Raw genomic sequence first — 285927 nt, forward strand, 5'->3', positions numbered from 1 at the left:
ACCCTGTCTTAAATATATATATAAAGATTTGTGGTGTGGGTGTGGGGGTGTGTGTCTGCCTGCTGTAGCATTGGTTTGGAAGTCATGGGCAACTTGCAGAGGAGTCAGTTCTCCCCTTCCACAATGTGGGTCCCAGTGGTTAAACGCAGTTTGTCATGTTTACCTACTGGGTCACCTCACTGATATACACACACATTTAAAAAGTTAACATCTGGGCTGGAGAGATGGCTCAGAGGTTAAGAGCATTGCCTGCGCATTGCCTGCTCTTCCAAAGGTCCTGAGTTCAATTCCCAGCAACCACATGGTGGCTCACAACCATCTGTAATGAGGTCTGGTGCCCTCTTCTGGCCTGCAGGCACACACAGACAGAATATTGTATACATAATAAATAAATAAATAAATAAATATTTAAAAAAAAAAGTTAACATCTGCCAGGCATGGTGGCTCGTGCCTGTAATCCCAGCATGCAGGAGCCTGAGGCATGAGGGCCACACATTCTAGAATAGCCTGGCTACACAGGAAGATGTCTCTCAAAAAAAAAAAAATCAAACAAAACAAAAAAGTTAGTGTCTTGGGGTTATTATTGCTGTGATGAAACACCATGATCAAAAGCAATTTGGGAAGGAAAGGGTTTATTTGGCTTGTACTGCCTCATCACTGTTTTTCCCTGAAGGACGTCAGGACAGGAACTCAAACAGGGCAGGAACCTGGGGGCAGGGGCCTATGCAGGGGCCACGGATAGGAGCTGTTCACTGGCTTGCACTCTCTGGATTGCTCATCCTGCCTTCTTAGAGAACCCAGGACCACCAGTTCAGGAGTGGCACCACTCACAATGGCTGGTTCCTTCCCCATCAATCACTAAGAAAACTCCCCAGGCTTGCCTACGTCTCAATCTTAAAGAGGCGTATTCTTATTTGACTTCAGCTGTGTGTGTGTCAAGGTGACATAAAGTTATCCAGCACGGTCAGCAAGCCAGTATCTGACTTTACATAGTCAGGCCACTAATCAACATTAAGACGTTAATTAAGGGCTGGGGGGATAGTTGCATGTGTAAAGTGCTCGCTGTGCAAGCACAAGGATGTGAGTTTGATTCCTAGCACCCGTGTGAAAAGCCAGGTGTGAGTGAACGCTTGCAGCCCCAGCACCGGGGAGATGGAGACAGGAGAATCCCTGGGAATCGGTGAGTCCCAAATAAGGTGGAAAAGAATTAAGGTGGAAGACTCCTGAGGAACGATAGCCAACGTCGTTCTCTAGCCTACACACACACACACAAATAACTAAAGACAAAAGTAAGCAGGAAGTGCCACTTAGTGGGTAAAGGCACTTGCTGACAAGCCTGGCAACCCGGGTTGGATCCAGGAGACCCACGCAGTGGAATGTTCTCAAGCAGTCACACATACACAAACAATAAATAAGTAGACTTTTAAAAGCAAATCAAGCGTACGGCCTCCATGGACTTATTGACGGTATTCCAGAGTGGCTATGAGCATGCACACAGCAGTCTGCTTGCCTTATCTCCACGGTGTGGCTAAAGTTTCCTTTGTCACAACCCCCATTATGAGAGCAGGTGATCTGGTGGCATTGGCCGGTTTGTTCCAGGGGGCACCCAGAAATCTTCAGTGAGAGGGCACTGCTGAGATCTACATCACTGGGCTGCCACAACACGTCCTGAGATAACACCTGCAAGCTGCCTGCCAGAGAGCCTGACAGCAGGGGGCCCCTAAGACACAGGGGTACTTATTGTTATGCGACAACCAGGGTGGGGGTGGGGAACTGGTTATGAATCAGAGGAGCGGGTGGCCCTGCCTCTTGTCATGGAGGGGACTGCAGCAGAGGCCTGGGCCCCTCTGTGCCATAATGCTGGAGGACCTGATAGTTTTTCTGAGGAGTTTCCATGGGTTTCTTGCTTCTTCTGGCACCACAGGAGCCATCTTGGCTTGGTTGATAAGCTTTAAGCCAGCCTTGTTTGGCTTCCTCTTCCTTCTGCTATTGCTCAGCAACTGGCTAATCAAGCATGAACTCAATCAGGCTCCCTGCCAGCCCCAAACAGTGTGCCAGAGGGTCCAGACGGTGAGCAAGAGGGTGCTTAGCTTCAACTGTGGGTTACGAGACACTCAGAGCTGGACTGGGGGCGGGGAGGGGAGAGTTGGGGGGCATGGTTCAGCGAAGGTTAGTGGGGCCTCAGGATAATGGGATCAGGCTGAAGAATTATAAGACCCTGGGCTAAGACTGTGCTCGTGGCTTCCTCTTGGATGGCGGAGGACAAATCTTTTCAGTAAGGGATTTGCTTCAGCTGTGAAATAGGGGCCATACCAGACTCTCCTATGCCATCTTTCATTGTGTTTCAGCAACACTATATCAACTATTTCAAGTGGAAAAAAACTTTAGATCGATGTACATGTACATATATAAGGTATATTTGTTCTAAAATAGAACAATGAAGACATCAGAGATGCACAAATTGTGTCAGTTTCTTTTACTGCACCCTCTACCTGAACTAGTCATCTTATGATTTAGAAAAGAGGGTTCTTTTGACTCAAAATTTCAAAGCTTCTGACTCTTGCCTGGGTGGACTCGAAGCTTTTAACCCCCTGGCAAATGGGTTATGAGAAGGAAAGGGCAAGAACGGAGCACATAAGTCCAGGAAGGGAAAAGGAGCGAGGTAGTGGGTATTCCCTCCGCCTCGAAACAGGCCAGATAGCCCAAGGCCATGGGCGGAGCCAGCAACCACCACATTGGAAACAAATGGGGGTTCTGTGACTCCCTCTGAAGGCATGCCTGTGGAACTCCATCTCTTAAGGGGTTTTACCATTTCCCAAATGCACCAGGGACTGAGCCCTTAATTTAATTCATGGTCCTCTCTGGGAGATCTTCTGGATCTTCATTATAGCAGAGTGTTACTAGGGAGTGCTGTAAAACAAGGGCATCTCTAGGTGGGACGGTTCTCTCTCTCTCTCTCTCTCTCTCTCTCTCTCTCTCTCTCTCTGTGTGTGTGTGTGTGTGTGTGTGTGTGTGTGTGTGTGAGAGAGAGAGAGAGAGAGAGAGAGAGAGAGAGAGAGAGAGAGAGAGAGAGAAGAGGGAAGAGGGTACTGTTTAGAGCTTCTCTGGCCTCTATATTAGGAAACACTAGTATCACTTTCCACCCCCTTTGCCACAATCTACAATATATCCAGATGTTGCCAGGTGTTACTTGGAGAGGGCAAAATAGCGTTCTGGTTAAAACAAATGGGTTAGAGAGATGGCTCGTCCTTTAAGAGCACTCATTGCTCTTGCAGATGACCCAGATTGGGTTCCCAGCACCCACATGGTGGCTCATCACTGTCTGTAAAGGGATCCAACGCCCTCTTCTGGCTCCTGATGGCACTGCATGCACATGCTGCACAAACATACATGCAAAACTACCCATATACATAAAATAAAAATAATTTGGGGCGCCGGGCAGTGGTGGCACATGCCTTTAATCCCAGCACTTGGGAGGCAGAGGCAGGCGGATCTCTGTGAGTTCGAGACCAGCCTGGTCTACAAGAGCTAGTTCCAGGACAGGCTCCAAAAAAACCACAGAGAAACCCTGTCTCGAAAAACTAAAACAAAAAAAAAGAAAATAATAATAATAATAATTTGGGGCTGGAATAATAGCTCAGTGATTAAGAGCGCCAGCTGCTCTTGCAGTGGACCTGAATTCAGGTCCTAGCATCTACATGGTGGCTCGCAGTTGCTCCAGTTCCAGGGATCTAATGCCCTCTTCTGACTTCCACAGGCACCCATATGGTGGCTCAGCCATCCATAATCCCAGATCCAGGGGATCCAGTGTCCCCTCCCCATCTCCATACATACATGAAGGCAAAACACTCATAAACACAAAGTAAATTCATCTAAAAATAAAATAAAATAATTTTTTAAAAAGCATCAGGGTTAGGGATATGCCCTACGAGGCAAAGTACTTGCTGAGCAAATGTGAGGACTGGAATTGGATGCCCAGTACCCACGTAAAAACAAGTAGGTGTGGTGGCCCCCCTGCAGTCCTAGTCTGTGGCAAGTGGAGACAGAGGATGCCCAGAATAGGCTGGCTAGCCCAAACACTGAGCTGTGGATGCAGAGAGAACCCTTCCTCAATATATAGGGTGGAGAACCATTGAGAAAGGCATCCGTCATCAGCCTGGGGCCTCTTCACACGGGACACACACGCTCATACACATTCTAGCATGCAAATACACATGCACACCATCCACGTCAACATTTGCAAAGGGAAATGTGCATTCAAACACTAAGTACCAAATTCAGGGCTATAACCGATTAAGGGACATTTGGGGGAAGGGAACCCCAGGGGAGAAGGTCACAGAAATTTCAATTATACTTGTGAAATTTCCTTCCTCTTCCTGCCCTCCTCTTCTCCCTCCCTCCCTGCTCTCCCACTGAGCTGCAGGCCCAGCTCTTGATTTAGGTAGCTATGAGAAAGCTGGGAATTTGGATGCTGTTTACTATGGCTCCTCACATCATTTTCCTTTGCCTACTGAGGCAGGGTTCTATGTGACCCGGCTGACCTGCAGCTCACTGTATAGTCAAGGATGACTTCGAACCCCTGATCCTCCTGCTTCCATCTCCTGAGGAGCTGGAATTATAGGTGTGTGCCGCCACAACTAGATTATATACTGCTAGGACTCAAACCCAGGACTCTAGGTATGCCAAGCAAACAGTCCACCAATTGAGTTGGTTAGATTCCATCCTGAAATAGTTAGATTCCATCCTGCAATAGTTAGTTTTAAAATATTTCTTTCTGGTTTTATTTATTTTTATTTTTTGAGACAGGGTTTCTCTGTATAACAACAGCCCTCGCTGTCCTGGAACTAGCTCTGTAGATCAGGGTGGCCTCGAACTCACAGAGATCCGCCTGCCTCTGCCTCCCGAGTGCTGGGATTAAAAGAGTGCACCGCCACCACCTGGCAAATGTGTGCAATTTTTAAAGACCAGTAGTTTGAAGCTTTATCCAAAGAGAGGAAGCGTTACTATAAACTAGGGGGCGGGCTCATGAGGACTTGTGAGGGCTGAGTGCTTAGCATGTCTAGAGACTCAGAGATGCCGCAGTTTGAGGTCTTACTGATTCTGACAAAATGCTCAGAAAGAAATTAGAAAATGAAGATTTTGGAGGAAGACATACATGTTTATGCAAAGGGACTTAATTTTTCTCTAATGTGTGCAGGTAATCTGGTGCCACAGTCCATGTCAGGGTGACAACTTGCAGGACTCAAGTTCTCTCCTTCCACTGTGTGGGTCCTGGGGATCAGAGTCATGTCCGACTTTGTGGCAAGAACCTTTACCTAGTGAGCCATCTCGTCGACCCACAGGGCTTTATGTCTTCTACAACTGGCAGATCGTCCCTATGAGACAAAGACACCCATAGGTTTTAGACGTTTGGAGAAGAAAGTATTGGCTGTAGGGTGACGAGAAAGTGACTTTCCCTCACTAGATCCCAATTCTCCCAACCACGAATTACGACAAAGTTGCTCTCTCCTTGACAGAGGGCCTGAGAATTGATTGAATGGCCTGGAAGGCTGGAACTGTGGCTTAGTTGGTAGAGTCTAGCATGCATGAAGCCCTAGGGGTTTGATTCCCAACACTGCATGAAGCCCTGGAGGTTCGATTCCCAACACTGCATAAACAGACATACACTTGTAACCCCAGCATTAGAAAGGTAGACGCAGGAGGATCAGGAGTTCAAAGTCACCCTGGGCTACGTAGTGAGTTCCTGGCCATCCTGGGCTAAATGAGACCCTGTCCCAAAGATGAAAAATAACTGGGGCTGGAGCAGCTGTTCTGTGTTAGAAGGAGTTATCATATGAATTGACTCTTTTCTTCTGATGGGACTCCTAGGAGCTGGCAGAAAAAGCGACGGCTCCAGAAGTCAACCCCAATTATGCCACACAGAGAGAGTTGGAGAAAATGAATGTTTGCTTCGCTCTCCAGGATAAGGTCCTGGAACGGCTGTTGTTCAGCGAGATGAAGCTGAAGGCCTTGGAAAATCAGATGTTCATCATATGGAATAAACTGAATCACTGCCGGTGGCACAGCAGACACCGGAACTTCTCCAGGAGGTGGCACAGGAAAAGGAGGAATGACTCTACTTTCTCCATCGTCTCTAACTACACCACCAACACCCCCACTGAATGCGACTGAAATGGCCTAGCCTCTGCTGATGTGATCTTCACCCAGTGTCTGTTTTGTTGTCATCGCTATAACAAAATACCCAAGCCTGGGAACTTCTAAAGAAAAGAGCTTTGTTTAGTTCACAGTGCTGGATGGAGGTCCAAGAACACAAGCGTGCGGCGGCTTTTTGTGAGTTCTTCAAAGAACTCAAAGAGGGTAGCATCACATTTCGTGGGTGTGTTTGTGTTGTGTGTGTGTGTCTGTGTAAGAGAAAGACAGACAAAAGACAGAAACAGAGAGACAGACAGAGACAAACACACACAGAGAGGTATCAGTTTGTGTGAGAGGAAATAAGAGAGCCAAGAAAGCCAAAGCTGCTTTATGACAACATCTCCCGCATCAGGGGATGTAGCTCAGTGGTAGAGTATTTGCCTACGATGTGTAAGGTCTTGGGTTCAATCCTCAGAAAAGTTTAAAAGTTGTCAATGGAGCCTGGGAATTCGCTTGGTTGGTAGAGTGCTTGTTAAACATACATGAAGCCCTGTGTTTGAGCCCCAGCCCTGTATAATCTAGGTGTGGAGGTCCAGGTCTGTAATCTCAGCACTCGGGAGGTAGAGGCAGAAGAATTAGAAGTTCAAGGTCATCAGCTACTTAGTAAGTTTGAAGGTAGTCTGGGCTACATGAGACCCTGTTATAAAAATAAATAAACAAACAAACAAACAAACAAACAAACAAATAAATAAAGGAGGAAGAGAGATGATGACTCTTGTTAGTAAGCACAGAATATGAATTCAGTGCTCAGAACCTATGGAACAAGAACCTGACATGATGGTCTACACAGGTAATCTCAGTCCCGAAAGGCAGAGATGGGGGGTGCCTGGGACTCACTGGCCAGCAAGCCTATTTGGTGAGAAAGGTAGACAGTAGCTGAGAAAAGACAGCTGAAGTTGTCCTCTGAACTTCTCTCTCTCTCTCTCTCTCTCTCTCTCTCTCTCTCTCTCTCTCTCTCACACACACACACACACACACACACACACACACTCCGCTTGCACATGGCATACCAAAAAATAAAAGGTAAGCAAATGTGGAATGAGCGACTGACACCTTAACACAGACATAGATGTAGGCAAAACATCAATGCAAATAAAATAAAAATAAATAATTTTAAAAAAGGACTAGTTAGAGCTGGGCGGTGGTGGCACAGGCCTTTAATCCCAGCACTTGGGAGGCAGAGGCAGGTGAATTTCTGTGAGTTTGAGGCCAGGACAGGGTGCAAAGCGACAGAGAAACCCTGTCCCAAAAAACAAAAGCAAGCAAGCAAACAAACAAAAAAAGAACTAGTTAGGAACAAGCCTAAGACAAGCTGAACTATATTTAATAGTACAGTCTCCTGCTGTGGTAAATGCTCTTGAAAGATTTGTCACTCATATTGGTTTAATAAAATGCTGATTGGCCAGTAACTAGGCAGAAAATGTAAAGGGGGGGACAAACTAAGAGAATTCTGGGAAGAGGAAAGGCAGAGAGTCAGTTGCCACCCAGACACGGAGGAAGTAACATGAGAACACTGAACTGATAAACAGTACCAAGCCACGTGGCTAAACACAGGCTAATAGAAATGGGCTAAATTAAGAAGTAAGAGCTAGCTAGAAATATGCCTGAGCCGTCAGCCAAATAGTATTGTAATTAATATCGTTTCTGTGTGTGATTGTTTGGGTCTAGGCATCAGGGAAATGAAAGAGCAGTCTCTGTCAACAAATGACACACAACCTGGGAGGTTTGGGTACAGCTCTGGCCTGGGCCGGTGGCTAAAAAGCCTCCGGCAAACAACTGTTTTTCATAAAGCCATGCCCCAAAAGTTGGGTGCCAAATAAAACATGATTGATAAAAACTGAAGAGACTGGGGCTGGAAAGATGGCTCAGTGGTTAAGAGCATTGCCTGCTCTTCCAAAGGTCCTGAGTTCAATTCCCAGCAACCACATGGTGGCTCACAACCATCTGAAATGCGATTTTTATGTCCTCTTCTGGCCTGCAGGTGGGCACACAGACAGAATATTGTACACATAATAAATAAATAATTTAAAAAAAAAAACAGAGACTGAAATTGGGGTTCAACCTGAAGATCTGAAGAGCAAAGAAGCCAGCCAACTGGTGCCTTGACCTCAGTCCGAAAATGGCAATCCTCCCTCCAGGAATCTCAGAATGAGACTGTGTCAGAGAGCCATTTCCTGCCTTTTTATACTCCTCTCCAGGGCTGGGATTAAAGGTGAGCACTCTTGGGATTAAAGGCACGCACCACACAGTTTCTATGGTGACTAGTGTGGCTGTTGGGATTAAAGGTGTGTGTTACCACTGCCTGGTCTGCAAGGCTGACCAGTGGGGCTGTTTTACTGCCTGATCTTCATGCAAGCTTTATTTATCAAAATAAAAATGAAATGCCACTACAGTCTCCATGTCATTATTTGTGGGCTGGTGGTCCTGATGAGAAAGTACCACTGTAGCTTTCCCCAGCAGCTCACGATTTGGTTTTTTGTTTTTTTCGAGACAGGGTTTCTCTGTGGCTTTGGAGCCTGTCCTGGAACTAGCTCTTGTAGACCAGGCTGGTCTCGAACTCACAGAGATCCGCCTGCCTCTGCCTCCCGAGTACTGGGATTAAAGGCGTGCGCCACCATCGCCTGGCCAGCTCACAATTTGGAAGCTTGAAGCCTATTAAAAGGTGACCGATATCCTGGCAGTGGTGGCACTCCAGCAAGTTCCAGGACAGGCTAAACAGAGAAACCCTGTCTTGAAAAACAAACAAAGAGGTGACCTATAGACTCTGGAGATGAAGTTGAATGGTGGAGGAACTCTTGCCCAGAGTGAGTGAAACCCTAGGTTCCATCCCAACGTTTGAGAAAAGGAAAAAAAAAGTGACATAATTGGGTCATGAGAGTTCTCAGTCTGATAGGGAAAACTGGGAACACGTGTGGGTATATAACAAGTACATGAGTGGTCTAGGAACGTATCTGGATGGCACAGCACTTGCCTGGTGTGAGGCCTGGGGTTTCTGTCCACAGCCCTGCAAAACAGCCCTGCAAGTTGTCATCCCCAGGACGCCCCTGTCTGCCTCCCAGTGCTGGGATTATGGGTCTGCACTGTTGCATCCAGCTCCAACCTCCTCCCACCCCAGCCTGTGTGCTCAAGCACTTTGCCCACCGCGCCATCTCCCCAACCCTGTATTTTTGAGACAGGCCTGGCACTTGTTTGATAACCTTTGGCAGGCTTTAAGCTTTTGGTTCTCCTGTCTCAGCCTCCACCAGACCTCAAGACTTGAGTCTGATCGCTAGAATCCATATGCTAAGAGGAGGGAAACCCACGCCAACAGGTTGCCCTCTGACCTCCGTGTGCATGACTGCAGGTACCCCACCCAAAATAAATAGATGCAATTTTTTTTTTGAGACAGGGTTTCTCTGTGTAGCTTTTTTTAGACCTGTCCTAGAACTCACTCTATAGAGCCGACTGGCCTTGAACTTGCAGAGATCTGCCACCGCCACTTGGCTAGGTGTAAAATTTTTAAACTTTAAAAAAGTGACAGAGTTGGGGCTGGGGAGATGGCTCAGAGGTTTAGAGCATTGGCTGTTCTTCCAAAGGTCCTGAGTTCAATTCCCAGCAACCGTGTGGTGGCTCACAACCATCCGCAATGAGATCTGGCGCCCTCTTCTGGCCTGCAGACATACATGGAGGCAGAATGCTGTACACATAATAAATAAATGAATCTTTAAAAAAAAAAAAAAGACAGAGTTGCTGGGCAGTGGTGGCACACACCTTTAATCCCAGCACTCGGGAGGCAGAGGCGGGTGGATCTCTATGAGTTTGAGGCCAGCCTGGTCTACGAAAGCTAGTTCCAGGACAGGTTCTAAAACTACAGCAAAACCCTGTCTCAAAAAACAAAACAAAAGGGGGCTGGAGAGATGGCTCAGTGGTTAAGAGCATTGCCTGCTCTTCCAAAGGTCCTGAGTTCAATTCCCAGCAACCACATGGTGGCTCACAACCATCTGTAATGAGATCTGGTGCCCTCTTCTGGCCTGCAGGCATACATGCAGACAGAATATTGTATACATAATAAATAAATAAATATTTTTAAAAAATGATAAAGTTTATAGAAAATAAAACTAAAAGACAGCTGTGGGGCTGAGTTGAGCAGTTATCTCCCCGCCGAGAGAAGAGGCCCACAAGGGAATGGCAATTACAGCGGCTTTGTTGGCCTCTCTTGCTATGCGGCGGCTGCGTGCTCTCCCTGTGACCACTGTGTTACTCAGTGTTCGTGCCCACATCTCTAGGGTAGTGTCTTCAATCACCCGTGTACAGGTGAGGTCCAAGAAGAGACAGAAGAGCTGACCAAAGTCACACCATTACTAAGGAGCTGGGGTTTGAACTATAGCTCAAATTCTAATGGGTTTTAATAATAAAATCCAGGAGTCAGATATCAGGGTAAAAGCTGAAAGATCAGAGAAGCAGAGCTGCCAGCCACTAGTTCTTTTTTTTTTTTTTTTGGTTTTTCAAGACAGGGTTTCTTTGTGGTTTTGGAGCCTGTCCTGGAACTAGCTCTGTAGACCAGGCTGGTCTCGAACTCACAGAGATCTGCCTGCCTCTGCCTCCCGAGTGCTGGGATTAAAGGCGTGCGCCACCACCGCCCGGCTAAGCCACTAGTTCTTACCTCTACTGAATCCTCAGACCGAAGGGGCCATCTTGTTAGGAAACCTCAGACTGAATCCTGAGCTCCTGTCTTCTCCTCCCTTATGTTCCTCTCTCTCCCTGCCCAGCCACATCACTTCCCGTCTACACCTCCCTAGTGCTAGGATTAAAGGTGCGGGTTACCACTGCTTGGCTGTGTAGCCCAGGGAGGCCTTGAACTCACAGAAATCTGTCTGCCTCTGTGACCTGAGTGCTGAGATTAAAGTGTGCCACCTCTGCTTGGCCTCTGTGACTAACTAGTGTGGCCAGCTCCATACTCTGATCTTTAGGCAAGCTTTATTTGCTAAAGCACAAAAAATATCACCTCTGCACAGAGGTCCTGCAATGGGTAAGCCTTCACTATGCAGTCAAAGGAGTTTGTTTCCCCAAAGATCAAGCAACAGCTGGAGGCTATAGAGATGGCTTAGCAGTTAAGAGCACTGACTGTTCTTCTAGAGGGCCTGGGTTCAATTCCCAGTACCCACACGGCAGCCCACAACTGTCTGTAACCCTAGTTTCTGGGGATCTGACACCCTCACACCAATGTACATAGAATAAAGTTATTAAAACATTTTCAAAACAAGCCGGGTGGTGGTGGCACATGCCTTTAATCTCAGCACTCGGGAGGCAGAGGCAGGCAGATCTCTGTGAGTTCGAGACCAGCCTGGTCTACAAGAGCTAGTTCCAGGACAGGCTCCAAAACCACAGAGAAACCCTGTCTCGAAAAACAAAAACAAAAACAAAAAAATTTCAAAACAAAGATAAAAAAAGCACTTGCTGCTTTCACAGAGGACTTGAGTTTGGTTTTCAGAACCCATGTCAGACAGCTAACAGCTACCTGTAACTTCATCTCCAGGGAATATGACATCCTTTTCTGACCTCCACAGGGCACTACGCTTCTGTGCACAAAGCGGTATAGCGGTATATGCGGATAGTTACACAAACTCAATTAAAAAGAAAACATGGTAAAGGGGGAGACAGCTAGTATAATACGAGATATCTCATGCAGAAAGAGGATGCATAATTCCTCCCTTCCTGGTGTGTGTGTGTGTGTGTGTGTGTGTGTGTGTGTGTGCGTGTGTGTGTGATTTTTCTTGTTTCATGTTTCTTCAGCCTGAAGTCTCTAGTGAAAAGGGGGCACAAACTAGGAACGAGATTTTACCCATGTACATATGCTGCCACCTAGTGGTTATGTTGCTGTATGACATGATGTGGATTCTCTTCTGGCTGTATAGTGAATTACCCTGGCCTTGCAGGTGAGAAACAGCTGCGTCAGGAGCTGGGTCAAATTAAGTATCCAGGAGGAGCATCACAGAAGACTGGTAGGTATCCCGAAGGGGAGGCTTGCAAGCTCCTGCAGTGAGTTAACTGACTCAGATTATCAGCCCTAGCTCTGAGATGCTTTCCTTGTCCTGAGGACCTCCTAGTCGGTCAGATGTGGGGCAAGGAAGGCATTCCCAGCGGGGCTCCTGTGCTCCAGTCTTAGCCCTGGCACTTCCTGGGAATTTCACCTCTCTGAATATCAGCTTCTTTGGATGGGAAGTGTGACAAAATAGATTCTGCTTTGCGTAACTGCAGGGCAGGTCAAAGACACAGACGATGACCTGAATTCAATTCCTGGGACCCATGCAGTGGAAAGAGAAAACCAGTTCTTGCAAATTGCCCTCTGACATTCCAGAAAGTCCACTAAGAAAAATCTAAAGTCAGCCTTAGGGTCAGGTTGGGGGTTTGACACCAAAGCCAACTCATGGGAGCCAGCCTTTGCAGAGGCCTTTCTGGGGCCTGGTCTCAGGCTTCTTGATTTACTAATAAACTCCACCCCCTGGCTGCTTAATTAGATGTGGTTATTATTGTCCTCATTTACAAAAAAATCAAAAGAGTATCACTCCCAGGTCACCAGGGTGCTCCTGCGTGCCTCAGAAGTGACTGGTGAACTAGCTTGAGGTTTCAAAGTGGTCTTAGAGGCCTCTGGGTCAGATCCTGGCGGCCGTTCTTTGTCACCTCTTTTCTACCCTGGGCCCACAGAGATGCCTGGAGAGAGAGAGAGTTCCTTTGGGCCCACACTGCCCCCATCCCCCCCATCTATAGCTTCAGAGGTCACATGGAGCGTCCAGCACTCTGACACAGCTGCCCAGCTTCCCTGCCTCTGGGAGTTAATCCTCTAGGCAGGGAGCAGGGAGGGATTAGCACCAGAGAAATGAGGGCCACATCTGTCACCGCTGGGCATTTGTGTAAAGCCCAGGCAGAGAACCCAGGAGGACTCTCCCATCTCTCGGAACCCTGTGAAAGGCCTGAATTGTGGGGCCTATTGGATCCTTTCAGAAGTGAGTAAGATGTGAGACTCGGGGGCCTGGCAGGTCATTGTGGGACAGGCTAGGGAGGGGACCTGGAAATAAGTGGGTCTGTTGGGAGATTTGGGGTACATACAGTGCCCATCTGCTCAGGTTTGTCTGAGATAGAAGGGTTTGGGGGAAAGTGGGTCTTCCAGTGTAAAGATCAGGATAGTTCTGGGCAATCGGGCAATGTGAGTTGGCCTGGACAGGGCTTCTGAGCTTGGGAAGGGTCCTCTTTCCCCTACATCCAAATCTTATCTTTTTATCTAGTTATTCTCTGTCCTCTCTTCTCCCAGGACCTTTTTATTATTATTTTTTTACATGTGTATGAGTGTTTTGCCTACATGTGTGTTTGTATCTTGTGCACGCCTGGTGCCCTGGAACTGTGGTTACAGCCTGGATGCAGGGAATTGAACCCAGGTTCTCTGGAGTAGCAGCCCGTGATCTTAACCCCTGAGCCACCTCTCCAGCCCTCATCTCCCTGCTGTTCCCACCTCCTTTTGCATTTGCTCCTCTCATCTCCTGACCACAGGTTCTCCTGGACTGCAGGCCTGAATCCTCAAGGATCTGGAATCTTCCATGCCTTGGAGAGGATGAAGACACGGGTGAGGTTCAAACCAGAAATCATGCATCATCTTGGTCAGCATCCTGGTTCCTCCCCAACCACCTGCTCAGTGACTCCACCCTCCTTCCCACCCTGGCTGGTTCACCTGCACCCCTCACCAGAGCCTCTGCCCTTGCCTGCTTCTCTGTGGAAGAAGCACAGCAGCTGTGAGGGCTGCACTAACTCTTGTTGTCATATGACATATGTCATATGTCACCGGTCCATGCTTCCTGCACAGCCTTCTAGGGGCTTCTATCGCCTGAGCTCTCCAGGGGAGGGGCGGTGGTCAGACTCCGAGAGGTGAAGTCATTTGTCCAAATCTGGAAGGCACAGAACTGAAGTCAGGTTCTGTTTGCTGCCCTTCCCAGGGTGTTAGGCAAGTGGTGCGCAGTCTGCCACTCTTTGAGCAGGGCTTACTCTGCTTAACCCCGTGCCTTTGAGATTCATTCACATTACTGTATACATCAATACTCTACTATTAGCCGGGCGGTAGTGGCACATGCCTTTAATCCTAGCACTCAGGAGCAGAGGCAGGTGGATCTCTGAGTTTGAGGACAGCCTGGTCTACAAGAGCTAGTTCCAGGACAGGCTCCAAAACCACAGAGAAACCCTGTCTCGAAAAAACAAAACACAAAACAAAACAAATACTCTACTCTTTACATGGTTGTGTAACATCCCATCTCATGGATACCATAATTTGTTTTCTCATTCATCACTGAAAGACATTTGGGTTGATCCAGGCCTGGGAAAATTTGTAAGTAGATTGGGAGACGGCTGAGTCAGGAAAGTGTAAGCATGAGGACCTAAGTTCAATTTCCCAGTACGGCGTAAAAAAATCCAGGGCACGGTGGTGTGCTCCTTCACTCCCAGTGTTGAGGAAGCAGAGATACATTGATCTTTGGAGTTCTCTTGCCAGCCAGCCTTGCCTAATCACTGAGCCTCATGTCCCATGGAGAAACCCTGCTTAAAAAAACAAGGTAGAGCGAAATAAGAGAAGACGCCTGATTCTGGCTCCCGACCTCTACAAGTACAGGCAGAAACACAGAAGCCTCAGTAAAGAACGGCTTCTGTGTGGACCCCAAGTTCTAGAGGTAAAAAATAATTCTGAAGCCCACTGGGATTTCCAGATATAAAAATAAAGACGCGGCTGGGGCAGCGGTGACTTACACCTTTAGTGCCAGGCTGGCGGATCTCTGAGTTCGCGGCCAGCCTGTTCTACAGAGCAAGTTCCAGGACGGCCAGGGCTACATAGAGAAGCCTTGAAAAACAGACGAAGAAAGACTCAACAGAGAAGTCCAAACTCTCCTTTTTGAAGAGCTCCCTCCCCGATCCCGAGGGGTGCTGTCTAGGGTCTCAATGGATCCAGGAGGCAGGGCTAAGTTTGACCTGTCTTTTAACTTGCAGGGCAAAGTTAAATGCTTTTTTAACGCCAAAACATTTCCCGAGAGGCAGGGAAAGAACGGTCGCTGCTTGCTTTGAGGTACGAGGATTAATTACACGGACCTGCTTACGTACACGTTGCCTGTTACCGCTGCACCAGAATGGTCGAGTCAGCAAGCTAAGGGTCCGAGATGCTCTGCGCCCACAAGAGTCCCAGGCAGCAGGCACTGTCTGAGTAGCATTTCCGTGAGGGTGGAGATCCCTGAGGATGGCTCCCTGCCTCACTCCAGATACCCAGCATAGTGCCTGGTGCCTAGGGGCGGCTCAGGAAAAAGGTGTTGCTAGGACACGGACGAGGAAGAGACCATGCCAGATGCAAGTCACCTTGTCAGATGCAAGGGCTGAGAACTGGGCAGAATGGATTTACTCTTGTTGTGTAATTTCCTGGGGAGACTCAAACAAACATCTATTCACCCCTGAAAAGGCGCCAATGACAGACCGAAGAAATGATCCCACCCAAGTGAGCTTGTGGGGTCACGCACAGAAGAGGTGTCCTAGGTTCATTCTGTTCACCACAAAGGCTTTTCTCCCTGTTTCAGAAGAGTGGTACAGTGGTAGGATGTTACAAAGCCTTCTAGAACCATCCACCACACTGAGCAGTACCCACATGCTGGGAGCTTCAGGCATGCCCGCTGAGGGCTCTATCCTAGGTTCGAGATCAGGAACCTGGAGGTGCAGGTGCCCCGGAAGTGGGGTGTGGCAAGGCCTGTGCTGTGCACACCTCTGACGTGTACTGAGTAACCAGTACACCAAAGGCTAAAGAAGAAAAAGTGGACCGGTGCCCTGGCGTGGAGGGTTCTCCCATTAGGGAGGCTGGCAGTGGGAAAGGTGGGGAGCTCGCCATTGTTTTACACTTAGGGACTTCTATTTGAACTCCTAGGGTCACAGGTGAGGCGAGGTGGGGAACACTTCCTAGAGGAGGTGGCATTTCAGGGGGTTCAGGATATTTTAGGCGAGGTGAGGTGAGGCGAGGGCATCACGCCAGACCAGGCGTGGAGAGTTGATGAGGCATTTACCCTGGGGAGACCCTCAGCTTCATGGGTAGCATTGCAGTGAAGGTACCTTCCTCTCCCTGCAGACCCTAGAGCCCATGACCTGTGTCTTTGCTTCTCTAGGCCTGCTACCAGCCTCGTCTCCTAAAAGGGAAAAAGAAATGGCTTTCGCGGGCCCTCATCGGCTTCCTCTTCCTGTTCTCAGTGGCCATGACTGGCTGCTTCCTGTGGCAGTACCACCTCCCCAAGCTGCAGACTGGTGAGTGAAGAAGCCCCGTGCTCCCGTCCCAGGGCATGGGTCCCTGTTGGGTCTGGAGCAGTCAAGGACGTGAGGGTGAAGGGGGACAGTTAAGATTTAGGCTCAGGAACAGAGGCCTCTTTGCTCCAAGTCACACTGCTTATCTCTGGTCACGGAGCACTCCGCACTTGGTCAAGTTCTTATAAACAAGGTGAGAACCCTATTGCCCAAGGTTTCAGAGTCATCCAGCATGGGGGTCAACTCAGGGTTCCCGAGATGCTCAAGCAGAGGCTGGTGAAATGGCTCCGTGGGTAAAGAAAGGCACTTGCCAAGTAAGCCTGATGGCTTGAGTTCAATCCCCAGAACCCACGTGAAGGTTGGAGGCGAGAACTGACTACGTAGACTTGTTTCTTTGGCCTCCACATGCATGCTCACGACATGCACGTGTACTCCTGTGTGTGTGCCTTGTGTGACATACAAACTTAAAATTTTAATGTTAAAAATCAAAGATAATACAAAAGAATAGAAAAAGATAAAAATAACAAAAAAAAATCAAAGTTGAAGGGCTGGAGAGATGGATGACACAGTGGTTAAGTGCTCTGGCTGCTCTTCCAGAGGTCCCGAGTTCAATTCCCACCAATCATGTGGTAGATCACAGCTATCTATAGTGAGACCTGGTGCCCTCTTCTGGCCTGCAGGCATACATGCAGGCAGAACACTATATATAATAAATAAATACATCTTTAAAAAAATTAAAGTTTAAACGGTGCTTCTCTTGCTCTGTGAGCTGGCCTGGCCCTTACCCCTTTCAAAGACCTCCTCATTCCTTCTAGGACTCCACAGGGGCAAATCATAGATGGACACCACCCTCTGTTACCATAGCATCCAGCACCCCAAGTCTCTGCTGTATCAGGGAGCAGCTTCTCCCAGTCCTGTCACTCATATTGCCAAAATTAGGGCTCAGCAAGGTGCCTGAGTCTCCCAGGGCCCCAAGAGCCTTCAGCAGACTCAACCCCTCTTACCATCTCCCCAGTATCTCCACCCCCGACCCCAGACCTTTCTGGGGTAAATTCCTTTTCTTTTCTTTTTTTTCTTTTTCTTTTTTTAAATTCCTTTTCAAGGGACTTTGTTGTTGCTCAAGCAAACAGCCCACAGCTGGGTAAGCATTCGGGACCACTATTCCCAAACTACCAAGCCTTAATAGCCAGGTGTTACTATAAGTCAACAAAATGAATTCGTAGTGGGGAAACTTCAAGACATTTGAAATGTGACCTGAGCTGTGGGTAGATCCAGTGGGTGCAAAGTCAGTGTCAACCCACTGCAAACTTTCCAGAGTCTGGGTAGACCAGATGGCTCCTTGGATAAAGGTACTTGAAGCCAAGCCTAATGACCTGAACTTGATCCCTGGAACCAACATGGTGGAAGAAGAGGAAATTCCTAAAGGTTATCCTCTGACCTCTACACTTATGCTGTGGTAACCCCCTAGCCCCACCCAAATGTAGGCACTTTAAGGCCCCACCCAGATTTGTTGACTCCATAATGTATTTTGAGGCTCCCCAGGGCCATCTGTGTGTATGGCTACAGATGCCAGACCCACCCAGGACCCAAGGTGACAAAGCTAAGGCTCTGTCCAAGACTCCAATGACCAAGCCTGCATCTGTCTAAGGAATAAACCACCCCAGGGGCTAGGGATGTAGCTTAGTGTTGAGCACTTGCCTACAGTGTACAAGGCCCTGGGGTCTATCCTCAGCACCACAGGGGAATAAGCAAACACACTAAACTCACCAGCTGGTTATTGCTCATGGTCTGGGAGCTAGTTGACAGTTCTACTGCTGGTCTATTCTACTCTTTTCAGGGAAGAATGCAAGCCACTTGGGATTGGAACCTCCCTAGGATCTTATGCTCTCAGGGATAATTTCCCAGATTTGTCCGTGTGATGATGGCCACTCCCTAGACAAGGACAGAAGAGACCCAGCCCATGACCAGTGCCTACGTTTGGTTCTGGGAACAGAATAAGCTGTCTCTGATGCTTCAGGCCTGAAGCCCCACTGGGGTTTCAAGCTCATATTACTCAAACATACAAAACTAGTGAGTTATGGATGGATGGATGGATGGATGGATGGATGGATGGATGGATGGGGCTTAGCTTGTCAGGAGGAAGGGAGAGTGGGGACTATTAGCTGAGACCTGGAGGGGCTCAATCTATGACACTATGCCTTGGTCCTTGGTCCCTTGGCTGGCCCATGACTGAACATTTTCTGGGAAGGCTCCCGCTGGTGGGAGGATGTCTCCCAAGGCATAGCTCTGACCTTGGCTGCAGCCTTCCTGTCTTCTAAGATGTCCCTTTGCCCTTGACCTGACCTCTTCTGTATTCACCTCCTGATATGTCCTCTAGGTTCCTTGAAGCCAGAGGTGACCCCAGCCCCTGTGAAGATGTGTCCGCATCACCCTGAGCTTGTGCCTCTGGCTCACCCCCTCCCAGTACTGAAGGAGGCATTGGAGAAGGTTAGTGACAGCCCAGCAAGTTACAGGTAGTATGGTAAAGCTTGGCAGAGGTGGAATTGCTCTCTGTGCTGTGGCATTCATTCATTCATTCACTCAACATGCTTATATTTGTTAGTTTTCTCTGCATAACAGTGCTGGCTGTCCTGGAACTTGGCTTTGTTGATCAAGCTGGCCTTGAGCTCCCAAGTATCCACCTGCCCCTGCCTCCTGAGTGCTGAGAATAAAGGTGTGAGCTACCACAGCCAGTTTTCAACACAAATTTGAGTGCCTGTTCTGTGCCTAGAATTTTAGTGCTTAGGAGGCAGAGGCAGGAGGATCATTGCAAGTTGGAGGCCAGCCTGGGCTACACCACGAGTTCTAAGCCAGAGGGGGGTGGGGAAATGACTAACTCCTAGTCAGTCTGTTAGGTGAAGGAAGCAGTTAAGATAACACACATTTCGCCGGGCGGTGGTGGCGCACGCCTTTAATCCCAGCACTCGGGAGGCAGAGGCAGGCGGATCTCTGTGAGTTCGAGACCAGCCTGGTCTACAAGAGCTAGTTCCAGGACAGGCTCCAAAGCCACAGAGAAACCCTGTCTCGAAAAACCAAAAAAAAAAAAAAAAGATAACACACATTTCTGACTCAGGCAAGAGTGAAGATTAGGAGCCTGGGGTGGGAGTGGCCCATGCCTTTAGTCCCAGCAATCTGGAGGCAGAAGCAGTCAGATCTCTGATTCAAGAACAGCTTGGTCTACAGATCGAATTCCAGGAAAGCCCAGTCTACATAGACTCAGGAGAATAAAAAAGAGTGAAAATTAGTTTCTTAGTTAGGGTTTCTATTGCTGTACCCATGACCACAGCAACTCTTGTAAAGGAAAACATTCAGTTGGATAGCTTACAGTTTCAGAGGTATCGACCATTATCATTATGACTGGACATGTCGGCATGCAGGCAGACGTGGTACTGGAGGAGCTGAGAGTGTAGGAGATACATCTTGATCTTCCAGGCACCAGGAAGTGGTCTGGGACATTGCATGCGGCTTGAGCATATGAGACCTCAAAGCCCACCTTCACAGTAACATACTTCCTCCAACAAGGCCATACCCATTGCAACAAAGCCACACCTCCTATGAACTCCACTCACTATAAACCTATGGAGGTCAATTACATTCAAACTACCATAATTAGGAAAGTTTTGGGGACTGTGGAGCTGAGATGTGAGGTTTTGCAGGACCAAAGCGGAGATTTGAACAGGTAGGGGATGCCCAATGATGTATGTATGGTAAAAAAAGTTGAAGGACGTAGGAGTGTACTCCAAACAGTGGGGCCAACATATAAAAAGGCCCAGGGGCAGTGGAGTGAACACAGGGCACATAGAGAGGGAGGGAAAGGTGAAACGGGAGAATAAGGGAGTCCATGCCACAGAGGCCGCCGTAACATGGTCAGGTGCACACATGGGTGCATACACATACACAGGTACACGCACCAGGGCACAACCTGTGCCACTCGAGGATGCCTCTCCTTGGTGCCAGTCAGTTTCTACTGTGTGGGCCACTCATCTTAGGAGAAGAGACACAAAGGGATCAGGGCCAAACATCTGGGCAGCTGTGCACTCTCTGACAACCAGTAGAAGGAAAAGGGTAGCAAGTTCACAGAAGGTTATTTTTTTGGTTATTTTTGTTTGTTTGAGACAGAGTTTCTCCGTGTAGCTTTGGAGCCTGTCTTGGAACTCGCTCTGTAGCCCAGGCTGGCCTTGAACTCACAGAGATCTGCCTGCCTCTGCCTCCCAAGTGCTGGGATTAAAGTCTGCCATGCGCTACCACGGCCTGGCCACATAAGTTTTATACTCAAAGATAATAGTGACTTTTCTAGAGGTGTCAATGATGTATTGCTTTTATTCCTGGACTGAATTGTTATTCTTACTCCCTGTTACAGAACAAGGGAAGGCAGCCATCTCCAGACAAAAGGTCTCAGAAGACAAACATGACCCCACTTCCACAGCAGCTCAAACAGCACATGTCAATTTACCAATATAACATATGTCACACAGGGCCGCAGGACTCAAGGACAAAGCAGCCTCCTCCTGCCTAGCACTGGGGTATCAATTAGGGCTGTGCGACCCCTTTATATACATGTCTAGGGAATCCCCGACTACACTGGTGAACTGAGACCCCCAAGACTAACTTAGGGCATGTGTCTAGGGAGACAGAACTTAGCATGGGGAAGGTAAGGCCAAGGGGCAAGGTGTCTGGTAACTGATTAAGTAGAGGTGTTGGAAAGATGGCACAGTGGTTTGTGCAAATACAAGGACCAGAGCTCAGACCCTCCACATGGGTGTAAAGGCTGGGTACGTGTGGCCTGTCTGTAATCCCAGTGCTTGGGTGGAGAGAGGACTCCCTTAGAGCAAGATGGCCATCTAGACTAGCTGAACTGGTGAGTTCTGGGTTCAAGAGAGAGACCCTGATCCGATACATAAAGGTGAAGGGTGTTTTAGACATCCAGTGTCATTTTCCAGCTTCTATGTCATGTGCACACATGAACACCCCTCTTGTGAACAGAAATACAGACACACGCAAACCACACACACACACACACACCCCACATCCCGAAATCCTTTAGGGAGCCCTATGTCTAAAATCGGTGGGAGGGAAGCTGATGAGAGAGTTAGCCCTCACCGGGCATGGTACCAGGGTTGTGAGGTCTGGAGCCTCCGAGGGTATTGTGGGGGGAGGTACAGCTGTGGGGATAGGTGGGTGTGCTGAGGCAGGGGCCTCAGCTATCATTGCACCCACCTTCTGAGCTCCTATTCTTCCGCCAGGTGGATGGGATTCTGCGCAAGGCGATGTTGGCTCCTGGCCTTGCTGCCATGTCTGCCCTTGTCGTCCACAATGACACTGTGCTCTGGACTGGCAACTTTGGGAAGAAGAATGGCTCAGATCCAAATTCTGGAACCCCTAATGAGTATACCATATACCGGTTAGTGGGGTGACCTCCAGGGTCTCAGAGGGGATGAGGAGGATGGCAAGCCAAGCAGATATAGGAGGCAGGGACATTGAGGAGAACTGTGGCTGGGGTCCCAGCTGCTAGGGCCTGTGGCTCAGTCCTGATAACTCTATAGGAGACAGTGGTCCAGAGAAAGCCAGTAAGTTCAAGTGCCCAGTGTCCTACCACGGGGACCACAGGCACAGGCCAAATGAGGAAAGGAGTCCATCTCCTGGCCTCTCAGTGTGCCACCCAGGAGCGATAGCCAGCTCCCAGGCCTGTGAGTCAGTGGCACTGGCCCAGTTGGAAGCAGCTGGGGACACTTGGCAGCATGCCCAGAGCTTCTCCTTTCATGGGCTGTCTGCAGAGTCCTCAGAGCTATAACAATGGGCACATTTGATCCCAGGGATGCTGTGGGGACCGCAGGGGCCTGATGGGATTTAGCCTCACACGGCACCTTTGTGGTGCTAGACACAGGGCCCAGAGTTCTGTGTGTCTTGCTTACTATGTCCTCGTCACCTATCGGCCATGCTGAGTGCCCTGTGAGTGTGCATACTTGCACACTCACACACACGCACACTCACATGCATGCGTATGTGTGCACACACATACCTCACCCCCCATTTTACCACATGAAACCAACAGTAAAACTCTCAGAAAGGTCTAGTAGCTTGCCCAAGGCTACATAGCCAGTGAGAGATAGGATTCACCAAATCCAGGTTGGACCCCCGGTACAAATGGGGCTTGATAAAAGGCCTAGCATGGGGCAGGCACTGAATGGTCCATTCTATCTCAGCTGCTGGTACATTCTACGCATCCTGAGGCTTTCTACAGAGGCTGGGGATTCAGCTGGAGATGCAGACCAGAGTGGAATCTTGACTATGAGAAACTGGAGGCTGGGCACAGGGTGGGGAGTAGGCCGTGAGGTTGACAGGTTGCCCTCCATACTCCTGTCCCCCCAATATAGGATTGCCAGCATCTCCAAGATCTTCCCCGTGCTTATGCTGTATCGGCTGTGGGAGGAGGGCATCGTGGCTTCCCTGGACGACCCTCTGGAGCGCTATGCCAGCACCTTCTCCATCAACAACCCGCTGGGCAAGGCCCAAGACCCTGAACCACAGGACCCAGCGGGGGAATTTGAAGAGATGGGCTCCCTCCCAAAGCCTTCTTCTGTCACTCTCCGGAGGATGGCCAGTCAGCTGTCAGGTGAGCCTCAGAACTGCCCAACATCCGAGGGCCTCGGGGGGGGGGGCAGGCACAGGACACAGATTCTCATCCATTAGGACTCTGCTCTGGTTCCTGAATGGCCATAGGTGGTGGCCATGGGAGGAAGAGCTGAGGTAGGCCGGGGATATTTATTTTAGAAATGCGTGTTTGTGTGTGCATGAGTATATGCCATATGTGTGTGGGTGTCCACAGAGGTATGCACCAGACCCTCCCCAGCTGGAGCTACAGGTGAGTGCCAAGAACTGAACTTGGGTCTTTGGGAAGAGCAGCTTTAGCTGTCATTTCTCCAGCACTGGGACTTAACTTTATTTGAGATAGGGTCTCTTGTAGCCCAGGCTGGTTCCAAACTCACTGTGTAGCTCAGGGTGACCCTGAACTTCTGGTCCTTCTTTCTCTACCTCCTGAGTGCTAAGATTACAGGCATGTGCCACTTCATTTTGGGTGTATGTCGTTGGGAGAAGGAACTCAGGGCTTCACATGTGCCAAGCAAGCATTGCACCAATTGAGCTCCGTCCCTGGCCCGAACCTGGGAATACAGATCAGGCAGAGAAAAGCTCACACACAAATGAGCCAGGATCTGTGTATCGTGCCAATGGCAAGGCAACAAATTGAAACTGGTAAGGAGCTCTACAGTGAGGACCTAGACTCCCTGAACACACACATAAAGGACATGTGGAAAGCCACAGCCCACGGGGGACAGAGGTGGAGGACAGGAATTGACATGGCACAGAAAAGGCTGTGGAATATTTAAAGATGCCAACCCTTGTTCACAGAAACACACACGCAACTTAAAACCACACCGAGACACACTGTTCGCGTCAGACTGGCACGATTGAAATAGTTAGTGGGTGCACTGATCGGGGAAACCATGGAGATGGTGTCCTCGTCCACAACAGTGGAGGGAATTTCAACTGACTTAAATTTAATCCCCCTGTGCTGGCTAGTTTTATGTCAACTTGACACAAGCTAAAGTCATCCGAGAGAAGCGAACCTTGATTAAGACAACACCGCCATAAGATCTGGTCATAGACAAGCGTGCAGGGCGTTTTCTTCATAGTGACTGATGTGGGAGGGCCCAGCCCATTGTGGGGGGTGTCACTCCTAGGCGGGTGGTCCTGGGTTCTATAAGAGCTGAGCAAGCCAGAGGGAGAAAGCCAATAAGCAGCATCCGCCATGGCCTCTGCAGCAGTTCCTGCCTCCGGGTTCCTGCCCTATTTTAGTTCCTGCCTTGGCTTCCCTCGAATTGTGATAGGTAAGTCAAATAAACCCTTTCCTCCCCAAGTTGCTTTGGTCATGGTGTTTCATCACAGCAACAGAAACCCTAACTAACCCCCCCATAAACAAACAAATGGCTCACACCTGTATGAAGGCAAATTCAAATATGATCACAACAGTTCTCTGTCTTTTTGAGTTAGTGTCTCAAGTAGCCCAGGCTTTCCTCACACTCTCTAGGTAGCCGAAGAGGACCTTGAACTCCTGACCCTCCTGCCTCCAGCTCCTGAGTGCTGCCACCACCCCGGTCCATCACCCATTAATAGGCCGGGGGTCAACAGTACAGTGTGCACTTGGCATGTGAAAAGCCCTGGGTGGAGGCCCAGCAACAATGGGAAAAAAAGAGCACACATTCCCTTGGACTGAGAAATCCCACTTCTAGAAAATTCTGCTGCAGATGCGGTCACCCTATGTAGCATACAAATGCTCACAGTTATTCACTGAAGTGTTTTACAATATTAAGGGTAGCCAGTGGGAAGATACCTGTAGCCCAGCACTTCTAAGATGGGGGCAGGAGAATCAGGGGTTCAAGGTCACCCTGGGCTCTCATGAGACCCTCTCCAAACACAAAAACCAAAACAAGAAGAAATGACCTATATGTTCCTCACTAGGGGAATGGCTATGCAATCAAATACCATATAACTCTAAACCAGTGGTTCTCAACCTTCTTAATGCTGTGACCCTGACCCCCAACCCTAAAATTGTTTTCATTGCTGCTTCATAACTATAATTTTGCTACTGAATAGTGTCTCAGTTCCTAAGACCATCGGAAATATGTGTTTTCTGATGGTGTCGACCCACAGGCTGAGAACCACTGCTCTAAATGACGTTCTTTGTTTATGGATATGAAATAAGGAGGAGAAAAGTTCATGTATTGTGTTGCTACAGAAATAAAGATAAAAATTATGTAAAGATTATACAAACATGCCAATTATAAAAACATGTTTATGTATGAGACATGTGTAATACATACGATTATAAACCATGCTATGTATTATATAAATATTAATTTCTTTTTACATTTTTTTGTTCGTGTGTGTGGTATGGTAACGTACACACCATGGCACTTGTGTGGATGTCAGAGAACAATTTACAGGAGTTTGTTGCCTTAGGACTGCCACAGAGGTCCTGGGGATTGAACTCAAAGAGTCAGGCTTGTAGGCAGGCGCTTTTTACCAGATAAGCCATCCTGCCAGCCCTAAATATTAAATATTTCAGGTTGTATTAAATGCCTTTGGAAGGCCTGGTCTTGGTGGTACCTGCCTGCAATCCCAGCACCTGGGAGAGTGGAGAGAAGAAAGAAATAAAAACAGTTTGCTTCCAGGAAGGGGAAATCATGGCCTGCTGGGGTGGGAGGAAGGTAGGGGAGCCTTGTGAGCAAAGGTGATTTGGTGGCTGTCTAGAGATGGGGCTTCCCCGGCAAAGCACAGCTCCTGCAGGCCTGACCACTGCTCTTCCCTAGGGCTTCCCCGAAGGCTGCGGGGCACTTCGCTGTTGTGGAGGGGCAGCACCCAGGAGGCTCTGAGCCTGCTCAGGGATGACGTGCTGGTGGCTGACCCCGGAAGCAGGTGAGGAGTGTGCCCTGCCCTGAAGTCCAGCTACACTTGAGGAAGTGTTTCTCCCAGATGGTTAGAGTAAGCCGGGTTCTGGGGATCACTGAATAGAGTCCACCCTACAGCCAGAAATAGAGTCCATCCTAACTGTGGCCCCCACGGGCAGGCACAGCAAGGCCTGGAAGAGCTGGGCCCAAAACCCAGGTCTGTTCCAGTCTCCGGGCCCCTTATCAACTGAAATGTTTATTAAGCATCTGCTCTGGGGTGGCATGGTTGGGCACATTTGTCATCCCAACACAGCTTGGGCTGCACAATGAGATTATCTAAAAACAAACAAACAAGACACAAAAAGCAATTAAGGCAACTACTCCACCCAGAATCTGCTAAGCGCTGAATATAGCAGCAAACATTTGACCAAGGCTCCTTTCTACAGTTTACACTGATGAGAGAGACACAGTGAAGAAATAAACGACACAAATACAGATTTTGCCGCGATGGCTGATGGTGTGCAGATAAAAGTCTGACCCTTGAACAAGAAGTGTAGTTTTGAGAGCTTGGGGTTGGGGGTGGAGGACAGACAACACACACATGTCAGACAGAGGCTGCTGGCACTCCTCTGACACGCTGGGCCAGATTTCCCTCCGCTTCTCCAAATACGGTAGGTCATATGTTCTTTCCCTCCTGGTGCCACCACACTGTCCTGGGGATCACATCCAGGACCCCATCCCAATGCCCCTTTCTCTCCCTCCAGATGCCACTACAGCACGCTGGCCTTCTCGCTTCTGGCCCATGTGCTGGCTGCTCACACGGCACAGGGCAACTATGAACGCTGGGTATCTGAACAGGTGCTGGAACCGCTGGGGATGAGCGACACCAGCTTTACACTGACTGGAGCTGTGCGCGCTCGCCTGGCTGCCGGCTTCTATGGCAGCGGCCGGTCTGCGCCGCTCTACGATCTGGGCTGGTACAGGCCATCGGGCCAGATGTACTCGACGGCTGCAGACCTGGCCAGGCTGGCGGTTGCGCTACTGGGCGCAGGGCCCCGACGGCTGCTGCGGCCAGACAGCCTGGCCACGCTGCTGTCACCGCTGCGCACCTGTGCCCACGGCTACTTCGCTCGAGAAACTGGTACACCCTGGGAGTTCCACGAGCAGCGCGGATACCGAGTGGCGCGCAAGGACGGCGACTTGGACGGCTACGCCGCCAGCCTGGCGCTCGTGCCACCGCTGCGCTTAGGATTTGTGTTGTTGCTGGCGGGGCCGCGCCCACCCACGCGTGACCTGGTGGCTGACGCCCTGGACGTGCTACTGCCTGCTCTGGAGCTCGCTTTGCGCGACGCTGAGCGCGCCCCTGCGCCCCCGCCCAGCGCGCGCCCATTTGCTGGCTTCTTCACCTTCGCGAACCGCACCTTCTATGAGGTGCGTGCTGCGGGGCCGCGTGGCGAGCTGCGCTTGCGCCAGTTTGGGCCGCGCGTGGAGGCGCTCGTGCCCGCCGCCTTCCGATCGCTCGCCCTGCGCCACGTGCGCGGCCGCATCTTCCAGCTGCACGTGGCACGTGAGTTCCCGTGCACGCTGCCTCTCGCAGACGCCTGGCTGTCTCTGGAGGCGCAGCACGGGCAGCTGGTGCGTTTCTATCCGTTGGACCGCCACGGGCTGGCGCCAGGTTTCGACGTGCCCGGACTCAATACCTATGGAGTGCTGCGCCTGCAGCGCAGGCCGGTGTTCAGCTCCCAGTGAGCTGGGGATCCCAGCGTGCGCCCTAGTGCAGCGCCCACCCATGCCTTTGCACTGCTCATGCATGCAACCATCCTCATGCCTCCAGCCCTTCCACACCAGCCTGATGTTACCTGCTACCTGAAGCCTCCTCCTGCAACCCGCCCCCCAGCCGCTAGCTTACAGCCACTCTCCCTGACACATCTCACCTTCCACCATTGCAGCCCCTCCATACCTGCAGCCTTCCTTCAGCCTCTTTTCCCTGCAGCCTCCCCTGCATGGGTTTGTCCAGCTCCAGCCTTGCCCTTCCTCCAGCTTCCCACCCGAGGTTGGCAGGGAGGCCAACCAGAGAACACAATAGTTGGCAAAGTGGGTGGTCTTCCTTGGACCACAGCTGATTTCAAACTGCCCTTATTCACCCGGGAGGAAGAGTTATACAAGAATTTACAGTGAGCATTTAAAAACATAGGCATTGCCCCGCCACAGTGATACAGGTCAGCACTTGGGAGAATCAGGAATTCGAGGCCAGCCTGGACTGCAGGAGACTGTTCAGACAATCAAAGAAATACTGAAACATTTTTTTGTGTGTGTCTGTTGAAACAAAGACAAAATACCGGGAGCGGTGCTGTCTTTTAAAAACCACTCTTTCTGGGCTGGGAGTGTAGCTCAGAAGGTAGAGCGCTTGTGTAAGGCTGCTTAAACACGGTGTGGTAGCACATACCTGTAACTCCACTATTGGGGAGGTGGAGGTAGAAGGATCAGGAGGTCCAAGCCAGTCTGAGCCACATGAGATACTGTTTAAAAGAACAACAGGGTTTTTTTTTTGTTTATTTGTTTTAAATTGAGTTACAATTTACCTAATATTAAAGGCACCATCAGGTGCAGTTTATATATTCATTTAGTGGGACTGCAAATAGAACCCAGGGCATTGCATACTAGGCTCTATCAACTGAACTACATCCCCCAGCCTGAGTTTGGATGATTTAGAGAAATCTTTATACCCATCACCACAATCAAGGTCCGTGAGATTTCCATCACCCCCAAAGCACCACCCCTGCTTTTCCTTTGCAGTTACCTCCCCTTCCTCTTCCCCTCGCCCAGCCCCAGGCAACCGCAGGATGGTCTCCTGTCATTTTATATTAGTTTCACCTGCTCCTGAGTGTGCTGTGAAGGGGATCACACTGTGGAGGTTGTGTGTGCACCTCCTTGGGCTCAGTGTGCTGTATTTGAGGTCCGAGTCTTTATGCGCATCCATAGTTCACTGCTTTTTACTCCACGGCATGACGGTGCCATTTTATCCCTTCCTCCGCTGATGGACATTTGGGTTGTTTCCAGACGGAGGTTGTTAGGGAAAGACGTTGTGTGCAAGTTCTCCTGTGTGCATAGGCTTTCATTAGCTTGGGTAGGTTTCTAGATGTGACTGCCAGGCAGTCTTCCAAAAGCTTGGTGCCGTGTTCTATCCCCGCATGGAAATGTGTGGGGGTTCGGTTGCCCACGTATGTGGCAACACTTGGCTCTGTAAGTCTTTTTAATTTTAGCCATGCGGGTAGTTCTGAAGTCATATCTCACTGTGGTTTTAACTGTATTCTATTTATTGAATTGTAAAAGATATATATGTATATAAGATATATATATATATATATGTATAGATGCACACACTCTCGGGATACAGTTCCCTCCACTCTTTGGATTGATTTTTTTCATTTTCCTTTTTTATGTACATCAGTACTTATGTATTTCTAGTCTAGGCTGCTGTGGAACTCACACAGTAGCCCAGGGTGACCTTGAACTTGTGAATCCCCTGCTTCCACCTCCTGAGTGCTGGGATTATAGGCATACACTACCACACCCCATTTATGCAGTACTGGATACAAACTCTCAGGGTTTCATGCATGCTGGGCAAACTGTTCCATCTGAGCTACACTACCAACCCCTGTTCCTCTTTGTAATATTTTTTTAAAGTTTATATGTGTGTGGTAGTTCGGGGTATGTTTTCATGAGTGTAGGGACGATGTCAGAATTGGAGTTATGGGCAGGCTGCTATGAACCTGTGGGTGTGGATGCCGGGAACTCAATTCAGGTCCTCTGCAATAGCAGTATGAATCCCTTTTTTTAAAAAAAATATTTATTTATTCTTATTTTACATGCATTAGTATTTTGCCTGCATGCATATCTGTGTGAGGGTGTCAGATCCCCTGGAACTGGAGTTATAGACAGTTGTAAGCTGCCATGTGGGTATTAGGAATTGAACCCAGGTCCTCTGGAAGGGCAGCCAGGGCTCTTAACCACTAAACCACTTCCCCAGCTCTCCCACCCCAGATATTAAAATTTTAAAGACAGGGTCTCACTACATTGGCCAAACTCCCTTTGAATTCCTATCTCCCAGACCTCCTGAGTTGCTGAATCACAGTTATGTGCCCTGTGCCCATTTTCTTCATGGTGGTTTGAAGAGCAGAGTTTCAACTTTTTTGTTTGTGTATTTTTTTTTTTTTTTTTGGATTTTTCGAGACAGGGTTTCTCTGTAGTTTTTGGTTCCTGTCCTGGAACTAGCTCTTGTAGACCAGGCTGGCCTCGAACTCACAGAGATCTGCCTGCCTCTGCCTCCCAAGTGCTGGGATTAAAGGTGTGCGCCACCACCGCCCGGCTGTTTGTGTATTTTTTTGAGACAGGGTTTCTCTGTGTTAACAGCCTTGCCTGTCCTGGAACTCTCTTTGCAGACCAGACCGGACTTAAACTCACAGAGATCTGCCTTCCTCTGCTTCCTGAGTGTCTGGCAGGTTCTAACATTTTGATGAGATTTATGCCTGTTAAAACCAATGCAAAGTTAGGAGCTACATTTTGTATAACACACACACACACACACACACACACACACACACACACACACACACACACACACACACGTGTGCTAGTAGGCAGATGATCTCCCAGGACACAATATGCTCAGCTCCCATGTGTCTTTTAAAAGCTTTAGCTTTTAATTTTGAGATAATTACAAATCTCCATACAAGTGTCAGAAATAGCTAGAGAAGCCTTTACGCAGTTTCTTCTCCCAGGGACATCGTGCAGAATGTTGTAAGATGCTGATCTAATGCAGCCAACATCCAAAGTTCTTTCCTCAGCGCAACAGCCCTGCCTTCCCCACTCCTCGCCGTCTCCACCTGCTCTCCAAGCTTTGCCCTTTCCTTAAGCCCTAGCCAGCATGGCCCGCTCTGTATTTCTGGAATTCTCTCATTTTAGCATTATCAACATATTAGGGGATGGCAGGACGGTTCCTCCGGTAGAGGTGCTTGCCTGACAGCCTGAGTTTGATGCCCAGAACCCACACGATAGAAGGAGTGAATCAACTACCCCGAGTTGTTATCTGGCCTTCACCTGTGTACCATGACACCTGTGTGTAGACACACACACACACATGGATACATATATGTGTACAAGCACACTAAGTAAATGGAATATTCAAAAAAGTGAGGGGGCTGAAGAGATGGCTCGGCACTTGAAAGCACTTGCTGCTCATGCAGAGGACTGGAGTCTGATTCCCAGCACCTTCCTTGAGCAGCGCACAACAGTCTATTACTCCAGTTTCAGGGGGTCTGATGTGATCTTTTGGCTTCGGTGGGCACATGCTGCATGCACACACATACACATAAAAGAAATTTTTTGTTTTTTGTTTTTTTGAGACTGGGTGTCTTTGTGTAGCCCTGGCTGTCCTGGAACTCACTCTGTAGACCAAACTGGCCTCAAATTCTGAGATCTGCCTCCCTCTGCCTCCTGAGTGCTAGGATTAACAGCAAACACTCCAAATAATAATAAATTCTTTAAAAAAGGAATTTCAGGTATTAAATGGAGTTGGGAGGAAGTAGGTAAACTTTGGGGATTCCCCCCAGCATTTAGGATGGATTTCCAGACATTTCAAGTGGCTGCAAGCATCAACAGTTTGTTCCTTCTGGTTGCAGAGTAGTGGCTCCATGGAGGAATGGAACACTATTTGTCTAACCATTCACCACTTTTTCCTCCTCCTCCTCCTCCTCCTCCTCCTCCTCCTCCTCCTCCTCCTCCTCCTCCTCCTCCTTCTCCTCCTCTTCCTCTTCTTTTCGAGACAGGGTTTCTCTGTGTAACAGTCCTAACTATCCTGGAACCAGCTCTGTAGCCCCTTTTATGTGCCCCTTCCCGTAGTACATACATCTTTTTGTCTTTGCTCTCGTTGGGTTAGTCATTTTTGGATGCATGGTTTGCAAGTGTCTTCTGGTATGTAGCTCATTATTCTATCCTCTTAGCATCCTTTTGCAGAGTAACACTTTAAAAATGTTAAAGTTTGCTGGGCGGTGGTGGTGCACGCCTTTAATCCCAGCACTCAGGAGGCAGAGGCAAGCGGATCTCTGTTCTAGGCCAGCCTGGTTTACAGAGTGAGTTCCAGGACAGCCTCAGGACACAGGGAAATCCTGTCTTAAAAGCAAAACAAAACAAACAAAACAAAGCAAAAAGAAGGAAAAATTCATTTGAACAAACACTCTGATATACACATTCTAAAACCAGTATCATCATGTGGCAGAAAAGGACTTCAGATAGGACTGAGTTAAAGAGCTGTGAGTGTGTGCGCGTGTGTGAGTGTGTGTGTGCGTGTGCACATGTGCATGAATATAGGGGCCAAAGGGCAATATCAGTTGTCTTTATCTGTCACCCTTTGCCTCATTTTTGAGACAGTCTTTCCCTGACCAGCTAGACTGTCGGACCAACGAGTCCCAGGACCCTCGTGCCTCGGCCTCCCTAACACCTATGATTGGCATCACCACCACACCTGCTTCTCCATGGTGTTGGGTATGAGAACACAGGTCCACATGCTTACCCAGCAGGTAGCTATTTCCTCAGTGCCTGCTGCTTCTCGTCTCCCGTTATTTCATTCCTTGGCTGACTCTCACTTTATTGTGCTTTAGTTTTTAAAAATTTTTTTTAATATTTGTTTATTTATTATGTATACAATATTCTGTCTGTATGCCTGAAGGCCAGAAGAGGGTGCCAGACCTCTTTACAGATGGTTGTGAGCCACCATGTGGTTGCTGGGAATTGAACTCAGGACCTTTGGAAGAGCAGGCAATGCTCTTAACCACTGAGCCATCTCTCCAGCCCTAAAAATTTTATTTCATGCTTTGCCTGCTTGTACGCACATGCACCATGTGCATTCCTGGTGTCCAAGGAGGCCAGAAGATGGCACCGGAGCCTCTGGAGCTAGAGCTACAGATGGTTGTGAGAGCCTATGGCAGTGCTGGGAACCAAATGTAAATAAATCTTTAAGAGTTGGACATCATCCTCGGCTATTTTCCAAGTTTTTTTGACCCCATCTCAAACAAACACACAGATGGACTGGTGAGCTGAATTGGCAGATAAAGGCACCAGCAGCTGAGCCCGAGGAGCTGCGTCTGACCCACAGAATCCAGATGACAGGGAGAACCGATGGTTCTGTCTCTGACCTCTTCATGCAGGCTGCTGAATGGCCCCTCCAATAATAAATATGTAAGTGAACAAATGGAAAAACCATCATCAACATAAAAGACCTCTCCTGCCATCTGTCTCGCCACTTTTGGTCTTTGTTTGACCTTCTTGAGAAGGTCAAGCTCTCAATCATTTTCATTTGAAGATCCCAGAGTCTTGACCTCCTGTGTTCCTTGCTGTAGTGGTTGGAAGGAGAAGTGTCCCTCACAGGCTCACATGCTTGAACACAGGGTCTCTGGTTGGTGGTGGCGGTGCTGTTTGAGAAGCTGCAGGATCTTTAGGAGGTGGAGACTTGCTGGAGGAAGTGTGTCACTGGGGGCGGGCTTATGAGTCTGTGGTCTCACACCCACATCCAGTTTCCACTCTCTGCCTCCTGTTGTAGTTGAAGATGTGATCTCTCAGCTTCCTGCTTTGACTTCCCCACCATTATGGACTCTCCCTCTGGGTCCGTAAGCATAAACTAGCTCTTCCTTCCTTAAGATGCCTTTGGTCATGATATTTTTCTCACAGCCACAGAAAAGTAATGAATACACGTGGTTAACCTTTAAGACCCCGTCTTAGGGTTTTTATTGCTGTGAAGAGACACCATGACCAACTGTTATCAAACAACAACAACGTTTAATTGAGGTGGCACACTTACAGTTCAGAGGTTCAGTCCATTATCATTGCAACGGGGAGCATAGCGGCGTTCGGGCAGATGTGGTGCTGGAGCTGAGAGCCTACATCTTGTCTCAGAGGCAACAAGAAGTCGACTGACTCAGCAGGTGGTATCCTGAGCATGGGAATCCTCAAAGCCCGCCCCTCCACTGACACACTTCCTCTAACGAGGCCACACCCACTCCATCTCCTAACAGTGCCATTCCCTATGAGCTTTTGGGGGCTAAATACATCCAGACCCCCACAGACCCTCATCCTGATCTCTTCCCCTGAGATCGCAGCAGCTTCACCTTTTGCTGCGTTCATTCACTAAGCCCAACTCTCCTCACCTAGTCTCACACCCAAGCCCATCTTCCCGCCGCTCTCACCTCCTTCACCCTCGCAGGCTTTCTAAGACTCACCTGGCCCAGCCTCCAGCCTCCGTGCCCCCTGCTCCGTCTTTTCTGTCTAGGATGTTTCCTCTCCTGCATTTGCTTGGCAGGCTATGGTTCCTGACTACCCAACATTAATCTGGGAGTTTTGTAGATGTGATTAACAGCTTCATCCGTTGACTTAAATTAAGGATTGTAGTTGGGGAACATTATTTTAAGGTGTGTGACTTGTTTACGCTGCATTTGTTTAACTCTGTGACACTGTGATTCTTTGCCTGTCTAAAACACCTGATAAAGAGCTGAACGGCCAGTAGCGAGGCGGGAGCAAGGATAGGCAGGGCTGGCAGGCAGAGGGTATAACTACAAGGAGACTCCAGGAAGGAGGAGGAGCAAGAGAACAAGGAGAGGAGGATGCCAGAGGTCAGCCATCCAGCTAAACAGCAAGGCACTGAGTCAGAGTGAAAGTAAGATATACAGAAGAAAGAAAAGGAAAAAGCCCAGAGGGGAAAAAGTAGTTGGGATAATTTACGTTAGAAAAGCTGGAAAGAAACAAGTCCACGCTAAGACTTGGCACTAATAAGTAAGAATAAGTCTCCGTATGTAATTTGTTTGGGAGCTGGGTGGTGATTCCCTCCCAAAAGCCAAAAGTGTAAAACTTTGCACAAGAGATTGTAGTTTATGTAAGCTGGTGGACTCATTTAGTAGTGAAGGGCCTTAAGAGGAAAATGAAGTGGTTGGGTTAGAGAGGGAATAGCTTCACCATGGTCAGTGGCATCTACCCGCTCCGGAACTTTCTGCTTGCTGCTGGTCGGTCATCCTACAGATTAGGGATTTGCTGGGGAAACGCTAAATCAGTTCCCTGAAATAGAATAACCCCCCCCCCAATCTTTTTTGTTTGTTTGTTTTTTGTTTTTCGAGACAGGGTTTCTCTGTAGCTTTGGGGCCTGTCCTGGAACTAGCTGGTGTGGACCAGGCTGGCCCAGAACTCAGAGAACCACCTGCCTCTGCCTCCTGAGGATTAAAGGCTGCGCCACCACCGCCCAGTTAGAATAAATCTCAATGTACGTCCTGCCAGTTCTGTTTCTCTGGAGGACCCTGACTGACACACCCACTGACCCTGTGAGGCACGATTAGAGAAAGGGCCACTTTGACAAGTGCAATCACAGTCCCTGCATTTGCAAACACTCCAAGACCCAGGGACCCAGGGACCCAGGGACCCAGGGACCCAGGGACCCAGGGACCCAGGGACCCAGGGACCCAGGGACCCAGGGACCCAGGGACTGCAGCTTATGTATTAACTGTAATGGGTCGGTGGTCAGGGAGGTGTTACTCTAGCTCCATCAAAGCACAGAGAGACGGAAAGTAGTCTTCTGAAACTATAAAGCTTTGCTTGTTCATACTGTGCTTTTAATAAGCCTGGAACTAATTAGAGGTAAAGATCTAGTGTTAATCCTTCCATTTAGATGGATGTTTCTACCACGCCACTGTTTTTTCCTGTCTGTTGAGAGCTGATGTCTATGTTCCCATCCCTTCTCTTGATTATTTATGCATCCTTACCTTAAAGCCTCTCATTTTTGGGGGGGGGGGGGTTCTAGACACGGTTTCTCTGTAGCTTTAGAGCCTATCCTGGAATTAGCTCTTGTAGACCAGGCTGGCCTTGAACTCAGAGAGATCTGTCTGCCTCTGCCTCCCGAGTGCTGGGATTAAAGGCGTGCGCCACCACTGCCCAGTTTTAAGTACTTTTTTTTAAAAAAAAAGTTTTTTTTTTTAATTTGGAAAAAGCCAATTTTATCATATTTTAATCAACAAACCTATTTCTTGTATTTTTTGAGATTATAATTTTAGCATATCTCCCTTCCCTCTCCTCCAAACCCAACTGGAATTACAACCTGGGCTGCTTCTGGAAACAGCTTCTGTGTTGACCCTGAGGAAACACTTCCCAGAAGGCTTCGCTTCGGTGATGCTGCTGTCTTGTTGATCACAGCTGATTCTTCAGCACCAAATGACCAGATGCCATGGATTCTTCACACAAATGGCCCACTAGAGTCTCTGCTTCCCTCTGAAGTGCCACAAGCCAGGCCGCCGTCTTCTGCACTGTTCTCAAGAGTCTCGTCTCCCGAGCTCCCACAGAACAGCCCACTGAGCTCGCAACACTCGATGGCTCTTCCAGGCCAAAGTTCCAAAGTCCTCCCACAAGCACCCCCAAACAACATGGTCAGGTCCGTCAGGGCAGAACCCCACTGTCCTGGTACCAATGTGTCTTATGGTTGTTATTGTTGTGATGGAACACCATGACCAAAGCAAGTTGTGGAGAATGGGGTTAATCTGGCTTACACTTACACATTATAATCCATCACTGAAGGAAGCCGGAGCGGGGTACCTGCAGGCAGGAAGTGATGCAGAGGCCATGGGGGAATGCTTGTTTTGCCTGCTTTCTTATAGAACCCAGGACCATCAGCCCAGGGATGGGACCACCCACAATGGTCTGGGCCCTTCTCCCTTGACCACTAATTAAGAAAATGCCCTACAGGCTGGCCTACAGTCTGATCTTACGGAGGCATTTTCTGAATTGACGCTCTCTCCTCTTTGTTAACTCTAGCTTGGGTCAAATTGACATAAAAACTAGGCAGCCTGGCATCCCAGCCCTACCTCTGGTTCCCCAGAACAGAAGGCAAGTGCTGGTCAGTTCTGCAGGGGGTCTCAAGGGACGCTCTCTGCAGAGTGGGAAGCCACCCTTGAAAACACATGGGAAGAGGGTAGATTCAACACTGTGACCTTGGTGCAGTCACAGCTTGGCAGAATCCTGACCATCTTAGCCTTGAATCTGTTGGGATACAGAACCCTCCTCTAACAGCCTTCACCTGATATCTCCATGATACACATGGCTGAATGTCAGCCTGAGGAGTGTTGTGGGCACAGAAGTTGCATGTGAGCGATGTGGCCCTGCCATTATGGGTTCCTGCTCACTAGGCCCTTATCATGCTCACTCCCTTAATCCACTGCCCATCTTCTAGGAGTTAGACGTCACCAGCCCATTTTACAGAGTTGGCAACAAAGCCAAGACGGCTAATCTCCACCCTGACCTTGCTGCACTGAGGATGTCCAGAAGTTCATAGTGTGCCCAAGGTTGTTTCCAGATACAATAGCTCACAGGGCTCCGACCAATGAATGATTTAATTCATTCATGGACTTAGGATGTGACTAGAAGGCCAAGGGGCCATCTCTGTGGATAAAGGCGCTTGCCACCAAGCCTGATGACCTGAGTTCAAGTCCCGGGACCCATGTAACGGAGGAGAGAACTGACTCCTGCAAGTTGTCCTCTGACTTCCAACATAAAGATATAAATGTAATAAAATATGATTATCCGAGGAGCTGGAGAGATGGCTCAGTGGTTGAGAGCATTGCCTGCTCTTCCAGAGGTCCTGAGTTCAATTCCCAGCAACCACATGGTGGCTCACAACCATCTGTAATGAGGTCTGGTGCCCTCTTCTGGCCTGCAGACATACACACGGACAGAATATTGTATACATAATAAATAAATAAATAAAAATATGATTATCCGAGGTGGCGGAACTGCGAGAAGTGGGGTCCACTGGAGGAAGCCATCACTGGGAGGTGTTGTCCTTGGGGGCTGTATAGTCCCATCCCGTGGCTGCTTTCTCTTCTGTCTGTTACAAGGCCAGAAAACTCCCAAGACACACATTCCCACTGCTGTGATGCTCTGCCCAAGGAAATGTGGACAAGTGGCCATAAACTGAGCCGTGAGTTAAACCAGCTCCTCCTTCCTCAAAGGTGTCCCCATCCGCTGGTGTTTGGTGACTGTGACAAGACAGGCACCTGACACAAGGGCTTGGCGGCTGCTTATGTCATCTCTCCAGGGACACAGGGGCCACAATGGTAGAGTCTGGGGACATAACTGGTAATAGTGTTCAAGGCTTGCATCTTGTTACTGCTTCTGGGTGACACCCTGCCTTCGCCCAAGCCAAATTCAACCCAAGACTCCATTTTTAGCCCTGGCAAACTCCTAACCATACTTCAGAATCCCACTCAGGCTTCTGGGAATGCTCATTTGGTTCCCTGGGTAACTTTAGAGGAAATAAAATACTGAGCCCAAGAATTTATTTTTACAATTCACATTTATTTTGGGAAAAAAAAAAGGTTCAGCTAAAAATACTCCTACAAAGACATCGGAGTAACAGGGGCAGGGTTGCCATTGGATGCAGCTGGTGAGACTTTCTTGGTCACAGGAGTGGGGTCTAGAGGAGCCCCAGCCACACCCCTTTCTAGCCCCACCCCACAACACTGACCAGAGGAAAGGGCAGTCCTGTGAAATCTGCCAGACACCCAGTCCCTGGTTGAGAACGGTGGCCTGCATAGGTCAGGCTGGTGGAGGTGGGGGAGAGGGTCTAGATGGCCCTCTCTGGCTCTGATAGCAGCTGGGGGGTGGGGAGGGAAAGGGGCCGGGGCCCACACAAAGAGTGCAAAGACCCCCAGGGACCTGGGATCTGCCAGACAAAGGAGCTGACCATGGTGAGGGCCGAGTGAGGACCAGTGATAGCAGAGAATAGTGAGGAAAGTGGGTGGTACTGGGGTCCAAGGCCTCTTGCTGGCTGTGTGACCTGGGGGAGCCAGCATGTTGCCTTTCTGAGCTTCCCAGCCCGTGGTGTGGCTGTCTTTATTGCACCTGTCTCACGGAGTTGCAGGGCTGTATCTAGCGGTGATGCACAGAGCCCCTGTACATTGTTGGCACTGAAGAAATAGCAGCTGTGATGAAATCCAAGCAGTCATTGCTCTTTCTCAGAGTCCGGAGACTGCTTGTGAGTGAGGGTCCCTGCCAGGTCCAGCGGGGGTCAGTTGCTGAGGCATCAGAGTCCCCTGTCCACGGAAAGGAGGACGGACAGACGACCATAGAGCTCTAGGCCACTCACAGTCCTGCTTGGAACTGGTCTCATTTTGGGGGGCAGTGACTAGAACTGGAAGAGACACGAGGGCTCCTTGGAGGGAGTAGATGCTGACAGCCACAAAAACACCAGGCGTCCTAGGGAAGGAGCCCGGCTGGAGGTTTGTACGGAGACCAGTATAGGAAATGCAGTCTGGTGCCTCTCCACCCACCCTCCTGCTTCCTCCCTGGTATGGGGAGCTCTTACCCCAGCTGACCCTTTCCAGGCAGAGCCCCCCAGTAAGTGGGTACTGCCCCGTGTGAGGGTTTTGAAGAGGAAGCTGGAACAGTTGGGCTGCCTTCTTGAGTCAGGCCTGGTGAGGGCTCTTCTGAGTCTCCCCAGAGACGGTGCCACCCCACACTCCAATGGAGGTTCTGTAGTCCCTCGCATCCATCTCCATCCAGATTCCAGGATGAGGCTGTTCTAGTGTTTGGGTTCCTCTGTCCCCACCTCTTCTCTCTCCCTCTCTCTCTTTGTGCTTTTTTTTTTTCCTGCTAGGGTCCCCATATTTGGGGAGCAGCGAACCATCGGGCTTGAGATGTCAAGAATTAGCACAGAGTCACCTAGTGTGGCGTCGCATGAACACCACTGTCTTCCGCTGGCATCTTAGGAGACTGAGTTTGGCGGATCATAGAATCTTGAGGTCTTTTGGCGCTTGGAATGCTAGAATTCCTGGCTCAGCAGGGCCCAGAGTATGTGCGGCCCTGGGTTATGAGATGTTTTCCGGCGGCCAGTCCTCCTTGCTCTCCTTCCTCCTACCGAAGCCCTTTTCCCCAGCAGGGAGTTCCAGGCCTTGAGGAGCTCCAGGTGCCTCTGTCCACCTGCTTCCTGTCTGTTTGGGTGGCGGAGACGGTGGGCTCTGGGGATTTGAAGGTCAGAGTTACCTAGAGGCCCTGCTCAGCCTTACTCTGGCGCACCAGGCCAGGTATGTAGCAAGCAGGACTGCGCGGTGGCATTGGAGGGTTGGGTCTCCACAGGGTGGTCCTGGCCGAGACACAGGGCCCCTCTGAAGTATCAGATTCCGATGTCTTCCAGGATCAGCTTTCCTGAGGCGGTCATCCCGCTGTGAACTTGACTCAACTGGACTCTGGGGCTGTGGGTTTTTTTTTTTTTTTTTTAATTTCTGAAACCCTAGCCCAGTCTGAGTACATTCCTGAGGGTCTGTGCTGCCTCCTCCACTGCCAGGGTCTTAGTTTGTGTCTGGGCTCAGGCATCTTATCTGATGTGAAGCTTCACCCTAAGTCCTGCTCCGTACACTTGGCGCAGTTGGTTACTAGGGTTGTGGGGTGGGGGTGGGGGGAAGGGAAGAGCTCAGGGGTGGGAGGAGTCTCCCACTGTTCAGATGGGGAATTCTGACTCAGGGGGCCTGGGGAAAGGGGAGAGGAGCCCTGGAATCCTCAAGTTTGGCACTCAGGAGTGGGGGTGATACAAGCACTTGCAAAACTCTAGCTAGGAGGCAGAAGGAGGCTGTAGGTGAAAGGCTGGGCTGGGGTCCCTGGGGAGTCCCCCCCTGAGGGCCACATTCCTCACTAGCAAAGAGGGGGCAGTAATATTTTGGCACTTGGCATAGGGTAATGTGTTCAGCTATTGGTCCTTGATGCTTCAACCTCCTGAAACCAGCTTGAGAGGTGGGGGTCGGGGGACGACACTCTGAACCCACTTTGGCCAAAGTCCTTTTCTATGACCAACACCCCAACCCTGATTTCCTGGCAAAAAACACCAGACTGGGGCCAAGATCATTCTCCAGTCTGTTTTGTGGTAGCAATCACTGGCTGGGAATCTGAGTCAAGGCTGGTTGGTGAAGCATGCCCGTGTGTGGACGTACACGGCTACAATCAGAAGCAGACGGGCTGACGGTGTGGCTCAGTGGGTAGAGCACTTGCTCTCTGTGCACGAAGACCCGGCTTCTATCCCCAGCATTGCAAAGACCAGGCACGGTGCTGCACGCCTGCAATCCTAGCACTTGGGAGGTGGAGGCAGGAGGATCAGAAGTTTAATAATGGTCATCCTCGCCTTCACAGTGAGTCTGAGGCCAGCCTGGGCTATATGATACTCTTTCAAAAAGAAAAAAGATGAACCAGAGACTATACAACCCCACCCACACTGTCCCGAGCAGCTGAAGTGAGGCTGGTTTATCCATGTTGGTGGTGGAAAGTAAACAGCAGGGTCTGAAATCCCTTGGAGTCACAAGAGCTGTTTTTGGCAGCTCTTTCTTCCAGGGCAGGGGTGGCTGGGGAGTTTTGGTTTGATGGCTAATGTCTGTCCTGCGGCTCTCTATTCAAGAGTTGCTGTGGCTGAACCGGAACACCATGCCCTATGTGTCTTCCCCGCTTTTACACCAACCCAGGCCTCCCAACGCTGAACTGCTGGGGTGGCTACATCTTGGAGTGACCTTTCTCTCATCCTGTCACCTTCAAGACGGCCTCCCCATCCTGACAGCCCATCTCATCTAGCCTTCTCTTATGAGCCAAAGCCAGATCATCCCTTTGCTTGCCTCACCAAAGTGATCATGCTCTAGTGGGCACTGGAGGGGGTAAACTGAGGCTGTTCCTTTCAGGAGCTGTGACTCTGAGGTCCTCTTTGCAGGACTGAGGTGAACAGAGGGCTTTCCAGGCCTGGCTCACCCAGCCTGATGTTCTTGCTTTATAGATGGGAAGCTGTGGCCCAGTGAGCAACAGCATCCTCCCGGGGCCCACGGCCCTAGTTAATGACTGGAATAGGTAGGTTATATCCTATCTTTTGTGTTTGTACCCCTCCCTGGCTGGGTGGTTCCTCTGGGGACCATCCCTGGAAGAATGACAGGGTTCTGAGAACCAGTGGGAGTCTTTCCTGTGCTTCTGCAGAGGTGGGAGCTTCCAGATTTCTGGGGAAGAGCCTTTGATCTGTGAGGGGTGCAAGGTTAGTGAGTGCCCACGAGGGGGCAGCATAGAACTCTCAGGCAGTCAGAATGGGTGGTGCTCTGGATGCTGGAAAGGGCGGGCATGAAGCCCAGCTGGTAAGTAGATCGCCTAAGCGTTAGATCTGCTCAGAGGCGGTGGGTTCAGCACTAAGGATGTCACTATTGATCTGTCTTGCCCATGACTTCTCAGTAACTTTTTTCCCTCCCAGAGACAGGGTTTAGCGTGGCCCAGGCTGGCTTCGAACTCACTAAGTAGCTGAGGATGACGTTGAAGTCTGATCCTCCTGCCTCCACCTCCTCAGGACTGAGTTGACAGTCACATGTTACCGTCTCTGGTTTATGCAGTGCTGGGGATGGAACTTGGGGCTTTGTGCGTTCCAGACAAGCATTCTACCAACTTACCAGCCAGACACTTTCAGTACCATCTCAGCAACAGGCCTGTTGATCACCATCAACCAGGGCTTCTGGGGTGGGTGGCACAGCTTCCTCCTACTTAGTCTGGCCCTGTGTGACTCTGCCAGGCATACTGTCCCAGAGCAGCTGGCCCCATTTCCATGGTGCCCTGGCTTAGGTTCACAAGACAGCTTTCTTTCCTCAAGAAACAAGCCTGCACCCAGCAGCCGGAAGCGTCTCCTGATGCTGGGCAGGTGGGAGCTGGTGCTTGGGGAGGCGGAGCCAGGAAGGGATTAGTAGCTAGGCAGCAGATAGCTCCAAGCTGTGTGCCCATGTGAGTGGGCAGCCTTAGTGGAAGGCGCTTGGCAGCAGGGTCTGCCACTCCCTGCTGAGCAGTCATGGAGAAGTGGGGGAGGACACTGTCCCATGATCGAGAAGTGAACAGTACCTACACCCAGGACAGCCACAGTGATGTCCGTCTGATACCCTGAAGAGGAGACAGAGGGTCTGGATAGCACCCGTATTCTGAAAGGAAATCTGCAGAGTCCCAGGGCTCTACAGGAACACACTGGGCTTTAGGGGGCGGGCAAGCAGGCGAGCTGGCTAGAAGACACCAGCCTAGTGGATCAAGACAGGAAGCCATCTGACGGAAACACTGACTGCCAGGCCTCGTGGGGCTCTGGAGTAGGGGGTGGGGAGGGTGGGCTGGGGAGACAGTTAATCTACAGAGCATCAGGGCGGCTCCCACCAGAAGGTGACCTTGTGTGCTGGGACAGCTGCCATCCGTGCCGGGCATCTTTGGGGGCATAAAGGGATGGCCAATGGGCCACCATTGGCCGCTTGGTGGGAAACTTGCCAAGACTTTCCCTGTGGCCAATCCCGCTGTCCTCACCCCAGGGACAACTTTCTTCTCTAATTCCTTCCTTCCCTCTGCTCTATGGACAGGTGACTAACGGATGACAGGCTGGGAACGATGGCTTTGCTGACCGTGGGCCCTTTTGCTGGTGGCCCGTGGCCCCAGTCTTCCCCACTGGACAGGCTCCTCAAAGATGCTCAGCAGACAAAGGAAAAGGTCCTGAGATGCGGTGTCCCTGGGATACCCCCTCCTCTTTGACAGACTTATCTGCAGAACACCACTTCCTGCCGCCTCCTACTGCGCGCACACACAAAAACCACTTACAATAAGTCTGAGCCCTCAGCATGGGACAGCACTGTGTGGGTGAGGGGATTGTACCTGTGGCTGAGTGGGGGTCCACAGGCCCCACATCACAACCACCTGACCACAGCTCACCCAATACTCATAGTCCCTGTCCTTTGGCAGGGGCATTCTGAGTCTTGTGTACACCCCTGCTTCTAATGTGTCTACCGCGTGGCTCACTCTGCAGAGCTGAGCTAATCCATTGCCTGCCTGTGCTTCTGAAGACCCTGAGCTAGGAAAGCTACATGAGCTCCCCCCACCTGGCCCCTCCATGAATTTCCTCAGTCTGGGCCTTTAGGATCCTGGAAGGGGGGGGCAGCATAGGGGTTGGGAAGAGTCCCTCCTTTGCAAGAGCATTCAAAGTCATTTGGCAGGTCCCAAAAGTGACAGGGCCTTTTACTCGGAACTTACAGAGTACAGGGGTCATTTTATAACTAAAGCATTTATTTCCATTCAATTCACTAATGGATTGTTCTGCTCGGGTTCCTGCATTGGCCCACAGGGGAATCTGTGGCCAGACCCCCGGTGTTCCTCTGGCCAAGACCTTAAGACCTGGGCAAAGGCCTCATGGAAGGAAGAAGTGAGAGAGAGTCACATGGTCTCCGGGGGGTACCCTTGGAGGGCTGGGGTGTCACAGTGAATGATCAGGGTCCTGATGTCCCGGGTAGCCTGCTCCAGGCTCCCAGAGGTGAAATTGGGTTTTGGCCATCGGAGAGCACCCAAGAACCTGAAGGGGCCTCTGTGCCTGCAAAGTACCAGCTAGAACAGGGCAAAGAGCGTGAAAGTGTGCAGGGAGGCAGGGAAGACTTCCGGCCTAGGAGCCCCCATCTGCCTCAGTCTGCTTTCCAAGGTGGGATGCTCGGTGCAACTCCTTCCGCTCCCCCAGCCCCACTGAGGTCTCTGAATGACCCAGGTGGCCCTGTGACAGTTGGCTTTGGTGAGGCCTGGCAGCAGGTGGGATGAGGGAAGGGTGTCAATGAAAAGCATATAAAAATCCAGAAATGTGCATATAAAATCTCGCCCTTGGTGTATTGCCTAAGTCAGTAAGCAGTAAGCACCTTCTTCCTGGAGAAGGATCAAGTCCTCAAAAGGTAGGAAATGTCAAAGTGTCTCTTCATTGTCATTTAAAAAAAAACCCAACAAACAAACCCTCCCCAGACCAAAGCCACCCCGATCAAAATACCCCCAGTCCATGAATTGCTGTAAACAAACCCAGATGCAAGATCAATGCTTCTCAGTGGCAGTCGTAGCTGATGACAGTCACCCGCAGCATTGTCCTCAGGGTGAGGCCGAGCGGGAGCAGGCACCCGGGCAGGGCAGGGCCTCCTGGGGCTGCAGACCTGGGTGGCTGGGCCTCAGGAAGATCTGGCCTGTTTGGCATGACCTGGGAGGCCAGAAGCTCCTCTTCCGCCTCCTGAACCATTAGCTGAAAGTCTCTCGGAGTTTTTGAAATCGTCTCTCAGGACAAAACTAGTCTCCTGTCTGCTGGTGGCAGCTGGAATGGACTTCCTCGGAGCCTATGTAGGCTGGCTGCCTGTCTCTCTGCCCCTTGTGCCTAGGGCTGGGCCGTTAGTGACGCTCCAAGACACAGCTAAGGCCAGGCAAGGAGGGTGGCCCATCTCTTCCCTTCATATTAATCATCCTGGAAATGTTTCCTGGCTCCGGCCAGCTCAACCTTCCCAGAAGGAGCTGGAGAGAAAATGCTCTTGGCTTCCAATGGGACAGACCGTGTGGCTCTCCCAAGCCCTTTTCTTTTCTCCCCTAAGAACCATCATCACTCTTCTTATGAGAATCCTCTTGGAACAAACGGTCCTTGCCTGTCCCGCCCCCTCCCAGATCTAGGTGCGCGTTCCCCCCTTTCCCTTTTCCTTCCTTTGACTTGCATGGGTTCTTGGTGACGTCTTGTTGGCTGGAGTGCTGCTTGGTGCTTCCTGTTGCCTTGTGGCCTCCTGGCAGGTGGCTGACCCTGCAGTGGACAGGGCAGCAGAGGGACCGACGTAGGGGGCTTAGGGGGCGGCGTGGAGGAAGAGGCGAGCCGAGGCAGGCGAACGTCAAACCTCCACAGACTGAATCTGGTTCATCTGGGCCCGCATCACCTGGATACTGTTCAGGATTTTTTTCTGGTGGCCAGCTAGGGTGACCCCAACACGGAGAATGTCCCTTTGGGAGAGATGGACAGAGTTAGGAAAACGTATGTGTTGAGGAGGTGGTGGGCCAGATGCCTTAAGTTCCCCAGGCCCTTTCGTGCTGAGGGATAGGGAAAGGATGTGGGGATGGGCAATGGGTATCAAGGCTGGACTAAGAGACTCTGGGGCCAGATCAGCCGATGCAGAGGCAGGAGGCCCGTTTTCCTTCTGCCATCCAGAAGCGTGGATGGACTTGGATTGGCCATGTACCCACTTCCTTGGTTCTCCTTCACTAAACCCTGGTTTGCAGATGAAAACTCTTCCCAGGCTTTTGGGAAACACCAGGTGGACCCGGCTATATATCTGGATGTGCGTGACTCCTTAGTCCCTGCTACCCGTTACCCTTGCTGGGTCACTGCCTATTCACTCTCCTGCGCCCTGTGGAGGGTGGGGAGCGGGTGTCAACAGCGATGGGCGGAGGTCACTAGGCACTTACTCCATCATCATCTGAGATACAACGTCAAAGGAGGTGAAGCCGGCGTTGGCGAAGCTCTCCTTGTACTGGCCCATCTTGATGGCTTCCAGCCACTCATCCACCGTGTTAAAACTGGTGTAGTCAGGGATCGTTCGGTCCAGCAGAGGCAGGTTGATGCTGGAGAGGGGCAGGGGACAGGGGATGGTCAGGGCACACACTTATAGCCAGGTGGAGGATAGGAATGCGTGTGGTACCTGTGTGGTATCCCTGTGTAAACACAGGTGAGTGTGTGTGTAGGTGTTTATGCGGAATATGGACATGAGTCAGAACTTGTATAAGGGTGTATCTATGAGTGCCGGAGGAACCTGGGGAAGGCTCTGGGAATCCCCACTTATAGGAGGGCCTTCGGTTGGGCGATGGTGCCAGCTAGTCCCTGCTTCCTCCCCTAGAGCCTGTCTTCCCATTTCTCTGACCTTGGTATGTGCTTCCAGCATATGGACCATACCATCAGATCTACCACATGCAGACAAGGCTCAGAGCTAATGGGGACAGCCTCTGGGTGGGCAAGGCATGCACAGCTCTCATGAGGGGAAGGGATCAGGGGCTTCATCTAGACCAACAGTTCTCAACCTAGGGGTTGTGACCCCTTGGAGTTTAACAACCCTTTCACAGGGGTCACCTAAGGTCATCGGAAAACACAGATATTGATGCTATAATTCATAACAGTAGCAAAATTACAGTTGTAAAATAATTCAGTTGGGGGGCTCACCACACGAGGAACTGTATTAAAGGGTCGCAGCTCTAGGTTGAGAACCACTGCTCTAGAGAGAAGAATGACTGACATAGGGTCAGGGTCAGGGTCAACAGGTGGAAGTTAGTACAAAGACCTCATGGCCACAGACAGACTTTGACTCAAGGAATCTAGGTTTGGCTGGCCCTGGTGGAGGGGTACCTGGTTGCACACTTTCCCCTAAACCCCATGGGACTGACAGTCCCTGTTAGTGGGACCAACAGCTATGTGACCCATGAAAGTCGTATGACCTGTATGATAGCTGTCCTTGGATTCCAGAGAGTAAGACTGAGCAGGGTCAGCAGCCCCCTGACCTTGTAATAGCCACCTCTGGAAGGCAATAATGAGGCAAGCCTAATGGAGCATATCCTGGGACCGCAGAAAGGAAGTCCCAGGGTCCCTGAACCCTGTCCTGGGGCTGAGCTGGTATTTCCATCCTGAGGACATGTATGTGGTGGGTATGGCCTTCTGAAGGGGGGCATGTGTGCACTGGTGGCCAAGTGGCTCTGAGAGCGTGTGTGTGTGTGTGTGTGTGTGTGTGTGTGTGTGTGTGTCTGTGAGACCAATCATGAGTGCTGTGCCTCACTCTGTGCATGAAGGACTTTGCACAAGTGGTTGTGTGTGTGTGTGCATTTGTACCTGTTCCAACAAGGGCACAAATGCACGCTGGGTGTGGAGAGGAAGAAAGAACAGTTAGAGGAATCTGTGCTGAACACAGCCAGTCACCACCGAGACTCCAGATGGTAGGCAGTGCTTCCTAAATGCTGTCCCCTCCGACCCTGCTTTACAAGGGTCTTCCTCCACCACCCCAGACTGTCACTGGGTAGGGCCCAGATAGCACCCAGAGGAGATGGGTGGGGCTAAAGTGAATCACACCCAGAAGCAAGGGCTTGGAGAGAAGGGTGGGACCAGGGCAGCCATACCCAGAGGACAGGGGCGCCATGGCTTTGAGGCTGTTGGGATTTCGGATCATCTTGTCCAGCGTGTTGACAATCTGGCCAAACTTGGGCCGATGGTTGCGGTCCTTCTGCCAGCAGTCCAGCATGAGCTGGTGCAGGGCGCTCGGGCAGTCCATGGGCGGAGGTAGCCGGTAGTCCTGTTCTATGGCATTGATCACCTGGGGAATGGCAGAGGCGGAGTGGGGCTGAGTGGCTGGGGTGAGGACTTTAGCCAGGAACATTTATCCCTGGAGCATTGCAGACTTGACCCATGGGGACTCCGTGAGCTCCTAAGACTGCCTTGGGTTCCACCATGGGTTCCCACCATCCACTGCCTGTCTGTCTCCTGTGTCAAGTCCTGGCCCCTCTCTCTGCCAACCTTGGAAACCCAGAAACCTCAGGTAGCCTGTTCCCAAGTCCTATCAGGGTGACTTTCTTGCACTGGGCTGTCCCAGCTCTTCATTTTCACCATCTGCGAGCCCCCTCCTGGCTCTGACGGCTGTGGACATCCCTGCTGGCCCCATTTGACTCTAGGGTAGTCATATCCTTAATCTGAGTGCTCACAGAGATCCAGATAGAGAGCTGGGCCCTGAGCTGGCCGGTGACCTTAGAGCCAATACCTGCCCCTCTATCAGAGACAGGAGGTCAAACATGGCTTCGATCTGCTCTACCACCATGAAGATAAGATTCTTCTAATGGAACTTGACCACAGCTTAACGAATTTCCCCTTCAAGGAGCCTCATCCTTCCAGGGTATTTGTGTGAATGAATATCCCTGGGGAGACTTCAGACTCCTCCCCTGAAACCTGCTACAGTGTGGATCTCAATGTTACTCAAAAACCCATGTGCTGGAGGTTTGGTCCTCAGCTTGGGGACCTCCGTGAGGGTGGTAACTCTTCTAGGGGATGGGGCCCAGCGGGAGGAAGATAAACCACTGGAGGCATGCCAAGAGGGGGACACTGGGATGCTGGTCCCTTCTTCTCCATTCTCCTTGCTTCCTGTTGTTATGAAACAAGCAGCTTCCCTTACATTTCCACTGTCACGTATGGTCCTCAAAGAGATGGGCCAACTAGATAGACCGAAACTGTGAGCTCAAACAGACCTTTCTTCCTTTTAAGGTGACCGTTTCAGGCTGCTCGTTATGACAGACAGCTGACCCATACAAATCCTCGCTACCCTTTCTGACCGAGTTTCCGCTCCAAGCTCCCGACCCTGCTTCTCATCCTCGCCTCTACACTTTTGCCAGAGTCGTTCTTCCCACCGTAGGCCCTCGCTCTCCGAGGGCTACTGGTTCTGTGGAGACTTCTTGGCTGACCTTGTCCTGACTGTCCTGGCCTCCACGCCCACAAGGCTTGACACTTGTGTTCTACACTTTGGCACCTGACCATAACAATCCCTGATGCTTGCAGCTGGTTCTCTGAAAAGTCATCTCAGGGCCAATGAGACGGCTTAGCAGGTAGAGGCACTTGCTACCAAGAACTCAGAACCTGCATGGTGGAAGCAGAGAACTGATACCCACAGATTGTCCTCTGGATTTTACACATGTACCACGACACTTTAGCAAGCACGCGCGCGTGCGCGCACACACACACACACACACACCCACACACACACACACACACACACGGCAGCATGGCTTCTTGGGCCTGGCTGCTCCCACATGCTGAGGATTCGCCTATTGGTGGTTGAGCAGGTGGACCTCCCTCTTTCCTCTTTTGACAGTCCAGGTTCATCTGCCCTCAGGGAAATCAGCCCAAGGCCAGGAGTCCCTGGTCTTGCCCTCCTCAATCTGGCGGTCCAGGAAAACCCTGCCCACATCCCGGAGACTTACGTCCTGGTTAGTCATGTCCCAATAGGGCCGCTCCCCGTAGGACATCACCTCCCACATGACAATGCCATAACTCCACACATCACTGGCTGAGGTGAATTTCCGGTACTGAATGGCTTCCGGCGCTGTCCAGCGGATGGGGATCTTCCCACCCTGGGAACAGAGAGAAGAGGTTGATGGAGGGGGGGGGGGGATTATGACCTGTCTGATCTCTTCTCTCAATACTCCCCGTACTGTGCTGTTTCAGAGCCCAGGAAGAAACTCATTGTTTTCCAAACTCCTCAGTTTTTTCCAACCACATTCATATACGCTGCTTCCTCTGCTGGAAACGTCTTTCCCCACACTGCCATCTGGAGTCCACCTTTTCATCCTTGAGTCCCCAGAAAGTCTTTCCCTGGTTCTCAGAGGGTTCCTGATTCCCTAGATTCCACGGTGTGCTCATTCATGTCTCTCTTGCTTTCCCAGGCCATGTTCTGGCGCCCAGTCCTTCACTCTCTTCTGTTCACCATCTCCCTGCTTCAGCAGCCCAGGTGACCCAAGAGCCCAGGAGTTTTTCTGTGTGTCCCTTCCTGTCTCCAGGGCCCAGTGAAGGCTTGGCCTGGGCATGTTGGTGGATACACACGGCTTAGAGAGGTTGCTATGCCCAGGGACCCTTGCTGTCCTCTTACCAGAGCGCTGGTATAGGTGGGGTCAGAGGTGTCATCCTCGAGGAAGCGTGAGAGCCCGAAGTCAGACACCTTGCAAACCAGGTTGCTGTTGACGAGGATGTTGCGTGCGGCGAGGTCTCGGTGCACATAGTTCATGTCTGCTAGGTACTTCATGCCAGCTGCGATGCCCCGCAGCATGCCCACCAGCTGGATGACTGTGAACTGCCCATCATTTTGCTGTGGGGAAGGCGGAAAATAGAGTGGATGGAAGAGCAAGTGTCAGCGCTCTGGAACTGCTCACAGTGGCAGCTGTCTACCACCTCTGAACACGCCGCAGGAAAGACTCAGATACCCATGAACCTCAGCGTGGCCTAGGAGAGGCCAACTTGAGGACGGTAGGGAGAACACTAGCCTTGGAGTAAGCGTGCATAGATTGACCCTGTCCCTGCAAGCTTAGACACATGACCTACTCTCTGAGTCTAACTGCTCACCTGTTAAACAGGGCAGAAGTGACACACATCCCTTAGGGTTGTGCTGACTTAAACAGGAAGCTGGTGCTGGGACCAACTTCATCAACATTTGCTGAGTGACAGCTGGCTCAGTGGCACACTCCCGACACCCAAGCCAGCGCTCGCTTGTCTTGACGGCTGACTGCGTTGTCCGGAGGGGATTTATCTGTTGGCCTTTTGCTTTGTCCCCTTTATCCTGTGCAACTTGGGGGAGCTACAAGGTCTGCAGAACACCCGTGGATGGGCGTCAACAGCCCTGGCTGTAGCTCTCCCTTTGGCCCTCTGACCCTGGGCGAAGGCTTCTTCTCTCTGAACTCTATTCTGCTGTGTCATGAGAATGCTTCTTGAGCATGGACAGGCAGGCACCTCAGGTGGTACAACCCTGAGGGAATGCCTGGGCTTCCCAGGAAACCACATTAAGGACTCTGAGATTGCTTCTGAGTAAGAGGAAGCTCTGGGATTGCTTCACAGTGCCTGTCAGGGTAAGACAATGAATGGTAGTGACCAGTAAGCTATTCCTGGCCTAGCGCTTTCTCGAAATTCAACGAAGTTATGCCCAGCAGCCTTTTCCTACCCTGCTCACACCCCTGGGCTCTCCATACCCGGAGGAAGGAATCCAGTGAGCCATTCTCCATGAACTCAGTGATGATCATGACGGGTGTGCTCTTGGTGACAACCCCCTCCAGGTGGATGACATTGGGGTGGTCGAACTGGCCCATGATGGATGCCTCACTTAGGAAGTCCCGGCGCTGCTTCTCCGTGTAGCCCGACTTGAGGGTTTTGATGGCCACAAAGATCTCTCTCTTGCCTGGCAGCTTCAGATGGCCACTGCAGACCTCACCAAACTCCCCTGAGATAGACACATTGAGACAGATATAGTGTCATGTGGGAAGTGTTACCTCCCTGTGGCCTGCCACTCCCATTGTAGGTGCGTTATGGCCTCATTCTAGCTAACACAGGATCCCGTTGGGAATGTAGGACCTAGAACACGCCCAGCCATCTTTGGGAAAGTGGGTCCTTCACGGCTGCCCTGAGGTATCTGGGGATGAGGACATGGGGAGACTTGAGGAGCTGGGGACAGGACCATGGTGGAAAGGACAGAGCTAGGCTCCAGATCCAGTTTAACCTCCAACTTACTGTGCCTCATGGCAGCCTCAGTTTCCCCTCTATGCCTATGATGGTTTTACAGAATGACTTCTGAGGGTCCTTTGTAGGCCCCTATCTTCAACTTATCATCAATTTCTGGGTTACACGGCGATCACCCACCCATGGCCAAAGCCATGGTACCTTGAGGCATTTGCTACCTACCTGCTCCAATCACCTGCTCAATCTTGACACAGGAGATGTCAATTTCCTTGGCAAACTCCCGCACTGCCTCATTAGGGTCTTCATAGGTGAAAGGGTCAATATAGATCTTCATGCCTGGGGTCACTGGGGGACAAGACCAGGCTGGGTTACATGGGCAGGCTCCAGAGGTGAACACATGGAAAAATGGCAGGCAGTCCCCCCAGGGTAAGGATGCTCCTATATGGCCCCCTTCTGAGTTCACCTGACCCATCTAGGTCTCACTGAGTTGATGGGTAGCAAGTAGAAAGGTGGGGGGTGGGGATGGAGATCAGAAAAGTGATAAATAGGTTCTAGTCTTGTTCTAAGACCACAGATCACTAATAGCTTTCTGGAGCAGCTAAAAGACTTTGGGATCGACTAGTGGTGTCTGGTTTTGATAACGGCATAGAATAAAAGGCTGGATAGGTTTGCGGTCCTGGGATACAGAATCCAGGTGCAAGGACAAGAGGAAGTCGTAAACGAAAAGAGGGCTTGGAAGATGGCTCAGTGATGAGCCCACCACTCAAGCACAAGGACCTGAGTTCAGAACTCTGGTACCCATGTTAAAGCCAGGGCAGGAGGATGACCATGTAATCCCAGCATTGGGGTTTGGGGCACGTGGATGGAAGTGGGTGGATCCCTGAAGCTCAATAGCAGCTAACTTAATCAAACTGATGAGCTTCAGGTTCGGTGAGACTCTGCCCCCCAAATAAAGGTAGGAAACTTGACACTAACCTTAGCACTCACAAACATGCATACATCTATACGAACAAGCACACATGCTCACAAGTATACCACAATACACAAACACACACATTCACACACGCACACACATACACACTTGCAGCCAGGTCCATGAGCCTGTGGGTGCCTCACTCACCACATCTTGAGTATCCTACACTCCTGTATCCTCGCTAGCTGAGGCTCAAGCCTTTCTGGATCCCTGGATTCCTTGGTGAGCAGCCTGAAGCCAGATCCAGGACACACTCATTTCATTCCTGACCTGCTGTCAATGTTTACGTGTGGATTCAGAGAGAGAATCTGAACAGTCTGGGCAGCAAAGTCCCCTTCTGACCCGCGATGAGTCACTGAACTGCTGTGACGGAAGGAGGGCTATCAGTCTGTCTTCCCCTTCCGACTTGGTATTCCGACACCCAGGCCTTCCTCTGGGCTCCCAGCTCCCCACTCCCATTCTCCTCCGTGCTGGAAGCTGTGTCACTGCAGGCAGCTGTTCTAGGACTCAGAAGCTGGAGCCCCTGGGTCCTCCTCATAGGCCACCAACCCAGCTCAGCTGTGTGACCCTAGAACTATATGATGACTGTTCTCTGCTTCTACTTCAGACAGCCCATGAATCTGGGAGTCCAGGCCCTTCTGCTTGTGTGACCAGTAGAGTTTTATTGGCACTCAGACATGCTCATTGACTTTATTCCAGGGATGCAGGGTGGAGCACTAGAAGAGACCCATAAAAATGAAACATCTCAGCATATGGCCAGCCCTAGCTCTAATACATTAGTTATGTTTGCAACTGTGTGTGTATGTTTGTGTGGTGCATGCACGCTCACGTGTGCATACATGTTCTAACTTGGCCCTTTTTTTTTTGATTTTTCGAGACAGGGTTTCTCCATGGCTTTTGGTTCCTGTCCTGGAACTAGCTCTTGTAGACCAGGCTGGCCTCGAACTCACAGAGATCAGCCTGCCTCTGCCTCCCGAGTGCTGGGATTAAAGGCGTGTGCCACCACCGCCCGACTAACTTGGCCCTTTCAGTCAGGGGTTACAAACTGAGTCTATGAGCCTTTTGGCAGCCCCTGGATATGTTTTTAGATGCCCAAAGACCCCCCCCCCAGGAATAAAGTATAATTATTACTGACTTGTTTTTGAATTAAAATAGTAATTCATGAATTGGCAAGATGACTCACTCAGCGGGTCAAACTGCTTGCTGCATGAGCGTGACAACCAGAGTTTAATTTCTGGAAATGATGTTAAGAAAGTAAAAACAAAAACACCACTAATTCCAGTGCTCCCAAAGAGAGACAGGCGGTAGAGAAAAGGGAATAGCCTGGAAGTTCGTGGAGTCTGCAGCATGGCGGGAGCAACACGAGAGGTCCTGCCTCGGGGAGGAGGGAAGACAGAGCTGACGCCAAAAACTCGCCCTCTGATCTCCACACGGATATTTGTGCACATCATGTAGTCATCTATATATACACCATAATAACAAATAAAAACTGAAGAATAGAACTGAGCCACATTATTTTAAAAAAAGAAATGTACAAAGTCCAGAATTATGGTAATAAATATGACAAAAAATAAAATAGTCTTGAAAAAAATCCATCACTGAGTATACATGACTGGATTTTTCAGCTGCGGAATGTTATAAATGGGGATGGGGAGGTGGCTTAGTGGGTACAAGTGCTGGATCCAGCAGCATCTATAATCCCAGCACTTCGATAAGGAGATGGCAGGAAGGGACAGGAAGGGACAGGAAACTCCCTGGAAGCTCAGGGGTTAACTAGTGTGGAGCATGCTGTGGAAAAACAAGAGATTGCTTCAAAGTAGAAAACAAAGCCCAACACCTAAGGTTATTCTCTATCCTCTACACACACACTGTGGCATGTGTGTGCCTGCATTTACACACATGCACATTACACTCACATGCACTGTTTTTAAATAAGAAACTTATGGGAGAGATGGCTCAGCAGTTGTGGGTGCACACTGCTCTTGCAGGGGACCCGAGTTTGGTTTCTAGCACCCATGTTGGGTAGCTCACAACCATTCCTATCTCCAGCTCCAGCAAATCTGGTGCCCTCTTCTGGCCTCCACAGGCACCTGCACTCATGGGCACATACCTCAACGCATATGCACACATACACACAATGTTCTTCTGGCCATATGCTACAAAACTTTCAGTAGAGTTGTATAAGAGCCCAAGACTTCACAAAGACAGTAAGAAGCACCAGCCAAGAGCTAGGGCCTGGGAGGAGAGCTGGGCACAGGCTCTCGTCTCATTGCTCTCTCCCTGGCACACGTCTCAGAACTCTGCACACAATAGATGCTCCAAGTCGGGAGAGTGGAGGATCCAGGCGACAAAGATGAATTATGGTAGCAGCAGCTGTCACTCGCTGAGCCTTTATCTGAGCCTGACACTGTGCCAGGCTCTTTGCATGTATTCTCTTATCTCCCCCTCATCCTCTCAGAAGCTGGGGGACAGAACTTCAGCTCCATGAAGTCAAGCACTCAGGCCAAGGCTGTGTATCTCGGGGGCCTCCAGGTCTTTCAGATTTGAGCACAGGTGTGATTCTTTTTCTTCTTAATTTTTAAAAGGTACTTATTATTTTTAATTACGTGTAGGTGAATGCATCCAAATATGGCACGTGCCTGCAGGTGCCAGAGGTATTGTATTCCTTGGACTGGAGTTACAGACAGTTGTGAGTCACCTGATGTGGGTACTAGAAACTGAACTCCCGGATGTCTGGAGGAGCAGCAAGTGCTCTTAACTGCGGAGACATCTCTCCAGTCCCAAGATTGATTCTCTTATATTTATGGGACTGGGGATTGAATCCAGGGCCTTGTGTCCCTTGTACATGCTCAGCAAATGTGACCTCAAGGATGGCTCTGTTTTACTAAAAACATTATTTTATAGGTGTGAGTGTTTTGTGCCTTCATGTTAAGTTTGTGCACCCCACGGATGCAGTGCCAATGGAAGCCAGAAGAGGCTGTTGGATCCCTGGAACTGGAGTTACAGTTTGAGCTGCTATGTGGGTACTGCACAACCTGAGCCACCGCAAGGGCAGCTGGTGCTCTTAACCGCTAAACCACTGCTCCAGCCTCCAGGATAGTTCTTTGTCACGATTCTCACTCCTGCTGGCCCCGGCACAGCCTCCCCTAACCTGGCATATGAGACACATCTCCTTCCTTCCAAGTCAGCTTCCTCAGAGCCAGGAGAAGCCCTTTTTCGCTCAGACTCAATATCATGGGTCATGGGACCTGGCTTTTAGCTTCTTGAGTTTTAACACAACTCCCGGAGATCCTTTCTGACAGGCCAGCTGGGCAGGGAGGGCAGGAATGAGGTCACTCCAGGAGCAAAGGAGACTCTCAGTAAATGTCAGCACCTTTATGGGCAGCAGCCAGAGGCCATCCCAGCCTTAGCGGGGAGCATGTCAGGATTGTGAGGTTGGGGGGAGGGGGAGACAGGAGGACAAAGGCAAGCACCTCCGCTTGGCACTGCCTCACTCAGCCCTCTGCTCAGGTTTGGATAATGTCTGTTCCTTAGCAGGTCTATATGTATGAGGTTTAGTTCTCAGCATGGCGTGAGAGGTGGTGGGCCCTTTAAGAGACAAGTTACTAGAGCACAACCCTGGGGAGAAATGGAGGCAGGTTTGTGGGGCCAGGGAGACTAGTTAGATCTTCCAAGAGATTAAAGAACAAACCCAGTCCTCCTACTGGTCTTTCTATGTGGCTTCTCCCTGTCACACAGGCTCCTGCAACTAAACCCTCCACCGCAGGGCCTTTAGCAGAACAATGGATTGAGAGCTTGATTAACCTCCTTTCTTTACACCTGATGCAGTCTCGGTGTTTTGTGACAGCAGCAGACAGTAGACTGAAGACACTAGCTAATACAGATCGTTTCCTAGGGGCTCCAGGCACATCTCAGCACTTCTTGCTTCTGAGGTCATGCTGTTCTTACCCCCTCAGGGCACCTCTTCTTCCTCCCTGAGACCATATCAAACGCCATCTCCTCTGTGAAGCCTGACTGGACTTCTCCAGAAGCGGTTGTGGCCTCTTAGGTACCACAGCCCTTTCTCCACTGTCAATCTATGACCCCAGTGTCTGTGACTTTTCTGTCCTGATCCACAACTTCCAAACACCCATGCCCACAGCTCCCTGCATCCCCTTTCTGGAACTCTCTGGTGCCTGGGGCATTTTACCTTCTCCCCTCTCCGCCAGGAAGGCAGAGGCAATTCTGTCTTGTTCCAGCTCAATTCCCAGGACTGGTATACAGCAGGCACTCAACGAATGCTTATGGTAAAATCCCAGTGATTCACTTATGAACCTTCTTCTCATTTAGGGTCATGAACACCTTTGAGAATCTGGTGAAAGCCACACACAGTTCTGCCCCTTGGAGAAGGATTCCCACGGTTGTGTACACTCCCATATTCCACATGCAATATTGGAGTTCACAGCCCATGGCAAGCCCCTACGGTCTAATCCCAGGTCAGAAGCCCTTGCTGTAGTGTGTTTGCTTGACCATGAGTGTGAAGGCGGTATACAGCAGATACTTAATAGACACTTGCTACATACACATTCAGTGTACATTTATTGGGTATGAATCTGTTCTATAAAGTTGGCAGTTTAAAACCCAGTCATCCCTTTGAATGATCCTGCCAGGTAAAATACTATCAGCGTTAGTATCTGCCTGTGTCTGACTTACAAAAATAGCAACTTCAGCCAGGCAGCGGTGGCTCATGCCTTTGATGTGCAGACACCAGAGGACAACCTTGAGTGTCATTTCTCAAGAACCACGCACCTTGGGTTTTCTGAGACAGAGTTCCTCACTGGAACGTGCAGGTTAGGCTAGGCTGGCTGGCCAGTGAGCTCCAGAAATCCACCTATCCCCCTTCCCCCCGCAAGTGCTGGGATTACAATCGGGTACCACCATGCTTGGCTCTTTTCCCTCACAGGTTCTGGGGATCAAATCAGGTTCTCATGTCTCATTACACGTACTTAGTGATCCATTTCCATAGCCCCGGAGAAATTTCCTAAAGGACTTAGCAGAGCATTTGGCAAACAGAAAGCAACAAATAATTGTTGCCTCATGTAAAGTAGACTTGGCTTTTATTAAATGTTACTATTATAAGGACACTATTATTATGCTAAGATCCACGGATTCATCCGAAGGACCCATCACTCTTTCTATGGTCTATAGAAGTATACCAAGACTTAAGAGAGGCTCAGTGTTTTTCCCCAGGTCAACCAGCTGGCCAGTGGCACAGCAGAGATGAGAAATAGTATTAGCCCCTCTGGTTCCACGTCCAGACACCCCAGAACTTGGTCCCCACTCAGCACATGCTAACGGCTGGGAAATCTGAGTCTGCATTGGTGACCCCAAGCCAGTCACACATTTCTGCCTCTCCACCTTCTCCTCCATCTTGGCTGTGTAGGGCTGTGCGGGTAGGACACGGGATCCGGGACACATCCTGCATAGTTCTGAGCATTCAGGGCAGGGAACAAAAACTCAGTATTAAAGAATATTGATCTCTGAACAAATCCTGGGGTCTATTTTAAAATTTTCAAGCCAGGTGGTGGTGGCGCACGCCTTTAATCCCAGCACTCAGGAGGCAGAGGCAGGCCGATCTCTGTGAGTTCAAGACCAGCCTGGTCTACAGAGTGACTTCCAGGACAGTCAACAGCCAACAGCCTTTGCTGGGACTGTAACAGACAGTCAGTCCCCAGCTCGGAACTTGCTGGAGCGTCCTACTTCACTTAGAGGAAAAGCCAAAGTTCTACATGATTGACAATCACTCTCACCCCCCATTCCTAGCCCCACTCCATTCTAGCCAAGCCTGCTTTACCTACAAGCTTCTGGCTAACCCCCTGCCCTGCAGTGTTCTCATTGGCTATCCCCCTGGCCTGCGGCGTTCTCACTGGCTAGTTCCCCGGCCTGTTATGCTCTTCCTTGGAGATAGCTGAGCAGCCCATTCTCCTAATCCCTTTGTGTCTTTGTTCAAATGAAACACCATCAATAAGGCCCTCGCTTAACCCCTCACTTAAGCCCATACACACCCCCCAGCTCTGGGTCCCTCTCCTCACATAGCTCACTCATGTGTGGTACCACTATGTACTGGTGACCTGTTAGTGCCAGGAAGACATGTTTAGATCTGGAGAAGACCTGCTACATCTGCAGGGAGACCAGGCAAGAGTTAGGACAGTGTCTGGTTAGATGGGTGGTACTGGCTCAGGTGAGGGCTAAGATCAGAATGGATGCAGTAAGGGAAAGATGGCGGTGGTGCACGATGGGGTCCTCACAGGAAGTGCACATGGAACAGCAGCTGCCAGAGCCAAAAAGTCAGAGGCAGCCCGGCACACCCAGGACCTCCTTGGCCTTCGAGAGGGGCAGGAGAGATGACGCAGGGGTAAGAGGACTGGAGTTCGGATCCCAGCACCCATGTAACAAGCCAGGCGTCCCACAAGCACCTGTCACTCTAGTTCCAGGGGATGTGATGTCCTCCGTGTACACCCCACAGACACCCCACCCCTCCATGGCTCATACGCGCACACAGACGCATATACTCATGCACACACACACGTATTTAAACACGAGTAAATCTTGAAGGAGAGGAATGAGGAGGAGGAGGAGGAGGAGGAGGAGGAGGAGGAGGAGGAGGAGGAGGAGGAGGGGCAGCAGCAGCTGGCGGGGTCTCCGTGGAAATGGCAGAGGAGGGCCCCAGGGCGGGTACGTACTGTGACCGCTGGTATAGTGCTGCAGCTTGTCGGTGTACTCTGAGTCGGCGCGCTCAAACCCCCGTCTTCTGGAACAAGAGCAAAGGGCTGGAGCCACCTGGAGGCACCCGGGGGGGTGGGAGCCACAGTGGGTGATAGGGAGAGAGGGTGGGCAAGCCTTTAAGGCCACTTCCTTGTTGGAGGTGGTGGTGTCTAGGCCTGTCCTTTGTCTGCCTTTACCTCATCCCTCTTCCCCTTCCCATTTCTCCCTCCTCAGACCCGGGCTCACTCTGTCGTTGTGCCCCCCCCCCCCCCCCCCCCCCCGTCCTTACTGCAGCCAAGTCCCTTTAAGGCAGACGCGAAGTCCTCAGATTCTGGTTGTGGCTTCTGACCCCACTAAAACCAGGAGCTCTGTCTGTCTGTCTGTCCTCCTGTCGGCCTGAGCTTACTCTGGCCCTCAGTTGGGAAGTGGGGTTAGGGGGAGCTCTTTAGGCATCATGTCCTATGGCCATCAGGGATTGGCTCCTCCCTCCTGTCTCTGCCTTGCCACCCCCACCCGTGCCCAGCCCCTCCATCTTTTCAGCACTTCAGCCTCTGCCTAGGATAATGAATGGCATCTTCCTTCACCATCCCCACAGCTCCAAGCTTCCTGCCAGCATCTTGCCCACTGTTCTGAAATGGTCCTCACTGCTGAAGTGCCTCCACGTGCAACCCTGTCCGTGTACTTGTCTGGACATCAGCTGATGCTATTGTGTGGATGGTCGGCGGTCACCTAAGGTATCCTGGCCTACTGGAGCCTCTCCCTGCCACCAGTGGCTGACAGGAAGTCCCCATTTGCTCCTGACTATGGCTGAAGACCAGGCCCAGAAGCTGCCACCCACCTGTTACATACGATGGCAATGACGACCACAGCGATGAGGAAGACTACGCCAGCAGCGGAGGAGCCGACGATGAGGGGCAGCTTCTCCTTGATGCTGGTCTGGTACTCGGCTGCAGGGACAGTGCAGTGGTTATTGCCGTCTGGTCGGGGGCCTGACCCTGCCTCCACCCTCCACCATGACGGTCTCTGAGGTCACCCCAAAGACTCCCCTCTTGCTTCCAACAGAGCAACTGCCTCATACTGAGCAGGAAATGAGACGTGAGAAGGAATAAGCCTACGACTGGCTTCAATCCTCACTTCCTCATCTATAAAATGGGCATAGGGACCCCTGCACTTTTACACTGACATGGTAATAAGCAAGAATGGCTGGGACCCGGCTCCCTGGGCAGGAATCCTGACCGTGCTGGGCAAGCAGCCTACCAGCTGAGTAACAGGGAGGCTGACAGTTCTCACCCCATAGGATTGTGGGTAAATCTATGACAATCCATGGTTCACAGTGAACACTCAGCCAACTTGGACTCCTATTACTGTTTGCAGGGTCACTCACAGAGATGTCTATAACAGCCCTGTGATACGCTCCCTAACAGTGGTCACTCACAGAGACGTCCCTAACAGCCTGTGATACACTTCCCTACAGTGGTCACTCACAGAGACGTCCCTAACAGCCCTGTAATACGCTCCCTACAGTGGTTTCTCATGCTTGAGAAAACCAAGCTTGTGGAGGTCAGAACGGGCTTGAGGCTATCCAGGAAAGAAGAGGTCAAAGCCAGCATGTGAGCTCAGCTGCCGGCCCCGAGGCTGGGATGTGACTGACAGTACACAGATGTACTTGGCATCGGCTGGGCGGGTGCCAGCTACCCCAGCACCCTCCCCCAGCACCCTCCTCCACGGTATTATTAAGAAGAGGAGTTGTCAAGGTCAGAGGGTGAGGTCATTTTGGACTTCTCAGTGCCTGCACACGGCCTGGTATACAGCAGGAACAGAATTGTAGAGTTAATAAAGGGGTCTTGGGACGGTGCCCAGTGCCTTGCCAGTGAGCTCATCTGACACGGAGGGGCTGCTGGTGAGGAAAGGGCAGAGGGCAGAGGAGGCAAGTGTTGGAAGACAGGGAAGGCTCTATAGCAGGACAGGAAGTTAGGGTCATCCAAGAGCATCTGAACGGTTTAGCCAGATGAGAGCCAACGCCCATGTTCCAAGGCTGGAAGCTAAGACACTGAAATCTAACCATAAGAATGTGTCCTAGAGCCGGGCGGTGGTGGCGCATGCCTTTAATCCCAGCACTCGGGAGGCAGAGGCAGGTGGATCTCTGTGAGTTCTAGACCAGCCTGGTCTACAAGAGCTAGTTCCAGGACAGGCTCCAAAACCACAGAGAAACCCTGTCTCGAAAAACCAAAAAAAAAAAAAAAAAAAAGTGTCCTAGAACTTGGTTGGCTGGTGACAGGCCCATGGAAAGAATACTATTCTTAATATCTGTGTCCTCAAACCAATTCTGAGCTAGGTCCCCGAGACTTATATATGTTCTTGATGATGATGGTAACATAGTTATCATCTCTTATGGACGAAAGGACAGGGCCAGGAGAGATTAGGGGACTTGTTTTCAGCTACACAGTTAGGGACAAGCCAGAAGTGGGCTCCAATCTGTCTTGCTTCAGAAGTCCACCCCTTTATAATCTACTATTCCTCAAGATTATTAAAGCAGAAAAGGTACTCAGAAATCATATATTCCAAGACTGGAAAACAAACATAGCACATAGACCCATTCCTTTGTCCAGGGCAGACATTACTAATTGATCCCAGCACTTCTTTCTGTTGAGCTTAGATGGGGCTTTGGAATTCTCAGTCTCATTGCAACTTGCTGGAATTGGAAATGGGCACGATGTTTACTATCTCAAAAAGCACAATGCTCTTTTGTTTTGTAGATAAAAATCCAGAGCAGGGAAAGAAAAGATTTTAATTAGCATGGGTTTGCAAAGTAGGTCTGACCTCTTAAATGTCCCAGAAGATGAAAGAGTCTTGTTCATTTGTGGTAATAGAGAAGTAGGGACCTTTGTGGGCCACAGAACTGCAGGCTCTAAGGCTAGCCATGCAGTTTGTGCCATGCAGAGGGGTTCACATTTGGGAGTGAGGGAGGTGGCTGCTTTCTGGTTGGCACAGGCTTCCTAGGAATAGAGTCTCACATTTATGCCTTTGTTCACTGATTGGGGGGCTGGTGCTTGGTGCTCTCGACTCACCTTCTGTCATGGTTTGGAAGTACATCTTGCCGCTGTAGCGCCCATAGCCTGCAACGGTGCGTGCCCGCACCTGGAAGACATAGATGGCGCCGGCTTTGAGGCCCTGCACGGTGACCGTGTTGGTGGGGCTTTTTATGGCTGTGGCGTTGTACTCACTGAGCTCCTGCTGGGGAACAGAAAAGACGGTTAAAGAGAGCAGGAGCGTAAGGAGCCTACCGTCTTCTGCTGCTCCTTGGGGCAGGCCCTCTCCGGTGGTTGGTTTACCCAGTCATGCCTGTGCTGAGTAACTCAAGAATGCTTCCCATGGGGAGCAGAGAAACATATATAGCTCAAAAAAACTATTAAAAACTAAAATAAACGAGTTAAGAAAGAATGCTTCTCATGGAAGCAGTCGTATGATCTTTCTGTCTTGGATCTGGACAGGTGACCTGCTTTGGCCATGTGAACACTCTAGTAGGCATGGAATGAGCATGGTGCAGACTTTGCATGTGTCTGATGGTCTGGCTCGGCTTCCATGATCCCACCATCTGCCAGAAGAGGGGCTTGAACCAGGTTCCAGAACCAGAGAATTGTAGCTGGTTCCAGAACAAAAGATGTGTGAAGACCCTGACCCAACGAGGGCCATTTAACTCACAGATGCAAAGCTATGAGGAAGAAAAGTAGCCACCTCTTGCTGTATGCCATGGTGTTTGTGGGACTGCTTGTTTTGCAGCATTATCCCAGCAAGAGCTGACTAATACACATAGGCTGAGTGGCCACTGTGCACAAACTCTAAAGACTAGACTAAGTTCTTGAAAACTGCAGTGGGGAGACCCATTCATCACTTCTGCATCTGACTCTGCCCTGGGCCTTCTTGTTTGTTTTGAGACAGGGCCTCATGTAGCCCAGGCTAGCTTTGAGCTTGACATGTAGTAGAGGATAACTGACTTTGATCTTCCTACTTTAACCTCCCAAATGCTGGGTTTATGGGGGTGTACCACCATGCCTGGTTTTCTGTGGGTTCTTTGTATTCCAGGAAGGCACTATAGCAGATGATCCTCACCCCGTAGCCCTCCATCCTGTGCCTTGATGGGTTTTGCAGAAGATCCCCTGCTTGGTCTTAGCACCCTAGGGGGAGGTAAGAACCAAGGCTTGGAGAGGGACAATGACATTCAAGTTCACAAGTACTGACTAGTGGCTGCTGTGGGGCTCCAAACGGGGTTCCACATGGAGACACTGCTAGTGCCCAGGACTTTGAGTACCACTATTCTGACTTCCTGGGTGTTGCCCCAGGCAACCTGAGAACAGGACATAGATCCAGCTGGGCGGTGGAATTGCAGATGTGGCAGGGCTAGACTCAAGTGGTGCACACTTACTTACACATCTGCCAGCTGCCTGACACACCTTCCCCAAGCACTTTCCTTATATGGGGGCTTGGTTGGGTGCTAGGGTCCCATAGGAGGCTGAGGGGTAATCCCCAGCCTCAGAGCTCCAGCTAGAACAGATGCATGGGGACTCAGCCTCTCAAAGAAGGGGAAGCTGAAAGGCAATTCTGGATCTTGATCTAAGACAAAGACACCCGGCCACACAGGTGGATCATGTATGTGTCCCATATACTAGTGCCTGTTTTTGTTTTTGATTGTTTTAACACAGATGCTGGGAACTGAACTCAGGTCCACAAGCTTGCATGGCAAGCACTTTACCAAATGAACAGTCTCTCCAGCCCCCGTGTTGTAATATAACTATACCCTATGCTCTATTTGGGGGGGCTACATTAAAATTTCCTTCATTCAAATTTAATCTTGGGCCCCATATTTTTATTTATTTCTGTGGATGGGGCCCAGAGCCTCAGACAGGCTGAGAGAATGTTCTACCACCAAGACGTACACCCCCTACTGGGTTTTATCAGGTGACCCTCCCCACTTCTTTGGACACTAGGCTCTTGATCAGGTTCCCCAGTCTCAAGTGTTCTTTCTTCCTCCATCCAGTTGCTCCCAGCTCAGCATTCAAGGCTCAGCACAAATGCTAACTCTGATGGGGACCTTTTGGATATCCCAGAAGGAAGTAGTGGGTGCAAAAAATCTCTTCTATTGTTCTGATGCATGTGCCTATCTTCTCTGAGCATGTGGGTTTCCCGAAGGCAAGGGCCACACAGTTTATCTCTAGATTCCCCTCTCAGTACACAGTAGGCGCTCCTTATGGCTATGCACAGCCAACCTAGGACACAATTCCACAACCGACCAGTAGGTGCCGCTGTGCAACATGTTATCTGCTCCAGCACAAAGGTTGGAGTTCACATTCTGGGTGGGCGCCACTTTAGGGACGCTTGGGGTTTGAATTCCTGACAATATGAGGACAAGAGATGTAATCTTGGTGTCATAGGTTCCCCCAGGGGGCAGGCAGTAAGACTGCATCCCTAAAGCTAGGCAGAGGATTGAGATGGTACCAGATGCTGTTTTAAATACCAAGTTTCTCCTCTGTTTAGTTACAGTGACTCCTCAGGATGAACCCTTTGCTTCCTTGAGGCTTGGTGTACCAATCCAGAAAATGGAGCAATATATACCAAGCCTATAGAATAGATCAGGAAGCACATGGCTCATGGACTGGTCTAGCCTTGTCTCTGCAGCACCATTGGCTGGGTATTACCGGGTGATGGGAGAAATGCAGGAAAGCCTACCAGGGCCACTAGATAGAACCAGACCCCAGCCAGCCAGCCTGCTTGCTTGTTTCCTCCCTCCCTTTCCATTTTGTTGAGCCAGACTCACACAGCCCAGGCTGAGCTCACTACACATCTGAGAATGTGACCTCGAACTCCTGATCCCTCTGCCTCTACCTCCAGAGTGATGGGATTACAGGCATGTGCCGCCACCGTGGCTGCTTTCCTGCAGCCTTGGCCTTCTCATTTGTGCAGGAAGGTAACAGCAGTGGGTTAACCTTCTCGTGACTGTGGAGATCCCACAGAATACGGCTAGAGCTTTTAGCACACAGATACGGTCACTGTGCACAGTAACTCCGTAAATGTCAGCTCTCAAGGCCACTGTCGTCAACGCTGCCGTTAGCGAGCATATCCTTGCTGACGTTCACAAAACAGGTAAAGGAAGGCTGAGATGAGTGATGCTCAGACTCCCCTGGACAGATCCTGTTCCATTTCACCAAACCCAGCTGGACAGTTCACCCCGTCCTCCGTCCTTGTTCACTGTCTGGAGTGCTCGCCTCTCTCAGCTACTGACTGGACATTTCTGCTGATTGACATTGACACAGATGTCAGGGCCCCTGCATCGTCTAGTGATTCTGCTCCTAGCTGTGGAGAGCATGAACCCATGGGCTCTGGGAAGCTGCTAAAGGAGGCCACCTCCCCAGGGACACTGGACGGATGGAAAGGCGTGGTCTGCAGTGAGCCTGCTGCCCATTTACCCAGCAGCCTCAGGCAACGGGAAGGCAGCAGGTCCCAGCGGACCAGGGGAAATGCCAAGCTAAAGAGACCTGAGAGTTACTGTCATTCCTAAAGGGCCTTTCTGGAGACAGAGGAGTGGGGAAGGTAGGGGTGGCCCTCTGGTGGGGGGAGGCCCAGTGTTTGTTCTACAAAGTTCTGGAGCCTTCCAGAAAGGAATAGATTGTGGGCACAGGGCAGACCCTAGATGCCACAGCTTGCCAAATATCCATCTCACTATTGCAACCTGGCTGCCCTTCCCATTTGATGCTAGAAGGCTGGACATCAGAGAAGAAGCTGACCTTGCTGCCCTGATACCACCATGAGTTACTCCTGCCTCCCCTTGGGTCCTGAATGATTCCAGGCTGCACCCTCTGCTTCTACGGACCCTGGCACATACTTCAGGGTATCCTAAGCCTCCTTGGCAAGTGCCACACCTACAACTGCAAATCCCCTGCCCCTGGAACCAGCACTATCCCCAGGGCCATCCTGTCATGTCCCTGGGGACCTGGGCATTGATCCAAATGTCTAAACCTGCCATCTCTCACCGACTCTGCTGCCAGCCTTCTCCCAACTCAAGCAGTCACTGTTTCTCACTTGGTGTCTCAAACGTCTCTGAGTCCCCCTCCCCCAGGCTATTCTATTCTCCACACAGTGGATGGATAGATCTTTAACACAACCGGAGTCAGATCCCAGCATTCCAGAATCTTCTATCACACCCTAAATCAAATCCAGACTCACCAGGCCTGGAAGGCAGGACACGCCCCAGCCAGCCTCCCTTTCCAAACGCTCCCCTGTGGCGTGCTCTCTCTCGAGCCCTGTTGTTCTTGTTGAGATCTGAGATCATTTCTCTGTTCTCCTAAAGCAGCTGCTCGGCTCTGCCCCAGGGCCTTTGAGCCTGCTGCGCCCGCTGTCTGAATAACTGCCTTCATCACGCATCCCTCTGTGAAATTCTCTCAGCTTTCAAGCCTCAGTTCAAATGTCCAGGATGCAGGCCTCCCTCACTCATGCCAAGACTGTAAGCCACTCTCAGATACCTCTCACCCCCGAGACCTTTGCCGGCCCTTCTGAGGCGGACACCGCACGTGACTATTAGCGTCTCAGCCTTTGTTCTTTCCCAGATGGCGAAGTCCTCTGCAGCCAGAATCAGTTGGTGACGGTGGAAGTCAAATGGCCCAGTGGCTGGCCTTTGGTGGCACATACACCCCAGGCTCTGAGCAGAGGGGCTACAGAAGGGGACCTGGGCCTATCTGCATGTCGCTGGTCACCTCAGAAGTGACCTTGGGAGAAAACTGGGAGGCAGGAGCACCAGGGAGACTGGGAAAGAGAGATGGAGGCCGAATCCTTTCTCTGCCACTCAGCATGGAGTGTTGACAGGCCATCGTGTCTCTGTGCCTCGGTTTCTCCTTCCTTTAGTGCCTGAGGATGACTGTGGTGATGGTTTGGTGTGCCCTGCACACAGCGAGGACTATGAGAAGTGGGTAGGTGGCCACTTGGCGGCTGTGGAGCCATCCAGACCCCAAGAAAGTAGAGCAGTAGTACCCCATCTCACACCCCTGCCAGGCTCCCAGGCGTGCCTGTTGCGATAGGAAATGGGTCGCAGTCGGGACTGCACTGGGATTCCTCATTTCCGCTCTGATCTTTGGGGAAAAATACTTCCAGTTTCATTTAATCACAAAGCTTCTTAATTAGTTTCCCCCCCCTTTTTCTTTCTTTTCTTTAAAAAAAAATTTAGTTGCTAAGTTGCCCTGCTGGAGGGAGCAGAGACACTGGTCCTTGCAAGGCCAAGCTTCCTGGCCCAGTTCCCCAGGCTGGCAGCCCCTTCAAAGTACTTCAGGACTCAGTGAGATGCAGGACTGCTTTACTCAGTAGAGACACTCAGGACCATCAGTGGCCCCTTCCCCAACATATCCAACAGGCACCCACGGAGCACTTACTGACACCCACGGAGCACCTACTGTGTGCTAGGCGGTGGGATGCAGCACAGCTAAAGTCTCACCCTCGCTGAGTTCACTAGGTGCTCAGTGCTATCAGTAGGGCGCGAAGAGAAGGTGAAATGTTGGCCCTGGTGAAGGCTTCCTGGAGAAGGTCAAGACGTTTGTGCTGAGACACCAGAGGATGAACTGGGGCTGGTTAGGATGGCGAGGGACAGGAAGTGACTGGCCCAAGCAGCCAGCCTGCCTCTGGTTCTTGTTTCATTCACAGATTCCATCCCTCACTCTCTGCTTCATCCACACAATGCTCTCATTCATCATCCACACCCTCGGGAGACCAGGGCCCCTGCTGCCAGCATGCGGGCTTTCCAGAGAAGAGGCAAAGACTGTGGGAAGATGGTTGCCGATGGTAGCGATGGTGGTGCTTCTGTGGTACCCCCAAAGATGTTGACAGGCAGATATGAGAGACCAGAGGGGGAAGGATGTGACGGAGAGGTCAAAAGCTGGGGTGTAGGGGAGAGGTGGGAATCAGGGGTGTGCAGGTCTCTCTGGGGAGACAGCTGGTTGCAGTGACTGGGCACGATGATGATGGGTTCATACTTCACCAACCCATCTATCTGTCTCTCGGCTTCTGGCTCAGGGCTCTGGGGAGAAGGGGATGGCCACAGAGAGGAGGCTCTGACCTCCTGGACATACAAAGAAGCCAGTGACTAGGAGCACTTGAATGAGAGGCCAGGCTAGTGTGTGACAGAAAGATATCAACTACTCCAGAAGCTGATGGGGTGCTAGGGCTAGGTGAGGTCTCAGAAAGTGGGCTCCAGTGGACTCAACTGTCACTGTCTCCAGCTGTCTTCTCTGAGCCTTGATGGTACAACTCCCCATCCACTTCTTGCTCCCTGTGGGCTCACCCTCAACGAAGGACTTCCTATCAGTCACTGACACCTGTGTCTGAACAGAAGTCTACGTCTCCTATGTCTCCTTTCCCTGGGGTCCTTGTGGTCTCTCCACATACAAGGAAGAGAGGTTACCAGTCAAAGGAGCAGGCACGGGGCCTCTGGTGTTTATCCGTATGGGAGGCCAACCGTTATGTCCACTCTTTCAGCCCTGTAGTGTGTGGCCCCCACACTCTCTGGTCCCATGTGGTACTGCCCTGATGTATTAGGCCACCCTGTAGGAGGCAGAGCAGGGGAGCAGGGAGGCCAGGGATGTGCCTGGCGCTGGTTCCTGCCTCCTCTCTTTATCCTCGTGGTCTCCGTGGAGTGCCAGACTTCTCTCCGACCCATCCATGTGGAAATGGAAGCTCAGAGGAGAAAGGACACCTGCCTGAGGATTCGAATAGGTTCTGGCTGATTAGTCTTCCGTGCATGCGTGGCTTCCAGCCACAGGTCCCTGAAACAGGAGCAAGGTCTGTTCTAAAGGATCAGGGAGAGATCTCCCCATGCAGCCAGCCCAAGGTGCCTCGGTGCAGACAGCGCCACAGCAGACCCAGAGTAGCTTTCTTCTCTCAGCCTTTAGGAAGAACCCTCTTGTCTGCTGTTTGCTCACTGTGGGTGCACCCTCAACTGTGGACCTCCTATTTATCACTGATACCTTAGTTTGAACAGGAGTCCATCCTTCCCAGAAGCCCCTGTAGTCCCTAGAGGTACACCCCTACACAGGCGCTTTTAGTAGGTGAAGACCAGTTATTATCACTAAGTACGGTTTTTTTGTTATTGTTTTTTTTTAACAACAGTTTATCACAACCTCAGGATCTCTGAGGTCAAGTCCAAAGAGGTCTTGATAGCAAAAGGATCGAGTGTGGCATGTCATTCAGATAGTTTGCTGGTCCCCTGGACCAGAACAGTGAGACTCAGAGAGGTCAAGGCACCTGCCCAAGACTTCACAGCAGGGGCAGTAGAGGCAATAAAGAGCCAGGCAGCTTGATCCCGAGGCTGGCAGGAGCTGGACCTCTAGGCTGACATTGGGAGAGGAACTCTTGGGGAGTCGGGGCAGGTGGGGACACGGATACCTTCTCGTAATATTGTAGTTCGTAATCCAGGATCACACCATTGGGCTGGTCTGGCTGGGACCACGACAGGGTGATGCTGTCCACGGTGCGGCTCACCTGATGCATGATGGACACGGCCGACGGGGCTGTAAGAGAGGTCAGAGGTCAGGGGTCAAAGTGGCACGCGGAAGTGTGGAAGTGTGGCTTACCGGAGAAGGGCCTGGGTAGACAGGGAACTGTGAGACCAATGAGAAGGGGGGGGCAGAAAGCAGGGTGGTGGGGGTCAGGGACCAGAGAAAGGACCAATAGGGGGTGCTGGACTGTGGTAGGAGCTGGGGTTTCTCTCAGGGCGATGACGGTGTGCCAGAACCGGAGGCGGTACAGGAAACACACTACCACAGGCACACAGAACCCATCACCTCTGCACACAGGAAACACACTATCTGCCAACATGTCATACATGTTGAGTCAGGTGGTCAGGTGTCTGCCACAAGAACCTTACCCTCAACCAAGTCCATCAAATGGTCAATCTACGAACCCCAGCCCACCAGCAATCTGTGTGTTCTCAGCAAGGGGGTAGAGAGGGGGATGTGGAGTGGGCTGTGCTCAGTGCTGGAAGGGCTGCCACAAATTATTTAGTCCCGTGTCTTCGTTCTGTATGCATGGAAACGAAGACGTCAAGCAAGCCAGGCGCCGAGCCCACGTCAATGCCATTCTCTGATCCTTTCGTTCTTACCACTCTAGTTTGGTTCTTGCCCCTTCCACCAGGGCACGCTGCACCGGCAGTGTGTCACAGTGACCCTGTGGAAGGGGGTATATAGTAGTAGGGACCAGGGCAGGAGATCTTCAGAGCCCTGCTCTTCCTAGAGGGGGCCCATCCACGCCTGGGTTCCAAAGTGCCTCTCTGGCCTGGGTTTGTGGTCCCACAGGGGACTGAGGTCTCACAGGGCAGAGGAAATGTCTCCTAACCTCTTTCCTGGCGCTGTGATGGGCAGATTTCCCATCCAGGCCAACAAAGAGATTTTTGACCACTGATGCTAACACTTCTCCCAGGTTCTATCTTGCTTCCCGGGGCTTTGGCTGTCCTGGGCATCAGCCCGGCTTAGTCCTTTGGGAGCTCAGGGGCCTCTGACTTTGGAGCTGACTTAACTATTTCCATTCTGCCTCGTCTCCCCCAGACTGTCCTCTGTCCTCTGGCCAGGCTGCTCCAGCACTCTGCCTGTTTCCCCAGATCCCTCAGCCAAGAGGCCAGTGTGACTGAGTCCCGAGTACGGACTCCTGTTCTGCTCACTCCCTGACCACTCGCTGATCTGTGGCCTGGGCAGGGTCTTTCATCTCTAGGAGCCTCAGCTTCCACACCCCTGTCGTATGCAGTAGGGTCACTGTAAATATGGAGGGGAGGCGTGTGTGAAGGCTGAGCAGGTAAGAAGAACTGGGGATGCTAGGATCCTTCCAGAGGGAAGCCTCTCCACCTGGCCAGTTAGAGCCATACAGACTCATGGGAGAAAATGTGCTTCTTTCTGCCCGGTGAGCTCCCCTGTCCCTGTCCCTTAGGCCAGCACCACACGAGGTTCTGTAAAAAGGAACCAGAGAATCCAGACTGGAGCCAGGGCCCCCGGATGCTGCTTCTGGAACATCCAGTTTACTCCCGACTGCAAGGCGGAGTGGTAGAATGGTCCCCGTTGCTTACCCCTCTTTTTAGCTTGTGCCAGTGTAACGGGGGTCCTGGCTACGCCTCACACTGCCTACCCACCCCCGAATGTTGACCTTGCAAACCTTCGAACCCAGACTCCTAAGCCGCTGCCAGGTGAAGCTGACTTTGCTAGGAAACAGAGCTTGCTCAGAGAGGAGGAGTGGTCTGCCCAAGGTCACACAGCAAGAGGCGGGTTCCTAGCAGCTGAGCCCTGGAGGGACACGTGGTCCGGTCATCAGGTCACCTTTCACAGACCACGCCCAGGCCACACTCTCTCCACAGTCCCTTTAGCTGCAAGTCACAGAGTGGCCTCTCTAGAGGGGTGGGAACCATGTCGCTGAAGCACGTGGGCCCACCCTTCAGAGTCTGGCCTTGTCCTGAAGGCCCTGGGGTGTGACTGCCTGCTCCTCTGCCCACCCAGCTCACTTTCTTGGGGACCCTGTGAGCCCATGATGCCCACCCAGACTAGGTCCTGGTTACCCACACCCACACAGTCATTTTTCATCCGCTAACTCAGTTAACACACATGTCATCTGTGAGTTGGGCATTATTATACCCACTCATCAGAGGAGGAAATGAAGTCGGGGGGTGGGGTGGGGGGGGTGAAGAAACATGCCCAAGGACACGCATAGCAAGCAATGGACCCCAGATTCCTCCCTCCAGTGAGACAGGCAGACGAGGGAAGCCTGCGAGGGCTTGTGAGGACACCTTATGCTCCAGACTGTAGACTCGAAGCCAATCTGCCCCCCTCCAGGCATGGCGGGTACCACAGGCTTGAGGGGTCTGGGTCGCAGCAGGCTTGGGTTTCAGGCAGATCCTGGGCTCTGAGCCCCTAAGCCCCGTGACCCAGGCATGGAGAGGAGGCGGCATCTGCCGGGAAGATGATCAAGGCAGGCCAGGGGGCTGGCCTCTCTCTCGGAATCCAAGGATTAGAAGTGAGAAAAGGGACAGGCTGGAAGCTGTCCGGGGCCCCTCCTGCCGCCGCGCCCACCCTGGGTCGGGTTACCCTGGAAGTTGGACATCAGGGAATTCTGGTATTTTCAATTATCAGCCGGGCATGCCAGCAGGCTATGGGGTCAGCGGTGCCCTGTGACCCTTGCCAGGAGATGGAGCCCCAGGGGGCAGAACACAGAAGAGGCCCGTGGCCTGAGGGGGTGGGGGAAGTTGGTCAGCCAGCTCTCCTGCAGCAGGTGGTCAGGGGGCCTGCTGGCCTCTAGCAAGACCTGGGAAGAGTGGGGAAAGCCATCGCTGGCAGGGGCTTAGGCCAGCTGAATTCTCTCTGTGAGTTAGGTTTCTTCCCTAAGGCATGGTGGGGCTGATGAGGGATTTCTGAGGGCAGATGAGGAGATCCTACAAGGTGGTCCCACAGACTAAGTGGAGGCCCAGCTTTATAGTCATAGGTCATAGAAACAGGAGGCAGGGATGCTGACTGGTCACGTCACACCTCACTTCCTATGACTCAGGATCCCAGAGTGCGGGGAGTGAAGGAATCCATGACCAGGTGAGAAGAATCAGTGAGCTAAGGCACCACAGGGAGAGGTGGACACACACTAGGCGGACCGAGGCCCCACCCCAGACCCAGGTAGGCTTATAGTTCCTCTCAGAACCATCTGCTGCCCTTGTTCCCATGAATGGCCCCACAGATGTCCCACCCTGCCATGGAGGCCCTGCCTGGAACCTCCTCTTCCTCAATCCCCTCTCTCAGTACCATCCATTCTGTCTCTTCATGTTCTCAAATATACTGAGCTCCTTCCCTTCTGGGTCTTGGCTCCTGCCTTTTTGCCTGGAAACCTCTTCCCTTCTGTCCTCCCGAGGTCAGTGGCCCTCATCTTCATTCAGGTCTCCACCCAGATGTCATGGTTCAGAGACACCATGCCTGACTGTCTCTCTTCTCCGTCTGACACACATTCAGTCCTCTGCCACCAGTGCCTGGAACAGCGTGTGGCTCAGAGTAGGTGCTTCAAGGGTATTTATTGGTAGGAGTCAGCGAGGGAGGGAGGGAGGAGGCTGACTGCAGGCAAGCTATCACTCTCTCCACCCTTCTTCTCTCCTTTCCTTCGACACTTCCTGCTGCCTTCCCAATAGTCAATCTCTCTGACATGAGCAAAATCTGAGTTCTTAGCTAAGCGCACTGTGCCCAATTAAAAGACTACATTTCCCCAACCTCTCTCCTAGTCCGCGTGACCATGTGTGCTTGCCAGTGGATATAAGCTGAACTCTTACACAAAACCCGAAGGAAGTCACTTAACAAGGAAAGCAGTCTCCTCCTAACTCACATTATCCTCGTGTCTGGAACATGTGTGTGACAGCTGGAGAGGCTGCAACCAGTGTGGCCCACAGGGATAAGATGTGTTGAGGAGCCGGGGCCCCCGATGACTCCACATTTCCTATTTTCCAATATTCGTTACACATCAGAGAAAGAACACCTCCATTCTGGCTAAGCCACCATGGGGTGGCTGTATCGACTGTCCCTCTAGAACTATACCCCTCTGTCGGTCACTTTTCAGGGTTCATTTCACTGGCTATGTGACTTCCTTTGGCCAATGGGACATAGGCAAACATGACTTGAAAAGGCCCCTGTGTGTCTATCTGGATGCTGTCTCAGTTCTCTGTGTCTGCCAGGAGTTTGTACCCAGGACAACGTGCTAGGGCAGTGGTTCTCAACCTTCCTATCGCTGAGACCCTTTAATACAGTTCCTCATGCTGTGGTGACCCCCAACCATGAAATTCCTTGTTACTTCATTATGTAACGAATCATCATGTACCTATCTATGTTTTCCTACTGTCCGAGGCGACCCCAGAGGGGTCGCGACCCACAGGTTGAGAAATGTGCTAGCGGCTTAGCATCGCACAGCAGCTGGAGCCACGGCAGACTAACGACGGCTCTCACCGCCACACAGGAAGCCAAGCCCTCACGATACCCACAGGGCCCTGGAGCAGGTGGAGGCAAACACAAGCACACCTCCACCAGGACCGAGACTGCCATGGGCTGTCCGGAGACTCGCAAACTCGCTGCGCGTTGCTTCTCTTCTGTCGCCGGCTTTGTCATTCGGCCTGTCCTATATCCCTCCTGCACCACGCAGGGAGCCTGTCGTCGATGGCACCTTCAGTCAGCACTGCCTCCCACCTCCAAAGGATCAGAGCGCAGGATGCGGTCTCCCTCGCCCTCTCTCTCCTCTCTCCCAGGCCCCCCCTCAGAGTTCTCTGATCCTCTCCGCCTCCCAGGGAGAGAAGAGGGTGAAGACAAGTTCTTATCAGTTCCAGAGCAGAGGGCATTGTGTGCCCAGACCCAGCAGGGCACCAGGATCAGAGGAGTACGGGGACAAGAAGGGCTTTGGAGAGTTCAAAGTCTTTCGTCAAGGGAGCCACGTGGCATGGTGTCATGGACGCAGACCTGGGTAGGGTACCTGCTCTGCTAAGGACCCCCGTGGGATCCTGAGAAGCCAATTAGAGATCTCTTTGAGCCTCAGTTTCCCTCTATGTAGCAAGAGCTATGCATGAGATGAGCTGGGGCCCCTGTAGTATGGGGTATTTCAATACAAACCTGGTTACCTGCTGTGATGAGCAGGTGAGACCCCAAAAGATGTCTATACCCCCATCCTGGGGAACGTGGTCCCTTATGTGGCAAGGAGGCCCTTAAGCTGGGAGATTTTCCTGTATTACCCGCATTGAGTCCCAACTTAAAAGAGTGGGGTTTTCCTAGTGGGACGCTCAAGAATTTGGGAGGCTGAAAAAACTGGCACCCTGTGGGTGAATGAGAGCTATCAGGGGTTCTGGGCATGGACTTGAAGGGGCCTCAGTGGCACAGGGTGGCTCATAGCTGAAGGAAACCGAGCCATGACTGAAAGATCAGAATTCTGCACACTCTCAATATACAAGGGTCAGAAGCTGGGCCCGGTGGTCCAGGGGCTATAATTCTAGCTACTCAGGAAGCTGGGGGAGGACGATCTCAAATTCAAGGTCTATGTGGGGGTACAGAATGAGTTTTAGACCATCCTGGGCAATTTAATGAGACTCCACTTCAAAATTAAAAGGGAAAAAGTATATAGCTGGGTGGTAGAGCGCAAATCGGACATTTATGAGGTCCTGGGTTTGGTGCAAAATAAAGGTAAAAGCTCAGCTGGTCCCACAGCCCCAACAGCAAGGGACATTTCCCTGCTGAGCTGCAGAGATCTGCATAGCCTCAAAACAGTGAGCTCCTACTGTGTGCAACTAGAACCAGCTAAGCCAGGGGTGATCTGGCACGCTAGCACCCGACTGCTTATCCTTCTAGCCCTCAGCAAAAGCCCATTCTGCAGGCAGGGGAACTGAGGCCAGAGAAGTGAGGTCTTCCTTCCAGCTGAGACCTCAGCTTAGAAAACACAAAGATCGCTGTCCTTTCTCCCATGTGACCAGCATGCCCAGGATGGATCAGTTGTTCAGCGCTTCTGGCCTTGAAAGTTGCAGTCACCTACCTGGACGCAGGAGGACAGCCAACGGATTGACCCGCCTTATGTCTGCAGCTGTCCTGCCAGCCCTGGCCCTGACGACATTGTTCAGATCCTGCTGCCTCCTGCCAGCTGTGCCAGGCTGTGGGCACAGCTCTCTCCCATCCAACTACCAAAGGACCTTTCATCTCTGTGAGACCCATGGATGAGGGTCTGGCCAAGCACCCACGTGCACTGAACAAGTGTAATGGGCTTCGTGTTGATGCAGGGGACCTCTGGGTTTTCCCTGCCTGTACCATGCAGCCTGATGGCACTGGGGACAGTAGCTGAATCCCTCCCCTTAGCAAGGAAGGAGGCCCAAGGGGAAAAGCGAGCAGACGTGAACTTATTGGCTAGCCCTTGTGACTGGGATGTTTCTCCCTCCACCTCCACGGCTACCCAGCTGTCTTGCTTCTCATTTGGATGCCCACATAAACGTCACCTCCTCAAAAAGTTGTCCGCCTCGTCCTGTGGTCTCACTGCCCTTGTGTGTTCTTGTGTGAAGGGGCAGAATGGCTGTGTGACAGAGGCCAAGGGCTCCGACAGCTGGGCCCAGACCTGGGTCTTTCATTACTAGATGGTGGGCCTGGGCATGCGACTTGGCATTTTTTCTAGCGCAAGCCCTGGAAGCTCAGTCTAGCCTCCCTCTCCTCAGTCCCTGAGTGCCACTTGTGACTGGGCAGAAGGCACTCCACGGAGGCAGAGTGTGGGTGGAGGCGCGTGACGGCTTTATGAAGCCAGAAGACAGCTCTGGCCCCGGCGAGTGCCAGGGGACTGTGAGCACAGCCCAGTGCTTGCCCAAACGAAAGGCTTTTTCCTTTTAAGGCAGTGAGCTAGATATTTATAAACTGAATTTTAGGGTCTGTCCAAAACCCACCACTGAATGCACTGGTCTGGACCTGAGGTCCCTGCCTTGTTTCTCTGCAGTCTCTAGTATCGCCAGCCGCCCTCAACCCATCTCTTCATGTTGCCCTTTCCCTTGCACAACCCCCCCAACCCCTTGCACAACTCCCCCTTCCATTCCCTTGCACACTTCCCCAAATCAGCTGAATGCTTCTGAACTGCTCCCTGTGGGGTATCCCCTTCTGGGTGCTGGAACAGTCTATGTGAGGAAAAGCAGACCGCTGCACGTGGGCGGTAATGGCGGGGAAGACAGATAGATGCATAATGACCAGAGACATAAAACTAAATCTTAGCCGCAGGAATGCGAAACCCCGACACTGGGCTGGGACGAGATGCCTGAGTCAAGACCATCAGTGTGATGAGCTCAGGTCTGAAGGCAGGCCAGAGTCACATGTGCAAAGGCCCTGCGGCAGGAGGAACAGGGGACCCTCTGTCTACTACCTCCTGCACTTCTCTCCCTAGGGACACCTTCCTCTCTATCCTTTCCATCTCTCCAGCCTGCAGAGCCCAGCTCGAATGCTTATTTAATGCAGGAAGCCTCTCACCTGAGAAGGCAGTGGTCTGCACTGGTGGGCACTCCCGGGTCTCATCCCAGGAAGCTGTAACACGGGCTCTGTATCTATGTTCTACGTTGTACCCACAGCAGAAGTCCTTACAGGCAGAACCACTTGTTCCAGGCTGGACTCAGAGTCCACTGGTCCCAGGTTCAAATCAAGAGCTGAGCCGCTTAGTGATAAGATCGTCTCCCAGCCTCTGTGCCTCAGCCTACTCACTGGTAACGCGGGAAGGCTCGATGTGGCTGCCCAGCTTCTGGCTGGCCTGAGATGAGGGCTTTTCAGAGGGCTTGGAATGGACAGAAGTGGGAAAAGGAGTAAAGCCCAGGGACCTGGGCTCAGTTGGACTCAAGTTTCTCAGATCTGAGAGTAAGAAAGACTCAAGTCCCTCGATAAACATCAGATGCCACTCCTAGGCTCTCTCTCAGGGGGCCTGGATGCAGACCAGGAGCCTGAGTTCTGAAAATCTCCTGTCTGGTACTGGCAGTGCACAGTTTGGTGGGGGAAACTGAGACCCAAGTGAGGAAGTGACTTCGTGGGTGCGACAGAAGGCTCAGGCTCCGGTTCTCTGCCCAAGAACAGCAGGGCCCACTCTCTGCAGGCGGAACACACCTCCCACCCCCTCGATGCTGGCCTTGGCCGTGGACTTGCTGTGACTGCTGAGGGATACAGTGTGGCTCCTGCTACACACCCACCCTTCACCTGGAGAGGAATGAGGCTGGGGATGTTGCTGAGTCACAGAAGAGACTGGAGAGAGAGCTTACACCATGGATGATGCCTGCTCAGCACAGCAGACCCAACAATAGGAGCCAGTGACTCACAGGGTCCTACAGTAAGGGAGGACACAAATGTTCCTCTAGTCTACTGAGCTTTGAGGTTTTTGTTACACAGCACTACTGCAGTAATAGCTGACCATTACACTAGAACATAAGCAAGAAAATATCAATGCTAGGATGGAAAGCCATGTCCTCCTTCTGTTCATGTGAGCCCAGAAGTTAACCGTGGGCCATTCATCAGGAATTGTCCACTCAGGTCTCTTACTAGTCGGGACTTGCTGTCCAGTGAACTCTGGGGATCCTCCTGTCTCTACCTCCCCGGCACTGGGGTTAGAAGTTTAGACCACTGCACTTAGTTTTTATGTAGGTTCTGGAGACTCAACTCGGGTTCTTATACCTACACAGTACTTTACCTCCTGAGTCATCTCCCTAGCCCCTCCTTCTGTTTTTCAATCCTGAGGGTTTCCCCAAGCCCTCCTTCTAGAAGCCTCTCCCCTCTGTGCCCTCCCCTGAACTCCCTTCTCTGATCATGTCCAGTTTGAGACAGGACAGACCCTTCTCAGCAGCCCAGGTACCACTCTGCAGCTAAGCACCAAAGCTCTTAGCAACAGCTTTCCCTCCACCTTGGGTACCCAGAAGGTGCTGGGAGAGGCCCCCAGAGCCCGGGAAGAGCTCTAGAAACTTCCTTTCTACCTTCTTCCAGTGAAAAACATTGTTCCCTCCCCTTGCTGTAGCTTGGGCTCCAGCTGAGTTTTCTCAAGATGGAGAGACTCACCACTGAGCCCCCATGGGCTGCTGTTGGGTATCTTGGCCAACAGCTGTAGCTTCTGAGGTTCTGTAAGAAGCCATACTCCTTCTCAGACACAAAAACAGACAGTAGAGCCACATTTATGGTCAAATATACGTCCTTTCCATTCTCCAGGGCTGAACACACACATGCTCACGAATGCACATGCAGATAAGCTACAGGGTGCCAGGCAGATATCCTAAACCCATCGTTATCAAAACACATGGAACGGTAGGGCCACATGTTATGACACGGAACACAGACCCACAGTCACACTCTAGCACCAGGGTCCCTTAGACCTGACCTCTCCAACTCTCATCACGGTGCCTAGGGATGCAGAGGGTCCTCTTTCTTCCTTGAGGTCCCCTCCATCACTGTCCTAGGTTCCCTTAGTTCTGTAAACTATGGCTGCAATAGCCCACCTCCTTCCTGGTCTACCCTGAATGTCTGCCTCCAGGATCTCTGTGTATTTCCCAGGAAGGGCAGCTGAGGAGTAGCTTTTTTCTCCTCTGTAGGCTGTAGTTCTGTTGAGGGAAGAGCTTGTTATTTGGCAAAAGGTGCTAAGTGAATACACCAGGGACACACACCGTCTACTCCACAGTACCATAATACACCAGGGACACACACTGTCTACTCCACAGTACCATAATACACCAGGGACACACACTGTCTACTCCACAGTACCATAATACACCAGGGACACACACCGTCTACTCCACAGTACCATAATACACCAGGGACACACACCGTCTACTCCACAGTACCATAATACACCAGGGACACACACCGTCTACTCCACGGTACCATAATACACCAGGGACACACACCGTCTACTCCACAGTACCATAATACACCAGGGACACACACCGTCTACTCCACAGTACCATAATACACCAGGGACACACACTGTCTACTCCACGGTACCATAATACACCAGGGACACACACTGTCTACTCCATGGTACCATAATACACCAGGGACACACACTGTCTACTCCACGGTACCATAATACACCAGGGACACACACTGTCTACTCCACGGTACCATAATACACCAGGGACACACACCGTCTACTCCACAGTACCATAATACACCAGGGACACACACTGTCTACTCCACGGTACCATAATACACCAGGGACACACACCGTCTACTCCATGGTACCATAATACACCAGGGACACATACTGTCCACTCCACGGTACCATAATACACCAGGGACACACACTGTCTACTCCATGGTACCATAATCACCTTGGTTGTTCCACGGAGTCCAGAGTGTAGGGTGTTCCTGAAGGGATCAGGGGCTGTTGCTAAGACTGTTGCTTGGCACCCTTCTACCTGAAGGGACGCAGGGTGGACCATGGAAGCGTATCATAAAACCACAAAGAGTATTGACAAAGAGGAGTTCTGGAGAGTCGCACCTAGGATCAAACTTGTGCTGAGGTCAGGCTGGAAGGGGCTAAGTGGCCTAGGAAGCATCAGTGGACACTGCTGGAAGTCCCTCAGATCTGCCACTGCCCTTTGCCCTGAGGCTGCAGAGATGACATCTCATATTCAGTGGACCCAGCAGGCCACCCAACCAAGCCCAGCCACTCCCACCCACCTGGATCAAGCAGCACCATGTCCTGGGGCTCCTCTCTTCTTCCTGACTCAGTCTGGGCAGAGTTGGGAGACACGTGGGTCATGAGTCCCGTGGACCAGACACCCACAATCTGCATGGCTCAACTCTTCTACCTTAAGCCACTACATGCCAGGTCTTGTGACGTGTGCACCATAAGAGGCAGTCACTATTATAAACCCCAAGGCAGAGGGTCACTTTGTCCCCTTGGGAGTGCTGAAGCACAGGCGAAATCTTTTTTTTTTAAGTGTCAGGAATCAAATCTAAGTCCTATACCTATTAGCCAAGTGTTCTAGTACTGAACTACACCCCAGCCCTAACTGTTGATTTTTGGAGAAAGGATATTGCTATGCAGCCTAAACTGGCCTCAAATCCAAGATCCTCCTGCTCCAGCTTTCTCAGTGCTAAGATGATGGATAGACACGACCACCTTAGCGCATAAACAATCTCGAAAGACAGACAGCCTCAGTTATCTCCTGGGACCAGCAGGGCACGATGCAGCGTGGAGTGACAGTCCCTTCCCCTGTACCTTCGGGGCTCACCTGCTTGGTTGGTGGTGATGTTCACAGAGGCGAACTGGGGTGAGAAGGGGCTCTGGTCAGTGACACCATTCACAGCCTGGATCTCGAAGGTATACTGCGTGTGCGCCAGCAGGTCACTGATGTAGATGCGTGGCTCGGTGAGGCCCAGCTGGCGGGGTGCATACTGCACATTGTCCCCACAGCGGGTGCAGGCACCCCGGCCTGAGCCGCAGCTCTTGCAGATGATGTTGTAGACCAGATCCTCACGGCCCCCTGAGTCTCGAGGTGGGGTCCACTCCAGCATGAGGGACGTCTCATTGACGCTGGAGATCACAGCCTGGGGCGCAGATGGAATAGCTACGGAGGGGACAAGAGGGTCAGTGGAGGCTGTGGGTACTCCCCCACTCCATGCCCACTGCCTCCCTCAGCCCCGGCCCTCTAAAAAGGCGTCCTACAAATCTCTCCATTTACCCAAATAAGTTTCTAGAACATGTCATCCTGCTGAGAATCAATACCTGCTTCCCTCCAGGCTCCAGCCTCGTTAGTATTTGTTCCTGGGGATGGTGTTTTCATGTTTGGGGTAACACCTACATACTATCGTCTTTCCCATCCTTCCTTCCTGTGTGTTGTGCATGTGCTCCAGCGAGAAAAGGCCAACAGTGTGGGGCTGCTTCTCTCTTTCCACCTTTATGTGGGTTCAGGTCACCAGGCTTTCAGGGTAAAGCCCTTCACTCATGGAACCATCGTGCTGGCCCTTTCCCTGTACAGCAGAACCCACTTTCACTGAGGGAGGTAATTTGTGTATCAGAAATATTACATTTCCCAGCCTTTGTGATTGATCAAGCCACTGATCAAGAACAGAAGTTTCTGAGTTGTGTATTTTATGCGTGTTTATGTATGCATGTTCATGAGTGTATGTATGTGTGCAGGCATGGAAGTATGTACCATGTGGGGGTTGAAGCAAGGGTATCCAATATCATCCTGGATCATTCTCTGCCTTGCTTCGAGGCAGGGTCTCTCACTGAATTGGAAACTCGCTATTGTACTGATATCAGAGATTTTCCACTTCCTAAGTGCCTGGCCTTTTATATGGTGGTAAGGGATTTGAACTCAGGTCCTCATGCTTGCAGAGCAAAGGGGCCTTACCCACTGAGCCATCACCCCATCTCCCTAGAGCTGTGTCTTAAAATGGAGATAGATGGCTACGTCAAGTCTTTCTCTCCTTTCTGTTGCTGCCGCTGCTCTCTCTGTATGTGTGTGTGTGAGAGAGAGACAGAGAGACAGACTGACTGACACAGAGAGAGACAGAGAGAGATGGCTGGAATTTCAGTAGCTGTGCTAGAAGTGACCATAAGGGGAAAGCCAGATGCCTGAGAGGCCATCATGAATTCATCTTTCACATGACAGAATAGGTCTGTGTGGTCTAAGCCCCTGGGGTCAGCTCTGTGAATGTCACCCCTGACCGACATAGGGGATAGAACATTGCTGTTTTCCAAGCGTATGTTGACCTTTGACCTGAGGTTGAGGCTGCAGCTGCAGCCTTTGTTGCATGTGTCACCTGGCTCTTCTGCCAAGCCTCCTCCTGTCCTTTTGTGAATAGAGACCTTGACTTTATCCTCCTCGTGACTGAGTGGAAGGGGGTAGAAGTCGGATGCCAATGTGTAGCGCAGACACAGGAATGGCTTTAGACACCCTCCTCCGCCAGGCACCCAGCTGCTCCCAGCCATCCCCCTTGCTTTGAGCCTTCCCGTGAGCGTACTGGGGTGGGGGAGAACGTACTTGTGCAAGGCATGTCTAAGGGGTCCAGGTCAGCCCTGTAGTAACCATTGCGGCATACACAGTTGGTGGCGCCCTCAGAGGTGGTGCGGCTGTTGATGGGACAGTGGGCACAGGCCTCATCCCCCTGGTTGGCTTTGAAGGTTCCCGATGGACAACCTGGGAGAGAACACAGGGAGGGTCACTGAGGAGGCCAGGTGAGATGAACAGAGGCTGCAATATGAGAGATCCCTGATCATGGTCCTGGGGACCCCGCTCCCGAAGTTCTGGGGTTTCAGGTGCAGCTTGGCAGTCTGGCTCTGGCCCAGGGTTTCCAGAGGAGCTGTTATTATTGTCTCTGAAGTTGCCTGTGGATTCAGCATCCTCAACCACCTCCCCTTACTGTCCTGTACCTCAGCCTGGAGGGGCTCGGCAATCTGGATTCCTAACCTGGTTAGCTGCTAACTAGCCTGGAACTAGGTAATAGGGCTCTAGATCACAAACAACGATTTTGTTACAGAATCCTGGGCAGTTAGACAGCACTGTGAATGACTTGGTACATGCTAAGGACACTGTTGGAGTCACACAGACCTGAGTCTGAGTCCCTGTCTGTGTCGCTTTGGGCAAGTGGTTTAACCACTCTGCGATGCAGGTTCCTTATTTGTGAAAGTGCCATCCTAAGGTGAGCATTCTGCACACATATGTATGATGCCTGATATAACCCAAGTTAGGTAGCTTGGCCAATGGGTTAAAATAAAGGGGTTTGCAGTACCAGGTTCAGCCTGAGGGGGCAGTGCCCACACTCAGTCAGCACCTGGTACTCCAGAGCAGCATGGTCACAGGCTCTTGATGAGCAGCAGCCTTGCAGCCAGGACATGCATGGGTTAGGTTCTACGGCAGGCAGCCATGGGAGTGTGGGTGGTTTCAAATCCATGCTCTCATTTCTGCTGGCCCGGGAAGGGAATCCAGAGGTTGCTGGCAGGGCCCTGTCTCTCTCAGTCTCTAAGTGAGGAGGTGGATGGGAAAGAACTCCAGAGGAAAAACTCCCTGGGATGAGACGCTGCTAGTTCACCTACAGGCAGGGGTCCTCATCTGGAAGACATCGATTCCATGTCTGGGTGCTGTGCAACTTTCAGCAAGCGACTGCATTTCTCTGAACATCCATTTCCTTGTATACAGACAGCTAACATACATGGTCCTAATCCATCTTTCCAGCCCTGGGTGTCTGGTGTTTACTTTTCAAGTCCTAGTCTTAGCAATTCTTAGCAACTCATCTTCTGCCAGCTGAGCCTCCAGGTCTGAGACCCTGCCTTTTCTGGGGCTTGATACAAAACCTGAACTGCAAAGGCTTTATACCCTCCTGCCACAATGAGCTATGGACAGGGTTTCCTGGCCATTTTCTCAGCTGCCCCAGAACCAGAGCCGCACTGAGTGACCACTGCTTGGATTCTGCCTAACTAACAAGTTGGTATTCAGCAAGTGCTCTATAAATGCTTCCTGAAGCTGCCTGCTTCAGTGGGAAGAGAACTTTAGAGAATTACCAAGTTAGGATAGCAGTGAACATGGTTTAGGAAGCAGGCCGCCTGGAGAATCCCCTATCCATCTGGGTGTGTAGTGTGACCAGTGACCTAACCCACTTCCGTGTCCATGAAACAGGGCAATAGCACTTAGAGTTCCTGAGACCATCCTGCTGGTTCAGGTCTGTACAAGGGGGTTAGAGCAACCTTGGCATTGGACACACATGCACCTAGTTCAAAACCAAGCTGCTGAGTGACCTCTGATGAGTTAATTGACCTCTCTGGACTGCAGCGTCCTGACTGGTGAAAAAAATTTCCTGCCTTTACAGGGAACACAGCACCAGACATGGCAGAGAAGGGGCTCTGCTCTGTACCAAGCCAACCACAACTCCCTATAGACATGGGGAAACAGCCCCTTTCAGGCCTGCCTCTCCTGCTGGCTTCCAGGACACAGGTCAGTAAAGATGGTGACCGAACTAATCAAAGGCCACCCTAGCTCTAAGGGAACACAAGGGGTTCTTCATCACAAACAGCCAGGCTCCAATGACAGCACCAAGGAGGTTCCCATGGTACCAACATGCATACAGCAACAGTTCCGAGTCCCCTGGAGAGGTAGCTCTGTCCTGAGGATTTGGCCATTCCCCTCTCTGGAAGCTGACTGAGGCTAACAGCCACCCTGCCTCTCTCACATCCAGGCACGGGAATGAAAGCACGAAGAGGTAGAGGCACCGTCTCAGGATGGGGCTTTGGCAGCAGAGCTGGGGTCAGCCCCAGGCCGTCTGGCTCCTCTGTTCCCTCTGTATCTTAGAGTCCAGACTGACTTCCTTTTCCATCCACCGCCCCCAAGTGTTGGCGGAGAGGAGGTGGATAGACAATTGCTACTATGGACACTCTCTGGGCACCCTTGCAGCTCTGGCTTTGTGACCCCGACTCCTCACTCACGAGTTCTTGCTGCGGTGGAGTATAACAGGGCTACCATCTTGACATGGTCCAGGGATCCTGGGGTGTCGCAGCCATAGCGGCTGCAGGCTAACACCCACTCAGGGCTAGCCTCTCAGAGTTTGTGTCCTTCTCTGTACGTGGGAACGTGGGGGCTTGTGGGAGGGTCTAGAACTACCCTAAGGAAACCCAAGGATTTGGCCCCTAGCTTGAGCTCCTCCTGGCTCTCTCATCGGAGCGTGTACAGTGTTCAGTGCCTGTTCCGTCTGCCGGCCAGTTCCCGTCTGCCTGGCAGGTGGCTGCTCTCTCCCCTCTGTGCCATGCCAGCCATCTGGACCACCTTCCCAGCTGCTGTGCTGGGCTACTGTGTCCCAGGCCAGCCTGATCCTAGCCGGGTCCGCAGCCACCTCCCCCACACAACCACCTTCAGTCTCTGAACTTCCTCAAACCTTCTCCTCTTCAACCTGGGAGGTCGCCTCATTCTCCACCCGGTCACCAGGAGAACCCCTTTGCCTGCCTGTACCTCCTCACCTCCCACCCCCTGCAGTCACTCAATTACCAGGTCTTCCCTCCACAGCAGGGTCCCATGCCTGCCTCTTCTTGGCCAGCTCCCACCCCTGCAGGCATCTAGAAAGCTCTTTCCCACCCACTCCTTGGCCTGGCAGGACCATCTGGCCTCCTCCTGCCCAACCTCCCAAGCCAGCTTTCTAACATACAAGTTGTTCCATGTCACAGAAAGAGAAGCAGCAGCAGACAATGGAATATTATTTGGCTGCAAAAAGGAATGAAGCCCAGGTTCGTGCTCCCACTGGGGAACCTTGAAAACATTGTTCTCTCTCAAAGAAGCCGGTCACAAAAGTACGGTTCCATTTATAGGAAAGAGGCGCAGGCAGAAGAGCCGCATCTGAAGAGACAGGAAGTCGATGTGTGGCAGCCAAGGGCAGGGGACAGGGGAGAAGGGGAAATGGCTCCTAATGGGTAACAGGCTTACTTTGGGGGCAATGAGCACATCCTGAAATCGATTGTGGTGGTGTTTGAACTGCTCCGTGAATGCACTAAAACCCCTGGATGAGCTCCTCTGAGCAGGGGAATTCAGAGGTGTGTGCAGAACGCTTCACTGGGCAGTTGCTGTCCCAAGAGCCACCTCAAGGAGTCCAAGATCTTCAGGGTCCCATAGACTTCAAGCTGGGGCACTGCCCATCTCTCCTGCCTTGACATCCACTCCGTGTCCCTCCACACTCACTCACACATGGTGCCCTTGCCACCCAGACTGCCCTGCCTTGGTCACTGGTACCTACTCCAGTAAGTCTCCCTGAGTGCCTGCCTTCATGGCTTTCTTATGAATCCATATGCCCGGTGGGTTGTTTACCCGGGAGGCCTTGCCAGTTGCCCAGATGGATGAACAGAGCAATGGGAAGAACAGTAGTTCAAGGCTTCTCTTGGTATTTGGAGAAACTGAGGCACAGAGAGACGTAGTCAAAGCTCTTGAGACTCAGATTCCCCCTCCTCCCCTGACCCCCAACAGAGGTCTGGGCTGGCTCCCAAGCCCCAATCCCTGGTTGCCACATGCAAAGGTTCAGATCTGAGTGCAGAGCAAGCATCTGAACCTGAGCAGTGCCCAGTGCTCAGGGGTCTCCCTGTCCAACCTTTGCCCCCCCCAGCCCGCCACAGACACGGCAGGGATCTGCTGCACAGCCGTTCAGTGGCCAAATGCTGTTTGACTCAGAACAGATCCACGAGGCCCAAGGAGTCAGCTCCAAGAGTCTCCTGGCTACTTCCTAACATCCCATTCTCCATGGAGCTCTAGGCCTTGTGGGTTTCATTTCCAGGCCTCTGCTAGGCTGTACCCCCTGCCTGGTGCTAGGCTTGCTTTACCCAAAGATTGCCTACCGCCTTAGGAAGGCCAGCTAGACTATTGTGAAACTTCGACATTGTTAAAGCGCCAAAGCTATGCTGGCCTCTGCCTCAGACTCTTTCCCTTCAGCGACCCTCAGCTTGGACCAGCATTAGACAGCGGCGGCCAGGGGCTTGCAGGTCCCATGCTGGAGATGCTAAAGAAGCTCCCAGCCTCAGTGGGACCCCAGGAGGTACTGGTTCAATGGAGAAATACATCCTCACTGGACAGAGAAACAGGGAGGGATGTGGGCCACCCGCATCTTCGTGACCCATCAGACCCACTTCAGTGTGCAGACGGACACATACTCTTTCTGTCTTCCGGGCCTGTCTGCTAGGGTGACCAGTTCTTAAATTCTAAGTCCCGAGTCCCCAAATTCCCAAGTCTGAGACCAGCCAGGAAGGCTTGTAGTCCCACTGGCCACTTGTTTTCAGTTTTTCCTGTAGCCCAGACTTTGAAATCACTGTGTAGCTGGAGACGGAGATGACCTTGAACTTCTAATCCCACACCCACCTCCTGAGTGACAGGATTATAGACCTGTGCCGCCACACACCTGATTTATTCGGTACTAGGGATCAAACCTGGGGCTTCGTATCTGCTAGACCAACACTCTACCAACTGATCCACATCTCCACCCCTGACCCCATCAGACACTTCAGCTCGAGGGGCCACTTCTCAGCCACTCACAGGTACTCTGGCAGCCCGGCTGCTGAGCCTGCTCCTTCTCCTCAGAGCACTTCTGTACTGCTTTTCCCATTTCTGCCTAGCAGCCGGCCAGCACCGACCTGTGCTGCTGGTTAGCAAGGGAGAAGCCCCACCCACATTTGTGTTTGTGTACTGTGTGTGCTTCCCCGAGAGCCAACTCCAGGTGACCGGCCCGAGACCAGGGCCACTGTGCTGTTGGAGACATGCACAGCTGTCATGTAAGCTCCCCAATACAAATCAGAGCCGGTCCCGGCGGGTGAGGTGACTCCTGGCTGGTGAGTGGTGGATGGGGTAGGGCCGAGCATAGCCCCCTGCACACAGTAGGTGTGCCAGCGTAGCCCCCTGCACACAGTAGGTGTGCCAGCGTAACCCCCTGCACACAGTAGGTGTTCCAGCGGATGCCACTGGAAGGATGAGCAGCTCCCAGAGGTCAGATGGATGAGACGCACAAAGTTCCCAAACTCAGGGCCTGTTCTCTGTGACTCTGGGGGCTCCAAGCCTCCAGCAAGCTCTGATAGCAGAACTGCCACTGCCCAGAGCCTTCAAGGGGACGAGTCAGTGCTCAGCCCGGTGTGGCTGAACTCATTCATTTGATTCATGTCACTGCACATCAGTGTTTGGTGAAGTTATCATTTGGACTTTATAGAAAAGGAAACCAGGGGTCAGCAGGATGGGCTTAGTGGGTCAGCCTGAGTGTGATTCCTGAGGCCCACTTGGTGGAAGGATAGAACTAATCCTAGCAGGTTGTCCTCTGACCTCTTCATGTGTGTGCCCTGGCAGAACAGATGCCCTGCCCAACACACACACACACACACACACACACACACACACACACACACACACACACACACACCTCCCAAGGCTCAAAGGAATAACTGGCCACCTTAAAGTAGCTAGGAAATCAAAAATGGCAGGGCTGGAGTTGGACTTCTAGGTTGAGTAATTTTGAATCCTTGAACTCAAATACCGCCGGCTAGGGAAATGATCGCAAGGTCAGGTGTCGAGTGCCGGAGCTGGAGACTGGCTTATTGAGGACAGTCATCCAGCAGGACAGAGGCAGAGGTCTGCCCTCTAGCCCGGGACATTAGTCTAGGCAGTCTGTGCCTGCCTTCTTCTGCAGATGTCCAGAGTGCTTCGCCAGGCGAGCGGATGGCAGCCGGCCGGAGACGGGAGGAGGATTGCAAGGAAGCAGATTTTCTCCCTGCCTGCCCCCTGGGCTCCGGGGATAGGTGATAATTGACCAAATAAGGCCCAAGCCGGTAGAGGCAGGGCTCCATCTGGGCCTGGCATGGTGGGCCTGCTAATTGGCACCAAGTGATCCTTGGTAGCTGGCCTGCAACTTCTGCCCCCTTCTTCGAGGGGGATGCTGGTTTAGTACCAAAGATGACTGATGCCATTTCGAGTCAGCTGCTTAGTCTGGCCTGATGTGTTAGGTGGCTTGGGGGAGGGTACTTGGAAAGAGTTTCTTCTGGGAGCACTCTGGGCAGAAGGCTCTTGGTGACATTGTAGAATCTCCCCCCCCCCACGTTCTACCTGTCATCCCCCTCCCCAGCAGAGAGCTCTGATGAGTCGGGATCTGGGCATGGACTGTCGAGCTGATACAGGTCTGGTCCTACCCCTCATTAACTGTGTGACCTCAGGCAAATTACCTGAACTTTTCAGGCCTTATTTCGTGAGAGCGTGACGAGAATAATGATAATATGGAACTTGAATTTGTTGGGCGAAGTTAAATGAGTGGGTAGTACAGGCCTTGGAACGGTGCTGGCTCCGTGCTGCGTACAAAACAGTGCTTGCTGCCATGGCTGAGGCAGAGCCACCCTTGCTGGAAATAACGTAGGTTCGGAAGTATTTTAGATTTCAGATTGTAGAATATTTGCAAACGCAATGAGCTCTTGAGACCCAAGTCTGAACATGAATTCATTCATGTTCACACACACCTTACATACATCACCTGAAGGGCATTTGACACAGTATTCTAAATTGTTTTGTGCCTTAGAAAAGCTTCTGAGAATAGGATTTCTGGCGTCAGGTTTAGGATTTGCACTCACCGGCCGTTGCCTGCTGCACCAAGCCTGGAAACGCAGGGCAGCGGACACAGCCCCTGTCCTTAGAAGTTCAGGCTGGGCTACAGGCATCTACCACAACTACAACACTGAGACCAAAGGCCCAGGTTGGGCTGTTCCATGCCTTCCTTCAGCCAGCTTCTCCGCCTGATGCAGTGGAGGAAAACAGGGGTAGGTTCTGGGATCTGGGAAGCAGTGGCTTCCTTGACTGGAAAGTTCCAGGTTCCAGGTGGGGAAAGGACTTTTCTAGGTAAGAATTCTGAGAACAGAGATGGGTGGCTGGATCAGGAGCCAGGCCATTTCTTTAGTTCTGTACCTGGCAAGGTAGGTGCTGGAGGGACCACACCTTTGACACCCCTGGCTGCCAGACTCTGTCTGTAGGCAACATGAGGTTCTGTCTTTTCACTTTGTACTGTGAGAAGACTGGTTTCCATGCTGCCAGGGTCTGGTGCTGTGCCTGGGTCAGGGAGGGGCTGGTGGAGTCCCTGTGGCTGAGCTGAGCAGAAGGGTTCCAGTCAGCCTTGGGCATAAGGACTTTGATATTCTGTTGTTCCCTGGTTTTACCACCTGGATTAACTAGTAGTAAGTCTCCTGGGCCAAGTCAGGCAGGATGCCCAATCGGGTCCTCCAACTCGATTGTGAAGCCACACGGAAGCTCTCGGCAGGCAGGGAGACAGCTTCCTCGCTATCCTTGTGGGCCCAGCTATGCCTGGAGCTGGGCAGGAACTTCTCCAGCCACACTTGGCTCACGACTGTCCTGTACACAAGGAGGTGACCACCCCCTCCCCCCCATTTTATTCTTCTGCAAAACTGAGCCCAGGAACCTGCGTGCACAAGACAAGCACTCTACCACTGATCTGCACCCCTGCTCTTATTTTTTTCTTTTTCTTTTAAGACTCTATAGCCCAGATAGGCTTTAAACTTACAATCCTCCCGTGACAACCTCCCGAGTACCTGGGATGACGGATCTAGACCACCATGCCTGGCTAGTGTTGTCCCCATTTTCAAAGTGAAGGATAATAAGGAAAAGAAGTGGCCTGTGAAACAGCACACGTAGCCAAGGGCCTGGGAGGTGAGCATAGCCCTGGGAGGTGAGCATAGCCCTGGGAGGTGAGCATAGCCCTGGGAGGTGAGCATAGCCCTGGAAGGTAAAGACTTACACTTAAGGCTAGCTAGCTTACCTGTGGACCAGGGTCTTTGAGCCACTTTGATTCCCCAAACCCCTTCCCATGCCCCTGGCAATTGGCTCACTAAGAATCCCAACTTCTTCCTCCACCTGCTGGGAACCTCTTGAGGAAAGTCCCTGAGCCACCTGGCACAGAATCAGTACTCTGCCACAGCCCCCAAGTCTGATGGCTCATGTCGCCTGGTCTTCTGTAGTGGCATGCAGGGACAGAGTTCACAGAGTTTGAGAAAGCTAGACATGGGATTCCACGGTGTGCAAAGGTGACTGGGGACATTTGGCAGCTCAGGTTTTTCAGTCCCCAGACCCTAAGTCAGGCCCCGGGTCCCTGACAGCCTTCCTTCTTTCAAGATATCCCAGCTCCCCACCAAGAGGCCAGAGCTCCTACCCACCCAGCAGGCAGCCCCATTCCTCCAATTTCCTCTCAATTAATCAAGCTCTGAACTTTTTAATTATCTGCCTGCAGGGTGACTCCCCGCACTGAAGCAATTAAGGACATTTCTAAGGGCCGTGTGGTTGTGGTTGCTGCAGGCTTTGGGGCATAGGCTGACCAGGCCCTGGTGGAGGAGGGAGGCATGGACAGGAGAACAACACTCCGGACCCCTGGGCTGCAGGTTATGGGAGGGGGCGGAGCTGGAGCTATGCCAGGGATCCGGGGCTACACTAGCCATCATGATCACCCTAGTAGACGTCCATTCTTTGTCTTCCCTCTGTAATGAGACTGATCTGGGTCCTAGCAGCTGCCAGGTACAGGGCAGGGGCTTAGGACGCCACTGCATCTTCTCCTTGGCCCCGAGGGGGAGAGAGATGAGGAAACGGGCTGAACATCTGTCTAGTTTGTGCTGCAGCTGGACTGGAAGGCAGCTCTAACCCTGCACCCACTTCCTTCCGTATTCTTTCCATCAGGGAACATTGCCCAGGAGCAAGGAGAAAGTGGATGCCCTGCGGAAAGTGTCCTTCGAGCTAGAGGTCTGCTTAGATGGGAGTTGCAGGTGGGAGAGGACTCCGCAGGCGGAGGCGGAGGCTGTGTGGAGGCCAGGAGGTGGGAAATGGCGTAGCGTGTGCGCCAGGAGCTCAGAATAGTGCAGGGCCTGCTGAAGCATAAAGTTCAAGGCTCTTGGGAGGTAGGTGGTGCTGGAGAGGCAGGAGGGGGTCTGGGGAAATCAAACTCACAGAGCTTTTAGGATACGCTGTCTAAGTACCTACCTTGCTTTACGACTGTGTACTCCACCACACAGACAGGGCTAGCACCGTACCTAAGACCACACTGTCAGTTACCGTGGAGAAAAAGAGAGACAGAGGAGGCACAGGACCCTGCTGGCAGCCTCCTGACAACGTTTCTGGCTTTTGTCCTTGTCCTCCTTTTCACTCTACTTTAGGAGCTGCTGGCAGCTCTCCATACTGTGGTGGGGGTAGGGGTGGGGGGGAGGCATGGATGGGGCTGTAGATGGGAGTAGGGGTAAGGCTGTAGGTGGGGCAGGGGCTGGGGGTGGGTATAGAGAGCCCAAAGAACAGGAAACAATTCAGGAAGCTCTGCTCATGAACAACACACCCACCTCACTTGGAGTAAAAATAAATAAACAAACAAATAAATAAATAAATAAAATCAGTAACTCAGAAGGTTCCCTCTTCCTCAATGGACTTCTCTTCCAGCATTCCTTTAGCCTCAGGGCCTTTGCACACGCCAATCTGCCTGCCTGGTTTAAGTTCTTCTCCTATTACTGAGTTAACACCACCTACTACATACATCCTTCTGAGGAAAGGAAGAGTTGGGTGTCCCCTCACCCCCAGCCGGAGACTCTGTATGACAAGCATCTCTAGATGGGTGCCGCCCAGTGCTGGAACTCACTGGCAGCTGGAATGTTAGTGTTAAATAATAATCACCATGTGCCCACGGGGAAGCCGGATGTGTCCAGAAAGCGTGACACATCTGGCAGGGCCAGCCCCAAGCCCCCAGGCACATTTGGCTGCTGTACTGCCACGCGGTGGAATAGGTCATAGAGATGGGGCCTGGTGTCCCAGGCCTGGTGACAGAATGGGCGAGCTGTCAGTATCCTTTGCGTAGCTCACTGTACCTCGGTGACCACACTGAGATCCAGACCCTGGGCCGCTGTCACCCCTGCTGCGGCTGGGGGTCCTAAGGAGGCTCCCTCCCCTCTCCAGCTGGAGCTCTCTCTCTGGGTCACCTCCTGCAGCCGTCCCTCTACTACTGTATCCAGAAATCTGGTCCTGGCCCCACCTGAGGGAGCCCTGGGCTGAGGCTAGCCTCCCTCCTACCCCCGCCCCAAGAAAACCAGGCTCATTAATAAAGGACACAATTAGCTGTCAGCAGAGAACATGTCTGGAATTTTTTACCTGCTTGGTGAGCTGGGTTAAGGCAACAAAGTCTGGGACACCCGGAGAGGCAGCTGCTTTGCACCTTTCAGACTCTGTCAGTGGGCTGGGGCGGGAGTGTCAGCTCACAGGCCCTGGCCTGTGTGGGGTGGTTATTTTGTTTTCGTTTTTTTCCAGGCCAGTGGTGACATTGACAGAGTGAGAGAGATTCCTGGCAGGTGACTTCTTCAGCCTGTCACTCGGTGGTTCTGTCCCTTGTCCCTTCCCAAGTCATCATTCAGAGTCAAACAGACTTCAAGAAGAAGTTTTTTTCCCCCTAGTCTCGTTTGACAGCGAGGGAAACTGAGGCCCAGCAAGGGAACAGCACCTTGTTCGTGATGGAGAATGAGCAATTCTCTTTCCGCATCTCTGCGCACACTTCACTGTTAACTCCATTAGAATGTTCCATAAAAGTCCTAAATGGTTTGTATATACCGTTGTATAAACCGTTTAGCCTGGGCCAGGTGCTAGCCTACAGTGAGGAGCTGTGGACCCTGCCCTCACAGAAGGGAGCGGCTAAGGAGTGAGACAAAAGAAAGAGGTAAGGAACCAGGGAAACCATGTACCCTGCTGTGATGGCTGTTGGCAGAGACTTGAGGGCTGGGAGGGACACCAGGGCAAGCACTGGAGGAACCATGACAATTAAAAGGCAACAACACCTTGGCTGAGGGGAAGTCAGTGATAGCACTTGCCTAGCACACAGGAGGTCTTGCGTTGTACCCCTGACACAACAAAGAGAAAGACAAGAACAAATAAATAAAAGTTAGGATGCGGCTCAGTTGGTAGAGACTTGCCCAGACGCACGAAGGCCTTAGTTCAATACCTCAGCATGGCACAAACTGGGAGCGATGGGTGCCTGCCTGTAACCCCAGAACTTCAGAGGCAGAGGAAGAAGAATCAGTTTAAGGCCATTTTTGGCTATATAGCCCAGGCTATGTGAAACGCTGATTCAGAATAAATAAGTTAAAGTTAATACTTCGGCAAGGTACAGGTGGTTCCCCATTTGTAATCCCAGCATTTGGGAGACAGAGGCAAAAAGGTCACTAGTTCAAGGCCAGTCTGGGCTAAAGAGAGTCACTGTCTCAAAAATAAATAAATGACAACATGGGGGAAAGAGATGTAACCAACCTTGGGGTTGTGGGAATTTATCTGAGTCAGGGATGTAAGTCAGAGGGAGAGTACTGGGTGCCGAGTACCTATCTGTTCTTACTCTGTGGCCCCAGACAGAAGAAACAATGATGCCCTAGAAGTGATTTTTCACCAGGATCTTCTGTCCCAACCACGCCAGGACACTTGGATTTGCCACTCTACCAGTCATTTTCCAGATGAGAAACAGGCTCAGTGTCACTCAATCCCATCCATGGGACACATAAATGCCACACACAGTGGCTTCAGCCTTCCACACCTGTCTGTTTCTCTCCCTGTTTCCCCTGGATGGTTTTCAGAACCACCACTTCCTGTGAGGTTTGTCTGCTTGGATCCTGGGTGCCTCTGACTTGAATGCTAATTACAACCTGACAGGAAAGGACTCAGTATTGAACACCTCAGGGAGCAAGGATTAGGAAATACACCAGGGAGGGGAGCTGACTCACAGCCACAGGGAGGCTCTCTCCTCGGGGGTACAGAAACCATCACCCTACTCCTGTTGGCTTCTGGGGAGCATGAGTAGCCTCGGCGAACCTAAGCCATAAATCAAATGTACATGATGTGGCTTGGCAGGCATCCCGGGGAAGAGATTTGGGGGTCTGAGTTGACCACAAGCCAAAAGCTGCTGAAAATACAATGCGGTTGTAGGCCTTAAGACAGAAGGGAATGCCAGCCAGCGTCCTTCTGCTCCCTTGGAGCTCCCAATAAGGAAGTCACCGAGTAACAGCGGGTAGGATATGTCAGGTTTGTTCTCTGCTGGAACCATCTTTTAGTAGTACAGGGGATACTTGGGATAATACCTCAGGTTTGACCTTGCCAGCAGCCACGGCTAGAGCACTACAGAGTCCTGTCGGCCCCTCCTGCCTACAGCATTGTCTTATCTCAGTCCCTGGGAAATAGAGGTTACTCTTCTAATCTTATTGGGCTCTGCCCTCCAGGCCAGGAGAGACTTGGGTCCACCATCAGAATGGCCTTTTCCCAGTGACCACTTTGTGGCTGTCCTTTGCCCACCTCTGTGGAAGGAACCTGTCACAGCATGGAACACACCACAGTACCAAGCCTTGACGCCGTCTGGCAGAGGACAGTGAGCATGATAAGCAGGGGTTGTCATGGAAGGCTCTCCAGAGGCAGGGTCATTTGGACAAGGTGTTAAAGAATGAAGAGGAGCTGGCCAAGGCCAGAAGAGACAAGGACCTCATGTGAGACAGAACAGTGTGCTTAAAGGCCTGAGGGGTAAAGGCAGGGCAGAGGGGTCAGGAATGGGATGCATGGAGGGACTCAGGCAACAGGAGGTGACCATCGTGTCACAAGTGTGTGTCTAGAGTTTTATCTTCTAGGCATTGGGAAGGCAGTCCTTTGCAGGGGTCCTAGACCCAGTGTCCTCAGCTCACACCCCAGCAGCCTTGCTGTTTGGGTGGCCGGTTCTCAGGTCAGCCTTTCCCAGTCTCCCCTGTATTTCTCCAGTGTTCTTTCCCCACATCTGCAGCCCGTTCTCTGCTGTAACCAGTCTGCTTCTCTGTTAACTAAAGCTGACCAATGGTCTGGGGCTGAGTTGCAAGAGTGCCTGCCTGCCTCACACGCACAAGCCCTGGCTTTGACCCCCAGCATTGCCTTGGGTGTGGGCGATATAACTAAACCCCAGCACTTAAGAGGTGGAGGTAAAAGGATCAGAAATTCAAGGTCGTCCTTAGCTACACGGTGTGTTCATGGCCATCCCAGTGCTCTTAAACCACGGAGCCATCTCTCCATTCTCTGGGAGATGGCCTTAGATGTTGCTGTTACTGGGAGGGGCTGGCACTTGAGCAGGCTTGAGAGATAAAGCAAGACAAAAGAATGAAAGGAGGCAAGAAAGAGTGCTGGGCAGACAGAACAGCCCAGCAAAGGCGTAGACCTGGGAAACAGCATGGCTGGAGAGCCTCTAGTTCCTTCCTGTAGCCAGAACCCTGAGTCTAGTTTGGAGAGACCCAGGGCCAGTAGGACAAGGGGAACAGGTGACGCCATGAGACTCCCTCCAGCCTGGAACTTGGAGTCCACTGACTGGAGGAGATAATGCTACTTTCGACTGGGAAAGCAGAGTGGGGACCTGGTGGTGTGTGCCTTTGCACAGGCTCCTTCAGGTTCGCCTGACTGCAAACACTCCCCAGGACAAATTGCTTCTTAAAAAGCTGCTTTCTAGGGCTGGAGAGATGGCACAGTGGTTAAGAACGGGTACTACTCTTGCAGAGGATCCAAGTTCAGTTCCTAGCACCTACTCCGGACTATGCACAACCACAATGAGCACCTGGAACTACAGCTCCAGGGAATCTAATGTCTTCTTCTGGACTCCAATTGAAATGTACACACCAAACACACACACACACACACACACACACACACACACACACACACACTTAAAGCTGCTTCTAGGGAGATAACTCATTTGGTAAAATGACTGATAGACAAACATGAAGACCCAAGTTCAATCCCGATGATCCATATAAAAATCTAGCATAGTGGTATGTATCTGTATTCCTAGTGCTGGGGAGGTGGAGACAGGAGGATTCCTGGGGGCCTACTAGTCAGGCAGAACAGGCCAAGTTCTAGGCTGGTGGAGAACAGGCCAAGTTCTAGGCTGGTGAGTGACCTTGACTTAAGAAGCCAAGCTGGACAGCTCCTGAGGAATGACACCTGAGGCTGCCCTTGACTTTCACACATAGGAACACATGAAAACACACACACACACACCACACGCATGCACGCACGCATGTACTCACACGCATTGCCACACTGCTTACAAACACTCATGTGGACACGGAGAGCCCACACCCTCTCAGTTTTAAAAGGTCAAAAGTTGAAAACTATAAGCGAGCCAGCAGCAGAGACTTGTCGTGTGAGTGATCTTAGGTCAGCAGCCGGGAGACTTTACCATAAAGTCGCCCAGTTGTCGTGTTTTGGAGCAATCGCCACTCAACAGAGCCTCAGCTGAGCAGCCCCTAAATGTCCCCTTTATTTGAAGATCGTGTTTATGGGGCCTGGGGCTGCTGTTCCCTGCCTGCGCCATGGTTTGGTAACAGTGGAAGAAACTGAGAGGAGCCAATGTTAATGCAGGGGATGATGACAACTTTCTAATCTCATAAACCCTTCTCTTATCTCAGCCCTTATAAACACGGGTGCTGATTGTTCCGAAAAGTGGCTTTGAAAGCTCATAAAATTGACAAGCACTTAGCTCAGCACCCACAGAGAAGGGCTCTAATCCTTAAGAAAACCGAGGATGAATAGCGGGGAAACAACTTCTGGTGAACGACAGCCCACGGAGAGAACCCACTCGTCACCGAGTGAGGACTTCAGATCACAGTGTCCGTCCTACCTCGCATCCGCTGACCCGACGGAAACGCTGTTTGGGAGAGATTCTTTCTTTCTTTTTTATTTTTGTTTTTTCGAGACAGGGTTTCTCTGTGGCTTTGGAGCCTGTCCTGGAACTAGCTTCTGTAGACCAGGCTGGCCTCGAACTCACAGAGATCCGCCTGCCTCTGCCTCCCGAGTGCTGGGATTAAAGGCGTGCGCCACCACCGCCCGGCTGAGAGATTCTTTACGGCTGCAAGAGGTCAGTACTAGTATTTCAGCACTGTAACCTGATAAATAACAGCTTCTGCTGATAAATAAGAGCTTCTGCTTGGTGCTCCCTTTGGGCCAGGCCATGTCCTAAGTACCCTTATGTGGATGAACTCACAGGATATCAAAGAATACTGTAATAGTCTCGGTCAATAGGGAACCCAGGTGCGAAGGGGGATGTCACCTGCCCAGTGTCACCAGTCCCATGTGGCAGAGCAGGAGTTTATTTTCATTTGATTATCTGTGTTTGTATGTGTGTGTGTTTGTGTGTGTGTGTGTGTGTGTGTGTTTGTGTGGGTGCACAGGTATGTGTGTGGCATTTGCATATGTGTTTATTTGATTGTATATATATGTGGCGGGAGCATATGATGTGTATGTGCTTGTTCATATGTGTTTGTGTGGTTGCATGTATACGTGGGGGGGGGGGGAGCAAATTTACATTTACAAGGAATCTCAGACGACATTTCTTAGACTTTTTTTAAAAGTACGTTCCACGTGGTTTTTTGATATAGGGTCTCCTAGTTGCCTGGGGCTTGCCAATTAGGCTAGTCTGCTTAATAGTGAGCCCCAGGGATCCTCCTGTTGTCTCTCCAGTGCTGAGATACAAATGCACGCCCCTACAACTAGTTCTTTAAATCAATTAACTTTTAAGATATTTATTTACTGGGGGGGCGGGGAGCACATGTGTGGCTGTCAGAGGAGAACTTGAAGGAGTCTGTCCTTTCTTTCCACCAGGTAGCTCCTGGTAATAGAACTCAAGTTTTCAGGCTTGGTGGCAAGTGCCTTTCCCAGCTGAGCCATCTCCCAGATCACGTGCCAGACTTTCTCTGTGGGGTGCTGAGGCTTGAACCCAAATCCTCATGCTTGCACAGAAAGCACATGACCAGCTAAGCCCTCGCCCCAGTCCTCGGAGCAGGGGTTTAAAAGGAACCAGATGTCACATGCTTCCTCTCACTCATGGTTAGCTTGTCACCTAAGAAATGGGGATGCATCTGGGATGGGCATGCTCAGCTGTCACCTTCCCTCATTCCAGTGCCCGACGAAACTGGGTTCTATCTATAGCAGATGACACTGGGTTTCTAAGCATCTGAGTAGCCAGCAACACATGATAGGGGCCACGGGAAGGGCGAGGGACTTCCAGCCGCCCGACTCAAGGGTCTGTGTTCCGTGTGGGAAACTGAGCCAACAAAAGACTATAGCGGGCACAGAGTGGAGGGGACTGGGCAGGACCTGGTGCCCTCAAGATGACAGTGGGCACACAGTAGAGGGGCTGGACAGGACCTGACACCCTTAGGACTGCAGTGGGCACAGAGTGGAGGGGACTGGGCAGGACCTGGTGCCCTCAAGATGACAGTGGGCACACAGTAGAGGGGCTGGACAGGACCTGACACCCTCAGGACTGCAGTGGGCACAGAATGGAGGGGACTGGACAGGATCTGGTGCCCTGAAGACAACAGTGGGCTCAAAGCAGAGGGGCTGGGCAGGACCTGGTGCCCTCTACACCTAACTAAGGACTCTGAAGGGCTTGGATCAGTTAGGACCTGGAATATCTGGCTATGGTTACCTAACCCTGGGTTGGGAACCTTCCTGAGGCTGTGCCTGGCTCTCTACAGAGCGGTAGTTTGGTGTGGTGGTTACCTGTGTGCACATTGGAACCAGGCCTCCTGACTGTGCTTCCTCAAGTCTCGCCCCATTCCTAACCCCTCCTCCCCATGCCTCAGTTGTGCCACTGGAGACTGGCACAATTCTCTCCTTCCTGGGGTTGTAGAGAAGATGGCCGCTACTTAGGAGACACCGGAAACACTACTGAGGGCTCAGGAAATGCCTGGTCCATGCCAGGTGACGGCTGCTATTTTTGTTACTGTTTTGTCAATGGTAGACTGGGCTGGCCTTGAACTTGCAATGTGCTGTGATGACAAGCATGAACCACCATGTTTGGCTTCATATGCTACTTATTCTTCCTGTGATCTCCTCTCCCTTGGGCCTGTTCCCTACCCTGGATCTTGCTATCACCCTGTATAGCTTCCTGTTCCCCTGGTGATCACCTAGTAGATCCCAGGGCACCCCTGCAAAAAAAACAACACTATGGGGTCCAAAGTCAGCCTCAGCTTTTCCTGGTCAAGGTCTTCAGAGCGTCCTCTGGTCCTGAAACAAGGTTGCTGACAATTGCTTTAAAAACAGAGACCCCAGCCGGGCAGTGGTGGCGCACGCCTTTAATCCCAGCACTCGGGAGGTAGAGGCAGGCGGATCTCTGTGAGTTCTAGGCCAGCCTGGTCTACAAGAGCTAGTGCCAGGACACGCTCCAAAGCTACAGAGAAACCCTGTCTCGAAAAAACTAAAAAAAACAAACAAACAAAAAAAGAAAAACCAGAGACCCCAGAGCAGGGTGTTAGGGGTCACAGACCTGGATCTCTGCCTTTTGATGCTGAATGGCTTTGGGGGAGTTGCTTGAACCCCCAGAGCTCCAGCTCTCTCAGCTCTGAAGTGGGGACACTCCCTAGCAGAGCACTGCATAGAGAGAAGAATGTGAGATTTGCAAGTGGGCGGTGCCATGGGCCTGCAGGGACTCAATCAATGGTCATTCACACCATCTATGTCTCCTTAAACAAATCAGTCATTCAGCAGAAATGACACCTATAGCCGGGGTTGATGACGTGCACCTGTAAGCCCAGTCACTCAGGAGGCTGAGGCAATAAAATCACAAGCTCAAGGCTAGCCTGGGCTACAGAGGGAGTAAAAAAATGGGTGTTTGGGATATGGCTCAGCCCACCGAGTGTACACACAGGAAGTCCTGAATTCAGTCTCCAGGACGACATAAACTGAATTTGGTGGCACACACCTGTAAACCTAGCACTCAGGAGGTGGAGATGGGATATCAGGAGACTGAGGTCACCCTTGGTTACATACCAAGTCCACATAATAGCACATGCCTCAAAAAGGAAAAGAGGGGGAAAGGAAGGAAGGAAGACAGACAGACAAGGGGGTGACTGGAGAGATGGCTCAGCGGGTAAGAACTTTTGCTCTTCATGCAGAGGACCCAGGGTCAGTTCTCAGCACCCAACATGGAGACCCACACCCATCTGTAACTCCAGCTCCAGGGCATCTGATACCCTCTCCTGGCCTTGGACACTTGGCAGAAAAGTGGTACACAGATAATACATACAAACACTTAAATATATATATATATATATATATATATATATATATATATATATATATATATAAAAGGAGAGGAGATAACCCACTCTGGGTGTAGCTTGGTGGTAGAGCATCGACTTAGCATGCCTGAGGTCCTATGTCCAATCTCCACTACACCAGCCGCTCACACAGTAACAACACATTAGGTCTCTACATGGGAGCTTAGAATTAGGCAAGGAGAATGAGCAGCTAACAGGTATCGACGCATCCACGGTGGGCAGCACACTAGATCGGCAGGTGAAGGTGTCTGCCACCAAGCCTGACGACTGGAGTTGAATACCTGGAACCCACATGGTGAGAGCAGAGAGGTGACTCCTGCTAGCTGCCTTCTGATCTCTGTATGCACCCATGCACACACAAGGAACATACAGGGAAATCGTTATAGAGTGCAGGGGAGGGGCAGGGGTTGGGAACTTCTCTGAGGGGACACCTGAGCTGGTCCTCCTAGGGCAGACAACATATGGAAGGGATGTATATGGAAGGACTAGAGCTTGCTGAGGTCCCTCTCAGGAGAGGGTGTTGGAGGAGATGCAAGTCTGGGTGGCTGGGGAGGGTATCGAGGGGAGTAAGCTGGGCAGACATGGAGAGTTATGCAGGGGGGGGGCAGGCCCGGTAGATGGGAAGATGGCAAAGGAAGGAGCAGGCCCCTTAGATGGGGTGAGAGCAGTAGGAAGGAGGCAGAGTTCTGGACCTCATAGCCATGGGGAAGAGACCAGGCTGGGCTTCCCTACAATGGGACACCACCAACGGTTCTAGCTGGGTTTAAAAGTGGCCTGTGGGTTGGAATGGGTCCCTCCATGTGTTTGATGAGGAATGGACTACGGTGAACAGGCTACGGAGGAGGCCTCACTGTGGCCATGACTGAGACGGCCATGAGGATGAGATGCAGGAAGAGGTCAGAGTTCATCAGGACTCTAAGCAAGTTCAATGTGAGGGCTGAGAGGTGCCATGGCATCCTCCTGTGAAAGACTGGAGGCATTCCTCCATCCTGCCTGTTTTACATGCAGCGCTCCACGGCCCTCAATCTGTGTGCTGGCAGCCCAGAGAGAGAGGGTAATTAGGCTTCTGGGACAAGTGCCCAGGGGGCCAGCAGAGCTTTGCAGAGCCTGTGGTCCTGCCGCTCCTTGGCAGTAAGTCGAAAGCGAAGAAAGCGGCTTTTGGCAGCTTCTCGTTCCATTTTTAGGGTCCTCCTGCCTCCTTGGAGGGGAACCCAGCATCTTAGTCCCCAGGCGGCGCGTTGCCCCCAACACCCTTCCTGGAAGCCTCAGATCTGGCCCGGGTCCTCCTGGCTCTTTCCTTCCAAACTCAGTCCATGCCAGGAAGAGCCCTATGCATTCAAATAAGATCCCCCAGAGACACACGCTCTCCGTTTCTAGAGTTCACCCAGCAGTGGGCATTCCCTTATTGTGACAGATATGGCAGGAGTGTGTGGAACACAGTTCACAAGGCTGTCCCTGCCCTGACCTCAGTCTGGGCCTTCCCAGAGCAATCTGCTTCCCAGCTTCTGCCCTCGTGATTCAAGAGTCAGGCTATCATCATTTCGTGGTGCTGATGAGAACAGTGAGATTCAGAGAAGGAAGTGGCATTGGACGATGGGCAGGGGTTGATGGCAGAACTGGGCAGGTCCCACGTCTGGTGCTGAGGGCCTGGTCTCTTTGGCCCTCAGAGTTAAACAGCAGCAGGTGTTCTGCTGTAAGTCAGTGGAAGAGCAAGGCCATTTATGTATGGCAGGACAGGAATGACAGCAAAGCATGTGTCCTAAGAAAGCTGTGAAGAATGACATGGTGACCACTTAGATAAGACATCAGTCACTGAGATGTGTGAGGGAGCCCAGTGTCCTCTACCTACCATCATTACAGAATGGTGTACTTCGCAGAGGGTTGGTGTTATATCCATCCATCCATCCATCCATCCATCCATCCATCCATCCATCCATCTTTCTATCCATCCATCCATCCATCCGTTTTTCTATCCATCCATCCATCCATCCATCCATCTTTCTATCCATCCATCCATCCATCCGTTTTTCTATCCATCCATCCATCCATCCATCCATCCATCCATTTTTCTGTCCATCCATCCATCCATCCATCCATCCATCCATCCATCCATCCATCCATTTTTCCATCCATCCATCCATCCATCCATCCATTTTTCTTCCATCCATCCATCCATCCATCCATCTTTCCATCCATCCATCCATTTTTCTGTCCATCCATCCATCCATCCATTTTTCTATCCATCCATCCATCCATCCATCCATTTTTCTATCCATCCATCCATCCATTTTTCTGTCCATCCATCCATCCACTCATCCATCCATTTTCTATCCATCCATCCATCCATCCATCCATCCATCCATTTTTCTGTCCATCCATCCATCCATCCATCCATTTTTCTGTCCATCCGTCCATCCATCCATCCATTTTTCCATCCATCCATCCATTTTTCCATCCATCCATCCATCCATCCATCCATTTTTCTGTCCATCCATCCATCTATTTTTCTGTCCATCCATCCATCCATCCATCCATCCATCCATCCATCCATCCATCTATTTTTCTGTCCATCCATCCATCCATCCATCTATTTTTCTGTCCATCCATCCATCCATCCATCCATCCATCCATCCATCCATCCATTTTTCTATCTATCCATCCATCCATCCATCCATCCATCCATTTTTCTATCCATCCATCCATCTTCTATCCATCTTTCCATCCATGCATCCATCCAACCATCTACCCTCTCACCATCTATCTCCCATCCATCTACACTATTCCATCCATTCTTCATCTGTCTTCCCAGTCATCCATTCCATCTAACCACCTGTTCATCCTCTCATCCATCTTCTCACCTAGCCACCCATCCTCCTATCCATCACGTATCTGTCTTCATCCGTCTTCCTAGTCATCCATTCCACCCATCTATCCTACTCATTCACTTATCCATCTGACCATCCTCTCATCCACCCATCCACCAATCGTGATGCACCTTTCTAAGCCAGCCAGGCACTGTGCCAGGATAAGACTCAAGTCCCAGCTAGTAACAAACAGGACCCTGCATTGTCCCACCAGGGCTTCCAGTCTACACGGCAAGACCTAGGATAGATACTTAGCAGTACACCGAGGGAGTACAAGGCATCAGTACTGAGTTCAACAGAATCTATGTGGCAGAGCTGGGTTCAGCCTAACTAGGGTACAGGCTAGTGATTTCTATCCTATACCCCAGACCACCCAAGTCTCATAATCTTTGCTCTTCTTGGCTCTGCCAAGTCCTATTCACCAGGCTGGTGGCCTCATCTGTGACATCATCACCTGATCTCACAGTTTAAAGTTTCTTCTCCAAGAAACCTATAAGAATGAAAATCCTGCATGGGACCCCATGAACTGTCATCTGCTTACTGGCAGAGTAGGAACTTCCACATCCCCTCCTTCGAGAAGCCTTCCTTAACCACAGTTTGGGAAGGCAGTGAAATAGGGGTGACACTTTGAGCTTGACCCTACTTCCTGCTCTCTCTCTCTCTCTGTGTCTGGTTTTTGACTGCTGAAGTGTGTGATGGACCAGCCTGGGCCCTGCCACCAAACCCTGCCAGCCTCCATGGGTTCTACCCCTCTAGAACTGTGAGCCAAAAGAAGCCCTTTATCCCACAAGTTGCTTTGCCAGGGTTTCATTATAGCAACAGGAAAATAACTAAGCCACACACTGCGTCCCAGCCTTGTCCCTGAAGACCCAGGATGCTTCCATGCCATAATTACAGGATCCCCTCCCCAGGCCCTGACTCTGAACCTCTTGTTGATAACCAGTCTCTCTTCACCTTTGAGTTTCATACAAAGCTGGACACGTGGTGAACTTTACTAAGAATACGGGAGGGCAGAGTGGAAGAGAACACCTTGCTCTGGGTCCCAGCCGCGACCATCTGGTCCCACCTTAGAGCAGTCTGCAGAGTTTCATCTTGCCCCTCAGCTCTCATCAGCCAAGTGATGGCTGCCTGGAGTACATGAGGAAGAATCCTGAAATAGCATCTGGAGAGGTTGATCTATTTGTGGTGTCTGCCCTGAGCACAAGAGAGGGGTGACGATGGGTACACCTCATTTCTTACATCCTGGGAAAGTCCTCTGCTCCTCTGTGAACTATGGAGGATACAATAGATACAATGTACAATTGAACGTAATGGTCTGAGTTCAAACAAGCAATGCCTAACAAGATTTCTTTTCTAAATCTCTGTCTCTGTCTCTCCCTCCCCCTCCTCCTTCTCTCTCTCTCTGTCTCTGCCTCTCTCTCTCTCTCTCTCTCTCTGCCTCTCTCTCTCTCTCTCTCTCTCTGTGTGTGTGTGTGTATTTTAAAACAGGGTTTCTAGAGAATGCTGGCATAAGATTTGTCATGCAGCTGAGGATGACCCTGAATTTCTTTCCAATTTCCAATCCTCCTGCCTAGTGGAAGGTCATCCCATCACCAAGTCATTCAGTTTATGAGGCGCTGAGAACAAAATCCAAGGCTTTGTGCATGCCAGGCAGGTGCTCTACCAGCTGAGGTACGCCTCCAGGCCCCCTTCCATTCTTTTTAGCTCCTCCCACCCCCGGCATCTGCAGGTGAGCTATTTAAACTCAATTATATCCAACACCGTGGGACCTTGAGCGCCGCACCCTCTTGGATACGCACTTCCTCTGGGGATACAGCAGGTGTTCAATAAATGACTGTCAGAATGACCGCCTGTAGTTCCGTACGGCGTGCCTCTATAGTGAGGACTGGGCTTATTTCAGCACAGGGCAGCAGAGTCAAGATGGGCGTGTAGACACGCTCCCAGAGTAGTGGAGATACCCGCCTAGAATTACCGCACAATAGACTATGCTGTCCCTTGAGCCTCTGGACTCCTGGCCAGGGCTACCAACGCCAACCACACTGCACTCTGAATTCACAAACAATTTCACTTTGGCTTGTGCTTCATGGGGACTCTGGCAAGTCAAGGTCAGCCATTGTCCTCAACTGACAGACTAGCACACTGGTACTCAGAGAGGGTGTGTCACCTCCTAGGGTCACTTTGGGCTGGGATCAGGTTCAGGCCCCCCTGCTCTGCCCTTACTGGTCAGTCGTGGAGCCTGGGCTCTGTATTTTTCTGGCCACCTCCGCTTTCAGGGGAGAAGGAAGAGCAGCGGCAAACAAGGATGTGACACAGCTTAGTCCTCTTTCTTGGGAAACCAAGAGCCACCTTGTGCAGCCTCTCAGGAAGGGGGTAGCTAGAACGGGGACAAGGGGTTATAGACCTGAGCAGGGGGGTACCAACTGCCAAGTGGATGATAGTTCTCCAGGGACTGTCCCATGACCCCGGCTTGGCTTGCGCCAGCTGGGTAAACAGAATCCAATTCCTTATGAGCGCTTGGAGTGGGGGGTGAGGGCCGGCCTATGTTGCTAAGGATTCTGGGAGGAAGGAAAGGAAGGCTGAACTGAGGAACTGATGGGAACAGTCGTGAAGGACTAGGCTGATACTATCACGAGGAAGACAGGGGAACTGGGAGGCAGGATCTGACATCCATACCTTCCATACATATCTGATTTAATCCTTTTGTTTGTTTGTGTTTTTGAAGTAGTCCATAATGATCTTGAACTCCTGAAGAAGCCAAGGGTGAACTTGAACTCTTGATCCTCCTGCCTCCATCGCTCGAGGACTAGGATTTCAGGTGTGTACTATCACAACTGGTTTGACTTCATCTTAGGCTCACCTTTATTGGTGTTACTTGTTTCCCTGTGGCTCAGTGTCCCCATCTGGAAAATGGGCTTGGCCTTTTCAGGACCTGAGAAATACTTCTTCCCCTGATTACACTCCCAATATAGAGATCCCACCTAGCTATTAATGTCCCATCATCCTTTGTCCACCACACAAAAGAAAGCAGGGAGAGATGACCTTAGGGAGGGATGTGGGAGCCAGGTTCCCAGACACAGAAGAAACTACTCATCTTTCGGCTCAGTGACTTTCTTCATAGAGCATAGCAGAGATTGGAGTACCTTTAGGAGCCTTCTGGCTGGGACATCTTTTGATGATCCGAACTTTGATGATCCTGCATCCTGGGTCCTTCGCCTTACATATGCAAATCTACCCTAGGTCCCAGTTTCTGTCCCCATCCCACCCCCATGTCTGCACTGTCTCTCCTGGTCTTCCTCCAAACATCTGAGTCACAGACTCTCTTCCTCCTTTCTTCCCCCACCTCTCAGGGTTTGTCTGTATCTAGAACATGAATATTCTGCCTTCTTTTTTCTTTTTTTTTAAATTGTTTCTAGGCAGGGTTTTTCTGTGTAACCCTGGCTGTCCTGGAACTCGCTTTGTAGACCAGGCTGGCCTCAAACTCCAAACTCAGAGATCTGACTGCCTCTGCCTCCTGAGGGCTGGGATTAAAGGTGTGTATTACCACCACCACTGGGCTCCTGCCTTCCTTTCTTACCAGTGCCCTGGGCTTCTTCCTGCAGGGACTGCTGGCCCTTAAAGCAGAACTCAGACTCCCTGTGTCCAGCACAAGGAGTACCCAATGGAGGTGTGGTTCCTGGATAGACAGAAGAAATGGGCAAGAAGGCTGCCCATACCCCTCCTAAGGGCATGGCATCTCTGAAATCCTTCGAACACACAGAGAAAGTGAGACACAAGAAGGAAGGAGGGAGGGAGGGAGGGAGGGAGGGAGGGAGGGAGGGAGGGAGGGAGGGAGGGAGGGAGAGATGGAGGGAGGGAGAGATGGAGGGAGGGAGGGAGGGAGAGATGGAGGGAGGGAGAGATGGAGGGAGGGAGGGAGGGAGGAAAGGAGAGAGGGAAGGTTTCAGCCACTGGTGATAACTGGAGCTAAAGGCTGTTCAAGGGTCACACAGCTGCCTGTGAGCCCCAACTTGCTTGACCCCTGATCAGTAGGTCTCTTCATACTCCCTCAGGGCCCGAATACCCAAAGCACCACATATTCATAAACCATTGTGATAATCGATCATAACTCACCATACCCAAGCTACAGGGAGAGGCAAGGGGCCCTAACTCCTTATTTTCTTTCTACTCCCAGAGCCTGGTACGGCATCGAATTCTGAGAGCTCTGGGAACAAGTGGTTGACCCCCCACCTGGTGCCCAGGCTGAGCTCCCAGCATGCAGCCCATGGACACCCCCCCACCCCACACACTGTAGAGTATAGCCCACGAGACAGCTTCAAGACATCAAAAGCAGTGACTTTGGGAAAGGCCAGGGCCCCGCTGGAGAGGCCACTCCACGGGACCACTGGGCCCTAGGCGGGGGATTCATGTTTCCCTCACTTGGGGTGGGAGTGAGGGCCGAGGCTGCGCAGGATTCATAAGACCTGCTCTGTTTTATCTCACAGATGTTTCTAGGATAGAAGTGTCAAAAGGGGAGGAGAGGGAGAGAGGGTGAGAGAGAGGGAGAGGGAGGGGAAGAGAGAGAGAGAGGGTGAGAGAGAGGGAGAGGGAGGGGAAGAGAGAGAGAGAGGGAGAGGGAGGGAGGAGGAGAGAGAGAGGGTGAGAGAGAGAGAAAGAGAGAGGGAGGGAGAGTGAGAAGGAGAGGGAATGAAGTTAAAAAATTCCAGCTCAGCACATGTGCCCCGCCTGGGAGACGTGACAGGGATGGAAACTGCTCTTCTCATCTGCCTGTCGGCTCATGAGGAAGTTGAGCTGCGTCCTCATCAGGCCCGTCGCAGCACCTGTTAGCAATGAAGACGCGCTGCTCATTAGCCTGGCTCTGGGAACAAGCTCACGGAGCCATATCATGGTGCATGTGTGCAGGACTGCTATCCCTCATACCGTGTTCCAGAGCCTGCTTGTCTGAGCGCTTGCTGTGTGTTGAGCAGGGCACTGAGAACAGTATTAGCATGTCCTTGCAGCCACTTGCAGCCTTGTAAAAGATACCAACTATGTATTTTGAGAGAGGTCTCACAATTTATCCCTGGCTGTCCTGGAACTCACTATGTAGTCCAGGCTGGCCTTGAACTCACATAGATCAGCCTCCTTCTGCCTTCCAAGACTTGTCTGTTTGTTTGAAAGGGTTTTGCTAAGAAGCCCACAGTGGCCATAAGCTGGCAATTCTCCTGTCTCTGTCTTGCAAGTGGTAGGCTTACAGGCACAGGTCCATGTTCTTACCATTTTGTCCTGGCTTATTTGCCTGCATGTGTGAAAGCATGCCTTTTTGCATGCATGTTTCCTGTGTGTGCACTAACTGTGTTTACATGTTTTCTCAATCTTTAAATACACACACACAAACACAGGTGCATACACACACATCTGTGTGTCCTTGCCCACGTGGACTCATCCTCTGACTGTACCCACTGTCAGAACAAGCGCTTTCTAGCCTGGCACGGTGGTGCATGCCTGTAATCCTAGCATGTAGGAGGTTGAAGCAGAGGGATCAGGAGTTCAAGGCCAGCCTTGGCAACATAATGAGAATTGCTGCATGGAACAAAGTGAAACAGAATAGATGCTGGTTACTGAGCCTCCCTTGTGTGACTGTCACCCACGGCTGTTATTCTTTGCATTAGTACCACCTAACTGAGGAACAGTAGGAGCTACCTTCTTTAGAGGCTGGAAATCTACAACCAGCTAGCCAGGTTTAGCCCTTTTCTTTGTTGTGTGTGTGTGTGTGTCTATGCACACATAATGCATGTGTGTAGAGACCAGAGATCAATATCAGGTGACTTTTTCTTCTTCATATTGATTTATTTTATTTTTAAGTGTACGAGGGTTTTGCCTACATGTATGTGAACCATCCAGTACTCATAGACGCCATCAGAGGGCGTCAGATTCCCCCGGAACTGGAGTTACAGATGGTTGTGAGCTGCCATGAGGGTTCTGGGAAGGGAACCCAGTTCTTCTGAATGAGCATCCAGTGCTCTTAAATGCTAAGCCATCTCTCTCTACCCCCACCCAAGTGACCTCATTGGTTTCTACTTTACTTAGGTGTGTGCGTGTGTGTGTGTGTGTGTGTGTGTGTGTGTGTGTGCTTGTGGTGTGCATGCATCTGTGGAGGCCCAAAGCAGAACATCTTTCTTGAGAGCTGTCCACTATATTTCTTGAACCCAGAGCTTACCAATTCCAGCTAGTCTAGTTAGCCAGTCCTAGGGTCCTATCTGCCTCGTGAGTGCTGGGGTTACAGGCAGCTGCTGTGCCTGTCCAGCTTTTATGTGGGTTCTAGTGATTTGAACTCTGGTCCTCATGTTTGAACGGCAAGTGTTTAATTACAGGACCACCCTCCTTCCTCCAACCCTTATTGTTCTGAGGCAGGATCTCTCTCTCTCTCTGTCTCTCTCTCTGTCTCTCTCTCTCTCTCTCTCTCTCTCCCTCCCTCCCTCTCTGGTTTTTTGAGACAGGGTTTCTTTGTAGTTTTGGAGCCTGTTCTGGAACTAGCTCTTGTAGACCAGGCTGACTCACAGAGATCCACCTGTCTCTGCCTCCCGAGTGCTGGGATGCTGGCATTAAAGGCGTGTGCCACCACTGCCCAGCTGAGGCAGGATCTCTTGCTAAACTTGGAGGTCACTGTTTGAATTAGACTGGCTGGCTGGAGAGCTAGGTATCTACTTCCTATATTTTCCCCCACTGCCTCCCCCACCCCCAGTGCTGGAATTACAGGCACATTGTGCCATGGGTGATGGGAGCCAAACTCAGAGCTTCCATGTACAGCAAGCACTTTATCGGTTGAACTGTCTCCCTAACCCCATGTCTGTTTGTTTTTTGGTTTTTTTTTTTTTTTTTTGTAAAATAAAGTTTTATCAGAACACAGCCATGCAGTCTGTCCAGGGCTGTCCAAGCTGCTTTCTATCCGATAGTGGTTGAGTAATGGCGAGAGAGCGTGTAGGAAACCCTGGAGGCAGGAATGTCAACTCTGCTGGCCTTTGTGGTTCACTGCTCCCAAGTCAACATTTTTCACATAAGGAAAGTGAGAATCAGACAACATATTAACTGTCCACAGTCGTGGGCCAGGAAGCGTTTAGTTAGCTCAACACCTGGCCGCCCCCCACCTGGCTGTCTCTGGGGGAGCTAAGAGCAGCTGTTTCCACATGCTGGTCCCTCTGTCCCGTACACGGCTACATCTGGGGGAAGATTTATTTGCCTCTCTGAGCTTTTCTGGCATATTCGAGGGAAAAGCGTGCGTTTTTCTATTTGTTGGGAATAGGGTTCTTATGATATGGGTCATTGGAGTCAAATAATTGGTGTCTACTTAGTTTCTGAGAAGTCTCTGTAAAGATAGATATCCCACTAAAAACGTGGGCTTGGCTTGACAATTCCTTCCTCCAAGAATGGCAAGTTTTTTTATGTTTTTTTTTAACGTGTTTGGAGACTGTGTTTTGCAAGTCATGACTGTTTGATGTCTAATGCCCAGCATTAAGTAAATGAACTCCTTTGTCCCCGACAGTGCTCCCATCTTAGCTCCTGCCCCCTGTAGTTACCTCGCTCCCCGTTTTGTTCGAGGGAAATCTGTGGATGTATATTTCCTGTCCTCCACTTCTGCCCTCTCCATTGTTATTATCTCATGAGCTCCTCTGATGAGCAGTTACAATGGATGGCTTTCCTTCATCTAAACTAGGAGCTTCCTTCTACAACATCAAACCCACGGCTTTGCACATGCTCAGCCCAGACTGCGTGCGTGCGTACGTGTGTGTGTGTGTGTGTGTGTGTGTGTGTGCGCTCACGCGCGCACCCCCATGTTTACTGCATACGAGGCCAGAGGAGGACATCAGTGTTTTCCTCTCTCTCTCTATCTATCTTATTTCCTGGAGACACAGTCTCTCTCAAACCTGCTGTTTCAGCTAGGGTGGCTGACCACTGAGCACCCCAGGTCTGACTATCTGTGCACCAAGAAGGCTGGGGTAATGGGCTTGCATAGCCACGCCTCGCTTTAGACACGGCGCTGTGGATCTGAATTCAGGTCACCACGTTTGCACAGCAAAACACGGCTACCCACTGAGCCAGCTCTCCAGCTCTGTTTGGCTTTGAGACAGGGTCTCATGTAGCCTAGGCCTTGGACTCGCGATGCAGCCAAGGATGACTTTGAATTCCTGATCCTCCTGCCATCGCCTCCCTCCCCAGTGCTGAGAATACAGGCATTCACCTACATTCCCAGTTTATATGGTGTGGTAGCGGGGGATCAAAACCACAGATGCTAATCAAGCACTTTACCAACTAGGCCAAAGCTCAGCCCTCAGAATCTCTACTTAATTCTGTTTACTCTGTTTATTGTGGCAAACATTTGACTTACATACGCTTATATTGTGAATTTTATTTATTATTCATTTACAGTTCTTTTTTATTTCCCTGCATTTTGTATAACCGAAAAGAAAATACGTCTTTTCATTCACTTTACTACTTGAGAAGTTGAACATATTAGTACACACACACACACACACACACACATTTATTTTTCTGTGCTAGGAGGGGGACCCAGAACCTGAGTATGGGCTTCATCTTAACCCACCCCTAGCCCCACCTCAATGTTCTTAGCACACCCATTTGTCTTACCTAAGTAAAAAGTTATTTGATAACCTTATCTACTGGGAAGTGATCTTGATGTTTTAAAATTTCAATCTCTTCCCTTCCATCTTCCATTTTATGACTCAATTTTGTTCCATTTACTATAGAAATATTCCCTAAATAGAAAACCATGAAAGATAACCCAGGGCCTTCAAGCACATGTCAATATCGATTCTAGTAATTTTATATGTTTGTGTGGGGGGCGGGGAGATGGACTATCCACACCAGCTCAATCCCTCACGTTCTAGAAGGTTCTCCCTCACTCTGTAGGTCACATCTGCATAATGTACACACATGACTGAGTCTATGAACACGCCTCTCCATGAGCTCAGAGACAGTCATTTACAAAGCTTTCATTGTAGCCCTTTCCCCATACAGAGAGCAAGGCTGGGCCTCAGGGGCTTCAGACATTGTGACAGCGTCTGACCAGAACTCTGATGGAGGGAGGAAGGTTGTGTGAGGGCAGAGGTATGCTTAATGAGGTCTGGTGCAGTCAAGGAGGGTTCCTGGAAGAAGAGACGTTGTCCTGACTCCTGTCAGGGGAACAAAGACCAGTCAGACCAAACAGGAGTGGCCCGCCAGGGACAGCCTACTGTGTGACAATCACTGGGGTTGTATCCCAGACCAAAAGTTGGGAGCTCTGTGATTCTGAGAAAAGTAACGTTAACCTCTCTATAAGAAAGCTGCCAAAGCACCATAAGCTTCTGACTGGACAATGGACAGGGAGATGGATGCCTCTCGGGTTGAATAAAGATATCTGAAGTCAAGATTTTAAAACTACAGTAGTGGTGGGGCCAGCGACGCAGCTCAGCAGGTAAGGGAACTTGCCACCAAACCTGACAACCTGCATTTGATTCCAGGGACCCAAACAATGGCAGGAGAGAACCAACTATGCTATGCTAAGACTCGCACACTGCTCCCCTCCCCAATAAATAGTTTTAAAAACGAAATTACTGTAACAGCAACAGCACCTGTTTCTTACACTAGACCCAGTACTGGCTCATCTGCCTAGCACCGTAGAGGTAGCACTGGCTGCCCATACTATCAAGGAGGCAGCTGAAGACCAGACAGGTGCTGTGATTTACCCAAGTCTACACCATGGCCAGGCAGGCCAGGAAAGCCAGGGCTTAGTGTTCTGGTGGCATCCACCTGTTCCCACAGCAGTACCCCAGCCTAGATTCCCGTGTCTCTCCTTATTCCCTGCTCAAAGAGCCTGGGGGTCTTGCAGGCCCTCCTGGACCATGGGAGACAAAAACGAGCATCGTTGGCTGTTCATTTGGGGCCTCGGGAAGCCAAATTCTTTCCTCCCCAGCACCCCTCCCTCCTGGGGCTCCCTCTGCAGGTTTATGTGGGGCAGAGAATCAGGTTAATGGAATCTGGGCTACCTCTGGCTAGAGGGATGGCTAGGCCCCCTCTGGAAGCCATCATGGTCAGCCCTGGGTTTCTATATGAGCCTTGGAGAACACGGAGAGAGTGGTCTTACACTCTTCCTGGAATCTGGCCAGCACTAGACAAGAACCACGGAGGGGCACAGTTTTCACACTCACCGTGGACACTGTCTTGTATGCTCCACACCCTCGATTCAAGCACAGCACGGCACTGTAGAGACACTTTCTAGTCTTGTGGGTTTTATTTTGTTTCTGTTTGTTTGTTTTGAGACAGGGTCTCTCTCTATATATACCTGACCGTCCTGGAACTCACTCTGTAGATCAGGCTGGCCTCAAACTCACAGAGATTCCCCTCTGCCTCTCAAGCACTAGGATTAAAGGTATGTGCCACCACACCGAGCCAGGCTCCGGATCTGTAAGTCCAGGGCTCTTACCTGGAGATCTGACTGACATTAGGGAAGCCACTCAGGCTCCTAGACTCAGTTTCTTCATCTATGAAATAGAAATAATAGTGCCTCCTGTGCACAGAATGCTGAGTTTAGATGACTGCCATACAGGGCCTAGGAAAGTCACTCATGTTTGTAACATAAACAACTGAGTGTGTATCCCTGAGCTCATATTCCACCTGCCGGCACCTCTAGGGGATGGGCTGGGATTGGTGATGTAACAGGGCACAGCGACTCCCCATCCCAATTCCATGTTAGGATCTAATGCTCAATTATGTCCCTGACACTCTGTGTGCCCAGTCTTACCCACCCTGTCACTGCTCCATACCTTCATGGGTGCCACAAGCCTCCAGCAGAGTGAAGGGCTATTCTGTGGGGACTGGGAGAGTCTTGGGGTTACCTTGCTATTCAGGGTCAGACCCACAAACTTACCTTTGTACTTCATAACTGACATGGACCCTGACCTACTTTCCTTGGATATTTTTGCCTCTAGGTAACCAGAGGGCTGTGGAGTTCACCTCTGAAAGGTAGCCTAGAGCTCCCAGGGTCTGCTTTCCTGCTAGTGAGATGCTGGTGGCTGGACGACTGTCGTGTGTGTGTGTGTGTGTGTGTGTGTGTGTGTGTGTGTGTGTGTGTGTAGGTCAGAGGATAACCTTCAGTGTTGTTCTTCAGGTACAATCCACCTGGTTGTTTGGTTTTTTGATACAGAGTCTCTGACCGGCACAGGTTGTGCTAGGCTGGCTAGCAAGCCCTAGTGATCAGCTTGTCTCCACCCCCATTCCCCATCCCCCCATTCCCCACCCCCCATTCCCCAGCCCCCTAAGTGCTGGGATTACAAGTACACATATGCCATCATTCCTGGCTTTTTTTTTTAAACATGGGTTTTGGGGATGGATGTGGGCAAACAGTTTTCCAGATGAGCAATCTCCCCAGTTCCTGGAGGAATGTTCCTTTGTTGATTCTAGAACCACTAACATAAATGCAATGAACATGAACTTTGAAGCCTATGAGGGCCCAGGCATCTGTCTCCTTGCAGTGGCCTGGCAGGGACGGTTCTGATATTAGCTCCACGTTACAAATGGGGAATGCCATTTGCCCAATTCCTCTGGCAGAAGCCACCTGGCCCTTTTCCTGCACACGTGGCCTTCTGGCTTCGGCGGGTCTTTGTAGAGACAGCTCAGAAGCAATGGCATCCTGTGGTCCCTTTATGGCCTCATTTAGGATCTGAGAGTGCCCTGTCCTTTCCCCCAGTACTGGGTGTCTGCTGCCAGACTTGGGGACAGAAGCCCCATCGCCAGCTCTTGCCTGCCAGCCACCCTTACTGTTGGTCCACATGGCAATGCTCATTCTTTTGGTTTTTCAAGACAGGGTTTCCTTGTATCTTTGGAGCCTTAGCTCTTATAGACCATGCTGATCTCAAACTCACAGAGATCTGCCTGCCTCTACCTCCTGAGTGCTGGGATTAAAGGCGTGCACCACTATTGCCTGACAAGATGCTCATTCTTAAAGGAAGGGAAAGAAAACTGTCTGACAGCCAAGGTCATAGCCTTTGGGAATTCACCATCCCAGTCCTACAGGCTGACGGCAGCTTCTCAGCCCCTCAGCCCTGCCTACTCTGCTACCACTGACCAAGGAGCAATCCCTGGTGACATCTGAACATGTCCCCACCTGGCCATCTCTGTCCCTGACTCATCTCTATCCCTGCTGCTTCTCTGGCCTGATTGCTGCCCTTTCCTCCAGGGAGGCTTCCAGGATGCCCTTGGCCATCCTCTGAGCCCACAGAACTTTCCTGGTATTTTCACGTTTCTGTTTTTTAGGGAAGGACATCATCTTCCTCCATGTCCATCTTCCCAGTACCCAGGACACAATCTGAGCCTGCAGAAACGAACTGAAACGACAATCGACCAAGCGCATGAGGGAACAGCGCGAAGCACGCTGAGTGAAAGCCAACATGGTCGTGTGTGCGTAGCAGACAGGACGATGGAGGCGGAGACGACAACACAAGTCTTCGGGGAGATGTCATGCATCCAGGGTCCCCCAGAGAGGCCCCCACACACCCTGGCTAGGAATCTGGGTGGGACCAGGCTTCAGGCTCCTGCCTATGCCAGCACCCATAGACCCGGCAGGGCCCTCAGGCACACTCTACAAAAGCAGTCTGCTGACCTGTTGTGCCCCCCCCCCCGGGTGTGCGAGGGGCAGGAAGGGGCCAGGTACAGGCCCAGACAACAGCGCCCACATTCCCTGCCAAGACTCTAGGCTCAGTCCTGTCTCCTAGCTGTCCCTGCCGGAAGGACTAGACTAGACCACATCACCAGCTCTCGCAGCATCTGACACGAGACATTAGTGTGTGTGTGTGGGGGGGCAGACAGGGTCTCACGTATCCCAGGCTGGGCTCGAACTCACTGTGTACCAAGGATGACTATGAACTCCTGAGCCTCCTGCTTCCACCCCAAGAGCGGGTTATAGGAATATGCCACCACATCTGGCTTCTGCGGTACTGGGGACGGAATCCAGGGCTTGGTGCATGGTAAGCTGCATTCCCATACCCTGATGTTTAATTCTTATTGGGACACGGTAACATTCGAAGAATGAAACTGTCTCCATCCTGGAGCCTGGATGGCAGGGTATGTGCCTAGCATGTACAAGGCCCTGGCTAGAACCCCAGCAGCACGCGAGAAAACAACAGAAAGGAGAAAGAGACAAGAGAGAAAGGAAGGAAAAAGCAAAAAGAAGCTGAGAATTTAGACAGCCTGTGCTTAAACACAATGCTGGGTGTGGTATAATCCCACTGTAACCCCAGAGCTGTGCCTAGGGGCTCCCTGGCTGGCCAGCCTAACTGAAACAGCGAGGTACCGGGACGTGACGCGTGTGCAAACAGGCGTGTCTATGCATCCTAACACAATGAGACCCCATCTAAAAAGCAAGGCGGGGAGCAAACAAGGACGGCGCCTGACTTCTTCCGGCTTCCATGTGCATCCACTTGCACAGGCGAGCACGAGAGCACACATGCACACGCGCACAGGCAACTACACAGACACAAAGAAAAACTCTCCGGCTCGTGATTCCGGCATTCTGAGATGCTAGCATCCCGTCATTCCTGCCTCTAAGTCGACAGAGGATGTCCCGTACGCCTGTTCTGCGCGCCCTCTCACGGCTCCGCGCGCGTAACAGTCTCAAATTCCTGCTTATAAGCTACAATTTTAATAATCTGTAGCTGTAAAATTCTCTAATTCCATGATTATGACCTTTTTACACTGCAGCATTCTCAGCTCTTCCAGAAGCTTCTGTGATTACACGGCTGCTGAGTCGCAATCCCATGATTATAACCTTGCTGGGCCTGTAACACGCTAACACTCCTGCCTGCCTGAGATTTTTAACGCTGTACTATGTGGCTGGAACCATAGACAACGGTACTGTCATGTGGCTGCCAACCCCTGACTGCTGGGAGGTCCCACTGGGTCCAAGATGCTTCCAGAAAGGTCCCAACTTGCTTTCCCCAGCCAGAGCTCTCTGGCCTCTTCCTGCCGGGATGGGGTTGGTGAATGTTCATCAGAGCAGGTCTAGACCCCCCCCACACCCGAGTTCTTGGGAGTTGGAGGGCAGGCTTAAGGGATACTTAGGAGTCTGGTGCCCGGGGATAAGACAGAAACTTCAAGAGATGCAGCACAGCTGGGTGTGTTTGACTTGAGAGGTGGAAGTGGGAGAATCAGGAGTTTGAGGTTACCCTCAGCTAAATACTGAGTTCAGGGCCAGCCTGACACCCTGTCTCTAAACAATACAATTTTTTAAAGAGATGCAGGGACAAAAGCTAGATGAAGCCTCGAGTCACAAGCTGGTTAGGGGATAAGAGCGTCCAAACTGGATGTAAAGCCAAGTTGTGTGTAACTGGAGAGACCAGTCTAACCCATGGCCATAGGCCGGTCCAACCCATGGGCCATAGACTGGTCGAATCCATGGGTCCTGGCTAAGAACTCTCTAAGGAGGAGGGCAGGGTTTTGAGCTCCTGGAGACCATACTTGGAGACAGGTTGGAAGCCTGGACATAGAAATGAAGGCAATGCCTAATCCTGCCACAGAAACAGACAAGGTCTGCAGACCTCAGTGTGAGAAAGTGGGTGGGGGGGCACAAACCTCGAACCCCAACCCGGGGACAGGACTGAGCCCAGGGCTCCCGGGACAGAGCTGTGTCTACCAGGAGGCCTGTCTGAAGTAGATGAGCAGCGTGCTAGGAATGAAGAGGCAGGAGGGAAAAGTGAGGGTCTCCCTCCTTCCCAGGATTCTGCTCCAGTGAGCCCCTGAATGGAACACTCACTGACTGAGAATTTCAGGAAGAACTGGTTTGGCTCAGGTAGACTGGAGGCAGGGGTCAACTGGAGGTCAAAGTCATGGGGAGAGCCCGAGGGGAACTTCAGAAAGAATTTGCTTCAATCCCCCAACAGGGTGGGGTTCAGACCTGCGCTGTGCTGAGGTGTTTGAGGGACAATGTTCAAGGTGGCCATTCCCCAAGCTAGACAAGGCCCGGCCCCTTGCAGAGGGTATTCTGCCTGGCCTGGGAAGCTTTTTGCTGGGGCCTGAGAGGGTGTAGGGAGGTGAGGGTGCTCGGCTCTTCAGGGTTCCTGTAAAGGGGGCTGCTGCAGAGCTCGCCAAGATGAACTGTATCAGCCTCAAAATCTAAACACAGAAATCAAATTCTCATAGGTTTCTTAAACCCCCGGGAATATACCGGACACCCTCTCCACAGGAAGGATCTGCAGACCTCAGGGTGAGAAAGTGGGAGGGGGTGCCCCAAGCTCCAAACATGCCCAGAGCCCAAGGCCCTGAGGAGAGGGAGCTCACACCGCATCTTTCTCAGAGTCTGCGGTCCATGTACTTACTGGCCAGCTCTGTCTGGAAGCTTCTCTGGATCTGCCAAGACTTCCCTATAGCCTCCTCATCACAGACCTCCCTGCTTCCTTCCTCCCGTTCACTCGCCACCTGCCCATCATTTGATCACGTGACTCTCCTGTTCAAAGTCCTGCTGTGGCTCCCTAGTGTCCTCAGAGCGATAGCTGAACATGTTGGCCAACACACAGACCTCACAGGGCATGGGTGGGCTTCTCCATGTCTACATGGTCCACCTTCGCTGCTTCCTGCCTCAGTTCTCGGCCGCTCTGGTGGAAGGGGGGGTTCTGGTGAAGCCCAGAGCTCTCCTAGGCAACCCCCCACTTTCTCTTACATGATCCTCATTTCTGCTACTTCCCATCAGACTACGCAGCCTGCTCCTTTGTTTTCCTGCCTGAAGGGCTCTTGTATCCCAGGCAGACACGGCCTCCTTGTGAGAAAGAGAGAGGCCTAATTGCCCCAATGGATTCCCATCCATTCCTACTTCGTTCTCCTGTTCCAGGTATGGGGCTTTCTGGGCCATCTATACACCTATTCTTAACCTTTGGGTGGGAGCGAGGGGCAGGCTCAGGGACACAGGGACTTGGAAGAAGATGGGCTCTGACTGGATCTGTTGCTCCTGAGTTCTGCTCCCCAGACCCTCTCATCCTTGACACAGCCCCCTTCCCAGCCCCCTTGAGACCCAATTTCTGTCTGTTCTGTGACCCCCCGAGGGGAGCTGGCTGTGTGCAGATTGGCCCTGAAAGTCACACCTTTGGAGGGAGCAAAATGTTGATACCTCGATTATTAGCTCCATTTCACAGATCTCAGAGAGGCCAAGGTTTTTCCTTAAGGTCACACAGCCGGAGTCTGAGAACTAGAAGGAAACTTCCTCAACCAGAGACCACGTCTAGAAAACATGGTGGGTTTATGATGCCTGCCTAGGACTAAGGAAGAGCTACAGACAGTGCTTCCTGTTTAAGAATGTTCTGGGAGCTTTTGGCCACCGGAGAATACTGACTAGAAAGGGAAAAGAGAAACTTTATCACCAAGCTGTCACTCCCCAGGCCTAGGAGAAGCCAGACTCTAGGTCTCCAGCTCTACCCACTCGGAGCCACCTGATAATGGCTCTGGGAAGCTGGCTGCGGCCAGCCACCCTGCCCTGGCCATGAGAGCCCTGGGACAGAATGCGCACAGGGCTGCCATCCCGGGCCGAAGCTGAAAATTAAATTAAAACCACGACAGGGACAGTTAATTAAAGCAGATTAACGCGAGACTAATTAGGGACACTGACACAGGAACCATCGCACTCCAAGATGTTAATTAGCTGTTCATTAATGTCAGCTCCCTGTTCAAAGGAGAAATATGCACAGCCCATTCTGCGCTCATCGGGAGCTGAGCAAGGAGGGCGGCTGCCCAGTGGCTGCCCAGCCTGCTGGCCTCCCTCCTTCCTGCTGGCCCACGTCTGCGGCTCCTTTGTCTCCCTCCTAATACCGGTTCTAAGCATAACAATTGCCAGGGAGACCCTGGGCTCCGGAGGGAGGAGCTGGGCAAGGGACCTAATGTGCAGAAGGTCTGGGAGCCCTGAGCAAATGTGCTCACAAGATGCTCAGGCACAGGAGTCCCTACCCTGACTCTCCCACCATGACCTGGATCTGATGGAGTCCTTCCTTCCATCCTTCCTCCCTCCCTCCCTCCCTCCCTCCTTTCCCTCTCCCTACTCATTCCTTCCACTCCCTCCTTTCTCCTTTCTCCTTCCATCAGTCTATACATCATCCATCCATCCGTCCATCCATCCATCCACTCATCTCTCCATTGAAACATTATAGCTCTCATATGCACACACATACACACACCCACCCACACACCTTTTCATACGCAATCTGCACCTATCCACCAGTTTATCCAATCTTAAGTCTATTAATCTATCAATTGACCCATCATCATCCACCCTTCCATCTGTCCTCCACCCATCTACCCACCTCTCTATTCAAACATGCTGCATGGCTGGAGGAAGCAGCGGCAAGGGGTTAAGCAAACTGGCCTGCGGCAGCAATTCACAAGAGAGTCTCAGGTAAGTTATGACCACTGCCACATGAACAGTCCCAGTGTGCCTCTGCCCTTCCCATATGCAATCTCCACTTGCTAGTTAGCTCGCCCAGTCACTTGTTATTATCTTTTTTTTTTTTAAGATTGGGTCTCAAGCCAGGTGTGATAAATCCCAGTACTTGGGAGGCAGAGGCAGGTGGATGTCTGTGAGTCTGAGGCCAGTCTGGTCTTCATAGTAAGTTCCAGAGCAGCCAGGGCTACATAGTGAGACCCGGTCTCAAACAAACACAAAATGATAAAAGATGGGGTCTCACTATATAGCCCTGGCTGTCCTGAAACTCACTATGTAGACCAGACTGGCCTTGAACTCACAGAGATCCCCCTGCCTCTGACTCCCACGAGCTGAGAATAAAGGGTTGCACCACCACACTTCATCCAGTCTGACGTACACCCTCCTGTCTATTGGTTGACCCTCTGTTTTTCTTTCAGACCAACCATCCAGCTATACACCTTCCCACTCACTCGCCAAGCTATCCCTTCCCCAAGGGGTCCTCTCATCCCTTTACTCTGAGACTGGCTCTTCTAAGTTGCCTTGTAGCTGAGGCTGTCCTTCGGAGTGCTGGGGTTATAGGTTAGAGTCATGATGCTCACATGGAAATCCAGGTGTGGTGGCTTGGTCTGTAATCCCAGAACCTTGGACGACAGAGGTGCATTCCTGGGGCTTGCTGGCCAGCCAGTCTAGTTGAATTGGCAAGGTTCAATGGAAGATCTCAAATCAAAAGGATGATCAGCGATTAAGGAAGAGACACAATGAAAACCTCTAACCCCCATTCCTATGTGTATATACATGCATGCTTACACGTGTGTACCACATAAGTACTCAGATACACACAGAGAAAGAGAGAGAGAGAGATAGACATACAGAAAGAAGACAGAGAGGGGAGGGAGAGACAGGCAGACAAGAGAGGTGAGAGAGAGAGAGAGAGAGAGAGAGAGAGAGAGAGAGAGAGAGACACGCGGGGGCAGGGGGAGTTTATTCTATTTTTAACCCCAAGTGACTGCTTATCACACAAGGACGTAACTTGTTCAAATTTACTGTAGTCCTGTAACTGGCACGCAGCGGGTGCCTAGCAACAACCACCTCTCCTCCCAGCATCATTCAAGGACTTTATCCTGTGCCCTGTCCTCAAGTCCCACCTCTGGAGCGCATATACGAAGTCGTACACGATCCTGCTGGCACCAGGTGACATGATCCTGCTGGCACCAGGTGACATCTGCCAAGCAAAGGCTAGCCTTAGCTTCAGAATGTCTCATAAATGGAGGGACAGGACAGGGAAGACCTAGTATACGATCAGCACAGAATAATAAGGGCCAAGATTAGTCAGCTCCAGTGTCAAGTCAGGGAGTGGACTCACGGCCTTTGCTGCTCAGTCCAGGGGCCACCAGTCTCCACCCAACACCAAGAGACAGAGGAGCAATCTGGCAATCAGAAGAAAGATCCAGAATGCAGGAGGGACAGGGGGACCTGAGTGCACTTGGGTTTTGTGACCTTTTTTTTTAAAGTCTGGCATGTGTAACTGTACACCAGAAGAGGGCGTCAGATCCCCTAGGATCGCAGTTGTAAATTGCCGTGTGGGTGTTGGGAATTGAACTCAGAACCTCTGGAAGAGCAGTCAATGTTCTTAACCACTGAGATACCTCTCTGGACACTTGGGTTTTGTGATTGATTCTAAAGGCAAGTCTATAGGAGGCCCCCCACCCAGCACAGTTTCATTCCTAGACATTTTTCCCCATGAGCCCCCAAGAGCTGTGGGGCTTGCAGCTTGCTGGTTTTTAGGTATGTAACATCTGCCTTCAGGTGTGATGATGCGTTGGAAAAAATTCTGTGTTCTGATTTCCAGATGCCACTTATGGGCTCTGTGACTGTGGCCCAGCTCCAATGCCTCTCTGATCTGACTCTTCTCATATCTTTCTGGAACCAACCTTCTTTCCTCCCTCCTTCCCTTCCTCCCTCCCTTCCTCCTTCCCACCCACCCTTTTTCCCTTTATTTCTTGAGACAGGGTCTCGTGTGTAGCCCAGGGTGGCCTTGGACTCTGTAGCTGAGAATGATCTTGAATTTCTGATCTTTCGGCTCCACCTCTGGAGTGCTGGGGTCACAGGCCATGTATCATCACACCTGGTTTTATGTGGTTATGGGCTATGAAAGCAAGCACTCTGCCACCTGACCTGCAATCCCATGTCAAGAGGAAGCTTCACTCTGTAGCCCAGGATGACCTGGGACTCACAGCAATTCTCCTGTCTCAGCCTTCCTAGTGCTGGGTAAAGAGATACATGTATCACCACATTCACCTCTTTTAAGAGATGTTGGCACAGATTGCACTGGGGTCTTCTGGAAGTTTCCACCGTTACCCTTGGGGAAGACCTGGGTGGGGGCCACAGGCATGTGTGTGGCATGGAGGTCCCATGCGTGGAAACTGGAAGGCCAACCACGGTCTCGGATCTTGGGAGAGTTGAATCTCCCCCATCACTCATCTTTTGACCTAACTGGCCCTGGGGGGTGTTTATAGTTCAGGGAGTCAAACCAATGCCCCATCTTAAACACACCACACACACACACACACACACACACACACACACACACACACACAACCAATCAATTTGCAGCAATCCAAATAAAAGCCATTAGTTGTGGCTTCCCTACGGGAGACTCCTGGGGCTTCTTCCTCACCAGGCTCCCAGGAAATTGATTGGCAATTACTGACACTAATGGCGGCCAGAGAGGTCTGGCGATCTCCCTGATCTCCCCAGCACTCTCTGGGGACTGGGATGACATGTCAAGATCTGTCAGGCTGAGTCTATCCAGGGGCAGCTGAGACCCCAGATCCGGCCAGAGACAGGGAAGCCAGCTGGGGTGAACCCCCTCTGAGACCCTCACCCTTTTACTTATTTATGGCTCGGTTTGACTCATGCTACGTTAATGGCGCTCCTGGGGTTGTGCAGATGGTGGATCTGGTGACTGAAGGATGGTGGGCGGCCAGTGCAGCCTCCAGCTCTGCCCTTTGACCTGAAGCTCTGACCACATAAAGGAGGCCTCAGTCCACACAGGAAGTACAGGGCTGAGAGGGACAGACAGGTCAACAGAAGCTAGGGACAATGGTGGAACAGAATATAGCTGGGAGAGGCAGTGGCTGGAGCCTGCATGTGTTCCTTTCTTCCTTCCTTCCTTCCTTTCATTCGTTTCTTCCATCCATCCCTTCTTCCCACTGCCTCTCTCTTTGTATCTCACTCTATAGCTCTGGCTGGCATGGAACTCATTATACAAACCAAGCTAACCTTGAACTTGTGCCCCTGCCGCCCAAGGACTGGAATAGTATGTGCATGCCAACCATACCCGGCTTGAATTTTGAGGCGAAATGAAAAGGTGTCACAAAATAAGCATCTGTCTTCTATTACAGATGACACTGTCCTCTGAGGCAAAGGAGGAGGAGAAGGTGCTGCCTGATGTCTCACAGCATGGTTCTGGGGAGCTGGGACCAGAAATGGACCCCAGCAACCAGAGGATTAGGAAGTGAGGTTCCACTGGGAGAGTATCTCCAACTGGCAGAAACCACCATTTGAGTGTGGGCTTGGAACTGCACCCAGGGGTGAGGGGTATCTAGGTCAGAGTGACAGGCTGAGCGCTGGGGTGGGAGGCATGGCCAAGGGTCTCTACAGGGGGCACGTCAACCTTGAGAACTGAGGAAGAGGTGGGGTGAAGATGAAGGCAAGAAGGTAAAGTGGGAGAGAACGTCCAGCCAGTGGAGAGGGTTTCCGGCCAGTGGAGCAGCTTGGGTGCAGGCTGGAGGATGGGTACATCCAGGCTGACTCTGTGTGGAAAGGAAAGGCTGAGAGAAGCCTGGAAGGATGGCTAAGGCCTTCCCTGCAGGGTGAGCTGGAGTTTGAGCTCTGTTATGGTGATTGACTAATAAGGAAGGCAGAAGCACTTGGGGAGGCTGTATCCCATTCCCGAAGCTGCCAAGGCTGGGTCCAGGGCAGAGCGGCACCTGCAGCAATAGGGACTCACATGAGTTATTGAGGAGGAAATCAGAAGCCTGAGATGGGTGGGAGGCTTGAGGGAAGAGGTGTGGGTCTGTTCTGAATTTTAAGAAGGGATGGGTCAGGCATCCATCACTAATACCCATTAATGAAGATGGACCACAGGGTCCTGCGGAGGGTGAAAGGGCTAGCTAAAGTAAAGCGGTTGATGGACTGAGGCCCAGAGAGGTTACACGCCTCATTCGAGGTCATATGGCTCAAGAATATTCTCCATTGGAGTGGTTAAGTCCACACCTATGTTACCAAAGTTCCTCCCTGGGGAGAAGCTGGTACAAGGTACGAAGCAACTGCCAGACTCCTAGCTGAACCCAGGACACTTGGGCTTCCAGCTTCTTGTCTCACCTGCTAGGGTCAGAGCTGGCAGAATCCCAGGCTGACCGCCTTGGCTGTTGACATGAAGTCCTATGAGTGAGTCCACTGCATACAGGGATGCAGGCCACACCAGTGGAGGGAAGGTAGTGTTCTTCCACGCCTGGATTGCTGCTTGCTAAGAGCCCACTGGCTGGTGTCTTTCATACCCCCTCAGGGAGCTCTTGCCCAGGGCCACCCTATCCCTGACAACCCCAGGCAGATCAAAGGCCAAAGCCCCCAATCTCCTCACTCTTTGAGAAGGTCCCCAGGTCAGGGACAGCCTGAGCAGGAAGGAGTTCCTGAGGGAACAAGGCCTCAGAGTGGTTTCTACAATCAGGACAATAGAAGTATCTAACACCAGCATGGGCTGTGACACTGGAGGACCTGAGTTCTGATTCTGCCTGGGATACTTTTTGTGTGATCTTAGTTAGTCACTTAACTTCCCTGTGTTGCGCCACCTTCCAGCTGCAAAATGGGGCGAGGGGGGATATCAGCACCTGCTTCAGAGGGTGCAAGATGTTAAAAAACAATCCGAACAGTTCAAGGGCAGACACAGGGGGCGCCACAGGTGGCGATGTCAGAGCTACACCGTTCTGGCCTGGCCTGACCCTGTGGAAGGAGCATGACTGGTTATGTTTATTCTTGGCTCCTCTCTCCCCACCGGGACCGCTGTGGTGTGCAGCAAGGCTTCCGGTTCACTGAGGTATCGATCTTCCTGCCAGGACGGTGGGGTGGATTTTGCTCCTCGGCCTGTGGGCTGCTGCGGAGTCTCCAGGAGTCAGTCTTTGCTGACAGCTCTACAAATGATTTGGGGAGTCTCAGAGGCCTGCAGCATGGTCCAGGGCTCCAAGGAAGTTCCTTGGACTGGGAACTTGTGAGGCTGGACTCCTAGAAGGAGGACCTAGAGTGGAATTCGGCATTCCGACCATGAAAGGGGAAACTGAGGTTCGGAGGGCTTAGCTTCCTGCTGACCTGAGGCCTCAGTGTGGGTCACAGACTTTTCATGCCTGGGGTCTGACTCGGGAGCTGTGGCCATAGTGAAATTGCCACAGTAAGCTCAGATAGCAGTTCTAGCCTAGTGGTCAGATGTGGTGGCACACCCTTTAATTCAGGCACTCGGGAGGCAGAGGCAGGAGGATCTCTGTGAGTTTGAAGCCAGCCTCACTGACAGTGAGCTCCTGATCAGACGGGGCTACACAATGAGACCCTGTCTCAAAATAAACTTAAAAGAATTTTCCTCCAGGAGTGACAGAGCTGGGGAGGCAGCAGTGGGAACACGGTTGGGGCAGGAAGAGGTAGGGCTGGAATAACACTCCAGGCAGAGGGAACGACGCAGTGGAGGCCTAGAGGATACAGGGGCCCGCGTGAGCCACAGGGGAGACTAGGCTGGGAAAGCACTTGCCAGCCCTGGGATGGGGCTTCTCTGTCACCCATCAAATGTCAGAGATGCCATGGGACGGGGACAGCGGAGCCTGCAGCACAGGTGAGCAATTCCCACTTTTTACACACGGCCCAGGGAGGTTAAGTAAGTGTCCTCGGGCCTCATAACATGTGAGGGGTAAAGCTGGATTCTCAATCTCCTTCCCTGCTGCCGACACCCACACGCCTTCTGCTCCTCAGAGTGGCAGATGCTGCTTCCCAGACTGGGACCCTGGAGAGAAAGCTGGACGCTCACAGTGCCATCCGTCCACCCTCAGTACCACATAGATCCTGGCCCTGCTTCATTCACGGTTTCTCTGGAAACCCTGAACAACAGCCCCGCAAGCAGAATGGATTCTGGAATCTTAGACAGTCTTTGGAGCTACGCAAGGCTTCCACGACTGAGAAACTGCTTCCAAAATGCCCAACTGCCTTCAGAATCTTTGAACAGCCCTCAAGGCGTGGGCTGAACTTGAACATGGAGGAGGAATGGAGCCAAGGAGGGCTCAGGCCAGCCTCCTTTCAGACTGCCTCCCCACGTGTGTGTGTTCTGCTGGGCCCGAGCAGTCAGCCACACTTAGGAGAGCCCTGTGAAGACCTAGAATGAGCTGAGACCAGAAGGCACAGTGGGGTCTCGTTTGTGACAGTAACCTCGGAAAAAAATCACTTCTGTTCTCTGGACCTCAGTCTCCATGTCTATACAATAGGGTTTCGGCGTGAGGAGGCAGGGTGTTTGAAGCCAGGAGTCAGGGCTCGAATTCTGCTTTAGTCTGTCTTGGCTCCAAGGGTGGTGGGCAGTAAAAGGCACTTTGACCCTGGAGAGGTACGCAGGGGGCCACAGCAGGCCCCTGCCCACAGAGCTCCACACTCATGACATGGACTGACCTTTCCACCTTTTGTGGGACTAGGTTTAGCCTTTCCTCCTCCAAGAGTGCCCCCGGGGTACCCCTCACACCTGGCTGCCTTCGTGTGTAGCCACAGAGGGGAGTGACTTCAGCCACCCAGAGCTGTCTCCATAGTGACAGCCCCAGAGCCAAGCCTGGTGTTTGAAAAACACTCGTAAAGGCACAGCAAACGTGTCCCAGATGACCCGTGTGTGTCGGTGAAGCGAAACATCCCAGGCTGGCCTGCGCCTGGTCAACGTCAGCTGCCAGTGGCCTTGATGGCCTGGCACGTACCCAGCACTGGACTTAGAGCCCCTCCCAGCACCTCTGGGCCCTATCTCAACGCCCCCACCTGCCTCTCCGAGTCACGTGGGAGGGGGCTGTACTGGACATCTCAGCTGTGTGACCTTGAGTCCACAGCTGCCTCTGAACCTCAGTGCTCTCATCTGTGAAGTGGACGTCAGGAGGCTACCAGGATGCATTGCGGGGTGTGTGTGGGGGTGATGGGAGGTACCGGACGTGAGTCATGTCTCTCCATTCACCCCCCACTCTCAGCAAACCCTGCATGGAAACACTAGACCCCTTTCCCCACGCAGCACCAAAACTCTTCCCCCAGGCTTTCAAGGCACCTCAGGTATCGGCAGCTAACAGAGAACTCCCTGAGCAAACAGAGCTGCATCAGTCTGTCCACTGCGCCTCCTGTCGATCTGAGTCACAGACACCGGAACCACTTTCTTCACTGGGCCGGGCTGAGGTGGCATTTATCAGGACCTCAGTGAACAACACAGCCGCCCTTGGGTATCTGCATGCTGTGGTTCCAGGGCTTCCTTGGGGCTCCGGGAATCGGATACCCACGTAATTTACATACCCTATGTAGAATGGTGTTGGTACAGAGCCTGCGCATCCTCCTGCATCCTTTAACCCTCCTGACGACTCCTAGTACCTAGTAGTGCGAGCATGCTGGGTAAGTAGCTGCTCCCTCAAGTGTTTCATCCATGGCTAACTGAGCCCACAGACGTGGAGGACACGCGTGCAGCGCTGACTGTACACGTGATTAAGTGGGCACGGAGGCACCTGGCTTCTGAAGTTCAGGGAGTGCACTTGGGGTATCAAGGTGCACACCAGGGGATACCAGAGAACAGACATGCCCCTCTGCTTGCAAGGGGGTAATGCTTCTTTGTAGGTTGGGAACATTCGAATGTGGTTAATAACATCTAACCTACTGAGCACCCTGGCTCAGCCACATACCTTGCTGTTGAGGACCCTCGAGGTCTAGGGACTGTCATGGAACCGTCACCAACGACTCAGTACCACACTGCATACCACCAGGCCAGAGAAGATCAATGTTTAGACTTGAAACGTGGCTCCCAGTGAGCACGTGTTGCTTTTACACCCTCGTGAAGCAGAACCAACACACACAGCGGGTTCCTGCTCATACTGCTAACAGGGAAACAGTCCTGCGGATCCCAGGCAACGGCCCTGAGGTGTGAGAGACCCAGCCTTGCTCCCTGAAGCCTCTTCTGGCAGCACAGACACCTGGGGCACACCCAGGATGGTGGCCACATGGTGGCTGGGATGGTACAGCTTAGAAACTGATGGGGAAGCTGTGGGTGTATCTATCCCACCCAGGGTCCCATGATACTCATCACGATCCTAACTCCCAGCTGCCCTCCCCGGGTTTCCAATCTTCTGCCTCTACCCACACCCTGTGGAGACAACACTTCCTGTGGCACAGGCCCCTGGTGCTCCCCCGGGAGCCAGATGGCAGCTTGGGACAGAAACTCCATTCCCACCCGGATTCTCTCCTCTCCAGTACTCTCACCGCACCCCCAGTGCCTCCTTCACCCTACACCCATCTTCAAATGGCCCCAAACACCCCATTCAAGCCGGCAGAGCCCATAAAGCCAAAAAATGTGGAGTCTGAGTTCTAGTTCCACCAATTAGTAGCTGTGTGATCTCTAAGAACTCAATGAACCTCTCTGAGCCTAGGTTTCCTCAGCCGGGAAATGGAAACAGAGCCTGTGCACAAACTGTGTAAGAATCAGACAAGATGGTAAGTGTGGCCACGTCTGTAAACAGAGCAGAACTAGGTTGGGGCTGGGCTGGAAAGTAGTGTAATGGGGACTGGAGAACTCTTCCAAAGGATGCAAGTTCAATTCCCAGCACCCACGGCAGGCAGTTTTACAGCTGTCTGTAACAGCAGCTCCCGAGGGATCCAACTCCCCTGGCCTCCTTGGGAACCTGCATTTATGCGTACATAACCACACACAGTCATACAGACATACTCACATATGTGTGAGTTTACAAAATAAGTAGGCTGGGCGTTGGTGGCGCACGCCTTTAATCCCAGCACTCGGAGGCAGAGGCAGGCAGATCTCTGTGAGTTCAAAGCCATCCTGGTCTACAGAGCAAGTTCCAGGACAGCCAGGGCTACACAGAGAAACCCTGTCTCGGGGGCGGAGGGAAAAAAAGCCAAAAACAAAAAATGTAAGTACAAATAAAGATATATAAAAGAAGTATATTGGGGGGCTAGGGAGGTGTTTGCCACTCAACCATGACAACATGCTGGGTCCCCAGCACCCACATAAAAATCTGAACGTAAGGTCTCAGCCGGGCGGTGGTGGCGCACGCCTTTAATCCCAGCACTCGGGAGGCAGAGGCAGGCGGATCTCTGTGAGTTCGAGACCAGCCTGGTCTACAAGAGCTAGTTCCAGGACAGGCTGCAAAACCACAGAGAAACCCTGTCTCGAAAAACCAAAAAATAGAAATGCAGCAGAAGTTATTTTGAGAAAGATTTTGTAACAAATAGGTTTATCCATTTTTCCATCTATAATGCAATAACTTATCTACACAGATTTATAGTCAAGAAATGCTAAAATGTGGGTGTGGTATTGTGGGGAAATAGAATATTCACAATTAAAAAATCATTTTAGATTACCTGGTAAACATACAAAAGAGAAGGTATTAGTTTTACATCAGTCATCTGAGGTCATCAGTTTGAGAAAATCATTAAACTCATGCTAATTTCGTAAAAAAAAAAAATCTGAACGTAAGGTCTGGGGAGACAGCACAGCATTTAAGAGTGCTTATTGTTTCTGCAGAGGACCAGGGCTCAATTCCCAGCACCCGAGTGGTGGCTCACAGCCCTCCAGCAACTCCAGTTCCAAGAGATTCAGGGCCTTCTTCTGATCCCCGTGGGCACCAGGCACACATGTGGCGCACAAACATACACACAGGTAAAACATGTGCTCTAAATAACTAAATAAATATCTGGGCGCAGCAGGGTATCTGTCATCTCAATTGGGAGAGTCGAGGCTGGAGGATTGCTCAGGATAGCTGTAGACAAATCAGTGAGATCTGGTCCAGCGAGAGGCCCTGTCTCAGGAGATGAGGTTGAGAGAGATGAAGGAAGACACCCGATGCTGACCTCTGGCCTCCACACACACTCGTACTTCCACACACGTGTGCCCCCCTCCACACACCGAAGTATAATGGAAGGCTTGCATTGCAGCTTGATTACCGGAGTTCTTGTCGAGCATGCATGGGGTTCAGTCTCCAGCACCCCAAAAAAACGGGGATAGTGCCACACTTACATAAGCCTAACAGTGACAGATGGAGGTAGAAGGATCAGAAGCTAAGGTCACACATGGCTACGCACTGAGTTCTAGGCCGGCCAAGGGATACACGGTGAGACCTTGTCTTAACAAACAAACAAAAAACTTCTAATGAATATTGAGCTGTAACATAAGTATGTAATAAAACATGCCCAATTACTACATTACAAACATCAATGACAGGGGCTCTGGATGTCAGGGGGAAGCTGGGTGCACACACACACAGAGCTCTGTGCCCAGGGAACATGGCCTTTAGCCATTCATTCCTCCATCCCTTCCTCTTTCCCTCCCCCATCCATCATGCTATCTATATGGTCACTCTACCCACACCTGTGGGACACCTGCCATGCCTGGGACAGACATTGGCAGCGCTGCCTGTGGTGGGAACAGCACGTCTGTCTATTGCCATTTCGTACCGTTTCAGACATTTACCTGTGTCTATTTATCCACTAGGTAAAGTGACGCTAGACAGGCTTGCTGAGTCCTTTGAGTCCCCACAACCGTTCCCATACACTGTTTACAATAAGGACATAGGGACCAGGGCCTGGCTCTATGTGGGTGGCCCTCTGGCCTCAATGCCACATCCCTGTTCTCAGGGCTGGTCTCTCATTATGTTGGATGAGCATTCCACCGTCCAATGGCTCTCCACTTCCCTTAATGCAAAGTCCCTCTGACCTGACTGCATGGCACGTCTCTGAGTGCCACCTGCCCTGTGACTCCCAGGGCCTATGATGTCAGCCCCCCTCCCCCGCTCATTTGTTACACAAAGTGTGCCCCATGGTTTTGCAGGTACCTGACTATCTGTGCCTGGTGGAAACCTAGTGGACATTCACAGGTGGCCCAAGTGCCGCCTAGTGCTTCTGAGCCCCAGGCCATCCTTGTAAGGAGGCCATTTTCTGGGCCAGGCAAGAGGAGCTGACAGATGGGACCCAAGTCCCCTTGATGTCCTCCCATGGACGAGGTAGATGAGGCTTGTCTTTCCGAGCGCCAAGAGGTTCCAAGAGGGTGCCCACATACCCCAGGTTGCATGATGACGCAGGGCTGAGCCCCGCAGGCTCTTTCTCTATCTCATCACCCATAAGGGGTAGATGTGCTTGGGGACAGTATGCTGAGTGCAAGTGAAGGGGAAAGCTGGCTTCTGCTGGGACACTCAGCTATCCGGAGAACAGTGGGCCTGTCAGGGTGGACGCCAACCAAGCAGAGAGACACGCGGACAATCAGGATCCAGTGTGGGTTCACATATATTGGAGCTGAACTTGGGACCCGAGTCACAGGCTGAATGAGTCCTCTGCAGATGTTCATTCACACTTGGAACTAAGAAGCAATAATTTATCCAAACCCATCATTTTATAGGTGAGGAAATGGAGGCTCGGAGAGGGCGAAGAATACGTGCCAGGACACAGTAAATGGGTGGTCGAGACCTGACCAACTGTTCTGAGCATGGTGTAGGTCCTTGTCACCTCACTCCAAGGACAGAGAGGAAGGGCTTTTAAAGAGACCACGTGGAAGCTGTCATGGGGCCAGATGGGTCTGGGGAGCCATAGGTCTCCTGTCCCAATGTGTACCTTCCCTGGAAAGCCCTCCGACTTTTCTCACCTCAAAGACTTCTATTCAGTCCGCAAAGCCCAGCACAGGTTTGTTTCCCACGTGAACGAACACACACACTACTCCAGAACCAGTTCAAGCCAGCTAGCCTGTCCTGGACTCATACTGCTCTTGTGGGAAATCATTCAGTCAATTAGTTTTTGGGGTACCAGCCCTTCGGGTATGGTTTGGGGTGCTCTCTTGCTCCGGCTCTTGCTCAGCGTGAGGGAAGACCCAGCACAGCGGAGATTAGCAGGAGAGCGAGGACGCTCCTTCTTGCAATTTATCGGTGGACACGTGGCACCTCCGACAAAAGCTAATTGGCTGAATGAATTCCCACAACACACTGGGGCAGAATGGGCTTTAACACGACTGTTCTGGAAGGGGAAGGGTCTCCATTCATCTCTGAGCTGGTGCACAGCAACCTCAGAGCACACTCTGGGTCCCCTCTGGTTACTGAGAAGCCTAACACTGTGCCCAACACAGTACCCGATCTGTTCTAAGACCAGGAAGGGGCCACTTCTAGGGCAAGAAGTAGATGTGTGGAACTCAGGCGGACCTGAGTTCAAATCTCGCTTTTCTGTGTGGGGTGGGATAGGTCTACATTATTGAGAGTCAGCGTCCTCGTTTGTAGAATGGGAATAATTACACATACTCTGTAGAGAGATGGTCGAACCCTCTGCCTGGTACATAATAACGGAACAAATGCCTACAGTGTAATATGCTATGTAAATTAACACAGCATCCTCTAACAAGAGCAAATGAAGACTCTGGTTCCCTCCAGACTGATCCCTTGGAAAAGGAAATCATCCTAGGAGGGGCTGCTCTGATCTCAGACACCCTGCACCCTGCCTACGGCCCTCTTAATTGTCTCTCAGAGGTGTCATGCAAACTCTCTGGGCCAGCTGGTGCCCGGAAACTGCCGAGGGTCCGTCCTTGAGTCCCACGTGGCAGCTTCTGCAACTCATCCCGGAGATGGAGTGAGGTGGACCAGACTGGGGTCAGGGGTCACTGGAGATGGGGCTGGGGGGTGCCAGGGGACTTGAAAGGCCCTGCAGAGGCACCATGGAAAACAACCCAGGCTACAGGAAATGGGACCAAAGCTGACGATAGGCAGATGGATCCCAGGCCTGGGTCCTAAGCTCTAAGCTTCCCACATCTCCCAGAAGCTCATGTGAGGCTCAGTGTCTCCAGCCCTGGGGATCACCAGGTCCCACAGCAGGGAGGGCAGGATGATAGCCCTGCAGTGGGCAGCCTGTCTCTGGAGCTGCAGCCTTACAGGATTCTGATGTGAGTCCCTGGGGAATTACTAATTTAATGCCTATGCTTCCTTCTCCCCTTCCCTCCACCCCCAATAGAAGGAAGGGCTGGGTGTGGCTCAGTTGCTATAGTGCTTGCCCAGCATGTAAGAGGCCCCGGGTTCAATCTCAAGGAGTGGAGTTGGGTTTCACGTCTGGAACCAGCACTCAAAATACAGGGGCAGGAGAATGAGAGGTTTATGGTCACTGAATTTGAGGCCAGCCTGGAATACATAGAACCCTGTCTCAAACCGAGGGCAGCCTGGGCTACAATGAGACCCTGTCTCACAACAAAACAAATAAAACTCATGCCGTCCATTTCATCCCTTCCTGAAACACATTTTAGGGCATTTGTGTTACTCCATTGCCCAGCAAGGACAAGGGATCCTAAGAGAAAACATAGGGGCAGCCCCAATGTTGACAAGCAGGGTGCAGAGAGAGGGAGGTGAAGTCCCTTGAAGGTACCCTGGCTGGACCTGGCACTGCAAGCTATTCTTCCTAGAGCAGGGCCACCGTCTCGTACCCCTTCCCCGACAGAGGAAAGTGTTCCCACCCCTGATTTCTCAGAGGCGCCTCTGAGAAGTATGATGGTAATAAAGGCACCCCTGTGTGTCTCTGGGGAAGCCGGGCTGGGGGCCGCGAGGGGGGCCCACAAAGGCCCCGCAGCTGCGTGTTTGCAAACAGAGGAGCTGAGCTGTGCAGAGGGGCTGAAAGCAGTAATTGTCTTTAATTAAAGGAGGTTGGAGGCAGGCGCGGGCTTTGACAAAGGAGATTTCCAGCCTGTGAGCAGCTTCAGCCAGCACTGGGTCTGGGCGCCCTCGGCTTTGTCCCTGTGGGGCCTGGCCCCGTGGAGGGCTCGGCCAACACCTGCCCGCTGAGGGTGGGGGGACTGTGCCAGGGAGCCGGCTCGGCCTCACTCCCTCCCTAACACACCCACTCAGCGGTTAGCACAGTGGAGTACTTGCTATGTAATTGCGGTTAGTGCTCCTGGCTCTATTGGGACACAGCTGTGACAGTACCCATGCCTTAGAGGGTGAGCAAACACAGACTCTGGTAGGTAGAGCTCATCCCGTACACATTAACCTGGCATCACCGTTGCTCTTCCTGTTACTGCAAAGCATCGTGAGCACAAAATGTGAGCACACACTGCTGGCTTGGGTTCGAATCCTGGCTTGGCAGCTTATTGACTGCACCATCTTCAGCCAGTGACTTCATCTCTCTGTGCTCCTGTGTGTCCGCCCACGAGAGGCGGGTGTTCACACAGCACATCATTTATAGGTTATATGAGGGTCTGACTGATCCAATGATGTCCACTCTGCATCCATGACCACTGCTCATTCTTCCTTTTATCCACCTGTACCTGTCTGGAGTCTCAGGAGGCATTCAGTTGACAGGGAGTACTCTGGGATGAGGCCAGCTGGGTTCCCTAGCCTCAGTTCCCCCCCTCACACAGGGAGGTAGGAGAGAACTGCTCTGTGTTTGGGGGAGCTTGGCAGGCAATGCCTGTGGAAGCAGGCTTCTCAGAAGAGCAGCCCTGCCCAGCCAGCGCTTTGCTCCCCGTGCATACAAATGGGCTGGCTTCCCACCCCAGGCAGCCGCTCCCTCTTTTGTCTTCTCTGTCTTCTCACACCAGGCTTGGCCTCAGAAGCATCTGCAGCCCCCACAGCAGGCACGCACATGTTAGTGAGCCTTTCTCTCTCCACAGGTGCATGCGTGTGAGTACACACAGAGACACGCGCACCTGTCCGGTTCTCACTCACCAGACCCAACCAGACAGAATCCCAGCATCCCTCCAACACACTCCAAGCTCCACGATCTGAGGTGGGGAGAGAAAGAGGCTGCTCCCAGTGCCTGAGCCCCTCCAGCTGGTTGGTCTGGGTGGTCGAGAGAGGTGGAGGGCGGGGCAGAGGGTGAGCATCTGGGGCCAGCCTCTTTGGCAGCAGGAGGGGAGGGGACACTCTTGACAGGAAGGCCCAAGTCAGCTTCAGAGAAGGGAAGGGCAGGAATGCCCACTTTGAGGAGTTCTGTGGAAGGCTGGGGGATACTGTGCCCTATACCCACTAAGAATCTGAGGTCCTTGATTCATTCATCTTCTCAAGGAGAACTGGGTGGGCACAAATGGGGGCAAGTGCCTGAGCACCTGGCGTTGTTCAGAATCAACAGGCTAGACCTTATGTGGCCAGCATGAGGCTAAGATGACAGGCAGCTGATGTGGGTTCCAAGGGGAGTGGGCCCTAACACACACATGCGCACACACACACACACACGCACGCACGCACGCACGCACGCACGCACGCACGCGCGCACGCGCGCGTCTCTTGCTCTGAGGGAGCAGAGAGGAGGGGTTAGGCCAGGCCTGGGCTGGATCCCATTAACTACGTTACCCATTGCCCCCATGACCATGTGACCACATCACCTCCAGCATCTGTGAGGAGTGGAGGCCTTGAGAACCCTTTAGACTCCATTAGTAGCTACTTAGATATTAGCAGGCTTGCAAGGCTTTGGGAGTGGACCCTTCCCTCATACTTAGCGACTTGTAAAAGTAGAAAACAAAACGTTGGGACTTAGTTACAGAATAAAGGTCTGGGATTAGAGTGGCCTGGGTGGCCCTGAGAGAAGCTGTGACTCTGAACCCTGCAAGGACACTAACAAATAACTAGCCAAAGCCATTAACTAACTCCCTCCCTCCCTCCCTCCCTCCCTCCCTCCCTCCCTCCCTCCCTCCCTTCCCTCTTTTTTCCCTCTCTCTCTGGATTTTTGAGACAGGGTTTCTCTGTGTAACAGCCCTGGCTGTCCTGGAACTCTCTTTGTAGACCAGGCTAGCCTTGAACTCCCAGAGATCCACCTGCCTCTGCCTCCTGAGTGCTGGGATTAGAGGTATATGCCACTATAGCCCATCCAGAGACTTTCTTATAAAGCACAAGGACTTCCTATTGTCCCCTTCTGTAACACTCAATTGCAATAAATGTGTCAATCATCTGCCTAGGCAAACAGTGCTTAGGACAAGGTGCCTGCTCTAGAGTCGAGTTAATGAATCTCTGGTGTGTGGGGTGGGGGTTTGTCGTTCTCCGTCACTATTCATTTTATGTTTTGAGATGGGGTTTCTCTCTGAACTGAGAGCTTGCCAGCCAGGTGAGCCCCAGGGATCTCCCTGTTTCTCATTCCAGCACCGGGATTACAGATGGGCACCACCACATGCAGCTGGTTTGTTTGTTTGTTTTTCTGGAGACAGGGTTTCTCTGTAGCTTTGGAGCTTATCCTGGACTAGCTCTTGTAGACCAGGCTGGCCTCGAACTCACAGAGATCCGCCTGCCTCTGCCTCCCGAGTGCTGGGATTAAAGGTGTGCGCCACCACCGCCTGACCCCATATGTAACTGTTTAATGCGAGAGTCGTGGATACAAACTCAGGCCCTCACATGTGACGGTTAGTTTCAGTCGTCAATGTGACGCTGCCTAGAATCAGCTGGAAAGAGAATCCCTGGCAGGGGCTGCCTAGATCGGGTTGGCCTGTGCACATGTTTGGAGAGGACTGTCTTTCTTATATTAATGGAAGGGGAAGAATCACATGGACAGCACCATGTCCGGGGTCTGGGCTCCTGGACTGCAGAGCGGAGAACCAGACGGAGCACAAGCATGAAGCCTTCAGCTGCTCTCTGTGGGACTGGGGGTGGGAATGGCTACTTCGGTTCTTGCTACCTTAACTTCCCCGTTAGAATGGGCCATAACCTTGAATTACAAGCTAAACTACACCCGGTGGAGCCCAAGTTACTTTTGTGAGAGTGTTTTACCATGGCAACAGGAAACAAAACAAAATGTTTGCCTGGCAAGCATGTTACTGATTGAGCCATCTCCCCAGCCTGAGACTTCAGGGATAGTCTAAAGCTGGCCCTAAAACATGTCACCATGGCGGTCCCTTTGACTATCGCCTACCCTCACCTCTGAGGATATATACATTCTTCTGCTCTACAGTAAACCAGGGAATTGAGGGGAGTCCAAAACAAGATCCCCTTTAAAGAGCAAGGTCCATTTGTCTGGCTCTTGGCCTCTTGGTCTGCCCTTTTGACCTCAGGAACCATAGGGCTGTGAGCAGGGCTTCCCCAGCATGATCCCAGGTAGGGTGGGTGGGTCCTCCCTTCATCATCTCTGCACGGGGACTGTGAGAATGGAGGCCATGGCAGCTTCTTGCTTCCTTTTCGGGGCCTCTGCTAAACACTGCGTATGTCCTGGGAGACTTCAGTTCCTGGCCTGCTCCAGCTCCCATGGGCCTCACACTGGTCCCTCCGGACTAGCCTCCCACCATGGCAGATGAGATAGCAGGGACAGAGGTGGAGGTCCCTGGCCAGGGCACAGAGGGGCCTGGAACTGAGATGAGATTGGGCTTTCACCAAACACACAATCACACCCACCCAGGCAGTGAGGAAAGCACAGACCTAGCCAGCTGTCCCAAGGATTGGAGCTGGAGATGAGGAGACTGTATGTCTCCATGTCCCTCTCCGAGGGAAGCTGGGGCTGCTTCCTAAGCCCAGCATGGCTCCAGAGGATGCAGCTGCTGCTGCTGCTGCCACGTCTCTCTCATGGCCCTGCCCTACTGGAGTAGGCAAGCAGCTCCTTAGAGTCTCAGGGAAGATGAGAAAGGGGCTGGAAAGACTGGGAGAGGAATACAGGTAGAGAGAGACAGCATGTTGGGGAGACAGAAACAGGAAGCCCCCAAAAGAAGGAAAAACAGAGGGGAGTGGGGGGACATGAGAGGAGGTAGGAATGTGGTGCAGCTTTGTCTGTGATCTAACAAATAAAATTTGCCTGAAGATCAGAGTGCAAAGCTAAGCCGCTAGTTAGCCAGAGGGGCCAGGCAGTGGTGACACACACCTTTAATCCCAGAGACAGAGGCAGACGGATCTCTGAGTTCAAGGCCAACCTGGGCTACAGGAGATCGATCCAGTCTAAAAGAGAATCAGAGCCAGACAGTGATGGTTCACACTTTTAATCCCAGCACTAGGGAGATGGAGACAGGAAGGGAGATGGCTGGGCTGATGGGAGGAAACAGGAGCTCAGCGCACTCATTCTGAGGATTCTGTAGAGGTAACAAGTCTCCTTTACTTCTCTGATCTTTCAGCATTTAGCCTGATCTGACTCCAAGTTTTTATTATTTAGGTTTTTATTAAGACCAATTAGAATTCGCGTGACAAAGAGTGACGTTCAGAGAGACTAGAAAGGGCATGTACATAAAGGCTCCCGGTACAGGCCTAGGAAGCCTTGAGCAGCCTGGCCTGGAAAGATCCATGATGCTAAACATGGTGGGGTATGGGGAAAGATGGAGAGCGAGCGGGGAGAAGGAGGAGAAGCCAGTCTTCGGAGCGAGCTGGGAATGAGGCCAAGGGTGAATAAGTGGGCCCGGGTGCTATGAGCGTTTCAGAGTGGAGTGTGTGCTTGGGCCCAGGCAGGTGTGAGAATGAGGGCCAAGTGTTTCTTCTCTAGTGAGTCCACACACTCTGCCTGCCTGTATCCCTAAGAACCAAGCTGCAGGTGTGACTTACACAGAATGTATCTTGTGCTCCCAGGGTGGGAGCGGTGTCAACAGTTTGAGGGGGGAATTTGGCGGATTCCATGCACCCATCTGTCCATCCTCTACCCACAGATCACCTCCCATTTGTGGGGCAACAATCTCCCGTAGACCCAGCTCACAGGCAGGTCCTGTCCTGAGCATGGATGTTATTCTATAAGGTAACAGGCTCCAGGATCCGGCCCTAGTATTTGCACACCTGTAAGACGGGGTGTAATCCCAACCCCCTGGGCTTGTTGAAGACCAGGCAGCATGCTAGAACAGAGCCGTCTCTCCAACCGCACTGGCTCCCTACCCACTGTCCCACCCTCTGGTGACTCTTACTTCTCTAGTCAGACCCTGAGTGTTCAAAGGCTGCCAACTCAGCCAGGCCCTGTGGGTGGCCACAGCTGTGCACCCTGCTGGGGCGACAGGCTGGGTGAGCCCTGCCCAGTCTTGGCAGCTGTGGAATGAACATGGAGGGGCACGCACCCACCCCTAGATGCCCCACACCTGCCCTGTCTCCCAAGCCTGGAATACTCAGGCTATTTCTGCTTGTCCGCCAGGTCTCAGTTCAGATGCCCTTTCCTCCAAGAAGACCTCTGGGCTGTCCGTGTTGGATGTAGTCCTATCTCTGCGTCCTAGACGCTTCTGTAGGTCACCTTGTCCTCACTCTCCCTCCAGACACGCCACCCGTCCTTCACTGGGGTCTTTTTGTCTCTCCCACCATGAGCCTCTGGCGGTAGAGGTCAGGCTGGATCAGTGTGGGTCTGGCACATTGTAAGTGTCTGCTGGGCCCTGGGCTGAGCATCTGGCCAAATGCCCTCTGGTATTGCTTGCCTAGAGGGTCACACCCACTTACATCCATCCCTGCAGCCAGCATAGGGACTGGGCTCTGGGAAGAAACATCCCAGCAACTGGGGCTGAGTCTAGGGGTACAAGGATACAGATTAGGGAGAAGGGATGAGAAACCAGCTCTGCCAGGAGCTGCCCTCGTGTGTTTGATACAGATCTTTCTCATCTGGAAGCCTCGGTTTTCTCATCTGTGAGCCCGGGAGAAGGCAACTTTCTACCCAGGTGGCCGGGGAAAGGGGCTTGAACTTGGATTTGGGCTACAGGTTGCACTGAGGTGGAGTTAGTGAAGGCAGAAGTGTCAAGAATTCTAACAGTGGCAGTCCAACCCGTTATGCCCTTCCCCGATACACGGAAACTGCTTTGCAAATAAAAATTCATGATGTATCCAATGAATGCTCCCAAAAGAGCAGGAATTCTGGTGCCCCCTTCTTTAAGCCACAGTGAGCAAACCCTGAGAATGCCGGCCAACTCTACTACCCAAGCTTCAAATCGGGAACCATATAACCCTAACTTCAGCAGGCTTCCTGAAGTGCCCCCTATAGGTGGGGGTGGCCCATTCCTCTCCAAGGCTAGCCTATCTCCAAACTCTTCCTTCCCAAGCTGGACTCAGCTGCCCCCTGCCCCCCTCCCTTCTCCATCGGGACGTGACATTCACCAGCGTCACTTCTGGTCTCATCTGCAGAGCGCCCCACCCCCGGCAGCTAATCCCCACAAAGCCCCGCGCTGGGCGCAGCATGACAAGCAGGCCCCTGCCGCCTGCAGCTCGGCCGAGCGTGCTCGTAGGGGCCGAGGCGGGATTCTGCGCGGCTGTCACTCTCGCCTTCCGCGCCTCTAATTGGATTCGCAACACGCAGAGGTCAGCAGAAACGCTACGGAGAGGAGAATCAAAGGGAAGGGGCGTCCGGATATAAAGAGAGGCATTCTTCCCGGGCCACAAAGACGGCAGCCTGCGGGGGCGGTGGGGACCCCGAGAGGGGCTGCCCATCTGGAGGGGGAAGGAGAAGGAACGCGCAGGGAGCTGCTTCTCCTGCACCTCCCATGACTTGCTTCCGTCTTGGGCTTGGTCACTAGGGTGGGGTCTGGGTGGCATTCAGGGCCTGCTATAGGGGGCATTTTTGGAATATAGATTTGGGGAAGCTCAGGAATTAACCACAGTGGATCCTGGTGTAATTACCACTGGCTCCCTGGAAGATGCAGCAGGTCTTCCAGGGCTTCAGTTTCCTCATTGGCGAAACAGGACACTCCCAGCTGCTATCGGCTGGTGGTGTGGGGCAGGGGCAATTCATGCACCCCTACCCTTCACAACATGCCCACGCTGGTACAGAGCAGAGGTTAGCCTCTCTCTTCAGAAAGCAAAAGGATTCATTCGACCAAAGTGACCCATCCCCAGACTGAGCAAACCCAACAAATGCTACCCTATGCCTTTTTGGCTCAAAGGGACCTGGAGGGTCAGTAAGTGTAAGGAAATGGTTAGAAATCCATACTGGAAAAGGGTTGAGTGTATACTGAAGCCTGTGTGCTCTCCTGTACATAAGCAGGTTCTGTGTGTTCACACACACACACATAGATGTGGGCAGCATACACACATACATACATACATAGACTGTGGGCAGCACACACATACATACACACGTACACACTCATATAGGCTGAGGGCAGCACACACACACACATAGACTGTGGGCAGCACACACACACATACACACGTACACACTCATATAGGCTGAGGGCAGCACACACACACATGTGTGATGTGGGCAGTCTGGGACCAGTCCCGCTGCAAAGCAGGCCTTGTTCGCTTTAAGAACATTGGCTGCACTGACTCTGGCTCTTGAAAGAGACAAGAGGCAGACTCAAAGGGAATTTCTAAGAGACAGAAAATCAATGGCCCTGACATCCTAGCCCCAGAAAGTGTTTCTCTCAGACACAGGTGCATGCGCACATACACCCCATTCAGTGTGCACACACATACTCACAAACACCCATTTTCAAGTGCATATATATTATGTCTGACTTGATATGATATATACATGGACCTAGGAATAAGTAAATCTGTGGGAGGGTGTGCATCTGTGTAGACACGCACCTCCCAGTGCCTGTGTGTACACAGCAGCAGCACACACACCAGGGCACTGACTGCTCTCAATCAAGGATGGACATACATGTCTTTGGAGTACAAAACATATGTTCCAATCTGTGCACGTGATGGCTAATTCAGCAATTATGAGTATGCTCCCCCTTGCACATTTACGTGCCAAAGAGACACAAGAGTACACAGACACAAGGGTTGTCATGGCTCACAGTGAGCTCCAGAGTCACCCACTCAGGCAAGGGCATGTGCGCTCCCTATGTCTGAGATGTCCAGGTACACTCTTTGATCCAGGGATGCTCTGAATTTGCAGGTGCTGAGGCGATGGACTGTAGGTACACATGGGTACACAAACATGCTCCCAGCAGGCCCAGCACATACGTATGCATAAAGGGCTCCTCTAGGCTGACCCGAGTCTCTGGGGAACTCCCCCAGACAGACACTTTTGACAGGAGCGTGTGGGGGAGAGCGGCTAAGGGCTGGGGTTGCCAGGGAGACGGCTGTGGGTCTTCAGGGGTTCCCAGAGCTCTCCCGCCTGCCCAAGCAGTACAAAAAATGCCAGCAAGCACCCCTTGGATTTTAGAGTTTGCCCGTCACATAGTGCTGGTTTTAGAAAGGGCAGGAGTCTGGTTTTCCCCCAAGGAGTCGGCATAACTCTGATGGGTACCAGTAGGTTTGCAAAGCCTGCAGGGTGGAATCTCTCTTGAAAGGCTGTCAGGAGGCCCTGAGACCAGAATCGGCTGGGGTTACAGGGGCCAAAAAAACCTCCGCACAGTCCCTAGGCCCCCACCTAGGCCACACCCCATGTGTCCAGCTAACAACCAGAGTTTTAAGTACAGTCCTCTGCTAGATGTGTAGCCTGGAGCAAGTCCTTTGCTTTCCTCATCTGCAGAACGGGATGAGAAAGACTGAAGTGTGTCCGTTATTGAGATGCCACCTGACAGTGTAGCCAGGCTCCCTGGAACTCGCTGTCCTCCTGCCCCTGCCCGTAGACATGGTGAATGTTACCGCCAGTGTTTGCCTGCCTTGCCAGACCTTCCCGCTGCCTGATGCCCGGGCGTCTGAGTGTGGAAGGTGAGGGAGGTGGAACCTTTGTCCACAGATGCTCACAGCTTCCCTGATGGTCCCCAGAAGACTGTGGGGACCAGGCAGAATCAGGGGCTATTCGCATTCAAGATGATTCAATCTATGGGTAGAGAGAGACACTGAGTTCCAGAGATAAGCTGGGGCAAAGTGCTTTGCCAGGGTCCCAGATCAAGAGATGCAGGGCCCAAATTTGAACTGCGACTCAGGTACCCTGACTCTGAGCTGCTCTTGGGACACCCACTAAGAGCCCCCTGACAGGAGGACACAAGGCCAAGCCACAGGCACACACGTGGTACCTGCTGCATACCAGGCTTGCTTACACTTGCAGGGACACCATGGCCATGGTATGGGCACGCAACCCTGCTCTAGCAACCTGACCAGGGTCCACCTGTATATCCCTCCCGGAGCAAGACCACCATCCTTCTGTCTTCTGAGTTCACCGGACACTTTTTAAAATCACCATTTATTTATGAGGTAGGGGCAGGGGCACGCGCATGTGCATGCCTGAGTGTGAGTGTGGAAGTCAGAGGACAACTGTTGGGAGTCAGTTCTCCCTTTCTTCCTTGTTGGGGCAGCATCTCTCTTACTGCTTTGGCATTACCCTGAAGGCTATGCCCTGCTACACGCAGCATTTTGTATAGGTTTCAGGCGTCAACTTAGGTCACCAGGCTTGTGCAGCTAGCCATGGCGTACACACACACACACACACACAGACACACACACACACAAACCATCCTCCTAGCTCCCTGAACACTTTGCTCCTTCCTCCTTGGGAAGCTGGAGTTACTGTACTTGCTCTATAATAGGGAAACCGAGGCTCAGAAAAAGGAGCTGCCTGATTGAGTCCCAAGACTGGAAAATGGTGGAACAGGCATCTCTCCTCGTCCCCAGCCCTGTGTCTGCACAGACCCAGGGGATACAGCTGTTGCTCAGGCCTCCCCCCCACCCCCCGCCCACAGGCTCTGGGCTAGGACCATGCAGGGAAGTATATGGCCATTGCCCAGCTAGAAAAGAGCAGGAAACTGCGACCAAAGTCACGTTTGTCATCGTGAAGGACAAGAAGGAGCCTCCAGCTCCGAGATCTCTGGGGAAATCCAACTACAAGCTCTGCCTATGAGCATCTGCCCAGCCATAGACAGTGCCTGGGTCACCTCCAGGACTGGAAGTATTCTAGGCTCTCCAGCATGGTGGTGAGGGGAGGAGGGCGTCTGAGATGAGACAGTGGGACTCTGCCAAGTACTTATCACACACCTATGAGGCCAGCATCACCATGGACCCCAGAGTGGCCAGGGTGTCTACCCAGGTGAAACCTATACTCCCCTGGGGGAAGACAGGTAGTGAAGGAACATTCTAGAAAACATGTAAGGGCTGTCAGTAACATGCTTGCTTCACGAGCTTGAAGACTGGAGTTTGGAGCCTCGGCCGGTATGGAAACAAAGGAAAAGCTGATGGTTGCACACATATCCAGTCACGGTGCTGGAGGCAGAGATGGGTAGGTCCCTGAAGTCAGTCTAGCCAAATGGGTGAGCTCCGGGTTTGGTGAGAGACCCTGTCTCGAAAATTAAAGTGAAGAGCAAATGACGTAACTCAGAGGGTAAAAGCACTTGCTGCTAAGTCTGCCAGTCTGCATTTGATCCCCAGGACCCATGAACTGTATCCCAAAAACTGTCCTCTGACCTCCACACAAGTGACCTCTCTCCCTCCCCCCCTCTCTCTCACACACACCCTACAACTATGAAAAAAAGTAAAGTGGAGAATAATTGGGGAAGACCCCCGAAATTGACCTCTGACCTCATGCATGTGTACTCACACATGAACGAGTACACACATGCCAAAAAGAAAACACATAGAACATGTGACTATCTGAGCAAAGAATCGTCCGTGTAGAAGAAACACCAAGAAGGCCAGGATGGTGGAGGAAGCCACTGAAGAAGATGAGGGCACAGCATTCAGGGCTTCCTGGGTCACCTCAGGACACTGACCTTGCCCTCTTTCTAGATGAGGAGCCTTGGGTACTCAGAGCTGACGGTGTTTTGGGGAGCTCTCTGGCTGACGTGGATGGATTGAGGGGTGAGGTGGGGGCAGGCGGGTTGGTGGGGCAGGCTTGATGGAGCTAGACGGAACGTAATGTCGGGCCTCAGGGAGAAGAGGTCAAGGGACTTTAAAGAGGCAAGCGAGGGTGGACAGAGCAGGGACCAGCTGTGAAGCACCAGGGGAGGTGGGAGGGGCCTACGAGAGAGCGAGGTTGCTTTCTCACATCTGGAAGGGCAGGAGACCACGTCCCGGACTGGCCTCATGGGCATCTCTCGCCAACTGCTTCAACCCGATGGGAGAGCAATGCCTGTCCCAGTGGGTCCTGTGGGGGTTGGTAGACATTACTGGCCACCAATATTGCTTCAGAATGAAACACCCATGGGGACTTCATCTTAGTTCCAGCTCTTGACCTCCCTGGTGGTGAAGCCTGGGGAAGCTCACTGTCGTACACCAAACCTCAGACATAGGGAGATGATATCCCCTTTCCCTCTCAGAGCTGCCAAGATGGAGTCAAGTCTATGATTATTGAGGTCATTGTAAAGTTTTTTTTTTTAATATACTGATGATGAAGCTACAGATGTCCCTGCTCCTGCAGGATGAGTAGAGAACTGTGTTTGGAGGTAATCTCTAACTTCTCCTCCCGGACCTGTGTGACCTTGGGTGGGTTGCTTGACTTCTCTGAGTCTCCAAATCTTTCTCTGTCAAAGTCTGCTTTATCATGGATAAAGGATTCAGTAAAAATTTGATGCATTGTGAACCGGAGAGATGGCTCAGCATTTACGAGCACTGGCTGCTCTTCCAGAGGACCCGGGTTTGAAGCCCAGCATCCACACAGCAGTTTACAACCATCTGTAACTTCAGTTCCAGGGGCTCCAACTCCCTTTTCTAACCTCCACAGGCACCAGGCACACACACGGCACATAGACATACATGCAGGCACAACTATACACATAAAATACATTAAAAAAATATCGTGTGTGTGCGTGTGCTCACGTGTGCACCAGGTCAAGGGCTGGATACACACTGAACACCAGACTGATATGTATTAACTACCTCCAGGTAGAGTCCACGAGAGGCACAGACTTGGGAGCACCACGGAATGTAGAGTTTGAGCCCCGGCAGCCTGGCTGTATAACCCAGGATGGCTTAGAACTCACAATCCTGCCTCAGCCTTCCAACTGCTGGAGTCGCAGACATGCTTCACAAGCTGTGTGTTTCCCTGGGCCTCGGTGCTTACAAGCTCCACAGCTAGTGAGTAGAATACTTGCCTCAGGCCCCCTGGTCCAGTGAACAAGAGACTGAAGTGTTCCCGTGGTGTTAGATGTGTGACATGGGGGTGACTGTGGCCCTTTCTTCAGCCTGCGGGTGGGGCGGCAGACATGCGCCACACACACATATGCATGCACGCACACACATACACCACATACATGCACACCACACACACAGGCATGCGTGCACACACACATGCACACATCACGACAGCCATAGTGAAAAGGGACTTGGATGAGCAGCATAAGCCCAGGCTGCTACAGACTAGGTGTCTCCAGGCCAGCTCACCCTTCAGCGGGACCCTCAGTCACAGGCCAGTTCAATTTTCTGGGGGATTATCTATAGATTGCCAACTCTACCCTCAGCCCTTTACACAGCCACATGGAGTCTGGGCATGACAGCCCCACCCAGCTGGGGACAGCCCTCTTCCCTTCCCACCCAGTCATAGCCCAAAGTCCTCTTAGGCCCTTAGGGAACTCTGGGATCACCCCTCCCCGCCCCCACCATGAGAGGGAGCACAGTGGAGTGGGGCACTCCATGCCGGACACTGCAGAGGTGATGAGACGCAGGGAACACCAAGGCCAGGGAGGCTGCCGCTGCATTTGAGTCCTAGCTCTGACCTCACAAAGTGTCCAGCAATTCGGCTTTGGTTTTCCTGTCTCTACGACGGCAAAGGCAACCACGTGGGCATCATTAAGATCAAAGTATCTCATAGGGTAAGGCTTGATGACTCAGAGAGCCCCCAGGCTCTGCTGCCGTCAGACGGGTGTCGGTAAATAAACACAGCACACATGGGAAACGTGTGACCGTGGTGCGGAGAAACCACTGGGCAGGCACAGCGAGGAATGATTACCAGGGGCTCAGCAGGCTCTGTACCTGGAAGGCAGTGAGTGAGCTTGGCGAGCCTCGCATTCGTGTGCAAGCCTGGAACAGATCAAGTCGTTATCTGGGCATTGTGTGAATCTGTTAAACCAGGCACTAACGGTATAGAATACTGTCCCTCATTCCCAGGTGGATTTGGAGGGAAGAAAACCTTAGCTCAGGCCTCTCTTTTTGCAAATTACATTTATTTATTTATTTAATAACTTATTGTACATAGACATGCACCCCGGTTCACATGCCATGACACATGTGTGGAGGTCAGAGGACAACTTGTGGGAGTCAGTTCTCCCCTTCCATCAATGGATCAAACTCAGGTCCTTAGCCTTAATGGTGAGCACCTTTACCCACGGAGCCTTCACGGAGCCTTCTGGTCAATCCAATTGGGTCTCTTATGGGCTGTGTGGCCTTGGGCAGCTGCTATTCCCTCTTGGGCATCAGTTCCTTCTATAAAGTTTAAAGTTCATACCTGAAGGCGTGGGGTGGGAGGATGGGGACAAACAGTAGGGACAGGACTTAAAGACAAAGGCCCCAGGGAGGGGGCACCCCAACAGGGTGGGGCAGAGGCCAGCGCAGGCCAGTGGGCCCTGAGCCAGCTGCTGCAGAGCAATGAAAATCTCTTAACCACACAGCATTGTTAACGGCTCCCAAATCCTGTTGTACCACAGGCTTAGAAAGGCTTAAACTGTTAAATGCATAAACTTCCTCAATAAACGGGGCCTCTCTCGCCAGATCCCAGGCCCGGCCAGATGAAAAGGCAGTGGGCCGGAGGGAAGGGAATGTCTCCAGCAGTTTATGAGCCTGTTGGAGTGTGGTGGAAGCAGCCTGGCCCAAACCTGTTACCCCGGTGCTGTCTGGGTCAGGGGCAGTTGGCACTAAGTCAAAAGGATGACAGAACAGGGCTCCAGGGACAGCCAACCTGAGCCAATGCCCAACCCCTTATAGCAATGTCATCTTGGACAGCTGCAAAAACTTCTCCGAACTTTGCATTCTTTTTCTTTAAAATGGATGCAACCCACGGGAGCGTGGGGGGGGGGGGGAGAGCCATGAGAAACATACTGGAGAGCAAGAAATGAGATATGGGAGGTCATGAGTTCATAGCTCTGAGACTGTTGCCTCCATGGGGTCCCATGGTGGCCTTGTCTCTGCTTCTGAATCTGATGGGAAGTTTAGAAAGGGGTCCAGACAGGAGAGACACTGGGTAAGTGTAGGCACATATGGGGGAAGGCATCAGTAGCTTCTCTGGCTAATGGGGGCCTGAGGGGGTACCTTTTCTGAGGACTCGTGACCACCTGGAGTGCTTCCCCCACCCCTAGGACCATTCCACCCGCCACTCTCTGGATGGGAAGCAATGGTCCCGCATGGCTCACCATGGTCTCCTTCACCTGGCGGTCCTTCTGGTTGCCCCTCCGTTTCAGAATTCCCACATCCTAATCCTGAGCTCTTTAATGTCACCCTCATCATTCACTTTTCCAACTCTTCCCTTCCCCAGACCAGGGGTTCCTCAGTAATAGGGGTGGGGTAGATTCAATGTCCCTATTTCTCCGGTTAGGAAGCTGAGATCTTTCCTTCACATGCTGCTGGTTCTCTCCATAGATTTCTTAAGTGTGGAAGATCCACAGCCAGGAAGACAGCATGGATCTCATGGCTGTGATGTAGAAGGAGAGTCTGGGGGACAGGGACACGGCTCAAGCATGAGGCCCTAAGTCAGGACCCCCAGCACTCATGTAAAAAGCCAGGTGAGGTGCCTGTTCTGTCAGTACTGGGGAGGACTTGCTGTCCAGACAGTCTTGCCAATCATAGACACTGGCTCAAAAACTAAGGTAGACAGCAGCTAATGACATCACTGTCATGTTTGCACAAGTATGCATGAGTATCATGACAGGGACACACACACACACACCATACACAAAGAAGTTGGTGTTCAGGGAACGTAGAATGGTGGATGAACTGGGGGACCAGAGGGTGGACAAGAAAGGGAAGTAGAGGAACTTGCGCCATCTCTAAGCATGAGGGCCTTAATAGCTTTCGAGCACCGGCCAGGATCACAACCTTGGCCAATCTGCCCAGCCCTCCCTGCTCCCTAAAGGCTGGGCTGTGTGGTCCTGGTTTGAGCTGAGCCTGAAGGTCTAGAGAGGTCACCCACAACCCTACCCTCCTTCCCCCTGTAGGGTGTCTCCACTCCCACCAGCATTCCAACCCCACCCCATTTCCCCAGCCAACTAGTGCTTGAGGCTACTGCCTCCCTCCTACGCACCCTCAGACTGACCAGGCCACACCGCCAGACTCCCTCAGGACACATTGGGGCCACTGGTCACTCTAAGGGAAGGGCTGGGGTTGAGAGCAGATTTGGAAGGAAACCATCCCAAGGGCGCTGAGAGTGGACCGCTGCCCCTCGCCCCACCTCTTCCCTCCCTTTGCTAGAGAAGCATTGGATTCCAGGAGTAAAACAGAAAACAAAGCCACAGTCCTAACAGCCGTGCAGGGGAGCATGCCCACAGGCAGGCAGAGCAGCAACTGCCAGGACCAAATGCCCCACCAGGTTGCTCACAATGAGTGTCCACAGCTCTAAGAAGAGTCCAAGACCAGGGACTTCCTAGCTCCGTGCTGGTGGCATCTCCTAAACAAATCCAGGCAATGGGGCTTGGGAAAGTTCACCCAGCTTAAGTGCAAGGTATGCATGCAGTCAACCACCTACAGCCCCCATGGGGTGTTAGCACACTGGAAACTGCTCATTTCTACTTCAGAACTCCGCCTGTAGGTGATGTAGGTGATGTGTCTGGGAGAGGGGCTGGACCATGAAGTAAACAAACCCATGGGCTGGGGTGTGGCCAGTGGTAGAGCAATCTTAGAGGCTGAAGGCCCTGGGTTCCATTCTTACCACTGTGCAATACTCTGATTAGTTTGAGCAGGAGTTTTTTTTTTCCCCTCTTTTTTCCTCCTTTTAAAAAGATCAGTGAGAGCTAGGTGTGGTGGCAAAAGTCTATGATCCCTGGAAGAGAATCATGGGATCAAGATCACCCTCAGCTACCTAACCAATTAGAGGCCAACCTGAGACTTTGTCTCAAAACAAAACAAAAAAACCAACTAGATAATTAAATTAAATATTAATGATATGAGTTTGATGGCATACACCTGTATTATTAACACTCGAGAGGCAGGAGCAGGATGATTAATTCTGAGTTTGAGGCTAGCCTGGGCTATGTGTTTTTACAATGTGTAACTACTTGCCCATATATTTGGAAGGCTCTCCTCCAGTCTGTTAGCAGGGGCCCTCCCTAGTGATAAATCCTGGGAAAATTTAATTTTCTCCTTTTTGTTTATCAGTGCTTTCTACAATCCTACACATAACCCCGAGTGCCTCTGTGATTAAGAAGAAAGTTATTGTTTCTTCAAAATCAAAAGCTCATCGGGAGAAAATATCAACGCACACCCAAAACAATGTTTGTGAAAGTCCCCTAGTTCTAGCTCCTCAAACTGCGGAGCGCTGGCCCAGCACCACAGCTGCCTTTCTTTGACCCAGCTTTTCAGGAGAGAAAACAGAGCAGTGGCTTGTCCAAGGTCACAGGGTTAGCAGGAGGTTGGAAAGGAAGCCTCTAAAGCCAAGGTCAAGAGAGGCTAGGGTCAGGGAGGAGCAGGGCTGGGCAGGGTGTGAGGCAGGGAGGCCGCAGGCTAAGCCTCACTACTACGCAGGCAGTTTGACTGGAGCCAGCCAATCTGTGTCCCCACACGCTGGCAGCCATGGTGCTCACCGGGGGTCTGCCAAACTACTGTAGAGGGAAGAGAGGAGGACAGGGCTCCCAAAGGCAGCTGGGCTAGAAATCCAACTGGGAAAAGAGCTGAGGTGGGGAAAGGGAGGTAATCCAGAGAAACCTAAGGCAGGGCATGCAATGGTAATACGCCAAGAGTCAAAGAGATGCCCCACTGCACTGGGTGGGAACCACAGAAAACACCTGCTGCCTCTCAGCAGATCTGCTAAGGACCCCCAGGCTGGAATCCTGGGGTAATGGCTTCTGTACAGGGGTCCCCACCTGCTAGATGTATGCAACAGGGGGCCCACATCCAGCACTCAACAAATCAGGAAGAGACAACATCTGAGGTGTGTCGGACCTGGGTTTCACAGTCACACTTGCCGTAGGATAGTTTGAATGTATTTGTATTTTGTCCAAATTTATATCTGAACACAGTAATAATGAACTTACTTAAAACAGCATATAATTTTTGGAGTTTTTTTTTTTAATTAACTTAATTGCATGGTTTAACTTTGTAGATGGCAACATTATGTCACCGTGTTAAAAGGATGGACACACCAGCCCACCAGCCTGCAGCGGCATTAAGAGAACTAAACCATGCTTTGGTCCCTAGACAATCTGGCAGAGCAATTCATCACCCTGAAATGCCACATGCTGGGGTCTTTATTTACATAGTCCCCTCCACTCTCTCCTCTCAACCACCCACTACTGCTTCCGGACCAATGCCAGCATCACTTCCTCCTGGAAATCCTCTGAGATCCTGGGGCAGAAAGGATGCTTTCCTCTCAGTGGCTCAAGGTACCTCCTGGGTAGAGCTCATCTCAGGCAGGACTACACTCTGCACCTACTCCTCTGTGGAACTCACTCTGTAGGCCAGGCTGACCTCAAACACACAGGGATATTCCTGCCTCCTCCTCCGAGTGCTGGAATCTGACACGTGCCTCCCCCCATGATCCGTGCTGGAGTCCCAGGTGTGCCCCCCATGATCAGTGCTGGAATCCAAGGTGTGCCCTGCCCCCATAATCTGTGCTGGAATACGAGGTGTCCTCTCCATGATCTGTGCTGGAATCTGAGGTGTGCCCCCCATGATCAATGCTGGAATCCTAGGTGTGCCCCCCATGATCAATGCTGGAATCCTAGGTGCACCTCACCATGATCAGTGCTGGGAACCCAAGCCAGGACTTAGTATATACAGTAGGCAAGCACCCTACCAACTGAGTCACATCTGCAGTCCTAAACTGCCAGTATAGAGGTTCCTCTGGTACCCTTAATTTGGGATGGTCTTCCTGGGTCATCTTGGGAAGACCCCTGGCAGCTCAAAAGACATCTTTTCCAAGAAGCGTTCCTTCTTGGGGGCAGGGCTTTGTAGGTCTCTGCCACCATCTGGGATCTCCTCTGGACTCCTTCCGGCCTGTGACTGGTTTATCTAATCATTAACCTTTCCCTTCTCTCTTGCCCCATCTGCCTATACAGGCTAAGTTCTGGAAAGGGGTGGCAGGGGTCTTAACGCTCCTGGGGGCTGTGTGGCTCACTTCTACATGGCCCAGGGGACAAGTATGCACGTGACCCTCAGCGGTACTCCACCCACCTTTGTTCACTGCAGGGCTGCATGGTATACAGACAGCGTGCAATACCTGATGCTAGAATGGCTGGTTTCCTCACTAAGCTCTGCACACAACCAGCTCCAGAGAACGTAGATCAGACTGAACCTACTTAACCCTTCGTTTTAAAAGTCACTCACTACATAGAGCATTAGAGTCCCTTTGTTAGGTATTGTATACACCTTGGAGCAGAGACCACGCCTCATGAGAGCCCACAACTGCTCACCTGCCAGGAAGACAGCAGCCAGCCTTATCTTCTCAAATCAAGAGACTAGGAGAGAGTTTTTCTCCCGGGATCGTGCTCGGCTGATAGGAGGATCTTCTCTGAGCCCTCTGGTCTCCTCCCACCCTTAGACTGAGGCTCTTGGGGTGGGGCTGGGGCTAGGTCTGTGCTCATCTCAGGCTTCAGCAGCCCCAGGATGCTCTGGTCAAGCTGTGCAATGCCCCTGCCTGCCTGAGCTAACAGTCTTAGGACAGAATCATCAAGGCTGCTCGCCTCAGAGACACATGACCAGGCCTGGGGAGGGAGGGGAGCCACATCTAGACACCTGTGTTTTCAACTATTTGCCTGCTGTTTCTGGTCCACAGGAAAAGCCAACAACCCTTAAAAAGAATGAGAGAACACTGGCTCACAACTCCAATGTGAACCATGGTGCCCATCCTACCGCGCCACGGCATGTGGGTGCCTTTCCCAGGCTACACAGCAGTTTGGTTCCTGTGATTGTTAGCTATGCCCCAGTTGGTCCCTGTGTTTGTGCAGTGGCCAGGGTAGGCTGTGCCAGGCCAGGGCTGGGTCTGGGGTGTCCTGCTGGTTCCAAGCAGAAGGCGGCCAGGGCTGGGCATGCCCGCCCTCATCTGCAGTTTCACTGCCTGAAAAGAAAGCTATGACCCTGACCTTGAAACCAGGAACCTGCCTTTGGCCTCACGCTCTATTATAATTTTGAGACCTTTACACAGTCTTGGGTGTCCTGGACATCACTATTTAGACCAAGCTGGCCATGAACTTACAGAGATCTGCCTGTCTCTGCCTTCTTAGTGCTGGGATTCAAGTCATGGGCCACCATGCCCAGTTGGCCACTTGCTCTAATATGAGACTGTTCCAGGCTTTCAAAACCTGGGTCTCTGTGGACCACCCTCTGGACCACAGGCTGATTCCAAGGACTCACGCTGAATGAATGTGGCAGAGATGATGGGATGTTACTTCTGAGACTGAGTAATAAAGATGCTGGCCTTGGGCGGGGGCAGGTGCATGGCTCATTTGGTAAAGTGTTTGCCTTGCAAGCATGAAGATCAAAACCTATGTAAAAATTCTGGGCTTGGTGGTGCAAGCTTGTCATTCTAGTGCAGGGAGGTGGAGACAGAAGAATCCCTAGGGCTCACTGGCTGGCCAGCCTAACCTAATTGGCCAGCGGGAGGTCCTGTCTTAAAGGAAGTGGATGTTTCTGAGGATAATACATGAAGTTGTCCTCTGACCTAAGCACTCATGCACACACATTTGAATCAGTGTATATACACACACACACACACACACACACACACGCACACACACACGACATTAGCTTTGTCTTGGGTCCTCTCTCTGGGTGATCCCAGGTGCATGTTGAGAGGCTGGGTAACAATCTCAGGAGGGATCAAGAAAGAAGACCCCTCCCTGGGCAGTTCAGGATGCCACTGAAGCCCTAGCTGGCAGCAGCCGGAGGCAAGCTGGACCACTTCTGTGCCTCTGATAACCACTAGTTGCAATCTGCTAAGTCCTGGGAGGTTCTGCTAAGCACCATGTCAGTTTCTCCCATATCCCCTGGACCCCTCAGTCCCAGTTAGACCAGTCAGTTCTGCAATATGGGTCCTGCTGCCCTGGACCCCTCGGTCCCAGCTAGAGCAGTCAGTCCTGCAATGGGTCTAGCTGACTCAACCCCTTAGGCCTTTTAATCCATGCAGATTCATCCTTTGGAAGTTCTAAGTCCCCAAACAAACACATTTCTCTTCCCAGATACCCAGAGGCTCAGCTATCACTGCCTCTAGGATATCTCCTGCTATTTCCAGCACCCTCCCGTGCCCAGCTGTGCTGCAGTATAAGCAGTTCCGAGGAAACCAAGTGCTGGGCCTCTGCCTCGAGCCTTAGTTCACAACAGATCTATTCCCTCTGAGAACTGGGAGACCCAGAGGATGGGGCTGAAGCTGCATGCCCTCTGGTATCACCTGAGGCTCAGCATAAGGTCTGATACAACACAGGCTCTGGGAGAGATTGATGAATGAATAAACAGCCGTTGTGAGCTATTGGTCCCTGCCCCATCTCTGCTGTCATCTTCCCAAGGATGTGAAACTGAACCTGTGGGCTTAGCGATGTAGCTCAGTGGCAGAGGGTTTGCCCAGCATACCTGAGACCCTGGCTCAACTTTAGTGCCTTAAAAATAAACAAATACAAACAAAATAAAAAATAATACAACAGGGGGCTAGAGAGATGATTCAGTGGTCAAGAGCACCGGCTGCTTTTAGCGGAGGACCTAGTTTCAGTTCCTAGCACCCACATGGCTGTTCATGACTGTAACTCTAATTCTAGGGGATTTGATGCCCCCTTCTGGCCTCTGTGGGCACTAGGCATACATACAGTACACAGATGTGCAGGCAAAACACCCATATGCATAAAGAAAAACAACTAACTACAACAGAATGTGTTGCCTTCCACAAAAAAAACTAGTCTTTGCCCCTAATTTCTCCATTTCTTTTCCTGGGAAGAGGAAGCTTCCAGGTAGCCTTTGACCTGTCTTGGGGAAGCACACACTGGCTGCAGCCTTTGTCCCCTAGCACTGTGACACTCCGGCGCACGCAGTAACCCTCTCTGAGACTGCTGTGGCTGCTTCCTGAGGAAACCACCCCTCCAGGAGAAAGAGAACACTGGCTAGCTAGGCGTGGTGGCACACACCTTTAATTCCAGCACTCAGGAGGCAGAGGCAGGTGGATCTCTGAGTTTGAGGCCAGCCTGGTCTACAGAGTGACTTCCAAGAGGACAACGAGGGCTACACAGAGAAACCCTGTCTTGAAAAAAATCAAGGTAGGGGCACTGCCTACTGGTGTCAAGAGGCTGGAGGGAGATGCTTAGGAAGAGTGGATTTTATCAGAGGATTCTATTTCCATTCCCAGGGAAACATTCTCCAGTCTTGCATAGCCTCTCTCAGCCTGGCATTCGGGACATCCCAGCACCCCCACCCAACCCCATATTCCGGCGGGAAATACAAAAGGAAATGACACAGTAGGCTCCAGTCCCTTGTGTAACAACCACTGAGCGCAGCCCAGCTAACTTTTTGTCACTGTCGCGTTTAGTGGACTGCCAAGCACTACCCGTGTCTGCATCAATGCTAAGCATTTTACAGGTTTAGTTCTTGACTCTCCACACCCTATGAAAGATGTCTTTGCACTTGGCCAAGGTCACCGGGTTAATGGGGGGGCGGGGCTGCAACTGGAAGCAGGTTTAGTAGCCTTCTTGCCAACCTGAGGTCCCTCCTGCAAACATCTTATGCTTGAAAACCACCTTCATGATTATTTGTCCTACACACGCTTGTTCAAGACGATGCCCCCCTAGGTGAAACAGCCACTCTCAGTGGTTCCAAGGATAGGCTCTCCTGTCTCCTGATAACTGTGCGACCTTCCTGAGCCTCAGTTTCCTTCTCAGAAAACAGTACTCTGTCCCTTGACTATTTCACGTGAGTTGTGTGTCCTATGCACGTCTGACACATGGTTAAAAACAATCCACAGTGAGGCCTGGTTGGCCAGCACTTGCCCCTTCTCTGAACTGCAAGTGACCGTGAACGTATTTGGCCATTGAAATGAGCAGAGCTGTAAGGTGTGGACTGTTCCAGGTAGTCGCATGGTGACCTGTTTTCAGCCCACCACAATCTCCCTTTCCATCTGCTGTGATGACAGCAATATTCCAAACAGGGGCTCCTCTATGGCTCAGTTCCCAGGGGAAGGAATCTCAACCTGGTAGCATGGAGGAGAAATAAGCATTATTGTCTTGTCTGGCCTATAGAGACCCAGAACAGGCTCTGTGGATGCTAAGATCTAACAGTCATTTATCATGTCTTACTCCTTTTTTTTAAACATAAAACCCCATCACTTCCACAAATGAACAAGGAAAAAGCACCAACCACCATCCGAAGTAATCACGCTATAATTAAAACAAGGCCCCTGCATTCTCTTACTCCCCAGGGCGTCTGTATTCGTATAACTGTTCTATGAACACAACCCATGGTCCAGGAAGTGCTAGCTAAGGGAACTTGGAAAGCCAGCCACGGAAAGCCTTGGGGTTACCCCAGACCTCCGCCCTTGCCAGTCAGAGCCAAGTCTATCACCATACCTCTGCAGGGCCCTGCCCCGTTGCCCCTTACCTCTGCAGATGGTGCCGTTCTCCACAGCTTCGAAGCCTGCCTTGCACGTGCAGCGGCCGATGGGCACCAGCCATTCACCGTCCCCATTACAGTAGAGTTTGATGGGCACGTCCACTTCCTCCGCATTGGGGATGCAGCTGCCCCGAGCAGCCACCAGGGAAGTGCTCTCGGCCCCCGACAATGTCTCCTGGAAGATGGCACCATTCTGGATGATTCTGGGACACTTTCGGTAGAATACACGCACAGCAATGAGGGACATACAGCCCCCGTAGTCCTGGAAGGCCAGGTAGAAACCGTTGCGGGACACGGGACCAAAGCTTCGCACCTCGGTGTTGATTTTCATGACGCGGCCACCCAGATCCACCTGGGAGAAACTTTCGTCCGCTGCAATGGTGTCTACCTTCACCCATGGGTTCTCCATCCAGTTGGGGAAGGTCTTGGTGGCTAAGTCAAAGTCAGCCTCATAGTAGTAAAGGTTAAAGGTCTCCTTGCAGGAGCCGGGCACGCTGGGAATGCTGCTGCAGTCACGTACTGAGAACTTCATCTCCACGTGGATGCGGTGGGCGCCACGGCGCCGGATGAATTTGGTCCGCAGCCAGTTGTTCTGGCTTGACTCAAAGACATTGCACACCTGGTATGTGCGGATAGTGTTCATGTTCTCATCGTAGCCACTCACCTCTTCCCACTGCGGGCGAAACACCAGTCAGACGGGGAAAGTGGCACTTGGCCACAGCAAAGACCCCATCTGAAGTGGGGGGAAGGGACGAATATGGACTCTGTTTTGGGGACCCCTCCAGTCTGATGATGGAGAGACGTTTCCATCTGATGAGGGGAAACACGGCCTTAACTTTAGAGAATTTCCCAGCCTAAGAGTGCCACACCAATCTGACGGTGAGAGGTACCATACCCTCTCTTGGTATTTATCCCCTAGTCCTCATGGGATATGTGGCTCTGACCTCAGGGTTTGCTAGCAGTCAGGGACATGAAAGGGGCCCACAAGGAAGGAGTGCTTTCTGATACAAGGAGACAGCTTCATGCATGGGGGTGGAGGGTGGGGGCACAGGGACAGGACACTGGGAAGATGGGGGATGGGCACGTATGACTACTACTTGCTTGGTGGAGGAGAGGAGACAGAGCCTCTGCCACCCTCAAGAGTTCCCTGTCAGTGAGGGAGATACTATCTTTGCCGTCTGGAGACTCCCAGTCTATGAAGGAAGATGGCCTATACCCTTACTGGTCGAGGGTCACGGGGAAGCCAACAGCAGCTTCCCTCAGAGGCTTGCACCGCCTGAACTCTCCTCTGGGAATTGGTGCCTGCTGGTACCTGGAAGGAGCTAACCGCCTTCCTTGTCTAGAGAAGGAGCTCAGAAACCTCCCTGAGTCCCTTCCTGAGCCATTACTAACTAGCAAGACCCTCTAAGTCTCCGTGCTGGGTGGGCCGGATTGCCTGTGAGCAGATAGAAGAGTATGGGAGCTAGTCATTTCTGCAGACTCAGGCAAAGATCATCTCCATGGCTGGGCCTCTCCATGTCCAATTCTGGGACTCTTTCAAATGCCCTTTATTCATTCCCTCCCTGTGGTGCTGAAGATAGAAGGAGGGACTTGCACACACCCCACAAATACTCTGCCACTGTACAGTTCCAGCTCTCACACCCTCAAACATCCGGGCCTGTTCCAGCACCTGTCCACAGCCTCCTGTGTTTGCATTTACTGACACGCCCTGGGGACAAGGAACACTCAGCCTTCTAGGTCTGGTCTCCCCAAAGGATTGGAGTGCTGACTAAGGCCACTTCCTTCTCTTCCTCTGTGCTCCCTGGGGTAGGGCTGGTCCTCCCACCTAGGCCCAGCCCGAGGCTAATGCCGGCACAGTGTCTCATTCTTTGGCATGATTCTCACACTTAGCATGTGAGCTCCATTTTGCAGAAGGGGGAGATGAGACCAAACAGGTGAGGCCACCTAACTCAAGTCACAGAGTCTTGGTCCTGTTCCCAGGCTTGCCCATGTTGCCTCGGACTAAGCACTGTTAACATGTTGCATGAGCCTAAGCAATCCCTCTCCCTTCTCTGGGCCTTGATTTTCCCATTTGTCAAATGGGACCATGGGGATGGCAGATGACCATGGAGATGTCAGTGATCCTTGAACCATCCTGTGCAGGACTTGGAGGGAGCGAGATGCTGTGAAAAGTACATGCACAGGGGAAGCCAGAACCAGGGCTTGCTGGCCCAGCCTGTACCTCATTGGCGACTCTGAATCTCCCTACATCGCGTTTAATTTTTTTTTCCTTTTGGTGGCACCATGTGACAAAGTCAGCCCCTTGTTACAACCGCTGCTCTTCCTCAGAACTTAATTAGAGCACTTAATTAGAGCACTCTGCCTTTCTCCCCTCTCTCTAATTAACATGCGGAGGCCCTGCAGCCCAAACACCCCAAATAATTGCGTCCGGGGGCCCTGCAGCCCAGCCTGGCCTCATTACTGGCAGGGTGGGGCCGTGGGCCCAGCAGTCTTCGCAGATGGAAAATTGGTGACAAGAAAGAGCCACAGAAAGAAGCCTGACCCTGGGGCCCTGCCTATTGAGAGCGAGGCCTGAGGGGGACGGGTATGGATCCCTAGGGCTGCAGCTGAGTCCCCTTGGAAGACTAGAGTGGGAAGCGGGGGATGGGCTGTAGAGTCCAGGGCCTCCCCAGAGACCATGGGAGGGTGAACGGTAAAATTGATGGTGATGATGGTGATGATGATGATGATGATTACAGCTGCTCTCTCTCGGGGGCCAGCCCACGCCAGCCTCTGTGTTATGCTCTGGGGGAAGCCTTTGGTAACAGTGGTGAAGGCCACTGTTTCACAGGTAAAGAAAGCAGAGTTAGACAGGCAAAGGGCTACCCACGGACTCAGCTGACAGGTGGAATTGGGACAGTGTAGGGAGAGACACTGACAGGTGGAACTGGGACAATGCTAGCGGGAGAAGGCCTATCTAGCCTCATCTTCCTCTCAGGGTACTCGGGGCAGACATGGGCTCAGACCCTATCTGAGGGATGCGATAAGAACTCAGGGAAGGGCTGGGGATGTAGATCAGCTGCTAGGCGCTTGCCCAGCAGGCCCAGGACCCTGGGTTCCACTTCTAGCATGGAACAGAACCGACCGTGGTGGTGCACACCAGTTTTCACAACATCCAGGAGGAAGAGGCAGGAGGAGCAGAAGTTCAATGTCACCCCTCATTACACAGCTAAGTTTGCAGCCTGTGCTACATGAGACCCTTTCTCAAAACAAACATAAGAGAACCCAGGGATGTTCACTCAGGGGATCCTTGTGTTATAGAGATCCAGAGTTGGGGTGGCGAGGACTGATAAAAACCTGAGCCCCAGTTGAGGTGCAGCTCAGTGGTAGAATATAATTATGAGGCCCTGGGTCTGATTCCTAAGCACCAGAAACCAAACCACAATCAAACCACCATGAACCCCTTCATGTGAAGTTGTCAGGCCCCGGCAGGTGGCTGCATCTCTGAGCTTCTGTATTGGAGATGACATGTAAAAGGTGTGGTCTCTAACCCAGAACAAAATCTCATGCGGTATACTTCCCTCTTCTGAAATGGGCGCCATGTGAGGACCTACTTCTCAGCCTCCCCTGAGGAATTCTACAGGATGAAGGCCAAAGTGTCCACATGTTGTCATGGGAACGGGTACTCGACCAAGGGTGGGTGGGATGGGGTGGGTGAGATGTGAGAGGAGAGGGGCTGGGATATGAGGGGATGTGCAAGGAATCGGTAGACTCTGGGGCATGCTGGGAGCCAGCCAAGCAGGGTTTGAGGGACCAGAACTCACCCCTGATGGGGGATGCACCATCCAGCCCAGCTCAGCCGTCGCCGTGGTAGAATCCATCAGTGTTTCTGTGGGAAGAGCAAAGAGTCACCACCCGCCCCACCTCCCAGTGCTGTCAGTTACTCTGCAGACCCTGGGACCCCACCCTTTAAGGTTCTTCCTTACAGCCACTTGTCCTGTAAACCCAGCCTCCCTGCTCCACATTCCCCCTTACTCCAAACCCCTAGCCAATCGTTAGAGCCCATTTTTCTGCTGTATTCCTCTCTCTGCGGTCATCCCCATTCCCAGCTAACCACATCTCAGCAACCCAGGAACTATCTTGCTCCATCTTTCCTGGTAGAGGGTCTTTTTCTTTCTTTTTTCTTTCATTTATCCTCCTTCCTTCCTTCCTTCCTTCCTTCCTTCCTTCCTTCCTTCCTTCCTTCCTTCCTTCCGGTTCTAGTTTTTTTTTCCTGTGTAGCCTTGGCTATCCTGGAACTTGCCTTGTAGACCAGGCTGGCCTCGAACCCAGAGATCTGCCTGCTTCTGCTTCCCAAGTTCTGGGATTAAAAGTATGAGCCACCACCACGTAGCCTGGTGGAGGATCTTAATCTAGGGTTCTCTCTTCAATGTTTCAGAAAATCCACCACTGATCCCTCAAATTTTTACATCAAAATTCAACCATCTATTTGCTTTCCAGTTTGTCTCAAAGGTTCAGACACTGGAATGACAGCCGCGGCGGGGGTCTCTCTTCAAGCTCTGCAGATCCATCATTTGCCTGACTGGCCTCGGGACATAGGCCATGCTGGCACCCTCTGTCTCATCCTGGAGTCTCCCCTCCAGTGTTCAGCCAGTTCCACCCCAGGATGAGACTCTGAAGAGGAGAGTTCAGGATAGACCTCAGAGTGTGCTTGCCACTTGCTCTCTGGGGTTCCAGAGACTCAAACCAGTGTCAGAACCAGTAGCTGGTGGGGGAAAAAAAAACCCACCCAGCTTAAAGTGAAAGAGATCCATGGGCCCTGGAGATCCCATTAATCCCAGGTCGGAGTCAGTATCCTTCCCTTCTAGTCCTTTCCTACCAAGGGCTGTCAAAACTGAGCTGAATTATAGCACATGGAATGGATCTACACAGATGCTTTCAAACACTCATTCAACAAATCTATCTTAATGTCTGTTACATACCAGGCACTGGCCTATACTGTGGGACCATGGTCTTGTACCCTGTAAAGATTTGTCACTTGTACTGGTTTAATAAAATGCTGATTGGCCAGTGGTCCAGCAGGGGTATAGACAGGGTGACCAGACTAGAAGAATTCTGGGGAAGAAGAAAGGCTCTGTCTACAGTTGTCACCCAGATGTAGAGAATGCAAGCTGAGAATGCCCCATTGATAAAATATACCAAGCCATGTGGTTGACAGAGACAAGGATTATGGGCTAATATAAGTTATGAGAATTAATAAAAAGCCTGAGCTAAGAGGTCAACCAGTTTATAATTAATGGAGGCCTCTGTGTGTTTCTTTGGGACTGCATGGCTGCAGGACTGGGTGGGACAGAAACCTCAAGAGAGAAAAAATGACTCAACCGCAGGGAGGCCAGTGAGATGACTCAGCAGATAAAGGTGCTTGTTGGACGACCTGAGTTCAAGCCCTAGAACCCACATGAAGGTGGAAGCAGAGAGCCAACTCCATAAAATTGTCCTCCAACAGGTACATGCATGTAGAAGCACAGGTTAGCCCCGTCATGCACATATGTGTACATACACATACTAACAATAAGTAATTATTTATTTTAAAAAAAAGACCTACAACAGAGCAGTTTATAGACTAGAGATAGAGAGGAGGATGAGTAAAATGACTGTGAGGGAATAGGCAGAGAGCTCTAACTCGCGGCTCCACACCACCTAGGACAGGGGACATACTACTACACACCACCCACGACAGGGGACATACTACTACATACCACCCACGACAGGGGACATACTACTACACACCACCCACGACAGGGGACATACTACTACATACCACCTAGGACAGGAGACATACTACTACATACCACCTAGGACAGGGGACATACTACTACATACCACCTAGGACAGGAGACATACTACTACATACCACCCACGACAGGGGACATACTACTACATACCACCCAGGACAGGAGACATACTACTACATACCACCCAGGACAGGGGACATACTACTACATACCACCCACGACAGGGGACATACTACTACATACCACCCACGACAGGGGACATACTACTACATACCACCCAGGACAGGAGACATACTACTACATACCACCTACGACAGGGGACATACTACTACATACCACCCAGGACAGGAGACATACTACTACATACCACCCAGGACAGGAGACATACTACTACATACCACCTACGACAGGGGACATACTACTACATACCACCCAGGACAGGAGACATACTACTACATACCACCCAGGACAGGAGACATACTACTACATACCACCCACGACAGGGGACATACTACTACATACCACCTATGACAGGAGACATACTACTACATACCACCCAGGACAGGAGACATACTACTACATACCACCCAGGACAGGAGACATACTACTACATACCACCTAGGACAGGAGACATACTACCACACTCCAATTCTGTGCCCAGAACAGGCATCATTATTCAGTACCCACATCTCTGTATCCAGTGCAGGCATCACTAATCAATCTCTATACTCTGTGGCCACTAATCATTTCCTCTGCAAAGTTCCAGGAAAGGAAAAACAGACCAGCTGAGGTGCTTGCCTGATCTGGCCTAGTAGCCCCACTGTAGAGAGAGGGTATCTGGACCAGTGGGAGAGGACTGTACAAGAGTTGGTGAGGGACTGGGACACACAGCCATCCTGCCTCTTAACCGTTGACATTCTAGGCACTTGGTCTATGCGAGATGCGCCAGGCTGGGGAGGGTCCAAATGGGAGGGGATGAGGGTGTGAACTATGACAGGGCGGTGGCTATGGAGGGTGGGAAAGGGAGGAGTGTCTGGGCGGAGGTGACCCCAGCCAGACCTCTGAGCTGACAAGAGAGGCTGCAGAAGAGAGCCTCATGACCGCCCGGGGCTCGAGTTTGTGGTCACTGTGTCCTTTTGCGCTTGAGAGGGGGTAATTGGGGGGAGGGTGCCAGGGACAGTGGGAGCCAGTGCCAAGGGCATCCTTTTGATGGCAAATTGGGGGGAAGTTCCATTGTGCAGCTCTGGAGCTGAAAGAAGGTTCCTTTTCACACTCGAATGCTACAGATTCTTCTTCCTGGAGAGAACAAGGGCTGAACTTTTAACCTGTTTTCTCTCATCGGACTCAGCCAGAGACGCGCCAAGCTGGGCTCTCAGCCTGGACCCTGTAAGCAGCTGCTGGGGGCAGGGAGAAGGGAGCCTCTCCTGGGACAGAGTGGGGTCGAATGGGAGGCCAGCCCGCCAAGCAGGTGGCCCCACCCCTTGGCTAGATTCCTGGGCTGACCCCAAGGAAAAAGCACTAGAAGATTCTATGGCTTAGAGGAGGAGGAGCTGGAAAGTGACGATGTAAACTCGGACCCAGGAGGGTACAAATGACCCTCCACGAAGCACACTGTAAAAGTTGGGGCTTAAATATGACTCCCCAGAAGTCCTGGACACTGTTCTTCTTCCACCACTGGCCAAGCAGAGTGGGAACCTGCTAGAAAAACAAATAGGAGGGTGGCTGCATCCCAGGAAAGAACCAGAAGGGAGTAAAAGGTGCAGATAGAGTCCAAGTGGAGCCCTGACCTGCTCTTTCTTCACCTGGCTTTGCCTTAAACCAGCTTTCTAGAAACTGTGGCCCCCTAGGCTCTGACATGAGGGGACATATGGCTGTTCTCCCCCAAACCCACCTTGGTTTTTTTTAATTCTAGTATCTCTTTCTACCCTTTGCCTGTGCAAAGGGAAGTGAGCAGCAAAGGGACTATGACTTTGTGTGTGTGTGTGTGTGTGTGTGTGTGTGTGTGTGTGTGTGTGTGTGTGAGAGAGAGAGAGAGGGGGGGGGGGGATTTCACCCCAACTGAATTAGCCCTCAGTACAGAACCAGCAAGAAGACTCCATTGAGAAAAATAGCTGCCACCAAGCCTGATGACCGGAGTTTGAGCCCCAGGGCCCACATGACAGAAAGAGAAAACTGACTCCCATGAGTTGCCTTCTGACTCCCATATATATACTGTGGCATGTGTTTATGTATATCACGTGCACACTAAATAAAAAAGTTTAAATGTAATATCTAAAAAAAAAGAACTCACTATATTATCCAGGTTGGCTTAGAATTTGCAATCTTCCTGCCTCTGACTCTGCCTCCTGCCTCTGACAAGTGTATGCCACCGTGCTTGGCTGAGACCTCAATTTTAACATAGGTTCTCTCTTATGCTGGCTAGCCTTACAATTTTGTTCTCTCTGTCTGTCTCTCTCTCTCTCTTTCTCTCTCTCTCTCTCTTTCCCTCTCCTCTCTCTCTCATTAAACCCAGGGCTTTGCGCATGCTAGGCAAGCTCTCTACCACTAACTTATATTCTTAGCTTTTTTTATATTTTCAAAGGTTTTGTGATAGTTTCCCAGGCTGGCCTTGAACTTGAAATCCTCTTGCCTTGGGTTCCCGAGGAGCTGGGATTATTGGCATGTGGAACCAAACCTTGCTAAACTTGAGTCTTTCAAAGCTCCATTTCCCTCACCTGAATTTCTTCTGGGTATGGACAGGGGGTAACCACGAGGGGAACAAGTCAGCCATGGCCCATATACACTGTAGGTCCTCAAGGCATAAGCGCTGACCATTGCCTTCGGTGTAGCACGGACTCCCAGGCCCACCCAGTACCATACACACTCACCACTCATGAGCTGACCTCTTAGATAAAACACAGGGGGGTTCAAAGGCCTCCAGAGCAGTCTGCCCAGCTCTCTGGCTCAGAGAGATGACAAGAGACGACAAACATCTCACGAGCATCAGACCTCACTGGATGGCCACAGCCTCCAAGGACCCCTTCCTGTTCCATCTGAGGCTCCTTTCCCGGAGCACCCCAGCTTCTTTGTTCTAAACCTGTCAGAGAAGCCAGGCTCCATGCCCTGAAAATCTGGAAATCATACTTCTTGCCTCAGGCAACCGGGTGGGCTCAGGAAAACAACTCTAAATTCTTTCGCCAGCACTTCCTCTCATGGTACCCTACACACAGCTCTCTAATCCCGAAGTCTGCCAAGGGAGAGCAAACTAAAGTTCACTGAGACCCCATTAAGACCCAGAAGCCAGGCAGGCTCACGGGCAGGCCTTAATCTCGGCATTTGGGAGGAAGAATGGGAGTTCAAGGCCACCCTCACCTATATAACGAGTTCCAGGCTAGCCTGAGACCCTGTTTCGTTCAAAACAACAGCAGGCCAGGGAGAGAATGCAGTGGTAAGGGTTTTTGCTACCAAACCTGACACCCTGAATTCAATCCCTGGGACACACATGGTAGAAGGAGATAACCAGTTCCCAGTTGTCCCGTGACCTCCACATGTGGGTCACAGCACACATACACTCTCACACAGAAGACAAACAAATACAATGAGAAAACCACTGAAAACAAAACAGCCAAAAACTCGCTCACATCTGCACAATGCCAAGAGGGGCTCGGCACATTACCATTTCACAAAGAGGAAAACCGAGGCCAGCAAGAACTTAGGAACCCGCCAGGTTGCCCATCTGTCCTGCTGCCCTGGAGGAGCATGGGCTGTGTGGCCCAGTCTGACCCACAACTCCTCACACGCACTGCTCCGTCTGAGCCTCTCCCCTCTGCGTGGCCTTCACCTGCCCCAGCGAGATTCCCGAGTCAGGTCACCTTCAAGGAAAGCCCTAATGAACCCTCACCCAACAGCGCTGCAGCTCAAGGTGTTGAGAGGACCCAGGGCTCACCAGAGTCCTTGTTTGCAACCCCTCTCATTAGCCTGTCCATCCCTGAAGGGTGGGTGCCACGTCTCTGGGACCCAGGACGGACTTGGCGCGTGGGACATCCCCTCATCCCACTTGCTGGAGTCTGCACCATCCGCCTTGCAAGTTGGAACCTGTCGTGTAGACAGGACTTTGGCCTTCCTACCTCCAACCTGAGCGCGGACTGAGATGATTCATTTACTTTTTTTCTTTCCAATTGACTTTTTTTTCTTAAGTGCATTTTAAAGAGGAAAAAAATACCTCATTATAAATGGAAAAATCAGTATCGCTGACGTTAGGAGGAAGAAACTAAATATAAGGACTACAGTTGCCAATGTCCGCCTGTGGGTCACTTCACACCACCTCACTACACACTCTGGGGTCACTGGGTTCCCTCGGTCTCCCTCACCCTCCTGCGTATGGTGATGACGGCAATCCCTCATCCAGGGGGACGGCTGCCTCTGCACACAGATAATTAATTGCCACGTGGATGTGGAAAGGACCACAGCTCAGAATATGTGAGGTGTGTGCTGTGAGTTGTGGGAGGTGAGTTTGGGAGGATGGGGGTGGAAGTGCCAAGTTGTGGGGCCATCTTCCTGGAGGAAGAGAAATGTGAAGGAGGCTTGGAAGCCAGTTAGGAGGGGGGCCAGCCAATTCTGGGTGGGTGTTCATAGTTTGTTTTCTGTTGCTACGGTAAAAACTGACCAAAACTAACCTTGTGTGTTATGGAATAATCTTTTTGTACACCGTGAAGATGTGTCTTTGCCAAGGTGCCGTCTGATTGGTTCAGTCAAAGAGCTGACTGGCCAATAGCTAGGCAGGTAGAGGTTAGGCGGGACTTGCAGACAAAATGAGAGCTCAGGGAAAGAGGGCAGAGTCGCCAGCCAGTCACATAGGAAGCAGGAGATTAACACGCGGTGCTGAACCAAAGGTACTGCCATGTGGTAGAGTGCAGATAAGAAATATGGGTTAATTTAAAATGTAAGAGCTAGTTAGTAATAAGCCTAAGCTACCGGCTGAGCATTTATAATTAATAATAAGTCTCTGTGTGGTTATTTGTGGAGCCATGACGAAAAACTGCACCTACACTTGTGGAAGAAAGGTTATATTTGGCTTACAGGTTACAGTTCATCACCAAGAGAAGCCAGGTAGGAACTCAAGACAGGAACCTGGAGACTGGAACTAAGTATGCCCACGGAGGAATGCTACTAACTGGCTTGGCCAGGATGGCACCGCCCACAGTGGGCTGGGCCCTCCCATTTCAATCAGCAGTCAAGAAAATGCCCCCACCGACATGCCTACAATCCAATTGATGGGGGCAATTCCTCAACTAAGACTCTCTCTTCCTGAGTATGACTAGGTTTGTGTCAGGTTAACAAAAACTGTGATAGTGGGCCAGGTGGAGGGACACCAGAGGCAGAGGCAAGGAGGCGAGGAAGAACTTGGCTGGTGGGAGCCGGCGGAGACGGAGCCTGCTGGGGGACACTGGTGGGAGAGGATCTCTGAGAGCTGGGCCTGGGTTGGAGCAGGGCTGCCTGTTAAAGGGCAGAAGCTTGCCAAGCCCCTGCCCTGGACCATGACCAGCAGCCGACATCCTCAGCAGCCTCGCCAATGTCACCTGCTCAGCTCCTGTTTGACACAGCTGTCCTTCTGCCCCCACCTCGCCTGGTAACCAGGAAGACCAGTTACCAGGCCTTGGGCGAAGCACCATCAGAAACAAAAGGACAACAACAAAGACCCCCCAGCTGGGCGATGGTAGCGCACGCCTTTAATCCCAGCACTTGGGAGGCAGAGGCAGGTGGATCTCTGTGAGTTCGAGACCAGCCTGGTCTACAGAGCTAGTTCCAGGACAGGCTCCAAAGCCACAGAGAAACCCTGTTTCGAAAAACTAAAAAAAAAAAAAAAAAAACAAAAAAAACAAAACAATAAAGACCCCAACGGAGTGCTGAGGAAAGCGAGGCCACACAAATGCTCAGCCATCAGGCAAAAACTGGAACCAGAGTGTGTTTCCTCTGGAGAAAACAAGGTTTGGGCCACGGGAGTGGCTTTGGCCCCGGCTCTGCTGTACCGCACCCCCTCTGCTTCCTGGAGACTGCACAGAAGAAAGCAATCAGGGGGCCCTGATTGCACAGGCTGGGGAGGCCCGCCGGCCCCTCCGGCTACGTGTGAATGAGCAGTATGCATTTCAGAAATATTTGAGCTAAAAGGGGAGACACACTGAAGTCGTTAGCATCAGGCCGATGGGAGGTGGCTGCACGGGGGCCCCCTGCTCACAGGCTGGGGTAGATGTGTGCCCCCTGCTCCTCAACCCACCTTGTCAGCACTGCCCAAGCCCATGCTGGTCTGGAACTCTCTAGGGTCACGTACGCTGTTCATTTGCACTAACGTGTATAAGTCCATTAGGTACTGACGGTGTATTTAAAGGTTGGTCAAGTCTTCTAGTGCCATTTCAGGCTCCTGACAACTTACAGGGGCCATGCCCTGGGAGCCTACTTTACAGATGAGAAAGCTGATGTCAGAGATGGGAAAATAAGCACACTAGGATGTGGGTATACTTCTGTTCATCTCCACATCTGTGTTATTTCTAAGATGCCAGGATTGTAGCCACAAAAATGAGACAACACAGAAGAAGAAGAAAAATCACTAATGCTAGGGTGGGCGGGGGGAGAGGGAGAGAGAGAGAGGGAGAGGAGGGGGGAGAGGGAGAGAAGGAGGGAGAAGGAGAGAGAGGGAAGGGGAGAGAGGGAGAGGGAGAAAGAGAGGGGGAGAGGGAGAGAGGGAGAGAGGGAGGGAGGAGAGAGGGAGAGGGAGAGAGGGAAGGGGAGAGAAGGAGAGAGGGAGAGGGAGAGAGAGAGGAGGAGGGAGAGGGGGAGAGGGAGAGAGAGGGAGAGAGGGAGGGAGGAGAGAGGGAAGGGGAGAGAAGGAAAGAGGGAGAGGGAGAGAGAGAGGAGGGAGGAGAGGCAGAGGGAGAGAGGGAAGGGGAGAGAAGGAGAGAGGGAGAGGGAGAGAGAGAGAGAGAGAGGAGGGAGGAGAGAGGCAGAGGGAGAGAGGGAAGGGGAGAGAAGGAGAGAGGGAGAAGGAGAGGGAGAGAGGGAGAGGGAGAGAGGGAGGGAGAAGGAGAGAGGGAGAGGGAGAGAGGGAAGGGGAGAGAAGGAGAGGGAGATATGCATTCTCTCTATCTGAGTGGGCAGGAGGTAGGAGGCACAGACGGCCCAGGTAGATCCTTGGCTCCAGGACTTTCTAACATGACTGCAGGGAAGTAGTCTCTCCTCTCTGGACCTCATTTTTCACATCTATACAATGGATCATTGTAATGTTAGTGATGTGATGTCTCCTGAAGCCCTCGCTGTTTTCGAGATCAAGTCTCACCAAACCCTGGCTGGCCTTAAACTCACTATGTAGCCCTGCGCTACCTCCCAAACCCTGGGACTGCAGACAAGTGCCATCATGCCTAGCTTTATATGGTGCTAAGAACTGAAACCAGGGCTTGGTGCATTCTAGGCAAGCACCCTCCCAGTTGAACCCTTGGAGCCCTCATCTTGAGGTCGACATTTGCCTGTTCACTATAAGCCCAGCAGTGAGAGCCTGGCACTGGCGGATACACTGAGTCTGTGCAGGGCAGAGAGGTGACAAATCTAAAGTCCACATCCCATCACCTAACACCCCACAGTGTCCCACGACTACCGGATAGAGTCCTAGCTCACCCAGCAATAAGCACACCCCATGCCCCTGCCGCTCAGGTTAGTTAGTTACCCCACAGGCCATCTTTTCCACTCGCAAGGGCCCAGTTACCCCGTTTGCAGAAGACACTATGCTTCTCTGAGACTTGATGACTTGACTTTTCCAGAATGTTCTCCCTGGAATGCGTGGCCCTTCCTGCTCTGTTGGCTTGGCTCATTCTCCTCCTTCCTGGCAGCTGTCCTTGGCTGCTCCCCCTCTGGCTAGGGTAGGAGCAGAGTCACAGCAAATACTGATTCCTGTAGCCTGTGCCAAGGACTTCGATGCAGAAACCGACCCACGGGTCCCTGCCTCAAGGAGCACCCAGACTCATGCCCGGCAGATGAACTCACGGCAGGGAGAAGCAGCGGGCGTGGCTGATCCAGGCTGGAAAAGTGGGTCACACGTGGGGAAATCAGCTCTGGATATGAAATTGGAGTTAGGAACAGCATCTCGGAGGAAGAAGCGACTGGAAGGGGTGGAGAGGGCTCAGTAGAATGAAGACACAGGTGGGACCGCACTGGGGCATTCGGGACACCGGTAAAATAGATAGCCAGCCTGCAGTGGGCTCGGGGCTACACATCGCCACAGCAGAGCCATGTACGCAGAGGCTAGAATGGAGAGGACCTTGAACGCAGGTCTGAGGAGTTTGGATTTTATTCATAGGTATCAGGGAGTCATGGAGAATGCCTGGAGAGGGTAGTAATGTGGTCTGTCCTAAGATCTACTAGGTAATAGAGCAACCCTGGTGTAAGAAATGACAGAGTTGGAATCCAGCTGTGGCAAGGCTTGGGGTTGAAGATGAGTGGTCCCCTGGGAGCGGTACCCAAGGGCCTTTGCTCCAGCTCCTCACAGCCAGAGTCGCCATGTGACACGTACTGCCCTGTACCCTGCCCACAGCTCCTGCTGTACCTGCCTCCATTGGTGGGGCTGAGGTGACTTGAAACTAGGCCCGGAAGGCATTGTATGACCTGGTGAGGAGCCAGGCATAACCATGAGTGGTTGGGAGCCAGAACACTCTTTCCACGGCCCAACCAAAGAATTCCAAAAGGATGCGAAGAGCCTGGAAGTAAATTCAAGGCCAACAACAGGCTGGTCTCTTCTCTGAGCCTTGATTTTTCTCATCTATAAAATGGGGATGAATAAAGCCTTGCTCTATGTCCCTCACACCATGGCTATGAGGAACTGAGGGTATGCGGAGTGCAAAGTCTATTGGTTTGTTTTCTAACCTTCTTTTTGAAACAGGGTTGTGCTATGGAGCCCAGGCTGGCCTTGAACTTGATAAATATCTGGGTTATCTCCAAACTTATGATCCTCTGGCTTCAGCTTCATGAGTGCTAGGAATACTAGCCTGGCTTGCATTGGGTAACATGCCAAGAACTGGGCCATATGGAATCCATAGGGAAGACAGCGAATGCCTGAGAAGGCCACCGCTAGCAGGTACTTCAGTAGTATCATCTCACTGTTATCCCAGAACAAACTTACAGGGAAACTGAGGCACAGAGAGATGAAGGACTCCCGTAAGATTGACAAGAGGCAAGAAAAACTTTGGCCTTTCTGGGTCCAATCCCAGAAGCCACCAGGTCACCCGGCCTCACAAAAGGGATAGGGAATCATTCCCTCCACCAGAGCCCTCAGTGCCAGGCCCTCACTCTGGAAGCTGGTATTGTCATCTCCCATGATAGAAATGAGAAGACCGAACCTGGAGAGTCCCAGAGACCCGCCTATTGTTACACACCCCAAAAGAAGCAGAGCTGGGATCTGAACCCAGGTCAGCCTGCACAGCCTTCCAGAGACCTCTCTTCTGTGTTGAGAGCGGGAGGGAGGGTCGTTGGCCAAGGGTAAGGCCTGTTGTGGGATGATGCTGGAGAAATCCTGAGCCAGCTCCTGGAAGGTTCTGATTTCCTAGCGTGAAACCTGCCAGCAGGCATCGTGCTGTTTTCCCGGCTTCGCCGGCTTGGCCCTTCGGCTCAAGGAAAGGGGACCCCACTAATGTAAAATCCTTATGCAGCACTCTGCACTCTTCCCTGTCACGCTGCTCCTGGCCCTTGCCTGCCTGGAGTATGCTTGTGTTTTCTCAGGCCAGGGTGGAGGAGTCCCTGTGACGCCAGCTCCAGCACCATGTCCCCAGCCTGCCTGCCGCTGGCCTGGGCATCCGCCAGCGCCGGCTGCCCCGGCTGAAACCCAATCCGGCGGGCCAGCCAGGCTACTCACTAACAGCGGGCCGCATTGTGCAGCCCAAGCTTTGGGGGAGTTTGGATTCGCTGCTTAGGGACCCACTTAACCTCCGCCAAGGACAGGATGATGGATGGGGGTCTGGGACGGGGTTGCTGGGGGCGGGGTGGGCGGTAAATGAATACCAGGGCTTGCTGAGGAAGGGAAGGAAGGGAGGCAGGGACAGATGGCCTGGACACATTAAGAGTTCCTTTCGTTCCCACAACAACCCCAGGGACGCCGTTACTAGCCAGGTTTCATAGAGCAAGCTTAAAACTCTGAGATGTTAGGTGACCTGTCCACGATCACACAGCAAGTCAGAAACTAAATCCCAGCTGATGGCTTCGGAGCTTTCCCAACAAATCCGGTTGCCTGTTCATAAACACTTTGGCTTAAATGAATTCACGTATCATCTCTACCCATGAGTAGATCATAAAATCTCAGCAGGGGGCAATACTGTGCACCTACTACATACACCTACTATGTACACTTACATACATTACATACACCTACAGTCCATGACTGCGCCATCCATGAGAGAGAACTGTTAGTCTTCATGGCCACTTCAAGAACAAAGCTTAGGTGGAGAGTTACTTTTTAACTCCAGGCCTCAGCCATTTATATGGGGTAGTTACCAAATATTAAAATATTTTATTGGGCCAGCAAAATGGCTCAGCAGGTAAAGGTGCTTGCCACCAAGCCTGACCACCTGATTTTGATTCTTAGAACCCCACATGATGGAGAATGGACTCCAGAATTACACACACACACACACACACACACACACACACACCACATGCCACTATAGTACTCAGGAGGAGGCAGGGGCAGGCAGATTTCTATGAGTTTGAGGCTAGCCTGGTCTACATCAAGTTCTAGGGCACCCAGGGCTACACAGTGAGACCCTCTTTCAAAAACAAATACAGCCTGGCAGTGGTGGTGCACGCCTTTAATCCCAGCACTCGGGAGGCAGAGGCAGGCGGACCTCAGTGAGTTCGAGGCCAGCCTGGTCTACAAGAGCTAGTTTCTGGACAGGCTCCAAAGCTACAGAGAAACCTTGTCTCAAAAAATCCAAAACCAAAACCAAACAAACACAAATGACAATGCAAACAAAAGTAAAATATTTTTCTCCCCTTTGCCTGTCACCCTGGGTAGATCATCTACGTACAGTGGTTCTTCAAGACACCGTGCTTTCCCCTGAGACAGTCCTAGCCCTTCTGGCCTGTAGGTAACACTTAAACTTATGGTTTCTATCCACTTCAAATGTCACTTCCCCTGAGATGCAGCCACTGATGAGCCAGAACGCAGGACCCCCCTGATCACGGGGTTGGCACCCAGCCCCGACACAACATTTTTCTTATTAGCCTCTAACTTGGACTGCAAGCCCCACGCAGGCAGGGCTGAGGCTGGTGATGTCACAGCCACTCAGCCGCACTATGAAAACTTCCTTAGCTCTACACCATCATCCAGTGCTCCCCAGGCAGCAGTGGCTCATCCCAGGCCACACCACCCTCCTGGTTGCCTAGGGTCTTCTTCCAGCAAACACACTCACAGGTTATGAAGACAGCTTAAACACTGTACGGCTGAGGGGCTGGGTTCCAGGAACCCCACAGATACCAGGTGCCAGAGCTCAGGTACCAGAGTCCCTTCTACTCAATAGCAAAGTGACTGCACAGAACCCACGGGATCCTCCCAGAAACCTGAAGTCATCTCTACATTTACAATATGGAAGACAACACGAAGGCTGTTGAAACCATCATACCTCATTGTTGGGGAGCCAGAGCAAAGAAAACAGTCTGTATGTGATTAGTGAAGAGGTGATTTTTTTTTTTTTAAATGACAGGCCTCATGCAGCCAAGTCAGGCCTCTAACCCTACAGCTGCGGATGACCCTGGCAGACGCCTGATCTTTCTGTCTCTACCTCCCAGATGCCGGAATGACGGGCATGCACCACTGCGCTCTATTTCCTGCAGTGCTGGGGATGGAACGCAGGCAGGGCTTTGTGCCTCTAAGCAAGGGTTCTGCCGAGTGAACTGCATCTCCAGCCACCAGATACAAAGTTGCTTTAGAACCTTTCTGACACACAGTTGGCTGGATCTACCAACGAGGAGCTGTTAGATACAGGAAGCTGACTGCGTAATCTAAAGCCCTTACTTTGTGGCAACCACTGAGCTGAACTGTCACAGACGCTCAAAATGTCCTACGAGATGGAATTAGTACTCTCCCCACTTGCCGATCCACCCACCAACACCCATCTGTCTATCATTCTGTTCACCCAATAATCTACCGCCCATTCACCCGCCCACCCACTCCTGTAGTATCCACGTGGGCATCCATTCTCCATCCATCCCCACAGCACCGACTTCCTTTCTTTCTACAAAGTTTCAGAGAGGTTATGAAGCCCACCTAACACCACACAGCTAGAATGCCACAGAGCCTGGAGGCGTACCAGTAACTCTTTATCCTCCCCTCTCTGTGGCCTCACTACTGTCTCGCTTAATATCTAACTGTCCTGCTGTATGCGGGCTTAATCGTGTAAGTCGCCTCAAATCCTCTGGATGTGAGCGGAGTGTAAATTACAAATCAATATGACACAGGCCACTGTGAAGTCCACGCCAGGCCTGTGAGGTTGAAGTCAATTAGCAAGCCTGCTGCAGGGCCTGCAGGAGCTGGGTCTTTTTGCCTAATTGGCCCTGGTTTCCCCCAGCGAAGGGCAATTAACTCAAACCTCAGAACCCGGAGCGCCCCTCGGCTTCTGGGCAACACGTCGGGCATTTAGCCACATCAGGATTTAGTGTTCAATCATTCATTCACCAGTGTGACCCCTGCACACGTATCCATCCGTCTTTCCAACCATCTGATCCCTCAGTCATCAAGAAAGTACCCTAACTTCCGCCCGCCACCCGTGCCCACATCCATGTCCATGCCTGTCCACCCACCCATTCAGTTATTCAGCAGAGCACCCAGCCATTCTGATTAGTATCCACTGACGCACCCAGCCCAGGTAACGGTTTATGAACGCACTCTGCTCTCCTGACATTCACCGCCCACCCTCTCACGCCATTTACTCAGCTGCCCACACATCCAGCCTCTCACTTAGGTTATCCCTCTGTATTGCCCTCCCTCCCTCTCTTCTTTTCCTTCTCTTTCTCTCCCCATTCAGCTCTCCACTGATCCATCCCTCCATTCCCATCGTTCATTTACACAGCCACACATCCGCTTTCAGCTCCTTCTAGCCAGTGAGCCTGCATTGGTCAAACGCCCACTGAGCGCCAAGCCTGCATTAACTGTGTTCCAAGCCAGTATTAAGTACTGGAGGATAATAATAATAACAACAACAATAATAGACACCTTTCTCCATCATCAACAACAACAACAACAAACAGGCACCATTCTCCAAAAATCAGCTAATCTGGGGCAAATTCTAAACTCCTTCCGGTTTTCATTCTCAGTTTCTCAAGGGCCTTCCACACTTCCATCCTCAGCCTCTGCCGCTTGCCTGCACTGCCATCCAGCTCTGCCCTGCCGCCTTTGCATCCGGCTTCTATCTGCCTCCAGACAGCCCGGTTCACGTAAGAACAGGACATGCCCGAGGCCTACTGCACCTCATAGAGGCCTCCCCGACACTCCGCCATGGCTCCCTGCTGCAGGGAGAACCCTAGGCACAAGATGACAGGGTTTCAGATTCCAGGCCTAGCTAGCTGGGCCCCCAACCCTGACCAAGGGCTGGAGACCCCACACGAGTAGCATTTGGCCTGAAACCCACATATAGTGTAGGAAGCAGCTAGACAAAAGGAAGGAGGGGAAGAGGGGCAGCAGAGTTGAGCACAGGATGTTCCAGGAAGAAGGGACAGTTGGTGGCCAGACAGGGAAGAGGGGAGCTGCCTGAGAGAGAAGCAGCCCAGGAGACAGGTACTCCACACCTCACAATCCTCAATGGCAGGTGGAAGCGCTATGCCTCACCCCTCGGAGGAGAGTGGCCTGACCCATCTCTCCCTGCCTTCTCTTATGTGATGTATCCATTCTATAGATGAAGGAATTGCGATGTAAATTCAGAGAGGTACGGAGAGCCATGCAGGCCACACAGCATGTCCAAACAAAACTGATTCCACCCTCTCTCCTTTTCTTAAAAGCGGCTGCTGTCTCAGAAGAGACATTTCTAGAATGCGCGAATGGCTCCCCTGCAGGCCTCTTTGTGGCCATCCAAAGCATGGCACCATTTCTGCTTAGGTGACCATCATCCCCCTGACACCTGCTTTCTTGCCAACTGCTCCAGCAAGTCAGGTGGTGAGGCCTGCTAGGTCTGCAACATGTCCTGCGTGCTAGTTTCCCACAACGACTCGGTGACATCTCATCGTGAAGAGCCTCGGAGCCCCCATCATCAATTACTGCACATTTCCTGCCAACCTAGCAGTGGTACAGGTCGAAGGGGAAATGCCAGGCACAGACTCAGGCGCACAAGCTTCCCGAACAAGGTGGCAGTGGTGACACTGTTGGGCATAGAAGACTAATGACAGCAGAAAGGGCTTGGGAAGACTGGGCTTGAAATAAAGAGGGCTTTGAGTGATTAGACATGGGGGTAGGGGTCTCCTGAGCCAGCTGTGGGGAAGAGACCACCCTACTCCCAGCATCTCCATCGCCATGGCTACTGCTTACTGAGCACCTACTAACTGTGGGCAACATGCAAAATTCATCTAAGCCACTTCAAAGCCCTCAAATCGAGGTCATGGCCTCCATTTTACACATATACAAACTGGGGCTCACTTAGTAGACTGAGATTGCCCTCCCCCCAGATTGGTAGTAAACTGGTAAGGAAGGGTGACTTTAATTTCTGGGTTATGTGACTGGAATTCCTCTCCCTGCCCCAAGGAGCCTTTTCTGTGACATTCTCAGGGGATGGTTGGAGCAGATGGTAGGGACTTGGAAGGGTAGGCTCCAGGCCTGGGCACGGCAGCACGGAGCGTGGGAAGCAGGCATGGTCTGATCCAGAGGCAGGAGGCTGCTGCCAGGCAGAGGGAGGAAGGAGGGTTAAGGCTACCTCATCTGTCCACCACACCTGTGAATGCTTTTGCAGCCTCTAAGAAAATGTTGGAGAGGTGCGAGAGGGGCCATGGCCCTGCCACTGTGGAGAGCTTTCCTGGCTTCCCGTGAAGTTTGGCTGTGGAGATGTCATGGCTGTGCTGGAGACTCATCTGCATGAAGGCAGAGGGGGTTCCCTGGAGGAAGCAGAGAATTTCGAGATAGATGCTCTTCAAATCTGCATCCTGCGCCAAGAAACTGAACACCGCCAATGGCAGGAAGACATGTTTCTTTACCAGCCCAGAGGGGCCACCAAGATCAGGGTGACATTTCTGGCTCTCATAACAGCACCCTGGCCCAATCCCTGGGGTGTCTCCTGCAGACACTGAAGCCTACTTGACTGTTCTGCTCAGCTATTCCTGCACTACCTTGCCTAGAAAGTCGGATTTGTTGCAGGGAAGCCACACAAGAGGTCTCAGTTTGCCTCTACATAGCAGGCCCCTTCTGGCCTCCATGTGCATGTCCACGCTGTTTTCCCTGCCCAGCACACCTAACCCTTTCCCTTGGGAAACTCTGAATTAGCCTTCAAGACTCAGCCTACTATGTCTTCCCTCACTGTGCAAGATGCCCCACCTCCAGGTACTGACTCTCCTTCCAACATCTGAAGTCACTTCTCTCCCGGGCATGAGGACAGCCACATCAGATGATGAGCAAGTGACCAGCTCAGCTGTTGAATGGGACAAGCCTGGCCCTCTGCCCTCATTTCTCAGCCCTACGAGGCGCCGCCTCACTAGGAATTCTGTAGTGGTGGCAGCAGGCAGCTGGCGCTGGGGGTTGGGAGGGGCGTCAGACCCACTGGCGCTGGGAGTCAGGTTAGGAATTTCTGCTCTGATTGGGAGACTGGACCTAGAACCTCAAGCCCCTCCTATGCTGGCATCCATCCCAGTAGGGCAGGTGCTTCTCTTACAGAATTAAGGTACATGGTAGGTGGTCCTCTCAGACTCATGGGGAATTCTAAAGCCTGCACATCCCCCACACACTCATCTGGAACATGGGGGTGGTAAATACCCACTCGGGGAACCAATGAGAAATTCTTAACCTAAAGCCTGAACTGTGGCTACCTTACGGTGTCCACCATTCTGCCTCCTGGAGGCTGACAGAGCTGAGAAGAGGAATAAGAGACACCTCTGGGGTGGGCAGTGGTGTCAGGCTACTGCATGTAAGCTGCAGGCCACCGAGTACCTACCTGGTGCCCCTCAGAGCATCGGCAAGATGCCACAGAGGCACCTTTTCACAGATCCCCATCAGACAAATGTGGCAATTGAGGCCCAGACAGGGATGGTGCCATGTCTGAGTTCTCCAGGGAGCTGGGATGTGCTGGGATTCTGGGCATCACCCGAGGCTTCCTTCTTGCTACCTCCTTCCACAGCTCTGAGTCCCCTGGGCCAGGCCTGGCAGGGAGCTTTAACTTGGCCTTATTTAAAGTTGCAATTATCTGTCCCATCTCCCGCTGGCTTTGCTCAGCTCTCTGGGGAGGCGGGAAGACCCTGATGGAGGATCCAGAATGGGGAGTTCCCAAGGAATCTCCCCGAGGCTGCTGGTGAGGGAGGCTGGAGGCCTCGTCTCCACACCTCTAGAGGCCTTTTCCCTCTAGGTTCTGGGCCTCTCTCCCTGGTGCTTCTGTCTTCAAACCCAGTCAGGTCTGCAGAGCTTCTGCAGGGTGACAGAGACGCCTTTTCAGTCCTACAGAACAGGTCACGGCAGGCTGAGGTCTAAGAGGCTGTTAGGGTGCCGTGCAGGGAGCACCCAATGTGGAGATGGATGGGGGCAGGTGAGTCCTCATAGCCAGGTGGCAGATGGTGGGGCTGAAAGTCAGGATGATGAAGACAGAGATGAGGGCTCTGAGATTGAAGAGGGCAGGGCAGATCAGAGAAGGGCCCGAGCAAAGGACAGAGATGGTGACTATGGGGCACAGTTTGGGATTCAATGTGCTAGTGCCTCGTGAAGGACTTGGAAGGGCACGGAGCATCCCTTAGCTCTGAGCGGCCGACAAACGCCTTGGAAGAGGTCAGTCTGTCAAGTGCTTGCTACAGAGCATGGGTGACAATACTGGCAAGCGTTGGGATGATTCAGATCTCGACCTGACTTGGCACAAAGCGGCCACTCAATAAAGAGAATTAGGGACCGTTGCCAATGCAGACATGAGACCATCCTGTCTGGCCAAGGCAGAGGTCAAAGAGCTTTCTTGTCTGTGGGACAAAGAATAATGACACACACCTCCTAATCCTTGGAGTGTGAACATCACCTTAAATGGCAAAAAAGGGACTTTGCAGGAATTAAGGGGCTTGAGACAAGAAAGACTGCCCTGATACCCAAGAGGGCCAGATGTTATCATGAGATGGTGGAGGGGTGCAGGAGGGACGATCAGAGAGCAGAGGTGAGGAGGGCAGTGGGGGCAGGGGGTGCTGCAGTAGACGGGAAGCACAGCCCAGGAGCACAGGCCTCCAGAAGCCCAAGCGGTCCCCTGAGGTTTTAGAAGAGGTGTGGCCCCCAGCACCCACTTCAGAGATCCTACTTCCATGATCTCCCGAGCTCACGAGATGAATTTCGTGCTGCCGGGAGCCGCTGAACTGAGTCTGCGGTGATTTGTTACAATGACGACAGAATGAATGGACCATTCATGAGAGACCAGTTAGCTCCGAGAGCTCACACCCATGCCCCACTCCCCATTGATGAAAACAAGCAAGGCCGGGGTGGGCATGGGATGCCTCTGACTAGTTTCTCTCTGTGCCATTCCTAACTCTGGACCAGGCACACATGGTGTCCAGGGGTAGGTCTGAGCTGGGGGCAGGCTGGACGTTGTGTCCTGGGCCACAGCTCCTGCTCTGCACGGCGGGATACCACGGCAGGTGGCTCTTCCGCTATGGAACCAGTGTCGGTCACACACCAGGTCCCTGCAATAGAGGTCTTAGAGGCAAGAACTATTATGAGTCCATTCTACAGATGAGGAAGTCAAGGCTCAGGGAGCTGGCTCAGGGCCCTGCTCATTCCCAGGCTGCTCGGCTTCTGGCTGCTGTGGGCTGCTGGGTGGCACTAGGGCCCCCTCCGGACCAGTACTCAGAGTCTTGAGGTAGAAGCCATGCCCTGTAATCTGCCTCACTGAGATTTATGCAGTAACTGGACAAGGAGCAAAGTGCGGCAGAGAGCTAACCCACAAGGACAAGTGGCACTTTGGAAGATGGGGATGCAAGTCAGCAGGTAGAACACTTGCCGATCATGCTCAAAGTCCTGGGTTCAAATCCCAGCACCGCCTAGAACAGGTATGGGCGTGCATGCCCATAATCCTAGCTCTCGGGAAGGAAGCAGAAGGATTTGAAGTTCAAGGCCATTCTAGGCTATGTAGTGGACCTGAGGCTGGCCTGGAACACATGTGACCCTGTCTCAGAACTCCTTCTCCTCAGAAAGAGAAGAGGGATGGCATTCCAGGGTCATGGGGGAGCTCTCCTGGATGCTGTCCCTGCCTCTATACAGTAGCTGTGTAGCCAGGGCACAATGCTTCCATGATTCTGCATCTTCAGGGTCACCCTCACAAGGTGTTCAAGTCATGGATGGAAATGCTTGCAGGGTCCACCCTATTCTCTCTATCTTACAGGTAGGCCCCAATATCATGGTAATCGAGAATGCTGGGGTGGCCCAAGGGGAAGAGCTTCTCTAGGTCCTTAAGCCTGGAAGAGGCCCCACAGGCCCAGAAAGATTCCTGGCCTCCTTGGCCTCCAGTGATGAGGACATGGTGCGTCAGACATCCCAGCCAGAGTTTGCCTTGTGGAACCCTTGTGCTTGTCTCCAGAGACTGAGGCTCCAGGCATCCCTGGGGACCTACTGTCCAGGGCTGGCCCGAGACACAGCTCTAAATCCACCCTCCTTTCTCAGTAGATCCTCAAGCACTAAGCACGCCACTAACCGAGAGCAGCGACGTTGGAGTTAGGGTCTCAAGTGGTGCTTGGCTGCAGCTCTCAGGGCCACTGTCTGCACCCTATCCCTTCCCACACACTCCTGGGAGATGGCCTCAGATGACTCCCGGCAGCGTTGGTGCCAGGCTTGGGGAGGAGGAGGCAGGCTGGATGTCTCTGCCACAGCAGGCCTCAGCACTCGCGCGGAATCCCAATTGAGCTATTTTTAATGTGCTTCAATTTTCATTTTCTTTTATTGGAAAACACAGATGGTGACTTGCTGCCCCTCATACTGAGTGGTGCTGGCAGGAAGGGAGGCGTGCGACACACACTCAGGCTCCCCTTCCAGTGCTGGGGAACCAGAGCCAGCGCCAAGCTCTGCTGCTGTCTCCAGCCTCAGTTTACCCTTTTATGAGGGTCTGAGCTGGCCTGGAGATAGCACCCACTGCATGCTGGCAGATGCAGGCATCCAAAGCCAGAGCTTGGTTGTCAGGGGAAGAGAAGCTGGGTTGGCTGCAGGAGTCAGGGGGTACCTTACTCAATCCCCAAATCAGGGCAGAGGGCTTCTCCCCATTTCATAGATAGGAAATGGAGGCTCAGAGACCACATACTGGCCCAGGTCATATAAGCTTAACTCCAATTTTGATACTAACTTCTTTGGGGTCTTACCTATCCTGAGCAACCATGCTGATACATTCTCATGATTAAAAACAATCATGGACTGGAGATTACTCAGTTAGTAAGCTACTAGCTGTGAAAGCATGGGGACCTGAGTTTTATCTCCAGGTCCCTCATAAAACTACCGGTTTTAAGCCGGGCAGTGGTAGCGCACGCCTTTAATCCCAGCACTCGGGAGGCAGAGGCAGGCTTTGAGGCCAGGCTTTGAGGTTTACAAGAGCTAGTTCCAGGGCAGGCCCCAAAGCTACAGAGAAACCCTGTCTCAAAAAACAAAAACAAACAAACAAAAAATGTATCCACCAGTTTTGCTTCCTTCATTTGTCCCAACCTGTGACACTAATGGGTGATGGATCTCGGGCAGCTGCGGCTCGCCATACATAAGGATACTTCCGACAGCATTGGTTTAACATCCCCCAGTCCCTACAAGACCAAAGTCACGAGAATCATGGGCCCAGCTGGCAATCAGTAGCCAGGTTCCGCATTTCCACCAAGGATCCTGGTGATGCTACAGCTGGCCCAGAGGAGACAGCAGACCTGCCTCAGCTACACCACTGCTCTGAGGGCTGCTGTTATTCCTAGGTTTCACTAGCCACCTTCACATAGCCACCTTCCCAAGGCTGTCATTTTGACTGTCTCAACATCACTTACCCGGTGACAGGGGAGCTGTCCAAGACAGGAATAAGAAAGTGGGTTACCGTGAGTTACAGGGTAGTGGAGAAGTGATTTCCAGATGTTTTGGGCATAATCAGGTGACCCAACATCCAGGTCCCTTTCCCCAGCTATATGAACGCTATATGGCAAGTGTCCCGCACCCTATAGTTAGGATGACAGGAGGCAGATTTTTAGGAGTTTTGGCTCAAGGAAGGCAAGGTGATGGAGTCACTTGAGTAGGGATGTGGGCCCAGGTGAACAAGAATAACTTGTGTGGGCAGCCAGGAGTTTCCCTGAACCTCCTGTCCATTACCCAACAGGCATCACCACTATGCCTCAACCTGAGCACAGCCAAAGTCCACAGTTTACCCTGGCGTCCTAGCAAAGGCTACTGGGCTCCCTCTGTGCACCTACCTTTCTCCATACCCTGGGTATATAACTCATTCCTCATGCCCCAAGCCCACCAAACTGCAGGAGCTGGGAGGGCAGGATCAACGGTGAGCTGGGAATGTGGTCAGGCGAGCTAAGCACAACCGTGTCTCAGTCTTCTCAGCTGTAGATGGGTGAGCTAGGCTGTCATTTTCACCTGCTCAGGGGTTTGGCATCTACAGGTTAGAGGGTCTAAGCTCTGGGCAGAGTGTAGCCCAAGTGGGGTCTGGAGATGGTTCTTGGCCTTTTCACCCACCCTGGGGGCCATCAAATGTGGCTTTGAGACTATATAGGCAAGGAGAGAATGTAATTTTCATCAAGGAAAGTCAATGTTCATTGTCCCTCCTAAACATGACACCTCCTTCTGGAGTGGGGTGACACAGAACACACGGGGGTGGGGTGGGGATGGAAGCAACATTGAATCCTTAGTCCTATGGAGTCAGCTGGAACAGAACTGTAGTGTGGACCTGGATGCAGGCTGAGCTCTAGGCCTCACAATACACAGTTTGCAAAGCATGTCCCCTTCATTGTCCCATGCTTTTCTTATAACTGTCCTACGACAGGGACACTTGCTCATCAGCCCTTCACTGAGTGGTTGTCATCGTACTGAGCACAGAAGGGTGATGCTGAGGGAGATGACATCAGGCCCTCCAGCCATGTGGGTGGGTGATCTGGAAGAGCAGAGAGGGCCTACAGCAGACAGACCACTGCTAAGTACAGTAAAGAGCATGCTGTGTCATACTCAAGGCAGAGCGATCACACAAGCCTCAGTGTCTCCATGTTATAGATGAAAGAACTGAGGCTGTATGAAGCCATTAGCCCTGGTCTCTGAGTCTAGAGCTTTCCAGAAAGCTTTGTGGCAGGTCAGAAGACCAGCCAAGACATAGCATGAAGATAAATGTTCCAAGAAGAAATAGCAAAATAATAGAAATGGGTTAACTTAAGATACAAGAGTTGGCCAGGAATATGTCTAAGTAATGGGTCAAGCAGTGTTTTAACTGATGTCATTTCTGTGTGATTATTTCCAGTCTGGGCGGCCAGGAAACGAACAAGCAGTCTCTGCCTACACAATGGTCCTGAGACATTAAGTATCCATGATTCCATCTAGTCATTTTTGGATGTGTTTTTCAGTTATCTAACCCATCCATCTGTCTCTCTGTCTGTCTGTCTGTCTGTCCGTCCGTTCATCCATCCCTCCACTCACTCACCTTCCCATCCATCACTCATTCATCTACCTATCATCATTTACCTACCCGCCCGCCATCTATCATCTATCTATCTATCTATCTATCTATCTATCTATCTATCCATCCATCCATCATCCATCCATCCATCCATCCATCCATCCATCCATCCATCCATCCCCTACCCATATCAGCTGGATCCCTCCATGGGTACCAGGCTGTAAAATGGGAATACGAGTTGGTTTGACTAACTAGTTGACTTCATTAGAAAAGATTAATGTAACCTCAAAAGTGGGCCCAGCTTGTCTCCCATCCACATGTTCCAGCGGGAAGAACTGAGACTCAGACGGACCACTTAGCTCATGTAAGAAAAAAACCACAGCTGAGAGGTGACAGTGGGACTTGAGCGGATGTCTCTCAGACCCTAACTGGCAGCCTGTTGAGCTGCTATGACCTCCCTGCTCATTTGCCTGCCAAGGACAGGGTGTTGGAACTCTGGTAGGGTGCTTCCGAACTCTCAGGAATCGGCCATATCCTAGTTTTGGTGATTGCAACACATACACGCGCACACACACGCGTGCACACACACACACATGCACGCACGCGCACACACACACATGCACGCACGCACGCACACACATGCACGCGCATGCACACACACGCACACACACATACAGTATATCCACATGCACGCGCACACACACACACACACACATGCACACAGCTTTAGGGGTGGGGTATAGCTTAGTGGTGGGGCACCTGCCTAGCACAGCTGAAGACCTGGATTCCATTTCTAGCACTGTGTGACCCACTGTGTAAGCTGGATGGCTGTATGTGAGCAAGTGCTATCTGATGTTTAACATCATCAAAACAACCATTGCACGGACGAGGACACCAAAGCTCAGACAGATGACAGAATCTGTCCGGAGTCCCCTGGAGAGCAGCAAAGGCCTAGGGCGAAAGGTCTGCTCTTGGTCTCCCTTCTGAAACACCCCTGCTCATCCGAATCAAATCTTAGCACCTTTCAATGGCTGCTGACCTCTCCTGCTTTCCCAGTCCCATGTGCTCAACCTGAAACCAGCCTGTACCTGCAGGATTCTGGGAGCTCATCTGGGTGGGCCCAGCAGAGAGGGACGCCCAAGAACCCCAGAAGGTCTCAGGAGAGCACCGAGCGCTCTTAGATCTCTAAAGCCAGCCGCCCACCACCCACTGACAAGGGGAAGCCCCTCCCCCAGCATCACCTCTACCATCACTCTTAAGTGAAAACAAAATATGCCTATTATGCGATATTGAGACAATATAGAAGGGTCTACAGTGAAAAGTCAAAGCCTTCTCTCTGGAGGTGGGCGCAATTAGCGATCATTTAGACATTTTACCACACATTAAATGTATTTTTAGAGGCATAAATGGGTATTTATTCCTTTGAAAGTCACAAATGGAATCGCATTCCTACTGAAGTTCATACTGTTTGTAACTTGCTTCAAGTCATACACATCTGTCAACCCAGATACACAAGGTTCTGGAACATTCTACAGCCTCCCTGCCTGGAGTTCTTCTATGTGACCCTGATCTACTCGACCTCTCAGAGAACCGACAAGGAGAAACTGAGGCCACAGGTGCTACCTGTCCTGAGCCTGGCTCTCAGGAACTGTGGCTGGGACCAGCATGCTCACGCAGTGGACTGGAGAATGTCCTGAGCTCTCCCCTTTCCCAGCAGGCCCATCTTACCCGCCAAGGCCCTGTCCTCCCCTGGTCATGTCCCCCACACCTCATAAATCTGCAGCCAGCCAGACCCGCTCAGCTCAGTCAGGATGCCCCTTACATCCGAGATAGCAGCGCTGTACCAGCAGAGGGGAAACCTAGCATTTGTACCCACCCGAGCATCTCAGCCCTGAGCCCTGACCTGGCTGTGCTTGACTGGGGTTCCAGGTCAGCCTGTTAGGGGACCCTGTGCCTCTCTCTCTTGGGACCCCCCCTCTTCCTAGGCCAGCTGCCCAGCCGGGCTTCCTGCCTCCCCTGTGAGGCTTCCCAACGCCCATTCATCGTGAAACCGCAGCCGCACAGACCGTCCTGAACACCCCTTTTATCATGTCACTCCCTGACCGTGGCCTGCCAGTGGCTCCCCAGGGCCCGTGGGAGAGAGTGCAAACCTCTTCCCCCAGAATTCCTGAGCTGGCTGCAGCCCCTCTGGCCCCACAGCCCCTCATCCCGGCCACCCTGGGCTGTTTTAGTCCAGCCATCTCATTTGGCCTGAGTTCCTATCCTGAATCTCAACGTGCTGGGTGAAGATGAGGCTGTACCCTTCCAGGGTGTGGCCCTAGACCATCACCAAGCTCTCAGACAAAGACCTCATCTTCCAGATTCAGAACTTCCTGAGAGGAGCCACACACGCTATGGGCACAGCATTCGGCCATTTCTGAAGACCAAACACCTGTTTTCTTCCCGCTTCCTCCCTAAGCCTGATAGTATTAGAAATCCCAGTGAACAAACAGGGCATGCGCCAGACCCTATGAAACTTACTGAATCAACATATTGAATCTAAACATGCTTTTGGGAGAGGAAGAACCTCATGTCACATTACAGATGTGGAAATCAAGTCACAGACAGAGCAAAAATTCAATCCAAAGTTTCCAGCTGCCCCTGGGGAAGTCCTTCTTCAAGAAACCCTCCTCTTGAAGGATGGCTTGGTGAGAGGGCCCCAGTGCCTTGTGTCTGCCCTCTAACACCAACAAAGCCCATCCTGCAGCGGGACAGACAGAGCAGCAAGGCTGATGGACCTTTCTGAGGCCATGGCTTCTCCTAGCCACAGCCTGACTGAAGGTGACTTCTGATCAGAGATTAATTTGGGTCTTTTCCTCTCCCATAGCTATCTACAACTGTTTCCTCAAGCCAGTGAGACGGTTCAGCAAGGTAAAGGCATTTGCAGCCAACGCTGATGGCTTGAGTTCAATCCCTGGGACCCGCATGGTATATGAAGAGAATCGACTTCCAAAAGCTGTCCCGTTCTGATGCATGTTGTAGCATGAGAACCCATACACACAGTAAGCCCATAAATGCAATCAAAACTATTTTAAAAACATTTCCTGGTCTTTGTTAAAAATCGGTTGAAGGAAAACTGGGAAGGTAGTTTAGTCACAAAAAACTCAGTTCAACACCCAGAATCCATGAAAAAAAAAAAACCACAGGCAGAGTAGCCTAGGCTTAGAGTTCCAGCGCTGGGGAGGAGACAGGCAGATTTTTGGGGCTCACTGGCCAGCTGACATAGCCTGATTGGTGACCTCCTGCCTCAACAGGCCAAGGTAGATGGCACTGAGAAACAATGCCTTCGTTTGTCCTCTGGCCTCCCCACGCCTGTGCACACATCTGCACGCACACACAAGGGTTAAAAGCGAGCATGGGGCCCTCAGATCCATGTGGGGGGGCTATCTCAATGAGCACCTCAGGCTATTCCTGTCTCAGCTCAGGACCTTAGTTTCCCCTTAGAACAGCCTCGGGGATATAGCAGTACACAGCACTGCACTGACAAATGCTATGTATGATCTGAGAAATAACCCCTCTTTCCAGCTCTCCCCAGTTCCCCAAATTCCTGAACAGACACATCCACTCGGCTGCTGAAACGCTAATAAATTTCCAGTGTTCGCTGGTTTTAACAGACAGAGCGCAACGGCTGGGCAGCAGACAAGGGGTCTCATTAGACCTGACTTTGGGGCTCCTCTAGCCTGGAGATACTACCGTTCCCAGGCCCTGGGCTTTTCAAGATGGCCAGAGCATGACCATAGCACATGAGACCTTGGAGCAGTCTGAACAGAGAAAACAGTGCCTTCTGAGGTGCAGGCTCTACGGTCCGCAATCGGTTCCCATGAGTTTGGGCCTCAGCTCCCAGTGCCTGCCCATCTCTGGGGTCCCCTTCCAGCCAGCCCACCAGTCTCTCGTTCCCAAGGAGCCCAGCAGCGGCTGTGACTATAGCTGGACCAGACGCAGGCCACTGCTTAGCGGCCGTTGCGGTATTTATAACCACAGTTACCTTCTGTTTGTGTCAAGAGACATCAGGGCTTTATTTACAGCATGTGGCCTTTTCTTCCTTAACACACTGACTCTTACACTCTAACAAATAGAAACGTGAGTTATTTCCAGACTAGCGGCAAGAACATGGCCCAAGACGCTAAAGACTGAGGAGAGAACCGACGGGGAGCCACAGGACAAAACGGCTTTCAGAGCCCCTGCGAGGCCTCACTCTGTTGGGCATGTGGGCACAGCTGGTATCTTTGTGGGCTGTGAGAGATTCCAGGCCACACTCTCGCCCTGGGAATGACACAGTGGTCCAGTGTCATGGTACCCGAGTCCAACCTCGGGGCCCCGACATCAGCTCAAACTGAAGCACCTGAGGCCTGGGTCAGGGAACAGGGCGGGGAGCAAGCTAAGTCTTCCCTCATCTCCCCATCCCACGCCCTTGGGTCTGAGGGGAAGACTTGGGGAAGGGCCCCGTCCTCACATCTGGAGCTTGTTACACTGAGCTGGAGAGGCGTAGGATACAAATGGGTCCGGCAAGGGTTTAGATAAATACGGAATGATAGATCCACACCAGGCTACGGAGGGGAAGTGCGGGATGTTCCCGGAAGATGCTTAACCTTGTCAGGTTCCCCGACAAACTGTCCCCAGGGGGGCGTCTACTCAGCAGCTCATCTTCTGCCTCTGCCCCACTGAAGCCTGGGGGTGGGGACACCCCCAATCTCAGGACTTCCAGCCTCCTCCCGAGGCCAGGGAAGGCACTCAACTCCCTTTCTGCCGTACTCCAAGAAGCCCTCCCTGGCCACCCAGGCTGGTGTAGGGACTGAGGGTGACTCACTGGCCAAAGCCATTCAGATGGGCCAGCAGAGTCTGGCAGAGGGCAGGTGTGTCGTGACCATATGATCCCTGTCAAGTGCCTACCACAGTGCTGTGTGTATGCACCAACTTGAACTAGCCACACTATGGACAAGGGGTCTGAGCTCAGAGAGGTAGAGCCAACTGCCTGCAGTCACACAGCTTTTGGGCTACAGGGCTCTGACTCCAGTATTCTCATTCAACAACAAGTTACCTCAACCAATAGGAGGAGGATGGTCAGAGATGAGTAGTTCATTGATAAATATAAAGCAAGAGTCAGGATGCCACTAGGGCCAGGCCTTCTCAGAGGCTTGCTGCAAAGTGTTTTCATTTCCTTGTATATCCCATCTCTACTGTGGTTTTAATGAGGCTGTTTGCTGCTTTTTCTGTGTCCATAGGAACAAAGACTATGACACCTAACTTGTAGACTGCATGGAAACTTTCTACCATGACAGCTAACATGCAGACTGCATGGGACCTTTCTACCATGACAGCTAACATGCAGACTGCATGGGACCTTTCTACCATGACAGCTAACATGCAGACTGCACGGGACCTTTCTACCATGACAGCTAACATGCAGACTGCACGGGACCTTTCTACCATGACAGCTAACATGCAGACTGCATGGAAACTTTCTACCATGACAGCTAACATGCAGACTGCACGGGACCTTTCTACCATGACAGCTAACATGCAGACTGCATGAGACCTTTCTACCATGACAGCTAACATGCAGACTGCACGGGACCTTTCTACCATGACAGCTAACATGCAGACTGCATGGGACCTTTCTACCATGACACCTAACATGCAAACTGCATAGGGTGTTTCTACCATGACATTTAACATGCAGACTGCACGGGACCGTTCTAAGGACACTCATCGTGTATAGCCTTACGGTAGGCATCATGACAGCTGAGGAAACCCAGGCTGGGAGAGCACACATCGGGCCTGTGAGCAGAGTCTGTGTCCGTGCTCACTGTCCCCTGGGTGGAGTTCCTGACCAGGGCTCATTTTGAAAGAAGCTAGGTCTCCCTATTTCTGCCATTGAGCCTTGTAAATGACCTGCTTCCTGGGATCTCCACGGAACAGAAGGGCAAGCTGGCAGCTTCTATAATACAGAAATGGCCCCTGTGGCAAGGTGACTTGGAAAGAAAGCCAAGCAAAGACATGGCCCACCTTCTGTGAGGCAGGCTCCCTTGGCCTGCAATGTCCTTCCAGACCCAGGGAACATAAGAACAGCTGAGCTCTGAGGACCAACCATCCTGAGGATGGTCGCTGGGGAGGAGAACCTGGGTCTGAGACTGGGTAAGCCCCCATTTCCCAAGGCTGGGGCCACAGAGCTTCTGCAGCAGCATGGTGCTGGGTGTGAGGAGCTGGCTCAAGCCAGAGCTGCTGGCTCCCCACAGACAGAGCCTCGGCAGAGAAGATGAGGCGAGAAAGGGGAGTCAGCAGGGATGACTACTGAGTCCCCTTCCATGCTGGGCCTGTCTATCTCTGCCACGCCAGGAGCAGCTGGGAAGGATCCTGTTACTGGGACACTCCTGGACAGGTGAGCATGCTTCCCGCTCCTGCCAGCTGCCTCAGCTTGGATCACAGGAAGCAGACAGCGTGGGTGGTAGGTGAAGGCTGCTCCTAGCTGCCCTGGCCACTCACAACATTGTGCAGCCTTTGTCATGTCCCTTTCCCTCTCTGGGCTCCAAATGCCCTTTTCGGCCAATGAGAAGCTCCGGCTGGCTAGCGTTCTTCTAACTTCAGTGGTTGCTGTTAGGCCTCTGGCCCTACCTGTGTCACCACAAACCAGGCTTTACCTTCAGATTGACTCACTTATTCTTACTGAGATAAATTCATTAGTAAAGGCAAAAATCAGGTTAGGACCGTAACAAGAAAGCACTAATCCTAACCAGGGGCAGTTTGGATTCTGGAGACGGCTACCCAGGTTTACGATCCTGCTCTGTCTGATACTACACAAACCTCGGGCTACTTTCTTTGCTTCTCTGTGCCTTGGCTTACTCATCTAACAGCCAACGGTGTAGGGAGGATGAAAGTGTCTGGTGCGTGTGTGTGTGTGTGTTTGGTATGTGGGGTGTGTATATGTAGTTTGTATGTTATGTAGTGTGTGTGGTGTGTATAGAATATGTGTGTGTTGTGTGTGTGGCATATGTATGTGTTGTATATAGTGTATATGGTGTATGTGTGTGTTGTATGTCTGTTATATGTGGTATGCGGTGTGCAGTATATGAATGTGTGTGATATATGTATGTGTGTGAATATGTATGTGTTGTGTATATGTGTGTGTGTGGTGTGTGTATGTATATGGGTATGGATGTGGTGTGTGTGGTGTATGGATGTGTGTGGTGTGTGTGTATGCCACGTAAAAATGAATCCACTAAACAGCACACAACCTGCCAAGAAGATGCCCTGGCATTGGGCTCCCTAGTGGGGTCTGCAGCAGGTCTGAGCTGGAGACTGGCTTTCTCCACTGAAAAGGAGATTAGGGGCTGTCAGAGAGGTGTGAGAGACACAGGAAAGGCAGGAAACAGACTTTCTCCCTGAGTGTGAGTAATCCTCATCAGTGACTCAGCGCTATTCAATGTCACTTCCCTGTCCCCCAAGCCCTCTCTGCCCGACACCCTGGTAAACATGAACACGGCACGGCACGTCTGAAGTCTGGCTCCATGACCCAGGACTCCCGGGGAGGAGAGAGCAAGCCAGTGGTACCCCAACCGTGCCTAGCTGCTGCTTCCCCTCTTCCTCACTCCCATCTTCCTCTTCCTCCTCCTCACAGGATTTTCCTGTTTGGCCCCTGTATGAACCTCCCTCCTGCATGCTCACATAAGAACGCCCCGCTGGGTAGAATTTGGAGTGTGGATTCTGAACCTTAAATTTCACTCCATGCTCATGAACTGTGTGACTTGAGGCTAATCATGTCCTGCTCAGTGGGCCTAAAAGGCTGTGGGGGTGGCTCAATGTTAGGGTACCAGCTGAGGGCTCAGGGCAGTGCTGGACACAGCATACTCAGTAAATGACAGTTGCTAATGCTATAAACAGAATCGTAAAGTTCCGCTGAATCAAACGCACGCTTGTGATCCCAGCGACGGGCCTCTGGCCCCGCAGTCTCAGCACAGATCTCAAGTCACGGTTGAACTTAGCAGTGCCTGGGGGAAACCCTTGTAAACAGAAGGCGTCCTCTTTCCTCTCTCCATTCTGGCCTGACACCTGACTCCCTCCCCTGAACTTCACACCAAGGGACCAGGATAGCCAACTTTCCAATGGGGGTTTGATGGGATGTGGAATCCAAGACACCAGACCACCCAGGGACCTCTGAGTTGACAGTGGTCCCTCAATTCTGGGTCTCTCAAACACCAGGCACACACACACATACACACACACACACAAAACTTTGATTTTTGCTTACTACTCTCGATGTGCCCTACCCTGGGCTCCTCGATTGGGACAGCAGACTCTAGAAGGGTGTCTAGATTCTAGACACCACAGTCTCTCTGTCTTCAGCTCCCTATTTCTCAGGGAGGTCACCAGGGCTGGTAGTCAGCAAAGCACAAAGGGATAAGACAGCCATGGGACAACAACAGAAGGCCCCAAGCAAGGGGTTGGTATTTACAGCAGGCCCTGTAGGTTACTCCAGAGATAAATGAAGGGAACTTAACTCCTATCCATCCATCAGGAAGAGCGTGCAGTGGTCCTTCTGGGTAAGGAAAGGAAAATGCCCCTGCGAATCGCCACTTTCCGGAAGCCAAGGAGGAAAGGTTGACGGGTAAGACAAGAGTGATCTGCTCTCGGCATTAAAAGCTGTGTGCGGACACTTTTGTGACCTGCTGACACAGTAAAATTACTTGCTCCAGTTTTCAGTGAAACCAGAGAATAAATAATCTATGGAGAGATGGGATCTGAATGGGAAACTTCACAGTTATTCTGGTCCCCACCCATGAGACTGGTCTCTGGGGCATGTGGTTTTTCTCACAGATTTGGCACAGAGAGGTGAAGCAACTTTGCCAAACATGCACAGCTCCTCAGTGAGTGCGAAGGGACCGCCCAACTCATTGTCCCCTTCCCTAGCAGACTGACTTAGCTTCTTGGCACAACCTGTCATGACGGGTTCCCGAGCTCATGCCACCCACCAGAGTAGGTAAACATGTCCCTTCCAGGTGAGGAGACACGTCACTCCTGAGCCTCCCCACCCCCTACCCCCACCCTGGTTGAGGGTGCTTGCCTGTTTTTCCACTGGCTGCCCCTGCTGACAGAGACCCAGATGACTTGGGGTCTGGCAATGCCGCTCACAACCACATGACACACCACAGCATTTTCTCCGCTTCTCTGGGTGGGTGAGTCACTTGGGCTCTGCCACCCAGTCCCCGCCGTCTAAGACACTAGTGGCTGGGCTCTGGAGAGTCACAGATTCTTGACTTGCCCTGTGAATTGGCACAGAGTGGCTAAGTCGACCTGGTCGCCAGACCTTGCCTGGTCTATTCTTGCAAGCTGCTTTCCCTACCTGGAACAGCATCAAGGATAAAGTGACATAATCCAGGCGGGGTATTTAGCACAGCGCTTTGGCTCAGGGACCCAAATGAACATGGCAGCCCTTATGAATGCAGTCAATCTGGCCTAGACCAGCACTTGGTCCACAGGTCATGGTTACTGACCAGGACTGACGGACAAGAACTAGCTGAGCTCAGGTCCCAGCTTGGAGTGGGAGGGAAAGGGGCAACAGGCTGTTTCTGGTACCAACCAGCCATTCAGAAACCCAAGTTTCAACCTCAACTGAGCTACTGCTTGCTGTGTGACCTTGAGCTAGCCAACCTCCCTCCCCCCAGTCTGGGCCTTAAGTAAAACAAGAGGCTCGAAGGGGACTAGAAGTATCTGGAAATTGTTCCCTGCATCTTTTACTGTATTCAGAGCACCCTTGGGTAGGGAGACAAGGCAGGGTGTGTTCCAACTTCCTCCTTTAAAGGGAGTAAAACAGGGCTGGGCAGAAGGAGGGGCTCACACTGAAAGGGAAGTGTGGGTGTGGCCTAAGAGCAGGTCAGTGTCCTGGCTCCTCCTTTTCTCTGGAGGACGCAGTTCTGACCCACTTCAGCGGGGCAGGGAAAACCTCTTTGCAGGAGGTCTGGACTTGGAAGGGCTTCCCGATGGCCTGGGAGGCACGGGACACCGTGGGTGGTCTCCCCAGGACACTTGGCTTTGCAGAGGCTGACCCACCACCTCCCCTCTCCCCCACAAAAAGCCAGGCTGGCTTAGGGATGCTCCCAAGCAAAGCCACCCAGGGCTTCACCACACCCCTTCCCCTTGGCCTCAGTCTCCGACTTCCTCTATCCTTTCAACCACCAGAAACACACACTCTCCTGCCTGGCCGCCATCAGAGCTGTCTCCCAACCTCAGCGCCTGCCATCCCCACCCTGTGATCCAATCCAGCTCTAGCCATCCTTCAGGCTCCTGCCTTGAGCCACCTCTTCCAGGGAGGTCTTCTCGGTCCCCCTCCTAAAGTCACCATCCAAATCTGTCAGGACCCTCAGGGTGGTGGAGGGGGGATGGGGGATGGCACAAGGAGCCAGGGCAGGTGTGCGGTTACATCTGGAGTTTGATCAGAACACAGCTGATCTTGCTGTGGTTGGAAGCCTTCCTCACCTGGTTCATGGAAAAGTTAGGATCCCCACATGGGCCACCAATGGGAGAGTGGAAGTCCTAGTGATGGTGGGGAGGCCAGGTTTGGAGGCTCAAGTCTGCAATGCAGCGGTTCTCAACCAATGGGTCGCAACTCCTTACAAGGGGTTGCCTAAGACCATCGGAAAACACAAGTATTTACATTATGATTCATAACGGGAGCAAAGTTACCGTTATGAGATAACAATGAAAATAATTTTATAGTCGAGGGTCACCACAACATGAGGATCTGTATTAAAGGGTTGCGGCACTAGGAAGGTGGAGAACCACCGGTGTGATGCCAACCACTGAGGAGGCTGAGGCTGGAGGCTCCTGAGTTCAAGACCAGCATGGGCAACTTAGTGAGGCCTTGCCTCTAAGTACAAATTAAAATGGAGGTTGGGTGATATAGCTCATACCTGATTCCCCACATCCTGGACCAGACTTGATGTAGCACCAGGGGTCCTCATGGGTGACAGAGGCCTCCTGTGTGCCAGACACCAAACTTGGAGTTTTGGGACTGTCACTGCCTCAAAACTCCCCAGGTGAAAGCAGGGGTTACCCCTCTTCCTTTTAAAAAAGGAAACTGAGGCTCAGTGAGATAAAGAGCCTCTGACTGGACTCACTGGTCGCTGGTGTCAGCGCAGGGCATCTGAGCCCAGGTGATCACAGCACTCAAAGAAGCCCAGGCCTCAGCAGATCAGTGCTCCACAGAGGCTGGCCCGTAATGGGCTGCACGAATGTCACTAACTCTTGTTACTAATGTCACCAGTAACTGCTGCAAAGGATGCTAGGGAAACCTGGCACTTGGACCTCTCTGCCCACAAATGCATCAACAAAAGTGCTCAGACCAGACAATCCCACGCTGGCTCTCCTAATCTGGGCGGGACACAGCGCACACAGCCCCTATTCCAGGCTTGCTCCCTCTGCATTCCTGCCTCATTCTGCTCTGGCACAAGGCCCACCCTCAACGCAGAACGGACAATCTGTCTCCAGCCTGCCTCTCCTGGGCCTCCTCCTACTTTAGTCAGTGACTTGCCACTCTAAATGCTTTCTGGGGCCAGCACAGCCCCCAGATCCAAGGACTAAGCCAGGGATGGGGCTCTGGCCTGGCTTGGATTCTGTCTACCCATTCATCTTGGGTGCAGTCTTCTCAATGAGTCTGTTTCCCCATCTGTGGATGTGTGTGGACTGTGTGCATTGGCTGTGGAGGCACAGGTCTGGTTCCATGCCGAGTTAGAGTTTCCCCTGAACCACATTGGGTCTAGGTCTCTTCGCTCTGAAACAGGAAAGCAGAGCCCTAAAGACCTTGGTGTACTCGGGCAGGTGACTACCCTCAAGTCAAGGCTGCTGGGGCGGGCTCCTAGCAGGGGGGAGGAGCATATGGGGGTGGGGCAGCACCCTGACTTCCCAGGTTCTTGTGCATTCCAAACATGCCAACAGGATAGGCAGATGGCCCTAGCCTCAGCCTAGGCTAGCGGCTAAGTACCTACTGTGTGCCCAGGACATGTACAGACGCCCATGGAGGGACGCTTATCTCCAGAGGAGAGACAGGAGGCTTAGGATTTAGATAAGAGGGAGACTGGGGGGGCGGCTGGAGGAGGGCAGCCAGGCTGTCCCAGCTCTGGGGAAGTGTCTTCAGGCTTTTATTTAGCAGGATAATAAAATGGGGATGGGTGTCAGAGTAGGCAGACAGATCCCAGAGCAAGGCACTCAGACAGCATCCAAAGACAGGTGTCTCCAGGGCCAAGTGACCCCAGTACCCACTTTTGGCCTCCAACAGGGTATGTCCAAGGACCATATTTGTCGGTCTGGCTGCTGCTGGTTTGGGGGAAGGGTTGTATGTGTGTGGAGGGATGGGATCCGCCTTCTACCAGCACAGGAGAGACTCGGGGAGACAGACTGTTGTCAGCAACAGAGCAGGGTCCACGAGCCAGCCTCCATCAGAAGAGGCTCTGCCACCTAGGGACAGTCAATGACAGTTCCCTGATATTGCCGCACAGGCCCCATAGGGACGCTAGAGTCACTTATCCTGGGCAAGGCCCCTGCTCTGCTCCCCACATACTAATGAGAACAGGGGAGCAAGAGCGGAAGACCCAGTCTGAGGCTTCCCCCCACTGTGAGCGGAAGACCCAGTCTGAGGCTTCCCTCACTGTGAGCTGATGCTATCACTACTGCTCCAGGCAGTGGGATCCTGGGGAAAGGTGGCAAAGGCAAGAGTCACAGGAAGCCTAGACAGAGACAAAGGAAAGGAGCTGATTTCAAGCTCTGCAGACAATGGTCTTGGGGTCCCAGACTTGAGGCTGTCACTAGTGGTTCTCACTTGGTCATGGCGCCCTCAGAAGACACTTAAAAATGGGCGGAGTGGTGTGATGTGGCTCAGTGGTAGCAAGTTTCAGGCCCTGGGTTTGATTCCAACACCTCATAAAATGGATACCGTGGTGCATGCCTGTAACCCCAACACTTGGGAGGTAGAGGCAGGAGGACAGGAAGTTCAAGGCCATCCTCAGCTTCACAGCTAGGGAGTTTGAGGTACCCAGGCTACACAAACCCATTCTCAGGTAAAGTTTGCTATGAGGACCAGAAGGGCCTCGAACATTCTTGCTCATTCTGGCACTGTCCCAACCTAAGAGCTATGGAGTCCCAGGGCCACAAACCTGCCTTCTTAAGAAATATGGAGACACACTGACCATCAGGGGGTGCATGGACATTCGATGGGCCAGAGTCTGGGGTCCTTAACATGCAATGGGGAGCAAGTGCATCCTCACAAAGACAGAACTATGCTACTAAGAGTAATTTTGCTGAGAGAGAGAGAGAGCGAGAGCTATCCTCCCCAAAGAAAGAATGATAGAGACTCCAAAGGCCAGGCCTCTTACCCGGGGAGTGGGCCTACTGCCCTGGTTCCATGGAAAACTGTCTCAGCGTCACTGGGGACCATAAACCGAGTACAAGAAAGTAACCAAAGGCTCAGGCAAATCATCTGGGCCTCCAACCCGAAACTTCAAAACACAGTTTATTTAAATAATCCTTTGCCAGGCCTCCTGGCCTCAGTGCCTGGCTTCTCTGAGGATTTATTTTATAAAAATGTCTCTCTCAACAAGTAAGTCATCCTACCCTGAGCTGATGAGGGAATTCTCCTCTGAGTTCAAAACCACAAGGTCTGGGCAGGCTACTCTATAGCCCGCACCCTTTCTGCAGCGTCAGGCTGTGAACCAGGGCAGTCCATGCTGGGCTGGAGAAGGGGCATGCGTCTTGTGGCTCTCCCACTGCCCCTACTGTGATGCTGTGCTCCGGGGCACACCAACACGGGAGACCTGGACACCCGTGTGATGATGGGCATCTCTCCAATACTAGACTTTTCACAGGGCTGAGCATTCGGCAGCCTCAGAGGGCCTGGTCAATGGTATCTGGTAATGTACTAAGGACAGTGACAGCATGGAGGAGGTACTCAAGAAGGAGCAAAGGTCACAAGTGTGGCATGCAACGCAGTAGAGTACCTGGCATACAAGAGGTCCTTCTGGGTTCTACCCCAAGTACAGCATAAACCAGATGTGCTGGTCCACGCCTGTAATCCAGCAACTCCAGCACTCTAGTGGTGAAGGCAGAAGAATCATCAGTTCAAGATCATACTTGGCTACGTATGGAGTTTGATGCCAGTCTGAACTACATGATAGTCTATCTTTACAGCTACATACATATATATGTGCGTGCATGTGTGCATGTGTGTACATGTGTGCGTGTGTGTGTGCATTCCTCTCCAGAAATTAGTGGGACCCAAGTGTGGCCCATGGTGCCAATGGAGCCCCAAGAGCACGCTGGCTCACTGCCATCCCAACCTTTCAGAATAGAGAAGATGCAGGACCACAGACTGGTCTGACCTTCAAAGGACAAGGAGGCACCCTGCCCTAGTGAATGCCTCTCCTATGTCCCCATGCTAATTTCAAAGCCTGTGGCAAGCCTGCCTGATACACAGTAGGTCTTCAGAAAGCAACTCTTTAGCACAGGGACAAATAAGTAACTAAAACAGATGAAAGCACATCTGCATTAAAATGATCACTGAATGGATGGATGAATATATGGATGGGTGGATACATGGATGGATGGATGGATGGATGGATGGATGGATGGATGATGGATGGATGATGGATGGATGGATGATGGATGATGGATGGATGATGGATGGATGGATGGATGGATGGATGGGTTAAATGGATGGATGGGTTAAATGGATGAATGGATATATGGATGGATGGAGGATGGATGATGGATGAATGGATGAATATATGGATGGATGGATGAATGGATGGATATATGGATGATGGATGGATGGATGATGGATGGATAATGGATGAATGGATGGATGGATATATGGATGGATGGATGGATGGATGGATGGATGGATGGATGATGGGTGAATGGATGGATATATGGATGGATGGATGAATGGATGGATATATGGATGGATGGATTAAATGGATGAATGGATATATGGATGGATGGGGAGATGAATGGATAGGTACATGGACTGGCCAGCAGTGTGGTCCTAGAACAAGGAGGCACAAGGAATCATCCTGGAGATTGAAGCCCTGGCTCTGCCCAGCATGGATGACCACTGAGAAGCCACTTTGCTTCTACTGCCTCAGTTTCCTTACCTGCACTATAAGGATACAAGGTGATTGGGGGCCACATGAGACCAGCAGTGGCCAAGCTGCTCCGTGCACTTGAATAAGCTCAGAGACGGAGCAGCCACCTCATCACCATCATCATGGAGACAGTACTTGAGCACCTGGGGACCAGGAGCTCTTAGGGTTCTGGAGACAGAGGCAGAGGCCTAGAGGGAAAAGGCAGTGGAGGGGCTTGGGGATGGCTTGGTTAGGAAAGTGCCTGCCAACAAGCCTGAGAACCTAAGTTTGCAAGAGACAGTACACCAGCATAAACCCAGCACTGGGGACACAGAGGCAGTCAACAGGAGGGGTACCTGGGTTGGCTAGCCAGCCATTAGAGCCAATTGGTGGGCTACCTCAAAACCTAAGGTGGAGAGTGACGGCGGAAGACACTCAATGTCTGGAGTCTATACCCACGCTCACCCACACGCATCTGCACCCATGCATGTTCACGCCCACACACCAACACACGCGTACACAGGACAAGAGAGGAAGGGAAACTGAGCTAGGCTCCCTGGAGCAGACAATCTTCTGAGCTCTGTACAAGCTGTCCCCGAAGTGGGGGCACAGCCCCCAACCTCGGGACCCAACGTGGAGATTTCGGATCCTGTCACCCTAAGAGCCGTTTCATCCGGCTTGGCAGGGTCTACGAAGCATGGGAACAGCCTGACTATTTTGATCACTTCCTCCCACCTCCATGGGCTGGTGGGGGTGTCACGCTGAGTTGTAAAAGCCGCGAGGAGAAGTTATTTTTAGGGGCAGACAGTGTATTCCCTCATTCATAAAACATGGGCTAAGAACCCGCTGCGAACAGCCCTATGGTGTGCACTAAGGAACTCGCGTGGAGGTGAGAGGCTCCACGGTCTAGTGTAGGAGCCGAGGCTGAAGTGGAAGAAAGCGGCCACGTCCCACTGTTCCAAGGCCGTCTATAAAAGAGTCGTGGGTTGGAGGCCAGAGGCAGGGATAGAGCCCAGTATCCTAAGGAGTGGACGTTGTATTGGGCCTTGAAAGAGGAGTAGGGGTTCACCACACAGAATTGGGCAGACAGTAGCTAGGGCCTGAATAAAGAACTGGGTTTGAGCAGGTGTGGGGTGCAGAAGGGGCTTGTGACACAGATGTGTGAAGATTAGTCTGTGGGCCAGAAGGACCGAAACAGGAATGATTTCACCACAGGCCAGACCCTTAAGCAGCTGCCCCAATCCCCACCCCTGACCTTGGTTTTTACACAACAAAGAATAGAGGCTAGAGAGGACTGACCTCTTGGTCCTGCTGCCACCAATAAGGGGGAGGGGGGGCCTGAGGGCAGGTGACCACAGCAGGGGTGGGATGGATGAAGGGGTGGGGTATGGCCAGTGGGGAACAGTCTAGATACTGCCAGCTCTAACCCACAGGGGCCTCTCTGGAACTCCAGACTAACAGAACAGGAAACTGAGGTAGGGCTGGATCCACTGATTCCTAAGGGCCTCAGAGGTTGTGTTTCTGCCTCGGGATCTACCCAGAGGGCATTGCCAAGGTGACTTATTGCTGAGTTGTCCCTGAAACCACTCCTCCTCCCTGGCTCTGAGGGGCCACTGGGCTGGGACAGGCTGAGCCCTCCGCCCCGTGGTTAGAAGCCCTATTATCTGCGGGGCCTCTTGCGGCCTCTTAGGAAGAAAGGCTTTCCTCTGAGTAAGCCCCGCCCCCCACCCCACCCCACTCAGGGAGGGCAGGCAGCTTCTTTATCAGGGCTGACCCTTCCCAGTGTCCCGCAGCCCACCCTAGGACCTCCTCCTGAGGCCCATGGGAAACAGACTGGCCCCTAGACAGCTTCCCAGCCTCCGGGGAATCACATGAGGCCAACATGGTGGCCCGTGTTGTCCCTGGGTTAGGGGACAATGGCTCAACCCTACTACTTTGCCATGAAGGTGACTACAAGTCCTGTCTAGCCACCAAAAGCACCGGAAGGTCGGAGGACATAGACTTTGGGCCACTTGGGGGTGGCTCTGCAGCCTACTCCCCACGCCAGCCAAGCACAGTGGTTTCCCCACCCCACCCCCCCACCCCCACCCCCGTATATACCCTCCACGCTGGCCGGCTTGGTCAAGTACTATGATCTTTGTCTCTGATGGCGCAGATCTTGGGCCCTGAGCCCACCAAACAGGCTTCTCCAGTGCACCTGCCATTATCTGCAGCAGAGGCTTCCTCTGGGCGAGCCTTGGCGTCTCTGTGAGCCTGCACCTCATTTTACGGATGAGGAACTAAGGCTCAGAACGGCAAAGCGGCCCTCAGAAGATCACACAGCACATAGGGCAGGATTTGAACTCAGGATTTAAACTGCTAATAGCTTCATGATTAACCGCTACACAAGACCCCCCCTTCCTTTGCCCCAGAATGCTCAGCCAACAGGGGGAGAACAGCAGACTCCCCATCACATGGAGCAAGAGGAATTCGGACTACACTGGAGGAAGGAGCCCTGTCTAGTCTCCAGGGGACTTCCAGACCCAAGAAAGAAGGTTCCTCCTTCTGTCCATCCTCCTAAGACAAAAATTACCAATGAACTCCCATAGAATTCCAGTCTGACCACAAGGAGACAGTGGCAGTGAGGTGTTCCCAGAATCACAGAGCACAGGGACCTGGCCTCCAAGGCCAGGCAGAACTGGCTCAAACCTTCCTGTGCTTCCGTAGTGAGTGACACCCTCTCAGAGCCTCAGTTCCCTAGTGCACAAAGGTGTTAGAAGAGAATAATGGGAAAGCACCTCCCCCAGCCTCGGTCCAACCACGCAGGCCGCAGCAGCAACAGCAGAGACACATGGCAGCTTTCGAGTTTTTTGAGGCCTTGCTGGGTATGGTGGCACAGGCCTGCAATCCCACATTTGTGAGTCTGAGACAGGAGGATTTCAAATCTGAGATCCTGCCTGGCAGTGGTGGTGGTGCACACCTTTAATCCCAGCACTCAGGAGGCAGAAGCAGGTGGATCTCTGTGAGTTCAAGAGCCGTCTGGTCTACAAAGCGAGTTCTAGAACAGCCAGCACTGTTTCACAGAGAAACCCTGTCTCAAAAAAGAAAAACAAAAACAAAAACAAAAAAAAAAGTACAGCCAGGCAAAGTGGCACTCAGGAGGCAGATGCAGGGGGATTCCTGTGAGTTACTGGAGGCCAGACTAGTCTACTTAGGGAGTCTGAGGCCAGCCAGGGCTCTACAGTGAGACTTTGACACAAGTTAACACACAAATAGGGTCAGCAGGACGGCTCTGTGTGTAAAGGTGTTTGCCATCCAGCCTGTCAATCCAAGTTCCATCCACAGGACCCTCATGGTGAAAGGAGAGAAGGGATGCCTGTAAGTTGTCCTCTGACCTCCACACATACACCATGACACACATGGGTGAGCATGCGCGTGTGCACACACACACACACACACACACACACACACGATAAATATGTAATACAAAATTAAAAACACAAACAGCTGGGAAGAATCCTGAAATGATATCTAAGACAGAGAGAGTATTACGTGTTTGTGTGTGTGTACGTGTGTGTGTGTGTACGTGTGTGTGTACGTGTGTGTGTACGCGTGTGTGTACGTGTGTGTACGAGTGTGTGCGTTGTGTATGTGTGTGTATGTGTGTACATGTGTGTATGTGTGTACGTGTGTGTGTGCGTGTGTGTGTGTGTGTACACACGTGCACTTGCAACTACAACTTTCAGGGATATAATTCACAATTTTAGCATTTTCTTAAAGTTCTTTTAGGCCCAAGCCATGAAGCACAACCAGGACAACCTCATTGCCCTGCTGCAGACACATCTCTGGGCCTGTTCCCTCCCTTCCACCCCCCCCACTCCACTCCCCGGAATCCAGAGAGCCTGCATGGCCTATCTCTCCAGGATGTCAGAGAGCTCTGGGAGGTTGCAAAGGGGACAGGACACTGTCAACTGCCCTGGACTGTGCTGGAGACAGAATTTATCCTGCTGCCAGGCAGTCAAGGTGATGTAGGATGCTCTCCAGCTCCCTAGAGAGGGCTGAGAGGTGCCTGGCCAAAGGGGGCTAAACATGAGCAAGCGGTAGGGGCTGCTGTTGTGCTCTGGGTATTCTGCGCTGGCTCCTAGCTTGGCCCCACCAGTCCTCATCAGTCTGTGCTCTGGTTTGGAGCATGGGCTTGAGACCAGAAGACTGTGGGTTATACCCAGTTATGACTCTTTTGGGCTCTATGGCCTTGGGCAAGTACCGAACCTCTCAGACATATTCAAAACCCCCCAACACAACGTCTCGCTATGCACCCCAGGCTGGCCTCAAACTCTCCATCCTCCTGCTTCAGCCTCCCAAGTACTGGGATTCTAACATCTTTCCTGTCTCTCAGCCAGAGCAAGGAACCTCCATGCCCCAAAGGCAGAGACTCTGCAGCTAATGTGGATAAAGCAGCAATGGTGCAACCAACACAGCGGGTGCCAACTCTCTAAGTCCAGCTTCTAATCCCACGGCAATATGGCATCCTGCACTGGTCATCTCACTGCACCACCCTGCCCTCTGTGATCGTGGTCTCCCCACCTGTCAGCATGCAGGCAGGCGAGGAGAAAAGCACCAGGAATCTGGATGGTCCTAGGGTAGACGGGACAAGTCCTCGCACTGTCCGGAGTATGAGTCTCCATATTTGAGTGACAGGCCTCATAGCTGCTTCTGTACTGAAAAGGCATAGCTAGGCGTGTGAACGCATCAGCCAGGACACGGACTAGCCACTGTGATAAACAATGCATGCCATGGTCTTGTCGCCAGCGGTGATCACGAGCAGCATGCCATTGGATGCCACAGCTCAAGGCCTCTGGCTGCAAATCAGAAAATAAAGAGGGTCCCTTTAATGTCTACCAGTTGGGCAAAATAGGAACCTTCAAATGGGAGGCGCAAAAGTCAGTTCTAAAACTCAAATGTAACAACAAACGTCAAAAAAAAAAAAATGTAAAGGGTCAGCGGGATGGCTCTGTTGGAAAAGAGGCTTGCTGCCAAACCTGATGTCCTGAGTTTGATCCCTAAGTCCCACAGTGGAAGAAAAGACCAGACTCCCATAAGTTTGTCCTCTGACTTCCACACACATGCTGTGGAACATGTGCACGCTCCATTCCCCCATCACGACACACACACACACACACAAACATAAACAAATATTGTCTCAAGCCCAATTGTGTGTGTATGCATGAGTGCATGCGTGTGTGCTCACTGTGGGGTGTGGAATAAAATGAGGTCATATGGAAATGGGCTATTTTTATTTCAACAAGGCATTTTAAAAATACTCTTAATTATATGAAGATGGGGGAAAGGTTCTCTCAAAAATTAGAGAGCACTGTTACAGCTGCCCTCTGGCCCCCCACACCCTCCTAAACCCTCCAGTCCCCTACCACACCCTCTTCAGCCCCCTCACCTTTCCCAGGCCCCCCGAAGCTCTTTATATCCACCCCCCGCCCTTGGGAGGCAACTGGCCCACACATGTGGGCAGAAGGGAGCCAGACTCCACCAGGCCCCGCCCTCCAAGCTCTTTCCAGGATTCTCAGTTTATCTAACGGTCCTTGGAAGCAGTAGGCTGAGCAGAGGGGAGGCCTGGAAGCCAGTGAGGTTGGGGAGCCCTTCTGCCAGAGGGCGCTGTCTGCTGGGGTGGCTGCTGCAGAGGCTTTGTTCTGAGATCCCTGGGTAGCAGACTTACGATTGCCAGCCCAAGGCAAACTCCGCGTAGACTAGACAGAGATGGGGCCCAGGCTACCGAAGGCATTCCTGGGGCTGCTCTGGGGGCTCTTTCTCAACACAACAGTCATTTTAGTTTTGTTCCTGGGGCAGTCACTACACTACGTTTTGGAGATAAGAAAATGGGGTTCTAGGAGGGAAAGCCACTTATCAGGTCACTTAGGACAGGACCAGGTGCGGTGACTCCAAACCCTGCGGGAAAGGCTTGGGTCAGGGCCAGAGCCCAGGTTCTTCCTCACCCTCTGCCCTTTGGGCTCCCTCTGGATGGCACAGCAGGTACGGAAGTCACAAGCTCATTGCCAAGGGGTCTGCCAGTAAATTACTAATTTTGTCAGAAACAAATGTCAAGTTTGCCTCATTACAAGAGGAGCTGTCCCAGGAGGCCAGAGTGAAGAAAGCACAAGGCAAGTCCCATCCCTGGCACCCCAACTTGCCTGCTGTGGTGGCTCCTCCCATCCCTCCCCTCCCCTTCCCTCCCCTCCGCACACCCTGACTTTCTGAGCCCAGGTTAGATCCAGGTACCTCCTCAAAGGCCTCCAGCACTGCTACCAGCTCACTGACGGAAGAAACCAGTCCAATCAGGACCCTCCTGTCAATCACCGGCCTCCAGCCCCTTACTCTCTGTCTCCAGCTATGCAGACCTCCGGCAGACTCCTGCCACAGGGGCTTTGCTCAGATGGTGGCTCTACCTGGCACATAGTCTCGGCATCCATAAGACTCCCTTCTCTTCTCCTTCCTTTTCTCCTGCAGGCTCTGCCCAACCCAGAAACACTTCTCCACCCAGCCGACCTCCCATCTCCCACCCTCTGGTTCTCTGCCTACGTTTTCAACACTTCATGGTACACCTGTCATCAGCCTGGCCCTGGAAAAGTAGAGATCAATGGAGCAGTCACGCTACCCCCGCAGCTTGCCCAGTGAGGCCCAACACTACCCATCAGAGTATCTGGCCAGAGTAGAAGGCCCCTACCGCACATCCACCAGGTCTGAATTCACGTGTGCCCTCCACGTCACTTCCCCTCCCTGAGCACCAGGGGCCTCTTCTGTCTGCATGGGAGAGGAGCTGCCCCGCTAGGCCCTCCTCCCAGGGGCTGTACACAGCCGCAGCTCTTGATGCCTGCTCCACCTCAGCTCCCACACCCCCACCCTGGGGTCTGGCCCTGTGCCAAGCCCCTGCAGACTTCAATACCAGTCTGTTCAATTAAAGGGAGATGACGGATGTCACAGCACTCTGCCAACTGTCACCCTGAAGAACAAACAGAAGCGTACCCCCCTTTCACAGAGCGGAGAACTGCGTCCGCTCATTCATTCTTCCAACCGACACATTAAATGAACACTTACTACGGGCCAGGCCTGAGGTAGGCCTGAGGAATCCAGCGGCAGGCAGGGTAATCGCCCCTGCTTTTGCAGTATGGAAGGGAGGAAAGAATACTGACCAGAGACACGAATTAACTTAAAATTAGGATTTTGACAAACGCTGCTTATGGAACTTTCTGGGAGAGGGAGACTCGCCCCAGAAAACAGCGGAGCATGGGTAAGCACTATACGGACAACAAGGGGAACAGTATTCCAGCTTCAAGGATCAGCCAGCGCAAAGGTCCTGCGGTAGGTGAAACCCAGAGATTCTAAGGGATCTAAAGGCCAGAGCAGCTACAGCAAATGTGTGAGCAGCAGCCAGACACGCAGCCTCTGGGCCCTGGGAAGGTTAGTGGCTCCATCTCCAGAGTAATAGGGAGCCACGAAATGCTCTAAAGAAACAGCATGGGGAGCTGGAGAGATGGTTCTGGGGGCTGTAGAGATGGCTCAGAGGTTAAGAGCATTGCCTGCTCTTCCAAAGGTCCTGAGTTCAATTCCCAGCAACCACATGGAGGTTCTCAACCATCTATAATGGGGTCTGGTGCCCTCATTTGGCCTGCAGGCATACACACAGACAGAATATTGTATACATAATAAATAAATATTTTTTTAAAAAAAGAAAGAAACAGCGTGATTGAATTCAGAGTCCGGTCCTGAACCATGTTCCACTAATAGGTTCATGTGACTCGTGTGGCTGTGCTTTAGGCTAGACTTCAGGCTCAACTCTCCCAATTTGAAAGTTTTAAGGTCAAAGGTCACCTCCTCTCCCCCTCCCCTTCCTCCTCCTCCCCCACCAGGTGACAAAGCCCACTACCCTCAAACACATCTGTGCATGCCCTATGGCTGAGGGCAGAGCAGGCCAAGGTCTACCCCACAGCCTAGCTGTCAGAGAACTGAAAGGGACCCAGAATTCCAGGCACCTTGGTGCAGCTCCCCCTGTCAGCTGACCGGGAGGCATTACCCCGAGTGAGCATATTATCACGATGTGTAATTTCTGGAATAAACACAGCTGTGTTTGTTTCTCCGCGTGCACAGCAGACAGAACAGCAGACGGATCTGCCGCGTGCAGCTGGAGCCTCGCACCTTGGGACAGCCACGCACTGTAGAGGAACCAAGAGGATGATGGGTTGTCCCTGGGGCCTCCAGATACCACCATCCAGGTGACACCTTCAAGGGGCTAGCTCAAGGCCTCTTGGGAAAACAGTATGGAGATGACAGCAAGGGGAGAAACTGGGACATCTGTCCCTTGGAGACAGGTGGGTCCTGATCATTGGGGACAGTTGACCCTGGAGGTATCCGTCATGAGCAGGTCCCTTAGAACGAGAGGCCACATGGATGAACCCCAACAAACCAATTCCAGCCTGAAGTTTTCCAGACGGGATGGCATGGGGCTACCACGGCAAGAGCTGAGACACCCTCTGCTACAGCCACTTTGTGCCAGGCCCTGCAGCAGACCCCAAGGGTGCCCTTGCATCCACTCGGGTCCTTAGCAGCCCGTCCAATCACTTGAGTTTCCTTGTCCGGGTGCTGTGAGCATATGCGTTTCAGGGAGCCTTGCCACAGCTCTTTCCTCATCTGCAATGGGACCAGAACAGTGATGTCTCAACCCGTGGGTCACAGAGACCACCTGCATATCAGATATTTACATTACAGATCATGACAGCAGCAAAATTACAGTTATGGACTAGCAACGAAAATAATTTTATGGTTGGAGGTCACCACAACATGAGGAACTGTATTAGAGGGTCACAGTGTTAGGAAGGGTAAGAACCACTGGGCTAGAGAATTAAGATTCCGCATGTGAAGCCTTGGTGCAGGGACAGGAGGCAGGCACTGACACACGACGGTACCTACTCCCTCAGTAGAAGCCAACTGAACAACTGCTATGTCCCAGGCAAGCACTGGGACTTGCAAGCAAGACATAAACATTTCTGCCTTTGGGAAGCATGTGTTGTTTGTGTGTGTGTGTTTGTGTGTATGTGTGTGTAGTGTGTAGTGTGTATTGTGTGTGTTGTATTGTATGCTGTGTCTATTGGGTGTGTAGTTTGTGTCGTGTATATTGTGTTACGTGTATTATATGTGTTGTGTGTAGTGTATGTTATGTGTACTGTGTGTGTTGTGTGTATGTGTATTGTGTCTAATGTATGCTGTGTGTATTGTGTGCTGTGTGTAGTGTGTGTGTATGTGTTTGTGTGTGTGTGTCTGTGAGATCTGAAGCAGGGACTCATGTATCCCAGACTGGTCTCAAACTTGCCATGTAACCAAAGCTGACCTCAAACTTCTGGTCCTCCTGCCTTGACTTCCAGATGTGCTGGGATTACAGATGTGCACCCACCGAGTTTATTCAGCACTGGGATGGAACCCAGGGCTTTTGTGTATGCTAGGCAAGCACTCCATCAACCAAGCTATACCTCCAGCCTGAAGCTTATACCTGGGCAGGGAGGAGTAAATTAAGTTTTCCTTTGTTGTGATTATTGTGCCCATTTCACAGAAAGTTGGATGGATGCTCAAAGAGGACTTTTAACCCCCCCCCTTTCCCCCTCACATCCCACCTAACACTCAAAAGGGCTAGAACCAGATGCTAAAAAACTCCATCCAAGATCTTACCAGGAGAAAAGGGGAGCCACCAATTTTAAGGCACTGTCCTAAAGGCTGCAGATCCAGCCGCCCACTGGTTTTATGGGACCTCAGGAAGACGGCAGTTTGGGCTTCACTCTCCCCACATTTGGATGCTCTGAATTCTGGGGTGAGCCTCGGGTTGTCCTGGCTCTGTGAAAGACCTGGGCTAAATGAGGTGTGGGAGCTGTTCCCCGACTGGCAGGAAGGGCTGACTCTGGTGTGCAGAGCTGGGGGGGGGGGGGGCTGGGCAGGGGAGACAGGTGAGCCGGGAAGGCGGGCCATGGTCCCTACTGCTCTGCCCTGTTTCCACCCCTCTCCCACTGACACAGTAGCAGGCAAGCATGTATACAGCCTGCACACAGGGGCTCGCTTAACAGGGGCTGTGCCCATAGTCTTCCTCAACTGCTTCCTGCTTTGTTTGGGGTGGATTTTTTTTCTTTTTGGCAGTGCTGGGGATGGAACCTAAGGGCCTTGCATGCACTAGGCAAGCACTCCACCCCTGAGCCGCATCCCCTGATCCCGGCTTTGGATGTCTTTTGTCAGCCTTCTCCTGCACTGAAGAGCAAACCACTTTCCTTGCTCACACCTCTGCCAGGCTCACCTCCCATCTTCCACTTCACACACTTCCGTCTACAGTGACAGCCACAAAGCAGCCTGCTTCCAGCTTCTGGGCCTTTGTTTAGGCCGTCCCTCCGCTGAGAATGCCGTTCCCTTCCACTTGAATGCGCCTTCTCCCACAGCACAGGCTGGGACACACTTCTCTGCAGCACACCCCCTGCTACACATGTGTATGGGATTCTTGGTTTCTTTTTTGCTTATTTGTTTAGGATAGTTACATATACATAATAAGGTATCTTTTTTTTTTCAGACAGGGTTTCTCTGTGTAACAGTCCTGACTGTCCTGAAACTCACTTTGTAGATCAGCCTGGCCTTAAACTCACAGAGATCCGCCTACCTCTCCCTCCCAAGTACCGAGATTAAAGGCATGCACCACCACCACCCAGCATTACACAATATCTGAAGGACAGACCTCAAGTCTAGACACAAAGGTGGGATGTTTCATGTACACCTTCAATTCACAGCTGGGAGTGTTCCCACATACCTGTAATCCCCGCATACCGGTGGTGGAGCAGGAGGATTAAGACCAACCTCAGCTACACAGAAATTTGAGGCTAGCCTGTACTAGATGAAAATCTGTCTCAAAAAAGAAAAAAATCAAACAACTTGGCTCAGTGGGTAAAGAGCGGGCTGTGCAAGCATGCAACCCTGAGCTCAGACCCCCGGCATGCACAGAGAAGCCAGGTGTGGGGACAGGAGCCTCTCAGGGTGCATCAGCCAGCCAGTCTAGCCAACCAACCAGCTCCCAGTTCAGCTGGAGATTCCGCTTCAAAAACTAAGGCAGCGAGCATGTGCGCCTATACACAAAACACCACACAAAATAACAAAATAAGACAAAATAAAATAAAATCCTGAACATCACCAAAAAATAACAACAATAAACCAACTACCCCAGAACCAGCTGGAAGGTCATTTTATACGGCTTTTTTTTTTTTTACTGTGTGGACATTTCTTTGTTGATGTGTTTGTGTGAGCATATATGTATGTATAGTCACGTGCATGCATGTGTGCTTGTAGGCCAGAGGTTGATGTCACTAAGCCATTCCCCCAGCCCCAGTGTGCCTGCATTTTGACTATGACATGTCACGTGAGGTCAGGTGTAGAATTTCCTACTTGTGGCCTCTTGTTGGTGGAAAAAAATAAAAGTTTTGGATCTTTTTTGAGTTTCAGGATTTTCACATTAGAGAGGCTTGAGATGTTTCAAACAGTGACCCTGGGGTCCCTGGACACTGCTATACTTGCATCTGTATTAATCTGCCATATGAGTTCATGACTATTACCAGGGTCGTTGCTCAGGACAGTGCCAGCTTATCCATGGGAGCTGCTCTGAAGAAAGAGGAAAAAGAAAGGAGGAAAAGGAAGAGAAATGATGGAGGGGAAGGAAGAGGAAGAAGGCTTTGCCCATCTCTGCTGGGATGCAGCTCTGATAGCCAATGTGAGTCTGTTTAATCTCTCACAAGGTCCCCTGGCATCTTAGAAGCCGTCCACAGAGAATGATGAATGGAGAGACGGATGAATGAACTAATGGATGGGGGGAGGAAAAGGATTAAGGGAAAGAAGGATGCATGGACAGATGGACAGAAACAGTCTGGAGGAGGCTGAAGGCACTAACTGAGCCCAGCAGCACAGAGCCCCACCACAGCAGAGGCTTCTGAGACCAGATGCTCAATCTGTCCCCAGCTGCCGCACCTCTCCCTGGCTGTGAGCTCCCAGATTGGAGCCAGCATCAGTCTGAGCATAGGATGGAGAAAGTGGAAGCATGGGGCGGCTGGTGCCCAGGGGAGCCCCAGCTTTTCCCCCACCTGTCACCAGCTCTAAGCACCAGCCCCTGACAGCAGGAAGATATCTCTAAAAGCATGAGCCAAGTCGGCAGGAAAATAGGATTTACTCCACAGACATTCACTTGGGGGCAACTTCTCCGGAACTCTACAGTGTAGCAACTTTGGCAAACCTAAGTCCATGGCTCAGAAGATTTCTCTCTAAACCTGGGGTGTCTGCTGTTTGCCAGCGTGATCCAGAGCCAGAAACAGGAGAATAAGGAAGTATGATCATCCAGATACCAAAGGGAATTTCAGGATAGAAGGGCACCCAGACTATCGTTCATTCTTCTGCTCATTTTCCCACCTACCTACCCAAAACATGCAAACACTTGACTCTGCACATACACACTACATACATACATACATACACACATACATACACCACATCCTTCTCCCAGCCAAGCAGCCAGCCATTCATCAAACACCTGTCTACGCGTCCATCATCAATTCCATCCATCTACCCATCCATATCTACATCCCATCTAAACATACATACACATATACATGCATACACATACATTCCACACATCTATACATACATACATCCCATCCATCTACCCACCCACCACCCATTCATCCCTCCCTCCCATCTATCTACCCAGCCAGCCACACTTATCTATTCATCTATCATCAATTCTATCCATTCATTCACCCCATCCATCCACCCACCCATCTATCCATTTATCCATCTACTCACTCACCCATCCACCCATCTGCCTGTCCATCTGTTCATCCATCCATCCATCCATCCATCCATCCCCCAGCTGTCCACTGCTCAGCTTCTATACCACCATGCACCATTCAACCATTCCAGCTGAGGATCTCCCACTACAGCTGGGAGGAAGTGGACATGCTGACCCATCGTACAACGGATATAATCTGAGAAATAGGATAGAGTTACACGCAAGGTACCGCCAAGGACACCAAGACCACCAAAGACAAGGCAATCAGGGCTTCGGCTAGGAGGATATCTACAAGCTTCACCTTACTAAGGGGCAGGAAGATGCCAGAGCAAGAAGATGAAGGAGTACGGAATGGGGGCAGGGTGCAATAGGAAACAACACTGTAGGTTCCACAAGTCCAAGGGGGGCAAGAAGAATGGGTTTAAAGGGCTAATGAGAGTAACTTAGTGGTAGAGCACTTGCCTAGCGTGTACGATGCTACACACACACACACACACACACACACAAACCGCACGCACACACACGAGAAGTTCAAAAGCACAGATCCCCATACCACCCCACCAACTAGCTATGGGCCAGGGGCTTGTGCTCTGGTGACTACAACACAGATCCATCAGAAAGAAAATCAATCCCCAGAAACCTCAGGGCCAAGCAACCTCATCTATGATACCCACATCACCTTCTGCTGCAGTTCCTTAAGTTTCTGTGCCTTTCCTCTCCGGCAAAGGTAAACCTGCTAGCAGCCCCTTAACAGCTAGAACTGGGTAAATGGAGGCGCACCCGACAGGCGGCAGGGAGGCGGGCCCTGCTTCCTCTGCTGAGATTCAAGGCCCTCTATGTACCAAGTCAGTGGTTAAAACACCAAACTGAGGGTTGGAGAGATGGCTCAATGGTTAAGAGCACTGACTGCTCTTCCAGTAGGACTCGGGTTTAATTCCCAACACCCACATGGCAGCTCATGACTATCTGTAACCAAGTTCCAAGTGATCTGACACCCTCACATGGACATACATGCAGGCAAAACACCAATGTACATAAAATAAAAATAAATAATTTTGAAATGTTATTTTTATAAAGTATTTTTTATTATTATATTGATTTCACGTATGTGCGTGCATTCTTATGTGTGCACATGCTTGTGTGTGGAAGTCAGAGGGCCATTTGTGGGAGTTCTATTCCCCCGTTAGCACCTGGAACAGCGGGCCTTCCACTCATTGATGGGTGAATGACTAAGACTCAGGAAGCTGAACCATAGCTGGGGACACAGCTCAGCGGGAAGAGTGTGTGCCTAACATTCATGAAGTCCCGCGTTTGACAGACAATCCTGCACAAACTAAGCATGGTGCTGCCCATCCCAGCACTTGGGAGGTGGAGGCAGGAGGATTAGAAACTCAGAGTCATCTTTGGCCAGCCCCAGGCCGGTTCACCTCAAGTGACAGAGCTGAGAAGCAGAGAATCCAGGACAGGAGCTCCTCTCTGCCCTTGTCTGTACCTCCTAGCTCCCCCTGACCCAGCCTCATCACCCCTCTGGCTCCAGAAGGGACTGGTCCAAGGGGGTCCCAAGTGCTGGGGGCGCCTCAGCGGCTCAGAAGCCTTCCCACCGCTTTCCTGGAACCACAGGAGCTGCCATCTGAGGCTGTGAGCAGTGACAGCTGATGCTGATGGGCACAAGCAAGAGGATGTCACAACCGGGACCCTGACTTGAGCGGACTCCCTGGGCCCCAGCTTTCTGTGGGTTCCAAAAGGGCCCCTTGGGCTCTGGCCGAGCTGTTCCCAGGCCCTGCCTCCCGGGAGAGGCGGAGAAGGCCCATTCAGGAGGGTCGAGTCCCACTGTGCTCTAAAGCCGCTCTCTCCCCACTTACAGGGCTCAGATGCTTTTTGTCCTTCCGGCTTCCCATGGACTTGGGCCAAGTGACAAGTTGGTGCTGTGGACATATGTCGTCGCCATAATGGGAATGTTGACCTCACGCTCTCCCTGCTGGGGCCAGGCAGCTTGCACCCCGCCTCTGCGCTTGGCAGCTTCTGCTCTCGGGCACACACAGGACTCCATCCTGCAGTCTAGCTACACAGGGCATTCATGGGCCTTCTACCAGATCTTAGCATGCACCGTCTCCATCACCCCCCTCACACTTCACCTGCCTGTGCTTTGGGGATGTCTGAGGAGTCACCTCCTCCAGGTGCTGGGAAGACAGCTCCGTCAGTACAATGCCGGCTGTGCAAGCACGAAGACCCTAGAATCAGGCACAGTGACATCAGAACCCCTGCTAGAGCTTGCATACTCTTGGCCTGTGAGAGAAATCCAGCCGGCAAACACGGTTAGGTGTGATACCTCCCCCATAAACATACGCAAGATTGAGCCCCTACTCCTGCAGAAAAAAGGGGTGCTCAGGGGTATAGTACCTGTCTTCTTTGGACAGGACTGGTGTTCTCTATGGGACACCACTGTCCTTCTAACATGAACGGCACACTTGACCACAAGCCAGGCCAGCTCCTGGGTCTGGTAGGGGGGGTCTTTAACCAAGATCCTTGTAATTTATTATCTGTCTGACTTTGAACTTGATCTCCCATTTAGGCAGCAGATAGGAGCCGTATTTCTTGCCTGTCATAGGTTTAACACAGTGGTTCTCAACCTGCGGGTCTTGACCACTTTGGGAGTCAAACAACCCTTTTCACAAGGGTCATTTATCGGATCCTCTGCATATCAGATATTTACATTATGATTTATGACAGTAGCAAAATTACAGTTATGAAGCAGCAATAAAAAGAATTTTATGGTTGGGGGTCACCACCGCATGAGGAACTGTATTAAGGGTTGCAGCGTTAGGATGATTGAGAACCACTGGTTTAACACAGAAAATCCCACTAATGCACTGCCTGGGCCCACCTTCCACTGGGTCTCTGCGGGTGATGCCAGAGAGGTCTCTACCAGCCCATGTCACCACGCGTACGCACCTCTCTGTGCTCTGAGCCAACCTGTGCTCTAAAACAGATTCCACAGCAATGGCAGAATCACACCCGAACCTTTCCCACCCTCCCCTTGCCTCCCTGCACACGTGACGGCCCCTGACCACATAAAGAATGACAGCCACAGTCACGCCTTCGGATTCTTTTATAGTCGAGTGAAGAATACAGTCGCTTTTTGACACACATATCACAGGTGGCTGATTATAACTCCTCGGGAAACTGAGGCCCAAGGGGGTGAAGCCACCTATGCCAGGACCATACCTTCAAATCCCATGTCACCAGACCAAGGCTTCTTTCTTTGACCTCGAACCTCAGACAAAGTCTTGACAAAGCTTGTCCCTGGCTACCCTCACTACCTGGGAGGTTCCCTGATTTTTACATCTGTTAGAAACTAACAAGGTGACGAGAGTCCCTGCTTGCTCAGGGCCAGATTACACAAGAAAGATACAGAGAGAAAAGTGTTAGGTGGAGTGGAAGGAGCAGAGGGCAAAGAATGGACCTCCTGGCTTTCCGTTCTCCCCATCTCTGGGCTATCAGCAGCACAGAATAAACCGCCTAAAAGGTGGTAGCCTTGAGTCCTTGCTCTAACCCAGGGCCACTCTGCTCCCATAGCAGCCTAGATCAAAATCTGGAGCACAAGCTAGCCCAGAGCATGTGGAAAGATGGCGTGAGATGGGAGGAAGTCCGGAACTTTGAGCATCTCCTCCAAGGTGTGCTTTGGTGAGGAGTTAATCCAGTTAAAGGGTGTCTAGTCTCTGGCAAGAAAAGGGCTTCTCTTGAGGTCTGAATGGAAAATGGGACCATGGGTTTCCTCCCTTCCTGGGATCCCTCATGAGGGAGACTGAGATGCCCCCACGCTGGCTTTGGGGCTGGTGCTAACTCGTAAGATGCCAGAGGGTAACATTTTGTTACTGTTCAAGAAGTCTTACATGGAAGCTGGGAATGGTAGTGCACGCTTGTAATCTCAGCACTTGGAAGGCTGAGGCAGGAAGATTGCCACAAATTTAAAGCTAGCTTGGGCTACAGGGACCTGGTCTCAGAAAATCCAAGCTGGTGAGATGACTCAGTGAGTAACAGGTTCCTGCACAAGCCTGATGACCTGTTTGGGTGCCTGGGACATCAGTGGAAAGTGAGTACCCACTCCTCTGACCTCCACAAACATACCATGACACACGCATGACCACGTTCACACACATACATCGTACACACAATAACATATAATACATATATATATATATCATACATAATTTTATTTATGTTCTTACTAAAGCTACAAGTCTTACATGGGCTGGGAATGTAGCTCATGTAAATCACTGGCCTAACATACATGAAGCCTTGGTACATCCTCAGCACAGCAGGAAAAGCAAGAAAGGAAAGGCCTGGAGCTCTGCTTTGCCCCCTGGAGTGCTGGGGTAGACCAGGGATGGGTGATAAACACTGAGGAGTGAGGGGGTCCAGCCCTCCAGCTGTCCCCAGGGCCACGTTGGCATTTCCGATCTCACTGTAAGGATCCTGGCTGACACCATGTGGAACAGAACAAATACCTCCCAAAGCCATCAAACTGCTGGAGCAAAAGCCCTAAATCACCCCTCTCTGAGCTAGGACTTGGGGGCTACTTGTTACCCAGCAGCAGACCACAGATGTCCTTTCTGTAGTGTTCTCCCTGGATGGGGCCCAGCACCTGGTCCTGAACCTAAGAGTTGAAGGAGCCCGGCCCAAGGCATAGAAGGGGCAGCCAAGGCCCAGCAGACCCCTAAACAATTGTCTTCAGGTCCCCACGGAGTCTGGGCCAGACTCAAGGGTTCAGCTTGAACCTACAGAGCCTGGAGGGTAACGCTAACATATGTGTGAGGTAGTGGTGAGTCACCCAGTACTTGGGGAATCCAAGGAGGCGGCTGCCATTGGGCTCCAGCTGACCGTGGCCATGTGGCAATGTGGGCCTGGGAAGCAAGATCGACTTTCAGGGAAGCCAGAATCATGAATTTTTCTATAAAGCTATCCTTCTTTATGCTGTCTAAGCAGTCAGTAGGAATGGTGACTCCTGGGCTCTGTGGAGAGGCCCCAGTTACAGCAAGTCACTGGCTTCGGACAAGTCACATTTTTCTCTCGGGCCTCAGTTTCCCCACATCTGAAGTGGAACCGCTGGCTCCTGCCCCCTTGGAGGGTGGCCACGGCACTCACAGGGTACATGACCCTCCAGTCCTATCAGTAGCCTTCCCATGACAGCTCCACAGTCCCCGCTCTCAGTGGTGCACCCCCCCCCACACTATACAGTGTTAACACCCGATTTGTCTAACTTACAACAACATTATTCTGACCGTTATGACGGAGATTGCGCTTTTATGGCCGGTTTGTGAGTTCCAGAACACTCCCGCCTGCATTATCTCAGGATGCTGATGGAGTCGGAGGCTGGACAGCTGCCTCGGAGACCCTTGTCAGAGCCAAGCCTACCTCTGAGCTTGAAGCCCAGTTGCAGAGGCAGCTGGATGGGAGGAGGCTCCCCCAGTGCCACCCAGACCCAGTTTGAATCCCAACCTTGCCATTCCCCGGGTAACCCCAGGACAGTCAGTATCCGGGTTTCCTTTTCTTCATCTGTAAAATGGATATGACCACATGGTCACCACGGACCTGTGGGACACACAGACAAGCTCAGCAGTGTCTGCAGAGAATCACAGCCATCGGCACCTTCGTGGCAGGAAGTGAAAACCAGGGAGGCACTAGGCCAAAAGCGGGGTGTGGCCATGGAGAACCTGGAGGGGTTCTGGGGGTGTTAAGTGGGTCAAGGCCTTTGAGGAAATGGGGGTGGTGTTAAACTAGGGCAAGGCCTTTGAGGGAAACCCTCCAAGACAGGCTGAGGGGCCTCTTACTCTCCAGCCAGGGTCAATTAAACCCAGGCTCTAGAATACACGAACCTGAGGTGTCTTTGCTGTTCCCCTGCAGGTGAGGGTGGGGCCGGGGAGAGGTGGGGACAAAGGACCTAATGAAACAAGCCTCACCTTCTCCCCCCACCCCAGCTCTGAGCCCAGTTTCTCACTAGGATTCAGCAACTGAGGCTTTCTAAGGTTTTATTTCCACTCATCCGGCCGGAAACTCACTAAACTCACTTTCCTCCAGGGAAGGGAGCAGTTCCCACAACCACCTGGAGAGCTAGGGGCATTATTCCTATGTGACAGACTACGGCACTAAAGCTCAGAGAGGGTAAGCCACAAGCCTAAGGAAACACAGGACAGGATGGTGGGAACTCCACATATTGTTCTGTGTGCGTGTACATATGTGTACAAACAAACATACATATGCTGCTTACAGGACAGGAGGGAAGGGAGCCAGGGCTACACCAAAGGACTTGGGGACAGGAGGAGAGAGTAGCCACATCTCAGTTATGCCACCAAACGAAGCGGGGTGTGGCTGAGTATCAGGTCACTGTGCTAGCACAGATCTGTATACTGGCTCTCACCTCTCCCCACCGCAAAGTGCCTCCAGCAGGCCGTCTGGCGAGGAAACTGAGGCTCTGGGTGGAATGCTGGCTTAAGGAGTTGGAAGGGTTGTCCTCTTCAGAGGGTGTACCCACTCCCGGGGCACACACGGGTGGGTGGGAGAAAAGGGGGGGAGCAGGTGGCTCTGGGATGCTCACCTAATGAGGCCCAGGCTTCAGTGGCCTCAGTGAGCCCCAGGTGACACAGGAGTTCCCTTCCCCCACCTTCCGGAAGGCAGCTGCTTTAAAAGGCCCTAAAATGCTTTCAAGGCCTTATCAGGTCTGCTTCGCTGATGCCAATCAGGAAGCTTCCAGGTGCTGCACCAACGGCCACCCCACCCCTTGGAGCTGTACAAACATTCCTCCCTCCCACTCTCCTCCTGCTGGGCCTCCTCCTCCTCCTAGTCAGCAGCCACCAGGTGCCAGGAGGTGGGCACAGGCTCTGCTGGGCATCATTTCAGCCTGGCCTTTCCCAGATTCTAATGCCTGGTGAAACTTCTCTCTCAGAAGTCCTGAACTGTATCTCAGGTCACTGGGGACAAGTGTTACTCGCTGACAGAAAGATCAGAAGAATGCTTAAAATGGAGATTTCCCCACCACGCTCCCCACGCCAAATCGCCAAGCTGGGGCCAGCACACAGATCTGATTTGCCTCTGCCAGGAACTCCAACCTGATCTACACGCTTCAACCTCAACAGGAGCCCAGGGCCCCTCCTACCAGGCCTAAGTCTTCTGTCACCAGCCAGCTCCACCCTCCACCTACCCTTCCTATGTGTAAGGATCTTGCTCGGCCAAGACTCACAGGTGAACACAGGCAGGCAGAGTTGAGAGGATTAAGAGCCCGGGTTATGGGTCCTCAAAGATGTCCAGAGGGGACTGGGGATGCATCTCAGTTCGTAGCGAGGATACTTGCCTAGCATGCAAGAGGCCCTGGGTTCAAATCTCAGCACTCCATAAACCAGGAGTGATGGTGCACAACTGTAATCCCAGCAACTGGGAGACAGAGGCAGAAGGACCAGGAATTCAAGGTCTTTCTTGGCTACAGAACCAGTTCGAGGCCAGCATGAGCACCCAGAGAATATGTCCCTAGCAGGACACTTCAATGCAGGGGTCAGAGGCAGCACAGACAACCTGCATGAGGCACTGGAGCTGCAGCAGGACAGACGGATGCACTGACACTGACAGATGAACGGGACTCTGGAGGCAGGGTTACTGAGGTGAGAATCCTGACAGCAGAGATGCCTCCACAGAGCCAGGGTTCTAGGACCACCTCGGGGTGACCAGAGGGCAGAGCTGTGGGTAGTCTCTAACCCACAGGGTCCTAGATGGGAAGTCTGAGTCTATTCACAGACTCAATGCGCTGTCCCAGGGCCAGGGGCCCGACACCCAAACAACCACAAGCCAAGTAGGCAGGCACATCCGAGCCCAGTCATCATGGACTACACCTACAGACAAGGCAAGGAGCCCCGAGCCCAAACCAGCACATCTCTATGCTGACTGTCTGGCAAGGGAACCATAGGAGATGAAGCCCAGAGAGTGTGAGCACCTTGTCCCAAACCACACAGCAAGCAATGTTCACATTCGAACCCAGATCCATTGCTCCCCGAAGACAATGTCTTCACACACCATCTATGAGGTCAGCAGGCTCTGTTCTCTACTGCAGCCAGACTGTTTCCCACAACCTGCCCCTGAAGATGGACAGACAGACGGATGAATGAATGAATGATGGATGGATGGATAGATAGATGATAGGTGGAAGGAGGGTTGATGGATGTAAAATAGAAAGATAGGTGTATTTATGGATGGAGCATAGATGGAGGGTGGAGGGGTAGAGGGTGGAGGGTGGAGGGGTGGATGAAGGATAGACGAGCGGATGGGCGACACACCAGGTTCATCTGATTAGAGTTATCAGTGATGGGTTTTAAAGCGAAGCCTTGCTTTCTACAAAAGCTACCTCCTCGAGAAAAAGAAAAAAACAAACTTCCATAGAAAACAACTGTAAATTTACCCCACATTCACCAGGCCTCCAGACATATGAAGCCCCAGAAGACAGAGCTGGGCTCCCAGCCCTCATCAGAAAGAATCCATGTGGCCCTCTGGCTGAACTGTCTATCCCTCACCCTGAAACACTTCCCGTTTGGACCATCCCCAGACCCTCTCTCTCCAGGAAGGTTTCGTTGGTTACCCAGGCCCTTTCCTTCTCCGATGCTCATCCTCTGTTCACTCACTCAATACTCCATCTTATGCACACTTGTTACCCAGTGCCCAGGGTATCAGAGCAAGGAGCTCTGCACCTTTGGATGCCACAGTCAACAAAGCAGCTTGAATCACTTCCTCTGGGGTTCATGGTCCCGAGTGCCAGACAACATGAAACAAGGAAACCAACTTGGTGTTACCAAAACAAGCAGATAGGATACAAAGTAGCAAAACTGGTATCTGTTTTAAGTGATACTGTCAGAGAAGGCCTCTTGGAAACTGACATTTGAGCAGTTCCATGTACCATAACTATGGACATACAAAAGGTCCAGGAGGTCCTTGTCTTTATTCCTAAAACTCACAGTCCAGAGCACTGGCCTTATTGGGACTCTGTAGAACCCAATCTAGATTATTTGGGATTAGATCAACATCCCTAATGACTGAAGTCATCCCATCTTTTCAAATGCAAACCTGGCCAGGTCCCTCAGTAAACAGCTCAAGAACCTTCAATGGCTCCACACCTCCCTCCATCAGTGGGCCATCATCCCTGCTTTTCCGCCTGTTCTCTCTCCTCTGTGTCACCTCACACTGGTGCCCTCCAGGCACCCTCCCCTAGGTCACACCCCAGGAAATGCCAGATCATCGGCCCTGGGCCTTCCCATATGCTGTTGGCTTGCCAGGCAATGTGTTCCTCATCCTCATCCTCCCAAAGTCAACCGCCTCAACTCTGCAGAGATCAATCTGTAAAAAACGCCAGGTGGCTAAGAAAGTTCATTGCCGGGAGAGCGGGGAGTGAGAAAATGAAACACAGCATCGAGCCATAAAAGACGAAATAACCCTTTTCCAGCCCAAACTGCACCCCCAGGTGGCCCTCGACTTCCTCCTGGCAGGGCTCGGGGATACACTTCACACATTCGCTCTTGCCAACTATTTTCTCTGTCAGCCTGTCCCCTGCCTCCCTGCCTGCCCCAGGGTCCAGCACCACCCAGCCAAAAAGGAAGCACCATAAATATTTGGAGAGCAAACCAAGGGCTGTGAGGGGGAGACCTCAACCTTTACATTCCATCTAGCAGTGAGCCGGCCACTGTCCTCTGTCAGATGTGTCCCGGGGCTTCTCTGCCTTGTGACGCCCCGGCTCCAGATGTTCAACGCTTTGCTTTTCCTGGAGGGGGTCTTGTGGTTTGGGCGATTCACTATGCTCACCATTCTTGCAGGGTGGGGTGGGGGGACTGCTCCCCAGCACACACACAAGCATGCACGCATGCACGTGCACCCCATCTCCTCTCGAGCATTCCACAGGCTGGAGCTGGGAATTCTTAGGCTGAAAAGCTCAAGCCAGCCCTGGAATGGGCTGGGAGACAGAGCGGCTGGAGGAGAAAGGAAGGCAGACGGTGGGAGCCTCATGGATCTCCATGCCAGAGACAAGAGCTGTCCTCCCTGGCCTCTGGACTCCGCGCTGCCCCACAGACGGGGCTGCATCCAGAGGAGTCCAAGAGTTCCCTGGATGTGCAGGACCATTCATGTCACCTTCCCAGCACAAAGACCATACCCAATTCTTGCAGTTGGACTGTTTCTCCATCCACTATTCAAGTGTGGTTCTTGACCACTGTGCCCACCCTTGAGTGACAGATGAAGTAAAGGTGACTTAAAGATTATGGGATGGTGGGTATACATAATGGAATCCCGAGAGAATAGCCAAAGACCCTATTTAGGGAAACTGAGGCCCCCACAAAGAAGAGAGCTGGCCCAGGGTCCCGAGTGAATTAGAAGCAGACCCCTGCAACCCACCTCACACCATTTCTCAGTCCAATACGAGCCGATCATGATGGATGACATTCTCTGGTGTCCTCCTACTCCTGCCCCCAAACGGGCAGCCATCCCATCTTGTGACATCAGCCACCAACCAGCCCTGTGTCCAGGGCCAGGGCCCAGTCAGGCCACGGCCCCCCAGATTCTAACCACCCACTTGCCAGAGCTGGACAGACGTGGCCCTTCCATCTACCCCACGGTAATTAAAAACACACCCAGGCCTTCTCAAACGCGCAAGAGAGGCCAATTTTTCTCCCCTCCAGCCCCACTGACTGCAACCTAAATAGCAATATTTATGCCAAGCTCCCCATAATACTGTAAACATCCCAACGTATAGCAGGCCAGCACATGACTCATTTCCCCAAAGCCAGTGTAATAAGTGGTACACCAACCAAATCCCAGGGTCCTCCCCGCCAGCAGCCGGGCTCCAGGGCTGTCCTCCACACCCAGGGCCCATGGCACCCTCAGTGCCCTGGCCACCCCACTCTGGGAAACCACAGGCAGCCGCCAAATCCTGCAGGAGCCGGAGGACAGCTGCCTTGGTGCCAAACACGATGGCTGCCATCCAATGACCCCCCCTTTCTTCCCTTCCCCCGCACCTCCCCCCATACTGCGGTCACTAAAATGCTCATTACTGAGAAACTAAGTTCTAGCACAGGGTCCCCCACCATGTCTGTAGTGGCTGTGCCTGGACTCCTGAAGGCTTCTTCACACTTCACCCCAAAGTGGCCCAAGAATAAGACACTTCTATGCCTCACCTCTCAAGCCCCCGGTGGCACACTCCTAGAAGGAGTCACCTCTTTAGGGGCAAGAAAGCACAGTCAATTGTTTCAAAGACCTCAGACTCAGGGCCTATTTTTAACACCCAATGGCTATGGGTAAGACGGGATTTTTCTGAACCCGCGGGTTTCCCTATTTGTTAAAACCAGTAAAAAAAAAAAAAATTCGACCCATCTGGCTTCCCGGAAGACTTCTCTTGAAGGATTCAACACGACTGTCGGCCGGCAAGCACTTTGCAAAGAAGGCTTCAAGTACCTTGTCAACCGTGCAGCACGCAGTAAACCACTGAGAGCAAAGTACTTCATAAACTGTGAAGCGATTGGAAAACTGTTGAGAACCATTATTAGGATTCACGCCTGGTCCTACCAGTCCACCCATTCCTGGCGGACACACCCAGACCCCCCCTAACAACTTTCCCTCCTCAGCCAGCGAGCTGCGACCACCTGGCAGCCACTCCCGCCCCCGGGGGGTCGGGTGGTACCACAGCGCGAGGCCTCGGGGAGAGGCCCTGAGACCCAGGCCAAGGCCAACAACACATGGTAAAGCATCTGGTCGGGGCTATGACGGCAGCTGGAGAGTTCTCGGGGCTCCAGACTCCACGCTGAGCTGTCGCCCTCGGGGCGGTGGCCCGCGGAGGTACCTGGAGGACCCCGCGCGCAAGAGAGATGCCCATTGCCCCATCCCCCGCTCAGTCCTTCTGGGGAGGGGACCCCATTGTACGCCGCGGGCGACCGTGCGGGCACGAACGAAGGAGTGGGGGACACGAGCGCTTCTCTCCACTCCGCGGGTCCTCCGACTCTTCGGGTCGCCCAGACTGCATCCAAGGGGGCGCGGCCCGGGATCCCCAATCCTTGGCGCGGCCGCGGTGCCTCCCTTGGAACGCTCCCTGCCAAACTTTGCAGCGCCCACTGCGCGCCGGGCCCGCGCCCCTGAGCCTGGTGCAGAGCCAGGCAGAGCCAGCGCCGGGCTCTGTGGGGATGCAGGTACCCGGGTGGCGGGCGCGCAGTGGGCAGAGCCCCCGGCCCTGGGCGGCGCTCGCCGGGCTGGCTACAAAGCCTCGGCAAGATGGTCCCTTCGCCTCCTCCTGGCACAGTCAATCAGCGCACGCCGCTCGTCCGGGCGCCCGCGGGGCCCCGCGTCCTCCCCAGCGGTGGCCGCTGGCCACACCTCCCTGCGGCCACCTGCGCCCGGCACCGGCCCCCGGGCAAACTTTGCGACCGCGGGGCCGAGTGAGGGGGCGACCCGGGGCCGAGGCGGCCGCTCCCCGCCCCCATCCCCGCTCACCTTCCACGGCGGCTAGCAGCGGCAGCAGCAGCAGCGCAGCCCCCAGCCTGCGCACGGCCATTGCTGAGCTGCCGGGAGCCTCGGGCCGCGGCGCCGCGGGGATCCCGGGGCTGGAGCGCGCGCCCCGGGCTCGGGGGGCCGGCGGGGAGCGGCGGGGAGCGGCGCACACACACACGAGCCGCCGCCGCCGCGCAGCCAGCAGAATGAGCCATCCAGCCCGGGCAGAACGGGGACCCGGGCTCCGCCAGCGCTGGGCACGGCCCACCTGAGCCGCAGGCGCGGGGGGAGCCGGGATTAGATTGCCAACCTTGCGCCTGTACTCCACGTGCCCACGGGTTGCACCACGCCCGAGACACGACTCTGTTAGTCTTTCATATTCCTTCGGAGAGTGCAGCAGCGCGCTGAAACACCGTGACCCCTCGCACCCTGGCGTCTGGGACCCCCAGATTCCCCCCCGCGCAGCAGTGGTCTCGTCCGAAGCTGTGGCTCCTCCAGATAAAGCAGCGATTTCAGCCCAAATGTTTCTCAATTTTTATTGAATGCTGCAAAGCCGAGATCGTCTGGCGCGGCTGACAGGAGCAGAGAGAGGGGACCCGGGGCGGGGGGGTGGGGAGCGAGGAAGGGGCTACCCAAAGCCCGGGACTAGCTCTACCTGTCAGGGCCGGGAGTGCCACCCCCTTGCCTGAGCCTTGCCACCCGCGTCCCTGCGGCTTCGAAAGGGACTGAACTGCAATGAATGAGGGGGGAAAGAGAGGGGGGGAAGCTGGGAACAAAACAGGCGGCTTTCCCAGGCTCTGGGGCTGGGCTGGGGCCTCCGCCTGGGAGAGTGGGCCTTGGCGCTCGCCCGCGGGCCCGGGGTTCTCTCTGGCATGGGTGGCGGGTCCTGGCAGGCAGACCCCAGGCCTTCCCTCCTTGCCTTGTTGTCTTGCGCGAGCCCACCGGCCCCTCCCCGCGGACCTTTCCAGCCGCACATTGTATTTCTCCTCTGTTGATCTGGTTCCCGGTGCAGTTTGCGCGCAGGGGTGTGGAGGAGGCCCAGGGGGGATGCCTAGCGACAGCCCCTACTCCACCCCTCAGTGGAATGGACCTGTCTGGGCTGCTCGGGTTTTGTGCATAGCTGTCCCTTCAGGGAGGACACAACCCCTTGTTCCATTTCTGTGGGCCCAGCCTGCTCTGACAGCCTTCATCACCGTCATCATTAGCGGGCTTGCTGAGGCCGGTGGTGGGCAGACTGTAGGGACCCTGCGGGAACCACCCAGGCAGGGCCTCTGGCCTTTGGGATCTGCTCTCCTGAAAACACGCTTAGCCACAGCACTGGCCATGCTCTTTGCATTGGGTAGAAGAGTCCCCTAGAGGGACAGTCTGTTAAAATCCAGTGCAGACCTCTCTAGTCCCTTTGTCCCACAAACTAGCAAAATGTCCCAGAGATGTCTTCCCTTCAAGGCCCATCAGGCAAACAGTCCCGAGACACCAGCCAAGGTTTGGAGATGTGGGTCACCTTTTGAAGCTCTGAGAGTCCATTGGAAATGAACGTCAACCTGGGAGGCCACCAGGCAGAGGTGGGCCCTGAAGGCTGCAAAGGAAGCAGAAGAGAAGTGAGCCAAGGAGGACAGAAGAGAATGGAAGATACTCCCCTCTGCCAACACCCTCCACCCGGCGTTGCCTGCAGACTCCTGCCTGGAGTAGAGATGAATTGGGTGTCCCTGGCTATTCTGCTTTTGCTTGTCAGACGTTCCAAGGGACTTAGGACTTGGTGGACTCTGGACCTATTCCTCTCCATCCCAGGTGGCCCCTCCCCATTTCCAGAAATAATTACAGGACGCTTTTTACATGCTGGGTGGATTCAGCCCTGCTTGCTTTCTATCCCCTGGGGCCCTTGCCATCATCAATACACCCCTAACAATTGTGTCCTCCTTTGATGCAAACTTCAAATACCAGACACTAGCTTTCTTGGAGGACCCTGGTAGCAGGGATGAGGCTCAGGGTTGTTTAGGTGTACATATGTTTGACTCCTCCATTGTCTCAACCCTGGTGGCAGGTGCTGACCATCTCAGATGATGGGACTGAGGATCCGGCAAGTCATTTGTTCAAGGTCATGTAGCACACTGGAGCTAGGATTCAAGGTCTGTCCATCTGACACCAGTGCCCATCCCCTGGGCCTCCCATAGGTCCATAGAACATGTTTATTCAATAAATGAGCTTCCCACAGCCACTGAAAACCTTATCATTAATAGGTAACAGTCTGGACCTTTACGTGGTTTAACACAAAAATCATAACAACAATAAAGTCCCTCAACTTTTCCATCTATTCTCCCTACACTTTTTTTTTATTATTCCCCATTTGGGATCCTATAGAACGGCTGAGTTTTGTCACCCAGCCAGGGCCTTCCTCTCTGCTCTCTTAGCAGCTGCCTCAGCCTTCCTTTGTCCCAGTCAAACTGTACCCAGCTAGCTCTCTCTTACTCCGCGACCAGGGTTCCACCTCAGAGACACCCTACTGAGAGCCTCCACTAACTTTGGCCTCCCCTTGAAACACCCATTTCCTTAGGATGTTTCCTGAAAGGTAATCTGTGGTTCTCCGGCTAGGGCCTCAGGATAGTTTGATTGTCTTCAATTTGCCTATCCCCTCTCTAACCCCAGCAGGTTAGATGCTCCCCATGGGGGGTGGGGTGCTAGGAAGCTGCCCCTCTCCAGGTGCAGAAGCTGGAGCACTTTGGATCCAGACCTGGGTCCCTCACTGCAAAGGGAGAGCAGGCTGGGAGCTTCATTTGTCTAATGACAACAGCTCCTCGCATTTGCAATCACGCTTTAACAGTTTACAAAGCAGTGTTCACACCCATCAGCTCATGATAATTCAACCCGCCGAGCCTCCCGCCCCCAGCACCAGCTTTTAGAAGGGGAAACCGGGATCCAGACAAGGAAAGGTACTTGCCCAGGTACTCTCCGCACAGTCCCCTGTGTGTTGCGGCAGCTGCAGGGGGACTTTGATGCCCTAGCTTGTCTGTGTCGCTATCTCATTTGATTGACAAGCATGAGTTGGGCATTGCCTGCATGCCAGGCACAAGGGAGGCAGGAATGCAGCTGAGGACCTGTTAGACAAGACCCTGCAGGGAGCCCCAAATAGGGACAAAACGATGGACAATGGTCCAGGCCAGGAAGACAATAAAGCGGAGTGACAGACCGCGGTGGGTGGGTGTGGGGGGGGGTGTCATAGAAGGCTGTCCGGGGAGAAAATATGACAGCTGAAAGCCAGGTCAAACAAATGTGAGAATGAGACCTGTTGGGTGTCTCCTAGCCATCCTCCCACTACCTAACCTGCCCAGTTACTAGACTGATGGAGACCCTTGGCCATGTGTGGATCAGAACACACTCCAGCCACTGCCCAGCTGGAGGATCTGAGGTTTGCTGTGTGACCACAGATAAGACTTCCACTTCTCTGAGCCTGAGCCCAAGTGTATCTAATTCTCCTCTTCTGGGGCTCACAGGTCAACACTGCCCAGAAGAAATCTGATACCAGCTCAAATGTAATTTTAAATTTCTTGTGGCCACATTAAAAAAATTAAATGAAGAGCCAGGCGGTGGTGGTGCATGCCTTTAATCCCAGCACTAGAAAGGAAGAGGCAGGCATATTCTTGTGAGTTCGAGGCCAGCCTGGTCTACAGAGTGAGTTTCAGGGCTGTTACACATAGAAACCCTGTTTCAAAAACCTCCCCTCAAAAAGAAAAGAAAAATTAAATGGAGGACTGGGGTGCATGCATATTAGAGGAATGCTTTGTGTGTTTAGCATGTGTGATATCCCAGTTCTTTTTTTTAAAAAATAAGGAATTATTGACTTTTTAATTTAAATTTATTTTATGTGCATTGGTCTTTTGTCTGCATGTCTGTCTGCATGAGGGTGTCAGATTCCCTGGAACTGGAGTTACAGACAGTTGTGAGCTGCCATGTGGGTGCTAGGAATTGAACCTGGGTCCTCTGGAAGAGCAGCCAGTGCTCTTAAGTGCTTACCTGTCTCTCCAGCCCCAGCCCTGGATTCTAACACCACCTCCAAGAAAAATAAAACGAAGTAGGCAAAGTTAACTTTAACTATTTAAACCACGTCAGAGTGTAATTAGCAAACCATTTCATGGGTTTTTTTTCTTCTTACATTCTTTTGTTCTGAGACAGTGTTGTCTTGACTTGTGGCAGTCCTCCTGCCTCAGCTTCCTCAGTATTGGGGTTACAAGGGGGAGTAATCTGGTATTTCACTTTTGCTACTTCTCGGTTTCCATCCGCCTGGTGTTGATTGCTGAGTAGCCCCGTGTGACGGGGGCGCAGATGTAGACATGGAGGACGATGCTGGAAGCTTGCCTAGCATGCGCAAGTCCTGGGTTCCATTCCCAGAGTTTCATAAACCGGACATGGTGGTGCACTCAGGCCGGAGGACCAGAAAGCCAAAGGCATCCTCAGCCACACAGTGTGAGGCTAGCCTATGCTACATTAAACCCTCTCTGACAGCCTTAACTGTCCTGCAGGGTGAAAAGAGGGATTTGTCCAAACTCTCCCAGGACAGAGGACGGAATCGCAGCCTCTCCCTGGAGAAAGGATGGGGGTGGGGCTTCCCAGAGGAGGGGCTGGGAAAGATCATCTTGACAGCTAGGATCAGACCCATCCCCCTCTTTATTTTTGTCTGAGACAAGGTCTCCCTAACGTAGCCGTGGCTGGCCTGGAACTCGTTAGGTAGATCAGGCTGACCTCAAATTTATGATCCTTTTGTCTCTCAAATGCTAGCATTACTGACATGTGCCCGCACGCCTGGCTGGCTGCGCTCCCTATTTTGAGAAAAGTTTTTTTCTACCTTCTGAGAAAATCACAACACATTCTCAGTGTGATGACTAAAAACGACAGCGAACACTTCAGAAGAAATAAAATTAATAAGCAAGAGTCGCCCGGTGCCCCACCCCAACCTGAGAGCCGCTGCCCATGGTTTGCGACCGATTTCATTCTCAGCACTTTTTTTTTCTTCTAGGCACACGATTTGGGTACATCTTTGTAGCGTGCACAGTGCTGAGTCCTGGTTTTTCTCCTCCTAGCGTGGGGAGTATGTGTTGTTAGATCATGGGGAGATACGCTACCCCAGGGACCAGGGGATGGAAAAACATCAGCAACTCTTGATGACTCCTTGCTCCTGAAGGCAACTGGGAACATAGCCCAGCTGTGGATGATCCTCTGAGTGCAGAGCAAGAGTGGACAGAGCGGCCAGGAAGGAGCACTGATTTCTCTGAAAGCCACTTTGAGTCTGAAGCCAGCCCTGAGTCTTTGTCACTGGGAGGTAGAGGTGACTGGGCTGGGCTGAGGTTCTGGGCAGCAGATCTCTCTATTGCCACCTGGTGGCCTCTAGCATTAGCGCACTCTTCCAGGAGCCTGAGCTGGACAGACATCTAACAGAGGTGGGAGGGACTGGGGTCTCATCTAATCCAGTCCTCTAGATAGGTTTCCCTAAGATCAACATCTCTGATCAATCCACCTTCCTGTTATAAGCTTCCATGAGTCCTCATTGCAGTAAATACCACCCCTTTATCCTGACATTCAAGGCTCCTCAGAGATTGTACCACTCCATCCTCCAACATCATCTCTGTTCAACTCAGGACCTATTTTGTATTCTCCTCCTCGTGCCCCAGTTCTTAACAACCTCAGCTCCACTCCGCCACCTTCTCCAGGTCATCCTCCAAGTCCTGTCACATGACGCCTACTCCCTGAATCCTTCCACAGACTCCCTCACGGTGGGCTGATAACACGTGCCTTGATTTCCTCCTCCCCCTAATTGTCCCACAACATAGAAAGATGGGGGCTTGGAACTTAGAGAATGATATGTTGAGGCCACTGAGGCCATCTGTGACCTTAACTTCCTTGAGCCTCAGTTTCTTTGTTTTATTGTTTGCTTGTGAGACAGTCTTGTTATGTGACTCATGATCCTCCTGCCTCAGACACCTGGATATTGGGATTCTATGTTATATGACTTATTATATATATTATATGTTGGGATTATATATTATATTATATGACATGCATCATATGCCTGGCTCTGGGTTTATCTATAAAATGGGTCCAAACCATTTGCAGATTCATTAAGAGGACAGAATGAGGCTGAGTGTGGTGGCATAGGCTTGTCATGCTAACACTGAGTAATGCTCATGAAGACTGGCGGTTACAAACCATCCTGGGCTACATAGTGTCTCAAAGACTACTAATAAAGTGTGCAAACTGGGTGTGGTGGGTATATGTCCATAATCCCAGCGTTTGGGAAGTGGAAGAAGGAGGCTCACAAGTCAAGTCTGAGGACCACCTGGGCTATTTTGAAAGAAAACAATGTAGAACGAGGTGCTAATCCGAACACCTGCCTTAGCGCGTATCTGAGACACATCCGTCTTCCAGCCTGCGAGCCTACAACTCCTGTCCACATCCTGCTCACCTCAAGATCCCAGAGCCCAACAGAGGGCTGGAACCTGGGTGTTGAGTTGATTGACATCTCTCCCACTGATACAAAGAAACAGCCTGGCGTCAGAAACAGGTGGGAAGACACTTTGATGTATTCCTGAGAAACCGAAACAAAGACTCACTTCTTCCCCAGAATGGTGCCGACCTGGAGCAAAGGGTCAAGGAAAGGGTGAGAGGGACCTGGAATGGGAGGGACCTGGAGTGGGTGTGGCCCGAGTGGGTGTGGCCTGGCTGGCAGTCTGTTCTATCATCCACTTTGATCTTCAGAGGCTCCTCACTTGACTGCAGAGGAAACTAAGACCCAAAGAGGAAGAGACTTGGCTAAAGTCATTCAAAAGACTCAGGAAATCTAAGCTGGGTGCCAGAATTCCCCATCTCCTGGTTAAGACTTTCTGTAGCTTGTGGCCACAGTGAGGTTGAAACTGGATCTGATTTCCAATCCCAGCATAGTTCTTTGCCTTATACACAACTTTCATGGCATGGAACTTCCTGAGCCTTGGTTTCCTTGTATCGGGGGCCCTGTTGGAAGATGAAAGGAGCTAGAGATGGTGACGCCTCTGTAAACGGCAGAGCGCCATACCCAGGTGAAAGGTTGACGCGGTTGCTTGTCGAGCCTGATACGGGTTGCTTTGATCTTGGCGCCCTCAGTAGTACAGTTATATGACTGGCGGTTCACCTGACTGCCCATTTCCCAATCTACCTCTCTTCAGGAGTTTGCAAGAGCTATTTGGACGGGTGCCTGGCAGCAGAGGTGCGTCAGAATCAATATATTGAATATGGGGGCAGGGATGCCCAGGAGAACTGCCCCATCTGGGCACATGTAGGCTCGATGCTGGGGCTGAAGAAACACGCCAAAGGTATAATGCAGGATCATTCTTTATAGACCCGGGTGTATGAGAAGTATTGGTATCAGGTAGAGTGATGAAAGCTCCCAGCAAGAGTGAGTCGGGAAGAGCGAAGATTACAGCTGGAGAGATGGCTCAGTGGTTAAGAGCACTGGCTACTCTTCCAGAGGACCCAGGTTCAATTCCCAGCAATCAAATGGCAGCTCACAACTGCCTATAGCTTTACACCAATGCACATAAGATTACAGCTGGTTCACATTTAAACAGGATCAAGCTTCAAGAGGTGTTCTAGAAATACTAGACAACAGGATAATTGAAGGATGGATGGATGGATGATGGATGGATAGATGAATGGATGGATGAGTGGATGGTTAATAGGTAGGTGAGTGGGTGGCTTGATGAATGAATAAGTGGGTGGTGGATAGACGAATAATTTGAAGAATGGGTGTGTATAGATAGATGGCTGGCTGGGTAAGTGGATGAATGGACAGATGATGGATGGATGGATGGATGGATGGATGGATGGATGGATAAGTAGGTGTGTAAATGACTGGATGGCCAAATGGACGAATGGATGACAGGTAGGTAGATGAACACATGGGTAGACCGATGGGTGTGTGGGAAGGTGGATGGATATATGGATGTATGTAAGCGCATATGGGTAGATGGTTGGACAGCATAGAGGAAAGAGGAAAGTGACAAGCAGGTTGGCTTTCAGGAGTTAGTAGCGTATGAATTTAGAGAACTCTTGGGTGTAAATTGACTTGTGAGTTTTTAAAAGGGCACAACCAGCTTTCAAAGCTGAAGAGACGCAGAAGCAGCCTCTGGAGCTCTGCGGTCTCCTCGGCCTCTGAGCTCTGCAGTCTCCTCGGCCTCTGAGCTCTGCAGTCTCCTCAGCCTCTGAGCTCTGCGGTCTCCTCCACCTCTGAGCTCTGCGGTCTCCTCCGCCTCTGGAGCTCTGAGGCCTCCGAAAGCCCTCAGATGTGGGGACGACCGTGGCTGCCAGGTACCATGACGAGCACCATCCTGCAAGTCCTCCCACGGTGCTTTCCGAGGCTTGTATGCTCTTCTCTCATTGGCTGTGTCCCGAGCTCCCATCTCGCCCACCTGGCACCTTCAGTTCCTCTTGGGAGGTATTTGGACTGGGGAGCCGAGTACCAGCCCAGTGCGGGTTGAGCTGTACTGCTCTGCATGCTCCTGGACTTTGTGGGCATGGAGCAGAGGGATAGAGAGCTGGACTAGAGCCCAGTCCCTATCTCTGAAACCGTAGGAGGGAGTGTCTGGGGTCCAACAGAGGAACAGGAGCTTTGGGGGACGTGACCCAAACATCTCAACTTCACAGCCATACTTAGGGTCCCCGAAAGTGACCTCCAAGGTGCTCAGGTCAACGGCACCACAGACTACCGTTCACGCAGGTGTGTTTGATCGGGTGAGAACTGAAGCTCAGCAGACTTACATTCAAAATGGCCTGACATCCCACCCATCCCCGTCATTTTATGAATCAACAGGGTCAGAGAAGGAAAGGGATTTCTTCAAGGTCACACAGCAAGGTAACCAGGACACAGTGATATGACGTCCTCCAGCTCCTAAAGGGGGTCTGGCAGGTGGCCTAGACTTCAAGGAGGAGTTGGTACAAGGAGACCAAAATGAGCCCAAGGAGACAAGGAGGGCCGTTGTGTTCTAAGACTGGCTAGAAAACTGGGCAGAGCTTTGCACCGTGACTCTCCGAGATGGAATTGGAGAGCAGCCAACTTGTCGGCTCTAGCTATTAACTAATAGCCTATTATTTCCCCCTAGGATTAATTTTTAAATGCAAATGGCATGTTTTTATCACACGTTAGAATGTTTAGAATTCACAGATCCCTGGTCGGAGCAGGGCAGGCCTTTTCTACTGTCTGGAGAGGCCCAGGCAGTCCCCGGGGACCGTGGGCACAGGGAGGCATGGGTAGCAGTTTCCTCTTTTGTTTTTATTTTCTTTTTTGAGACAGGGTTTCTCTGCAGCTTTGGAGCCTGTCCTGGAACTAGCTCTTGTAGCAGGTTCCTCTTCTGTTCCTTAATTCCAAGCCTATCCCCTTCCCCGGGGCAGTTGGGGAGGATCAAAGCTGCATAGATGACAGGAGGAGTCACCGTGGAAAACGGGACCAATCTCCTTGCCTGGGACAGTTTCCCCTTTACGTCCATACTATCACAAAGGAAAGCTGGGTCTGCATTGGATTGTGGGGATTATGCAAATGAAACCATGCACTGAGGTTTCTGAATGCAGTTTGGTGTAGCTGCCACCAAGGCCTGTCCAGCAAAGGACCAAGGCCACAGCTAGCATTAGCTCCCTCGTTGATTCTAAAGCACAGGGAGGCGAGTGGGGGACCCCAACAGAACAAGGTCTGGCCTAGAGGGAGTCCAGAGCAGGCTGCCCCGGTAGAGAGGAGCCGATAACAGGAAGGGAACCCAGCCATTAGGGGCAGAGCCGACCTCTTATACAGGTGGCACTCAGTTCACATCCCTCCTCTGCCACTTGCTGGTTATGTGACCCTGGGTGAGGTCAAGCCTCGATCTCCTCATTTGTGGAACAGGAGGGCGGTGATCACTGCCCTGTAGAGTCAGTGTGAGTGAGATCAGATGAGTGACCCGTCAGACGGTATAGATGCTCGCTAGCAAGTCTGACAACCTGAACTAGATCCTGAGACCCACAGGGTAGGGGAGACCGCTGATTCCTGTAAGTTTTCCTCTGCTTCTGTCTTTCTCTCTCTCTCTCTCTCTCTCACTCTCTCTCTCTCTCTCTCACACACACACACGTATGCTATGGCACATGAGCATGCACATACATACTCACAGATATACACAAATAAAATAAATGTAAAAAAGACTTGGAAAGGAGGTATGGTCTGTGCGAAGCCTGAGACCCTGGTCCATCATGCCGACAAGGATGGTGGTCCCTCTGCGGAGCTCCTGGGGAGTGCCTGCTACAATATATTCATGTAGTATCACAATAACAGTATCGGGGTAAATAATATATAATGTAACCGTGAGTTTCAGGGGCTCAGAGGATAGCTGAGAGGTGGAGCACTTGCCTAGCAGGTAAGGGACCTAGGGTTTAATTCCTAGCACTATTAAAAAAAAACATATCCTTGACTCTGAAGAAGGAGGGGTGCAGGACCCCAGGGACCCCAGGACCTGCAGGCACCCCAGTTCCTTATAGAAAATGCCATTGCGTTTGGCTGTAACCCACGCAGAATACATCCTCCTGTATACATTAAACCGTCTCCAGGTTACCGACACCAGCACAATGTAAATGTGATGTAAATAATTGCCGAACTCCCTGCTTACGGTACAATAACAAGAAGAAAGACTGTCCCTCTGCTACAAATGTGATTTGTTTATCGGATATTTTTGACCCCACGTTTGTTGAAAGCCCAGGTGCAGAAGCCGTGGAAGAGGAGGGCTGACTGAACATGGGAATACCTTCAGCGCTAGGAGGGGCTGCCCTGAGCTCTTGGTCTATGTGAACTCACTTGAGAGTGCACGGTCGAGGCGTGGATGTGACAGCCCGTGATGCAAGGGCGCCTCTTGTGCATCCTCCTCTAAGCAGATCCCAGCTGGCCCCGTGTCCCCAGCACAAGCTCTAAACATGTCACAAGAAGGGCCCTGATGTTTGGGCCAGGAAGGTGGCTCCACAGACAAAGGTGATTGCTTTCAGGTCTGACAGCCTGAGTTTAATCCCCGGGATACCCATGGTGGAGGGAAAGGCAACTTCAGCAAGTTGTCCTCTGACCTCCACACAATCGCCATGGCGTAACCGTGCACGCGCACACACACATAAATAAATATGATTCTTTTTAAAAAGGTAAGATGTGGGTTGCATGCCTTTTCCAGCCAGCACTCAGGAGGCAGAGTAGGTGGACCTCTGTAAGTAACAGGCCAGCCAAGGCTACACAGTGAGACACTGTCTCAAAATCAATTAAAATTTGAAAGTAAAAACCAGTATAGCATTTATCCGTGTTATTGATGCTGTGCCTGGTGCTGCAGGCTTTCTGACCATCATTCATTTTCATAGGACTCACCCAGCTGGGTAATGTTGTGATGATGTTCTGTGATGATATAATATTGATGGAATGACATCATACATAGACTATAATAGCATTAAATAGTGAACGATCTCACATCTAGAATGTCACCGCCATTTTACGGATAAAGAACGTGAAAGTTTAGAGACCGAGTTTCTAACTGGCCCCGGCAGCAGACAAAGGAATCCACACCCACTTCTGCATTCTGTCCAGTATGGCGGCCATTGGTGAGACGCAGCTATTGAACGCGCGCCGCGTGCCGGGCTGAGAGGAGATGTGTCTTGAATATCAAGTGCACGCTGGATTTCACAGATTTAGTAAGAAAAAGAGACTGCAAATGGCCAGTGAGGTTTTTTAAATTGCATTTATCCTTTGCAAGGGGGAGATGCATAGGCCCTGACGCAGGTACAGAAGCGGGGGATAACCTGTGAGAGCTGTTTTTTTCCTTCTATCATGTGGGGCCCAGGGATCAAACTCTGGTTGTCGGACTTAGTGGCAGGCCCCTTTTTTACCCACTGAGTCACCTCACTGGCCTTTGGGTTTTTAAAACCTGTTGGCAAAATGTTGAGATAATACTATGGCATAGTGGGTTAAATAAAATGTCTTATCAAAATTAATTTTGCCTGTTTCTTACTTTTCCCAACGGTGCTATTAGAAAAAAAATTAATTTCCACTTGTGGTTTATCTTACATTTAATTCCTTTTCTATCTTTATTGTTTCGAGATGGGATCTTACATAGCCTAGGCTAATTTTGTTGTTGTTGTTTGGTTTTTAAGATAGGGTTTCCCTGTAGAGATCTGACTGCCATGGAACTTCTTTGTAGACCAGATTAACTGTGAATTTACAGAGATCTGCCGGCCTCTGCCTCCCGAGTGCTGGAATTAAAGGCGTGTACCAGTACGGCCTGGCTGAAAGCCTAGGTTAATCCTGATCCTCCTGCTTCCACCTCTGAAGTGCTGGGATTATAGACATGGACCAAATGTCTAAATTCTATTTATTTCCTCTCTTTCTCTCTCTGTCTCTCTCTCTGTCTCTCTCTCCCCCCACCTCTTTTTGTTGTTGTTGGTACTGTGATGGAAGATAGGGCCTCAAGCTAGACAAGCGCTCTGAGCTACACCCTGGCCCTGCCGCCTGTGGCCTCACCGGGCAGAGTCTCACTAGACCAGGCTGCCTGCAGAACTTTTTAGGCTGATGAAATGATGGACTGTACAGCTCTGGAAGATCACCTCCAAATCTGTGGCCATTGAGAGCTTGAAATACGACTCATGTCATTGGATAAGTGCACTTTAAACGCTATTCTGCTGTAATTAATTTACATTGCAGGGTTAGTAGCCACATGTGGCCAGCGGCTACAAGATCTGGCAGCGCATTTCCAGACAATCATAATTCCCTGTCTAGAATGAGAGAGAGAGAGAGAGAGAGAGAGAGAGAGAGAGAGAGAGAGAGAGAGAGAGAATTCCTGGTGGTCCCTTGGAAGGATTATGGGTTTCTGTGGATCTGTCTGTCCACATTCTAGCTGTGGACATGGAGACTCAGAGAAGAACAGAAATCGCCCTATGGCAGTGGTAGAGGGGAGGTCACTCCCAGGGCAGCCTGATCTTTGCGAAGCCCCTGATGTGGTGACCTGTGTTTTTTCCTCGGGCCACCATTTCCCTGTTCTCTCACTTCAGCTCCTCATACCTGAATGAAGGCTTCCCCTCAAGGGGCCGCATCTCCAGCGTAGTCTCCCGCACCTCCCAGGCCCCACACATTCTGTTCCCCTTTGCTCATGAACCTCTCTGATCCCTGGGACCCTGTTCCACCCTCAGCTCCTGCAGAGTATAAAAGCCCTGGCCTAGAGGTTGTTCATTTCCACAGCCCCTCAAGTCCCGTAGGCACTTTTGAACAGGCTGTGAATTTCCCGGTGGAAGCAATAGCAGAAGCCTCGGGCTTCCTGCCATCCTTCCAAGCTAATAATGGGCTGGGTTCCCACCCCAACTCTGCTACCCACTGCCTGTGTGACTCTGGCCAAGGCTCTTCTCTCTGAGCCTCGACAGCTCCCTGTAAAATGGAGAGGCAGACACCCCTCCACTTAGGACAGGAACCCATCCTGATCAGTCCGCCTGCTGATCTGCCCCATACTGAGGAAACACAATGAGTGGAAAATGTGTTGGATCATCTTCCCAGCTCAGCACCCCAGCACAGCAAGACCCAGTGCCGCCAAGCATCAGTTTCTCCTGTAACTGCGCACCTAAATCTGGGGGAAAATTTCGATACAAAACCTGAAGTACTGCAGGGCAGGGTGACAAACACCTCTGAACCCAGCCAGCTCTCAGGAGACTGAGGCAGGAGGGTTACCATGAGTCTGAGGCCAGTCTGAACTATAGCGTGGAACAAAACAAATGGCTGGGAATAGTTGTTTATGTCTTTGAAATTCAGCACCCAGTAGACAGAACTCTGGGAGTTTGAGGCCAACCTGGTGTACCTAGTGGATCTAGGTCATCTGAGGCAGGGTGAGGCCGTCTTAAAACAGAACAAAACAGTTTCTACCTTTTCCTTTCGCTGTATTGTAAAGCTGAAAAATCCTGTGTCTAGTAAATAAAATAATCACAAATTGGGCTATTTGAGACCTATCTGTGATGATACCAAAGGATTCTTTTTAAGCTTTCATTTGTGTGTGTGTGTGTGTGTGTGTGTATGTGTACTACATACACACAGTGCCCTCAGAAAGCCAGAAGAAGATGTTGGATCCCCTGGAACTGGAGTTACAAGAGATTGTGAGCCACCCAGTGTGGATGTTAAGAATCAAACCTGAGTCCTCTGCTAGATCAGCAGGTGTTTTTAACTGCTGAGCCATCTCTCTAGCCCCACCAAAGGATTCTTATGAACATTAAGTAGAGAAAGATTGAAAATTTTTATTTATTTATTTATGTGGACTTTTTTTGAAACAGGGTCTCTTTATTTAAAAAAAAAACATTTATTTATTTATTTTTGGTTTAGCAAGACAGAGTTTCATTGCATAGTCCTGGATGTCCTGAAACCCACTATGTGGAAAAGGCTGGCCTCATAGACATCTGCCTGCAAGTGCTGGAATTAAAAGTGTGTGCCACCAGCGCCCAGCCAAGGTCTCTTTCTTGTATAGCTCTGGCTGTCCTAGAACTCACTACAGAGACCAGGCTGGCCTTGAAATCATAGAGATTCACCTGCCTTTGCCTCCTAAGTGTTGGGATTAAAGGTGTGCACTATTATACCTACTGGAAAAGTTTTTAAAATATTTCAAAGTAACATGTGGGATCACAGGAAATAACTGTGTTGTTTGCGGCTGGGCTCTCTGCCAACTGCTAACCTCACACTGCCCTCCGGGTGCAGTGATGCGGCAATGTGTCCCCTTAGGTCCTCCTCCCTTCAAGAGACAGACTTCTGCACAGTTGTCTGGAGTGAAGGAACTGCTTCTAATCAGTTGCAGAGAGGGAGAGACACTCTGCGGTTGGGAGCCGTCAGAAGGTTTTGACCTGCTGTCTTCACGAGAAGCTCTGCTGTGTCTCAAGACCCCTATGGACAAAGGCTTCTGGCTGGCAGCCAAGTGAGTGGGCCACCTGGGATGTGGACTCTCCCATGGTTGCCACCCCTGCTGACATTCTGACCTAACGTGGGAGAAATCCAAAGTCAGCTCTGAGTTCCGGGCCTGAAGAAACCAGGAAACGATGACCATGTTCATCTTTTCAGCTACTGGGTTTCAGGGAAAATGTATCACATGGTAAAGGAGATTTAAGCACCGGCTCTGTTACCATGTTCTCACCACACAGCCATTCAGGGTAGGGTTCATTGTTATTTACTTTTTTTTTAAATTTATTTATTTATTATGTATACAATAGTCTGTCTGTATGTATGTCTGCAGCCCAGAAGAGGGCACCAGACCTCATTACAGATAGTTGTGAGCCACCATGTGGTTGCCGGGAATTGAACTCAGGACCTTTGGAAGAGCAGGCAATGCTCTTAACCACTGAGCCATCTCTCCAGCCCCTGTTATTTACTTTGAGACAGGGTCTCGCATAGCTCAGGCTGCCCTCAGACTAGCTGTGTAGCAGAGAATGACCCTGGATTCTGGATTCCCCTGCCTCTGCTTCCTCAGTGCAAGGATGACAGAAATAGTCAGAATTCTTGGTTTGGTTTGGCTTTATGAGACAGGGTTTCCCTGTGTAGCCCAGCTGTCCTGGAACTCATTCTGTAGACCAGGTTGACCCTTAATTCAGAGATCTGCCTGCTTCTGCCCCCTACCCCAACCTGCTGGGATTAAAGGTATGTGGCCAGCTCAGATATAATTATTATCCCTCCCATTTCATAAACACTTGCCTGACACAGCTCAGCAAAGATGCAGCGGCCCTAGATCTAAGGCCTGATCCATTTGGATGAGGTCTGGAGAGAGTCCAGTCATGGCACCATGCCACCACTACAGGGGTCCAACTGCCAAACATCACACCACTGCCACAGGGGTCCAATAGCCCAATGTAGACTGCTGGGCTGGAGTATGGGCTGGTCTATCCCAGTGATGAAGGCTGCGGTGTAAACATCGTGGTCTGATTTCCATGTCTAGCAGCTAATAGTTGCTCACTAAATGTTCACTGGGTAAGGGACTGGATGATTGGATCCTGTGTTGTCTTGCGTAGGTCCTTAACCAAACTCACTTGAGGATTTTGGAGCCAGGGCAAGATTTGAATGGAGTCCCTATAACCCATATTTGAATATTTAAAAGCTAAAATTTAACTGATCATGGTGTCAAATGCCTATAAGGTTAACACACGGGAGGTGGAGGCAGGAGGATCAGGTTTCTCTTTAGCTACATAAATTTGAGGCTAGCATGGGCTACACGAGTCCCTGCCTCAAAAGGTTGGAGGCAGCTAGGGAAATGTTCAGTGGGTGAAAGCGCTTGTTCTGCAAGCTTGAAGGCCTAGCTTCAAGCTCCCAGCATTCCCATAAAAAGCTGAGTGTGGTGGTACATGCCTTTAATCCCAGCGCTTGGGAGGCAGAGGCAGTGATCTTTGGGTTCAAGGCCAGCCTGGTCTACAGAGTGAGTTCCAAGACAGACAGAGCTACACAGAGAAGCCATGTCTCCAAACAACAATGAAACAAAACAAAAAGCTAGGACATGGCTACCTGGGCCTCCGCACTTCAAGGCAGCAGGGCAGACACCAAGAGTTCTAGCCAGAGTAGACAAATGGTCAACCAGTAGCTTCTGGTGTCTCAAAGCAATTGAATGGATAGTTTGATAGAGGAACACACACACACACACACACACGTTGTAACTCAAACCAATAAAACACTTGAATAAAACACAGCAAATATTCCTTTATTTCAATGAAATATAAACTATGCAGTAAGCTATGGTCTTTATAGGATGAAAATCAGTAAAGTGTCAAAGTTGGCTGAATAGAATTATTATTGCATATGTTTGTGGAGTTCTGTGAAGGGTTAATAGTATTTGAACAAATAACAAAATAAAAACATAACACAAGTAATAATTTTCTGTGTAGTGCTGAGGATGCTATGAGTCAATAAATCCCTTGTAAATTATGATATATTTGATCCATCAATTAAAGTTTTTTTGCCTTCATTTCAGCACAATTAGAACCGAGCCATGAAAAGCCAGGATTTTTTTTAATATAATTTCTGCTCTGTTGACAGTGATATGGAATTAGACCACCTTTCTCAAATCATTACATTTCTTAGTTTTTAATTAAATTCAATGTGGAAACACTTGCTCTGCTGAGGATGTGGCCCCAAATTGCCCATAAAATTCTTAAAGCGGTATTTCCACTCGGAAATGGGCTGTGTGTTTGATACAGTGAGCTGAGGAGGCGGGGTTACATGCGTTGAAAGAATCGCTACCCCATGGGGATGGTACCCGCTGTTCCAGTTGTTCTACAGTCCCTATGAAGGGTGTCTTTTTGTGCAGTTGGCTTTTTGTAGCTTCTGTGGTGGCAGGAACTCTCCGCGTAGTCCACAACTGACCTTGAACTCACGGCTATCCTCCTGCCTCAGACTCCTGAGTGCTGGGATCGTGAGCGCCTGTGCTGCCACACCCAGCTGCTACCATATACGCTTGATTTTAACTGTCTCTCTAAGTAATACGCAGACCCAGCAACCATGGAGGCAGATGACGCCATGCTTGAAGCACAATGTCACTCACATACCACACAGTAAGTGATACAGCCTGCTTAGTAACAAGGAATATTTCACAGCGGCCAAATCTGAGTCCTGTGCATCTTGTACCCACACATTTTAGATGCTTTCCTTGTTGAAACTGGGCTTCACACATTGGGCTATATTCCCAGGCTCTTTGGATTCTTCTGAGGCAGTCTCACTCGGTAGCCTGAGGTAACCTCAAACTCATGGAAATCCTCCTGCCTTAGTCTTCCTAGGGCAGAGGTCGTATGCTTGAACCACGACACCAGATCCTTGCCCCCCCCCCATTTTGTATTTCTATGGAGGAAATCAGGCTGGCTTTAGGCTTGCAGTGATCCTCCTGCCTCTGCCTGGCTAGTGCTAGGATTACAGGTCAAGTGTGAACCACCACATCTGGATTAGATTTTCTCACTCTCTCTCTCTTTTGTGGTGCTGGGGATTGAACCCAGGGCTTTGGGGATACCAGGGAAACACTCCACTCCTAGCCTTTTGTTAAGATCTCTCTAGTCTGTAATTAGAAATGGACACCAAAGCCGGGCGGTAGTGGTGCACACCTTTAATCCCAGCACTCGGGAGGCAGAGGCAGGCGGATCTCTGAGTTCGAGACCAGCCTGGTCTACAGAGCTAGTTCCAGGACAGGCTCCAAAGCCTCAGAGAAACCCTGTCTCGAAAAAAACAAAAAAAAAACAACCAAAAAAAAAAAAGACATGGACACCAATGCTTAGATTACTGGGAGCCTGTGCCGCCTGCCCTCTAAGAGGAAGGACTTGGAAGGCTCACTAGGCCTTCCTCGGACCTAAGTTTGCCCAGCACTGCTCTCAGCCTTCCTGGGCCTTAGAACAGGTTCTGCATGGAGTCAGCAATGTTAGCCCACGGACTCTGGAAGCGCTAACCCACAGACCTCAGCAGGCCTGGCCTGCAGCCCTCATGTTGAGGACAGAGACGAAGAAATAAGAAAAAGCATGTCCATTCTTCCTCTGGGGCCCTAGAAGGGTCTGTCAGTCACAGAGGTGAATGTGGGGGGTGACAGGGTGTGCTGGACCATGTGACGGAGGCGCTAGCAGCTAGGTAATAAACCGTGAGCTCTGGGGATGGGTGTGTCTCTGCCCTCTTGGTGTGTGGTCTGGGACTGGGGGTGGTGTGCAAGCTGCCCAGAAACCGAGAAATGTTGAAAACCTTTTGTGCCAGGGGAGTGCTGTTACATGCAAGCTTGTGTTCATTTTCCTAGAAGGGTATTTTCTCCTTCTCTTTCTTTTCATTAGCTATGTGTGTGTGCGAGTGTGTGTGCTAGTGTGTGTGTGCGTGTGTGTGAGTGTGTGTGCGAGTGTGTGTGTGCGCGAGTGTGTGTGTGTGAGAGAGAGAATGTGTGTGCGAGTGTGTGTGTGCAAGTGTGTGTGTGTGAGTGTGTGTGTGCAAGTGTGTGAGTGTGTGTGAGTGTGTGTGTGTGTGTATGTGAGTGTGTGTGAGAGTGTGTGCTTCCATACAAAGGAAGAGGGGGATGTCACTTTGCACACGTGGAGGTTAGAGAATAGCTTGCAAGAGTTGGTTCTTTCCCCCTCATGTGTGGGTCCTGGGAATTGAACTTTTGTCACCAGGCACAGCCACAAGCACCTTTACCCCCTGAGCTATCTTGCTGGCTCTTTTTTCTGTTTTATTTTTGGGCATTGTTGTTTGTTTGCTTAGGCAGGATCTCATAGGGCTCAGACTGGTCCAAAGTTCTGTATGTAGCTGAGGATGGCTTCGAACTTTTGGTCCTCCTGCCTTCACCTCTCAAGTGCTGGGATTGCAGGTGTGCACCACAGCTCGATGCTCTATTTCCTTCTTTCTTTCTTTCTTTCTTTCTTTCTTTCTTTCTTTCTTTCTTTCTTTCTTTCTTTCTTTTCTCTCTCTCTCTCTCTCTCTCTCTCTCTCTCTCTCTCTCTCTCTCTCTCTCTTCTTTCTTTTTATAAATAATTTCTCCCCCAGCACTGAGGACTGAACCTCAGGGCCTCTCCCATACTAAGCAAGTTTAGCATTGAGCCCCAGCCCCAGCCCCAGCCCCTGCTCTCAGGAATGGTTCTACGAAAAGCTGTAAGACAGAGATCACACACCCATCCCACCCTGGTTCCTGCAATTTTAACACAGTTTGGTGAGTTGCTGTCGTTTTGAATGTCGGCATCTAGACCGCTGCAAGTCGGAAAATTGTTTTCTTCCACTGAGGGTGAGAGAAACCAGTTTACAACGCTAGCCATCTTTCTGGTGTCTGGATGAGCAGTAACACGTATTTTCAGAGACTAGCGAGGCTTCCAGCGACCTTTTTTCTCAAACTGCCTAACAGGCCAAAGGCCCTGGGTTCTGTTCCTAGCACCGCACATACCCCCACACCCCCACACACCGAAGGGGTCAGCAAGTTGGCTCTGTGGGTAAATTGGCTTGCTATAAAGGCCTGAGGACCTGAGTTTGATCCCCGGGTCCTGTCGTAGAAGGAATGAGACCTGAGGAGGGAGGGTTTAGACATGGTGGGGGGGTCATCACTCATTCGCTGGTTACCACAAACTACTGCAGAACTAGCAGCTATGGGGCAGTTACCCTCATGTATTTGGAGATCAGAACCTTCACAGTCTTCAAGTTGCTGTCATATCTTAGAGATTCTGGGTCAGGACCCAGGGCCTTAGAGACTCAGCCAAGCCGGTGCCACCTGCTCCAGATTTCTTGGCACTTTAAGAATCTTGGCTGGATGTAAACTTTGTGGAGTGCTTGCCCGGCATACACCAAGTCCTGGATCCATCTCTCAGTACCTTATAAACCAGGCGTGGCCATGCATACCTCTAATGGAGCGCTAGAGAAGCAGAGGCAGGAAGATCAGGAGTTCGAGGCCAGCCTGGCCTATAAAAGCCCTTGCCTAGCCGAGCAGTGGTGGCGCACGCCTTTAATCCCAGCACTCGGGAGGCAGAGGCAGGCGGATCTCTGTGAGTTCGAGACCAGCCTGGTCTACAAGAGCTAGTTCCAGGACAGGCTCCAAAACCACAAAGAAACCCTGTCTCAGAAAAAAACCAAACCAAACCAAACCAAAACAAAAGCCCTTGCCTAAAAAACAATTTCTTTAAAGATGTAAAAATATTTATTATTTTCAGAGGAATAAATATATTACATGTTAAATTAATTGTTATCTTTTTATGAAAACAAATTCGATTTCCCAAGACAAAAACTCTACCCAGGCAGGGTGACCTTGCTTCATTTTTGACAGTTCTTATGTTTGGCATTATGATAACAGTTGACTCTTGCACACAGCCCCCAGGATGGTCTCAGGGTCCCCCTAACCCTCTGAGAAGGGTATGGATTGGAGGCATTCCTCTGCGGACCAAGGTGGAGGCCCGTGGAAATAGCTTTTCTGACCACCTTAGGGATTGGAAGGGAAGCCCAGGGCTGTGGGGAGGGTGGCCAGACTTTGCCCGCAGAGGGCAGAAGTGAGTACCAGGAGCCTCCAAGGCTGACTTGGTGCCCAAGCTGGGCTACTAAAGAAGCCATGTGGGAGGGGTGACAGACCCTGTTTTCAACTCTAGGGTGGAAGGTCTGCCCACTCCCCAGAGGCCACGCTCGGAAAAGTCTTGGGCCGGGAAGGGAGGCATTAGCAGGAGGAAGCATGGTACTATAAATCCAGGAAGGCAAGTTGTCAGGACACCAGGAAAGGACCTCTGGGAACAGAGCGGGTGGGCCTGGGAGCAGTACCTGGTGGCTAGCAGGTGCTACTAAGGAAGGGTGTGTCTGACTCCTCCCAGCAGTGAGGTCAGAGCTTGTTCTTAGGAGCAGCTGTCATGGAAACTGGCAAGAGCCCAGCCAGAGCAGACCTAGTGACACGGAGGTCTTAGGTGCCCAGGCTGTGTAGACAGCCTGATAAGGTGTGTGTGCTAGGGAGGGGGGTCGTCAGTACGGAAGGGACCAAAGATTTCTCCCTGCGATTGAATCTCTGATGTTCCCAGACCCTGACTTCTGGCCAGGAAGAGGCGGTGCTGGTCCAGTTGATCCCACAGGGGTCCTTCCTTCAACCTTCCCTTGTTCTGTGGGACACTTTGTATAATTCTCTTGGGCCTCTTGGTTTGGTTGTACACGAGCCATGTCTCCACCTTCGTGCCTTTGCCATCCCTGCCCCCGTGCCAGCCAGCCGCAAGCTGGCTGTTTCTGAGTTGCCAGCCTCAGATATGGAGGAACCCCAAGACCGCCAGGAGAGAAGCCAGATCTGTGTTCAAGTCAGGGTTTCTACTGCTGCAAGGGAACACCATGACCGCCAGATCTGTGTTCAAGTCAAGGTTTCTACTGCTGCAAGGGAACGCCATGACCGCCAGATCTGTGTTCGAGTCAGGGTTTCTACTGCTGCAAGGGAACACCATGACCGCCAGATCTGTGTTCGAGTCAAGGTTTCTACTGCTGCAAGGGAACGCCATGACCGCCAGATCTGTGTTCGAGTCAGGGTTTCTACTGCTGCAAGGGAACGCCATGACCGAAAGCAACCTGGGGAGGACGGGATTTATTTGACTTACACTTCCACATCTTAGTCCGTCATTGAAGGAAGTCCGGACAAGTCAGGCAGGGCAGGAACCTGGAGGCTTGCAGGAGCTGATGCAGAAGCCATGGAAGGGGGCCAATCACTGGCTAGCTCACATGGCTTGCTCAACCTGCTTTCTTATAGAACCCAGGACCACCCACCCTGAATGGGACCCTCCCCCATCAATCACCAATTAAGAAAATGTCCTACAGCTGAATCTTACGGAGGCATTTTCTCAGTTGAGGTTCCCTGCTTTCAGATGACTCCAGCTTGTGTCAGGCTGACGTAAGACCAGCCAGGACAGATGATAATGAAAGCTGACAAGTGACAAGTGCCAGGTCTTGCGCCGAGGAGACCTCACTCAGGTCTCAGGACAGACACCGAGACTTAAAAGATATTGTCATCCTGTGCTAGGAATGAGAAGCAGAGGAACAGAGAGGCTGTGTAACTCTCTTGGGGTCACACAGCGGGAAATGGCAGAGGTGGGGGGAGGGGAGGTTTGAGCCCAGGCTGTTGATGAAATATTAAATCTAATGTTTCTCTGTTGTGCACTATGGATGCCATTCCAGAGTGCCACACGATGGCAGCCACAGGAAGAGCTGTGCGGTCTCTGAGGTGGCACTGTCCCAGGTGGGGAACATGGGGAATGCTTCCTGGAGGAGGTGCTGTGTGGTACAAGTAATTGGCCTCCCCCCCAAAAAAAAGAGATTGGAGGGCGGAGGCATCCCAAGCAGTGGATCCAGAGTAGGTGCAGAGAGGACACCCAGAGCCAGGCTGCTTCAGGGCTGCCAGAGCCTTACAGAGTGGCTGGGGACCTTGAAGTGACTGCAGGGGACTAGGGCAGGGTCGTGTGGAAACAGATGGATGCCACTTCCATCTGGAGTTTGGACCCCTCACATGTCAAATGTTCAATCTAAGGCCACTGCCTTCCTCTGAACCCTGGCCACAGAGGCAGCCTGTCCTCTCCCTCCATGACATCCCATCAACTTGCCAAGGGTAGAAACCCTGCATCCCCACAGTCTGGTCCCTTCTGACCCTGTGCCTTACAACCTACCCTCAGCCCCCACCGCACCCTGCTTTCCTTGGGCCAAGCTATTCCTGTTCCTGCCGCCTGGACCCTGCTGCAGACTGAACCACCTCCCTCTACCTTCAAACCATCCTAACTCCCCACCACCCTCCTTCCCCTGTGCCTGAGTGGCCTCTCAAAGCTTGCCAGGAATCCAAGTTTCTCAGCCAGAACCCTTGCCCGCATGCTCCGCCTTCACGCTATGATCCAGGCTTCTGGCCTTCTCTCTACTTTCATGGAAGCCCTGCACCTCAGGGCCTTTGCACCCACAGCCTGGAAGCCCAGCCCTGGGCTCCCCTCTCCAGAGAGCAATAGTGACTTGGCCTTTGCTCTGGTGTTCTACAGCCCCATTTCCCCCTGGTGTCATGTGTGGTTTCAACTGTCTCTTCTGGTGAGCCACTTTCGATAAGATGAGAAACCGGGGGAGAGGAAGGCCCCATCAGTGCATAGCTCAGAGCCCAGGCTTAGTAGGTGAGTTCTCAGGAGTGTTTGTTGAGTTACTGAATGAGACATGACGCCTGCTGCTAAGGAGTTTGGGAGCTCTGGACAGAGCTAATGTATACTAATGCTAGACTCCCACCACCCCCACGGAAGACAAAGTATGATGGGGACAGCTACGGGAGGCTACTGCAAACTCTCGATAGTTTCTCTACAAGAATGAACTGTGGGGCCTTGAAGGATGAATAGGAGTTTATTAGACAGAGTTGGACCAAGAGCTGGGAAGCCCTGCCTTGCTGAACTAGTATCAGTGAGTGAGGCCAGGAGCCCAAAGGATGTTGGGAGAGTTATCCCCGATGGCTGACTCTCACTGAGCTGAGGCTCCTCTTACCTGGGAGCAGCACAGTACAGACCCAGGGAGCCTGCACACTAAAGACTTAGTCAGATGTAGCATCCTGCATTGACTCTCCCTCCCCCAGCTGTGTGATCTTGGCTGAGTCGTTTGCCCTCCCTGAACCCCAATTTTCCTCTCCTGTGAAACAGTACAAGTCGTCTAAGACAAGGAAGGGATGCAGAGATGGGGTTGTGAAGAGGCAGGAGAAGAGTTGTGTTATTGACAGCCTGAGAGCAGTAGGGGTCAACAGAGGGTGGGGGGGGCAGGAAAGGCACTGCCTGGGCCTGCAGAGGAAGCCTGGCCTAGCCAATGTTGGCCCCGGCTGGGCCTTTAGCTCTGAGAACCAAGACAACCGTGGCTGCTGCATTGAACCACTGGAGCATGGTACCTTGCTATGAGCTCCCCATCACTGCACATGAAAAACAACCTTATTTATGCGTGCACTTATGTCCCATCCTTCTCCCAAGAGCCAGACTCCAAGAGGCCGATACTGTCTATTACGATCACCAATCACGGTGTCCCAGAAGATCTGGGACAGTCTTCAGTAAATGGATGCTCAGCAAGTATTTGGCTGAGTCAAAGGTCGATGCCCGAACTCTTTTCAGTCTGACGTTCTCCAACTGACTGGTCCCAACACACAGTCCAGTGAGGCCCCGAGGCTCCGCCAGGCCACCTCCTACACATCCTGCTCTTGAAAGCATTTTAAAATCACACTTATTAGCTGGGCGATGGTGGCGCACGCCTTTAATCCCAGCACTTGGGAGGCAGAGGCAGGTGGATCTCTGTGAATTCGAGACCAGCCTGGTCTACAAGAGCTAGTTCCAGGACAGGCTCCAAAGCCACAGAGAAACCCTGTCTCGAAAAAGCAAAAAAAAAAAAAAAATCACACTTATTCACGTGTGCACACACACCAGGACATTTGCAGAGATCTCAGAGCACTACTCTCAAGAGTCCGTTCTCTCCTCCCACATGGAGATCCCGGGACTGGAACTCAGATCGTCGGGCTTCAGGGCAAGCTCAGCCATCTTGTCAGCCTACCTCGGCTTTTGACAAATTGCTCCATCCCCAACCCCAGACACTCGGGCTATATCACTCACACTCCCGCAGAGGCAGTGGAGCCTGTGACGACAAACTTGGAGGTGTGGGGACCCCAGACCTGGTTTTATCACCCACCACTGCTCTGTCTATTTTCCTCTCTGGAAAACAAGGACAGACTCCCCCAAGCTCTCATGGCAACTCTCAGGGCACGAGCCGCAGTAGGCGCTAAATAAACGGTAACTAGACTCAGAGCTCCTTGATCCCTGGTCTTCCCTGAGAGGCTGGAACTCTCTGGCAGTAACCTATCTGACATCCCCCGGGCCTGATGGGCTCTCAGGACACTCAGTACAGCCAGTCTGAGTCTGGAAATTCTCTTCCATGCGTGCGTTGCAGCTCCCCAGTGGGCTGCCCCACCCTGGCTGGGTTTTATTGAGGCTCTCTCCCCCCCTGAAGGAGAGAAGCTGCCTTTGATCTCTCTCCGCGGGTTCTTGCTTTGATGCGTGTACCCAGGGACCTGCTGAGAGTCTGCCCACTACTGCTGCTTCAGGCTGGGCCCTCGGCTGGCGGGTGCCTCCTCTTCTACCAACCTCAATTTCTCTGGAGGGAAGCCGGTGCAAAGGGGGTGTTCAGTCAGACAGTCTCTGAATTCAGAGAGATGTCATTTTAACCCCAAGTTCTCTGGAAACATCCCCTTCTTAAATTCCTGGGACAAGTCGGTCCTCAAGGAAGCATGAGGCCAGGAGAGGTGATGGTCTCATGCACTCCACTAGAGGTGGTACGGAGATTCAACCCAGATTGCTTCTCTCCAGAGCTCACTTTTTCCTGAGACGCTGCGGTCCATGACATCCTGGTTCAGTCAACATGGGGATTTGCAGGCTCACTCTGTTCTTGGAGGGGACCAGAGTCTGGAGGAGGCCCACTGCCAAAGGTGGGTAGATTCTTACCTGACTTGGGAATTCCCCCAGGGCCGGTTCTAAGGATCAAATAGTGATTGGGGCCCAGCCCCCTGAGAGCCACTCACAGAGGAAAGGCTCTGGAAGGAGGAAGGGGTTGTCCGAGGGTTGTGACAGGACTTGGACAATGCCTCAGCTGTACCCCGTGCTCCAGGACAGGTGCAGGATCAGTGGGGAAGCAGCCAGCAGCCTTGATGTATGGATGGGACGGAGGCAGGCTCAGCCACCAACAAACTCCCTGCAGAAAACACATAGTGGTTGAAGTGGGAGGAGGCGAGAACAGGGGAGAGGAGAGACAGGAGTGAGGATCAGAAACAGAGAGTGCCGAGGACAAAGAAACAGGAAGGAGGGCTGGAGAAGTAGCTCAGCAGTCAAGAATTGTACTGTTCTGGCAGAGAACCTGAGTCTGGTTCCAGGTACCCTGGTCTGGCAGCTTAAAACAACCTGTAACTCTGATTCTCGAGGATCGTGCACCCTCTTCTGGCAGCCAGGGGTACTGCACTTGTGTACACACCAGACTCACACATATACATGTACATAACTAAAAATAAAGTAACTTTAAAAAAAAACAACAACAGGGAATGAGTAGGGACAGAGGCAAGTAGGAAGGACACAGAATCCTTGATTCACGTTCATGGTCTGGGCAGAGCAGATTCAGAATGGAATGTGGGGGATACCGTAGCTGCCAATCAACTTCCATGGGAACCTAACACCACCAACCACCTTGCTCTATCCCAGTGTGTCACCTGGATGGGAAGGGCCTAAAGGGAGGCTAGTAGGGTTAGGGACAAAGGGACAAGAGCCCATGATGAGAGGTGGAGGTCATGTTTTGGGGCCAGGTCACCTTTAGTGAGTCATGGTCCCGTTCCTTCACCTCAAGTTTGGAATCTATAAATAGTCGAGTTGGGGCTCTGTGTGCATGTACATGTCGGTGCTCATGAGGACATGCTCATCTTTGTGTGTATGTCAGTGTACACATGCACATGTGCATGCATGGATGTGTGTGTGCATAGGTGTGGACATATATGCACGTCTACATATGTGTATTTATGTACACATGGGTAGGAGTAAGCTTTTGGGTTCTGATTGTTCTGGACCTTACTGATTTTGGCTTTGGGCCTCTCATGGGTGCGGGGGAGCAGCTGCATCCCAGTCCTCTTCTAAGAAGAGACTCAGTCCAGGGCTCCAGCAGACGCCACTTCTAAGGATCCCACACACACCCACACATAACTTCTTCAAACCACCAGGGAAATCCCAGCATGGAAAAGATGGGCTTTGGGGGACAAGGCAGAAACCATCCGTTCCCAGCTTTCTCTGTTTCAGGTCCATATTGCTCTGGAATGTTTAGAACTAATAGTCTGCCGCTACTGGGTGCTCTCTGCCTAGCCAGACTGTAGCAAATGTCTATTGTAAACCATCTCCTTAAAACTCAGAACCTTGCGCTTCCAATGCCCACTTCATAGAGGAAGAGAAGGAGTTCATTCAGGCGGAGCAGGTGAGGCGGACCATCTGGAGGGCATGCAGACATGTTGCAAACTGAGTTAGGGAGCAGAGCCTAGAATGCAGCATAAAAACCAAGGTTTTCTCTGTCCTGTGATATGGGGGATGCTTTGTCTTCTGCCAGCTGCTGTCAGTTTCCTTATCAAAAGGCCTGTGGTAGGGAACAGAGCTGATGGCAGAGCCCCTGCCTGAAGAAGCTCAGCAAACCACAGCTCCCCAGATGACCGAATTTAGGTTCAGCCCTGAATGGAGATCCAGGCTCTGTCAGGTGGCAAACAGCTGGGTGACCTCAGGCAAGTGACTCAGCCTTGCTGAGCCCATTTGTAAAACAGAGTGGTACAAGGAAGAGGGGAGTGTTATCTAAAGGGCTCCCATAGAGTGCCTGGCACAAGGAGAGGAGGACCTTTGATCCCCTCTCCCCTCCCCTGTCCTTTGCAGGGGTATGGGAAGGAGAGGCTCTGGGCAGGAGGGGATTAGCCCCGGGTCCCTCTCCCTGGGCGGCACTTTTAACCGTAGTCTCCTGGAGATCAGCCCTGCCCCCTCCCAGGCCCTGGGCCAGGCCAGTGTTTGCCGTGGGGATCTGGGCAGCCGGGGCCAGGCTTTCATTGCTGGAAAGCTTTTGCTTGCTTTAGGAGGCGCGCTCTGCCGGCTCCCAGGAGCAGATGGGCCACAGTGGGAAAGGCGCTTGGCCCTAAGAGGATTGGCGGCCTTTCTTCCCACCCTTTGTGTGGTTTCCGTGGGCCGCCAGCGCCCAGATCATAAAGGCCATTTGTTTGGTGGCCTCTGGGGGCGCAGGGGTCACAGCTGGTGTCAGGGGCACCCTAGTGTGTGGGACACCCAGCACATTGGAGCACCCAAGCTGAGGGAGGGAAGGTGGGAAGTCCCAGGATCCACACACGTCGTGGAGAAACGCTATCAGGCTGAGCCTGGACAATCTGGTAGCAAACTCGAGGATCCTTGGTTCCTTGGGAATCCTTGGTTCACTGAAAGTCAGAGGCCCACAGGGGACCACACGCTAGACTGTCACACAGCAAGTGGATCCCTTGGGCTCCCTCCTGGGGACCCTACAGCCCACTGGAGCACACTGCGATCTTGGAAATGTGGTCTCATTCCTGAAGCAGAGTGGGGGAGGCTCTGCAAACTGGAGAAGAGGGGAGATTTGCATTAGCTGAAGCCCAGCCATGGGGCCAGGGGCCTGGAGCTGGGTAGTAGAATGGTGCCCGTGGAAGGATGGGAAATCTTACCCATGCAGTTATGCAAACCAGAGGTGCCGAGTGCTGGGGAAGCAGGGAAAAGACTGAGTTGGGTCCTGGGCCCTCTGCACCAGAGACAGTCTATTGTGTACCAAGTACACTGTCCCCCTCCCTTCCAACAGCCTTCAGGACCACAGGGCTAACTAACCTCATGCACCTAGTGGGGCTCTTGGTCACTGCCTTGAGATTTGAGAAGCATGTCCAATAGCATTGACATGTCTGCGGATATGACTAAATGCCCCCTGGGTGGAGATTATAATCAGCTGCTGCTTCACCGGACACCATTCTTCTGAGTGTGTGGCATTGCTGAGACACCGGGGATACCGCATGGGGCTGCAGGTACCAGGCTCACAAACGCTGCCTTAATCTCCTCGGGGACAGGATGACCTAGTCCACACGTGGATGCAATGGGACAGGTGTTCTCATTTCAGGCTCCTGGAGGAGGTGAAATTTGAGCCAGTCTTAGAAGGGTGAGTGGACGATTCCAGGATGGGAAGGAAGAAGGGACGATATCCCGGGCCAGCAGAGCAGAGCACACGGCCCCTTCTATACACTGCCCAGAGGCGCTGTGTGGATTGCTGGGAGCTGAACATCTCTGGGGACACAGCTGTGCCAGGACAGGCTCCCTCTGGCTGTGGAGGCCTCAAAGCTGACTGTGGTCTGGCAAGGCAGGGGCTAAGTAGGCAGGGGAGGGATGATGGCAGGCAGAGGAAGCAGCCCCCTGGCCCAGCTACTGGACCCCAGAGTGCCAGAGACAATGGGGGACCTACAAGGAAAAAGCTGGACTGAGGCAGGTGGATCTCTGTGAGTTTGAGGCCAGCCTGACAAGGAAAAAGCTGGACTGAGGCAAGTGGATCTCTGTGAGTTTGAGGCCAGCCTGGTCTACAGAATGAGTTCCAGGACAGACAGAGCTGTCACAGAGGGGGAGGGGGAAACTGAGGAGAGCTTGGACTTTATCCTGGGGTACTCGGGAGCCACGGAGGACATTTGAGCAAGGAGTGTTAGTTCCATTTTAGGAATTTCACTGTGATTGTCATGAAGTGACTGGATTTGAGGGGAGCTGGACACAGAAGTGACTAGGAGGGAGTCACAGCCGTCCCGGTGTGAGACCAAGCTGACAAACGCACGCGGAGCACAGGGAACAGTCTCACAGACACAGAGGGTGAAACTTGAGGACACAGGATGGAATGTATGGAGGAGGGAGCTGGAGGAGACATCTGGGCAGATTCTGGGTGTCTGGCAGCGCGGCCCTGCAACAAAGCCCCAGATTAGAAGCAACAGATAAAAGACTTCGCGGGGAAAGAGATGTCTGCGAAGCGGAGAATACAAATTATTTTTGGAACTTTGCTCTCATGCACCATCTTTAAATATTGATAAGCGACATTTTTAAAGAGCTTAACGTGACGTGCCAGGCGCTGTTCTGGGCGCTGCGTGCTCGGCAGCGTGCTAAGTCCTCAAAACATCCCTCCGGAGGAGAAGTTTCCGTCTCTGTTTTGCAGATAAAGAAATAAGCACAGAGAGAGTAAATAACCTGTACAGAGTCACACAGCCAGTGAGCAATCAAGCCTGGATTTGAACTCTGGAAGTCTGGTTCAGAGAGTTTGTGTTAAGCCTGTTTTACTTTGGCTATTTATAAAGTCCCATATAATATAGTCCTTATCTGCCAGGGATAAGTCAGCTGTAATGAGAGACTCTCTCTCTCTCTCTCCCTCTCCCTCTCTCTTTCCCGGACTGGGGATAGATCCCACACCTTTGTGCATGCTAGGCAAATGCTTTGCCACTGTCCTACACCCTGAGCCCAGCGTCTTGCTCTTCAGCACAGGCAAACATTACTATTTCCAAGTCAGGGCCTGACGTAGGATAGTTGCGGTGTCTGCAAGTGGAGCTTCAGGGGAAATGTTAGGGGAGGGCAGGATACACTGTGTAACGTTAATACAACAACGGAAAAAGTTCTGGACATAGCAACACGTTCCTTTAATCCCCTCACTCTGGAGGTCAAGGCAGGAGAATCATTCCCAGCCAACCTAGGCTAGAGAAAAGGGCAAAGTCACAGCAACAGCCCAGTTAGTCCAGGCTAGCCTGGAACTCATGGTTCTCCACCTGCCTCAACCTCCAGAGTCCCAGGCTTACCAGAATGAGTCTTCGCATCCTGTCCAGCAATGGCATTTTATGGGTTGGGGCAGAGAGACATTTAAAAGGGGAAGAGGGAATCATTTTGAGGAAATCCTCACCTGGGGGGGGGGGGTTGGCCGTCACTGCAACCAACCCATTTTCGTCGTTGTTGTTTTTCCTCGCATCTGTGAAGGCCACCCCTGGGTTTGAGCGCATAGTCACATAGCACTGTTGTGAAAACAGGTCCTTGGACAGACAGGAAGGAGACAGGATGTGCTCAAGCAAGGGCAGAGAGCATGGGTACCAGGATGGGTTGCCAGGACCTGTCCCAGCTCTCGCCGGTCTCCTAGACAACTGGCACCAGGCATTTCTGAAACAGCTGGTGGAGCTAGGGGTGGGGTGGGTGTTACTCTGCAAACAGGCTGTACCCATGACCCCGACCTTCTAATCCCAGGGTTTAACTGACTTCATTAACTCTGGAGGCCTCGAGGGAAAACCTCAGTCATTCCTTGTCAAACCATACTCATAAAAGCCCCCTTCTTGGGAGGTATGCAGGAAAACCTCATGCCCGAAGGCAGGGGATTGGAGGGGATGACCCTGGACGTGAACCGTTGACTGACTTGGAAAGAGCAGGATCAGACCCACCCCCTGCGCGCCTGAGGGCAGTGAGGGAGAAAACTGGGTGAGAGCAGAGCATGCTGGGTAGCCTGGCCGAGAGCAATCGGTCCAGCTGCCCACCCCCCACCGTGGTTGCCATGGCAACCGAGGGAGGAGGAGGGAAGAGACCACTCCCCCTTAGACAATGGGAACCTATTTCAGGTCACCCTTGGCCTTATCTTGAGGAGCACTCCAAACCCTGTGTCCAAGGATTTGGGGGAGCAGTCACTTCAGGCCCTATCTGGGGTCCCCTTGAATGGAGGTACAGACAAGTTCCTCCCTGCTAGAAAATTCAGGCTCCACTTCTGCCTTCTTTTGTGGGGCACCCAGATCCCCCAAGATGAAGCACTGATCATGGCTATCCTGGGGGGGTGGGGGCATTGCAGGCACAGGGAGGAGATGGCTCCTCTGGGGACAGAGCGAATATTTTATGAGTAATTTCCTATCTGGAGCAAGAACACTGAGCAGAGAACCTGTCAGTCAAGTCACCCAGATCAAGGAGTGGGGCTGGGCTTCCTCATGCGGGTGTGAGGATGAGGGCTGAGGGACGGAGTGTCAGAGCCACTGGGAGGCTAACCCCATAGGGAATTCTAGGAGGAAGCTGGGTGGGACAGGACCGCAGGACTTCTGCGTGCACCCTGGATCTCAGCCCAAGGCTCCAGCATCTGGGGGAGGCCCCCAGACTTAAGGACCTGAGTATGGCTTCTGCCAAATGTGATGGCGGACCAGTGACTCCGCCTCTCTGAGCCTCAGTTTCCTTACCCTTAAAATAGGATGAGTCTGGGACATAGTAGGTACTCAGTAAGACACTTGTCCTGGTTATGACTCTGACACCACCAGACCTCCCCACACCCAACATCCCTTTAGAGCCTTCAAGTACCAAGGCATCTGTCAAGTTGGGAGCATAGGCCCCAGCCCCTCGCATCTATCCCAGCCCTCAGGCCTGGTCTGGACTCCAAATCCCAGCAGGCCAGGTCCTGACCAGACCAGGCCTGGGGCTGGGATAGATGCAAGGGGCTAGGGCCTACACTCCCAACTTGACAGCATCCTTCACGGTTTTCTGTACTGCCTTGCTCTGGAGCAGATAGGGCAGCAAGGCCTTCCTCCCATTCTACTGCAGCTAGGGCAGGCACCAAGGATTCTGTGGACAGCTGGTGACAATGGCCTTGTGATGTGTGAACACGCAGTCTGGTCCTTACCAGGTGCTTCCAAAGAGCAGCTCAGTACTGTCCCAGCTCCACTGGGCATGAGCTGTGAGGCCCTGGTCAGGTTCCCTCTTCCGTCACTCCCTTTCCATCCATGCCAAACTGGCCCAACAGTATCCCGCACTACCTAGTGGGTCTCCATCCAGTCCCAGGAAGCGTCTAGAACAGACCCCGCTCTAGGCCTGTCTTTCTGTCTCTCCAGGTCTCCAACAGTGCAAGGGTTTGTGGGGCGATTCTATCCTGCCTTAGCTCCAGGCAGTGAAACTTCCCCTTGCTTCGCTCTTCTGTGTGGGCCAGAAGCTAAGCTGGCCCAGCTTTCTCCTCTCACAGATTGAGAAAATACAGTTCAAAGGGGGGGATGATAACTCCCTTAGTCCTGCAGAGGGCGCTCTGGCTAGGACTGACCCTTCTGCAGGCCACACTGCCCCAGAGGGCTGGACACCCCAACGCCACTCCTGTCAATTACTTTTCTATCATTGGGACCAGATGCCTGCTAAAAGCAGTTTAGGCAGGGAGGATTTGTTTTGGCTTGATGCTCAGGGGACACAGCCTTTCACGGTGGGGAGTGGCAGGCAACGTGCTCGGAGCTGCAGAGCCTATGGTAGCTGTGGTAGCAGAAGCCGACAAGCAGAGAGCTCTGATGAGTTGGGTTCTGGCTCCAGCTCACTAGGGATACTCAGGTCTGTGGGAGATAGCCCACATTCCAGCTAGAACACCCCAGTAGGGATGTGGAGGTCTAGACAGCTCAGCTCCCCAGCTAATGACGGGGCAGGAGTCTGGCCTAGGAAACCCCCCAAGTCTGAGCACTCTAGGATTCTGAGGGGGACCTGAGGTGCCTGGGCAGCTGTGTAGACCCCATCCCAGGGCCCCGGAAGGAAAAGTCCAGCTAGTCCAGGGGTAAAGTTTCACTTCACAGATGAGATGATGGGGAGGGAGGTTGTCACTTTCCTGGGGTCAGTTAGTAAGCCAGGGACTGTGGTACAAGTGGTCTTATATCATACCCCACTCTCAACCCTGAGACCTGTTTTAAGGTTTCGGTAAGGGTCTTCTTGTCTCTGCCTATTTTGATTCCATTGAAGGGACAACCATGGAGCAACTGCATAGCCGATGTCTGGCTCCATGCTCCGGTGTCCCTCTTTGATTTTCTGCTGGCTGTGAACACATACACTTGTGCAAGACCTCGACTGGATACCTCACAGGTGCTCTTTCATCTCTTTAATAACACGCGGACACAAACCTCATCCTTCCCATTTTAGAGATGAAGGAACTGGGGGTCTTGTGGGACAAAGACCTCGGGGCTCCCGACTGTCCACCAGATATGGGGCACCCTGGAAACCCATCTCTACTCCCTTTTCTATCCTGACACGGAACTCCAAATACAATCTCCTCCACCCCTCTCCTGGCAAACCCCACCCTTCATGGTGACTTGCTCCAATCAAGCCATGGGGGAGGGGCCACGAAACAGAGGGAATGAAGATGTATTTTTTCAGGTCTCCTTCTCCGGAAACCAGCTGGGGCTGGGTCCCTGGGAGGCTGGTATTTATGTCCTGCCTTTAATCACATTAGCTGACATATTCCAAACAAGGCCCGCAGACACTGTGTTAACGAGGACCCGGCTGTCTCTCCAGGGGATACCTGTGAGCAGGGACAGCTGCCCGGGAGAACTGTGCCTCCCTGGAGAGCTGCTAGCTCGGAAGCGGAGCTTCAGACAGGCTGTGCTGTGGCATGGCCCTTATGTTTCCCACACTCCGCTGTGAGCCTGGCACGTGTCCAGGGTGGCTAACACAGGATGGGGGGAGAAGGGAGACCACCCCAAGGTTTCATCTTTATTCTAAGGCATCTTGCCTCTGGTGGCTCACCTGAACCAAGGGCTGCGTTTCACAGATAAGGATGCTGACATTTGCTGAGAACCTACTATGTGTGCAGGAGGGTATATGGCTTCTTATAAGGGCTCTCCTCACTGCAGACCTACTGTGTGCCAGGCAGATGATCTGCATAGGCTGGCTTGCTTAGCTAAGGCCGATATTCATTTGTTTGGCTCAACTTCCTGCGAAAGAAGCAGAAACTCAGCAGGAAGACGACTGACTTGCCCCAGGTCACATCCTTGCGAAGTGCCAAAGCAGAAATGAACTTGTTGGATCTTGCTGCAGCTTGGATCCTGAACATGCCCCCAAAGGCACATGTGTTACAGGCTCGATGCCCAGGATGGAAGAGACTTTAGGAAGTGTGGCCTTGTAGGAGGCTTGTAGGTCATTGGGTTTTGTGGGAACTTGAACTCTTCCTGTGTGGTGTGTGTGTGAATTATCTGTCTGTCTATCTTTCTAACTATCTATCCACACATATGTGTATATATATGCATATGTGTGCGTTCATGTGTTCATGTATGATGCAGAATTGGTTCTCTCTGTTCTTGAACTCCATGAACAATTGATCCTCTGTCTCCACTTCCCGAGGCTGATCCCATCAGCATGGACTGCCATGCAGGAATCTCAGGCATGGATTGGGATTAAACCAAGCCAAAGACGAAGGATAAAGTTTGATTAGTAGAGTGTTTGCCCGGCATGCACAAAGCCAGAAATGTAGAAAAACATGGGTGTGGTGGAACACGCCTATAACCCCAACACTCAGGAAGTGGTGGCAAGAGGGACAGCCAAGGCCAACCATGGAGATATAGCAAGTTCGAGGCCAGCCTAGCCTCCATGAGACTGTGTCTCAAACAGTCTGTGAGCCAAAGCAACTGCTTTCCTATTACAAGTGAATAACCTCAGGGGCTTTCATATAGTGACAGAGAGATGAATCCCAAAGCTCCACAGGGAAATAGCGAAGGACACACAGCGCGCATCCACATGGTTTGCAGCTCCTGAGCCAGGCTTTAAGCCTTCACAGCTTCCGCCAGGTTTACATTCTCCCTTGTTCACAGTGGCTGTGAGAAGCATCCATGGGGTCATAATCCGAACAAGGGCTGGAGGGAGAGGGTCAGCATGGGAGCAGAGGCGAGTGCCCACCCTGAGTTCCTCACAGCCTTCCTTACTCAGTATCATCTTCAGGCTCCTGGTCCCACGACCTGGTGCCAGTAACCTTGGCTTTCTTGCTTCAGAACAGGTCAAGGATGTCCATGGATGTGAGGTGATAGCCAAGCCCATTCACCATGCTCAGCTAAGGCCACGCCTACCTGCCCCTCAGGGTGCCAAGCCTTATGGTGACCATCCCAAGGGCATAGATACACTATTTATTCTTTTCTTTTCAAGTGGGACATCACTTTAATGTCCTTCCTGCTTGCCGTCACAGGGCGTGTGTTATATGAGTGTTCGACACTCACAGGGGAAGAGTGCTGGGGCACTCAGATTCCAAAAGCTAAGAGTTCTCATTAGGAAACACCTTCATATTCACACAAGGCTGGTCCTTTCATATACTTAGTGTGTCTGTGTGTAACATGCTTTTATCTGGGAGGGTATATGCATGTACACGTGTGTTCATGCGAATATGGAGGGTAGAGGTGTGCGTGCAGGGTCTTCTATTGTTCTCCACCTTTGTTTCCAACTTCTGATTTCATCCTTTTTTCTTACTTGTCTGTGTTTGTTTGTTCGTTGTGTGTACTCACCCACGCCATGGAGTCACTTGTCTCTTCCTACAGACCATCGGGCTTGGCTGCAGGCAAGCCCTGTCTTAGGATTCTATTGCTGTGATAAACGCCAGGACCAAAAGCAGCTTGGAGGGGAGAGGGCTTGTTTCAGCTTAGAGTTGTATTCTATCACAGAGGGAAGTCAGGGCAGGAACCGGGAAAGATGAGCTCAGCAGAAGCTGTAGAAGAATGCTGGCTTGTTCCTTCTGCTTTCTCCTACACCCTAGGACCACCTGCTCAGGAACAGCACTGCCCACAGTGTTCTGGATCTTTCCATGTCAATCATCAACTGTGAATCAAGAAAAACGTGCCTTAGGGTTGCCTACAGGCCAGTCTGGTGGGGACATTTCCTCAATTGAGGTTCCCTCTTCTCAGACGACTCCGGCTTGTGCCAAGTTGACAAAAACCCTAACCAAGACTTTATCTGCTAATCCATCTCATCACTTGAGACCACCTTGTTGTTTGAGATAGTCTCTCTCTGAACTTGGAGTGCACCAATTGGCTAGATTGGTTGGCCAACAAACCTCAGGGGTTCTCCCGTTTCTACCCACCTCCCAGTTCTTGAGGTACAGACTTACACACCCAGCTTTTTTGGTGTTGGAGATCAAATTTAGGCCCTCATCCTAGTACAGCAATCACTGTGGTGTCTGAGCCATCTCCCCAGCTCCTGAATACGTAAAAAATACATTTATTGTGTGTATGTGTGAGAGGGCATGAATACGAGTGTGCAAGAGTGTGAATGTCAGAGAGTGTGCACAGGGATGTGCAAGAGTATGAATGCCAGAGAGTGTGCACAGGGATGTGCAAGAGCGTGAATGCCAGAGAGTGTGCACAGGGATGTGCAAGAGCGTGAATGCCAGAGAGTGTGCACAGGGATGTGCAAGAGTGTGAATGCCAGAGAGTGTGCATAGGTACGTGATTGTGCATGCATACTTGAATGTTTTTGAGTGTATGCGCATTATTGTGTGTGTATGCACATGTGTGAGCATATATGTATGTACGTGTGCATGTGTGTGTAGTGAATACATATATGGAAGATACAGTATAGGCCAGAGAAAGGCGTCTGATGTCTTGCTCTCTCTTTTCCTGCCTCATTCCTTTGAGGCGGGGTCTCTCACTGAAGCTGGAGCAGCTCCCAGCAATTCTCTTGGGATTGCCTTCCCATGGCCCTGGGGTTATGGGCATGAAAGGCTATACCCGGGGTTTTGTTTTGTTTTGTTTTGAAATGCTGTTAACAATCCCTTGAGAATTTCATACAATCTATTTTGAGGATATGCAAAGCCAATTCTTCCTCCCACCCCAACTTCATGTCCTTTTTAATTTTCATTTTAATTTAACAACCCACTGACTCCGGTTCACACGGTCCACGTTCTTCTGCATATAGGGCAATCTGCTGAAGCGTGGTTGACCTACCAGGAGCTACACTCCTAGAGAAAACTGACTCTCCCCCAGAAGCCCTTAACTGTGCCCAGCTCCTCATTGAGAGGGGCTCACGACCCCCTCCCCTGTCCCTGCTGGCTTCATCCTGCGCTGTCAGCCACAGCTATTGTATTCCCTAGTGCAAAGGTTCTGTCATGGCCGGAAGATGCTGTTTTGCTCTTGTCTTTCCTGGCCTCTGGCTCTTAAAAATCTTTCTGCTGAGCCATCTCTCCAGCCCAGGGCTTTTAATGCAGGTGCTGGGGGATTGAACTCAGGTCCTTGTATTTGGACAGCAAGCCCCCACACTGGCTGAGCCATCTTTGAAGGCCCTTTGTTGTTGTTGTTGTTGGTTTTTTTTTTTTGCAACAGGGTTTCTCTGTGTGTAGCTCTAGCTGTCTTAAAAATCGCACTATAGAAAAGGCTGGCATTGAACTCAGGAATCCATCTGCTTCTGCCTCCTGACTGCTGGGATTAAAGGCATGTACTACTGTGCCTGGCTTACCTCTGTGTACTTTTGAAAACTTGTTATTCATTGTCGTTGTGGCCTCTTCCATAGCTAAGTCACCTCAAGATGACTTCTACTAGCTAATTCAATGGAAATATATGCAAATAGTTTTGTTATCTTGCTTAGGAAATAATAAAAGGCAAAAGAGCCCATGCCACTCAGTGTAGACGTACCCCTCCCAGGCCTTGTGGTTATGAGGACATGCAGGTGTGTGGGGACACAGGAGGATGACAGTACTTGACTCTAGGCCCTGTACTTGAGGAAAGCACAATGAATCAGTAAGTTAGGTAAATAATGCATCTGCACTTCCATTCTTTCATTTGATGGATGTGGCCTTCCCTGGTTTTCTGGGCTGTGAAAGCTTGGCTCCTGACTTGCTCTGTTGCCCGTGCCCCGCCCCTTGGTCTGCACTGGTAACTGCACAGGGGAGCAGTCTCCATAAAGGAGGGAAAACTCTGTGCCCTTTCCACATGGTATCACAGAGAGCCTGGGCCCCCCAGCTTCTACTCAGCCAACTTCCAGTGACCCTTAGAGCCTGTTTCTACCGTAAGTTCCATGTGCAAGCCTACCGCCTTCTTCTGTAGGGCAGGCTGAGGTTCAGAGAGGGTTAGCAACTTGCCTGAGGTCACACAGTTAAGTCAGGTGCACTACCAGCCTAGAACAGGGGGATTTTGATGTCTCTTTTGAAGGGTTTACCACTCTGCCAGGACCCCTCGCTGTGGGTGTCCCTCCCTGGGTGGGCCTTGCTGGGTTTCTTGAACAAACACCTCCTTTTCTCCTGCATCTGGCCAACAGGGTCGGCTATGAGGATGCCTTCTGGCTATGTGCAAAAATAAACTCAGCTTGTAGCTTTCTGGGAAAGGAGGGTGTGTGCTGGGTGGGGAGTGGGCAGGGCACCTGGTCCTGAGTTGTCGCAGGAGACCAGAGCAGTGAGGACACACAGAAGAGAGGCCACTGTGTCAAGCATCAGAACTCAGACACGTTGCCACCAGAACCCTTGCCCTGTGTCCTTTGCTTTGGAGTCAGGTTGTGCTGGGTTTGAATACCTCAGCTTCTCCTCCAAGGTTGGAGTCATTTCTGTGTCTACAGCAGGACACTGAGTTCTACATGGTGCCAAACCCCACCACAGTCTCGCGCCTGAGAATGTTCGTCACAATTTTAGGTAGGTAAAAACAGATCAAAAGAAAAATAATGTAAAACTCAAATTTCATAAAGATGTCTTGGAAGCTGGGCAGGGTGGAACATGCCTGTAAGTCCAATAATTTGAGGTTTTTTTTTTTTAACGGGAAGATGGCTCAGTGGGTAAGGTACTTGCACAAGTTGGAGGATCTGGGTTCAAATCTCCAGCACCCATGTAAGTCGTCCATCTGGGGTTAGGCATGGTGGTACACACCTTTAATCCAAGCACTTGGGAGGCAGAGGCAGGCAAGAACTCTTTAAATCTGAGGCATGCCTAATCTACAGAGAAAATTACAGGTCAGTCAGTGTTATACAGAGAGATCTGTCTTAAAAAGTTAAATTATATTAAATTAAAAATGGCCCATCTCTAATCTCAGCATTCCAGAGTCAGAGACAAGTGATCTCTATAAAAAGGTTGACAAGATAAACTGGCAAGCTCCTGGTTCAACGAGACCCTGTTTTAATATATAAGGTGGAGAAGTGACCAAGAAAAGGTGACTGGACAACAGTCTCTGGTCTCCATACACACCTGCACACACCTGCACACACCTGCACACACATGCGCTCTCACACCTGTACCAACACTAATACACACACTCATATACATCATACACATGCAAACATACCTGAACTTAACCATCATTTCTGTATGTATACTCATCCCTCAAGTCTTCCGGAGCTTCCAGAGAGTTCCAGAACTCTCTCAGGGAGCCCAGAATCCACAGATGCTCAGGTCCCTTACAGAGAGAGGCACCGTGTCTGCAGAGTGCGCGTCCTCATCTCGAGACTTGTCAGACCAAACACACTGTAAACGCAGTGAAAGCAGCTATGCGCCTGTTTGGTGAGCCAACGACGGCGTTCCCACATGTTCAGGCCAGATGTGGCTTTTCCCGTGTGTTTTCCATCACCATTGGATGAGTCACGAGTGCAGAACTTGTGGGTCCAGAAGGTGACTGTATATTATGCAGGCGCAGTTCCATCCTACAAAAACAAGGTTGAGTACTTGGAACAGTCTGTGGCCCCCCAAACAAGTACTTATTTGTTTTTTCTTCCTTTCTCTTCTTCTGAAACGGGGTCTTATACGTCCCAGGCTGGCCCCAAACTTGCTGTGAAGCTGAGGATAGTTTAGCATGCCTAATTCTCTTACTTCCACATCTCAAGCACTGGAACTCCAGGCATGCATGCCCCCCTCCCCCATGTGCCTATGCTACACAGCTAAGAGCATTTGTTTCTCAGCTTCCACATGGTGGTTCACAACCATCCATAACTTCTGTTCCAGAGAATTCATCCCACTATTTGGCCTCTGGTGCACAGCATGAGTGTGGTTCACATCTGTACAAACAGGCAAAACACCCACACAAGAGATAATAAAGAAAAAACATCAAAACCAACCAAAAATCTACCTTGACAAAAAGCAGTTTAGGAGAGATGTTTATTTCAGCTCACGCTTCCAGATTACAGCCTACCATAGAGAAGACGCCACAGGGACAGGTGCCTGAAGTGGGTATTCACACCCAAAGTCGAGAACAGAGAGAAGGAACGCATGCTCGCTCGCTCGCTCGCTCGCTTGCTCACTCGCTCGCTTCTGCTCAGCTGATTTCTCCAGTCTTCAGCACTTCAGGGATGACTGCCTAGGGAATGATGCTGCCCACCGCAGGCTGCTGTTCCCCGTATAAGATAATCGCCCACAGAAATGCTCTTAGGTCAATCCAGTGTAGACAATCCCTTATCAGGACTCCCTCTCCAGAAGACTCTAGGTTGTGTCGAGTTCACATTGCTACATCGCTGTTACCCAAGGTGCTGGGGAAAAAAAAAAGGTTAGGCATCCCTTTGTCTGGAGTACTGGCTCTCCAGGACCTTCTCGTTGTTTGTGTCCACTGGGGAAGGAACACAGCTCTTACCATGTTGGGCCTATGCTCTGCCACTGGATTCTGCCATGAGTTTCCATGGTGGGTAGTGTTCTCAGCCTCCTGACCCCACCCACCCATGGGTGGTCTGTGAAAGCAGGTTATGTTCCCTCCTTCGAGTTCCTGCTACAGCTGGCACCAGGTGGGGGCAGAGATTCTTGGTTCCTAAGACATCCTCCTTGAAGGTAAAGCTGATGGGACCACATTTGGGGACCCTGATTTAGGGGACCTGGATCTTCAAAGCTGACTGGGACCCCCAACCTAGAAGATCACAGCTCACCCTGAGATTGGGACTGGAAAGGAGGGAGGGGGAAACTGCCACCTGGCATCAGTCCTGGGCAGGCCATCCTTCTCCTGGTGTCTACTTCCCCCTGGTGGCCACCAGACTAAAGCTGGCCTGGATGTCCAGCCTGGAAGCCAGTGGCTTTCTGCAGAAGCATCTCCAGGCCATGGCGACACCTGCAGACTGAGCGTCAGTGAGATGTGAGTCCAAGGCTGGCCTTGGCTGTAGGGGGAGATCCCGTCTCAGAAAATACAAAGGAAGTAGCTGGAGAAATGACTCAGTGGTTAAAAGCACACATCGCTCTTGCAAGTGACCTAAATTTGGTCCTCAGCACCCAAGCTAGTGGGTCACAGCTATCACTAAATCCAGGGATCTGACAACCTCTTCTGGGCTCCATGGGCACCCAAATTTACAGTCCACATTCCCATACACAGGCAAATCATTTTAAAAATAAAACGTCTTGGGCTGGAGAGATGGTTCAGTAGTTAAGAGCACTGGCTGCTCTTCCCAAGGACCCAGCTTCAGTTCCCAGCACCCATGTGGAGGCTCACAACCATCTACAAGTACAGTCATAGGGGATCCGATTCGTCTTCTGACTTCCGAATGCCTTAATAGAGTTCCTCATGTTGTGGTGACCCCCAACCCTAAAATTATTTTCATTGCTACTTCATAACTGTAATTTTGCTACTGTTTTGAATCATAATGTAAATATCTGTGTTTTTCGATGGTCTTAGGCAACCCCTGTGAAAGGGTCATTTGAACCCCAAAGGGGCTGTGGCCCACAGGTTGAGAACTGCTGGGTTAAGAGCGGGCACTAACCTTGCCATGCATCCCAGCTCTGTCCCCAGTACCCACAGCAGCTGGCTCACAAGCATCTGTAGCTCCAGCCAGTCATTAGACCTGTAATCAGGTCACACCTCCTCCCCAAATCAGGGGTTATTCCAGCCCTTCCCTTCCCAGCCCCTCACAGGTCAAGTCTGAGCTGGCTGACACAGGTGCATGCCAGCTACGCACAGTCCGATTCCTACAGGGTCAAGACCACAAGAGTAAGAGCTCAGCCATAGGCTTACCTGTTAAGCCCCTCCTGGTAGCCCCACCCACCAATCCTGTCGGCAAGGTGGGAGGGATTTAAGGTATTCTAGCTTTTCATAGGGTCCCAGCCCCAGTCTCACCTGCTGATTGGCAGGCACACTTCTCGGGAGCCTTGCTTCTCTTTCACCTCTTCCCCCTCAGGCTCTACAGGGATCTGATGTCCCTGGCCTCCACAGACAACTACCAAGTATATGCGCATGCCCACACTTGGACACAAACACAGACACACATACATATAATTAAAAACAAAGAAAACTCGTTTAAAAAAGCCTAGGACATCCCTCTTCTGACAAGAGAGATTACATCTAGGAAATTAATTCACCAGAGGAGTCAAGGATGCTGTTGTTCCACTCTTTGTAAGGAGTTGGGAGAGGGACACCGGGGGCAGCCACTTGTTTGTTGACAGCTGCTAAGAAGCCCATGCGATACCTGAACTTGTGTCTGTCTGACTCCAAAGCCTTCACTGCCCAACACCGCTTCTCAAGGTGGGTCCTTCCTGTCGCAGGCAAGTGTGGAATGGCATGGTTTTGAGCCTGCTTCTCTTACTAAACCATGACACCAGGCAGGTGGCTCAACTGCTCTGTCTCATGGGTCCCATTCCTGATGGGGTCCCCCACTGTGCAGCTTGCGTGAAGACCCTAGAGTGGTGAGGGACCATCCTGACTTGCCCAGCCCTGTGTCACATGGGCTCAGTGGCCTAGTTTGTAACCCCAGCGACTGGGGAGGCTGAAGCAGGAGGATTGCCTGGGTGACAGAGTTCGAGGGAGCCTGGGTAACTTAACAGGCCTACAGGACGGCTAGATGGTCAGAGTGGAAGGCTTCTGGGAGGAGGAACCACGTTGTAGGAGTGCCTCCGAGGGAAGATGCAAATCGGCCATAAGATGCCCAGGCTCCCGGGCTGGAACTCTTTCCAGCAGACATTGGAGAGCTCCTGAAGGTTTGGAGCAGAGGTGGGACATTGGTTTTAATGGATGAGTTAGCATCCACTAGGCTGGAAAGACCCTAAGAGGGGGCATGTAAAGCACAGGGTGAGATGGGATGGGGACCCTTTGATCTCTGAGAGGCAGACTGGAGTGACAGTGACAGTACCAAGACCATTAAGGGGTGCCAGAGACACTGGCAGGGCTCAGATATCCCGGTGCTGCTTCCCACTGTGTGCTGGTGCAGAGAGGACCACAATGGAGCCTCCCGTTCATCTCTGGCTAACTGGAGATTCTTGTAAATGTGTATGCATGTGTGTACATGTGTGCGTTTTGTGTCAGGGAGCGTGTGCGAACCCAAGGACACGCTTCGGTGTGATTTCTCAGGAACCTCATTTGAAATAGGCTCTCTCACTGAAACTGGAGCCCACCAATTTCCTAGACTGACTGGCTGGCAAGCCCCAGAGATTCATCCCCCTGCCTCTGCTTTCCCAGTTCTGGGAATACAAGTGTCTGCTGCTGTCCGTGCTCAGCATTTTTATGTGGGTGCTAGTGACTGAACTCAGGCCCTCACGCCTATAAGGTAAGGACCTCACTGACGGAGTCACCTCCCTAGCCTCTGAAAATTCATTCCTTCATTCTTTGGCTAGTACTCCTCAGCCCTCCTCTGAGCCAGGTCCTGGGATTAAGACTCAAATTACACCACTGTCCTTTGGTCTTGAAGGTTTATTTACCCATTCATTCTGTAATATCTACAGGGTTCTGGCCTGTGCTTCAGGCAGGCCAGGGGTGAAGTCAGGGGTACAGGGAAGATTGTTGGTAGGGAGGCAGGAGATGGTCATGAATAGGTATGGTTTGACCCTGTGATCATGTATCCATGTCAGGGAAAAGCAGAAAGCCAGTGAAGATACTGTTGGTTCCCTCCAGGCCCAGCAGGGAGTTCTTGTCTGTGGCCTGCAGATGAACAATCTCATCTAGCTCCAGCTTCAAGACCACACCGCCTGTGGAAACCTGGAAGGTGTTCTGGGCATAGTCACAGAAGGTGAGGACCTTCTGCATGTGATCCCGATCCCGGCCACGCACGAGGTTCACGCACAGGTTCCCTCGGGAACTGGCGTGGTAGGTGAAATAGTAGAGGCCAGGCACTTTGCAGGTGAACTTGCCGTTGCGTGGCTCAAAATTTTCATTCACGTTGGTGATCACCTTGTCAAAGCGGATGGCCTGGTCCCGTCGCAGGGGGGTGTTGATGGTCCTCAGAGCAGAGAAGGCTACTTTCTGGGTAGCCTTGTAGTCTCCCGAGTCACCTTTGGGACCAGGGGGTCCAGGGGGGCCTGGAACACCTTTAGGGCCAGCAGGGCCCTTGGGACCAACTTTGCCTGGAATCCCAGGGATCCCTGGCTCCCCTTTCTCTCCAAATTCACCATGGTCTCCAGCCAGTCCAGGAAACCCTGGAGAAACAGAATCAAGAGAAAAGAGGAAACTAGAGGTCACTGTGGAATAAAAAGGAAGAGATTGGGCCAGGACCTTGGGTGGCTCCTTGCACCTCTCTGGGTTTGACTTACTAACTATAAAATAGTGGGATTGCCAGAGAGAGCCTCCTAGTCTTCCTCTACTCCAGAGCTTTAACTCCCGGTTGGGTTTGACAATCACGGGAAACTGATGCCCAGGGGTTGAGTGAGTGACACCTCCGTGGAGAAGATGTGAGCCCTATTCTTGTCCTTAGCACACACACCCTTGCCAAGCTTAAGCCTAAAGCAGGGGCAATGAATTCACAGCACACATGCTATCTTTTCTCTTTCTTAGCCCATGGCAGACATCCTTAATCGATCACAGAACGCCTCTGCCTACACCTAGTTGTGGACGGTAGAATTTCTCTCACATCATCACTTTACGCAGCCATGGTCCCACCACCACAAGACAGAAGGAATGATCCAATAGAAAATCAGCCCAGTGCTTTCAGTATACGCTCTAGAGACACAGATGTGTCCCATGAAATGCCTGCCATCTTCAGCTGTGTCACCTAGATACAATGAGACAAGGTCTCTGAAGCTCAACTTCCTCATCTGTGAAATAGGAATGGTTGTCTTTTGAGGAACTGTGAGGATGTAGTGGGCTTCTGAGAGAAGAGGGCTGCCACAGAGGGGGGTCTCATGGCTCATGGATTAAATGAAGCTGCATTTACAGAGGAAGTTTCATAGCAAGGAGCCTCTGCAGCCCACATCTGCCCTGACTTACAGCTGAGGGCAGCTGCTTACCCCAGGGTCAGGGCGAGTGCAGGACTGAGGCCCTGCTGGTGTTGTCCTAGCATGGAGGAGGAGCTATTGTTTGGTCTGAACCTTACTACTGCCTGGGCTGCCTTCCCACACAATTCCTCTGTCTGCAAAAGGGCAAACAGAAGCCCTTCCTGGAAAGGTACTGGAGTCTCGGATTCTCTTGCAATCTCTAAGGTGACTCAGGAGGTAGAAGATGGGGCCATGGCCAGCAACGTTAGTGTGTTCCCAAAGTATACAGTACCTTTCTCCCCTTTTATCCCCAAAGTGCCAGGCTGACCATCAGAGCCAGGAATCCCAGGGATGCCGGGGATGCCAGGGATGGCTGGGGGCCCATTGCAGCTGCTTTGGGCCCAGGAGACATGGAGTAAACCCAGGAGCAGCAGTAACAGTGGTGTTGAGACCTTGTGCCACCACGTCTTCATCGGTTCAGCCTCGGGGGCCTCCTACAGGGTGAGACCATGTGGAAAGTTACTGCCATGGTAGCTTCTATCATTCATTAACCCATCCCTTCATTTATGCATCTACCCATACATCTACCCATTCGTCCTTCTCCCCATCTCTCTAACTATTCCTCCACCATTTCAAACAACCATCCATCCACCTCTTCATCTGTTCATCCAGCAATCTGCCTGTCCATCCACCCATGTCTCTGACCATACATTTATCCATCATCAATCCCTTCATCCAATAATCTTGTTTCCATCAATCCACCCATCCCTCCAATTTCCCATCAATCCATCTCTCCAATCACTCATCTAGTCTCCATCCACCCACCTATATTCATCCATTATCCACTGATCTCTTCAGTCATCTATCTGCCATCATGCCAATCTCCAACAATCCGTTCATTCATTCATTCATTCACCACCTGTCTCCTCATTCATTTATTTGCTGTTCAGTCATTCACCTGCCCACTTCTCCATTTGTTCATCCATGCACTCATGCATCCACGTATGTATGCATGCATGTATGCATCCAATTGTCCATCATCCAGCCATGCATTTGTCTGCCCATCTGCCCATCCATCTAATCACCCATTCATTCATTCCATCATCCAGCCATGCATTCACCTATGCATCCATGCACCCACGCATTCACGTATGTGTCCACGCATGCATCCATGTTTACAGATTGCCTTTCATACACTAGGCCCTGAGGGTCCCATGACGACAAAGCAGAGATGGCCTCTGCCCTCAAAGTCCTTTGTTACTAAGAGGAAACACTCAACAAGTACAAAAATAAACCGAGATGGACACGGACTGATGGATGCTCTGGAAGATAGGCCGTGGTGCCCTGAGGGAGGAGGGTGGGCTGGGTTAGAGGGGGCTAATCGCTTGTCTTCTCCACAGGGGACTGTAAAGCTTTGCTGAGATCTGATGGCTCAGAAGGGACTGGAGCAGGAAGGTTCCAGAAATGTATCTCAGAGGTTAAAAATATTTGTTCTTCCAGAGCGTACTTCCACAGCACCTGAGTTCAGTTCTCAGCACCTGCATGAGGCGACTCACCAGTATCTGTAGCTCCAGCTCTGGGGAATCCAAGGCCTCTGGCCTCCTTAGACACCTGCACTCACCTGCGCACCCCCACACCCACAACTAAAACTAGCAGAATGGTAGACATACATTCATGCAGTCAAAACCAAAGAAAATAAATCTAATTTATTATTATTATTATTTGATTAATTAATTTTTTGGTTTTGTTTCTGAGACAGGGTTTCTCTGTGTTGCCCTGGCTGTTCTGGAACTCTCTCAGTAGACCAGGCTGGCCTTGAACTCAGAACTCCACCTGCCTCTGCTTTCTGAGTTCTGGGGCTAAAGGCGTGTACCACGATGGTATGGCATAAATCTAATTTTTTTTAAAAACTTCATTAATAATAAAATAAGAATAAAAAGAGTATTGCAGGATGAAAGAGGGTGTGGCCTGAGGCAGGACAGAGATAGACCAAAAAGACTCAGCACAGAGGTTCCTAGAGGACTATGTTTCAGTGACAGAGCTGTGTGGCCCCTTTCTCATCCCAGGGAGCTGAGAAGAAAGCCACGGACTGTTTTGAGCAGGTCTGCATAGCCATTCTGCAAGCTTTTCCTCCGGGAAGCCCTCCCAGGCCATGCCCCAGTGTGTAGAGCAAAGGGTGCCCTGTCTTTCTCTCACATAGCTATGGAGACCCTGCTGAGAACAAGAAAACCTGAGCTCTTGCAGGATCTACTGCTCCCACGGCTGGGTCCTCACGGCATCTGAGAGGTGGGTTGTGATGGACTGCCCATCTCACAGATAAGGAAACATAGGCCCAACCATTTAAAAATGCCTCTCGGTGTCACCTAGCAAGCCGTTCGGGGCAGGGCTATGACAGGACTTCTCTCTAGACACAGTTGACTGTTCCATAAGATGGGGACAATGCTGATCTCTCTCAAGCCTCAGACTTGGAGAGGCCTTGGCATCCTCTTGCTTGGACCATCCGACTCTTCCGCCAGCCCTAACCACAGACCCTCATCTTTTGCTACTCTAGAATGGAGCCAGACCTACTTAGCTCTAAACTCCTGCCTGCTGCCCCCTGGCTGTGTGACCTTCGGCAGGTGTTTAACTTCTCTGGTCTCTGACATGGTTCGTTTCTGGCTTCCAGGGCTGTCAGCGGTATTAAATGAGACTGCACAGGGAGGATTAAGGGCCCTTGGGCAGCACACATCCTTTGCAGATACGGTCTTGTCACTCAGGACCAACCAACAATGACCTCCAAATCCAGGTGTTGAGGACATGTCACAGCGGGTGGACCAACGAGGCCTAGGTTCTTATCCTGCCTCTGCCCTGCCCTGCTGACAGCATCAAGCTTGGTCTCTGCATGCATAAAAGGCTCTGTTCTCCCCAGAAGGGGCTTTGGAACCAGAGAGGCCAGGGAGGCCAGCAACCGGCTACAGATGACCAGAACGCAAGAGACAGAAGTGGTATTTGGTTTAAGTCTCCATGGTTCCCGACACCACAACCTAGGTGCTCCTGTTACAGGCTACCCATCCCCTTCACCCAGGTTGCCACACTTCCACCTCTAGCTCACTCCAGAGAGCCTGTGCTGTGGATCTGGGTTTGGGCTCTGAGAATTCAGAGCAATTAATAGTTCAGGTGTTCACAGCTGGAAGCGAGGCCTTTTGTTGGCAAGTTAATCGACCTCTCTCTGCCCTGCCCTGGCGTGCTCACCTGTATATGGAGTCCTGATGTCCTGTGATAGATACTCCAGGTCAGACAGCCGTGGGTTCTCAGAGCCCAGAGCCTGGCGCTGTCTACAGGAAGCGGAAGTATGGGTCCCTAGAAGCTGGAAGGGCCTTCCCTCGGTGTCCCCTCCCAAGGACCCACAGACTGACCCCCCACTTTCTCACCCTTCTGTCCCCCCATCCTGCTACCCTCAGGCAGTTTCAGGTCCTGTTTCTGCTCCTGGGGAGGGAATTACTGGAAACGGTGGCTGTGGCCAGCACGGTTTCGTCAACTCAGCACCCGGGCGGGTGGGGGTGAGAGGATAGCCTGTCCTTGGGGACTGTCCCCAGCAGGCTGCTCGCTTGCCAGAGCTTTGTGAGCACATGACTTCCATGGGGACTAGTGATCCTCCATGGATGCTCATCTAAGGCCTGTGCCCAGGCTTCACAGCTAGAGACCCTGATCCCTACCACAGCTCTGCCACTTGCCAGCTAAATTCTCTCAATACAGGGAAGCCAGGGGGAGCCCCAGTTTTCCCCACTATGTGATGGAGCCATGGCTATATATATTCGGGCTCTCACAAGCCTCTAGGAAGATAGAGAAGCAGGATTGGAGAAGAGACAGAGCAAGCTAGCGCACCCAACCCATGAATTGTGAATGTCCCTTCATGTCCTCGGCGTTCCCTTTCTGGCCTTATCTCTTTCTCTGCCTCCCGCTCTCCACCTCTACCCTCTTCTCTGTCTTCAGAAAATAATCTAATAATGAATTTTAAATGTATTCATTACTTATTCATTCCCCTCCTTCCACTCCCAACAGGGGCTCGGAGCCCTTGACAATAATAGCCACAGGCAGGGGACGGTTGCATGGGGATCTAAAGAGGACAGAGCTGCAGAGGAGCTTGGAGGTCACAGTGACCACCCTGTTCCTCCTTTTACATTCAGGGAAACTGAGGCTCAGAGGCAGGATCAATAGGTCTTTTGTGCTATAGCTACAGTTACTGTGAGCTACAGCCTGGGGGAGAAGACCCCAAGTAGGAGCAATGAGTCCTTTTCTATATTTTTGGTTGTGAGCCTAGCCTTTAACGGCTGAGCCATCTCTCCAGCCCTATGAGTCCTTTTCTATAGCTGGGATTGGACACTGAGTGTTTCTGTGGTAAATGCCATTGAAAAATCAGAGAGTCTCAGAACCCATCTCTCAGGGCAGAGCCTGAAGCCAAAGAGCTCTGGGGCCAGGGTCTAGTTGTGCTGCTGTGGCCCTATCTATGGCCAGGGATCACACCGTTCCAGGATGGATACCCAGCGGGTGCAGGCACTGGGCTTCCCTGGAAGCTCAGAGAGGGATTAGTATTCTGCTTGGGGCATTACCTGTGGATGGAAATGGGGCCTTAACTACAGGGAGGAGAGGGAAAGAGGAGGTAAATACAATGAAACCAGATCTCTAGGCACAAGAGAGAGCTGAGGGCTGTGTGTTTGGGGGACCCTCGTTGTTATCTATATAGTTCTTCCAGAGGGTCTTACTATGTAACCCAGGTTAGCCTCAGACTCCTGTCTCTGTCTCCCGCATACTGGGGTTACAGGTATGCATCAGGACACTCGGCCTCAGGTCCTCCTGAGGGTCTCATGGCCACCTACTCTGAGTTGCTGGTGCCTGAGGAAGTGCCAGTAGGAAAAGTTCAGCCTGAACTTGAACCTGGAGAAGCAGCAGGGTGAAGAACAGGAAACAGATGCGGTGGGGGATTTGCGACAGCCATCTCAAGTTTGAACTTCAGCTCTCCAATCATGGGGCCTTAAGCCCTTTACTGACTGGGGTTCCCTCAGCTCTTCATCGGAGATGGGGAAGCCTGCCTCCTGGGGCTGTTGGTGAGACAAGGCAGGAACCTTAAAAGTCCAGGGCCAAAGTGCCCTCAGACACAGTATATCTGTATTTAGAGGAGCCAAGCTTGGAGCAGGCAGGGTCTATACCTGGGGCTCAGGAGCGGAGGGTCCCTGAGGCTTGGTGCCTGAGTGAGAGGTAGTGTCTCTTCCTCCACTTCCTGATAGAGGGATGACACCTACATGTGTAGAAAAATGAGAGAAACCCCAGTTGCCCAAAGAAGTCCCCTGAAATAAGGGCCTCTTTCTACTTCCTGCCTTGTCCCAGCCCTCAGAACCCACCTGCTCCACATGGCCAATAGGTTGGCGTATTCTAAGGTCTGCTCATCTTGATGTAGCAAGGACCAGGGAACAATTATGGAGGAGGAGTGGGGGACGGCAAACCTTGTTGTTCGTTTCCCAAGTACAGCTACTGGCTCTGACTCCACAGCTGACAAAAGCACAGCATTGATTTTTGTTTTTAAACCAAAGAAAATTCGAGACCAGCCTGGTCTACAAGAGCTAGTTCCAGGACAGGCTCCAAAACCACTGAGAAACCCTGTCTCGAAAAAGAAAAAAAAAAAAAACAAAGAAAAACGAGAAGAAAGATTTATCACACGGGGCATCGCTGGGTGAACTGCTAAGTGGTTGATAGAGGGACAGCTGCGGATGCTGTGGCCAGTGACCCAGGCTGGCCCTGCCGAGTGCCCAGATGCTGTGAGCCAAACGGTTTCCTCAGCCTAGCCTTCTGCTCTGTGTGCGTGCATGTGCACACGCGTGCATGGGTGCATGTATGCATAATGCGTGTGTGCATGTGTGTGTGTGTCCGTGTGTCTGTTCCTTTGCATGTGCATATGCATGCATCTTTATTTCTCTCTGTGGCATTTTATTCATTTCATGAACCTCTACTGCATGCCAGGTGAGCGTCACAGGATTCCCACAGAGGGCTGCTCACAGTCCCGTGGGGAACGCTGAACCGTGGACAAGTGACAAGGGCTGTTCTGGGGGCCATGGGACCATGTGCACCAGATTCACCCGCAGCCCACCTACTGCTGCCTTCAAACAAAAATCTAGTTTCGTTTTAAATGTCTTTAGGCTGGTATTATATACTACCAGGCTTGGGAAACTGGGCTCTAAAGAGTCCTGAATTTGAAGTCCAACGAAAAGCGTTGTAGGGTCTCGTGGGGGAGTCAGGGCAGGCCTTATGGAGGATGTGATCTTGGTTGAAAGACATTGCCCGAAAGTGTGTGGATAGCTTCCATAGAGTGAAGGGACAGCCAAGGTTGAGGCATTGATATGTGATGTGACCCCAGGCAGGACGAAAGGGCCAAACTGGACACAGAACAATCATTCGCCTGGGTTGAGGATGACTTATTTTATTATTTATTGGTGCTAAGGATGCAGGCTAAGCTGCATCCTTGTGAGCCTCATGTGTCAGGCTGAGAGCCCAGCTGACTGGGACTGCTTCTCCCAGACGGGGAGGCCTCCCTCACACCTCTCTGCCCCAGACAGTTGCACGTTGTGAGTTTTTTTAAGTGGTGTGTGTGTTGTGGGGTGTATGCACACTATGAGTACAGGTGCCCGTGGAGTGCTGAAGAGGACATCAGACCCTTTGGAGTCCCAAGCAGTTGTGAGCTGCCTGATGGGAATGCTGGAGCCCTCTGCACAGATAGCAAGCGCTCTTAACCACTGAGCCATCTCCTCTAGCCTGACGATTGCACTTTGCATTTCCTGAACTCAGGTACCCCCAGGGGCCTCCCTGGTCCTCTGAAGGCTGCGGTGGCCAGCCCCTGACATCAGAAATTTTATAGATCAAATGTGGCAGCTTAAGGGCAGTGATGTTTTAGAGAGCTTCCTGGGGCTCCTAGAATCTGTGTGCCAGCCGTCAGGGTGTGCTCCTCTCTGCTATCCACGTGTCCATGTTCATCTCAAAGCTGGAATGGGAATATTAGGCACTGAGAAGGACTTGCACTCTAGCTACTATGGGTTTCTATGGGCTCATTCATTTGTTCGTTTTTGAGTCGTTAATCTGCCTACTTCAGTATTCATTACTTCACCCCAAATCATCCCCTCACTCAGCACGATCTCACAGATGCAAAATTGTACAACCCAAGTTCAAGGCCTTCCAGTGAGAAATCCGGGCCACACCTATTTAGTGACCTTTTTATTTATGTATCTCCCCACCTGAAAACAAACAAACAGTCTCAAGGTATTGGCAAACTGCCACAGGAATGGTATCAGTAGGCAGTTCCTGAAGAAGCTGGGTCAGGACCCAGGCAGACCTCCTGGAGGAAGAGGTCAGCAGTGTGGAAGGGTCTGAGTGAGGACGGAGGAAGCCGAGGAAGTGAGGCGGGGGTGGGGGGGGGCTGGGGGCTGGAGCCACTCTAGTCAGGAAAGAGCAGGAAGCCCGAGAAGACGCTGTCCGAGCCCTCAGTGCCCACCATGCCGTTGTAATCGTTGACTTCCAGCCACACCTCATCGCCCCTCTGCTGCCGCAGCAGAACTCCTCCCGAGGTGACCTGCTTGATATTGGCCATGTGGTCGCAGAAGCTGGCCACCTTGGCATGGTTGTGGTACAGATGCACGCACAGGTTGGCCGTCAGTGACGCGTGGTAGACGAAGTAGTAGAGGCCGGGCACTTTGCAGGTGAACTTCCCTGTGCTGGTGTCGTAGTCCCCCTGGGGGTTGGTGATGACAGAGTTGAACTTGACCAGGCCATTGGCCGCTGGGTGCTGGGAGGTCTGCCGGGTGACGGTGAACACCGACTGGTGCTTCTGCTTGTATCGGCCCTCATCACCTGGCTCCCCACGAGGTCCCATGGGGCCTGGATCCCCTGGCAACCCGAAGGTCCCCATGGGGCCATTTTTCCCACGATGGCCAGGCAAGCCAGGCTCGCCCTTCTGACCCTTGGGTCCTCGTGCCCCGGGGATAGCTGGGATCCCTGGAAAGAGAGCAGACAGGAAGGGATAGGGGGCAGGAAAGGGGACCCCAAGTGGGTTTGGCAGTGACCTCTAGCCTATATTTCCCAGATGGCTCTGGCTAGAGGGAGGAGGCAGGGTGTGTGTGTGTGTGTGTGTGTCTCCTTTAGTCCTGCCCTTAGTCCATCCCTGTCTAACTTTCCAAATCTGTGGTGGAAGGAGAGGAGCCCTAGAGGCAGTGAAGGAGAGTGGAACAAGAACCACTATGTGACTTTGAGCTTGATCTCTCTGGACCCCAGTTTTGACATTTGCAAAGTAGAAGCAAATCATGCATCTAAAGGATTTGGGCCTCGGTTTCCCCATTTGTAAAGCATGGCTGAGAAGGTCACCTGCTCTGGGAGGTGAACGTGCACCGTGCTCAGAGAACACCAGAGCTGAGCCTGGTACCACGGGGATCACAGAACTGTCCCTGGCCAGCCTATGAGCAGGGTTTTCTAAAGTGCAGTCCTGGGGGGCCTCATGGGCTCCCGTGAAGTGAGTAATTCCTTCCAGAGTCGCAAGATTCCATTCTGTGGCTCAGAGGAAAGAGGGCCACATTCCTCTGCCTGAGTTCTGTTCAGTCCTACCCAGCCCCCCTCATGCCCACATGCCACTGATCCCTCAGAGAAGCATGTTCACTTGGAGGAGGGAATCACCACACCTGCGCTCCCCTCCTCCCTAAGCCTAGCTGTCCACTCCTTTCCACAGCCCTTCCCTCATACCAGGACACACATCAGAACATTCTGGATGACGGTCTGGCCACCTGTCCCTTGCTTCTTGATTGACAGAGACCATCAAACCTGCCAGGTGCTTAATTTTGCCACATGTGCAAACTTATTCAAAGCTGTGACACCATGAGGAGCAGGGACTACAGCGCCTGTGTCGCAGATGTGGAAACTGAGGCACTGCGTGGTTAAGACACCTGTGCAAGCTGGCACAGGAAGTGGTGGGTGTGGCTTTGACCCTGCAGTTAGTGCACCCAGAACGAACAGGGTGGGGCACCTTTCCTAGGTGTCCACCTGCATAGTTAGCAGGCTGTTGCCTGCCCGTAGGGACAGTGGTTCTCCTTAACTCACTTAATGAGGACAACAAGCTACAAGGTCACCAGAGTCAGCTGGAGGCTGAAGCCTGGACTCTGAGGACACCGAAAGAGAGGCCCACAGACTCACCTGGCTCACCCTTTGGCCCCGGGAGTCCATCATGCCCATCCTTCCCAGGAGTCCCCGGCAGTCCTGGTATCCCTGGGATTCCATAGCAGCTGGTGCTGGCCTGGCCCCTGAGCGGCAGAGCCAGCAGAAGCAGCAGCAGGTAGAGTCCATGTTGGGGCTGGCAGCTGGGTCCTACATCCATCCTGAGGAGGGGCTGTGGGGTGGGGTAGGGAGATGCTGGTACTGAGCTCCCCACTGCCCTTTTCCCCCTCACTGCCCTGCCCCCTTCCATAGCCCTTCACCCTGGGGAGCCCACATCCATCCACAGATGAGGGTTGGGTGGATTATGGACAGATGGGGATAGTCGGGTCTCTTCCAAGGCCCAGGACTGGGCTCAGCAAACAGAGCTAGTCCTTGTCCTATGGTTTAGGAAGGGAGCTGGACATGGGGGGGATTGCATCTCACTCCCACCGGGGCAGGGTCCCAATCTCACCTGAGGGTGTCAGGCCTAATCAAGGAGATGTCCTGTTCTCCCAGGCAGGAGGACAGAATGGACAAAGAACTGCCTAGGGTAGGCTCTGGTGCCCCTCCCCCTACATCACCCTAATCCCACATCCTCTTTCCAGCAGTTTCTCCTGACTTGACACTTTCTTTTAGGTTCTGAGCCAGGCTGACCACAGTGACACCTCTGTCCACCCCTTCCTTCCCTGACCATAGGTCATGTGTGATGAAATGGGGAAGTATCTGCTGTCCCCTCATCCTGGGAACATGAGGGTGCGTGCATGCGTGCGTGCGTGTGTGTGTGTGTGTGTGTGTGTGTGTGTGTGTGTGTGCAAGTGTATGTGTGTTGCATGTGTACATGCATAGACCTGAGCCCAGGGCACAGCTGCCCCCAGGGGCAGGGTGGCCATTGAATTTGTAGCCCCTCTACGGCATTTGCCATGCCTGAGTCCCCATGTCCTTCCATCTCCCTGAGGGGAAGTTATAGTCCGTCTTCCAGAAGAGGAGACTGAGGCCTGCCCTAAGTCACACACTGGATGGTTGTCAGGGTGACTCCTGTGCTCATCAGCTCCCCCAAAACAAGCCTCACATGCAGCTGTCAAGTGGCGGTCTTGTTCTAGAAAGATCCACACACCCATTCCATTGTCAGGCTCGGGGAAGGATGCCAGGGTGAGCTAGCTTTGCCTCAGCGCATCGGCTGGTCTGGCTAGAGAGCCGGAGCCTCAGCTTTTCCTTGCTGGTGACTCCCTGATCTGTAGACACATCGCAGCTCTGCAGGCCCATTTCCCCACTGTTTGTGGGGAGCCAGGGCATGACTGGCACTAGCTGTCTCTTTCCTGGTCTCCCACCACCTTGATGCGCATCCCCAGCCCCATCATCCTGACCCCCACCTTGGCTCTGGTCGTAGGGCTTGTGGTGGTCAGGCCAGATGTCCCCTTGTCTCTTTTTTCAAGTGAAACTTTTAGGATAAAAGGAAGTTTGGGGTGGCAGAGTATCCCAGCCTTGCCCGTTTTATTACTTGGGCTTGGGTAGGGTTCCGTGTAGGTCACCATGCATGTGCTATACCCTGGTCCACGCTAGCAGTCCAGGCTGCCTAGCTAAGTGGTTCTAGGGGTCTTGTTTTCCCAGTCATTCTGAAGATTCCTCCCCGTATAGCCCAGGATATGCCATGAGGCCAGGGTGAGGGCCCACTGGCATCCCAGGGCTGGGAGGAACAGACATAGTGTGTTCTGCATTGTGGGAATGCTGTAATGGAATCTCCTCTTTTCTGTCTTGGTTGCCTCTGGGCCATGTTTATCTCATCCAGCAGGTGGCAATCTCGGTCTGTGCTCAGCCCTCTCTGCCCCGCCCACCTTTCTGCCTGGCACAGCTTCCAGTCTCAGAGGAACTGAGATTTGCAGGTGAAAGGATGAGGCAGGCTGGAATGCAGGCTCCGGAGGGGTTCAACACTCCTCCCTACTGGTTCCTACATTGACCCTTCTTTCAGGACCCCACAAAGTGAAGGGAGCCCTCCACTTTGGGGCCAGACAGCCTGGTTTAGATCCTCCATTTTCCAGCAAGGTGGTTTGACTCCTGCTTCCTTTCACGGAGCCCCAGTGCCCACAACTGTTTGCATCCCACGCCTATGAGAAGCCAGCACATGGGATCCTCAAAGCCAATGTCTTTCCCAGCCTGTGGGGGTGTACATTTACGGGTCAGGGAGAGCTAGGGACAGAGTGGATGGAGGAAAAGTCAAGGAGCTCTGAGGGTCATGTGGTGGCCTGGAGCTGAGAGGGCCCACTTCTTTCCGACCTCAGAGGCTCCTAGCTGCAGGGACGGGACATGGTTTGCATGCCGAAAGAGACATGCAGGATGTGTTGGGGATAGCTCTGAGGCCAGGGGCACCAGCCAGTGAACAGGAGGGATCATCATTCCTGACTCTTAAGTGTGAGCACACGGGGTAGGGGTTAGTGTGGGAGGAAACACAGGCTTTCTTATTGCTGTGAATGTGCGAACATGCACATCTATCACAGGTGTGCAGGAGTGTGTGCACGTGCATATGTGTATTTGGAGAAATGACATGTGTGTGCACGCGCAAGTGCACATGCACACGTGTGTGCTTGGAGAAGTAACTAGTGTGTACCTCTAAGGTATACCTAGTGTGCTAGGAGGAAGTCTATGGGTTCATGTTTTGGTGAGGAGTGGGTGAGTCTCAGCCCAGGAATGGGGGACAGTGTAAGTCTTGAGGGTAGCGTGTGATTACTGTGAAACTGGGTGTGTAAGGCTCCGTGTGCGATTGTGTATGAGACCGTGATTGTGGGAATACTCTTGAACATGCAGCTTCCTCATCCGCTCCCCCTCCCCCGTCCAGGCTACAAAGCTGTCAGGATAGTCTGCTTGGAAACTCCTCAGGAAACCCAGCTCTGGGAAAGACTGCTGTGTGTCCCTGAGCCCCTCGTTTGCCCTCTCTGAGCTGGGCTGGCAGAAGCCCTGGTGGGATTGATCCAGCATAGCTGGGAATACTGGGAGGGGGTTGGTCAGCCAGCCCGACATCAGCCCAGCTCCTCCCCTGAGGTGATGGCCTGGGGCTTGATGGCCCCTGCTCCAGCCTCAGTGCCATCATCTTGGACACACGGTAAGAACACCCACCTTGGCACTTGGCTAGCAAGATGGAACAGAACAGGACAGCAATAGGCCCTGCCTGCAGTTTTCACACACTGGTCCACAGCAGCCCCACCCCCAACCCTGCATCAGAGCTTCCATTACCAGCACCATTTAGCAGATCTGGAAACTGAGGCCACTCCGTGTGATCTGGCAGCTAGCAGGGGGTGACATCTAGATTGGAGCCAGGCTGATATCCCCTTGCCCCCTGCCCACCTTTGTGTACAGTGCTAACACTGCAGTCTCTCAAGCAGTCAGCAATGGCTGGTTTTTGCCTCCTTCCTGCCCAGTGCCCAGAACAACCACTACACCTCAAGCCACAGATACAGATGGGGTCATTTATTCCAGAAAATGCTTGAAGAAACCCCTGGGCCGTGTGCAGAGAAGCACCAGTCCTCAGGATTCTCCAAGCCAGCCCTGCCCCCGGGCAGCTGAATCCCGGGCTCTAGTTCCTTCCCTGAGCAGAGAGAAGGGGTCCAGGGCAGGGTCCCCTAATAGGGAGTGAAGGAATGTGGGGTGGCTCCCCAGCTCAGGCAGAGGGGAAAATGAGAAACCCACTGAAGATGCTGTCGACTTCAGGACCGTGGTAAATGCGACCCTTTTCGGGGTTCTTCTCGATCCACACTTGGTCCCCCCTCTGCAGCTGGAGCACAGTACCCCCTGAGATCACCTGGAAGAGCCCCTTGCTGTTGGCATCACAGAAACCCAGGGAACTCCTGTCTCGGCCCTGGGAGGAGGACTTGATAAACAGACAGAGATCCCACTTGGAGGTCACTTGGAAGGTGAAGTAATAGAAACCAGGCACCGCACAGATGAAGCGGCCCGTGTTGCTCTGGTATGGGCCCTCCTCGTTGGTGATGACCTGGTCGAAGATAATCACATTGCCATCTGTCAGTGGGTTCTTCCGAATGGCTGA

General features: G+C 51.8%; 6 protein-coding genes across 11 annotated transcripts in view; 2 read left to right on the plus strand and 4 right to left on the minus strand.

Moving 5' to 3' along the window:
* Nucleotides 1-1857: 1857 nt before the first annotated feature.
* Tex46 (testis expressed 46) lies at nt 1858-6189 on the plus strand. Its single transcript, XM_075947153.1, has 2 exons — nt 1858-2049; nt 5872-6189. The coding sequence occupies exons 1-2, from the start codon at nt 1858-1860 to the stop codon at nt 6169-6171; spliced, it is 492 nt and encodes a 163-aa protein (XP_075803268.1). The 3' UTR covers nt 6172-6189.
* Nucleotides 6190-13777: 7588 nt separating this feature from the next.
* Nucleotides 13778-27710, plus strand: Lactbl1 (lactamase beta like 1). Its single transcript, XM_075946936.1, has 7 exons — nt 13778-13789; nt 16344-16479; nt 18854-18963; nt 21759-21916; nt 22890-23128; nt 25884-25989; nt 26726-27710. The coding sequence occupies exons 1-7, from the start codon at nt 13778-13780 to the stop codon at nt 27708-27710; spliced, it is 1746 nt and encodes a 581-aa protein (XP_075803051.1).
* A 10611-nt stretch (nt 27711-38321) lies between these two features.
* Nucleotides 38322-227071, minus strand: Ephb2 (EPH receptor B2). Of its 6 annotated transcripts, none has more exons than XM_075944569.1 (16): nt 226862-227071; nt 162621-162685; nt 158806-159490; nt 83247-83402; nt 81489-81824; nt 70169-70293; nt 62818-62983; nt 60588-60696; nt 59728-59792; nt 52255-52377; nt 51549-51796; nt 50459-50674; nt 49794-49943; nt 47949-48142; nt 46257-46412; nt 38322-45794 (listed from the first exon to the last, which is right to left on the minus strand). In XM_075944569.1, the coding sequence occupies exons 1-16, from the start codon at nt 226920-226922 to the stop codon at nt 45686-45688; spliced, it is 2964 nt and encodes a 987-aa protein (XP_075800684.1). In that variant the 5' UTR covers nt 226923-227071; the 3' UTR covers nt 38322-45685. The 6 variants fall into 6 exon arrangements, with proteins under 6 accessions (XP_075800684.1, XP_075800680.1, XP_075800683.1 ...); XM_075944565.1 differs by having other exon boundaries at nt 62818-62980; nt 226862-227060; XM_075944568.1 differs by having other exon boundaries at nt 45428-45794; nt 59728-59795.
* Nucleotides 227072-271176: 44105 nt separating this feature from the next.
* On the minus strand, nt 271177-276103 carry C1qb (complement C1q B chain). Its single transcript, XM_075946011.1, has 3 exons — nt 275922-276103; nt 272983-273184; nt 271177-271916 (listed from the first exon to the last, which is right to left on the minus strand). The coding sequence occupies exons 2-3, from the start codon at nt 273161-273163 to the stop codon at nt 271336-271338; spliced, it is 762 nt and encodes a 253-aa protein (XP_075802126.1). The 5' UTR covers nt 273164-273184; nt 275922-276103; the 3' UTR covers nt 271177-271335.
* Nucleotides 276104-279914: 3811 nt separating this feature from the next.
* On the minus strand, nt 279915-282495 carry C1qc (complement C1q C chain). Its single transcript, XM_075946105.1, has 3 exons — nt 282364-282495; nt 281892-282084; nt 279915-280706 (listed from the first exon to the last, which is right to left on the minus strand). Exons 2-3 carry the CDS (start codon nt 282070-282072, stop codon nt 280150-280152), a joined length of 738 nt encoding a protein of 245 aa, XP_075802220.1. The 5' UTR covers nt 282073-282084; nt 282364-282495; the 3' UTR covers nt 279915-280149.
* Nucleotides 282496-285335: 2840 nt separating this feature from the next.
* The window catches only part of C1qa (complement C1q A chain), a 3362-nt gene continuing 2770 nt past the window's right edge, over nt 285336-285927 (minus strand). The window contains exon 3 of the mRNA XM_075946173.1: nt 285336-285927. This exon is cut by the window's right edge and continues 188 nt beyond it. Within this exon, the coding sequence (XP_075802288.1) occupies nt 285541-285927 (387 nt within the window). The 3' untranslated portion in view covers nt 285336-285540.

This window comes from Microtus pennsylvanicus, chromosome 13, assembly GCF_037038515.1.
Source record: "Microtus pennsylvanicus isolate mMicPen1 chromosome 13, mMicPen1.hap1, whole genome shotgun sequence".
Lineage (NCBI taxonomy): Eukaryota > Metazoa > Chordata > Mammalia > Rodentia > Cricetidae > Microtus > Microtus pennsylvanicus.

Excerpts from the sequence above, each read along its gene's own strand:
- Tex46 (XM_075947153.1), top strand. The coding sequence starts at position 1,858 with ATGCTGGAGGACCTGATAGTTTTTCTGAGGAGTTTCCATGGGTTTCTT. Across the intron at positions 2,050-5,871 it reads CTCCCTGCCAGCCCCAAACA|CTGGCAGAAAAAGCGACGGC; the intron begins GTGTGCCAGAGG and ends GACTCCTAGGAG.
- Lactbl1 (XM_075946936.1), top strand. Across the intron at positions 23,129-25,883 it reads GATGGCCAGTCAGCTGTCAG|GGCTTCCCCGAAGGCTGCGG; the intron begins GTGAGCCTCAGA and ends GCTCTTCCCTAG. Across the intron at positions 25,990-26,725 it reads GTGGCTGACCCCGGAAGCAG|ATGCCACTACAGCACGCTGG; the intron begins GTGAGGAGTGTG and ends CTCTCCCTCCAG.
- Ephb2 (XM_075944568.1), bottom strand. The coding sequence starts at position 226,922 with ATGGCCGTGCGCAGGCTGGGGGCTGCGCTGCTGCTGCTGCCGCTGCTA. Across the intron at positions 60,697-62,817 it reads CTTCCAAACCATGACAGAAG|CCGAGTACCAGACCAGCATC; the intron begins GTGAGTCGAGAG and ends CTGTCCCTGCAG. Across the intron at positions 52,378-59,727 it reads GCACTATACCAGCGGTCACA|TGACCCCAGGCATGAAGATC; the intron begins GTACGTACCCGC and ends CTTGTCCCCCAG.
- C1qb (XM_075946011.1), bottom strand. The coding sequence starts at position 273,163 with ATGAAGACGTGGTGGCACAAGGTCTCAACACCACTGTTACTGCTGCTC. Across the intron at positions 271,917-272,982 it reads GGGGATAAAAGGGGAGAAAG|GGTTTCCTGGACTGGCTGGA; the intron begins GTACTGTATACT and ends CTGTTTCTCCAG.
- C1qc (XM_075946105.1), bottom strand. The coding sequence starts at position 282,072 with ATGGATGTAGGACCCAGCTGCCAGCCCCAACATGGACTCTACCTGCTG. Across the intron at positions 280,707-281,891 it reads GGGGCCAAAGGGTGAGCCAG|GGATCCCAGCTATCCCCGGG; the intron begins GTGAGTCTGTGG and ends CTCTCTTTCCAG.